The 281,115-nt window shown below is 40.6% G+C and overlaps 5 protein-coding genes, 3 long non-coding RNA genes and 23 other non-coding genes across 33 annotated transcripts; 20 read left to right on the top strand and 11 right to left on the bottom strand.

The window, feature by feature from the left end:
• Window positions 1-1,103: 1,103 nt before the first annotated feature.
• LOC124254857 lies at window positions 1,104-9,737 on the top strand. Its single transcript, XR_006892573.1, has 3 exons — window positions 1,104-1,170; window positions 2,382-2,384; window positions 9,651-9,737. It is a non-coding gene; the product is annotated as an uncharacterized LOC124254857 (long non-coding RNA).
• Window positions 9,738-12,866: 3,129 nt separating this feature from the next.
• Window positions 12,867-13,923, top strand: LOC124254853. The gene is made up of 3 exons (XR_006892571.1): window positions 12,867-13,103; window positions 13,532-13,573; window positions 13,861-13,923. It is a non-coding gene; the product is annotated as an uncharacterized LOC124254853 (long non-coding RNA).
• Window positions 13,924-15,442: 1,519 nt separating this feature from the next.
• Window positions 15,443-16,806, bottom strand: LOC124254836 (putative nuclease HARBI1). Its single transcript, XM_046688685.1, has 4 exons — window positions 16,633-16,806; window positions 16,274-16,386; window positions 16,018-16,129; window positions 15,443-15,534 (listed from the first exon to the last, which is right to left on the bottom strand). The coding sequence occupies exons 1-4, from the start codon at window positions 16,739-16,741 to the stop codon at window positions 15,443-15,445; spliced, it is 426 nt and encodes a 141-aa protein (XP_046544641.1). The 5' UTR covers window positions 16,742-16,806.
• An 11,886-nt stretch (window positions 16,807-28,692) lies between these two features.
• Window positions 28,693-29,227, bottom strand: LOC124254854 (basic salivary proline-rich protein 2-like). Its single transcript, XM_046688710.1, has 2 exons — window positions 29,047-29,227; window positions 28,693-28,926 (listed from the first exon to the last, which is right to left on the bottom strand). The coding sequence occupies exons 1-2, from the start codon at window positions 29,225-29,227 to the stop codon at window positions 28,703-28,705; spliced, it is 405 nt and encodes a 134-aa protein (XP_046544666.1). The 3' UTR covers window positions 28,693-28,702.
• Window positions 29,228-59,231: 30,004 nt separating this feature from the next.
• LOC124254865 lies at window positions 59,232-62,880 on the top strand. Its single transcript, XM_046688721.1, has 3 exons — window positions 59,232-59,322; window positions 61,540-61,632; window positions 62,457-62,880. The coding sequence occupies exons 2-3, from the start codon at window positions 61,618-61,620 to the stop codon at window positions 62,874-62,876; spliced, it is 435 nt and encodes a 144-aa protein (XP_046544677.1). The 5' UTR covers window positions 59,232-59,322; window positions 61,540-61,617; the 3' UTR covers window positions 62,877-62,880.
• Window positions 62,881-93,070: 30,190 nt separating this feature from the next.
• LOC124254864 (poly [ADP-ribose] polymerase tankyrase-like) lies at window positions 93,071-178,591 on the top strand. Of its 3 annotated transcripts, XM_046688718.1 has the most exons (39): window positions 93,071-93,193; window positions 102,909-103,016; window positions 103,815-103,816; window positions 104,348-104,457; window positions 104,742-104,898; window positions 105,155-105,363; window positions 106,537-106,636; window positions 108,054-108,178; window positions 108,673-108,720; window positions 111,224-111,352; window positions 112,381-112,536; window positions 112,730-112,831; window positions 113,365-113,557; window positions 114,550-114,749; window positions 120,939-121,030; window positions 129,917-130,038; window positions 133,248-133,470; window positions 134,108-134,267; window positions 134,943-135,019; window positions 138,429-138,738; window positions 141,533-141,625; window positions 142,396-142,548; window positions 143,691-143,808; window positions 145,524-145,623; window positions 146,396-146,660; window positions 148,472-148,715; window positions 149,233-149,504; window positions 154,716-154,885; window positions 155,698-155,803; window positions 156,022-156,191; window positions 157,079-157,223; window positions 158,409-158,530; window positions 164,422-164,518; window positions 165,136-165,313; window positions 165,696-165,803; window positions 167,376-167,569; window positions 168,113-168,196; window positions 172,587-172,720; window positions 173,640-178,591. In XM_046688718.1, the coding sequence occupies exons 2-38, from the start codon at window positions 102,919-102,921 to the stop codon at window positions 172,701-172,703; spliced, it is 5,349 nt and encodes a 1,782-aa protein (XP_046544674.1). In that variant the 5' UTR covers window positions 93,071-93,193; window positions 102,909-102,918; the 3' UTR covers window positions 172,704-172,720; window positions 173,640-178,591. The 3 variants fall into 3 exon arrangements, with proteins under 3 accessions (XP_046544674.1, XP_046544675.1, XP_046544676.1); XM_046688719.1 differs by lacking the exons at window positions 93,071-93,193; window positions 103,815-103,816 and adding an exon at window positions 104,297-104,299 and having other exon boundaries at window positions 102,908-103,016; XM_046688720.1 differs by lacking the exons at window positions 93,071-93,193; window positions 103,815-103,816 and having other exon boundaries at window positions 102,938-103,020.
• Window positions 170,563-170,972, top strand: LOC124254866. Its single transcript, XR_006892575.1, has 2 exons — window positions 170,563-170,596; window positions 170,915-170,972. It is a non-coding gene; the product is annotated as an uncharacterized LOC124254866 (long non-coding RNA).
• A 10,342-nt stretch (window positions 178,592-188,933) lies between the features above and the next one.
• Window positions 188,934-257,117, top strand: LOC124254835 (poly [ADP-ribose] polymerase tankyrase-like). The gene is made up of 49 exons (XM_046688684.1): window positions 188,934-189,035; window positions 189,659-189,940; window positions 190,109-190,276; window positions 197,877-198,029; window positions 200,398-200,494; window positions 200,606-200,723; window positions 201,663-201,847; window positions 202,793-202,856; window positions 205,709-205,840; window positions 206,373-206,504; window positions 207,333-207,407; window positions 208,112-208,275; window positions 209,346-209,455; window positions 210,762-210,871; window positions 211,334-211,490; window positions 211,762-211,970; window positions 212,570-212,669; window positions 213,625-213,749; window positions 214,461-214,508; window positions 216,735-216,863; window positions 221,814-221,969; window positions 222,455-222,556; window positions 223,385-223,577; window positions 224,285-224,484; window positions 224,893-224,984; window positions 225,924-226,045; window positions 227,131-227,350; window positions 227,835-227,994; window positions 228,452-228,528; window positions 229,096-229,252; window positions 232,007-232,099; window positions 233,996-234,154; window positions 235,714-235,831; window positions 238,031-238,130; window positions 239,124-239,388; window positions 239,798-239,924; window positions 240,413-240,684; window positions 244,867-245,036; window positions 245,294-245,399; window positions 245,552-245,721; window positions 246,446-246,590; window positions 247,457-247,578; window positions 248,477-248,573; window positions 248,782-248,959; window positions 249,413-249,520; window positions 250,705-250,898; window positions 252,080-252,163; window positions 252,637-252,772; window positions 253,567-257,117. Exons 2-49 carry the CDS (start codon window positions 189,913-189,915, stop codon window positions 253,704-253,706), a joined length of 6,567 nt encoding a protein of 2,188 aa, XP_046544640.1. The 5' UTR covers window positions 188,934-189,035; window positions 189,659-189,912; the 3' UTR covers window positions 253,707-257,117.
• A 343-nt stretch (window positions 257,118-257,460) lies between these two features.
• Trnal-caa lies at window positions 257,461-257,584 on the bottom strand. Its single transcript has 2 exons — window positions 257,547-257,584; window positions 257,461-257,506 (listed from the first exon to the last, which is right to left on the bottom strand). It is a non-coding gene; the product is annotated as a tRNA-Leu (tRNA).
• A 553-nt stretch (window positions 257,585-258,137) lies between these two features.
• Trnay-gua lies at window positions 258,138-258,230 on the top strand. Its single transcript has 2 exons — window positions 258,138-258,174; window positions 258,195-258,230. It is a non-coding gene; the product is annotated as a tRNA-Tyr (tRNA).
• A 190-nt stretch (window positions 258,231-258,420) lies between these two features.
• Window positions 258,421-258,544, bottom strand: Trnal-caa. Its single transcript has 2 exons — window positions 258,507-258,544; window positions 258,421-258,466 (listed from the first exon to the last, which is right to left on the bottom strand). It is a non-coding gene; the product is annotated as a tRNA-Leu (tRNA).
• Window positions 258,545-259,097: 553 nt separating this feature from the next.
• On the top strand, window positions 259,098-259,190 carry Trnay-gua. Its single transcript has 2 exons — window positions 259,098-259,134; window positions 259,155-259,190. It is a non-coding gene; the product is annotated as a tRNA-Tyr (tRNA).
• A 189-nt stretch (window positions 259,191-259,379) lies between these two features.
• Trnal-caa lies at window positions 259,380-259,503 on the bottom strand. Its single transcript has 2 exons — window positions 259,466-259,503; window positions 259,380-259,425 (listed from the first exon to the last, which is right to left on the bottom strand). It is a non-coding gene; the product is annotated as a tRNA-Leu (tRNA).
• A 6,951-nt stretch (window positions 259,504-266,454) lies between these two features.
• Trnal-caa lies at window positions 266,455-266,578 on the bottom strand. Its single transcript has 2 exons — window positions 266,541-266,578; window positions 266,455-266,500 (listed from the first exon to the last, which is right to left on the bottom strand). It is a non-coding gene; the product is annotated as a tRNA-Leu (tRNA).
• Window positions 266,579-267,132: 554 nt separating this feature from the next.
• Window positions 267,133-267,225, top strand: Trnay-gua. The gene is made up of 2 exons: window positions 267,133-267,169; window positions 267,190-267,225. It is a non-coding gene; the product is annotated as a tRNA-Tyr (tRNA).
• Window positions 267,226-268,088: 863 nt separating this feature from the next.
• Trnay-gua lies at window positions 268,089-268,181 on the top strand. Its single transcript has 2 exons — window positions 268,089-268,125; window positions 268,146-268,181. It is a non-coding gene; the product is annotated as a tRNA-Tyr (tRNA).
• Window positions 268,182-268,370: 189 nt separating this feature from the next.
• Trnal-cag lies at window positions 268,371-268,493 on the bottom strand. The gene is made up of 2 exons: window positions 268,456-268,493; window positions 268,371-268,416 (listed from the first exon to the last, which is right to left on the bottom strand). It is a non-coding gene; the product is annotated as a tRNA-Leu (tRNA).
• A 551-nt stretch (window positions 268,494-269,044) lies between these two features.
• On the top strand, window positions 269,045-269,137 carry Trnay-gua. Its single transcript has 2 exons — window positions 269,045-269,081; window positions 269,102-269,137. It is a non-coding gene; the product is annotated as a tRNA-Tyr (tRNA).
• A 188-nt stretch (window positions 269,138-269,325) lies between these two features.
• On the bottom strand, window positions 269,326-269,449 carry Trnal-caa. The gene is made up of 2 exons: window positions 269,412-269,449; window positions 269,326-269,371 (listed from the first exon to the last, which is right to left on the bottom strand). It is a non-coding gene; the product is annotated as a tRNA-Leu (tRNA).
• A 554-nt stretch (window positions 269,450-270,003) lies between these two features.
• Window positions 270,004-270,096, top strand: Trnay-gua. Its single transcript has 2 exons — window positions 270,004-270,040; window positions 270,061-270,096. It is a non-coding gene; the product is annotated as a tRNA-Tyr (tRNA).
• A 189-nt stretch (window positions 270,097-270,285) lies between these two features.
• Trnal-caa lies at window positions 270,286-270,409 on the bottom strand. The gene is made up of 2 exons: window positions 270,372-270,409; window positions 270,286-270,331 (listed from the first exon to the last, which is right to left on the bottom strand). It is a non-coding gene; the product is annotated as a tRNA-Leu (tRNA).
• A 554-nt stretch (window positions 270,410-270,963) lies between these two features.
• On the top strand, window positions 270,964-271,057 carry Trnay-gua. Its single transcript has 2 exons — window positions 270,964-271,000; window positions 271,021-271,057. It is a non-coding gene; the product is annotated as a tRNA-Tyr (tRNA).
• A 1,830-nt stretch (window positions 271,058-272,887) lies between these two features.
• Trnay-gua lies at window positions 272,888-272,980 on the top strand. Its single transcript has 2 exons — window positions 272,888-272,924; window positions 272,945-272,980. It is a non-coding gene; the product is annotated as a tRNA-Tyr (tRNA).
• A 189-nt stretch (window positions 272,981-273,169) lies between these two features.
• Trnal-caa lies at window positions 273,170-273,293 on the bottom strand. Its single transcript has 2 exons — window positions 273,256-273,293; window positions 273,170-273,215 (listed from the first exon to the last, which is right to left on the bottom strand). It is a non-coding gene; the product is annotated as a tRNA-Leu (tRNA).
• Window positions 273,294-273,846: 553 nt separating this feature from the next.
• Window positions 273,847-273,939, top strand: Trnay-gua. Its single transcript has 2 exons — window positions 273,847-273,883; window positions 273,904-273,939. It is a non-coding gene; the product is annotated as a tRNA-Tyr (tRNA).
• Window positions 273,940-275,771: 1,832 nt separating this feature from the next.
• On the top strand, window positions 275,772-275,864 carry Trnay-gua. Its single transcript has 2 exons — window positions 275,772-275,808; window positions 275,829-275,864. It is a non-coding gene; the product is annotated as a tRNA-Tyr (tRNA).
• An 870-nt stretch (window positions 275,865-276,734) lies between these two features.
• Window positions 276,735-276,828, top strand: Trnay-gua. Its single transcript has 2 exons — window positions 276,735-276,771; window positions 276,792-276,828. It is a non-coding gene; the product is annotated as a tRNA-Tyr (tRNA).
• An 878-nt stretch (window positions 276,829-277,706) lies between these two features.
• On the top strand, window positions 277,707-277,800 carry Trnay-gua. Its single transcript has 2 exons — window positions 277,707-277,743; window positions 277,765-277,800. It is a non-coding gene; the product is annotated as a tRNA-Tyr (tRNA).
• A 188-nt stretch (window positions 277,801-277,988) lies between these two features.
• Trnal-caa lies at window positions 277,989-278,112 on the bottom strand. Its single transcript has 2 exons — window positions 278,075-278,112; window positions 277,989-278,034 (listed from the first exon to the last, which is right to left on the bottom strand). It is a non-coding gene; the product is annotated as a tRNA-Leu (tRNA).
• Window positions 278,113-279,652: 1,540 nt separating this feature from the next.
• Trnay-gua lies at window positions 279,653-279,749 on the top strand. Its single transcript has 2 exons — window positions 279,653-279,689; window positions 279,713-279,749. It is a non-coding gene; the product is annotated as a tRNA-Tyr (tRNA).
• Window positions 279,750-280,623: 874 nt separating this feature from the next.
• Window positions 280,624-280,720, top strand: Trnay-gua. The gene is made up of 2 exons: window positions 280,624-280,660; window positions 280,684-280,720. It is a non-coding gene; the product is annotated as a tRNA-Tyr (tRNA).
• The last annotated feature ends 395 nt before the right edge of the window (window positions 280,721-281,115 follow it).

The raw sequence follows: 281,115 nt of genomic DNA, 5'->3' as shown, positions 1-281,115 counted from the left end.
GTATATATGACCTGTTCTATCTGTGACCGGAGAATTAGAAACGTGTCACTGAATCATTCTACAGCTGTGATGAACATGTCTCCAAAGTCTATATAAGTATTAATATAATCTGTTGATCTGTCTGAAGTATTCGCTTTGAATTCCATTAATAAGATACCGTTCCTTTCCATGTCTACCTCATTGATTGTTAGTTATCATCGAAAGAGGTATGGTGTTTTAAGGAGTATTTGCCTTTCTAAAAGAGATGCCGTCTTTTCCTTGAAATGTAGTCGCATTACAAATAAATGGCATCTTTCGCTATTTGTTCCGTTTTCACATTTTAAGCTCTGAGAGTCACCTTTCAATCACTCAAACCATTTCAATGCAAATGCAACGTAACAGGCTCGATAGCAGATTTTTCGACTTATCTGTGCATCATCTGGTTGTGTTTGGAAGGATATAATAGATCAGCTGTGTCGAGACAGGAACATCACTACTAGTGCTCCATTGTGTTGCCATGAGGAGGTTCTATCCTCTTCTTAGAAGGGGAATCCCGACAACTCCGACAAATACCACAGGAAGGTGCACAGTGGTGTAGTGGTTAGCTTGCTGGCCTCTCACGCCAAAGGCCCGGGTTCGAATCCCGGTGGAGACACCAAAAGTTGTGACCTGGGTCTCATGCTGTGTTGTGTCCATGGGCAAGGCACTTCGTCCACATTGCACTCAGTCCACCCAGCTGTTCAAAATGGGTGCCTGAGAAGCGGATGTACGGACCTATACGGTCGAGCGAAGCGCTTAGTAGCAGCTTTGAAAGTACAATTCCGCCAGGGTAATAATGTAACGCCGGAGAGCAATATCGTGTTGGATTCTAGGCGCAAAAATTAGCATTATTATTATCATTATTAAGGTGATCGTCCACCTCCTCCGGATGCCCTCCCACTCCTGAAGGTAATATCCCCATTTCACTGGGCTGCGATCGGTCTCGATTGCATTTTTTATTAAAATCGCCATAGATCGTATAATGTCGGAAATATACCTGGAGTAGTCGGCAGAGATCAGCAAGAGACGTGAGTGTGACTGCATAGTCTGGAGGTGATTTTTGAACAGGTGAACAGGTTAAAAAACATGAGCCGATTGAAAAAAGTAGCAAGTTATGCGTGACTGATCGGGATAGTCGCCAGTGTGTCGGGAGTTAAAGGAAAGGGTAAACGAGACTTACCTTGGTAAAGTTGAAGTTTGACCTACATTCTGCCAACCAGTCTGGAGTGCCGAAGAGGGGTCACATGAGATGGCAAGTGCGCATGCGCTAGTCAGACTGGGGCCATGATATCTGGAGTGCCAGGGGTCACATGAAGGGGAGGGTCCCCAGGGACGGGCATGTGACCCCTCTTCGGCACTCCAGACTGGTTGGCAGAATGTAGGTCAAACTTCAACTTTACCAAGGTAAGTCTCGTTGAACCTTTCCATTCTACCAACCAGTCTCGTGCCGAAGGTCACATGAGACTTCAAAGCAATATCGTGTCCAGGCCTTAAAGAACCACTAAACTTTGTTTTTTGTTACTCTTTTAACCATTACATATGAAAGACTTGTGGTTAGTCTTATGCGGAACACCAAATTTATTCTTTAAAAACTTGTGGTTAATTAATACCGAGCGATTAAAAGTGGCCAAAAAGTCGCCTGCTTCCCTCTCGCCCGCCAATGAAACCACAGACAGGTTACGTAACTCTGTCGCCAGAGCACTGCAGTGACGTCATATGAGGAACGATTTTCAGTTAGTTGTATAGAAAATGTGTAGCACGCTCATCATTTTGATGATTTCTCGACATCAACGACGACATGCCGAATCGTTGCTTTGTCGTCAATTGCTCCTAGGGGTCGGGCGATGGTGTCCCCATGCACAGATTTCCACAGGACCCCGCAGTTCGTGCTAAATGGGTTATGTTTGTGAGTGCGAAGCGAGCGTTGTGGAAGCCTGAAACGATATCTTACTTGTGTTCAGATCGCTTCACGGAAGTTAAAGAATCAAAACTACTTACTAGTTGTAGTAAAATATGCATATGATTGATGACCATAAAGATTTTCTATGACACAACTTGTAACATAACGATTTCTTCCCCGGAATTGAGGTTGTGGTCGAAGTAACAATAATATTGTAAGGAGTATTATATTGACACCCACCTCGCTGCCACGAGAGAAATTGTTATGATATACGCTATGTCATGCAAAATCCCATTGGCCATCAATAAAATACATATTTTACTACCAGTAGAAAGTAGTTTTGATTTTGTAACTCGGTGAAAACAAACCTAAATACCATTTATCCTCAGACTGGCGGATGTTCCCGACAGGGCGCCGCCATTTTTAAAAATAAAAAAATCTGTTAGAATTAATGAGATTATAGTTTGTTTTCATCAAGTTAGAAAATCAAGACTACTTTCTACTCGTAGTTAAATATGTATTGGAATCATAACCAAACGGATTTTGCATGACACAACTTATAACATAACGATTTCTTCCACGGAAGCGAGGTGGGGGTCGAAGTCACAATACTGCGCGATAAATTTCTTGCTACATTCCCATGGTTAATGTCCACTCACCAGTATGTAGATACTAGTCAATGTGCGTCTTTATATTTGGTCTTATAATCCTAATTAGTTTATTATCACAATTGTATGCATTTTGAAACTAAATAAAAAGCAGACGATCTGCTGATACTTATAGTGAATTTATAACAGAACTGTAATATCTAGACATTTTATAGTTTGCCAATGTGAATCATAATTCGCACACACACCCTAGTGCATGTTGTCTGTCTCATTACACTTCACGGCGAAAACAATGATTCTGTTGAATGCTACGACAAATGAATAAAAACAAAATGCAAATATTAAAATTAAAACAGATTAAAGTCATAGGAACAATATCAGGCCATTACCTTGTTCGAGGAATGTATCCATCAATATCCACAAAACTGTTCCAAATGATGTGTCTTTTAACAGTTTAATATACGAAAAAGTGATAAATCTTTTCAGGTATTGGTGTATAGTCTCATTGGTCACCCAAGATAGCACACCTGGCAACTAATTGCATAATGTCCACCTTTCTTTAAAACAGTAATTTAGTTAGCCAATAATGGGCAATCAATCAATGTATTGCCGGTTAATCCTTTGAAAGAAGGACGTTGTTTTTACGCAGACACCGACACGACAGAGTGTATTCAGTATAGATTAGTAAATCTACATACATAAACACTACCTTTTGACAATTCCGCTGTGTAAGATAAAAGTAATTAATCAATCAGCGTGTTATCGGTTAATCCTTTGATCGATGTTTATAATGTTGAATATTTACTCCAGACACAAGAAATGCCAAATGGGAACCTTTGTCGGGTAATCTAAGTGTGTTACCACTAATTATACCTGTTATAAATTCATTAACTGACCATCAAGTGAATGATGACAAATAACATGTGTAGGTTTATACCACCTAGCACGGGTTACAACAAGGGAGTATTAATTGCTGTATTGCATGTGAAAACTTATGGGCCGACACTGTTTTGAGAATACAAACAGATTTTTACATGACATGATTAAATATCGAGGTAAAAAAACACAGAAATGGGATCAATTTGGATCAGTCATTATACAAATAGGGCCTAACGACACCTATCGATTTTGACAGAATCGTCTATGAAAACAAGTTGTAACTCGGAAACTAGGCAAAGCAGGAGACAAAATTAAATGACAGTAGATTGTGAGAACATATAGCTTTCATTTTCCACATCAATTGTCACGATTTCAGGTTTATACAAGCCTGTAAACAAGATAATTTAACCCCTAAAATGTAGATGAATTCTGCATCGGCCCTCAAAGCTATTCCTCATATGACGTCACAGAGGCGCGCCGCTCTGATTGGTTGAAATTTCGTTCGCGGGTGAGAATAGTGCACTGTTGTCAAAAAGGTCGATTTAAGTCAATTAAAGGTCGAAATGAGTAGTTTTAATGACGGGGTTTCATTTATAACGATGCCAGTTAGTGATTTATGTATTTGTACCCCCTAGGGTTTATGTGACCTTTAAGTGAGCCAATAAAACAAGATCGACCAAGATCTGATGAAAAGACACATTTATTAGAATAAGCCAAAAGTTTAGCTCAATACCACATGAGACATTGTCCCTTGACAATTGTTCCAACCCACATCTTATGGTAACTACACTCAAAGTCAAAGTCATTAGCATACTACTGTGAGACCAGTTCACTTACTGGTTCTTGCTAGACTGAATAGCCTGTGAGGAATTCTCTGAACTGCACTTAGCCAAAGGTTTATTGTAATATTTGGCAAATGTTTTAGCTGATGACCATCCAGCTCTCTGCAGAATGTCTGAAACAGGTACGCTTGACCTCATCGCAGCAGACACTGAAGCTGATCTTGTACTTTGTGCTTTAAACTTATTTGTGTCTATACTAGCACGACTAAGACCATAATAATATATCAAATATCGACAATATTTACTTATGATATAACACCTAAATGCATGATTTGCCACTGGTTGTCAATGAGACATTGTTTAATGCACAGCTGTTTTTTCCCTTTTTTGTGTGTCTGTAAAATCCTAAATATACCCTAGAAGTATTGGTTTTCTCACAATATAACAAGAAAATGTAATATGGTTACAGAAGTGTTGTAAAGAATTCATGACAGGAAATACGAATATCAAATAATATATCGAGAGAGCAGTTGTTAAATACTCATTCACAGTATATTAATGATATGACCCTATTGCGTTGATAGATATTTTTCTAAAAGTGAAATTAAAATTGAATCTTGATTTTGCACGTTAACTTGTATCTAATTTTTGATTACTTTAATGATTAACTAAGACAAAATCACTACATCACCGAAAGAAAATATCTTGAGCTCTGCGATTGGGCATGACAGACTCTACGGCAACGGCATAGGCCAGGGAAACCACTCCCATCTTGCCCATAAACTAAAATTATCTGCTCTTGAGTTAATGAAAAGTCACGGCCATGGTTTATTCGCACGCGGACACCATTTGCTAGTATCCTTCCTTGATCATCAAAAAGGTATGTTGTTTCACACTTATTCCAACATTGAATCGGGTGGGAATAGTACTTTGTGATATCGACTCGGTAGTTCTGTGGTTCACTACAGCAAATAACAATGTATCCGACGTTAAATCGGTTGTGCATTCTCCGTGTTGAAGTGTCGAGGCGAATCATACAGTACAGTTTTATGCAATATAAAGCAATCTCAAACGTAAAGCTGATTATTTGCGTGAAACTTGAACACCATTTTGTCACAGACTACAATGATCTTAGCTCCTTACAATTGGTCCGGATTGTTTCGATTGTAACTTACAACGATCTTAGCCTACAATCGCTTTGTGGAAGTCGATGGTGATTGTAGCCGAAGCCTAAGATCGCGATCTTATGGATTTACAATAATTGTAGCGCTAAGATCGTTCTGTGCAAGTGGGCCCAGGTTTAATCCATCTACTGACAGTATCTCGGGAAACTCGAGTATGAGGCTTGATTGTACTAATCAAAAGTCTTGTTTCTGAGCCTCTCAACTTTCCAGTTCTAGCAATGTACTCATTGAGAGATGTGATAGGACAAATGCTCATATCGGGGGCATAAGCATGTACATCCACTTTGGGAAACGCTTTCCCACATCTTGACTGTTTACTATGTTCTTGCAAATAAAATGTCACTCTTGAACACTTGTTTCTGATGTCCATATGATCAATATCAAATAAATGCAATGTTTGCCCTCTCTGGGCGGTAGTTAATGAAAACAGTAATACTAGTTTGATTGACAAATTCACTAATGAGAGCTTACGCACAGGCGTCAACTTTCTCAAGTAATCCAATACAACATTAGCGATATGTCCGAATATCTAGAGGTAACGGGACGAGCTTGGTATACGCCCTTCATAAACCTCTTCACTAGTGGGTGTTCTCCCACCGGTACAGCAGTAGAAACAATCAGCACAGATAAAGCACTTCTGGCTGTATTAAGGCTGCTATAACTCCAACCTTCTGAGTACAGTTCATACAGGAATTCCAACACCATTTCTATAGGGGGAGAAACTGAATCAACTTGTTTCCTAGAACAAAACTTAATCCATCTGTCACAGTACGTCTTGTACTGTTTGCGAGTACTTCCTCGCCAGGACTGCAACATATCGTCGGCAACTTGCGGAGATATTCCTCTCTCTTGCCAGGATTTCCTGAGACTGGGAAAACTCCTAGTATCATCTGATTCAACTGTGGATGAGTGTCCCGACTCCATCGGAGGTATAGGGCTTGGTTTCCCCTGGGGATCATCCTGGGTCTGTCAAACAAAAGGTGCAGTAGATGAGTAAACCAAACCTGCGTTGGCCATACTGGGGCTACAATGATACCAGTAGCATTATCAGCAATGACTTTCTGAATGCAACGTGATAAGAGACAGAAAGGTGGAAAACAATAGAAATCTTCAGATTGCCAGTTGAACGTAAATGCATCAACATGAATTGCTCCAGGGTCTGGATGCCATGATATATATCTAGGGAGTTTATTATTCAATCTTGTAGCAAACAAATCTATTTGGGGCACAACTGTATCAATAGACATAATCTTTTCAAACACTGACATTTCAAGGGACCACTCAGTCCTGTCTGAAAACCTTCTAGAAGCATTATCTGCTTTCACATTTTCAACACAGCAAGATGAGATATGACTATCTTGACATGATTATCAATGCATTGCTGGACTATTTCCCTTGCAACTTGATCACACTCAGGTGATACCATACCACCCATTTCTCTTACATAACTGACAGCTGTAGTGTTATCACACTGGATGTGAATAACTTTCCCACAAATCTGTTTCTTGAAGGACATAACAGCTAAAAGAATTGCTTTCAATTCCAACACATTTATGTGATTTTGACTTTCTGATGGTGTCCATCTACCATTAGTGGTGGCACTATTACAACAGGCACCCCAGCCTTCTTTACTTGCATCTGTCTGCAATGTGACACTTGGTAATAACATTACTATGTCTTTTTGTGAACCCTGGATAGTTTTAATCCACCACTGGATTTGTTCCTTACTAGCAACTGACAATGTCACCAATGTATCAAAATTCCAATCATTCTGTCGCAAAGCTCTTACTTTATTTTTCTCAAGTTCTCTGTAACTTAATTTTCCATATTCGACCTCAGGAAACGTAGATATCACCTTCCCAATGAAGACTGCCAATTCTCTAATTGTAAGTTTCTTGTCATGTCGGAGCTTATGTCCTAAAAACACCAAAGTGCTTGCCTTCTCATCATCCATGATTACCTTCATTCTGACAGAGTCAATGGTAAATCCTAGAAACTTGATCTTTTGACAGGGTGTAAGTTGAGATTTGTTAACATTCACTGTGAACCCAAGTTTTGTGAACCATGTGATGGCACTGAATCCATTTTCTCTGCAAAGTGATTTATTTTCGTCTGAAATCAAACTGTCATCTATATAACCTAGGCAATATATGCCTTTCTGTCTCAGAGATGAATAAATTACTTTTGTCAGTTTTGTAAAGATACGAGGGGCCGATGCCAGACCATTTGGCAGACAGGTAAATTGATACAAATTCCCATTGAATCTAAATCTCAAATATTTTCTGTGTGCGTTGTGTATGTTCACAGAGAAATATGCATCCTGTAAATCAACAGATACCATGTATGTCTCTTTCGTGACAAGTGACAAGGCTGTTTCCAGTGAATCCATTTTGAAATGATGGTATTGTACATGTTTGTTCAATTCTTTAAGATTCAATATCATTCTAAAAGAACCATCTTTCTTGTCTCTCAGAAATATATTTGAAACAAATTGCCAAGTTTCACTGTGAACTTTTTCAATAACATTACGATAAAGAAAATGTTTTATTTGTTCGGAGACAAACTTTCTTTCTTTCTTACTGAATTGTATTGGTTTTGGTTCTGATTTTTGCACTGGTAATTCATTATCAATAAATTCCAGTTTTACTCCCGATACAAACTGTAAAATTATCTTATCACTTGTCAGTTTAGCCCATTCATGGGTACAATGTTTCAAGCTACCGGCCATATTTGTGTTATTCTTATCAATATCTGGCATATCCGAGGTACACTAACCTACCTGAGTGGCTCTATCCTCCAGCTTGCTGGGGTCGTCTACTTCCCCCTCCCTCTTTTTTGAAAATGTTTCTTGAACCGGAACGAATTGAACTGGTTCGGTCCGTTCTCTAAAAAAGAGTTTGTCTGGGAGGCGTCCTGAGGGAAACTATCATAGCTCTGTGACCGTCCAAAACCTCTACCTCGTCCCCGAAAACCGAAGTTATAGGGTCGATTGCGATTGAAACCACGGGTCCAACGTCTCCTCGGAAATCTTCCGGCTCTGGCACCAAGACGATGTGCGACATCGAGATCTTTCACAACTTCGTCACCAAACAGTAGTTCGGGTGTGCTGCATGATGCGGGCGCTCTATATTCCGCCCCAATGTCAAATCGCAAAAACTCTTTGCGTTTCTGAACTGTAAGTAAGTTGGTATATCCCATAATGTTCAACATGTCCCCGAGTAAGGTAAGCATCTCGAAGTGGGCTTTAGGAAGCTCTGATTTGTTTGTAAACAGCAATTCCATCTCGCGGACCGCAGCCGTCGAACTTTTGACAACACCATTTTGTATTTTCTGCATTTTTGTGTCAACCGCACGTGCGTGACCCGAAACATTGTCCCATATCAGTTTATTGAGTTCAGGAACTTGCAGTTGCGGGCAGTTCGCCGGCTTCAGGTGAGTTTTCATTCGCTCATTCACGGTAGATTCATTTTTGACTTCCTTGTTCGGTTGCAGATCAAATAAAGAGGACACAATGTCAGCAAGGTATTCTGGGATATTATCCCCTTTCTCTGCAGCTAAACCCAGACTTTCTTTCAGCTGATCAATGCCATTGATATCACTATTTTCACTGCACATTTTGTCGGAATCTTCCACGCAAAGCCGCAACAGGGTCTTGCGTGGAAGAGTTGACTGGTAATTGTCCCGAATCTAGACCGTAACCATCATCATCGTCATAATATTCAACTTCGTCACGACAGTTGTTGTCATAAAGACCCTCACTCAGTTTAGTGAAATTATTTTCCATGTTTCCGCTGAGCTGGCTCAAACCAGAGTTCATTTTCTTCATTTCCGACAACATGGCCATCATTGTCTTGTCAAGTGACACGGAGAGTGAATCGTCTTTAGATTGTTTTGAGGTAGACGCCTCTGAAGGCGTAGATTTTGTTGATTTTTGAGAGTCAACTTTACTCTTCGATTTCTCGTCAGATTTGGCGCTTTTCTTCCCACGTGGGGACGAGAGCATGGCGTCAGCCATGTTCATAAAACTGATTTCGAACGAAAATACTTCTCTGAATGTACACACGACTCTTCAAAGTTTTGTTATGACACCTCGGGTCATAAATAGGCTCGCCTCAAATACGTGAGTATTTGAATCAAAATATAAAGACACCTCAGGTCTTTTCATCCAAATACGAGCTCGCTCAAATGCGTCTGATCATTAGCGCGAGTCGCGAGTGCTCTGACTAGCGCATGCGCACTTGAAATCTCATGTGACCTTCGGCACGAGACTGGTTGGTAGAATCGGGAATGCATCGGCAAGCATCATGAGCAATCGGCTTAACCGTAGGTGAAGCGTGAACGAGTCGTACCATTACTGAGAAGCAGAAATTGCCACGTGCCATCCCGGTAATGCCACGCTTCACACCCGATCAACCACGATTAACTCCCGACACATCCCCAACATGGAACCGACAATGTAATTGCCTAACAAAGCAGAGCTGTCAAAGCCACGCATCAGCACGATTCCTCCCAAATAAGACACGATCCACTTACGTAATGCTCACGCTATACTCACGATTTGCATGATTCACATCAGACTGACAGAAAAGGTATAAAAGCACCGGCGATCGAAGTCAACATCACTCCAATTACAACTGCGGTAATGGAAAGATTGAAACATGGACAAAGAGAACAGCCAACAGGAAGAGGGTTGCAAAGTGTTGAGAAAAAATTGCCATCGGTTTGCAAGAATACCAAAGGCATTCTCCATGACTCTCGTGCTCTGAAGATCCTGTAGTCTGTTAAACTTCTGACAGACCACTTTTTGAGTAGGGTTTCATTAGATATTGACGAAGGGATAATGCATCATCTGCAAGTATGAAGTAAGGCATATCCAAATCATCATTTGGCAATGGTTCAGGTTCGGACAAGCATATGTTGCCATCTTCTATACACTCCTTGCATCTGACATATGATCCAGGCCTCTGACGTCCACCCATAGAAATCTGTAATTAGCATCTACAAGGGCCAACAGGACAATGGAGAAGAAACCCTTGTAGTTGTGGTAGAGGCTCCACTACCAGATGGCTTACGAATCGCGATGTGTTTTCCATCGAGGGCACCAACATCATGAGGGAGATTCCATCTCTGCTCGAATTCCAGACTGGTGGTTTTCAAATCCGCTAGAGTGACAGGACATGCAATCACTGTATCCTTGTAGTGGTCTACAATGGCTTGTCACACCTCTGGGAAAAATATGGCTATGGTGTGTCTTGACACTCTGAAGTGGTAGGACAGGGAGGGGTGCTTATCTCCATGAAAGTCCCTATTCTCGCCCTCCTGACTTCAATGGGGATCCCTATTGTGCTTGCATAATAGTTTTTTACAGTATACAAGTAATAGTATATCAAATTTCATTTACATCAGAGATCAAATTGACACGTCTCTACCTGCTAAGGGAGATCATCCAATCAAAATTACCCCCAAATCACCAATCTTACAGATTACCCCCAAAATCAGAGTCAGAGTCGGTATTGATGGAATTGTCCTTGACTGGATACATTCTTACCTATCTGATAGGTCTCAGTCCGTCAAAGTGGAATCTGTACTCTCCACTGCATCACCACTCCACTATGGCGTTCCCCGAGGATCTGTCCTTGGACCTTTACTGTTTAGTCTGTACATTCTTCCCATTGGTGACATTGTCCGAAAGCACTCACTGAAATTTCATCTCTATGCTGATGACAATCAGTAATATCTGTCAGCGGAGCCTAACCTTGCTGAAGATTGTGCACTGAAGATACAACAATGTATTGCTGAAATAAGAGACTGGATGACCTTGAACTTTCTGAAATTGAATGACACAAAGACTGAGTTCTTGACCATCGGATCCAGGCCCCGAGGTTACTAAAAAATTTTCGTGCTCAACTCAATTTCATGCTCAAATTCGTGCTCATGCTCAAAATCGCGCTCAGCTGAGTATCGTACTCAAGCAGAGGTTATAAAACGTTTTGAGCACGTACTCAGCTGAGTACAACTCACACTCGGCTTGAGTATGCTCAAGGTACTCTTTGTTTATCACACAAGCGGCAATTTGGAACTCTTCTGTCAAGAAAGGTAAGAAAAACGACCCGGATGTTGTCGTCTGCTATATTTACAATGGCAACGGAGGGCGTGCCCGAGTTGAAGAAACGTGGGAAAGGATGGTCGGAGGCGGAGGAGGTTTGCCTCATACAAGAAGTGCTCCAGCGAGAGAAAACTCTCTTTGGAGACATGAAAGGGTGTGGAGTAAAGTCCATCCATCGACAGCGTACCGATGGATGGCAAGAAATCACAGACACCCTAAACGCGTAAGTTGTTCAACATCGTTCCATATTCTGTATTTACTGTTCCTCGAAAAGATCACCAAAGCCCTCACCACTCACCGCCATATTTTCCCAACAATGAAAATAATAACAAATTATCTTAGTTTGTAAAGACAATAACATTTCCAAAAACGAAACAATTTCAGCGATCTATGCGACTGTTCATAATTTATGGCTACGGGGTGAGTGGTTGATGAATTTCTTGGAGAAGCATGTACAATGGGAATGACTCCCAAACCCCTGACCCCAGTCAAAACTTATGAATGGTCCCATTTGTTCATGTTGTTAACATTGAGATTATTGATTTATGCCTGGATCAGCTGTTCAAAGCAATGCCTGTATTGCTATGAATTTATTTACTGTTGACAAATGTCATTGTTAAATGAGATGAATATATATTGTGTGACCTGTATTGTGTGAAACTGTAACCTGTTCCCATACCCCACCCACAAAATGTATATTACCCATCAAAAGTTTAGACTCACTAGTGTAAATGTTGCCACTTACTTCAGTCAACTGTGGAAACTAGATTTTGCAAAATATACCATACTGTTTAAGGATACTGTTTACACATGAACTGATGTATTGCAAAACAAATCCATAACGTTGAAAAAATTATTGTCATGAGTTCAATAAATGATGAAACTCAGTGAAAATTGGTGAATTCGTAACAAAACTTTTACACCAAAATGCAGCTGTTCACATGCAAGATATCTGCACATTCTTTTCAGTAATTTGATGCATGATCCTCATGCAATTCATCTGAATAAGTTTCCCCAAGTAAGTGGAGAAATTCATCTTCAATGTAACCACTTATATATTTTACACATAACATATTGTGAGTGCTTTAAGTGAGTCTAAACTTTTGATGGGTGGTATAATTATGTAACTGATCATTTGTGTGTGGAGATATCAAATTTGATAATAAAACTTGTATACTTTCAGTAGACACATCAATGCCAAACGAGACACTGGAGGTGAAGAAGAAGTATTTTAATCTGAAGCAAAAGAGGTACTCTTTCACATTTGATGTACATTGTAAATAGTAGTGGGTTTGTTTTTCATCCATGATTATGTATTAGGTACTTATTATTTAAATACAGAAAATGATTCTTAATCTCCATAACACATGAACACATGTCAATGTAAGGATCATTGTTTATTATTCAGATATATTCCAAATATAAAATATGTGTATTAATAAGTGAATTTAACCTGCAATTTGTTTATTGTAGCTAAAGCAAAGATCGATGGCCTCAAAAGGTCAATGGCCGTTACTGGAGGAGGGCCTCCACCACCAGCACTAACAAGTGCAGATGAGGTGCTTTCCCAGTCATTGGAAGGGAGGCCAGGCATTCATGGCCTAGACCATGGCATTGACACTGATGGTAAGGAGTCTTTTTCCATATTTTTAAAGAATGATATCAATTTTGTGCAAACATTCAGATAATACTGCTGCCTGTGGTGAGACTTAAAACCTGGAACATTTTCATTCTGATGACCAAACAAGGAATAAGAAAAACTTTCTTGACACCACCATCATGGACAAAATCAAGCACTGTCCGAGACAAATACAACAAGTACTATTTTTAATACACAAAGCTTGCTATTCATGTGATCATAGTAAATAATACATTTGTTGTGTATTACATCGATTTCAAAGCATTCAGGTAATGATTAATCTGTGTCAAATGATATATTTGAAGACAATTACTCAGTCATAACATTTGAAGGTACAGGTATTTGTATGTAACTGTAATAAATTGAAAAAGTTAAAATAGCTGAAAAATACATTTTGCTTTCCTATTTACAACAGATGCTTATGCCTGTGCAGATGAAACTGACACTGCAGCAGAAGGTAAAAACAAAATTTTATGGTCTCTGAATACTATTTACATGTAATACAGTAATATACACATCTCATGTATAACATGAAACATCTGTAGTACTTGCTGGATTGTTTCCCTTAAATTACATATTTCAAAGAGCATAATTCCTAAAATCTCAACTAATAGTATTACCAATAACCTTTATTTTGTGAAAATATCAATTCCATTAATGTGAACAATATAAGTATACTGTCTTGGAAAAAGATAAGTTATCTTTAATTCCTTGAATGTGAAAAATGGTATTCATCTTTTACAGGCCCAGTAGGTGAAGAACCACAAGGTGAAAGGGCAGTGCCTCAACAGGAAAACGATTCAGATGGTACATTTGAAATATTATACTAATATATGTAAAAAAACAAAATATGAACTAATGTGCATATTTCAGTATTGTCAAAGTTATGATTACACAATGCCATTTAGAAAGTGGTCAAATGTAACATATGTTATATGTGGGATTACACTTTCGTAGTAAGTACAGATTCTAGTACCTTTTGATTGAGTCCATCCAGGATTAGAAACCACACCCTCAGAGTCAGGCACCTAATCACCAGCACACAATGCGGTAGCTGAATGGGTTATGCGCGGCTGACTTTGTGTGCTGGCGATTAGGTGCCTGACTCTGAGGGTGTGGGTTCTGAATCCTGGATGGGACTCAATTGAAAAGATACTAGAATCTGTACTTTACTAAGAAAGTGTAATCCCACACATAACATATGTTACATTGTCAAAGTTGCAGTTTGGTTACCATAATACAAGTGCAATAATAGCAAACAGTAACATATTTGCATGGAATATCATCCCAAGTTGTCATTTTAACAGAACGTACATGATAGAACATTGTTAGATAATTGACTTTACACTAAACATATCAAATGTCTGTTTCATTATGCTTACAGAGATAAAAAAGCCGGAAGCAGAGAAGAAATCAAGCTGAGGCAACATATCACAACACAATAGAGGACACTAAAAGGATTAAACTTGAACAAAAGAAGCTGCAAATGGAAATTGAAATGTTAGCAAAAAATCAAAAGAAATTAGATTCCGAAATTCAGTTGCTCCATGTCAGATCAATATACTATCAACTTAAGATGAATGCCGAATTTGGGTGTCATTGGAAAACTGTAAAACTGAAGAATAAATGACATCAAATTTTACTCAAGATTTTGTCTTACATTTTTAAGCAGAAATGTTTGAAATAGGAAAAGTAACAACTATTTCCATCAAGAAGATGTAAATTGTAGTATTTCATCAGCCTAACCTTTAATTGAAACAGTATTTGCACCACTCTCCTGGTCCAGATGGTATTGCTGCAGAATTCATTAAGTCTACTAAGTACCATATTACTTCAGTTCTGTCAGTTGTTTTTAATAACATTTTTGACAGTATTGTATTCCCTCTAAAGGAATAGTGTTACACAATGTCAGCTTTATTCATGTATTTTTAGGGGTGACAATAATTTCTGCAGAGCAATATTACGCCGCGACAATCAATAAAAGGGATATAATTGTAATGAGGCAATGGCAGTATGATTAATGATTGAAAAATGTCCGAATAATGTGATGTCTCACATCAGCTCCATCATTTTGACCTGTAACTAATGGTACATAATTGTCATTAGCATTTGGTGTTGGAGGCACAAGATTTTCTTCATTATTAATTATATCACCCCTTTCAATCCCCAGATTGTGTAAGACAACACATGCAACAACATAGGTGACTGCATTCTTAGGTGTGGCTCCGAAGCTCATTGTGCAGGCACTGAAACCGCCTTTCAGAATGCCAAATGTCTGCTCAATGAGCACCCTTTGTCCTGCACAAAGAACCATTATATCAGCTCCTCAGCACGCATTGGTTGGGTTCAGTAAAGGAGTCAGGAGGAACCAACGACATGGGTAGCCTGAGTCCCCCAGTAGAAAGCCAGTGTACTGTCCTTAAACAAAAAAATTTGAAAACTTGTAAAAAGATGACAGCATAATGTATTGCTTAAAAAAAAATTGAAAACTTGTAAAAGATGACAGCATAATGTATTAAGCTTAAAAAAATTGAAAACTTGTAAAATATGACAGCATAATGTATTAAGCTTAAATGTGTAGATATAACATATGTGATATTTATTTCAGATATTAAGAATTGCAATGCTGAAATTATACATATTGTGTGAAATAACACTTTCTGCTGGAATACTTATATTCATCTTGATTAAAGACAATGTATATCATAGTATATCAACTGAAACTCAATAAAGTATCTACTACTTTCAGAATTAATCACTATACTTTCACTCTACATATTAACCAATAATAACAATAACATTATTTGTAATATTTTGGCATTATATGTAAAAAAAACATCAACTATATCTTGCTTTTACTTGCACAATACTGTTAGGTAAATGTTCTGAAATATAGGTTACCATTTTCAAACAGACGGCACAGTGTTGATGTCCGGAAGATGCGGCTGTCATGCACTGATCCGGGCCAGCTGGCGTTGCAACTGGTGATTTTAAAGTTTGCATCACAGCACATCTGTAGGATTATAACAGAAGAGAAAATTTAATATCATCATTCCAAATGTACATATCAGAAATCACACCCAACACCTACACCATCTTCGAACGAACCCTAAACTCATTGCGTATGTTAATTATGTTTATTCATATCGATAGTTACCTGAACATTTAGGGAATGGTAACCTCGCCGGTTCACGAAGTCTCCCTCGTTTGCAGTCGGCCGCTGTATTCGGATAAAAGTACCGTCGATGCACCCAACGACATTCGGGAATCCTGCAAGTTACAATATATCATAGTCTCACAATAGATAGCATATTTTATTTTTCAGTTTTAAAACAGTTTTCATTCGCAACCAAAGCCCCAGATTAAAATCATCGTTAAATTCTAAGGGTTTGTTGTTATCTGTGACACGTCCTCGACCCTGACCCAATACACTGGCCAATCAAAATATCACTGACGCGAACCACACCAATGAAATCATTTATGTATGTTTAGATTGGGAAAACCCCATGTACGTACCTGCAATGTTGCCGAATGCCTCCTTTGCACGAACGGCGCCCCTTCCAACTGGAAACTGGATAAAATCCTTCGACAGTTCGGCTATTTTACTGACACTGCCCGTATACATCTGCCCGCTGTTGATCTAGAAATGTTGAGACTGTCCCCAACCAACAGATGCATAGCGCCTGTCAACAAAAAGCGAAGGCAGAGGAGTAGTTGCAACAGAGGTGGCAGTGAACAGTTCCGAGCTGTGTGTATGGGTAAAATCCAGAAGCCCAAGCAAATATATTATTGTTCTTGGTCTAAAACGATACCTCTCAAACACTTCATCGACTCCTAAATCTTCGAGCGGGTTCGTACGATCTCGGAACACTCTGGTACACGGGATGTCCGCCGAGCTTGCCGAATCTGACGCAGGTGAGCTGCCATTGTTGACATCGAACTCAGCGTTGAACACGGTCCAGAGCATACTTGAGATCATAGCATTTCATGCTCAAGTTGAGCACGAAAACGTACTCAGAATTTTCAATAACCTCCATTTACCGAGTCTGAGTTTTGAGTTGAGCACGAAACCCGATTTGAGCATGAGATCGTACTCAAGAAAGTTTTATAACCTCGGGGCCAGGCATCAACTTTCCAAAGTGCCTGACAGTTTATCTCATGAAATTGGACAAGATGTTATCACGGAGTCCGACTCTGCAAAAAATCTTGGTGTCATCTTTCAATCAACAATATCATTAGAAAATCAAATCAAATCACTCAGCAAAGGATGCTTCTACCATATTTTCAATATTAGCAAGATCCGAACCCTTCTTAGACTTCAACACCGCCCAGCTTCTAACGACCAGCCTTGTTCTCTCTAGACTTGATTACTGCAACTCCCTCTATTACAACATTCCTCAACAGCTCCTTTCACAACTCCAACGGATTCAGAATTCAGCCGCCCGTGTTGTTGCCCGTGCACCACGCTACCAAACTGTGACACCTATCCTTCAAACTCTTCACTGGCTTCCTGTATCAAGCAGAATTCAATACAATTCTTCTTCTTACACACAGCTGCATCTATGAAAACATGTTTTCTCAATATCTTAAAAAGCCTCATTCATCTCCATGTTCCGATTGCTCCGCTCGTCAAACTCCCTACTGCTTACACAGCCTCACGTCAAAACAGCCATGGGATCAAGAGCGTTCTCTGCTGCAGCCCCCTATCTCTGGAACATTCTACCACTCGCCCTAAAAGGAATAGAATCTGCTGACGCTTTCAAAACTGCCCTCAAAACTCATCGTTTCAAACTCTCTTTTCCATAGACATTGTCTACAATCCGTTCTCTTTATAGCACCATTGAGCAATATCTTTTGGAAATAGGCGCTCTATAAATCAATTATTATTATTATTATTAAATGTTACTATCGAACTTCAGACAAGGGTGCAGAGCTCTTCTGAAGTTGATGTCTTTTTGGTAAGTCTGGGAGACAGGGAATGAAGCAGTTCATCAAACATATCAGGAGGCATTCGCAGATAGTTGAAGACAGAAGACGTGTCTTCCAATCTGAGTTCAGATATGAGATTGTCATAGTTTCCAAAGTTCAATCTTCTTTCCAACCTCAACCACGGACGTACCCAAAACCGTTTCTGTTTTCTTCTTCTGTTTGGTGCCTGGTTCCTTCTGTATTGATAGATATCTATCTCCAAGCCTATATGTTGTTGCAGCAAAAGAAGTAGTTGTGCAGCTGTGAGAATGTTGCTAGATAATAAGAATCGGCTGTCATCGTCGGACCATTTGGTGGTTTGGAGGCCGATTTTACGTGTCTTATTCGGCAATTATACGTACTTTACTCGACGTCGATCGGTAATCTTCGCATGTAATCAGCAATGAGTCTTCGATATCGTAAGCCTTACATCACCGTGTCCGCGAGCATCGTGAGGAATCGGGGGTAAAGCGTAGATATATCGCCGCAAAAACGTGATTTAAACGTAGCCAATCGGCCAATACTGGGTGAACTCCTATCAACAACGGGTGCTCAATCGCAGTGTTATCGTCATTTATACGTAAATCTACAGTTTCGTCATTGTCCATTACGTAGGTTTACCGTAGATACTGCGTAGAAAAGGAAAATATTAACAAAATCTGGCCGATTGAGAACGATAACATCGTAGGTGACGAATCGGCACTAGTCGGGATAGTCTTGATAGGTCGTAGCCCAGTGAAATGGGGGCATAACGGATCATGTGTAAGAAGTCCTGAAGGAAGACGTCCATCTGTTCCACTCAGGAACTAGCTTGTATTCAATTTAAACTTAGTCCTAGCAAAGGAAGTGCTGGGGATCTTAAGTAATTGACGTGGAACTGCCATTATGAATTGCCTTTATGTCATTCAAAAGCCAACGAGATTATACTGATCTGATTGAAGTAGCCATGACAATACCGCCATGCTCCGTGTCATTACGTCCACCACGTCTGCTGATCGATACATGAACTATACAAAATGTAGGTTGTATAGTACTCACTGTTCTGTTAGGTGTATGTCTTCTCCTTTTACAGATAGCCTTTTGTTGAATAATTTGGGAAATAAACGTTGAAATAAATAATAAACATCTTTGCATTTTTTTCATTATTTTGTGGAACATATGGCTTTGTGGTCGGAATGTGCGATGTAGTGGTTACCGAGTGACACATCTACAGACAAAAATACTCACCAACATTGAAAACGCACCAGTCTAGAATTGTCCATATTTTCATCAAGATGGACTTCAGCATGACAATGATCAATGGATATGACTTACATGAAGTCCAAGGGCATCAACATGCAGATACACCATGACAAAAGTGCGAATTTCATTCTGACATCATGCAGTCTTTGACCTTAAAAGCAGGTGTATGAGACACGATTCTCATTGCTTCGCTAACGATTGTGAAACGAGATGCCGAGGTTAACACGTCACGAAAGAGAACGTGCATGAGTCAGGTTGGCACCAGCAGCAGGGATATTGCTTGACAACTTGGACTTGGCCACTCCACCATCGTTAGGCTTCATAGACGACATCAGCAGATAGGCAGCACCCGTGACCTTCCACGACCTTGACAACAACGTTTTACTACGCCCCGTCGGGATCGCCATATTGACCTTGACAATGTGGCAGTGTGATATTTTACATTTTATTTATTTTATTTGTGTAAATACGGTATCATTTTTAAACAGTTTGGTTGTGGTAGTTTTATTTGGATTAGGTATTTATTTGAGTGTGTTTGGTATTTGTCCCCAGCTTGATTACCCCAAGTTGGACCTTGGCTGTATTGTTTTATTGTGGGAGAGCAGGGTGTTCTTTTGTTCTAAACTCAGAGGGCAAGCTATTCCTAGATCTCTGATTGGTCAGTTTAATGTTGTATGTTTTCTTCTTTACTAACATCAGCACATTTTAGTCGACCACATACAGCTGCACAAGAAGGGCACCTTAAACAGATTTCTTGACATTTTGACAGACGCCTGATTTTCGCTCTTTTTCGGTTAGTTAACTTAACTATAAACATAGTATGTAGGATGTAATATACTGAACATCATTGAAAACGCACCACCTGTTTTAGTTTGGATTTCCAAAAGCATAAATGAGCAATCGGTGTACATTTTACATACTTTTATAATCCAATGATTGGTAAAGAAAAGAAACAAGAACCAATCCAGCAAAAAAGTGAAGTTTTAATTCAACTGACCATGAAAGAAAGCTGGAATCAAATTGGAAAGTCAGTAACGTGTATGACCACCGTTAGCAGCAACACAAGCTGTGCAACGTCTCCTCATTGAACTGATAAGTCCCTGAATAATGTTTTGAGGCAATGCATTCCACTCTTGATGCAAAGCATTCTCAAGTTCTCCAAGGTTGTTGATCTGTGGGCGACGTGAGAGGCGTTGGCCGATGTAATCCCACAAGTGCTCAATGGGAGACAAATCTGGTGACAATGCAGGCCATGGAAGTAGAGGAATGTTGTTGTGTGCCAGAAACTGTGTTGCAACACGTGCAGTGTGCGCTCGAGCATTGTCCTGCTGGAATGTGTGCAGATCTTGATGTTGGTTAAAGAAGGGAACGACGTTGTTCTGAAGAATGTTGTCACGGTAGTAAAGGGCATTCACTCTGCCACGACAAACTATCAGAGCGGTTTTGTGATGATAACTGATCCCTCCCCACACCATAATGCTGACTCCATCCCACCGATCTGTTTGTACAACACAGTCCTGATGGTAACGTTCTCCCCGTCGACGCCTGTCAGCATTTCGGAAGTGAAAACGTGACTCGTCGGACCATGCCACAACACCATGCCAACAACCACAAACGATGCTGTTCAGCCCATCGTCGGCGTTCACGGCGATGTCTATCAGTCAGGATGGGTCCAACATAAGGGCGTCGACACCATAATCCTGCCGTACGGAGACAGCGTCGGTCGGTGGAAGCACTGACCAAACCACGTCGGCCTTGGACAGCGTTGGCGGTTCTGGCAGCCGGCAACGTACGATCCCGAATATGGCGCCGAACAATGTCTCGATCTTGGCGAAGGGTGGTAACACGTGCCTGGCAATGACGTTGGCGGTCACTGTTGGTTCCTGTTTGTTGGTACCTGCTGGCAAGTCTTATGATGGTGGAATGATGGCAACCAAATCGTCTGGCAATAATCCTGCTTGATGTGCCAACCTGCAACATGCCCAACGCCCGTTCTCGTTCCTCTGGTGACAATCTTGGTATTGCAAAATAAACTTGCGGAGGTACAGCTAAAATGAGAACGGCTTTTTGCCGACGGTCATTTATACCCAACTCAGCATGTTTTACGCATGCAATTTGTGCTTTTCGTGTGTGTTGTGCATGAATTTTGTTGTTGTCATGTGATGTGTTCCAATATGTGTTCGGGCAATCCGTTCTTTTCATGATTTTCATGTTTACTGGGTAAGACTTCCGCCCGTACCCCCCTAAATTTTAACGGTAAGGGAAAAATTCTTTGAGTGGCACTTATAGAAGTTGGATATGTCTTTCAGTATGTTCAGATACAATTAAAGAAACATGTTAAAGTCGTCCTTATCAGATGAGGAATATATATATTCAGGAGATAGGATTTGAGTAGAATGTAATTTAAGAGGGGATACGGGCGGAACTCTTTCCCTTTATTATACAAGTCTGTGTTGAAAATAGGTGTAGATCCAACAGCATTTATCCCAGCCAATCTAGATATTTTGATGAGTTGGAACAAGAAACCCATTCATGTGAAGAAACAGGTTAGGTATGACTGTACTCCACAATGAATGAATTATTTGCCCACCCTTGGGCTTTTTTATTTTGCATATTTACAAAAAAAAGACATACATATGAACAAAAAGTACCAATATATACAAAGGTAACAATATGAACAAAATATCTACAACATACTACAAAATAATACCACTAATACTCTACTAATACTTAAAAATATCTACAAAACCTAGTACTATGTATAGAAACTAATACTCTTTTAAAACTATTCTAAGATAGATCATGCTGAAGAGCCAGCAACTGTCTTTTTCTCCTCTCCTCCAGTCCAGGTGCGCCTGGAACACTGACATAATTCTGAAAAAAGAAGAGGAAATCTACGAATAAAAAAACATAAATTGTGTTCATGAATATATAGATTTACTTCAGATAGTAATAACCTTAATATAATACATCTAATATACACTTACGAGGAGGAGGGAGAAGATGTCCCCTGAGTGGTGTTGGTGTTGTTGATAGTGTTGTCACTAGTGGTGGGGAGTGCTGGGGGGCATGTCCATCCGTGTGATGACACATTCATCATCACTGAAATGAGAACAGGACAATATTTACAAATTAACATGAAATGGTTGAAGGTCATAATCCCACCAAACCCGTGAAGAGTAAGAGGTGACTAACGGGATCGGGTGGTCAGGCTCGCTGGCTTGGTTGACACATGTCATCGGTTCCCAATTGCGCAGATCGATTTTCATGTTGTTGATCACTGGATTGTCTGGTCCAGACTCGATTATTTACAGGCCGCCGCCATATAGCTGGAATATTTCTGAGTGGGGCGTAAAACTAAACTCACTCACTCACTTAATATATTGCTTGAGGATTGACATGAGACAATGGTTCATTGTACAATTCTTGGTTTTATAATTCCAATTTCAACCCTATTTCACTGAATCCACAGAACATATTCTTAACCTCCTCATACAACCTCATACTATTATCAGTTACATGACATAAAAGTTAAAACTTTCAGTTCAAACGTCACAGTCATTACTTTTTTCAGTTCATTTTATTGATATAGAATACAAGATAACAATAATTTTATGATCTGTAATTATTATATTCATATATAAACTTATGACAATATAAATACATCATTTAGACATTTGAATTCAATATGCTTGCACCTTTGTTTGATAAAAGCATGAAACATTTCATATCACCATTATCTTCCCAACATCATCAAAAATTCCGTTTGGAATAAAACTAGTCTTAAGTGGGATACTCAGTTAACAACCATTATCATCCAAAGTATAAGACTATATGATAACAGGCTCAGGGTAATCTGTCATTTAACCTAATTAAACTATACCAATACTATACCGCACGTGGACTTTACTAATTAACACAAACTGTTGTTCTCACCATCCGTCCTGGAACTGTAATAGTAGAGGTAGCTCTTAAAGAAATTAATGTGTCTTTTTAGTGTTTGTTCTATGGGAATATCTCCAAACTTCCTTGCCATATAAATAGAATAGGTGCAATTTTAAATACATATTTTAGCAGCAGGGGAGAGTTGAGAAATTTGGAAATATATTTAGTTTTAAATATATGGCTTTTCATGCTTGAATAGGTAATATTTGGCAAACGTCAGTCCAAACTTAACACCTCTTAGTCAAAGGCTATACATTTCGTGTATAACTTCATTGATAGATAATATAAAAAGAACTGGACTCAGCGTGCAACCTTGTCTGACGATAACTGATGATATTTAAAAGGCCTGTTTTCATGAATTCCACTTGTACACATGCTTTATAATTTCATATAATAAAGTAAAATTTACAATTAACCTTGTTCGCCATTACTCAAAGAACATACAGTCACATATTACTATCACCGAAAATGAACGCTTTCTTGAAATCAATGAAACACAAATAAAAGCTATGGTTTCTTTTTCTGAGATATTTCTGATAAAGTGATTGTAGTACAAAGACATGATCAGTGGTTGAATAATCAATCCTAACACTAGCCTGTGTTTCATATATTATGTGATCAATTTCTATCTAGTTACGTATCTTCAGCTCTGATATTGAAAATTAATGAAAATTAAGTGAAAATGTGCCTCTTTAGTTGTTCAGATTCCGGCGTTTACCATAGCAGGAGAATTATTTCTATGTTACATTCTTCTGGAAATTCAAAATAGAGTCAAAATTGAATTAGAAGGAAGATTTAAATTGTTAATATTACTTTTTATCAAACTCGGGGAAACTCCGCCTCTACCTGGTGCTTTACCACCAGCGTTTGACAGCTACCGTGATTTCCTTATCTGAAATGTGTTCAGGTGGTACATCTGAGATGATATAATTTTCGTAATGATCACGATCATAAGTTGACATTTCTTGACATTTGCTGATCTGTTTTCAAATACAACACACTGAAAGCATATAAAACAACTATTGACTATCGTTGTTCATAGTGATTGAAAACATGAACAACGATTAACCCTGTCTGCCATGATGTCACGCAGTCAGTTACCGAGTCTGACCACCTCTCCCTCGCTACCCGGCTATTTCGACACGCATGGGATACAAGATGCCTTAAATACTGGATTCCCGATGGATTATGAAACTGCTGTTCCTGCAATAGTAGTGCAATAGTCGTCATATGAGCGAAATATTCTCAAGCACGACGTTAAACCCAATTTCACCTCACCTCACCTCCTGCAATAGTACTACTTTTAGTTTACCCTCGTACAACTTCACAAAACTCAAAACTCAAAACAAAATCATGATAGGCTGCTAAATAACCTTTTAATCTCGGAGACACACTTTTTTCCAGAGTTGGTGTGGCGTTTTATTACATTCTTCGTTAAAATGAATGTTTGATCATGAACCGAGTTGGGGTTAGATTGTGATTCATCGGTATCTTTTTGACCCAAACAGGCTTTTGTTTAGGTGGGATTGTTGTTTGCTGAAGTCCATCATGTGACCAGTATCTCGGCAACGCTGCCAATTCTCCACTGTTTCCCAACTAAGGAATTCATTTGCTAGCTTTTCATCATCAGGCATTGTATGGGTTGTGTCCGAACGTCCGTGGTCACCTTTAATGATGCTCAATATAAACTCTATTGAGATCATATGGTATGGAGAAAGTCGTAAGACGGTGTGATCTTGACCGTGGACGTAGTTGTAAATCAAATACACGGATTCAAGTTTGTTAGGATTTCTGATTTCATAAAGATGTGGTTTTGTAGCCCTGGAAGAAAAGGTCATATTCCTCCGTTGCAGCCACGTCAACCTAACACCTTTAAGGTTATTATATCTCGGGGCCTTGCTCTCTGGACGCTGCCACCCGTGAAAATCTGGGTTAGAATTGTTCTTCTTTAACCCATGCTTGTCGTAAGAGGCGACTAACGGGATCGGGTGGTCAGTAGATCGATGTTTATGCTGTTGATCACTGGATTGTCTTGTCCAGACACGATTATTTACATTTATCTTGAATATTGCAGAGTGTGGCGTAAAACTAAACCCACTCACTCACTCTGGATGCTGCACGCTGTGATAGTTTGCACTGCGCATGATATTGATTGACTTGGCAGGCCAATCAGGGAATAATCGATACTTCACCCATTCCACTAGGTACCCACTGACTGCTGGCTGTGTGAGAGGCATTTACCAACGTCCCATCTATGAAAACAGGCTCAATCTTTACGTTTGTGCTTGATGATTCGAAGATAATGCATTCGGAGAGACGAACAATGTTAGATCGTCCACATAACACAGCTCTATTTTCACTAAATATGTTTCTGTATCTGTATCCAACTGTATTCAAAGGTTGCCATTGACTGTATTTTGTAACAATTAAATCGTGTTCTGTTTCAAGGTACTTCTTCAAGAGTGAGTGTTAGTGATAGTTGAGTTTTCTGAAAAGTATATAAGTTATCAGTCCTAAATGAGATTGAAATGACCCCCCACCCCCGTTTGCCCTGATTGATTGCTGGAGTCCCGTCAACACATTTCAGCATGTTAGGAGACATGTTAAGAGCTCTAGAAGCTCGTTGAAAAGTAATTATTAATGGCACAAAATAGATTTCCACTACCTGCTGTCTGATAATAATGTTTGATTTCGGGCATGATCTACTTTTTCTACTACATACGATCAGAATCAGTCCTTCAACCACACATTTTCGTATGGAGTCTTCAGTGTAGATTGAGACATCTGGCAGCCGAGGTTGGATGATTATTTCAAAGGCTTTTATGTTTTTAAAATGTTCATCCACCAGTTATAATAACCGACAATGTTTGCAAATATTGAGCAAAGTGTTGTCTTTTTCATCCTTATCGTGTATGCTGAATATATCTGGGTGTGGACCTCATATTGTGTGTTCCATCTTCCAGTACTGGGAACTGCTGTAATAAAATATACGCTAGTCATGTTTTCGGGTCTAGACTAACTGCCCCCGGACAACTGCCCCCGGACAACTGCCCCGGACAACTGCCCCTGGCTATCTGCCCCCCATACATTGTGCCAGCTGGGGTACCCCGGACAACTCCCCCATCATAACAAAACACACAAACTAAAAGTAATAGTTATAATTTTTTAATTAATAGCACTATGTAATACAACACAACATATCAATCTTCAGATTCACTTTTAGCTCATTTTTCAGAAAGTTCATAAATATCAATTCACTTAAAAGGACAGTTTGTGGGAGATGGCTCTTAAAAATTCCAAAATGTGCATAGAGTTATATTTCTCAAAAACACGTGTCAGTCTTTTGGCACTGTCACTAGCAAATCTAGTGCCCATCTAGCAAAGGCCGCATTACTGTATAACCTTCCCCAAGATTAACTTTTTCCAAGATATAATGAGATAGCCAGTTACTTACTAAAGGCACTGCTTGTTGATATAACGTATAATTCAGTTTAATAAATCCTAAAGGCACTGATTGTCGATACAATGTATAATTGAGTTTAATATATCCTATCAAGATATCAAGCGAGAGGGGGTCACTTTTAGTTTTGCGCGGGGGAACTTGTCCTAGGGGGCAATTAGCCTAGGGGCACTTGTCCGGGGCACAATGGACGGGGGCAGATAGCCAGGGGACAGTTGTCGGGGGCAGTTGTCCGGGGGCAGTTAGCCTGATACCATGTTTTCATTGATATATTAAGACCTGCCTATGTACACATATACCTGTGTTGAAGGTTAAATAAATTTTCTATCGAAGCCTGTGTAAAATCATTTGGTTTAGTGTAACCTGTAGGTGTTCTGCACCACCTCTGACATCCCTCTAGGACAGAACTAAGGTTGAGAGATGATTATCATTATCCTGTCTCCCACTCTATTACAAAAGAAGTATCTCTAGTTCAGTTGTAACTTCAGATTAGCAACTGAATGTGTGATAAATATAGCAAGGAAAGAAAAGAATGTTCTGATGAACGATCTGTTTACCCACCCACATTTGTGAAGTTGAAATCCCTAAAGTCTACTGATTGCATGAAAACTCTGAAATGTTTAGATTAATTGTATCCAAAGTTAAAAGTCCTGTGACTCTAGTGCCGCTTCATGAACAAAGTACGTATATGTTCTAGATAAGTCTAAGGCTTTGCGTGCATGTCATTTATTCTGTACACAATCATGTTATAGACCAGTGGCCTTGAATACTGAATCTTCTCTATCTGACTCGTTGTTTCTCTCTGATTATAATCCTTTGGTACGTCAGCACGTGGGCTTCACCAAATGTGAAACCTGTAAGACCTGCATCACCTTGTATTCTTGAAGTACTGTTGAATATGGCGTTCAACCAACCCCTGTATGTATGTATGTATGTATGTGTGTGTGTGTGTGTGTGTGTGTGTGTGTGTGTGTGTGTGTGTGTGTGTGTGTGTGTGTGTGTGTGTGTGTGTGTGTGTGTGTGTGTGTGTGTGTGTGTGTGTGTGTGTGTGCTTAATTTCCTCAGGAGGTAATCCTGAGATAAAGCTGAATGTTACTTGCAAACCGAGACATTTCTAAAGTCAAGAGTATAGGAAAGGATGACCACTTGCACGAATATTCAAACCTTTTCACGGTGGTCCTAACACACTCATCCAGGGAAAGACAGACTGACAACTGACAACAGCTGGCATGTCACACGTACCCTTGGTGAGATGGCATACAATCAACCAGAGGCAGGATCCACAAAACGTTCGTAGGGCTACGACATTTGTAAGCCTATGATAAACTATTGAGTTACGACAGGTCGTAACGTTACGAACGCTTTGTGGATCGGGACCCTGGACCCAGGTCTCCAAGACTTTCAGTAACTGCATAAGTGAAGGAACAATGGCACCTGGCACTCGTCACTGTATTCCTGCTACATGACGGAGCTTTTACATAATCACGTCAGATATGTTCCAGCTGTCTCAGTGCAGCCTTGAAACTTGCGAATGACTGGCAAACAAACCAACAGCTGTACGAACACTGGGGTACGCTGACATGCAAACAACCAAACAACTTCCAATTTCTTGGGACAATATGTCGCACATCTTTACTACTGACGAAAGTGTCCTAAGATAATTCACAACGAAAGATCTTAATTTCTATTACGATTTTATTCACGTAGGGTGAATCTGTAAAAAAGAGAATATGCTTATTAAACATTACAAAAAGAGTTTGTGATCAGTGAAAGGGATCAGCTTGAAGTGCCTTATACATCTGACATGATCTAGTGAAGCCGCTTAGGAAATTATTCATCATAGCTTTGCATATTTTAAAAGAACGCTACAGTATTTGTTGATAAGATATACTTAGAGTGTTAGCTCAGTATCGATATCTGTACACCTCTATAAATGTTATGTATAACGTGTTCACCTTGAAACTAATTTAGTTAGTTCATGCTTGGAGGAGGGGGTCTTCTTCCTCCAGGACCTCTGGCATCTCGTCCTTTACCTTCGGGAGGTGGAGGGCCTCGTCGTGGTGGAGGTGGGCGGTCACCTTCCTGTGGTACTTGTCCTTGTGGGCCAGGCTGACCTTCTGGAGGTGGAGGACATCCAGCTGGAGGTGGAGGACGGTCACCTTCCTTTGGTGCTTGTCCTTGTGGGCCAGACTGACCTTCTGGAGGTGGAGGACGGTCACCTTCCTGTGGTGCTTGTCCTTGTGGGCCAGACTGCCTTTGTGGAGGTGGAGGACGGTCACCTTCCTGTGGTGCTTGTTCTTGTGAACCAGACTGACCTTCTGGAGGTGGAGAGCTTCCTGTTGGTGGAGGAGGACGGTCACCCTCCTGTGGTGCTTGTCTGCGTGGTCGAGATTCACCTTCGGGAGGTGGGGGACATCCGGTTGGTGGAGGTGGACGGTCACCTTCCTGTGGTGCTTGTCTGCGTGGTCGGGATTCACCTACTGGGGTGGGGGACATCCGGTTGGTGGTGGAGGACGGTCACCTTCCAGTGGTGCTTGTCTGCGTGGTCGAGATTTACCTTCTGGTGGTGGGGGACATTCAGTTGGTGGAGGTGGACGGTCACCTTCTTGTGGTGCTTGTGACCAACATATGGCAACGAAGGATAGCGCCAGTAGTAGCAGGAAGGTCTTCATGGTGAGAGTGATGCTCTTGTTGCTGAACAGCACAGTATTTATACACTTTCACTCCATACCAGATGGCACATCATTACCTCGCAGTGATTACTATTGCTAGCTGCGTGACTGTTTCCATTGTCACTGAAATAGCGTCTGTGATTAAAATGTCAGTCTTCAATCAGAGCCATATTGCTCTTCACACAGATTTTCTTAACCTACGAGCGAAAGAAATTATGTGTTTTGAATGGCATGATATAACGATACCACAGAGATTTTCACGTTTCAATCGACGTGGACATATTCATGAATAACGGACACATGGCCCAGAGTTCGTTCCCCTTGTTAATCCTTAATGATATACACATGCATTAGAGATTGACAAACATAAATCTGTACCTATAGTTACAAAGGTAAATTTCTTAAGCGAAATTTTAACGATAGATTTATTGCTGGAAGAAAGAAAATGTAGAAAGTTCATATCATCAGATCATATTAAAGTGGCATTGTTCATCTTCACTGTGTTGTCCACTGTTCACAAACACCATGTGAGTCATATACTGAGTCTGTGCACTCTAGGACAGTGATGCTGCCAGTGAATAGCCTGGTCTTGGCTCAGCAAGCTCTGATCAACTGCTACATAGCGATCATCTTGTGTGTGGATAGATACTTTCCAGTGCTGTACTGTACATGTCCAGTAGCAGATATCATCGACTTATCGCTTTACTTTAAACCTATGTGGTACATAACATGCAAATATGCCGTCACGAACATCGAGAAGGTATCTGACATGAACTTGTGCATCCATAGTGATGTAGATATGGACACAGCTACAAATACACACACTTGTAGCTGGAGAAGGAGTGAGTGAGTGAGTTTAGTTTTACGCCGCACTCAGCAATATTCCAGCTATATGGCGGCGGTCTGTAAATAATCGAGTCTGGACCAGACAATCCAGTGATCAACAGCATGAGCATCGATCTGCGCAATGACATGTGTCAACCAAGTCAGCGAGCCTGACCAACCGATCCATTTAGTCACCTCTTACGACAAGCATGGGTTACTGAAGATCAATATTCTAACCCGGACCCTCACGGGTCAGTTGGAGAAGGAAACAGAATTACACTTCTTTTAAACATTCCTCCAATAATAAAAGATCTAGTCTTATTAAGATCAGTTAGTGCTTGAATCTGCCCAACCTTAATGTTTTCACAGTCGACAACTCTCATTACATTTATTTTTTTTAAACATACTTTGTTCACGAAATAGAAATTCCATGAATATGGATTGAGACAACAAGCCAACGGCTTATGTAAGTGCCACTCCATCCAATATAACACAATTCAATCAATAATTAAATTCAAACAGAACAAAGTACTTCCACAAAGGTAAGAAATGGATAATAATAGGAAAATATTAACAAAATTATATTCAGTGGGTCATAGTAATTGCATGCATACGAGTTTAGAGTAATTTCAATCTATTTGAAAGTAGTATATATTTATGAATAGAGTCAAGATAAGCTAATTAATTCTGTTGCTAGAAGTTTGATTACCATGAAGAATTGAATTCAAGTCAAAACCATTTGTACAGAAATATTTGTCTGATCTTATTAAGTCATAACAGGGACAAGAAGGAAGTAATGGAGAGAATCTTCTCATGGATACCCACATGCACAATTCGGATTATTTGAAATATGTCTATCAAAACTATGAGCGTTCAAGTCACTACAACCAAACCTGAACAAAATCTATATCCAACGTTTTTATAAAAGAGAATATTTCCTTGTTTGGTCTGTAATCGTGTTTTGAACGAATTTACTGATTGTGAGTTAATTATACAGGTTGGTAAACTGCTAACTTAAGTAACCTACTAGAGTATAACATTTTATCGTATAACTTCATTATGTTTTCATTTTGCATGCCTTTGTTTTACCTCCTACGTATATATGTATGCATATGTATGTGTGTAAGTGTGTGTGTGTGTGTGTACATATATATTTATATACATCATATGCGACATATCATTTTAAAATAAACTATCTGTCTGTCTGTAACCTGTCTAATTTATCAACCCTAAATGAGTTTGAAATGTTCCCCACCTGCTTGCACCGCCGTCGAGGGATAACATTTTACAGCTTGTTAGGGAGACATGCCAAGAGTTCTTGAAGGTGTATTCCCATACTGCCTACAGTCCCAAACTGCCTACAGGTTAAAACAACATGATAGGGTCCAGTGATCAGGACCTGACCTGTTCTACCCCTGCTAAAATGAACTTGACCAGTTAGTTGGTGAATGAACTGACCTGTTCTATGGTGTCTTCCCACTCTGCCTACAGAAGTTTAAAAAATGACAAGTGTTGGTTGGTTTATTCATTCTGAGAATTCTCCGTCTTTACATGGAGACATAGATATATCCTGTAAATTAATAAGTTTTACAGTCTTTTACTGGTTTTACAGTCTTTTACTGGTTTCACAATTACACACAACTGACAAAGATGTCCATTTCGTTGCCATGGACTCCGATATGTGACGGGACCCAGATAAAATGTATTTGATTATTTTTGTTTTGGTGGTATAGTATTCTTCTGTATATGTTATTTATTAGATCGTATGGTATTTTTGTTGAAGAGTAATTTTTGAGAGCCTGTAAGGAATCCGTAAAAATGCAGATGGTAGTGTTTGTTTGGTCAGATGTTTGCAAGACCTGAACTATGGCTGCAAGTTCTGTGAAGATACTGGAGTTTGCCGTGAGATTATAGGATTCTTTAAGGCTTTTTGGGGGTATGTAGATACCAAAACCAGTAGTACTCTTTTGATTTCAAGCACATTCTAACAAATACAAATACAATAACAAATACAATAACAATAACCATTTACTACACCACATCTATATTAAATTCAAAATCTCTAATACTCTTTACCTATTTCATATTTTTTTACCTTTTTAATTCGGCATCCCATTCAAATTTCCCTTAGTACTCAGTTGTTGTTGTGTTTTGGTAGTAACACCACTCTTTCAAAATTTCTAATTTTTGTTCCCCTTTTTGTACTACCCAGTCGCCGAAATACCTTAGTTGTGCGTGCGACATTAAATCAAGCAAATAACTACTACTACCTTACTCCAAACGACACATCCCTTCTTCATTGATAATTGGGCTGTTCCATTATTCTACAGGGCAAAACATCATTTCCCACGCTGCCTACAATATTTTTGTTTGCAGTTTGGGATGTAGGCAGTTTGGAACTGTAGGCAGTATGAGACCTAACCTTCTTGAAGCTCGTTTCAATTATTTATTTATGGCATAACATGATTTTCCTCTTTCTTCTGAAAATGTATAGAAATTATACACCATAAAAATCAACTGTTTCACATCAACTGATTAGGGCATCTTGTCAGTCAACAACGACTTAGGGGGGAGGTACCGCCAGACCGACAACCAATGTGTCAGTAAGTGGTGAACTCGTTAATTAACCATGAGTTAGAACTCGCTAAAGCTGAAACGACCCCCGTACTGTCAAAACAATGCTAGTTGGCGTTAATTACTTCAAAGGACACCTCCAAGTCGGCCTTGCGCACCTCTCTCCATATCTATTTGGTTCAAATGTCTGCCTGGCGGGACGCCCCCGACGTAGGCTATACAGCACGTGATTGCGCTGTTCCTCCTACCATTATAACCCCCCCCGTTAAAATGTCAATTTCTAAGGTACCAACATGACAGTTGCATGAACAACTTTTTCCAGTGATGGATATAAACGTAGGAAGCAACAGATATTGTTAGGTAAAGGGTATTTATTGCATGCACTGTATTGGCATGCGTAGACTATTCCAGTTATTTTGCAATTCATCCTTCTCATTTGGACATAAAAGAACTATATCAATACACCTGACAGATAATCAGTGGTGTATAATCACACTGTCGTTTTAACAAGAATTGTAAAATCACAAAGACTTGTATCAGCTGTTCGTGAGCACACACTTGTTGGCGAATGTTTTCAGTGTTGCCAAACAGTGTTGAATGAACCGTGAATATGTCCATTCCTAGCTGAACGTTGGCCTGAGTGTTCATGGTGTAGAATATCTGTCCAAAAGTTGGGAAGATGTGAGAATGTTTATGCAATGTTTAAATCAGAATGCACTGGAAGGCTTCTCACGAAATGAGATGCTTTCAGCAACAGTGATGCATTTGGCGCAACCTCTTGGATTGTTTATTATCATGATTATTTTTGCCGCTATGCGTTAAGCACAGAGTGTGTACTGGTTTTGGTTTAACCTCCATTACTCAATTAGATCCCCGTGACTTTATTGCTGGGAGAGAGACTCTTGATACGTTTCACTGGGATATATCGTTTAAAAGAAAATTTAGAAAGTTTATGTTCCGTGCACTGAATAAACCTTTCCTTTGCATTAATGTGTGGTAAAACCGATATTAGACGCACATTGCAATTTCCATCTGCTTTAAGGAAGAACAAATTCTAATTAAGACAAATACCAAAAATCAGAACAAGCAGTATTTACTTGAAGTCTAAGGTAATCAGACACAATAGAATCATATATTAATATTAGAAAAAATACAGAAGAATGCGTTTCTAAATTCTTTTGAAATAATGCACCTTGATGTGTGAGTTTGCAGGATTTTCAGCGAACTTCAAAATACCTGATTTGTCAATGTATATAAAATCTACAACACATTAACAGTCTTATACAAAGTAGTCATTGGTTTGGAAGAAAAACCAACAGGAAACTGCTAGCACTATGTAATAAATAAAAATATGTAAGCATTTGAATTAGAGCAATGTTTACTGTATACGGGTATATTCTGTTGTGGAGTTGTTGGTAAGAAGTTTCTCAAAGGGACGAAATATGATGTTTTAATGAGAAATTGTCGTCGCCGTCAATATCTAACAGGAAACCGAACAGACAGCTTTTTAGCGTTTTGTCCCTCAAGTTCCTTCAAAAGGAGTTTGTTGTTTAACGCCAAAATCAACAGTATTCCAACTGTAAGACGACGGTCTATATATAATGGAGTCTGGACCAGACTGACATCTACATTGATATACTCAATTGTGATATGAAGACATCTGTCAACCAAGTGAGCGAGCCTGACAGCCCGATCCATTTAGTCGCCACTAACGACAAGCATGGGCAACTGAAGACCAATTCTAACCGGATCGAAATGCGTTCAAGGAAAAACGGATATGATATCTCCAGAGTAAACGTGATTCACTGATCTCTTCACCCATGGCGAATAACCTTCTTCAATCAGTATATATGTCAGGGTAGAGATTGCGATCGGAGTCTCTACCAGTAGAGATTGCGATCGGAGTCTCTACTGGTAGAATCTCCAATCCTACTAGTAGAAATTGCAATCGTAGTCTCTACTGGTAGAGTCAGAGATTCTACGAGTACAATTTCAAATTCAACCAGTAGAAACTCCGAGTGATCTGTGGGCAAACAACAAAGATACTTTTGCTGAACAGTACTATGCATTTTATTCAGACTGTTTCAGATAAACACACTAGATTGTTTCCAGTTCAACAGATATATTAAGGACTAAAAATTCAAATGTGACTTGAGAGATCATATTACAATATTTACATATATTACAAAACAGATTACAAGAAAGATCAATTGCATAATCAAAAGTACTAAACTTTATTTTGGCACACATTAGTTGTTGATGGGTGGCACTTTGTTGATCATTTCATTCCTTGTTTTGTACACCTACATCTGTTAGTTACACAGCTCCCCTTGCAAGAACATACACTTGAGCCTTGTGTCCTTGCTGTCTAACCGTTGTTCATTCTTGAAGCCTGCATGAGGTTGATTTCGTCAAGACTGTTGACATCATTTATTACATCTATATTAAATTCCAAATCTCTACTACTCTTTACCTATTTCATATTTTATACCTCTTTTATTCTGCCTCTCATTCAAATTTCCCTAAATACTAAGTTGTTCTTTTTGGGTGGTAAGACCAACCTTTCAAAATTTCTATTTTTTGTTCCCCCTCATTTCTTAATAAGTGTACTATCCCGTCGCCGAAATAACCTAGTTGTGCGTGCGCCATCAAATAAAACAAATAACTGACTGTATTTACATCAATGAGATGTACTGACTTTGTCAGATGGGACCTGAATATTAAAGAATGAAATGTATTTTACACTGCTTCTTGTTCATTCACTCCTCTTGCTCATTCATTCTTACATTTGAGTGAAATAACCACCAAACAACAAGGGTGGGGTATTGATCTGGTGGGGAAATGGTAGGTGTAGAATTGACCAGGTGGTGAAAATATGAAAATTTTGTTTTTCTAAGTATTCACTTGCTTGTATAAGTTTGCACTTGCTTGCATAGGTTATTCCATATAATCAGAGTCTCTACCAGTAGAGACTACGATTGCAATCTCTACTAGTAGGATCGGAGATTCTACAAGTAGAGACTCCGATCGCAATCTCTACTGGTAGAGACTCCGATCGCAATCTCTACCCTGACATATACATCGGTATACTTCTGGATATCCCGAACCATCGTGTAAACAATATGTGGCGGATTTCAACTATTCAGTAACTACGGTTATAACGAACTGAAAGGGATGACACATTTTAAATCGTAGTTCGTTATACGCATTTCCGGGACCAAAATAGATGTCCGTTGTAACATAAATAGGTCTGGCGAACAGAGGCTCACTAAACGTAATATTATTAATATTACTAGTTGTAAGTTATAAGTACGTACTACAAGGGACAATTCTCATCGGACTTTCTGTTTAAGGCCATGTGACCACTGTAAGCATCAAAGTTCTTCCTAAAGCTTTCTAACACGAAGCTCAACCTTATAATTTCATTACATTCGTTACATCCACCAGTTCGTTGTAAGCGTGTTCGTAATAAACTTTCCTTGTCACAAATAATGAAACAAAGGTTTGAGGAACAAGTTGATGCTATTTATTTCTATTACGGCTCACACTTTCAGCGGGTTCGATTCCCCACATGGGTACAATATATGAAGCCCATTTCTGGTGTCACCCGCCGTGATATTGCTGGAATATTGCTAAAAGCAGCGTAAAACCAAACTTACTCACACTTTAAGTCTCTTGGCCAAAAACATCGCGCATATCAGTAACTGAGCTTTGAACCATTTCCCTGTAATATCAGGGGTATCAGCTTATTATGAGCAAAGCTCTTTTTCTAAAGATGCAAAAGGCGATTAGTAAAATAATAGATATAGCAACGAGGATTGTGAAGACAACTTTCTTAAGTGAAAGATTTGCTTCAAGCGGAAGAGCTAATCCTGGCGTTCTTCGCATGCGTGATTTCGTTTATTGTATAATTCCGTGATCGTTTCTGCTAAATTAACAAGTCTGAGGCCAAGTTACAATATAGGTTCATAGCCTCATTTTATTTATCGTGAGAGAAGAATAATTCAGATCGTGTGATCTGGCTGTGTGACTTGGATGTAATCGTGGTCCAATCGGCCATGCTTTCTGCATGTTATTGGTATGTCTGGAACTCGATTATCGACTGGCCGACATAATTCTGACCTTGCATTAAACCTTAATCTCCACACCCCTCAGTGGGTATCTAGATGCAAAACAACATTGCTTTCATTTTGTGTGTGCATGAAACAAGAAAGCAGCAAATGGATGATTATGAAAAGCAAGACTATTTGATTTATTTGAAGTCGAATGTCATAAGCGAATAGAATTGTTCTTAAAGGTCACATGCAACGTAAAACAAAACTTTGCAGGTTCTGATACCATTCGGTATGGACTTACAGTATCAAAGGATTAGAACTGCAAATTCAACTTATAAAGTTGAAAAATAATGCGATGAAAAAACCCCCGCGAAATCGGAGTTCAAACGATTTACAAAATTCACCCCAGCTGGGGTGAAAAGTGGTTTCAACAGCTGTGCTGCGCAGTGCTGCACTGCCCTCATGGCGCATGCGCAGTGAATAGGTTCCGCTTGGAAACGGGATGTCCATTTTATTGACACTTATGTGTCTGCCTGCCTGTCTGCTAATGACAATATTTGTTTGTTTTTTGGGGTTTGGGTTTTTTTTTTTCATGATTTTATTCTTCCCAGAGTTATATTTACAGACTTTACCTCAGTAGTACAGTGCAGGTAGCCCTTTAGTATGCAAGTACAGTGTTTCTTTGATCTCATTGTCAAATAACATGCTGTTCACAAATATGTAAAAACGGTCAAAAACTGAGCATGTATATCAAGTGTTACAAGTTTACAGATTTTACCTCGGTAGTACACAGTACAGTACAATAGTTTCATTGTACACAAGTTCAGCGTGTCCTTTGTCACTCACTCTAACATCATGCTGTTCACAAATATGCAAAATGGTCAAACTAAGCATGTACGAGAAGTATTACATGTTTACAGACTTTATCTCAGTAGTACAGTACAGTACAGGTAGCTTCATAGTACATAAATATGTAAAATGGTCAAACTAAGCATGTATATGAAGTGTTACATGTTTACAGATGTTACCTCAGTAGTACAGTACAGTACAGTACAGGTAGCTTCATAGGACACAAGTACAGTGTTTCCTTGATCATATTGTCCCATATCATGCTATTCGCAAATATGTAAAATGGTCAAACTAAGCATATACGAGTGTTACATGTTTACAAATTTTATCTCAGTAGTACAGTACAGTACAGGTAGCCTCATAGTACACAAGTACAGTGTTTCCTTGATCATATTGGCCCATATCATGCTATTCCCAAATCTGTGAAATGGTCAAACTAAGCATGTATATGAGTGTTACATGTTTACAGATTTTACCTCGGTAGTACAGTTCAGTACAGTACAGTACAGTACAGGTAGCCTCATAGTACACAAGTACAGTGTTTCTTTGATCGCATTGTCAAATATCATGCTTTTCCCAAATATGTAAAATGGTCAAAATATGCATGTATATGAGTGTTACAGGTTTACAGATTTTACCTCAGTAGTACAGTACAGTACAGGTAGCCTCATAGTACACAAGTAGTGTTTCCTTGATCACATTGTCGAATATCATGCTGTTCACAAATATGTAAATGGTCAAACTAAGCATGTATATAAAGTGTTTAGATGTTACACAAATCTGTTGATAAAAGTTTAATTGTTGGCAAATAGTGTATGGAAGGACCAGAAGCTAAAAAAATTGGCATAATTCCAATTTGAAAAAGCTATCATTTTTGTTGCTTCATAATATTTGATGACTTCTGCTTTAATATATCTAATATTCAGAGTTTGCTTTTTTCTGCTTCTTCTATAGATAGCTTCTTTAACCACCAAGATTACAGCATTCAATGGATTATTGTGTTTGCCTTTAAATCCAAATATAATATTCTCTAGAGAAAAATTCATTTCACCCTCTGAAGCGGTTCTAAGCCATTTTTCTACTTCCTTCCATATCTGTTTTCAAATGAAAGCATTCGAACAGCAGGTGTACCATGGTTCCTGAATCTTGTCCACAGAATGTACATAAGTGTGATTTAGATATTCCTATCTTGTACAAGAAGCTATTTGTTGCTAAAATATTATTCACTATTTTAAATTGGAACCATCTCATATTCACACTCTCAGTACATCTATAAGACATCAGATTAATATTTTCTTGTTCTGATCTATCAATCATTCTATTCAAACACTTTTGGCATTTTTCCTGTGCATCTGTACTGAAGTCTGGAGCAAATAAAATGTGATAAACCATTTTACTACCCTTTTATGTATTGATTATGCTGTATACATTAAATGGGAGAGTAGGATCATATATCCTTTCTTTGTAATCATTAATCAAACATCTTTTAATGTATCTCGATACTGTTGACTTGAGCCCTTGATATAGGATATAATTTGTTTCTAAATTATATGTTTCTACAAGTTTGTTAAAGGAATAGATTTCTCCCTTTTCATTGAACATATCCTTAATAAAACATATACCCTTTCCTATCCAGTGCCTATATTCAACCCATTTGCCACCAATAGAGATATTAGAGTTGTACCATAATGATTGAGTCTTTATGTCTGACATATTTGTAATCTTATCATAGCATTTGGATAGATACAAACCCCATGCCGATACAACATCCCTCCAAAATATATTTGTAATGTATGGTAATAAAGTAGTGTTCATATATAAACAATCCGCCAACCATAGGCTATCTATTCCTGGGATAAACATTCCAGCATGTTTGACCCAATATGACTTATTATAAAGTCTTTTTATCATGATAGTTTTTGTGATAATATAGTTGATTTAACATCATGTACCTTAATTCCTCCATATTTAGGTGGTTGTGTCATGACACTTCTCTTGACCCTATCTATCTTACCCCGCCATATGAAGTTAAAACATTTCTTCTGAAAACTATTTAGCTGTTCGTCTGGAGGGTTAGGTAAAGAGCGAAACAAGTGATTCATTTTAGGTAGTAGTAAAGATTTTAAAATAGTATTTCTACCCATAGGCGTTAAATGTCTAACTGACCATTGTTTCATTTCTGTTTCAGTATATTTAAATTTCTCTTTATAATTTAAGTTTACCATTTCTTCTAAATCTACACTGAAATTAATCCCCAGTAATTTAAAATGTGTCTGACTCCAATCCAAATTCCACTCTTCACAAAGCTTATACTTAGATCTCTTTTTTGACCCAATCCAAATTAATTTAGTCTTCTCAGTATTAACCTCATTCTCTTCCCGCAGAGGTTACTCCTGTCATATCTTCCTACTTAACCTCTGTTCTAATACGGCCCTTTCATGGTGTGAGCGTTCAAGACTCGTGATTGGAGGCAGTCAGATTTAGTTGTGCAATCAGCGACGTTGTTTCAAAAGTGATCATTCGCAAGGCCTCGGTAATTTCCGTATGCTTCGAGAAAACTAAACCTCTTCCCCTGCGCGATGCGCAAACGTTTCTTCTAGACAGAACTCAGTCATGTGATGGCGTATCAGTGGCGTCTCCATCGCCTTCGTTGACAACGGACAAGCTAACCATTAAACGTCTTGTGTGTAATATCAACACAAATCCCCGGCAGATGGGGGATATTTGTGGCCTCGCATTTGCTTGTATTAGTCAAGTTGAATCTAAATCGATGTAACATGTGTTCTGATTGGATAGAAAGAAGGGAGATAATTCGTGTTGCGATCTTTTGCCGCTAGGGGATTTTACGAGAACCGGGAAATATGGCCGTATTAGAACAGAGGTTCGTAGGAAGATATGACAAGTAACCTCTGTGGGAAGAGAATGTATTAACCTTAAGTCCAGAAAATCTTTCAAAAAAGTGAAGAATATTCATAACAGCATACAGACTTTCCTCCGACCCATCCAAAGACATACTAGTATCATCTGCAAATTGTTCTAAAATATGTTCTATATTGCCCATTCTAATACCTTTAATATTTTTTTCATTTCTTATCAATATAGCCAATATTTCAGCACACAATATAAAAATATACGGCGATATCGGATCTCCCTGGCGACAATCCCTTGTAACTGGGAAAAAGGTGCTTGCGAAACCATTGACTAACACACTCGATTCAATATCTGTTAAAAAAAGAGGAAATCCACTTTTGAATACCCTCTCCAAAATTGAAGAATCTTAATACGTTTATCATAAATTTTCTATCTACCGAATCAAACGCTTTTTCAAAGTCTATAAGTAATAATAATTCTGGAATCTGAAATGTATCAGTATAATCCCTATATATCTGCCTGACACAAATACCTTTTGGTTTTCATTTATTAACAACTCTAAGACTCTTTTAATTCTATTAGCTATGGCTGCCGATGCCAATTTATATGAAGTGTTCAACAGTAATATTGGTCGCCAAGTCTTGAGGTATATTCTTGGTTTGTCATCCTCAGGCAAGCATGTAATTAAACCCTGTTTTTGAGTTACAGATAGGGACCCTACTTTATAAGCATTGTTAAGAGAATTTACAAGATACTTATTCAAGTCATTCAAGAATTTTTTTAAGAATTCAGATGTCATATCATGCTAATGACAATATGCAATACACAACTTCAATCAGTGATTACATGCAATTTGAAATTAACACCTATCAGGCTAAACACCATAAACAAAACGCATTGACTTATGGCTCGTACACCCGAGTTCTGTCTCTGTCACATGATGTAATTACACAGACAGGCAGGTGTGATACTTGTACACATGACATGCTAAGGTGTCGACTGTTGATTGCAAGAATGTTATGCACAAAAATGAGCATGTATTTACAAAACCCAACATCTCTAAACACACACAAAGAGTGTAACGGCAAATGAACCAGCCAATGAAAGACTTCGTTACACTTTAAAAGTGCACGCCCACCCGCTCTGACTGGGTACGGTCTCCCGGGTCATTCGTTTCGGGGGAAGTAAACCCAAGTAAAAAATATTGCACCATTGATTTGGATTATACGCCTATGATTTTGTTTATTTGTATTTTTCATAATCAGCAATGTATATTATATGTCATAAATAAGTGATAATTGTGTTTTAATTATGTTCGTTTTTTTTTATATTGCATTTGACCTTTAAACGTTGAATCCTAAAACATACAAATACCAGTTTTTATATCCTTTTCAAATAAATACTCCCTTGTGAATTTAATTGTTTATGACGACTGACTGACTGACTGAGTTTGGTTTTACGCCGCTTTTAGCAATATTCCAGCAACATCACGGCGGGGGACACCAGAAATGGGCTTAACACATTGTGCCCATGTGGGGAATCGAACCCGGGTCTTCGGCGTGACGAGCCAACGCTTTAACCACTAGGCTACCCCACCGCCCCTGTTTATGACGAGATTGTACAGAATCGAGCGTATCAGCAAGAAAACTTTACATGTACTTCTGTCGCTTTAATGTGTTACCATGTGCACGAGAATCCTTACCAGTAACAAACTATGCTACAACCAGAACCAGATGCAGTACAGATCTCATTCATTCATATTTAGTCAATATTTCTATGTGGAGGACAATGCATGGATGGCAATTTAAAAATGGAAATATAGGCTGATGCTGCAAATCTTCCACGGAACCAAGCACATTGACAGAATTCTTGAAGAAGAGACAGGAAGTCCTTATTATTAATTATGACGATTTAGAGTATTCCCGACAATAAAGCCCCCAGTAGGCAGGACTTTGGGTAGAGTTGGATCGTGTTGTATGGATCGGATGGCTTATCACCTAAATGTTATATTTCCTCAAGGACGTGGATTACTGCTGGTGCCCTCAGCACTTGTAAGTTTAAGATGTTGTTGTACAGTGTTTATTTTCTTCTAAACAATGCAGAAAGTTCATGTCAGGAGTAACCAACAGTACGCCCATGCCAAGCAGTCGATTGTTCGCAATTCTTACTGTGCATTAGCTCAAGCCAGTAATGCCCCCGAAACCCCGCCCGTTGTGCTTTTCAAGTCCGAGAAGGAATTTCGCTCATTGTCTATTTGTTGATATGCTTGATTTAAACTATTCTGGAATGGCGATGCCTGTGTTGCCATTCATTTCTATGGGAACTGCTGATTCCTTGGCAACAGTGCAGTGTCAGTTGTAAACCGAGACAATTCTTTAGACTAGACTTTCGGAAATGATGACCACTTGGCAAAACATACCAACAGTTGAAAGTACGAACTCTGCCTCTTGATATCGGGGTATGCCGACATGCGATCAAACAAACAACTTTCATGGGAGCTTCCGGTTGGTGGTGGAGGACGATCACCCTCCTGTGGTGCTTGTCTGTGTGGTCGAGACTGGCCTTCTGGAGGTGGGGGACATCCGGTTGGTGGAGGTGGACGGTCACCTTCTTGTGGTGCTTGTGACCAACATATGGCAAGGAAAGAGAGCGCCAGTAGTAGCAGGAAGGTCTTCATGGTGAGAGTGATGCTGTTGTCGCTGAACAGCACACCTTTATACACTTTCACTCCAGACCAGATGGCACATCATTACCTCGCAGTGATTACTATTGCTAGCTGTGTGACTCTTTCCATTGTCGCTGAAATAGCGTCGGTGATTAAAATGTCAGTCTTCAATCAGAGCCATATTGTTTTTCACACAGATTTTCTTACCCTTCGAGCGAAAGAAATTATGTGTTTTGAATGGCATGATATACGAGACCACAGAGGGCTTCACGTTTCAATCGACGTGGACATATTCATGAATAACGGACACATGGCCCAGAGTTCGTTCACCTGGTTAATCCTTAATGATGTAATTTAACGATAGATTTATTGCTGGAAGAAAGAAAATGTAAAAAAGCTTCAATGTATTTCTACAAGAGTCTTGGTGACCTCTGCTTGTTTTTATAATTCAGTTTTACATCTAACTTGAGTTTTCTGAAAACTGTCTAAGTTATCAACCTTAAATGAGTTTGAAATGTTCCCCACCAGCTTGGCGAGAGTCCCGTTGAAGGATAGCATTTTTCAGCTTGTTAGGAGACACGCCAAGAGCTCTTGAAACTCGTTTCAAGTATAATTTATTAACGACATAAAGTAATTTTTTTGTTCTTCAAAACTTGTCAGTCAACAAAGACGCAGGCTACGCAGCACGTGATTGCGCTGTTCTCACTGTCGTTTTAGCAAGAATTGTACAACCACAGAGACTTATACCAGCTTTTTGTAATCACACACTTACTGGAGAATGTTATCAGTGTTGCCAAACAGTTTTGAATGTACCGAATAATATGTGCATTCCTAGCTGAACATTGGCCTTTGTAATGTTTCAATTTTCAAAAAAGGATTAACATTTTTCTAGCCTTGTATGTGGAAATAAACATCAAAATAATTCTGAATAAACTGTGACGACATGTCAGATACTGAGCAATTAAAATTAACTTCACCAGCTCCTCGGCAATATCGCGCGTGCATCACCACTTGATCCCGTTAGTCGCCTCTTACGACAAGCATGGAAAACCGAAGACCAATTCTAACCCGGTATTCAAATAGAATATCTCCAGAGTAAATGCGGTTCACTGATACTTTCACCCGCAGCGAATCACCTCTTTCAAAGAAATGTAAAACACAATGCAAAACATTCGGAAGAAAATGTGGTGCAGTAAGGTAATAGATATAGCAACGACGATTGTGTAAACATGTCTCTCATGTGAAAGATTTGCTTTTAGCGGAAGAGCTGAGTCCTGGCTATCTGCGCATGCGTGTTTTCGTTTATTCTCTCAAATTTTATTCCGTATTTTAGGCCACATGGCCCATAGTACAATTGTGTTGTAAGATATACAATCGTTGTCACATGACAAAAATTACATTATGAAGATCTGAAGCTAAATATTTTTAGCAGATATATAGATGTTAAACGTAATATATTTACATCATGTGTGTTTGATATTTGTTGCAAAGTTAATCGAATTTTACAATATTTTTTGATGGACAAGAAGTAATCATCACGGAGTAGAAAATATCTATTACAGATAAAGAAAACATGGTATTCATTTTCTACAACATTCAAATCACAGTGCAAACAAATAGATTCTATATGAGAATTATCATTGACTTTCTATTTACGTTGTTGATTTACCCTGAAATCATGAAGAGATATACGAAATTTACACATCGATCTAACTAAGTTTCTATTTTCAAGTTTATGGATATATGTTTCGCATTGGAATAAGTTCTTTATACTAGAATAGTGTGACAAATATGATGATGATTCAATACTTTGCTGCCAGGATTGAATGTACATATCAACCAAACGTCTTCTGAAAGTAGATATAAAAATAGTGGCATCACCAACATCTTGCATAATCCATACATAGCTAAAACCACTTGTAAATAACATCCTACGAACGTGAGAAACCCAGTTAATTTTACCATGTTCGTCATGTAATTTAAGCATTTCATAACAATGTAACGGATGACGTGAAACATTCATTCTTAGTAACTTAATCCAATATTTTATAACTTGTATCTTTTTATGAATAAACAGTATCTTCAACAATAGCTTTGTTTGCAGCATATTTACCCACCCCCAGAAATCTTTTGAGGAAGCTTGTTTGTACTTTTTCTATAACTTCGTGGTATTTTACCCTCCAGATGTCTGACCCATATGTGAGAATAGGAGATATTTCAAAAATTTACATGTTAAGATATTTTGATGACATTGGAAAAAAGAGTTGGGTATCGTTCATAAAAAATATTTTGTTCTCTCATGGCTTTGGATATATCTGGATTAACCAATCTGTTGGCGATGAACTTTCTTTTGTACAATTGTTTAAAACATCATTGATAAATGAATTTTCTCAAAGTTGGACTTCCACGTTGAATAACAGGTCTAGATATGTGATGTATAGAGAATATAAATTCATATTTGAACCAGAAAGATACCTGTATATCATATTAGAAAAAAAGGTGCGCTCTACTTACATCAAATTCAGATGCAACGTCTTGCCACTACGTTATAATGAAGGTAGGTGGCAATCAATCGAATCTGGTTTACGTTTGTGTCCCATTTGCAACACCTCTGTAGAGGATGAGTATCATTTCACACTTATATGCCACTTGTACAATGAATTGAGAATAACTTTTCTTCCGGAACATTATTGGAAATTCCCTTCTATTCATAAATTCAAAAGGCTGATATGTGCAACTCAGGAGAATTTAATCAGACGTGTACAGTATTACATTTACAATGCATATATAAAAAGAAATAGGTGTTTAGAAACAATTTAGACTTCATTTGTATGCTCTTGTTAACTATGTATAGTTATATCTTGTATATGGGCCCTTGGCCTCGTTACAAATAAACTCCTTTTTGACTTTTTGACTTTGAGATATTTTGGAATCAAATATTTCACAGGCAGTTTGAAAATCAATATGTCTATTGTTATTCAACAAAATCAACACTGGTTCCATTGCTTTACGTGCTTGCATAGCCAACGTTTCACAGGCCTTTGTCCATATGAATCTTGAGGAAAGCACAATACCCAAGTACTTGTAATAAGTTACAGTTTCAAGATTTATGTTATTTTAAGTCCATTTTTCATGTTTGGAAAGTATACCTCCATTTCTGAAAACAATGATTTTTGATTTGTCTATGTTTACACCCAGTCCCCATTTCGAACAATACTCAGATAAGAAATCTAATTGCCTTTGTAGGCCAATAATGGAAAACGAAAATAAAACCACATCATCTGCAAATAACAACAACATTAAGTCGCCAATACTCTGGTTAACAAATATACAGTAATTGCAGGCTTTATAAATTCCCTGTACAAGTTCATTGATAAAGAATATAAATAGTACAGGGCTTAAAATACACCCTTGTTTATCTCCAGCTGGTGTACTGAAAGAAGTTGTCTTATGATTACAAACTTTGACAGTTGCTTTTGCGGAGGAATACATGTTTTTTAAGAGATTATAGATTTTACCATGACATCCATTTTTTACAAGGAGATATAACAATTTTCTTCTGTCAACGAGGTCAAGGCCTTTTTAAAATCTATAAATGCACAGTAAAATCTACCTTTGTGCTTACTCAAATATTTTGTACATAAGGCCTGTAAAGTAAATACTTGGTCTACAGTGGAATACCCTGGGCGAAACCCAGCTTGAGATTCAGCAATTAGTTCATTAATATCTAACCAGATTCTTAAACGTTTTTCTATAATTGATGTAAAAATCTTACCACAGCAGTTCAAGAGAGATATGCCTCTGTAGTTTTTTGGGTTATTTCTTTACCCTGATTTAAATAACGGGATTATCATAGCAACGTTCCCGCTATCGGGAAATACGCCACTATCCAAGATTTTATTAAACAATAAAAATCAGCAATGTATATTATATGTCATAAATAAGTGATAATTGTGTTTTAATTATGTTCGTTTTTTTTTATTGCATTTGACCTTTAAACGTTGAATCCTAAAACATACAAATACCAGTTTTTATATCCTTTTCAAATAAATACTCCCTTGTGAATTTAATTGTTTATGACGAGATTGTACAGAGTCGAGCGTATCAGCAAGAAAACTTTACTGATACTTCTGTCGCTTTAATGTGTTACCATGTGCACGAGAATCCTTACCAGTAACAAACTATGCTACAACCAGAACCAGATGCAGTACAGATCTCATTCATTCATATTTAGTCAATATTTCTATGTGGAGGACAGTGCATGGATGGCAGTTTAAAAATGGAAATATAGGCTGATGCTGCAAATCTTACACGGAACACCGCACATTGACAGAATTCTTGAAGAAGAGACAGGAAGTCCTTATTATTAATTATGACGATTTAGAGTATTCCCGACAATAAAGCCCCACGTAGGCAGGACTTTGGGTAGAGTTGGATCGTGTTGTATGGATCGGATGGCTTATCACCTAAATGTTATATTTCCTCAAGGACGTGGATTACTGCAGGTGCCCTCAGCACTTGTAAGTTTAAGATGTTGTTGTACTGTGTTTATTTTCTTCTAAACAATGCAGAAAGTTCATGTCAGGAGTAACCGACACTACGCCCATGCCAAGCAGTCGATTGTTCGCAATTCTTACTGTGCATTAGCTCAAGCCAGTAATGCCCCCGAAAGAAGCACTTTCACCTCATGCACGTTTAAAGATGAAACCCCGCCCGTTGTGCTTTTCAAGTCCGAGAAGGAATTTCGCTCATTGTCTATTTGTTGATATGCTTGATTTAAACTATTCTGGAACGGCGATGCCTGTGTTTTTCCCTTCATTTCTATGGGAACTGCTGATTCCTTGGCAACAGTGCAGTGTCAGTTGTAAACCGAGACAATTCTTTAGACTAGACTTTCGGAAATGATGACCACTTGCACTAATATTCAAACCGTCTGAAGTGTCCTAAGACACTCAGTCAGGGCCAAACAGACTGACAACTGACAGGAACGGGTATGTCTCATGTGCCCTGAGAGAGATAACATACAATCAACCAGAGGCCGGATCCTCAAAACGTTCGTAGGGCTACGACATTCAGTAAGTGGATAAGCGAAGTAACAATGGCACCTTGCACTCGTCACTGTATCTCTGGTATATGGCAGAAGCTTGTACATAATCACGTCGGATATACCTTCCAGTTGTCTCAATGCAGCCTTGAATGACTGGCGAAACAAACCAACAGTTGAAAGTACGAACTCTGCCCCTTGATATCGGGGTATACCGACATGCGATCAAACAAACAACTTCCAATTTCATGGGACAATGTGTCGCACATTTGAACTACTGACCAATGTGTCCTAAGATAATTCACAACGAAAGATCTGAATCTCTATTACGATTTTATTCACGAAGGGGAAATCTGTAAAATAGAGAGAATAGAATTATTAAACATTACAACAGAGTTTGTGATCAGTTACAGGGATCAGCTTGAAGTGCCTTATACATCTGACATGATCTAGTGAAGCCGCTTAGGAAATTATTCATCATAGCTTTGCATATTTTAAAAGAACACTACAGTATTTGATAAGATATATGCAGAGTAGTAGCTCCATATCGTTATCTGTACACGTATATAAATGTTAATATGTATAACGTGTTCACCTTGAAACTAAGTTAGTTCCTGCGTGGAGGAGGGGTCTTCTTCCTCTAGGACCTCTGGCATCTCGTCCTTTACCTTCGGGAGGTGGAGGGCCTCGTCGTGGTGGAGGTGGGCGATCACCTTCCTGTGGTGCTTGTCCTTGTGGGCCAGACTCACCTTCTGGGGGTGGAGGACATCCAGATGGTGGTGGAGGACGGTCACCTTCCTGTGGTGCTTGTCCTTGTGGGCCAGACTGACCTTCTGGGGTGGAGGAGCTTCCAGTTGGTGGTGGAGGACGGTCACCTTCCTGTGGTGGACTTGTCCTTGGTGCATGTCTGCGTGGTCGAGATTCACCTTCGGGGGTGGGGACATCCAGTTGGTGGTGGAGGACGGTCACCTTCCTGTGGTGCTTGTCTGCGTGGTCGAGATTCACCTTCTGGAGGTGGGGGACATCCGGTTGGTGGAGGTGGACGGTCACCTTCCTGTGGTGCTTGTGACCAACATATGGCAACGAAGGAGAGCACCAGTAGTAGCAGGAAGGTCTTCATGGTGAGAGTGATGCTCTTGTCGATGAACAGCACAGTATTTATACACTTTCACTCCATACCAGATGGCACATCATTACCTCGCAGTGATAACTATTGCTAGCTGTGTGACTCTTTCCATTGTCACTGGAAAAGCGTCGGTAATTAAAATGTCAGTCTTCAATCTGAGCCATATCGTTTTTCACACAGATTTTCTTAACCTACGAGCGAAAGAAATTATGTGTTTTGAATGGCATGATATACGACACCACAGACAGCTTCACGTTTCAATCGACGTGGACATATTCATGAATAACGGACACATGACGCAGAGTTCGTTCACATGGTTAATGATGTAATTTAACGATATATTTATTGCTGGAAGAAAGAAAATGTAAAAAAGCTTCAATGTATTTCTACAAGAGTCTTGGTGACCTGTGCTTGTTTTTATAATTCAGTTTCACGTCTAACTTGTGTTTTCTGAAAACTGTCTAAGTTATCAACCTTTAATGAGTTTGAAATGTTCCCCACGAGCTTGGCGAGAGTCCCGTTGAAGGATAACATTTTTCAGCTTGTTAGGAGACACGCCAAGAGCTCTTGAAGCTCGTTTCAAGTATTTATTAATGACATAAAGTAATTTTCCTTGTTCTTCAAAACTTTGAAAGAAAATATACACCGTAAAAAGCAACTGATTAGGGCATCTTGTCAGTCAACAAAGACGTAGGCTATTCAGCACGTGATTGCGCTGTTCCCACTGTCGTTTTAGCAAGAATTGTACAATTACAGAGACTTAAACCAGCTTATTGTGAGCACACACTTGCTGGAGAATATTATCAGTGTTACCAAACAGTGTTGAATGTACCGAATAATATGTGCATTCCTAGCTGAACATTGGCCTTTGTAATGTTTTAATTTTCAAAAAAAGGATTAACATTTTTCTAGCCTTGTATGTGGAAATAAACATCAAAATAATTCTGAATAAACTGTGAGGACATGTCAGATACTGAGCAATAAGAATTAACTTGACCAGCTCCTCGGCAATATCGCGCATGCATCACCACCTGATCCCGTTAGTCGCCTCCTATGACAAGCATGGAAAACCGAAGACTAATTCTAACCCGGTATACAAATAGAATATCTCCAGAGTAAACGCGGTTCACTGAAACTTTCACCCGTAGCAAATCACTTCAAACAAAGAAATGTAAAAAAAACAATGTAAAACATTCGGAAGAAAATGTGGTGCAGTAAGGTAATAGATATAGCAACGATGATTGTGTAAACATGTCTCTCATGTGAAAGATTTGCTTTTAGCGGAAGAGCTGAGTCCTGGCTATCTGCGCATGCGTGTTTTCGTTTATTGTATAATGTCGTGATCGTTTCTGCTGATTAACAAGTGTTTACTTTCTGGGGCCGAGTTACGATAGGCTCATAGGCTAGCCTCATTTTATGTATCGTGAGAAAGGAATAATTTAGATCGGGTGGTCAGGCTGTGTGACTTGCATGTAATCGTGGTCCAATCGGCCATGCTTTCTGCATGTTATCGGTTTGTCTGGAACTCGATTATCGACTGGCCGACATATAACTGATTATATACACCTATACACCGAATCCCCTCATTCGTCATGCAACCGTGAATATTCGGTTAGACCAATTTTTTCCATTTGATGTAAAAGCAGAATAACAGTACAAATTCGATGAATGGATCACTGACAAATCAGGGATGACAATAGGTGTTCGCGGAAAGGATAAGCTTGTCTTTCCCTACAGGAAGAACTCCACCTCAGGCCTATCTGACATTGTGGAAGTCTGTCAATTTGCGCTGGCGTCCAACACAAAGCTTTCATTGCGCTCATTTTTGTAAATAACGGTAAATTGGCAGTTTATACAGCCTACAGGTCTATTCTCAGAGGAGAGGTTTGCTAGTAATGTGTCTTCAACAGAGGCACATGTGTTTTTTAATGAGTACTTATATTGTCAAAGGAAAATATTGTTCTCATCAATATGATGAATGCAGACCTTTTACTGAAGAAACAACATGTTTCGCTATAAGTATTTGTTCCTTACAGGAACGAAAAAGACAATAATCAATATAGTAATCAGCTTCTGTCACACTTTTCAGTCACACTTTAGTCGATGATAATACAGTGAAACGTCAAGACTAATTAGTAATTACAGTGAGTCAATAATAAACCATCTAGTTTGGGACTGGAAGTGTATAAAAGAGTGCTATTTTGAGACAGCCGTATCACTCTCACCATGAAGACTACCCTGGTACTCCTAGCGCTCTCCTGTGTCGCTACATGTTGGTCTTATCCTCTTCTAGCCTCTCGTCTACGCAGACAAGCACCGCAGGAAGGTGACCGTCCTCCTCCACCAACCGGATGTCCCCCACCTCCCGAAGGTGAATCTCGACCACGCAGGCAAGCACCACAGGAAGGTGACCGTCCTCCACCACCAACTGGATGTCCCCCACCTCCCGAAGGTGAATCTCGACCACGCAGACAGGCACCACAGGAAGGTGACCGTCCTCCTCCACCAACTGGATGTCCCCACCTCCCGAAGGTGAATCTCGACCACGCAGACAGGCACCACAGGAAGGTGACCGTCCTCCTCCACCAACCGGATCTCCCCCACCTCCCGAAGGTGAATCTCGACCACGCAGACAGGCACCACAGGAAGGTGACCGTCCTCCTCCACCAACCGGATGTCCCCCACCTCCAGAAGGTGAATCTCGACCACGCAGACAAGCACCACAGGAAGGTGACCGTCCTCCTCCACCAACCGGATGTCCTCCACCTCTTGAAGGTGAATCTCGACCACGCAGACAAGCACCACAGGAGGGAGACCGTCCACCTCCACCAACCGGATGTCCCCCACCTCCCGAAGGTGAATCCCGACCACGCAGACAAGCACCACAGGAAGGTGACCGTCCTCCACCACCAACCGGATGTCCTCCACCTCCAGAAGGTGAATCTCGACCACGCAGACAAGCACCACAGGAGGGAGACCGTCCACCTCCACCAACCGGATGTCCCCCACCTCCCGAAGGTGAATCCCGACCACGCAGACAAGCACCACAGGAAGGTGACCGTCCTCCACCACCAACCGGATGTCCTCCACCTCCAGAAGGTGAAGGACCAGGTGCCGAAGATTCTCAGGGAAGGAGACCACCTAGGAATTGAGGAATTAGTCAAGGTGAGATTTTTCTTTGGAGTTCGTTTTAACTCTATGAGTAATTGTTCCGACCACATAAAAGTTAATTGAAAAAGATAATGTGATGTGTAATATACAACGATAATATAGTTGTTCACACACTGATATTGCGTTACCTGTCTATAGCTTTATATAATCAACAAATATACTGGCATATATTTTATGACATTCCAAATCGTGACAAAGAATATTTACCACAAGCTTTCATCACAAGAAACTTTGTTCTCCAAATGCTGGCGTGTAGGTTATGTTTCAGGTTTAGCAAGCTGACATGTTGAATAAACATTACCTTTTTCTTTTACAGGTAATCCTTTCATGACTAAATATCCGAAATAAAAATTAAACGAAACGAATGTTTTGTTTTTGTAATTCTGTGAAACACGTGTGTTGGTACCGCCGTCATATGGCTGGAATACTGCTGCGTTGGACAACCAGGGAACAAACAAAACATGGGTTAATCGTTAAAGGGCAAAGAGAACGGGGATACGGGGAAATTGATGGATGGACGACTCTTGTGATGTATCGGTTCAAGTTTTAATGCATGTGATCATAAATTAATTGAGACTACGCGAAGACAGTGACTATGAGTGGGTAAGTGGGTTACGACGATTTCAGCGATATTCAAGCAACGTATCGGCGGGGGAATCCAGAAAAAGGCTCTGGACATTGTACACGTGTTAGGAATCGAACCCGGGTCTTTGACGTGGCGAGCGAACGCGTTAACCAAGAGATTTCCCCGACCGCCCCTCAGTGACTTGGAAGGATACAATAGAGGATTTGAGTCTTTTTCGAATTTCCGTCCAGATTTACCATATGTCCGTCTGCGAGGGGTGAATTATGGTATAATGTATTTATCACTTAATTGGACAAAAGAGTGGTTGAAGCGTTCGCGAAGATTTGGGTTCGATTCATGTGATCCCTGTCGTGATATTGGCTGGAATGCTGGTGATAGCGGCCCAAAAAAAAATACTCACTCACGTACATCAGCATAATTATTCGTCTGATGAAAGGTGATACCCAAACGTCGTTATTACAGTAGAATAAAGAAGCTATTATCAAGAATGATTTTGTCAGCAGGACAGTTTCAGGTGCATCACACAACAATGAGACCTGTGAAAATCCGGGTTAGAAGTGGATTTTAGCAACCCACTCGTCGTGAGTGGTGTGACTTGGCTGACATATGTCATCATTTCCGAGTTGCATAGATCGAGGCTCATATGGTTGATCACTGGATTGTCTGGTCCAGACTCGATTATTCACTGACCGCCGACATAGCAGGAATATTGCTCAGTGCGTCAGCCTATGTTAAAGTCAGCCTATGTTAAAGTATCGGAGTGACCACTCTATGGAGAGGGAGGGGGTGCTTGGTGACGGATTAGAATTTCATTGTTTTCAAGAGTTGTTCAGGTTCATATGCCAATTTATAAAATTCGTGTTCAACAAAATACAGTTCTTTAAAACCCGGAGACTAATTACATATGTGAACATACGTGGCAGGCGACACCTCCAGCTAATATCTGGAGATCAATCAAGTTCATATGTGCAGACACTGTTCATGGCGATTACAGTCAGTTTCTTAATTGGCGGACAGCCATAGGCAATAGGACAGGCTAGCTAGGTTTCAGTCACAGCATTGGCATGGGCGGATCCCAAGGGGGATGGGTGTGGGGGTGGGTGGGTGTCTTTTTGGGGGTTGTGTGTGTTTTCGACCCCCTTTGAAAATGACTTAATACCACATTGAAGATTTTTTTCTTTGCGTTGGCGGAGCCGAGGAAGGGTTTAGGGGGTTCGAACTCACTGACACCCCACCCACCCCCCTTCAAAATTCCTGGATCCGCCCATGATTGGTTTTACTGCATGACCTACTCTGATCAGATATGAGCAGATAACGACATTCAAGGATATTTATCAACAATAGTATAGTGCATTTCATGAAAAAAAACATGTATTCCAATCTGAGCCCTATGAGTGAGTGAGTGAGTTTAGTTTTACGCAGCACTCAGCAATATTCCAGCTATATGGCGACGGTCTGTAAATAATCGAGTCAGGACCAGACAATCCAGTGATCAACAACATGAGCATCGATCTGGGAACCGTTGACATCAGCGAGCCTGACCACCCGATCCCGTTAGTCGCCTCTTACGACAAGCATGGGTTACTGATGGTTCATTCTAACCCGGACCTTCACCCGTGGGTTCATTGGAGCCCTAAGCATTTCACAGATCTGCACTGTACACAACACCTCAGAAGCGTTGGTCGGTTTAAACACCACAAATTGATTGTTGTTACACACTGATTGACATGTAAGATATGCTTCGTTTTCAAAATGGCTTTGTAAATTCAAAGAAATACTCCGTTGACACACATCCCTCCCCCCTCGAACCCCCAGTTGTCTTGTCAATTCATGCCATAATATCTTAGTTACATGTATATGTAAGCAGTTAAATCACATACAATCACACACAGAGCTAGGCGCTGTATATCGGAGAAAATCTGATTCGGTTGAGATTGTATGAAAGAAGACTGAACATAGATCTCGATATGCATACCGAATATACTGCCCAGCTTTTTAGATATTTTACTGAGCTTTTTAACGTGGGGGTCAAGCAGCACATATATTGTGTATTTGAAAAGATATATTCAATAAACAACCCACTATTGTTTTTCATATATTTGATAAGTTAGTTTTTTTCTTCTATTTTTTTGTCAAAATAAGTTGAGCCGTTTGGAACATGTGATAGGCACATATCCATAGAATACCCAGTGAAACAGTACTTACTATTTGCTAAGGTTCGGGATTCAGTTCAGCAGTCAGAGAAGGTAAGGGTCGGCTGAAAGTAATGATCACTATTCACACTATGTAGATGATATAAATATATAATTCAAATGTGTCGCATCTCTGCGTTTGACAATAAATCGTCTGTAAAACTCAGTACGGTATTATTTCACAGGGTGCAAATTCAGTCAAACACCGGTAGAAGCAGTTACGCCCCTTTGTTTACTTTTTTTCTTATCGTCTGCTACGCGATGCTCGCCGTGAAGTTACCCCCAATCAGAAACAAATAATTGTTTCTCTGTCTGAGCAAGGTAATTCTGGCTATTAAATACAGAAATTATCGGCATTAACCCCAGAACAATTCAGAAAGTCTTAAAACGCATTCTGACATTTTGAATACACATATTCCTCAAACAGAGAGAGAGAGGAGAGTCGACTTACGACTTCGCTGCACCTTAAACGGGGAGGAAGAATTGGAAACAAATTACATTCATTGACGAGACTCGAGTACAAATCGAAAGGGCTCAGTTCTTGTTTGGAGGAAGAGAAATGTGGCATCAGTCCCCGAAAGTTTAGGTGTTCTCACCGACCGGAATCGGAATGTGGTATCGGCGATGTTCTGGGGCTGCTTAACATAGCATGGTGTTGGAACAATCACATTTGTCGAAGGAATCATGAACACAAATAAGTATATTGACGTTCTTGATAAAAATCTGTGGCCTGTCATTACAAGACATTTCACAAACAGACCGTGCAAAGAGGACAACATTCCGTGCTATATGTTTCCCTTGCGAGCCAATCGGTGGAAAATGACAATGGATCAATTCGTACTTTGTCATGGTCTGCTCAAAGTCCGGACTTGAATGTGATTGCTTACATCAGCTAGGAACCTTCACGACAGCAAAGATTCGACATGCAGGTTCTTAAGAGTTCGAGGCCATATCACAAAATACTGAAAATTTCACGTGAGTACCGTTTCAATTTACAAAGTTATTGTGAATTAAAGTCTTGGTACAAAATCGGGTATAACGTGACGTCACACTTCTTTTGGCCACTGACCGATGTAAGTAAACAGACAGTACAGTACAGAATATACCGCCCAGCATTTTAGAACTGATATATATATACAGAGCTTTTTAACATGGGGTGAAGCAGCACATATGTTGAATAGTTTGAAAGATTTATTCAATAAACAACCGACTATTGTTATTTTTAAATATATTTCATAGCTAAATTAAAATCTAATTAAAGCGCTTTTTTTAGATAGGTGCATGATTATAGATACATATCCATAGAATACCCACTGAATCAATACTTATACTGTCAACGGGTATATAATATATGTGTCGACAGGGGACCTAGCTCATAATTAAGACGCAGTGTACGTTGATGAAGACGAGGGAATACGTCACCCGCGAAGGTCGGGGTTAGAATGAACCTTCAGTAACCCATGCTTGTCGTAAGAGGCGACTATAACGGGATCGCATTGTCAGGCTCGCTGGCTTGGTTGACACATGTCATCGGTTCCCAATTGCGCAGTGGACAGATAGAGAAAAAATAGCACTTCCTTGGACCAGTTTTTGTAGTTATGGCAGACACGGCCAACGAGGATGACCATTTTTTAAATGTCCTATACAGTAATTACTGAAAGTGACAGAGGGTGGCTGACAAGACAATGTACACTGCGGTAGTGATAAGGATTAAGCGTCATATAAATAATTACAGTGAAGTCTCACGTGGCTTGGCTACATAGTTCTTGGTCTTCAGAAATATTTGGACGATGGCTGTCCTGAATTAGTTGCTATGACAATACTATGCTATTGTTCATGATTTTGTGGGGGCGGTGGGGTAGCCAAATGGTTAAAGCGTTCGATCGCACGTCACTTCGAAGACACGGGTTCGATTCCCCACATGGGTAAATTGTGTGAAGCCCATTTCTGGGGTGCCCCGCCGTGATATTGCTGGAATATTGCTAACAGCGGCGTAAAACTAAACTTACTCACTCGTGATTTAGTCAGCAGCCAGAGAGGGTAATGGTCAGCTGAAGGTAACGATTACTATTAACACTATGGAGATTATATAAATATTTATTATGCAAGCATATTTTTCCGGCAACCTGATTGGTCTAGAGGCGGTCACGTGACCGTCGACAGAACTCCAAACCTGGCCCCAATTTCTCGAAACAAACTTAAGTCTGAGTTTTGACTTAAGTTAGAGTTTTTACTCAAATTTGAGAAAACAGAAAAATGCATTTCCCAGAATAAACTGAAGTCAATATTTTACTCAAATATAGTAGACAATTTGAGTTTGGTAGATAGATTACTTAAGTTGTTTGGGCTTTTTACGTTTAAAAATTGCAGTTGAGTTAAAAATTCAGCCGTTTCAAATTGTCAAACTGAGTTTGAAATTTGAGTAAAAACTTAAGTTTGTTTCGAGAAATCGGGTCCGACCTAAAGTCATATTGACCTGAGTTTGACAATTTGAAACTGCTGAATTTTTAACTCAACTGCATTTTTAAAATAAAAAAGCCCAAACAACTTAAGTAATCCATCCATCAAACTCAAATTGTCTAGTATGTTTGAGTTTAATATCAGTTTCAGTTCATTCTGCTAATTGCATTTTCTCTATTTGAGTAAAAACTCGAACTTAAGTCAAAACTCAGACTTAAGTTTGTTTCGAGAAATCGGGCCGGGTCCGACCTAAAGTCATATTGACCTGAGTTACTATGACGTCAAGCTATGACGTCATTCTCATCAAGCCATGACGTCATTCTATTGTATGTCACAGTAATGCATACTCCGGCGCAGTGACATCAGGTACTATGCTGGCATTCGTGACCAACTCGTGTTATTCCGGGACAAGCCGAATACGTCTTGGAGGTTACGGAAAAAGGCGAGTGGTGACGAATGTATTGTTGACATAACGTTATTGGTTTGTAGTGAAAATAAAATTACATTTCTTGACTAAATGGACATGTTTTGGATTTTAGAAGCTTTTTTCGGTAATTATATAATAAAACAATTATAGACTGGCGAATTCTGTCAATACCTGTTTTTATAAAAACAGGTATTGACCTCATCACCAGTCTATAATTGTATAATAATTTAAGTCTCTCTTCTCATGTACGATTTTCTACTTCGCTGAACAAACGTGGATATCGCTTTAGGGAAATATTTTGATGAAATAATAATGCAAAACAACCTAGATGAGGAATGCATAAAAATAAAAATAATATTGCGTCGCGGACCTAACTGAACCATTTGTTGACCCTTTGCTGAACAAGGGGTATTCACTATAAGCTCAGGAAATCCCGCATTCCCAACACACTTGAATCAGATACATCACTCATGTCTGATAACTCAGCTAAGCTATCTGTTACCGTGCTTTATGACTGATAACATTACGACTCAGACTCCCCCAGGCAACGTTAATTATGGAAATGAAAACTGAAGACATCGTGGAGCATACTGATTCTGTTTAATCCAACTTAATATATCCAATATTGCATTAAACGATATCGTATAGTCCAACTGCCTCGGGATTAGTTTTCGACGTGTCATAAGGCGAGCAATGCGGTGTACACTGTCAACAAAGCGAACATACAAGCATCGCTTCCTAACGGCAAAGAAGGGCGACATTCTCCCGCTGAAAACTGAACCATAGTACTACAGTGTCTCAACATGACCATTCACGATTCGCTGTTTATTTTCCGCGAGGGAGACAACATTGCGAAATATATTGAACTAGCCAATCTGCTGACAAAGCTCATATGAACTGGACGAGTTGTGGCATGCCAGAAGACGGCTGCATTCGAGCCAATCAGCAAGCACTAGTCGATATAAATACCCTACCACTCAGTACTTCCGCTAGCAATGGAGGTATAAGCTCTGTAGAGACGGTGTCTCGTTCACAGTTTCTCATTGCGACTGTACCGAAACACAGCTCCAATAGGTAAGGCGAAGCCACAAACGTAGATATAAATGCTACACTCAGCACATGTAAGCCCACGTATGTAAGTGACAGAGAGACATTAATACACAAAATGTGTTCCCTTCCGTGATCGGCTGGGCACAATTCTGTTAAAACTCGGACGGAACGGTAGTCATAGCGTTGTTGTACCTGTCGATGCATTGTCATTGCACTGAGGTGTCATAGATGTAAATGTCATATAACTATTGGCGACTGAATCGGGAAGATGGTTGAGAAAGGTGCCTTGACCATGCATTTAATCAGCCGGTTGTATAGGGCGTCTTCTCTTGGTTTTGCCCTTGAGCCAAGTTGAGGGGGTGTGGCACTTTGTGTACCTTTTACCTGACAACACCGCTATTGATGTACAGGTTACAGTGACAGGCATCTCTACTTCAGACCAAGGGTATTTGTGTTCATATACCGTGAAGACAGATTGTCAAGCCTCAGCAATTTCCAAAGAGCACAAGTCTCGTCATTTTAATTTTCTTCATCAAAGACATGTTAGGAGCCTGACTATTTCACAAAGAACCAAGTACACAAATAAAGTATGTCACCTCAGGTTTGATAAAAGCTACTTACAATTATGATACTGCAGTTATTATGTAGTAAAATTATCCAAGCATGTCTATCATTTGACATTATTTAAGCAAAAGTGAATAGCTACAAATTTCAAACTGTTGAAACTGTGATTGATGTTTGAATAATTGTGTGGTCATGATCATCAATGTTTTCATTGGAGGTAGCAAGGTTACTTCGTGGTAAGTCACAGTGTCTGATCATGAGAGAACTTTTGTCATCGAGTAGAAGGCTGATCATGATGGATATTATTGTTGCCCACATAAAAACAAGTATTCCACATGTTGCAAATTTAAGTCCATGGTTTTCCTAGCACATGATGAACGAGAGGTAGGGTATGAAATTAATTTCAGATTTGCATTTAATTTCCTTAATTTTTTCACACCTTGACTATATCAATGTGAGAATATGTATTTTGGTGACTTTGAATACATGTCTGGAATCATTAAAAAGCACTCTGAGACACTTGTTATGAAACACTAATGTACGTATCAAACTGATCTCCTGTATGTCATGAACTACAGAGTTGTATAAAGTAGTGTTGGGAATTGGTTTAAATCTCATAATTGATGATTGGTTATTACAACTGATCAATCATCGAAAATAATTGGTTAGCATCATTTATTAAATTTTTCTGGTTATGTTTGTTAATGCACAAAAAATAAAGAAAAAACATGTAGTTCTTTCGTTTTTTTGCAAATTGCACAAAATGCATTTGCAAATTTCACATCTTTAAAGGATGACTAGTATATTAGGAGCATGAACTTCATGGAGTCTTTAAAATAAATTCAATCATGAATTGGAAGAGCTTGTAGTGCTAATGAAATGTAACAGACAAAACCAACCTTGTGAAAAATATCGTTATACAAGTGTTTCCAAAATTGTTTGTGTTCGATTATGAGAAAACATGATCGATTGATTGGTCGTTTTGTCATTGTGACCAATCTTCGATTATTTCAATTAATCGGACCACCACTAGTACAAAGTAGGATTTTTATTGTTCAATCCTAAATGCTTCTTGATATTCTGTTTGATAGAAATTAAAATCATGTTTTAAAAATGAAAGGTTTGTGACATATTTCAAATCCACACAGCAGCATTGTAGTGCAAGCGGGATGTCATTTAACTCAAACAGGCTCCACATGGTTTCTTAACTACATTACAGTAATATTTTATAAACTGCATTCAGTGTGTGTATACATAATGAGCTGTGCTTATAATGACTGGGGCCAGTAAAATGAACCAATTATCCTCCTTGGGTCCTTGTTCCTGTTGCTGAAAACAGCAGATAATGAAGCCTCATCTGGGGAGTAAGATGCTGAAGCAACAATCAGTGTGGTGATGACTATGTACACAGAGTTGTTGTGGTTGTATCAAGATTAAATGTCATGTTTTCTTCATTTGTGAAAGTTGTCAATAACTTAGAAGAATCTCTTCATGAATTGTGTAGAAAGCATAAAGTTAAGCTACTGATGATAATTTTTCCAAGTTCCCCAAACAGTTATGTTGTACATTACAAATCTATTTTTATAAAACATGTATGCCAGTAACTGTATATTTTGCATATAACTGTTAGACTACAAATAAATAAATAAATGGTTTATATTGTCTTTTGTATTTCAGATTTAAAACACTCTTGTTCAGGATTTGAAGTGGAAAATTCTTTGGAACTGGTGACTTTTGTCACTACCCTTTTCAACCATGATTCCTTCATTTGTGAGTAAATGTAGTAGGCTTGGACCTATTTGAGGCAATCAGCTGCTCTTTCTTCTGTTATCATGTTATGGTTCGGTTACAGCTATATACAGTACTGCTGGTAGAAGGGCAGTGGGGAAACCTTGTGGTTCAACCATTTGCTCATTACACCAAAGACCCGGATTCAATTCCTTACATGAGTACAATGTGTGAAGCCCGTTTCTGGCGACCTCTGTTGTTGTAAAGCTGGAATATGGCTAAAAGTTGGGTAAAGTCACACACGCTCACACACTTCTGGTGGAGTGGGTGGCCCAGTCTCCACACCAATTTGCTGGACAGACATATCTCACTCACTCACTCACTCACTCACTCACTCACTCATCCCATTATATGTATATGTACTCTTGCTGAAATCAGTGGCATGCTGTTGCATTTTGGTAATTGAGAGAAATATGCAATTCTGATCAATATGCAGACATTTCAGCACACTACGATACAGAAATTGAGACAGTTTCTAATCGAAGAATGTTACAATATTTACGTGAGATACCATTAGGGAAAATCAATCAATGATGATACTAGTATCTAGTATAAGGATTTCTTCATATTGTCCTGAAGTTAAGTACGACTTTAACCAAGATGTGATAGAATGCACAGTGATCCTCTATTTTCAAACTATCTGAAAAGTGTAAAATGCTTTGACTACATACCTGTGTACAGTGTGTGGTTAGAAGTTGACAATTTGATGTTGAAAGATTCAGACATGATCATGGCAATCAGCATTCATCACTTGATTTCAAGGAGTAAGTTATGTGTTCATCTGATACCAGTTAATATTTCTCTAGGTTAAACGACTGTCCAGCAGACTATCATTCACGAAACAAACCAGTGACAAGAAAGACAGGACTGACAAAGTTGATGGACGTCCATCTTTGTCTCGTCAGTCCACAAAGGAACTTGACAAGAAAGATGAGGATAAGTCAACTCCAGGAAGGTCGGGCTTGCAACGAAGATCAACTTCCAACAAAACGCCCTTGTCAAAACGGCCCACAATTCAGCTGGACAGTGAAGATTCAGTGACCAGAAAGTCGTCCCGCCAAGTGACATTTGAAAAAAAGAAGTCCTCAGAATCTGATGGATCTGCATCAACACCAACTAGGAAGTTGTCCAAAAAAATATCATCAGCTGGTAAAAATGTTTCCTTGACATCAAAACCAGTTCTGGCAGGTCGAGCACCATCTTTGACTGCAAAAGCCCATCAGTGATGTCACCCACTAAGAAGGTGACAAAGAACCCGAATGAGAAAACACTTTGGTACCTTAGAGGTACCTATGTTACTGTCAGGAATGAAGATGGTAAGTAGCATCAGGAGTCCAACTTCCTAATCTCTCCCCATTGTCAGATTTGTCCCCTGCATTGTGAAACATAACCTGGAACCCACTGTTGTCCACTTAAAGACACATTGGATGTCTAGCAACCTTTGCTCTTACAGGTAATGGGTTAGGAACTTAATTTGGATTTTCACCTTAGTACCATTGGTTAACAAATTTGGAAAATATGCCTTAATTTAAGGGAGATAAGTTTATTATGTCAACATCTTAATTATAAGTATAACAAAGTTTTAGAGTGTATGCTAACTCCACCAGATGATTGAATAAACATATAAGCATATGCACCAAAAATGTGTTTGTTAAAATAAAGAACTTGAAAGTTTGGAAGTCAGCACCAAACTGATGCTTAAAATTTTACCCAATATAGCAAATGACTGTCACCTGGTCACTTGGGCTTTCCTTCTCTTATATGGTGCTTTGAAATACTGTTCAAGGTGGCCCAGGTCACTCACATGATTGTTTTGCTTGTTTTCAGGGGGCTGGTTTCTGTGTCGCCTTCAGACCAACGTTTACAACACAACCAAGACTGTCAAAATCCGCTGGTTGTCCCCAAAATATGCTTCCGAGACTAATGACTATTTATTGGACTATGCAGATGAAATCGATCCTGGGTGCATCCTGTTTAATGTTCGTGTATCAAAAATAGGAAAAGTGTATTTGCTGTGTGATGAAGATCGACTGGAGGCTGATAAGCTGTTGAAGGTTGTGGAGGATGTAACCAAGGGAAACATGGATGCAGATGACGTGGACAGTGACAGTAAGGGGAGATAATTCTTCCTTTGTGACCAGGCCAAATTTGGTTCAAGTCAATCAAACTAACAACTATCCAAATTTAGTGTTGATAACGACTGTAATACCTTAATTACATAACATTTCATTAAGCTTTTGTGCATGAACCATTTAGGTGCCAAAAGGAATCTTTCAATAATCATATCCCTGTATTATTTGCTTTTTGACATTAATGACACATTTTTGTTTTGTCTCTTATCCCTTAACAACTGTGAAAAGTGTCATTGACTTATAAAAGACTTTAACTTAAAAATATAGCCATCAAGCGAGTATTTTTGTCTCTGTGATGCAGTACGTGTTGTCATAGAACTAACAAATAGTCATTGTGATGGTATGCTTCTTTGACTATTCCATCCTCTGACTTTTGCTGCAAAGAAAACATCTTAGTCCAAACAGAAGAAACATAATAGCTTTATACTCTTATATTAAGAATTTGCTTTGAGACTGAGATTTGGTTCAGCATTGATGAACTGTATCTCTTCAGATTGTTCTGTATGGCAGTGACAATATTTCCTATTTATTAAGCAAAGGAAGTTGTCAGGTACACTAAATAACATTTGTCAGGCCTCACAACTGTGTTGTAACATGTGTGTGATGTTTCTTTGCAGTTGAAGAAGTTGTGCAGATTGAACCTCCTGCAAAGAAGAGGAAGACAGAGAAGAAGAACAAGGAAGATTCAAAGGGGAAGAAAGAAAAGATAAAGGGAAAAAAGGAAAAGGCATCCAAGTCTAAGAAAACACCAGGAGAGAAAAAGAAGAAAGAGCCAAAAGAAAAGAAAGGTGAAAATATTTTCTTTGATATTTCAGTGAAGTTTGTGGGATTGCCCAAGGGAACACTCTTCTAGCGCTTTCTGCTTGATGTTCATGATACAGTGTTTTTCTTAGTACCACAAAATGTATGTGCCAGTGTACCAGCTCCTCTTTGCATCAGTCTCTCTGTACCAATACCCTATACCAACTGATCCTTTTATCACATTATGTCCTTCTGCCAGTAAGTACCAGTACATCCCTGTGTCAGGACCTCCTTCAGCAGCACCTTCCTTTACCAAGACATCTTTTAGTCAATACCTCCTTGCAGCAACTCCTTGTACCAGAACATCCCTGTATCAATACCTCCTTGCAGCATCACCTTGTACCAGAACATCCCTGTGTCAATACCTCCTTGCAGCAGAACCTTGTACCAGAATCTCCTTGCTGCAGCACCTTCTTGTACCAGGACATATCTGTGTCAATACCTCCTTGCAGCAGCACCTTCTTGTACCAGAACATCCCTGTGTCAATACCTTTTTGCAGCAGCACCTTCTTGTACCAGAACATAGTGTGTCAATACCTCCATGCAGCAGCACCTTCTTGTACCAGAACATAGTGTGTCAATACCTCATAGCAGCAGCACCTTCTTGTATCAGAACATCCCTGTGTCAATACCTCCTTGCAGCAGCACCTGCAGCAGCACCTCATAGCAGCAGCACCTTCTTGTACAGAACATCCCTGTGTCAACCTTTTGCAGCAGCGCAATTCTTGTGTGTCAATACCTCATAGCAGCAGCACCTTCTTGTATCAGAACATCCCTGTGTCAATACCTCCTTGCAGCAGCACCTTCTTGTACCAGAACAAACATGTGTCAATACCTCATAGCAGCAGCACCTTGTATCAGAACATCCCTGTGTCAATACCTCCTTGCAGCAGCATCTTCTTGTACCAGAACATAGTGTGTCAATACCTCCTTGCAGCAGCACCTTCTTGTACCAGGACATCCCTGTGTCAGTACCTCCTTGCAGCAGCACCTTTTTGTACCAGAACATAGTGTGTCAATACCTCCTTGCAGCAGCACCTTCTTGTACCAGGACATCCCTGTGTCAATACCTCCTTGCAGCAGCACCTTCTTGTACCAGAACATCCCTGTGTCAATACCTCCTTGCAGCAGCACCTTCTTGTACCAGAACATACATGTGTCAATACCTCATAGCAGCAGCACCTTGTACCTGAACATCCTGTGTCAATACCTCCTTGCAGCAGCACCTTCTTGTACCAGAACATCCCTGTGTCAATACCTCCTTGCAGCAGCACCTTCTTGTACCAGAACATCCCTGTGTCAATACCTCATAGCAGCAGCACCTTCTTGTACCAGGACATATCTGTGTCAATACCTCCTAGCAGCAGCACCTTCTTGTACCAGGACATATCTGTGTCAATACCTCACAGCAGCAGCACCTTCTTGTACCAGAACATACATGTGTCAGTACCTCATAGCAGCAGCACCTTGTACCTGAACATGGTCTATATAATGGTCCTTTTGACTCCATTATGGCCTTTTTGTTTATTGCATTCCTACCTCGTACCAATACCTCCTTGTACTACTAAATCCATTAGGTTGGAAGGGTAGCCAAGTGGTCAAAGCATTTGCTCATCACACCAAAGAATACTTGAGGTTTATTCCCCACATTGGTACACTCACTCACTCACTCACTCACTCACACTCACTCACTCACTCACTCACTCACTCACTCACTCACTCACTCACTCACTCACTCACTCACTCACTCACTCACTCACTCACTCACTCACTCACTCACTCACTCACTCACTCACTCACTCACTCACTCTCACTCACTCACTCACTCACTCACTCACTCACTCACTCACTCACTCACTCACTCACTCACTCACTCACTCACTCACTCACTCACTCACTCACTCACTCACTCACTCACTCACTCACTCACTCACTCACTCACTCACTCACTCACTCACTCACTCACTCACTCCAGCCATGCATCAAGACCTCCTTACTACCTACTTGTTCAAGGTCCCACTGATACATCTCCCTCATTGTGTTAGTACATCTTTGTAACACAACATCCATGCATCACATACTTAGTACCTCCTTGTGCCTGTGAAATTAACCGAACCTCTTTGTGTCCATACCGTGTTGAACCAGTTCAGGAGCATTTACTTAATAATCACTTTCAAATATGGCTGGAGTTTTATAAAAGATGATTTATGTTTCAGAGCCTAAGAGGAAAGTCGCCAAAAAGCCAGATGAGCTAACTCTACATCCAAATCCATCTGTCCCCGTGTTCAGGAAAGACCCTTTCTTTGAAACAAAGTAAGTTTTAGATTAATGTTCATTTTCGTTATGTTCAATGTGTCTTTATTTGTGAAACAAGGTCAGTTGAAAAACACATGTATTCTTTCTCTTTGTGTGCAGCAAATCAGTGCCCTTTGTGTCCAAGTATGCCCACTCCAGGCTTGTATTCCGAGCTGTCTACATGAAGGATTACAAACTTCTTAAGAAGCTGATCAAGGATGCGGAAAAGATCAGATACGTAAGGATTGTGGACTGAATTGCCTTGGTTTTGTAGAAATGCAAACTTTATTTATTTTTCCTTATCCTGACTCATGTATTATTGCTTGTCTCCTTCCTTTCGCGAACGTTAGTGGAACACTTGTATCTCCTTTTTGAAGCTCCCTTTCAAAAGAGCAGACGTAAAATCACTACTCACCATGAGTTATGTCCCTCTGGTTTTGGCGGGAAAACAGCGCCACCTGTCTTCCCACACTTCACTCTCTCATTCTTCGCCCTAGTGGACGGTTGGGAGAGCGCCTGTGTCTCCAATACGGCACTATATCCTTTGATTAATTAGTTATTTCCCTATAAGTTACCTTTATGAGGCTTTAGGGAGTATCCTTCTACAATATGGTTTGAAATTTATTTGTAATTTGACTATTTATTCACGGTTTTTACGTGATTGTTCAGTTGTTTACATTTCATGAAAACCTGTTTTCGTTGTAGGTTTAGGTTATCTGCTGCAGACCCGCATTTACTGTGCCCCAGCTGCACAACAATATGCACTTCCAGCTCTCGCTGTAACTTATGTCAGCAATTAACACAAATTCAATTTAATAATTATTATTTTTCCTTATCCTGACTCATGCTTATTGCTTGTCTCCTTCCTCTTGCGAACATTAGTGGAACACTTGTATCTTCTATTGAGCTCCCTTCAATAAAAACAGACGTAAAATCACTACTCACCATGAGTTATCTGTCTGGCTGTTTTGGCGGGAAAAGTGGCGCCACCGCTCCCACATGCTTCACTCTCTCCTTCTTCGCCCTAGTGGACGGTTGGGAGAGCGCCTGTGTCTTCTATACGGCACTATATCCTTTTATTTATTAGTTATTACCCTATACATTACCTTTATAGGTGTTTAGGGAGTATCCTTCAACAATATGGTTTGAAATTTATCCGTATTTTTCACTGTTTATTCACGGTTTTGTCTGTGTTTGTTCAGTTGTTTACATTTCATGAAAACCTGTTTTCGTTGTAGGTTTTGGTTCTCTGCTGCAGACCCGCATTTATTGTGCCCTAGCTGCCAAACACCATGTACTTCCAGCTCTCGCTGCAACCTTTGTCAGCATTTAACCAATATTGAATTTAATAAATATATTTTCTGTGTACTTAGGCGTGCTAAAGACAAATCCAGGCGACTTTTTTAAGTCATGGATAAGCCGGCTGAGTCCTCACGTGTCAACTGCTGTCAGACGACCCTCTTCCTTCCAGTGATCTGCCGGAGATGTCCTCGGAGGATGGGCGTGGGACGTTGTCCGCCACTTCGGACATCCCTTCATCGCAGACGAAGAAGAAGAAGCCATCCTCTGCGCAGAGACGGCCACACACCCCTAAGACGGCGAGCAGCTCTACGGGGACTAGGACTTTCTCGGCCGAGATTGTCCTGATGGAGGAAAGAGGACTCTATGATGAGCCGCCGCTCATCATCCTGGAGATACATCGCCCCAAGAAGAAGCAGGCCTCAGCAACGGTAACATCAGCGCAGTTATCTACGCAGTCCGAGGTATCTACACTGACGGCAGATGAGCGATCCCTGGACCATATCGCTACCAATGCAGAGAGGGCAGCTCATCTATCACCGCAGACATTCAACCCCGGGGCCTTCATGCAGCAGTTCTCGCAGCAGATAATGGAGATGATGGAGAGGCGCTTCGCGCAGGAAAGAGATCAACAACCAGCCCTGGACACCACCCACAGAGAGGACCCGAACCTGCACAAAGGACCCACCGCCGACGACACATCGGAGAGGCCTTCCATTGATGACTCAGATGAACAGCCTTCGCGAAGGCCTTTGCGAAGGTCTGCGGAGACAGCCTCAAGGACGTCATCAACATCTCACAGATCGTCAAGGGATTCGCCGAGGCATTCACGAACCAAGAGACACTCGCCTCCACGCAGGTCTCCACGCAGATCGCCCTACAGACGCAGCTCTACAGACTCATCTCCACGCAGATCGCCACGCAGGTCTCCGCGCTGGTCTCCGCACAGATCCCCAGCGGAGGATGATCAACGATCCCAGATCAGCGCCCCTGAAACAGAGGACGATGGCGGTATTATCTTCTCGGATGCAGAGATAAGATATTGGATGGCCAACGGACTGGAGTTAGCGTCACCCTCTAAGGAAGAGAATGCAGCGCTCACGTACCTGATGAAGGACGATGATGTCGACACGATCACTCTACCGCCAATTGATCCCATCTCGGAAGTTCCAGAGAACTTGGACGCAGCCTTCAGGAAGGCAACGAAATCCCAGGCGCCGAATATTCCACAGTTCAACGCTAAGAAGTTCTCTCTACACAATATGGATCCCTTCATGAAGGCACAAGAGATCGATGATAACTACAAGGTCATCAACGACGCCCGGACCAAGTCTTATAAGATTGACGACAAAAAAGCTGGCACAGATAGAGACGATGTCCAGAAGGATGTTCTTCGGCCTGAACAGATCCAGGGCAGTGAATGAGACGCTCATCGCCAATCTCAGGGACTCTATCGCAGAGGAGGACCGGATGATCTACTCTGCTCTACTCATGCAGAAGAAGGACCAGCAGTTTATGACGGACCATCTATCATCCATCTCAGCAGCGTTGACGTTGGCAGACGACAAGGACTACTGGCATCCTGCAACTGGAGCGAATGCTTCGCGAAGTCTCTGTACAGAGCCCCATGGTCGACATCATCCATCTTCGCAGGGGAGATTGACGACGTCGCCAAAGAAGTTACCAAAGACTCCAGAGAAGTCCTCATGATAAAGTCCATCGATACACTAGCCAGTGTCATCAGGCAGACGTCCCAGCGCTACTCGGGCAAGTCGAAGTTCGCAGGCATCCAGAAGGCAAGAGACAAGAAAATGAGCACCTTCAGAGGAGGGAAGGACTCTTTTCGTCGCCCAGCCGGCAACTATAGAGGCAACCCGGACGAGGCAGGGCACCCAGAGGTGCCAAGGATCAGAGATGATGAAGGAGGAGTTCGGAACGACTGGAGTCTTCCACCCCCAGCCGTTCCTGTACAACCTTCACAAGTGGGTGGACGTCTACAAACCTACTGGGAGAACTGGGGAATTCTTCAAGATCCATTTGTATCCTGCATCCTAAGAGACAGATATCGCATACAACTACAAGCAACTCCGCCGTTGACAGACGAACCTCAGAGATGTTCAACTTCACGACCCATCAGGACAGAGAGGCTACGAGAAGCGGTCACATCTCTACTAGAAGCCATAAAAGTGGTGGACCAGGACCAGCTCTCACCAGGATTCTACTCCCCAGTTTTCCTAGTGCCAAAGAAAAACTCCAAAGAAAAGTTCCGACTCATCTACAACATGAGGGCCTTCAACAGAGATTATCTACTCAGACCACCAAAGTTCAGCATGATACATCTACCACAACTCCTACACCTCGTCCGTCCGATGGACTACATGGCCAGCATAGATCTACAGGACGCCTACCTGCATATTCCTGTACATCCGGACTCAAGGAAGTACCTGAGGTTTATACTGGACGGACGACACTACCAATGGAAGGTCCTGCCATTTGGAATATCATCGGCCCCCTGGTTGTTTACCAGGGTGACGAAGCCCATAGTCACATACCTACATCATCGAGGTCTACGCAGTGCATTCTACCTAGACGACGGGATTCAAGTACATCAAGATCCCAAGCATCTCAGACTACAACTGGACTTCACCATCAGACTGCTTACACAACTGGGGTGGCTAGTGAATCTCCTCAAGTCGGACCTAGAACCTACACAGGACCTGCAGTTCCTAGGAATCCGGTTCATCACAACACAGAACCGCATAGTTGTACCAGAGGACCGATGGCTCAAGATACAACAGACGATCTTGCAAGCTCTACTCTCTCTGTGGCCACTAAGACAATGGCAGAGTCTGTTGGGTCTCCTCACGTCAGCGCAAGACATGACAGCCAGAGGGAGACTACAACTACGCCCACTACAGGTCTTCGTCAATGTTCATCTGGACGACCCAGAACCCTTCGGACTCCCTGACGCACTACGCCCATATCTACTATGGTGGACCCAGAGATCGAATGTTTGCGGAGGCACCTATTTAGCAGAGCCGGAGTGCAAGACGCATCTCTATGTGGACGCATCGCTCCAAGGTTGGGGAGCATATCTCGATGACGAAGTGTCAGCTTGGACATGGACCAAAGAGGAGAAAGATCTGCACATCAACATGCTGGAAATGAAAGCAGTACTAAACGCCATACTCCACTGGACAAACATTCTGGAGAATGCGCATCTGATGGTACACACAGACAACTCCACAGTGGCGTTCTACATAAACAGACAAGGATCAACAAGGTCGGCGAACCTTCTGAACCTCTGCTTTCAACTGTTCAGCATAATAGACAATCTGAACATCCACATAAAAGCATGCCACATCCCAGGAGCCAAGAATGTGATAGCAGACGCACTATCTCGGCCAACTCAGCCATCCCCAACAGAATGGATGCTACATCCAGAGATCTTCAAGCAGATCATACAAGAGATAGGAGTGCCACTAATAGACCTATTTGCCACAAGATTCAACAATCAACTGGTAACATTCGTCTCTCCAATACCAGATCCACGAGCATGGGCAACAGATGCTCTAAGCATCTCCTGGGAAGGACTAAACGCTTACGCGTTCCCACCACCAGCTCTAATACCGAAAGTGTTGCAGAAAATCATACAGACGAAGAACCTGCAACTGATTTTGGTCGCTCCTTACTGGCCAGCGAGAATATGGTTCCCCATTCTTATACAAGAACTAGGACCGCCTCAACTGCAACTACCAGAGTGGACGAACTTGCTAGTACATCCACACACAAAGCAAGCACACGGCAACCCACAGGTGTTCCGGCTTTAGCGTGGAACGTATCAAGGCGTGCTTGAATAAGAGAGGATATTCCGCCAGAGCAGCGAAAGCAGTCACGCTAGCCTTACGCAAGTCAACACGCAACTTGTACAACGACAAGTGGCGAAGCTTTGAGACCTACGCCTTGAAAACAGGCTTCACAGCCATAAAAGCGACACACCCTCAAGTGGCGGACTATCTTTGTCACCTAAGACAAACGAAGCGGTTGAAAGGGTCAACACTCTCAACATACCTAGCGGCATTGAGCTCAGTTATCACTATGAGGACGAGTGTAAAACTGACTAAGGTACCAGAGTTACTGGCCTTACTACGCTCTTTTAAACTGGAGGACCAACAACAGAGATTTAAAGCTCCGGCGTGGGACCTCAACATAGTTCTACGGCATCTCACCAGTGATGCTTACGAACCATTAGATAGGACATCTTTTGAGTTCTTGACGCAGAAAACTCTATTCCTGCGCCAACGGAGAAGGTTCTGCCTCCACGATAAATAGCCAGGACACGTGCAATCAAATCCAAACACTTTATTGTCGGAGCCAAGGCGACACACAGACAGACCGAAGAACCGAACATAAAACTGGGAAAGCGAGTTTATGTTTAAGGGAGATAACTCTAAGAGTCATTGTGTTAACTCGCTAATAACTACTGCCAACTGGCGTAACTTCTCCTTCTTTCGTCTTATAAAAAAAATTATGGATGGGATCCACACATGTTTGCATATGAAAGCGGAATACCAAATACAACGGGCCTATGTGGTAGAATATGATCACTAAAGTTAATAACAGTAAACAAATGGTAAATTGTCGTTTAGACTCTTTGGAACAAATATGTCCTGTAGAGGTGGATTATAACACTGATAAACTGAAAAGGAAATGAGAGACCATCACTGAGTAGACTGCCCTCCAGTCTCGGGGATTATTCTGCCCCATCACATTGCATACAAGCAACTGATATATGGAACACAGTATCACCATAGGATGCTCACACACATTAATCTAGTCCAGGATATAGTCTGAGAGGTGGCATGGCATCTGACGAGTGCGACTGGACCGACGCAACTTTGGAGACATAGAAGGTTCTGATTGATCGATAGGGGAGTCTGTTGAAGTATCTTCTGGATAGTCAGTGTTACCAGTAGTGCGATACGGGTGTGAATTCACATCAGCATAATAGGGGTCAGCTCTCTCTGCAGGTGTAGGGGGCTCCATGATGACATCTGGTATAGGAGGAGGTTGAGGAGGAGGAGGTAGAGACTCTGAGAATCTGTCATGTTCATCTCCCACTGGCAGATATTGAAGATCAGCCGACAAAGTGGATGCTTGTTGCAGTGAAGGTTTTGTAACAGAGTAACACTCCGACTTTTTCACTCTATAGGAAGTGTTTCGAAGTTGTGATCTGGTGAATTTACGAACGTTGCACCAGTCATTGTCAGGGGTTTGGTCATGACTATCGTGGGAATCGTCCTCAAGGGCAAGTACGATCTGTCGAGCCTTAGCTAGATAACGTTTATCACTAGCCGGAAGGTAACTGCACTCACTCAGAAAATGGCGATCAGGTCTGTCAGCCAACTTGCACAAAGGACAAGACTTGTCAGTTTTCTTGTGAGGGAAACGGCTTGAGCGAGAGTGTTGCCGTTTGTCCTGAGTAGGGAATGACGCTGCAGTTCTCATAACTTTCATGTCCTGATTAGTCATAATTTCATCTTGAAGGGAGGACATAGCTTGAGAGATTTCAGGCTTTATGGATGCAAGGGTACGAACGTAGTTCAGTGCCATAGCGTTGCTTAACCAATTTGGGTAAGTCCTTATGAATGAGGCTAAGCCACGCGAGCACAATAAAGTTCTCAAGAGATGGGGATAATTTTTCATCCTCAATGATTTCTTCTCCATGGTGTGTGATATTACCCCAGTCTTCATCAAGTTATCTTCAACGAAGGCAACCAGACGCTGGTAAAGGTCTTCAGGACGCTCATCTGGTAACAAAGAAATGTTGGCAAAGTCCAGAAAATGTGATCCAGTTGACTGAAATCCGTAATGTAAACGTATTTCCAGCCAAATGTTGCTGAGAGAGGTTGACTTCTTGACAATGGTGCTTCTAGCAATAACAGGGCAATAATTGGCGATCTGGCCAAGCATAAGTTCAAGCATTGTCAAGGCGGAGCCAAGGCGACACACAGACCGAAGAACCGAACATAAAACTGGGAAAGCGAGTTTATGTTTTAGGGAGATAACTCTAAGAGTCATTGTGTTAACTCGCTAATAACTACTGCCAAGGATGCTCACACACATTAATCTAGTCCAGGATATAGTCTGAGAGGTGGCATGGCATCTGACGAGTGCGACTGGACCGACGCAACTTTGGAGACATAGAAGGTTCTGATTGATCGATAGGGGAGTCTGTTGAAGTATCTTCTGGATAGTCAGTGTTACCAGTAGTGCGATACGGGTGTGAATTCACATCAGCATAATAGGGGTCAGCTCTCTCTGCAGGTGTAGGGGGCTCCATGATGACATCTGGTATAGGAGGAGGTTGAGGAGGAGGAGGTAGAGACTCTGAGAATCTGTCATGTTCATCTCCCACTGGCAGATATTGAAGATCAGCCGACAAAGTGGATGCTTGTTGCAGTGAAGGTTTTGTAACAGAGTAACACTCCGACTTTTTCTCACTTCTATAGGAAGTGTTTCGAAGTTGTGATCTGGTGAATTACTTAACGCTGCAAATCCAGTCATTGTCAGGGTTTGGTCATGACTATCGCGGGGAATCGCCCTCAAGGGCCTCTAAGATCGCTCTTAGCAACAGCAGCAAGGATGTCGGAAATACATGCTCTAGACTTTGAGAGGACACGATTTGACGAAAATCGAAACATCGTGCATATGGAACTGAGATGGGACTTTATAGCAAAGAATCAACTGCCAGGTCAACCGGACAGACAATTCCACATCCCAGCACTATCATCAGTCCTTGGGCCACAGGATACACAGGACCTATCCTTATGCCCAGTAAGAGCATTGAAAGTCTACCTACAAAGGTCTAGAACCAGGAGACAAAAATTCAAGTGTCTTTTCATCCCTATATCGACAGTGACACAGACGGAGATCTCTCGCACTACGATATCAATATGGATGAGAACTGTCATTCTACGGGCATACAAAGCAGCAGGACTTGATCCTCCAAGAGCCTCCAATCCACATGAAAATAGAGCTCTGGCGTCAACACTCGCTCTACATGGGAATTGCTCTATCACAACGATAATGGAGGGCTGCTTCTTGAAATGGGACATGGTGTTTGCCAACCACTACCTGAGAGACATCGCCACTGAGGATGCTCTGGCATTCGCCATTTCGGCCCTCTTATTGTAGCACAACAATTGACAGTTCCACAGAGGCACTGAGACGGAGTCTCGCCCTTTTATCACATGACTTGCAAAAGCCTACACTCAGGAGAGTACAGCTTTAGAGTCCATATGCACGTCTAAGACAGTCTAGCATAAGTGATAAGACCCAGTACTTGTAAGGACGTACTCGTACATATAAAGGGTCGCTTCTCCACTGATGCTTGCATCAAGAGATGGAGTTGCAAAATCCACATAATAATGTTAACAGAAGCAAGGACCAAAAGTTAACAATTGTGGTCCCCCCGTCAGAGAAAGCTGGAAGTAAAGGGTTACAGCAGCAGCAGAGCCTAGCAGTAAATAGAAGTGCTACCAGGAAGTTCCCATAGGGGGGTATGCAAGACGTAAATCACTAATTGGAATCCAGAAGTGGCTTGTCCCACCACCAGATCCGACGGATTCTACAAGCAATAATACATGAGTCAGGATATGGAAAAATATGTAATTTTCTGAGTAAAATTGATATTTTATACTTATCCTGACTCATGAGGTAAGACCTCCCAACCTCCCCGCTAGGCACTTTGGATTTCCCTGTAAATGAAAGTGTCGGGCTAGCTAATCGGAGAGAGTGAAGCGTGGGAAGACAGGTGGCGCTTACATCTGCTCTTTTGAAAGGGAGCTTCAAAAAGGAGATACAAGTGTTCCACTAACGTTCGCGAAAGGAAGGAGACAAGCAATAATACATGAGTCAGGATAACTATAAAATATCAATTTTACTCAGAAAATTACATGTTTCTCTTAGGTGAAATAGGATTTGTGTTATATTAGAATATCTAATAACTGTTAGCAAGACAGTCTAAATGTTACTGCCTTTTTCAATTTTGTTTCATGATGTTCTTGCTTCATTCCAGCTTTCCCATTATCGGAGTGCTGCAAATGAGACGACAGCACTGGACCTGGCAGTGACCTTGAAGGACAAGGAGGCCATGAGTATGCTGAATAAAGACTACTTCGGGAGTGACCACAGTACCCTGGAAAAACGAAAAAAACACACATTGCCTGACAAAGTCAATGTTGCAAAATTGGAGACTGGATCGTAAGTCTGTGAGGATTTATATTGAAGGTTTCAGGTTTACCAGACTAGATTGATTACAATGTATGTAATTTGAAACATTGTTCCAAAAATGTACTAAAATAGCGATTGGCGTCCAGAATATTCCAATTGAGCTTACCGTATATGACCGTCTATAAGCCGAATTTTGAGGACCAAAAAAAGCAGTCTGTAGAAGGGGTCGTCTTATCCATGGGTTACGCTATCGTCAAACTTTTTTCCAGGGGTAAGAAAACAACATCGTATCACTTCGCGTGAACAAACAACAGAAGACGACTTTGTCAGTAGAGACGTCAAATTTGCAATTAAACATCACTAGACAAGATTATTTACCTTTTAAGTTATAAGTTGTTTTTGCTGGGCATTGTATTATTTGCAGGGATTAAGATTACCGTGCGTATTTGTCTCGTACACAAAGCCGGAAATAGCAATCAGCTGTGCACACGGGGGATCGACTTATGCACGAAACATACCATTTTGACACTGATTTTAAGGGTCAAGTTTTGGGGTCGTCTTATCCATGGGGTCGTCTTATAGACGGTCATATACGGTATGTCTTGATCTGTTTGTCTTGCATCCATCATTTGTTGTCCATCATGTTACACAAACATGTTCTCCTTAGAAACCACAGGACCGGTGAAGCCGAAAAATTCCAATATATATTTTTAGACTTATCCTATCACACGTTTTGTACTCTCTCTCTCTCATGATTGACAGCTGAGTGCAAACAATGCAAGAAGGTGTCAACAATGCAAGAAAGTGTTTTCTAAGTCCGACCCCCATACTTCATGTATTGATTGCATTGGCTTATGTGCATGGACGTCAGGATGCAGTTTTTGTCAAGGACAACAACTTTGCTATTTATGGGAGGGTGGTGTCCCAGCACCTCGCGGACCGGGACACCTGTTATAGGTCAGAGGATCATGGTCCGTCTGTGCCCAAGAGATCTGTAAAAGACGGACCTGTGAAGAAGGCTCTGCGATCATCCTCTTCCCTCACTGAGCATGAGGATTTCTTGGGTGCACCATCCGACTGCTTTCTTAGTGAAAATCTCTGTTGACTGTTTCATCCTTCTCTAGTAGCTACTTCCCTGAACGTCAGACCTACAGTTGTGTCATGGGTGGTTGTGTTCACAGAACTTTCGGTGAACCCTTCAGATGCGGTGATCCCCCACCTTGCCATCACCAGATATCTCCAAGCGTCTTTCGGCTATATGTGCAATGAACCAACTTTTTCCACCTCTTCTGTATACTTACGAAGGTCCCTCAACGAACCCCCTGTTGATCGAACTTCATTCGGCGAACATCAGCATTTCGGCTTCTCACTTCTGAACTGCCTCTTAGGCCGAATCATAGATTCTGCGAACCACCCAGATTCTGTGATCCCGCCCAGAGTTACAACCGCTCATCAGCATTCTTCAGGGGAAGGTCTACATTCGACGCGGGCTCCTAATTCAGCGAATCCTATTATGCCTGTATCTTGGGATCACTCACAAGACACCCAGCCACATCTGAATTTTGATTTTCACTTGATGGTTTGGGCAATGGTGTCTGCTTGGAAGCAGATACAAACAGAGACGTCAGCGGATACTCGACCCCAGGTTTTACCTCCGAACCTCGACTGTGCCTGAACTCCAGTCCCTATTGCGCTCCTACAAGCTGTCAGATCAATCTAAAAAGTTCTGACCTCCTGCTTGGGATCTGTCGATCATTCTGCATTATCTGGTCTCAAGTGACTACGAACCTCTAGACGAGCAGAACTTTGAGCGTATTACTTCCATGGTCTTCTTCCTGGTAACCTTGGCTACTGCTGCTCATATGTTTGACCACCATATAGCTGGAACATTGCTGAGTGCGGCGTAAAACTGAACTAACTCACGAAACTCATATGTCGGAACTCCATGCATTGGACATGAAGAAGCACAGCAGGGTTTCCTGGGTCTTCACTGGGACTTCATAACGCAAAGTCAAATGCCAGGACAACTGGATAGACTTTTTACTATCCCGCTGCTGTCCACCATACTCTGGCTTGAAGATACTAAAGATCTTTCGCTCTGCCCAGTCTGAGCCTTGAGGATTTACATTGCCGCCTCGCAAGACCATTGCAGGCTGTGCAATCGCATTTTTATCCTGCTATTAACAGCTTCTTCAGCGGAATTCTCACGTACCACCTTAGTCTTTTGGATGAGGTCGACTATCCTACAGGCTTACTCCTTCCCCAGTCTTCCCCCCTCCAGCTGCATTGAGACTTTGGCCTTAGCTTCAACTTCTCACTACCAACATGTCCTCTCAGTGACTGACATACAAGGACTTCACCAGTTTAGTCCCAGGGCACTGGCAAAGCAACTATCTTTGGCACGTCAACACAGATAGAAACATCCTTTGTGCGCAAAGTCTGTGTTACCTTCAATAAAGTAAAAAAGATGTATGAAACTTCATTATTCATCTTCGTTCTACTTCCTTGGGCATAGATGGTTCTCACCTAGTTGTACACTAGGGCATTGTAGTATAGTTATCATTGAATGACTTCATCATAGACTGAGAGACTAGTCTTGTACTATGATGCTGAGGCGATCAACACTCATACTCAATGACCTCTACTCAAGCGAGCAATTACATCAGTGGAGTATGAATACTGAATTCCAGTGGATTTTGATGTGTTCCGCTCGTCAGTTTCCTGAGAAATCTTTGACAAAGCTTAAGCAAAGGAGCAAGGGTCATTTGATGTCGTTCAGAACTGAACGTTAAATTAGTTGAGCATACTGGGCCGACTCCTTGTTCACCCTTGTTTGTGATCTTGGGGTTTGAAGCAGGGGAGTGTCCAGAATAGAGTCACAAGACTTTAACTCTTGGGGGTTTCCTGGAAATCAGGATGAGGCATGGAAACATGTTGAGCTCCGCATTTGTCCTTTGAAAAATGTACGGCATTTACTCGGGAGCGGGAGTTTTTGTGCTGAGTAAGTCTAGTTTTTTTTTAAAGCGCAACCCATCACAAGTATAGGAGTTATATAGCTAATCAGGCGATTGTACTTGAAACATGCCTCCTTGTGCACATCATCACATACGACGGTTGTCACTGAATACTCAGACACAGGGTAATCTACGGTCCACCATCTGACTGTGGGATAAGTACAAACCATGAGATAGGATAAGTTTAAAAATTTGAATACTTTTCTATCTCATGCGATGGATTCCTGCCTGACCTACCCCACTAAAAAGGATAATGACCAATTCTCCAAGAAGAGAATGATCAGACAAAGGAATCACTTGATCAACCGGAGGGCATGCTGCATGCTTTACAGGAATGGGAACAGTAGGGATGTGTTTGGGCAAATGGTACAAGAGAGGCCTAAAACTTTGTTTACAGTTAGATTCCACTCAGCTGTTGATCATGAGAGAGAGAGTACAAACCGTGAGATAGAGAAGTATTATGAATATAATTTATAGTTTAATTTTTCAATTTAATGAATAATGACAGACGACTTTATTCAAAGATTATAAATCTGATTTTTCAGAATGGCAATGGCAGCCATATTATAAAATCTATTTATGGCCATTTCTTAGCCATGTTTGTTCATAATGTAATGAAATTTGGTACATGTGAAGCTAGTATTGAGGCACAAGATATATGTTAAGTTCTCTGAAATGTTTTAAATTTCAACCTGGAATTGACCTTGCACTTCGACCCTGATAACTGAAACTGTCAATATCCATTATTCAGCCTTTTCCTTTCAATGTAATGAAATTTTGGTATATGTGTAGTTAATATTGGGGCTACACAAATACATTTTGAAGAGTATTTGTTTTTAGATTAAATTGTTTTCCCTTTATTTAACAACTGCTATTTTGACCATACTCCTCAATGTGACCATGCTCCCCAATTGCATTTCTTCAGACTGTATACATCTTCTCTGAAAATGCTGGACCAATGAAGATAAAACTTCACATGATTGATTCCCACTAATGATGACACCCTTATTTTGTACAAGAGGTTCAAGCCATCTTGAAAGAACTCTTTATGACCATTACTCAGCCATTACTGTTTAAATTGTTCAATTTTTGTCAAGCACTGAATGTGGATGTATTCAACCATTGATTCTTTTTTATATATTCCTCCTTGGGGTACTTATAAGCATTTAAATGTCCATTTAAAATCCCTACGACAGTTGTAACAATATTTGAATAAAATATGCCGAGGATTATGCCGAGGTGGACATGGAGGACGATGGAGGGAGGGAGGAGCCGGAGGCGGGAGTGCCGTACTCCTTTGGCTCGTCTCTGAGGCAGGTGCGGGAAAAAATTGCCGAAGCCCTGCCCCAGGTGGCCGTTCCCACACAGGCGCTCGACCCCGCGGAGTTTCGGCTCCCGGGGGAGGCTTTTGCGCCTACCAAGGTCGCCGAGGCGCGCCTATGCATCCTACCATCACTGGTAGGTGAGGTGGTAAATCCTCTCTTAACTGGTTCTCGCCGAGATTTGATCTGCCCGGCATTGGCAGGAGGTACCAGTTGGGGAGGAGACGCTATTCGAACCACCAGTGGTGGGCGAAAGTGTGTCTTTGCCTCCAGTCACGCGCATAGGGGTCGCCCTCGTCTTCCCTGGCCTCGGCCAGGCAGGGCAGGCCCTCCCCTTTTCCTGCTAATTCACTGCGCTGAAGTCTGCATTACCGGTCATTCGAGGAATGTTACCGGTCGCGTGCCCAGCACCTCAAAGTAGCAGTCCACTCGGCCTACCTGTCTGCACTGCAGGGACAGCTGGTGGCTCATAGCGCTTGTGGCGCCCGACTCATCGAGTCGGTGCTCGCTACAGCGCCAGCTCCTGGACGTACACTCGCATCTGGCTAGGGATAGCATTCGGTGCTGTGCCAGCCAGATGATGGGTGCCGTCATGGGCTTGCGCCGCCTGTGGTTGTCTGTGGCGCGGTATTCGCCGGCCACACAACAAGCGCTCCTGTCATTGCCCTATACCATGGGATCCTCCCTGTTCCCTGGGGCATTGCAGGTAGTACGGGAGGCCGCGGAGGCTGTCTCTACCTTCAAAGACTCAAAGCCTTTGTTGAGCTCCCCTCCCCCTCGCCAGCGGCCTTCCCCGCTTCGTCCGCTTTATCCTTCTGCCCGGCCGAAGGATGTTGCTAAGTGGACTGCCCTTTGCAGTCAAAGCGGAGCAGGCGCTACGAGGGCAAGGGCAAGCCTGCTCAAGCGCAGCAGCCTTTTCGGGGAAAGGGGAAGCCAGCCCCGGCTTCCCGCTGATTCCTTCCCCAGAGCCCTTGTTGCCCCCCACTCACGCAAGCGGAGACTTGCCGACTGTGGGGGTGCACTGCCTCCTGCCACACGTCCCTGTCGGCGGCCGGCTGTCCCTATTCCTCCGGGAGTGGGAGGCAGCCACCTCAAATCCCTGGGTCCTGTCCACGCTCAGGGATGGCCATTTGCCACAGTGGAGGCGAGATCCTCCGTCCTTCTCCGGGGGTTCGCACTGCGCCTGTGCCGACCTCCTCTTGACAAGCCGGGCGCGCTCCGTGCCGAAGTTCAGTCCTTACTGAACAAGGCAGCCATCGAGGTGGTTCCTGTGGGTCAACAAGGAGAGGGGTTTTATTCCACCTACTTCCTAGTGACCAAAAAGGACGGAGGGTTCAGACCCATTCTGAATCTCAGAGGGTTGAACCAGTTACTGGAGGTGCCGTCTTTCAGGATGGAGACACTCAGGTCAGTGATCTCCTCCCGTCGAGACAGGGGATTGGCTTACGTCAATCGATCTCAAAGAGCATACCTCCATGTTCCAATCGAGTTCAAGAAGTACCTCCGGTTCTCCTTCGACGGGGACGTGCTACCAGTTTTATGCGGCTCCCTTCGGCATCTCCACGGCGCCAAGGGTGTTCACCAAACTTATGCTAATCCCAACTCAGTTAGCCAGGTCTCAGGGCAGGTGTTGTCACCCGCACCTAGACGCGATTGGCTTCTCAGGGCCTTAGGTCTCAGTTAAGCAGAGCCTCCACACTGCGCGTGATGGATACTCTGGTGTCACTGGGCTGGATTATCAACCTCAAGAAATCAGACCTCGCCCGAAGCAGGATCTGATATTCTTGGGGGCAGATTCAACACGGAGCTAGGGATTGTTTCCCTTGCCCCGGACCGCATCATCAAAGTCCAGAGTACTGTTTCACAGTTTCTCCAGTCGCCCAATCGTCCAGCCGAACATGGCCGGTTGCTAGGCAACATGGCGGCGACAGTGGACGTGGTTTGGCGTCTTGGCGCCTGAGGATGCGACCAGTTCAGCAAGCGTTAAGCGCAGCTGTGGTCCCACTCGCAGAGCTACGAGATTATTCTCTAACGCGCTCGAGTGGTTAATTCCTCATTTGCGATGGTGGACGGAAGTCGAATTTGTCCAGGGGATCCCCTCGACACCTCGACACCTTCCCTCTCAGTTCAGACGGACGCCTCCCTCACAGGTTGGGGGTCCTGGGCGAAGCACTCAGCCTCCGACCTCTGGTCGGGCGGGAAGTCAGCCTACACATCAATGTGTTAGAACTGAGAGCAGTCCGCAGGGGTGTTCGAAAGTGCTTCCGAGTGTTGGTGCAGGGCCATGTGGTTCGATCTAGAAATGGACAATCAAGCGGCCATGTCTTACATTCTCAAGCAAGGCGGCACACAGTGTCTCCGTCGGCTCCTTCAGGAGGCGTGGCAGTTTCTACTGTGGTGCGATCAGTTCAACATTCGGGTTTTGCCTGTTTATCTCCCCGGGGTAGACAACGTCCATGCAGATGCACTCTCACGGGCGTATACTAGCCCCACATGAGTGGATGCTCGACGACCGGAGATATTCGGGGATTATCTCCCAGTTGTTCGGTCGTTCCAGGTGGATCTGTTTGCGTCTGGGGTGACGAACCAGATTCCTGTGTTTTGCTCCCGGTTCGGATCCGGGAGCGTTAATAACGGCGCCTTTCAGCTCGATTGGACGGACAGGGTACTGTAGGCGTTCCCCGATACCACTGATTTCCAGGGTCCTTTCACAGCTGACCGCACAACCAGCTCGGCTACTTGTGCTTCTGGCACCCCTTTGGTCGGCACAAACGCTGGTTTCCGGTAATTCTCAGGTTTCTGGCTCAGCCTCCTGTTCTATTACCTTTTGACCGGACCTCCTATCCCAGAACGGGCGCCCACCGAATCCCAGGATTCAGTGGGTGGCCTGGCCGCTGTCAGGGATCGCCTCCGTCGAAGCGAATTCCTGCACCAGTTGCAGACACAATTCTGGCTTCATGGAGGATTCGACAAACGTTCAATATGAGGATAGATGGGCCTGTTATTCGCTGGTGCGCCAACAGGGGATTCTTGATCCCTTTTCTACAGATTTAGTCTGTGTTTTAGAATTCCTCCAGTCTCGGTTGGACGCCGGTCTAGCGGCTTCAACGGTTCGAGGATATTCTACAGCTATTTCTGCTTCATATACCTGTTGACGGTGCTCTCTTGGGGCAGCACCCTCTGGTACAGCGCTTTTAGCAGGCGTGGACAGAATCCGTCCGGTTGTCCGGGCGGATTAGTCCCCAGGGACTTGTCAATGCGTTCTTGATTGGCTGTCCGGTCCACTGTTTCACAATCTGTCGGCTCTTTCACTCCAACTGTTGGCGTGGAAGGCGGCGTTTCTTGTGGCGGTGACTTCAGGCAGGCGGGTTGGCGATATTCATGCAATGTCGGCCGATCCCGCGCTTTACTATTTTCACAAAGACAGAGTTAGCATCGGCTGCCTGATACTTACCGTCCCTAAGAAGGATAGTCCTTCCATGTGGCGCCTATTGAGCTCCCAGCTTTCACTCAGCCTTCCCTGTCTGGTACCTCTCTACGGCGTGCTCCGCGCCTTAGATGTCCGTAAAGACACTTAAGGCTTATATCAAATCGAACAAAGGGTACCCGTAAGGTAACCAATTGTTTTGTTGTTATGGCGGGGGTTCAGGCTGGTCTTCCAGCCACCAAGCAAACCATTTCTCGGTGGCTTGTCTCTGCCATACATATGAGCTATACTCAAACAGGGCTATCCGCCTGTTGGGTTGAAAGCTCATTCCCGGTTAGGGCAGTTGCTACATCGAAAAGCTTACGCTGCAGCCCTGCCCATTGAGGAGATCTGCTCAGCGCTATTTGGAGCCGTCCGAGAAGTACGTTCATCCGTCATTACCAACTTGACAGACTCTCCAGTGAGCGTGCTCGGTTCGGTCAGTCAGTTCTCTCCAGTGGGCATGGTTCCACCTCTCTAGCCGATTGAGCTTTCGAGAAAGTATGTGAACCATTCTATGCCAACTTTTTTAACACTGGTGTTGGGTTTTTAAAAATCTTGTTTACATATTCCCTTGGTGACGGGTTTTATGTGGTGATGGTTTTTATTCCCATGTCTTTGCATTCTGCTCTAGACTGTACTGGCCTTGGAAGCTTTGCTAAATATATACATATTAAGGCATTTCGTTTCTGGCTTATTGCGGGACCCTTATCTTCGGCTTCTGTAGATTACGGGAAGGAGGGAGGGTGTGTCGTTAGTTTGCTTTAGCGCAGGTTTAAGCTGGGCAATTTACATATGTTCGACCCTGACCCTGGTTCATGCCCCGCCTGATTGGCTATGGTGGACCGGACCGGGTAAGTGTGCTTTTCTGCTATAATTAGCTTGGGAAATTCCACTTCTTGTCGGGGTGTTTTCTGCAGACAGAATGCCGCTCCTTAGCTCCGTCTTTAGGAGTCTGTCTTATGCTTATAAGTACCCCAAGGAGGAATATATAAAAAGAATCGAACTAACCTGTATAGGTTTCAGATTCTTTGAATATATTCCTCGTTAGTACAATCACACCACCTCCTCCCCACATTCTGTCTGATGTCGCTCAGCATGGAAAGTGAGGTCTTGAGGTTACGGTCTAGAGTTACCTGCTCTTGGCTGTAGGGGGCCAGGCCCTGTAAGGGTGGTCTCACAAGACAAAACGTAGTTTTGTTTTGTAAATATTTTATTCAAATATTGTTACAACTGTCGTAGGGATTTTAAATGGACATTTAAATGCTTATAAGTACCCCAAGGAGGAATATATTCAAAGAATCTGAAACCTATACAGGTTAGTTCGAATACTTGGCAGGGATAGAAATGCAATTTTTTCAAAGGGTGTCAAAGGGAAACGAGACAGATAATTTAGATGTGCCACCATGGCACACTAAAGATATTTCATCCATGCCATTTCAGTATTTACCATGCCATGGCAGAGCAAATTAAGCACTATTTCTATTCCTACTTTGGGTGAAAAGCATTATGTTACTGGATGCAGACTGAATCTGCCTTTGAAACATAGAGGGTAATTGCTTGGAAATTTGTGGCATGGATACTCTAATCATAAGTTCAGACATTTCCCAACCTTTATTCCCCTGTTGTATGTTTGTGTTTTAGATACAACTTCAGATCACTGGGTGTTGCCTTTATTCGTCCAATCATGGCGAGTAGGGGTAGTCGAGAAGGGAACAATGCCCTTACTAAGGTATGTGATAGTAGTGCACTGGATGTTAGAATTCAGTAAAAGTTAGAATGATTTGCTTTTAATGACAGCACCCAGAAGGTATGAATGAGAGAAATTGTGTTGTGCTGTAGCTTGCATTACTGCAACAACATAACAACAATATTGAGGCAACATTCCAGCTATATCACAGCAATTTCACATCTATATCAGCGTTTTTCCTGCAATATAACAGCTTTCACAACAGTATCACAGTAATATCATAGCAATATTCCAGCAGTATCATGGCAATATTCCATCAATAAGTGTGCAATACCACATCTATTTGAGCAATAAGTCTGCAATATCACAGCAATATTCCAGTAATAAGTCAGCAATATCACATCTATTTCAGCAATATTCCCCCAATATTCAACAGCTATCACCACAGTACCACAGCAATATTCCTGTAATGTGACAGCAGTGTTACCACAGTATCGATCAACATTCCTCCAATATCACAACAATATGACCACAGTGTAACAGCAGCATTAGCAATATTCAGTATCTCTGCAATATTCCAGCAGTATCACAGCAAAGTTACAGCTGTATCACCACAATATTACTGCAATATTCCAGCAGTATCACAGCAAAGTTACAGCTGTATTGCCACAATGTCTCTGCAATATTCCAGCAGTATCACAGCAAAGTTACAGCTGTATCCCCACGATATCACTGCAATATTCCAGCAGCATCACAGCAAAATTACAGCTGTATCACCAAAATATCACTGCAACATTCTAGCAGTATCAAAGCAAACTTACAGCTGTATCACCACAATTTCACTGTAATATTGTAGGCTGAAAACAAAACAGAAAAGCGACGGTGTCGGTGACCTAAAATAACAATTCTCGTTCAGGGCTAAATGACAGGCTTATTTAGTGACGTGTCTGCCCCCTCCGTTAAGACGCACATTGTCATGAAAACAACAGATAAACATGTAACATATGTTATATATGTCTGTGATTATTGTAAAGCACATTAACAACGCAAAGTTTGAACAGTAAATCCAAATGAATCGAAGTTGACTAGTCACGCGACATTCCACTGATGCATTGTGGCACTGTGGACATAGACTCAGTCAACAAACATTGCCGTGTTGCTGTTTAATTGTGATTCGAGCTGAGACATTTATCCGTCGGAAAAAGTTTAACGTAATGTTTCCACCAGTGATGTTAGCCAAGTGAAGCAACTTTAAAGCAGGAAACGGGGTGCTATGGAGTAGTTTAATGTAGGAGACTTTACGAGTCGATGACAACTGACATGCATCATGACGTCGGTTACTAAGGGTACATTTGATTATAAGGGGGCAGTTGAGAATGGTGTAGTGACCTTAATACAGTGTGACATAATTCTAAAAAGTGTTTGTTTTACCTGATAAAGTACTGTCGGCACCTTTGATCTTTTAGCGTAGCATCTTAGAAATAGAGTCTCCTGTGGGCCATTCACTCCAGGGTTATAAGCATCAACAACATCCCATGCAGTCATGGAAAGAGCAATGGGCAACTGTTATATACCAGCATTCCGTTGGTGAGACCACCATTTTCACTGAGCAAATTTGAGTCAATTGTGTCTTTTGTTGCAGGATCTGTCCGATATGCAAGAGAAACAACATCCATCATCATTATCAATCATGGCTCAAATGTTAGCAGTTGGTATTGACTTTGACACCATGAATGATGTTTTGAAGGAAAAGAAGGAGAAACAGATGGACTACAATACAGTATGTACAACACAAAGTAGCTGACATGTTGGTTAAGGGACAACTTCTCTGAATGTGAATATACCCAAGTTCATAGGAATGAAATCTTTTACACCTATTCTATTCCTCTCCTTCTAGATCTGACAAACCCTTCATGTAAGGTCATGCCAGGTAAAATTTCTAAATATTTGGTACAAAAGTGCAAAAGTTTCAGACCAAGGGTTCTTGAAAATGAATTAGATTGGGCAGTTCCAAATGTTAATGTTGACAATCTTTTTGTGCAAACAGAGTTTTATGCATAAGAAAGTAAAATCACAATTAGGAGCAACAAGACTGTCAGTCTTGCTTTTGATTAATCAAGAGGGACCCTTATAGAGTACTTTAAGCTGGAACCCTTGAAAATCTAGGTTAGAATTGGTCTTCAACAACCCATGCTTGTCATAAGAGGCGACTAATGGCATTGGGTGGTCAGGCTCTCTGACTTGCTTGACACATGTCATTATATATCCAGATTGTGTAGATTGATGTTCATTATGTCGATCACTGGTTTGTTTACAGACCGTCTTCATGTAGCTGGAAATTGTGTGGCGTTAAACAACAAACAAAAACTTTTAACTGATTTTAGGATCTTAAATTTAGTGTGTAAGAGCTGACTAATAGTTTAAGACATGGCTTAAAGGTCACATGCAACCCAAAAATCAAACATAATTAAAACACAATTATCACTTCTTCATGACATATAATATGCATTGCTGATTATGAAAAAAGCAAATAAACAAAACTATAAGCGTATAATCGCAAATCAAAAGTGCAATATTTTGTACTTGGGTTTACCTCCCTCGAAACGAAGCAGCCGGGATACCGAACCCAGTCAGAGCGGGTGGGTGTGCACTCAAGTGTAACGGCTGGTTCATTAGCAGATGCCGCCTTCACGGCTTATTGTGTGTGTATATATATAGAGATGTTGGGTTTTGTAAATACATGCTCATTTTTTGTGTATAACATTTTGCAATCAACAGACATCATAACATGTCATGTGTTCAAGTATCACACCTGCTTGTCTGTGTAATTACATAATGTGACAGAGACCGAACTCGGGCCATAAATCAATGAGTTTTGTTTATGGTGTATAGCCTGATTGGTGTTAAGTTCAAATTGCATGTGGTCAATGATCGCGGTTATTGTATTGAATATTGTCATTAGCAGACAGGCAGGCAGACACACAGGTGTCAATAAAACAAGACATTGAGTTTTGTCTGTGACAGCGACATATCTATATCACAGTTAGAAATTGTGTCAACGCTAAATAATGACATTGCTTTTAAGTATCGAACTGAGAAAGTGACTCGGTAAGAAGAACGTGTGGTGAAATAGACAAATGAAATTATATAAACAGTTTATTTACTGTCATAACATATAAAAAGCTCGCGCCTGTGAGATATCAACAAAACATTATGAAAATAGCTCACACCAAAGCCTTCACCGCGTATTCACCAGACAGCCTGCTTCCAAGTTGCGCGAACCTATTTCACTGCGCACGTGCTATGAGCGCAGCCCAGCTGTTGAAACCCGTATTCCCCAGAAATGTCTGGGGAAAATTAGTGAAACGTTTGAACTCCGATTTCGCGCGTTTTTTTCATCGCGTTATTTTTAAACTTTATAAGTTGAATTTGCATTTTTGACGCTTTGTTTTGGTATGTCCATACCGAAAGGTATCAGAATCTGCAAAGTTGTGTTTTACGTTGCATGTGACCTTTAATATGGAACAAAATGAATGAATTGAAACTAGTATTATTGATATTGTTTTAAACATTCCTTTACATTGTAGTAATAATGATGATTGTTTTGCTGCTGTGTTGATGTCTCTGATTCAAGTTTTCATGTTGCCATGTATCATTAGCTTCATGCCATTAAAAGTTTTGTTAGAAAGATAGCATTTTATACTGACGCTAAATTCTTTACGATTCTAACTCTGCTAATTGGCACCCACTTATATGGAATTTCTAACCCTGGTTTTTATGTTCAATTTTTAGTATCAACGGGCGCTTATGAACATTGATGTAGCTCTTCAGAATGGGCATTACAAACTTGCTGAAATAATCATGCAGAACATACAAAAGGAACATCCACATTTGGGAAAACTGTCCAGTCTTCACTCCGCGGTAAGAGTCACACAGATTGGATTAATGAGTGTTCGACTGAACCACATCATTTGTCTTGTGAATAGAACATCTTCCAGGAGAGCAGAGGCAAATGGAGAAACAATGGATGCTAGGCAAAAGTGATATGTGCATATGTGCACATATGATATATATGAAACTGGTTTTGTTTCACCATATAGATAACAAAACAAGTTACTATGTTTCCTCAGTGTTATTTGATGTAACCCTTATGTTCAAAAGCTGAAGATCCATCCCCAGTACTATGCGGTTTGGGTGTTACATGGGAAGGGAGGACTTCAAGAAATGCAGGCAAAATCCTTAATTTTGCACATTGCTTGTTAATGTGTATATGCTTATCGAATTTAGTATACTTTAGTAATTTGATTTGTTGTGTTTAGTATGTTTCACATATTGCACTGTTTGACTGACCCGGCAGCGTCATGCCATGAGCAAGACATATTCCGTCAGCGAAGTCACATAACTCGAGTGGGATACTGTGTGCCAGTTTCCTCCCACATCTTGCTAAGTTCGGTCATGTTACTGTTCAAAGTGGTGTTGAACCAAACTCTCACTCACTCATGCACTCACTAACTCACTCTCGTTTGGCCACAGGTTCTCTCGTCAGACAAGGAGTTGAAGAATTGCCCACCATCACAGGTCAAGTGGGGAATCAAATCTGTCAAAATGGTAGGTTTGAACTTATTGGAGACGGACTACAGACTTTATTCAGAATGTGTATTCTCTTAATGGTGTCTGGACTTAGATTCTTTTTCATAGAGATCGTCCTTGGGGTACATATGCATTTTCTGCGGCTGAAAATGTCATGTGACAGTTGTATCAACGTTTTAATAAAAATATTGTACAATAAATAAAATCTTTTTCATCTATTTGCGGCCCCCACCACGTGGAGTTACCTCCCTGCTATGCTTGGCAGCCAACCAGGTAAGCACCTAGGCCCGTATCATCATTCCTTCTGCTGTCACTCAAGCGTTCGCACATGTTCTGAGTTACTAGCTGATTTACTTCTCTTGTGAAGAATGTCTGAGACTTTAAAAACTGTATGTATGGTCTTTATTCGTTCTTGAACAAGAAAAAGAACAGTTCTTTTTCAGAAGAAGTCCTCCTTGGGGTACATATAAGCATTAAAATGTCCATTTTAAATCCTACGACAGTTGTAACTATATTTTTAATAAAATATTTACAAAACAAAAAACTTGTTTTGTCTTGTGAGACCACCCCTACAGGGCCCCACTGGACCAACACAGCCAAGAGCAGGTAACTCTCGCCGTCTACCTCGTACCTCACTTTTCATGCTGTCGTTCTGTTGAATAGACGTGTCGTGGTGTTCGTTTCGAGTTTGCTCTCCCACCGATCTGATGAGTGTAAAGAGTCTCAATCTGTATGCATGGTTCCTTTCTCTACGCACGGGCGCTTAGATGGGCGATCATATGTTGATATTTTCATTCATCTTTGTTGTAACTTTGCCGTGGGTTCTCTGTTTTCCAGCCATGTGGCAGGCAAAATGGCGGACCACGCCGATCGTGGTTTCCTTGCTATATGTTCTTGGTGGCTTGTAGTAGGAGTTCATATATTATGTTTGCATATTATATGGTAGGCTTGCCTAAATTCTCTTTCTTTCAGCTTAATTTGTGGTAAAGTCGTTGTTGGGTAATTTTGATAGTGTTCGTTTCAGATCACTCAACTTTACTCTATGTAAACGCAGGGGTGGCTAGCCTTTTTCTGCTTTGCATTGTATGTTTAGTATTTAAATGGCTGTAGCTTGTAGCATTTATATATCGCCCGTGCGGGTTATTCTTGCTATTACTTGTGTTTATGTGTTTGCTGCTTCACAGTTCCTGCTAGTAACACTGGCGTGGTTCTGTTTGTTGCAGTTTAAGCCCTGGGCGTTGTGCCGTGCACACTACCTCCACAGGATGGTTATAAAGTGTGCCTCCGGTGTTTAGCCGAGGACGCTCACGATGATCAAGGATACTCATAATAAACGCCCTTGCGTCAATATTCCTGTTACATTATGTTGTATTATGATACATATTTCATACGTTTACACACAACGTGGCTCATAGGCCGAGGTTGTGGTTTTTTGTCTTTTCACTAATCTGCTTCAGGCGGGGGATAATATTTGATAAAAGGTTTCTAAGGAAATCCCTTTATCGTTCCCCCTCAAACAATGTTGTTGACTTAAATATGACTCAATTTGCTTCACTATTGCAGCAACATATTCTTCAACATAATGTCAAGTCGATGATTGATAGCGCGATGTCCGGGCTCCGTGAGGAGCTCGGCTCGCAAAGTGTTGATCTCGAAGGTAAGTTAACCAGGTGTCGTCTGTGGTGAAATCCCCGATTGACACGGTGCTGTCTGGGTTCCGCAAGGAGCTCAGCACGCCTGTCGTCGGGGGTGGATCAGACGCATCTGGGGGGGTTGGCTGCGGCCCGAGCTCTGGCTCGGAGAACGCGCCTCCTCCCAGGCAGCTTGATCCTGGCTTCGGCTCAGGTGATGGTGTGCCTTCGGCACCTTGTGACGACCTCGCTTCGGGCTCCGGTTCGTCACAGGCGTCTGGCGCCGGCGATGCAGGTTTCACCCTGTCTTCGCCTGGTGCCCTGACTGGCGGTCTCCTAGGCGCCGACCAGCTCGGGGACACCTCGGCGTCTGTTACATTCTTCCTAACGATCGCTATTTATATGTACTTTGACAGAATTCCCTCCTCCCTAGCCTCCGGTCTTTGGGAGGCTTGAGTTAGTGCATATATGTACCCCAAGGACGATCTCTATGAAAAAGAATTAGCTAAACCTGTAGAGGTTTCCAATTCTTTGAAGAGAATCGTCCTTGGGGTAGGGCCACCCACCTCCCCGCAATTCTGTTCACTGATTTATTCAGCAGAAGGAATGATGATACGGGCCTAAGTGCTTACCTGGTTGACTGTGCATGCATAGCAGGGAGGTAACTCCACGTGGTGGGGGCCGTATAAGAGATAAAAAAGATTTTTATTTATTGTACAACATATTTATTAAAACATTGATACAACTGTCACAGGACATTTTCAGCCGCAGAAAATGCATATATGTACCCCAAGGACGATTCTCTTCAAAGAATTGGAAACCTCTACAGGTTTAGCTAAATCTTTAAATGTTAAGCTGAAATGATGTCAGATAGTGATGTCACCAACTCACCCACTCCAACAGATAACTCCGATCCACATTGCTGCCTGTAACCCAAACACTCAGCCCCTAGACCGACTGTTGAAGGCGGAGCCCGACTTCCACATCTCGGACAAGTGTAACCGTAGACCCATCCACTTCGCTGCAGGCTGTGAGTCCACAGCCCCCTCTGGAATACCTGGTGGGAAGGTCAGTTCACTCTGGTTTTGTCTGGTTTATCTGGTTTAGGCCATTCATAATCAGTCAGTTTATGCTTCATGTTTTCCCTTGTGATAAAGAGATTACAACTGAGGTTTCTTTTATATTTCTGTATAAAGAGGTTGACCAACATGAGCCCAAAGCCACAATATAGTAAACTACTGTTTTAATCTTCCATTAACAGCTTGTGTCTAGGACCAAAAGACCAGTTCTTCATTGATCAGTTTGCTATAAACATGTTCGACCTCATTCAAATATTGTGCAAGTGTGGCAGGTATGAAGTCATGTAAGGTTTGGTTCGTTTGAAGTTGTCATTGTTTATAGTTTTAACGCAAGCAGTATCATTTTTAAGCGTTAGTCTATGGTTATTTTTAGATCTTGCCTAGTCCATTACGGGTATAAGGGGTGTCAAGAGATTGTGCCCTTTGACTTGCTTGGCCCCTTGTGTTGATTGGTTCTTTTAAAACACTAAACATTACTTGCCGTCAGCCATTGCACTTCACTTCAATCGATGCGGTTCAGAGCATAAAACAACTAACCGCGATCGATCTAAAGGGAGGTAGGAACAATATTTCAAGTATTTTATATATGTTGTACTAAATAACAATGTTATTAGTGCTAATTAAATGTTCTTCATGATAATAAAATAGGTTAAAAGTATATTTGTGCAATTGTAAATATTATGCCAAGGTAAAGTAGACAATCTTTGCGGTGATATAGTAAATAGCGATCATGCTTAAAACTATGATACTTTGTTTATTTGAATGATGTTTTATGCATAGGTTATTTATTGTGCATTATAACCATAGCGCACTTGTTTGCATTGTACTTACGATGCAGAATGATTGAATGTGTGATTGATTTTGGGTATGACCTAATGTGGCTTACACATAGTTACGTCAGTACCGAACCATAGCTATTGATTGTTGTGATTTGTATACATACATATTTAGAATATTGAGACTTTGGTTTGCTTGTTCTTGTAGCAGCAGTATATTCCTCTTGAAGGCGTGGCTCTTCTACACCCCAGTGTCACGCACAGGGGTGTCTGTCAATAAAGAATAGATCTCACAACCCGTAATCAGTGTCTGGTCCTCAGTATTCCCATTCACGTCCCGGTTACATAATGGAGCCCTCAGTGAGGCTCTTCTCTGTGAACTTCAACCAGTAACCATACATGATTCACCCAAATGCCTACCTGTTGAAGCAGATGTGTTATTGGATCAGATAGATATTGATAAGGAAGGATTATCAGAGGAGGAGATTAAACATGGACTGGATATGATCATGAGATTTCAGGATATATTTTCAAAGAATGAGGAGGATATTGGACAATCTTCAATGGTTCATCATCGAATAGAACTCACGGATAATAGACCATTCAAACAGCGGCATCATTCATACCTCCTACTATGTATGAGGAAGTTATGAGTCACCTACAGCAGCTCTTATCTGCTGGGGTTATTAGAATCCGTACAGCCCTTGGGCTTCCAACATTGTACTGGTTACCAAAACGGGACGGTCGACTAAGGATGTGTTGATTATCGCGCCAGCTGAATAAAGCGTACCATCAAGGACTCATACGCTTTGCCAGGATTGAAAAGAGCTATTGGATTGTCTTGGTGGTATGAAGTACTTTCAGTACTAGATATGAAGAGCGGGTACCACCAAGTTGAAATCGAGGAGAAGACCACAAGTCTCGTACAGCATTTACCATTGGACGCTCGGGTTCTTTGAATACAACAGAATGCCATTTGGATTATCAAACACCCGGCTACCTATCAGCGACTCATGGAAGAATGCCTAGAGGGTCTCCATCTCCAAAATATGCCTCATCTACCTCGATGACCTTATCATATTTTCCAGGACCTATGAGGAACACTCTTGAGAGGCTACAACTTGTTTTTCGTGTCAGTCTCAAAGAATGTGGCTTAAAGCTTGCCCCAAAGAAATGTAAATTTTTTAAGCGAAAGGTTCGATATGTAGGAAGATTATATCAGTATCTGAAGCTGGGATTGAAGCTGATCGGACAAGATTGACAAGATAAGACATTGGCCAACACCTTCTAATCCAGAGGGAAGTCAGAAGATTTCTTGGATTTGGAGGTTACTATCGCCAAATTCATCAAGGACTTTTCAAAGATTTCAAGGCCTCTCTGAGCTTATGCCCAAATCTGCTTGAAGAAATCTGACAACCATCCAAGGATCAAGAGCTGGATCTGGGGCCCCAAAACAGGAAGAAGCATTCAGTGAGTTAAAGCACCGCCTGTGTTCCCCTCCTGTACTAGGCTATGCAGACTATTCACAACCTTTGAACTCCATACTGATGCAAGTACACATGTTTGGGTGCAGTGTTATTATCAACTCCAGAATGGCAATCTGGCGTGTCATTGCCTATGCAAGTAGAGCATTAGGGCGTTCTGAGAGGAACTATTCAGCACATAAGCTTGAGTTTTGTGTTTGAAATGGTCCATCTCAGAAAAGTTCCATGACTATTTGTATGGGCATGATTTTGTTGTGTTCACTGATAACAACCCTTTAACCTATGTACTTACCAGTGCTCATTTCGATGCAACTGGGCATAGGTGGTTGGCTGCACTAGCAAACTACAACTTCAGTATCAAGTACGTCAGGAAAGGCCTAATATTGATCTTGGGCGCATTATCTACTTACCAGATCATCGGGATTATGTTGAAGATGAGCAAATATCTCAGGAATCTGTGAGAGCCATTTGTGATACCATCCATGTCTCAAGTTTGGTTGAAAGTCTGTGCTTCTCATGAATACAATTGAGAGGATCACGGACTTGAGGATGATCAGTCGCGAGCTGAATGCAAGGGAATGGAGGAGAGCTCAAGCCAAGATTCATCTCTTAGGATAATCCTAGAACACTTGAGAAATGGCACATCTGCAAATAGGATGCAGTACATCAATGATCCTGAAGTGAAATCATTATTGAAATGCTTTATCCAATTCCAAATGAAGAGGGGAGTTCTCTATAGAATTACCACTGTAGATGGAGAAGACCGAGAACAGTTGGTTCTACCCGATGAAATGTCGCACTGCAGCACTGCGCCCAGTTTACATGATAACGTTGGACATCAGGTAGAGATAGAACTTTAGCACTTTTGAGGGATAGATTCTACTGGCCTGCGATGTCAAATGATGTTGAAGCACACTTGCAAAATTGTGAGCAGCTGTCTTGAAGGAAACACCAACAAGCGAGCTCAATGGTAAACATCCAGACATCAGCACCTTTGGAACTTGTATGTATGGATTTCTTGGCGTTGGAACCATCAAAAAGGTGGATTGGAGCATGTTCTAGTTGTAACTGATCACTTTACCAGATATGCCCAAGCATATCCAGCAAGAAACATGTCAGCCAAAACAACTGCTGAAACTTTCTTCACAAAATTTTGTCATTCACTATGGACTACCAAGGATACATTCAGATCAAGGGAGCTAATTTCACTGGTAAAGTGATGCAGGAACTGTGCCAACTGTTGAAAATTGAGAAGTCCCAAACCACGCCCATTACCATCCCATGGGCAATGGTATGTCGCGGTAACCTCAATCGAACACTCTACAAGTAACATGCTTCAGGCACTCTGGATCCCGACCAGAAAGAGGTGGAAAGCCCATATAGGTCCCTTGGTACATGCCTACAATTGTGTAAGACATGAGACAACATCAGCATCTCCATTCTTTTGATGTTCGGAAGACTCCCTAGAATTACCTGTCGATTTAGCTTTGGATTGGACATAGAGCCAGGAAAATCCAGATCTATTTCTGAATACACCAAGTCCCTCAGGGAGCGTTTGGAAGCAAGCATATGAATTGGCATCTGCATCAGCAAAGAAGGCTCAGTCCAAACAGAAATCAAATTACGATCAAAGGCTCGTGCTGCAATAGCTTTCGAGGTCTAGGAGATAGAGTCCTTGTAAAAGATTAGTAGCCTTCTGCTGAGGACTGACACAAGCTGGCCTAACAAATGGGAAGATGGCGATGTATATTGTTGTGAATCAACCTAATCCATCTATTCCTGTTTTCACAGTTGTGCAAAGAAAAATTCTGGGAAGGAAGAAGACACTTCATCGAAATCTTCTGTTGCCTGTTGGCTACATTCCTAACTTGGAACCACCTGTTCCAACACCAAGGCTAGTAACCCTAGCGCTTGAACAAGTGATCCTAACACCCGGAAAGATCATCAACATCCCTAGAAAGCCACATCAGAGATATCGCTGGGATGATGAAAGTTCTTCAGATGGACAAGACTGGGACATTTACTCCTATTCATATCATGCTCCAGTGTTCACTGATTCATCAGTGGATGGGCCAACTGAACAGACAGCGGTGGTAATGATGAAGGCTAGTGCTGTCCATGATGAGAGGGAGGAAGTGCGTCTGAAGATACTGGTCAGCCCGGATCAGACATCAGCTGCGGGTGGCGTATTTCAGAAATGAAGTATCTGATGAAGAGAATAATCAGCCAGCAGAAAGGAAATGCCAACTCCAGTTCCACGGCGCTCAGGCGAACCGAGTTCAACCGAGATGGATCTGCGGAGTGGGGTATGTTCTCTCTGCGGTAGCTTCCCCACTGAACTGGTTGGTGAGGCGATTATCTCAATTCTCTTGCCTCTGGGGCAATGTTTGCTCACCAGCCAGAGAAGCTAACTGAGGCTATTCTGGGTGTTGTCACTGGTAAATTATAATGATAGGGGACATCATTTGTTGGGGAGGAAGTGTGTGGCAGGTATGAAGTCATGTAAAGGTTTGGTTAGGATTGAAGTTGTCATTGTTTATAGTTTTAGCGCCAAGCAGTATCATTTTAAGCGTTAGTCTATGGTTATTTTTTAAGATCTTGCCTAGTCCATTACGGGTATAAGGGGTGTCAAGAGATTGTGCCCTTTGACTTGCTTGGCCCCTTGTGTTGATTGGTTCTTTTAAAACACTAAACATTACTTGCACGTCAGCCATTGCACTTCACTTCAATCCGATCGCAGTTCAGAGCATAAAACAACTAACACGTCCGATCTAAAGGTAGGAACAATATTTCAAGTATTTTATATATGTTGTACTAAATAACAATGTTATTAGTGCTAATTAAATGTTCTTCATGATAATAAAATAGGTTAAAGTATATTTGTGCAATTGTAAATATTATGCCAAGGTAAGTAGACAATCTTGCAGTGATATAGTAAATAACGATCATGCTTAAAACTATGATACTTTGTTTATTTGAATGATGTTTATGCATAGGTTATTTATTGTGCATTATAACCATGGCACTTGTTTGCATTATACTTACGATGCAGAATGATTGAATGTGTGATTGATTTTGGGTATGACCTAATGTGACTTACACATGGTTCACGTCGATACCGAACCATAGCTATTGATTGTTGTGATTTGTATACATACATATTTAGAATATTGAGACTTTGGTTTGCTTGTTCTTGTAGCAGCAGTATATTCCTCTTGGAGACGTGGGCTCTTCTACACCCCAGTGTCACGCTGTAGGGTATGAACGTTATCATTGTGTCATATGTATAAAGTTATTATATTATTCACATAGTTGATGGATTTTATGTATTATGTACAACACCGTTCACCATAATGTAATGCGTTAGTACGACGATATTTGAAACGTTATTCTAATACCAAGGAGTTACCGTTCTTGGTGGTTCAGTCAACGTGTTAATGGCTATGTACCTATTACCACAACAACATTATATAATGTGCACCTGTTGACATTAATTGATATTACACTCATTTCTAATGTTAGAAATGATATAAGAGATTCAATGATTGTATATATTTATCTATATTTACATGTTTGCCCTTAACTTGGCACTTATTTTGTAAACATGTGTTTCAAGGGTGTCTGTCAATAAAGAATAGATCTCACAACCCGTGTCAGTGTCTGGTCTTCAGTATTCCCATTCGCGTCCCTGTTACATAGTGGCGGCGAGGATTAAGGATTACTGAGACCGAGCATGATTCGAACTGTGCTTTATGACTGGTTTACCACTAACTATGTTCATGCCGAATATGAGAAACAGCTATGTAAACTATAGATAAATATATACAATCGTTGAATCTCTTCGTACAATCATTAAGCAACAGTGAAGTAGTAACAGTATGTCGGCAGAATCGCTACTGATATAAACCTGTTGTTACAATAAACGACATAACCGATTAACTGCGACTGGTCAAACCACTGAGCAATGAAAACAACGTTCAACATGCGATAAAACCCAGCATTACATATGATGACGTGTTTGTACATACATAAAATCCATCAACTCATAATGAATGTATAATAACTTTATGCATATGGACAATAATGATAACGTTCATACCCTGATAGCGTGTTGCTGGCGTAGAATATTTCACTCCAAGAAATATACTGCTGCTACAGAAACAAAAACAAAATCTCAGCCATTCTAAATATATGTATGTATGCAACAATCAATAACATGGTTATCATTACTGACAACTATGGCTATCAACATTAGGTCAATACGAAATCAATCAAGGATCAATCAATGTTCGTCGTAGTGCAATGCAAAAAGCGCCATGGTTATAATGCACAATAAATAACCTATGCATAAACATCATTCAAATAAACAAAGTATCATAAGTTTTATCATGATCGCAGATACTATGTCACTGGAAGATATCTACTTACTGGCTTTCAATTACACAACATACCTAACCTTTTATTATCATGAAAGAACATTGATCCAGCACTAATAACACTAATAACCGACTTATTACAATTTGGCAATACTTGAAATTAGTTCTACCTTTAGATGGACGTGTGGATATTTTCAAAGATCCTCACTTGAGACAATGATCCCACGAGATCCTGGGACAAGCTCAACTGAAAGTTACCATCACTTCCCTGGGCTTCCTATATATTTGGTGGAGACGAACAAGGATGCTACATATGATTTTGTGGAGATATGAAGTTGACTGTCTTCTACAGTCAAAGACTCATACGTTGAAGTTGTCTTACAGGCTATCGGAAATCTCTCCAAAGGAGAAGCGGCTTTAATATCCGTGAAACTAGGCCATAAAGCAAGCACAGAGGGATATATTGGCTAAAGATCAGGGGTGCATTCGGTACACTTAGGAGGAAGGAGAGAGTCTTATGTCACAGTTTTATGGTGCATCTCAGAAGGAAGATGAGGATGTTATTGGGCATGGGGATGTCGCCTTGAGAACCTTATGTATCAGATATCAGAGCAGCGCCACTTAACCTTGGATCGAACAGGATGAGATGCTAGGGCAAAATGTGGGATGGGCTCAAGCCTGGTTGAAAAGCTTGGCTGCGCACAAATATGAGGTCATTTCTAATTTCGATGAACTGCGTCTTTGTCTGCGAGAAGTGGGTTGACCTTAACAGAAACAAGCCCACGGCAGAAAAAAGTCAGCTACGGCTAAAATGGCTTTCACTTCAGATAGTGCTGAGGGCGGCTTCAAAGCAAGAAGTTCTTGACTTGAAGGAAATGGTGAAGGAAATAAGGAGCAGAGATTGCAGAGCTCAGGTGCCAACATCAGGGGTCCAAAGTTTACCAGCGCCGGGTTTCAACTCAGCCATCCCAAGTACACCCCGGTTTCTCAAACCCCAGAGTCAATCATCCCACAGACCTGAGAGAAAAGTATCAGAAGTGGAGGCAAAGGAAAATCTCCAGCATACACTGGTTCACAATCCAAGCCATTTCTTTCTACACATCCAGGTTTTGATGTCACCAATGAACAGCCATATGGAACTGACCTACAAGCATCAGGGATGCATCCTTATTCAACACAAGGAACAACTGGATATGTCTCTCCACCAGAGAGAGGACACTGTGAACAACACTAATGAAGGGGGTTGCCTAGATGTTTTAGGTGTGGTTACCCAGGTCATATTGCTCGGGGATGCAGAGTGAGACTTGATCACCTACGTCATCCTTTAAACTGGCCCAGAGGCCTATGGGAAGGGGCACCGCCCTTAGGTTGTTCATCACGCCTACAGTACCAGATGGATTAGTTGGCAACAGTAATGAAGTTGAGATTGTAATTGAAGGAGTGCCCGATACAAGCATTAGTGGACACAGGAGCTACTGTGTCAATTGTCTCTGAGAGACCTTTACAAATCTCATTGCAGCACATTGCGCTTGAACCCATTGGAGATATTTTGGACATCAGATGTGCTTTGGTGGTCAGTCACTTCCATATCAGGGGATATATACAAGTTAATATTATCCTTACAGGTGGAGGTATCAGCCCTCAAAATCCTGTCTCCAGTCTACTCTTGGTTGTTCCTGAAACAAGGTATAATGCCACGTGTCCCTGCCTTGCTGGGTACCAATGTTTTGCAATGTCTTTGGATGAATGTAGGCAACTCCATGGACCAAAATTCCTACAGAGGGCAGATTTACATACACCTTGGTACTTGGCCTACAGAAGCATTGCACTCAGAGAGAAAGAGTTAGTGCACAATGGATGGCGTCTTGGTTTTAGTCAGGAGCACTGAGACTCAGAATATGATCATTCCTCCAAATAGTAATGTTATCATAAAGGGTCGGATCACGAAGGGATTGACATCGCCAGGAATTTGTGCACTTCTTCAGCCTACCCACAGGTCATCACTACCGGCAGATATTGATGTTGCTCCAACACTCATCACTTACAATAGTTCAAGGCCAGAGATTGTAAATGTACACATCTCAAATGTGACCACGCAGACCTTATGTATACCTCCAAAGGCTCCATTATGTAACCGGGACGTGAATGGGAATACTGAGGACCAGACACTGATTACGGGTTGTGAGATCTATTCTTTATTGACAGACACCCTGAAACACATGTTTACAAAATAAGTGCCAAGTTAAGGGCAAACATGTAAATATAGATAAATATATACAATCATTGAATCTCTTATATCATTTCTAACATTAGAAATGAGTGTAATATCAATTAATGTCAACAGGTGCACATTATATAATGTTGTTGTGGTAATAGGTACATAGCCATTAACACGTTGACTGAACCACCAAGAACGGTAACTCCTTGGTATTAGAATAACGTTCAAATCAAATGCGTACCAACGTACACATTATGGTGAACGATGTTTGTACATAATACATAAAATCCATCAACTATGTGAATAACATAATAACTTTATACATATGACACAATGATAGCGTTCATACCCTGTCGCGTGACACTGGGGTGTAGAAAGACCCCACGCCTCCAAGAGGAATATACTGCTGCTACAAGAACAACAAGTGATATATTTTATGGAACCAGAAGACTGTTATAAATGTAGACTATGTTTTCCTGGATATCTTTGTACCAGAGCCTGTCACACAGCTAACCAAGTGGAGAACTGGTGATGTTACCACTTGTTTTTATCAGGGAATTTGATTGGACTGCTATTGTTAAAGTGTCATTTGACTCTCTGATTCACAATGAAGTTATAATGGCAAATGGTCTACTATCATTAGAGAATAGAGGTATGGAGCATCATCAAGGAATTAAGCAGACATGCCATGATATAAGTGATATGTTGCATAAGGTTGTGTTGAAACAAACTCTCTTAGTATCAGAATTAGATAACATTCACACAATCTGGACACATTTTCAAAATCAATGTGTTATGATACATATGATGGCTTGTATCCTGTTCCAGTATTGAACATCATGTGTTTTAGGGGGGCCAATATGTATGACTGTGACCACAAGGGAGAGACTCCTCTACACTTTGCAGTTCGCGCAAACAGAGTTAAAAATGTGAAGTATCTCCTGCAAGAAGCAAAAAAGTGAGTCAGAGTTGTATTTGTGACTATGTAGTATGTGTGGTAAGGGAACAACTGTCAAATTGGTCTCGGTAAGGTTATGTGTTTGATCATATAAAACAACAGGATATTATACTGTTTTACAGGAAACATATTGTATGTAAGTGTGTTATTTGAAGCATGTGGTGTGTTTGTGTCATTTTGTCAGTATGTGTGTTTGTGTTTTATTGCAAGCATGTGTTTTATTAGAAGGTTATGTTGTGCTTGTGTTCCATTTGTAGCGTGTGTCATGTTGAAAGCATGTGTGTACTTGTGTTATTTGAAGTATGTGTGTTTGTGTTTAATTGAAAGCATGTGGTGTGTTTGTACTTTATGGTGTGTGAATGTTTTGTTGGAAGTATATGATGTGTTGGTGCATTATTTAAAGCATGTGTATTTGTGTTTTGATGAATGCATGTTTGTGTCTTATTGTGCTTGTGTTTTTGGGCAAGCATGTGGTGTGTTTGTGCTTTATGGTGTGTTAATGTTTGGTTTGAAGAATATGGTGTGTTAGTGCATTATTTGAAGCATGTGTGTTTGGGTTTTGTTGGAAGCATATTTGTGTCTTATTGTGCTTGTGATTTATTGTGAGCATGTGTTTTATTGCGGCCATGTGGTGTGTTTGAGTAAGACTTACTCTTGAGTAAGAGTCTTTTTTGAGCACATGAGGTGTTTTTGTTTACTGGAACTGATTTCAGTTCATTTTTGCCTTACAAATTTTATTTCTCCAAACAAGTTAAAGTAAGATGTCTGTTTCACTCCATTCCTCTTAAGCATGATTAGAAGTGTACAGTTATGACAACTGGAAAGAACATCACACGTGTGACTTGATAAACACATTAAAATGACCCCAAATGACTGGTTGAGACTTGTTGTTCATATCATTCTAATAATTATTCCCAGCTATCTGTTAAAGTATTTGACCAGATCTAATTCTGCTTCTGAAGATATCATTTGACTTACAACTGATGTAACTTTCATCTAGGTTGAGGTAGCACATGGTGGAAAGAATGGACTGCACATGTGGCCAATCAATCTTCTTTGGTTATTGGAAGAAATTTTACTTTTTACTTTAAAAATTAGCTGTTGGTAATGTCTCTGCCCACTACTTTTTAACATGTAAACGTGTCATAAAACTAGAAAATGTTGGATGCAATGCCGCTTCAAATACTGTATGGCATCTCTAACTATTTCCAAGCATGCAGACACAGTTGCACTCCTCCAAGACAATCAGCATGTCCTTATGAAAGGTTAACAAGTGTAAGAAAGTGAGAAACCGTCAAGAAATGTATATGTGACTGTGGTTTTATTTTCAGGTATGAGTGACGATGATCCAATCTTCTTGCGCTTTGGGGTTGGAGGTCTCAATCGGCCAAACAAGGCCTCGTACACGCCAATGCATATGGCGACAGAGAAAGGCTATGTGGTAAGTCACCATTCAAATTTTTTGCATCTCCATTAAAATGATATCTCCAAGGATGAATGGTATTTGTTGAATTCTGTCCCCTAGTTATGATGGATCTGCTGGTTGGTTGAAGTCCAAGCTTTACACTTTCAATATCGGACTTGTGAGAGGTGTTCTTCCAAGCAACTGTGTGAAGTTATGCATTTCTCTTATGTCATGCTTGTTAAAATACTCTTCAAAGACTTTCTCATCTCACTTTGTGCATATTGGAAATTTTTATACACTGCTTCTGCTGTTTGTTGCAGGAAATTGTTGAAGTGCTTGTCAGTTATGGAGCCAAGGTAGATGTGCCACTGAACACTTCTCGCTTCAAAGTCACGCCTCTCATGATGGCCGCTCAGTTCGGCTTCCAGGATACACTGAACTTCCTGGTGGAACATGGGGCAGTTGTGCAGCGGAAAGGTGAGGTCATTTGGATTGAAGGCTAAATATCCAATCAGTGGACAGGTCAAGATCCTTTTTGGGTCTTTTTTTTTTAAAACATTCTCAAATAAATGACAAAGAAAGCTATACTACATTTACTTGACATGCAATATGGAAACCATTTATTTGTAGTTGAAAGAAATGAAGCAGAAGGCATTATTTTTTTAATATTGATCATGGAAATTACAAAGTGGAGTTGACTGAGGAGTGAACTCTTACCCTGAAATGTTCTCAGACCGTCTGGGCAGAACAGCCCTAATCCATGCTGCAATGAATGGGAACACAAATGTCTTGTCCTTCCTACTAAACATTGGCTGCAACCCCAACCTGTGTGACAACTCCGGCAACTCCCCCATCATGTATGCTGCAGCGTACGGCTGGTACTTCTGTGTAGAGTCTCTGCTTGGTGCAGGAGCAGATGTCAATGTAGGCAATGACTGGAAGGTGAGTTGATAAGCCAGAGGCTGTTATATACTGTAACTCAGGTATAACTTGAGGCAGTTGATAACAAAATCATCATGTAACTAGTGTATCATTATATGATTTTATGCACTAGTTATAAGCTGATTTTGTTATTTCAAATGTATTTATATTATTTTTATGAATGGAGAACTGAAAATGTGCAATAGAAATTTCCTTTTGGACAATAAAGACATGTCTTATCTTATCTTATCTAACCCAGAACACAATGTGTTAAGCCCATTTCTGGTGTCCCCCGCCGTGATATTGCTGGAATATTGCTAAAAGCGGCGTAAAACTAAACTCAGTCAGTCAGTCAGTCTAACCCAGAGATTGTTATAAACTGTAACTCTGGTATAACTGGAGGGAATTGATAACCCAGAGACTGTTATATACTGTAACTCTGGTCTAAGTAGAGGGAGTTGATAACCCATAGGCTGTTATATACTGTAACTCTGGTATAACTGGAGGGAGTTGATAACCTGTAGGCTGTTAGCTACTGTAACTCTGGTCTAACTGGAGGGAGTTGATAACCCATAGACTGTTATATACTGTAACTCTGGTCTAAGTAGAGGGAGTTGATAACCCATAGACTATTATATACTGTAACTCTGGTATAACTGGAGGGAGTTGATAACCCATAGACTGTTATATACTGTAACTCTGGTCTAAGTAGAGGGAGTTGATAACCCATAGGCTGTTATATACTGTAACTCTGGTATAACTGGAGGGAGTTGATAACCCATAGGCTGTTAGCTACTGTAACTCTGGTATAACTGGAGGGAGTTGATAACCCATAGACTGTTATATACTGTAACTCTGGTCTAAGTAGAGGGAGTTGATACCTCATAGGCTGTTATATATTGTAACTCTGGTCTAAGTGATTAATTGTGAGGTGTATATCCTTGAGTCTTTAAGATAAATTTGATCATGACTTGGAACGAGCTCGTAGTGCTTATGAAATGTAAATTTAATGACAGACAAAACCAACCTTGTTAAAAAATGTTGTCAATGCAAACAAGTGTTCCAAAATTGTTTGATCAATTGCTTGGTCGTTTAGTCACTGCAACCAATCTTCGATTATTTCAATTAATCGAACCACCACTATAAAAAAGGGATCATTCACTGATGATCAGAAGTCTGTTTTGTCTTCTTCAGACCACACCTCTCTCCATCGCCTACATGAAGAGCCATTTTGGCATTGTCAGTCTGCTGCTGACAAAATCTGACGTTGATGTTGACTTCCAGGATGACCAAGGTAGGCCAGGGAATTACTAAGATAACTGAGAATTGACTTTCACTTTGACACTGAATTTGTGTATTGAGATCTCTATGGTAATTTTGGTTTAGAATTGATTCCCAAAATTTGTTTGTTTGTAGTTTAATGCTGCACTTAGCAAGCACTATCCAGCTGTCTGTAAAAAGTCAATTCTGGAGCTGAGACAAATGAGTGATTGACATAATGATCATCGATCTCGGCAGTTTGGGTATGAAGACATAAATCAACCATTGAGCCTGACCACAAAATGTTGTTAGTTGCCTCTTACAACAAAACAGGAGTAGCTGAAGACCAGTTCTTCATATGCCAGGTTCCCAGAAAGCCATGCTTGTTGTAACAAGTTACTAACTGGAATGGCTGGCCTGGCTTTGTGAATTGGTTAAATGTGGGACTTTCACTTTATATGACCCAATGATTTCTCTAGTCCTTGCTCAATTATTAACCTGTATGTTATAAAATAACTGGAATATTGTTGAGTGCGGCACTAAACAATGCATTCTGTATGAACTGATGGTTTATCTGGTGAAGGACAAGGACAGCTGATTACGCCTTTGTTGATGCTGAGGGTGGTACACCTCATTATGCACTGATAGTGTGGAACTTTGCACTTAATATTAATCACTGATTTCTCTTTCTCTGAGCTTTGAGTCGATTATGTTAAGTGTGCATCATGCTTATATTCAAGTAGGGTGTATCATGGTAAAGATTTCTGTTCTGAATTCAACTAAGTTATTGGCCTGAGAAAACAGGACTGCTGTGTTAAATAGTTTGTTTTAATGTGACCTCAGCTGTCATCGATGCTTCTAATGACTACTACATGTTACGGGACAGTTGGGTAGCCTAATGGTTAAAGCGTTTGCTCCTCACGCTCAAGGCCAGTGTTTGAATCCCCACATGGGTACAATGTGTGAAGCCCATTTCTGGTGTCCCCCACTGTGATATTGCTGGAATATTGCTAAAAGCGGCATTAAACCATACTCACTCACTCACTACTACATGTTACATAACCTGTGAAGATATGGGTTAGAATTGGTCTTGAGGAACCCATGCTTGTCGTAAAAGGCGACTAAAGGGATCGGGTGGACTGGCTCGCTGACTTGGTTGACACATGTCATCATATCCCAATTCCGTAGATTGATGCTCATGCTGTTGATCACTAGATTGTCTGGTCCAGACGTGACTATTTACAGACCAACACCATGTAGCTGGAATATTGCTTAGTGCAGCGTTACATTACAAACCAACCAAACAAAATGTTACATATGCATGTAGTACATGCTGTAATAATGTTAGTATTGGAATATGCATTTTAAGTATTTTATAAGTTTTTTCTGCAGTCACAGTTGTAAGTTATTGACAGTGATATATTTATTCCATGTATAACTCTCTGTTTCAGGAATGACCTTGGTGTCTACAGCTGCCTCCAGCGCCCTTTACCCAGACCTGTACGACCAGATGGTTTACCTGGTGAAAGACAAGGCAGCTCGTTGCACCTTTGTGGATGTTGAAGGTTGCACACCTGTGAGTTGTAAACACTTGCATGTAACTATGGATCTAGACATGTCAGGTTTTGGTCCTTGCATTGTCAGTTTCCGTGGCATGAGTACTTCTGTAGACATGAAGCTTTATGGTTGCATGTATCTTTACAAACCCTACCACATGAAACTTTCTTGGCATATCTATAAAAGGTCACCCATGTGAAGAATCAAACACTAATCTTCAGCATGATGAGCAAACGCTTTAATCTCTAGGCTATCCTTACCCCCCTGTGGCAAATTTCTGTGTCATGCATTACCTATTACTCTTGCAATTTTGCTTATACAGTCCTGGGACTTGACCTTGATTTCCATAAGAAGTTGTCTTTAATATGAGATCAAAGTATGGAGGTAATGATTCTAGGATGCAAATAGGCAGTCTGTCTGTTAGGTTAGTGATTCAGCCACAAATGTAATCTTCCATTCCTCTCTATACATTGTTATAACAACAGAAGTAATGTGCTGTCTGTTCTGTTGCAGCTTCATCATCTGGCCCGAAATGACATCCTTCTGGAGGGCACACAGGCAGTGAGTTACCATGGTTACTGGGTAGAAACCTGATGGGAGGTGGGAGTTAAAGTGCATGGTGGTATCCTGGGTAAATTATCAGAGTTCTCCAGGCCAAACATTACGTTTTTCTCCATATATCTTTTCAAGATGCAAACAAATACATCATTTTGATTATAATGCCCCTTGAAAGGATGCGGCATCCATCTTAGGGTTGTGGGTATTGTTTTTCCACCTTTCAATGAATTAACCCTATTTTGATCTAGAACACATATTCCATAATTAGTGCATTAATAAAAGAATTAGTAACATCTTCCCGGTTTCAAAATAGTAAACCTGACAAGTCTCCATTGGATGATATGAAAGGAAATTTGTATAAGATGGTGAAATGATTTGGTCTTTTTGTTAGTGTCACCTGTGTAAAGGCATATCTTACTACCTTGACAACATCAGGTCTGAAGGAAACTAAATTTCACCTGAATAATGTCATGTCTTCCTACCCTGACAACATCAGGTCTGTAGGAAACTAAATGTCACCTGAAAAATGTCATGTCTTCCTACCCTGACAACATCAGGTCTGAAGGAAACTAAATGTCACCTGAATAATGTCATGTCTTACTACCTTGATAACACCAGGTCTGAAGGAAACTAAATGTCACCTGAATAATGTCATGTCTTACTACCTTGATAACACCAGGTCTGAAGGAAACTAAACATCCCCTGTGTAACGACATATCTTACTACCTTGACAACATCAGGTCTGTAGGAAACTAAATGTCACCTGAATAATGTCATGTCTTACTACCTTGATAACACCAGGTCTGAAGGAAACTAAATGTCACCTGAATAATGTCATGTCTTACTGCCCTGAAGGAAACTAAATGTCACCTGCATAATGACATGTCTTACTGCCCTGGCAACCTCAAAGGAAACTAAATGTCACCTGTGAAATGGCATGTCTTACTACCCATGACAACACCTCAGGTCACCAGGTCTGAAGGAAACTAAATGTCACCTGAATAATGTCATGTCTTACTACCTTGATAACACCAGGTCTGAAGGAAACTAAATGTCACCTGAATAATGTCATGTCTTACTACCTTGATAACACCAGGTCTGAAGGAAACTAAACATCCCCTGTGTAACGACATATCTTACTACCTTGACAACATCAGGTCTGTAGGAAACTAAATGTCACCTGAATAATGTCATGTCTTACTACCTTGACAACATCAGGTCTGTAGGAAACTAAATGTCACCTGAATAATGTCATGTCTTACTACCTTGATAACACCAGGTCTGAAGGAAACTAAATGTCACCTGAATAATGTCATGTCTTACTACCTTGATAACACCAGGTCTGAAGGTAACTAAATGTCACCTGCATAATGACATGTCTTACTGCCCTGGCAACCTCAGGTCTGAAGGAAACTAAATGTCACCTGTGAAATGGCATGTCTTACTACCCTGACAACATCAGGTCTGAAGGAAACTAAATGTCACCTGAATAATGTCATGTCTTACTACCTTGATAACACCAGGTCTGAAGGAAACTAAATGTCACCTGAATAATGTCATGTCTTCCAACCTTGGTAACAACAGGTCTGAAGGAAACTAAATCTCACCAGCAAAAGGACATGTCTTCCTACCCTGACAACATCAGGTCTGTAGGAAACTAAATGTCACCTGAAAAATGTCATGTCTTCCTACCTTGATACCCAGGTCAAACTAAACATCACCTGTGGTCTGACCTTGGAGGTCTGTAGGAAACTAAATGTCACCTGAATAATGTCATGTCTTACTACCTTGATAACACCAGGTCTGAAGGAAACTAAATGTCACCTGAATAATGTCATGTCTTACTACCTTGATAACACCAGGTCTGAAGAAAACTAAACATCCCCTGTCTAACGACATATCTTACTACCTTGACAACATCAGGTCTGTAGGAAACTAAATGTCACCTGAATAATGTCATGTCTTACTACCTTGACAACATCAGGTCTGGAAAAACTAAATGTCACCTGAATAATGTCATGTCTTACTACCTTGATAACACCAGGTCTGAAGGAAACTAAATGTCACCTGAATAATGTCATGTCTTACTACCTTGATAACACCAGGTCTGAAGGAAACTAAATGTCACCTAATAATGTCATGTCTTCCAACCTTGGTAACAACAGGTCTGAAGGAAACTAAATCTCACCAGCAAAAGGACATGTCTTACTACCTTGACATCAGGTCTGAAGGAAACTAAATGTCACCTGAATAATGTCATGTCTTCCTACCCTGACAACATCAGGTCTGAAGGAAACTAAATGTCACCTGAATAATTTCATGTCTTCCTACCCTGACAACAATGATAGTTGCTTATGCCCAGGCTCCTTTCTTTGCAGGCTGCATTATAAAATCATCTGTCACCTGTATGTTTGTTGCCATATTAGACCTATGACTAAGACTTGGGTCAGTTTATGCATATGGTTTGTACCTGAATGTATGCCATGTCTCAATGTTGTTACTGCAGACACCAGAGCCAAGTGATGAGGCGATGGAGACAAGTGTGAAGATTGCCAAGTTGCTGGTGGAAAATGGCTGTGATCCAAAGGCTGTCGATAAGAACAAAGTGTCGGCTGTCATGGCAGCTATGAGAGCTGTAAGACAGGCTTTAATAAATTATTTGTTATAATCTTTGCTTTGACATCACATCATTAAATTTTAGTACCAAGAAAATGCTAAGAGAATACAAAATAACAAAATACAAATCAAAATACCTCCCTCCACATTTTTAGTTCACCTGAGCTTAAATCATAGCCTGTTTGTCCTGAGTTCAATTTTCAATATCTTGAAGGTATCTTTTTTGACAGTTTTACTGATCACTACATTTCTAGGTGAACTGCTGTATTCCTGTGTTTTAGCTTGTTGGGTGAAAATCTAATAATTGAATTACTTGCGACTTATCAAGTTCGTTTTCTTTCTTTTAGACTCTATCCTTTTGTTTCTGCCATGAGTAAAGCATTTCCTATTTTACCTGATTTTTCATAAATGTATTATTTCTGCAAAGTCTTGATATACATATGAGGTTTCCGAACACAAAGAATTGTCTCCAGAGACAGTTCACCTCTGGGAAACGCCAAGTAGCCACACTTGTTCCAAGGCCTAACCAGTGAAAGTGTGGTGGTCTCAATGTATGTCTGGGCTCTGTGTGTCTCATCATGCTTTTACCCATGAAAATCCAGGTTAGAATTGATCTTCAGCAATCCACGCTTGTTGTAAAAGGCAACTAATGGGATCAGGTGGTCAGGCTTGCTGACTTGGTTGACACATGTCATCGTATCCCAGTTGCGTAGATTGATGCTCATGCTGTTAATCACTGGATTGTCTGTTCCAGGCTCGATTATTTACGGACGACCGCCACAATCATAAACCACACCATCATTCATAATTAGGGCAGATTTGAGAATTCATCTCGCTATGATAGATTCCTGAACACCTAAGGGAAGGCCACTGATACTGTGAAAAGCTTATGTTTATATAACTCCACTGTGTGGAACGTTTACTCCGTACATAGCTGGAGCTAATGTTTTGTGATACAACATTTATGTCCTCACCCATTCCAGATATTTTGATTTGTCGTCTCATTGTAAACAAGCCTAATTCCTCTGGTGTTGATTTTGTTCCCAGGGCAACGTTCAGCTAGTTGAGTTTCTTCTGAAGAAGGGCAGCCCTATCTTTACAGACCTGGACAAAGAGGGGGACACCATCCTCCATGCCCTGTGTTATGACCACATGGACTCCATGAAGGACTACCTTGCTGTCCTTAAGTGCATTGTTTCAAAGGTGAGCTTCTCACTTCTACTCCATGAAGGACTGCTCTGCTCACTCACTCACTCACTCACTCACCTCCCTTTCCTGCACACTCACCTCACCTCACCTCCATGATCTATACCTATTTTTGCTTACAATTATCTCATGGACACTATTTATTCAACGCTGAAGATACCATAATGTAATGAGTGGTCTTTCCATGCAGGATGCAGCACAGAAGAAAGCTTTCATAGAAATGGCGAAGACCTTCTGCAATGATGGCAGTACTCCACTGCTGGCTGCCTGTCAACAGTACAGCGTCTGCAAGGTAATGTCATTACTGTGCTTCAAACTTTTATGGTATCTTTATAGTCAAATCATTTTAAAATCCCCCCTTCACTTCCCCTACTCTTAACTCTCATACCATCCCAGGATAATAATGGTCAGTCCCTACTGATTATCTTGGTCCTTGAAGGTGTTCAAAATAGTTTGCGGGGCAGTGGGGTAGCCTAGTGGTTAAGGCATTCCTCGTCACGCCGAAGACCGGGTTCGATTCCCCACATGGGTACAATGTGTTAAGCCCATTTCTGGTGTCCCCAGCGTGATATTGCTGGAATATTGCTAAAAGCGGCGTAAAACCAAACTCACTCACTCACTCAAAATAGTTTGTAGGTGTTGGGAACTTATGTTCTATTCTTGGATAGGGATTCATCTGTGGGACTGTGTGTAAGAATATAAGTCCTCAGTAACTTATTCTTGTCAAAAGAGATGGCTTAATGAATTGGCTGGTGAGACCCTTTTGACTTTGACTTTGATTCTGTGTATGCTCATGTTTGTCAGACATGATTTTGCTTTCAACAGAAAAAGCTGAGTTCATCTGACAGCAAGGAGGATAAGGCAGCCGGAAGGTGGTTGTGGAAACGTGGACGTGATTTCATCAAGTATCTGATTGACGAACTGAAGTCTGATGTGAATGCCATCATATGTGAGAAACGTTATGAGAAGGAGGAGGACAAGCCAGAGAAGGAAGAGGACAGATACCAAGCTGACTGGGGTAAGGGTGGCTTAAGAAGGCCTGGGGAGGAATTGAATGGCTGTGAGATGACTAGGAGATGACAGGAAGGCATTGGAAATAGATGGAAAATGGATGAGAGGGCTGAAATCTGACAGGAAGGGTTGGGAAATGGACGGGAGGGCTGGAAGCTGATAGGAAGGGTTGGGAAATGGATGAGAGGCTGGAAGCTGATAGGAAGGGATGGGAAATGGATGAGAGGGCTGGAAGCTGACATGAAGGGTTTGGAAATGGATGAGAGGGCTGGAAGCTGACATGAAGGGTTGGGAAATGGATGAGAGGCTGGAAGCTGATAGGAAGGGATGGGAAATGGATGAGAGGGCTAGAAGCTGAAAGGAAGGGTTGGGAAATGGATGAGAGGGCTGGAAGCTGACATGAAGGGTTTGGAAATGGATAGGATGGCTTGATGCTGACAGGAAGGGTTTGGACATGGATGGCATATGGATGGAAGCAGACCAGAAGGGACTGGAAATGGCTGGAAGCTGATAGGAAGGGATGGGAAATAGATGTAAGCTGACAGAAAGGGTTGGGAAATGTTTAGGATGGTCGGGAGCTGACAGGTAGGGATTAGAAATGGATAGGATTGACGGTAGTTGACAGGAAGAGCTTAGGAATGGATGGAAGCTGATAGGAAGTGATGGGAAGTAGATATAAGCTGACAGAAAGGGTTGGGAAATGGATAGGGTGGCTTGATGCTGACAGGAAGGGATGGGAAATGAAAGGAAGCTGACAGGAAGGGTTGGACAATGGATATGATGGCTTGATGTTGACAGGAAGGGATGTGGAATGGATGGACGCTGACAGTAATGGTTGGGAAATGGATAGGATGGCTGGAAGCTGACAGGAATGAATGGAAAATGGATGGAAGCTGACAGGAAGGGTTGGGATCATTGTAGTTTTATGGCTATTTCTTTATGAAACCTTAAATGACCAGTGTTTTGGAGAATGAGAGATGCAAGTACTTTGTGTCTCAGGAAAATGGTCGGTGGCTGAAATGCTGGCAGATGTTGAATCTTGTGAGTATTGTGGCTTACGGGAAGAAAAGGAAGAAGAGTGGCCAGCTCTCCGAATGATCCTCAAGTACAAGCCTGACATGAATACTCGTGACTGTGAGGGGCACACAGCGCTCACTGGGGCCGTCGACTACAGCAAAGTGGTGCCAGCTAACTTACTGGTATGTACTAGTGTCATGTACTTGTGGCATGTACTCGTGGCAAGTACTAGTGTCATGTACTTGTGGCATATACTCATGGCATGTACTAGTGTCATGTACTTGTGGCATATACTCATGGCATGTACTAGTGTCATGTACTTGTGGCATATACTCATGGCATGTACTAGTGTCGTGTACTTATGGCATGTACTAGTGTCATGTACTTGTGGCATATACTCATGGCATGTACTAATGTCATGTAATTGTGGCATACTCATGGCATGTACTAGTGTCATGTACTTGTGGCATATACTCAGGGCATGTACTAGTGTCATGTACTTTTGGCATATACTTATGTCATGTACTCATGGTATGTATTCATGGCATGTACTCATCGCATGTACTTATATCATGTACTTGTGCCATGTACCCATCTCATGTACTTGTGGAATGTACCCATCTAATGTACTTGTGTCATGTACTTGTGGCATGTACCCATCTCATGTTCTTGTGTCATGTACCCATCTAATGTACTTGTGTCATGTACTTGTGGCATGTACCCATCTCATGTACTTGTGGCATGTACCCATCTTGATCTATGTACTTGTGTCATGTACTTGTGTCATGTTTCCATCTCATGTACTTGTGGCATGTACCCATCTCATGAACTTGTGGCATGTACCCATCCCATGTACTTGTGTCATGTACTTGTGGCATGTACCCATCTCTCAATGTACTTGTGGCATGTACCCATCTAATGTACTTGTGTCATGTACTTGTGTCATGTACTTGTGGCATGTACCCATCTCATGTACTTGTGTCATGTACCAATCTCATGTACTTGTGTCATGTACCCATCTCATGTACTTGTGGCATGTACCCATCTAATGTACTTGTGGCATGTACCCATCTCATGTGTGCATGTACCCATCTAATCTAATGTACTTGTGGCATGTGTAATTTCATGTATCATGTAATTTGTGGCATGTACCATCTCATGTATTGTGGCATGTATTGTGGCATCTTATGTACTTGTGTCATGTACTTGTGGCATGTACCCATCCTCATGTACTTGTGGCATGTTCCCATCTCATGTACTCTGTGTCATGTACTTGTGGCATGTACCCATCTCATGTAATTTGTGGCATGTACCATCTCATGTAATTTGTGGCATGTACCCATCTGTGTACTGTACTTGTGGTCATGTACCCATCTGGCATGTACCCATCTCATGTAATTGTACATGTGGCATGTACTTGTGGCATGTACCCATCTAATGTACTTGTGGCATGTACCCATCTAATGTACATGTTGTGTCATGTGGGCATGTACCCATCTCTCATGTACTTGTGGCATGTACCCATCTTGTGGCATGTACCCATCCCATTGGCATAATGCCCATCTAATGTGTCATGTAATTTGTGGCATGTACCCATCTCATGTACTTTGTGGCATGTACTTGTGGCATGTACATGTACTTGTGGCGTCTCATGTACTTGTGTCATGTACTGTGCATGTACCCATCTAATGTACATGTAACCCCATCTAATGTACTTGTGTCATGTACTTGTGGCATGTACCCATCTAATGTACTTGTGTCATCATGTACTTGTGGCATTAGCGTCATGTGTATGTACTTGTGTCATGCATGTGGCATGCACCCATCTCATGTACTTGTGGCATGTACATCCATGTCATGTACTTTGTGGCATGTGGCATGTACCCACCTCCTATCATGTACTTGTGGCATGTACCCATCTCATGCACTTGTGGCATGTACCATCCCACGCGTCATGTACTTATGTAACCCATCATGTAATTTGTGGCACATCCATCATGTATGGTGTTAGCATGTACCCATCCATGTAATGTGTGTGTATGTACCCATCTCATGTACTTGTGGCTTGGCGTGTGTCATGTATTACTTGTGGCATGTACCCATCTAATGTAATGATGTACCATGTATCTCATGTAATTTGTGGCATGTACCCATCTCGTGTAATTGTTCGTGTACTTATCTCTGGTACTCTGTGGCATGTATGATATGTCCCATCCCATGTACTTGTGCGTGCATGCCCCCATCTCGTGTACTTGTGGCATGTCTCATGAACTTCATGTAATTTGTGGTCATGTATGCCCATCTCATGTAATTTGTGTCATGTAATTTGTGGTGCATGCCCATCTAATGTGGCATCTGCACTTGTGTGCATGTACCCATCTCATGTAATTGATGTCCATCGATCATGTACTTGTGGCATGTACCCATCTCATGTTCCATCTGTGTCATGTACTTGTGGCATGTACCCATCTCTCATGTAATTTGTGGCATGTACCCATCTGGCATGTACTTGTGATATGTGGCATGTACCCATGGCATGTACTTGTAATGCTTGTGGCATGTACCTTGTGGCATGTAATCCATCTTGTGGCATGTAATTTGTGGCATGTACCCATCTCATGTACTTGTGTCATGTACCCATCTCATGTACTTGTCCATGTGCACCAATCTATGTATGTTGTGTCCTCCATGTACTTGTGGCATGTACCCATCTCAATCATGTACTTGTGTCATGTGTCCATGTACTTGTGGCATGCACCCATCTCATCATGTACTTGTGGCATGCACCCATCTCGATCATGTACTTGTGGCATGTACCCATCTCATGTAATTGTGGCATGTAAATCCATATGTACCCATCTAATGTATGTGTGTCATGTAATTCTGTCATGTACTTGTGGCATGTACCCATCTCATGTACTTGTGTACATGTACTTGTGGCATGTGCATTGTAGACATGTGTACTTGTGACTTGTGTGTACTTGTGACATGTACCCATCCTCGATCATGTATTTGTATCATGTACTTCTGTGGCATGAACCCATCTAATGTTACATGTACGTGTACTTGTGTCATGCACCATCCTCATGTACTTGTGGCATGTACCCATCTAATGTAATTTGTGGCATGTACCCATCTAATGTGCTTGTGGCATGTAATTTGTGGCATGTACCCATCTCATGTAATTGTGGCATGTACCCATCCCATCGTGTCATGTACTTGTGGTATGTACTTGTGGCATGCACCCATCTCAATCATGTACTTGTGTCATTGTACCCATCTCATGTACTTGTGGCATGCCACCCATCTCGATCATGTACTTTGTGTCATGCACCCATTGGTGTGTCATGTACTTTGTGGCATGTACCCCATGTCATGTTGTGGCATCCCATCTAATGTACTTGTGTCATGTATGTGGCATGCACCCATCTCATGTATCATGTAATTCTGTGTCATGTACTCTGTGGTGGCATGTATGTTCCCATGTACTTTGTGGCATGTACCCATCCCATGTACTTGTGGCATGTACCCATGTACCCATCCCATGAACTTGTGGCATGTACCCATCTCATGTACTTGTGTCATGTACTTGTGGCATGTATCCCCATGTAATGTGGCTGCACCATGTAATTTGTGGCATGTACCCATCTCATGCATGTACTGTACCATCTGTGTGGCATGTACCCATCTAATGTAATTGTGTGTCATGTACCCATCTGGCATGTACCCATTGTAATTTGTGGCATGTACCCATCTAATGTACTTGTGTCATGTACCCATCTTGTACCTGTGGCATGTGCCCATCCTGTACTTGTGGCATGTAATTTGTGGCATGTACCCATCTCATGTACTTGTGGCATGTACCCATCTCATGTACTTGTGGCATGTACTTGTGGCATGTACCCATCTCATGTACTTGTGTCATGTACTTGTGGCATGTACCCATCTAATGTACTTGTGTCATGTACTTGTGTCATGTACTTGTGGCATGTACCCATCTCATGTACTTGTGGCATGTACCCATCTCATGTACTTGTGTCATGTACTTTACTTGTGGCATGTACCCATCTAATGTACTTGTGTCATGTACTTGTGGCATGTACCCATCTCATGTACTTGTGTCATGTACCCATCTCATGGACTTGTGGCATGTACCCATCTAATGTACTTGTGTCATGTACCCATCTCATGTACTTGTGGCATGTACCCATCTAATGTACTTGTGTCATGTACTTGTGGCATGTACCCATGTCATGTACTTGTGGCATGTACCCATCTCATGTAGTTGTGGCATGTACCCATCTCATGTACTCGTCATGTGTACCCATCTAATGTACTTGTGGCATGTACCCATCTCATGTACTTGTGGCATGTACCCATCTCATGTACTTGTGGCATGTACTTGTGGCATGTATTTGTGACATGTACCCATCTAATGTACTTGTGTCATGTACTTGACATGTACTTGTCATGTACTTGTGACATGTACCCATCTAATGTACTTGTACTTGTACGTAACCCATCTCATGTACTTTGTGGCATGTACCCATCTCATGTACTTGTAACAGCGTGGCATGTACCCATCTCATGTACTTTGTGGCATGTACCCATCTCATGTACTTGTGGCATGTGTCATGTAATTTGTGGCATGTACCCATCTAATGTACTTGTGTCATGTACTTGTGGCATGTACCCATCTCATGTACTTGTGGCATGTACCCATCTCATGTACTTGTGGCATGTACCCATCTCATGTACTTGTGTGTACCCATCTCATGTACTTGTGGCATGTACCCATCTCATGTACCTCTGTGGCATGTACCCATCTAATGTACTTTGTGGCATGTACCCATAATGTACTTGTGGTATGTACCCATCTCATGTACTTACTTGTGTCATGTACCCATCTCATGTACTTGTGGTCATGTACCCATCTCATGTACTTGTGGCATGTACCCATCTCATGTACTTGTGGCATGTACCCATCTCATGTACTTGTGGCATGTACCCATCTCATGTACTTGTGGCATGTACTTGTGGCATGTACCCATCTCATGCAACTCTCATCCATCTAATGTACTTGTGTACCCATGTACCCATCTCATGTACTTGTGGCATGTACCCATCTCATGTACTTGTGGCATGTAAATCCATCTAATGTAATTTGTGGCATGTACTTGTGGCATGTAATTGTGACATGTACCCATCTAATGTGTACCCATCTAATGTACTTGTGTCATGTACTGTGTGGCATGTATCTCATGTGGTATGTAATTGTGGCATGTACCCATCTCATGTACTTCTGTGTCATCTCATGTACTTGTGGCATGTCCATGTAATTACTTGTGGCATGTACCCATCTCATGGCATGTACCCATCTCATGTACTTGTGGCATGTACCCATCTCGATACTTGTGGCATGTACCCATCTCGATCATGTACTTGTGGCATGTACTTGTGTCATGTACCCATCTCATGTACTTGTGGCATGTACCCATATCAATCATGTATTTGTGTCATGTACTTGTGTCGGGTACTGGTGGTATGTACCCATCTCATGTACTTGTGGCATGTACTCACAGCATGTACCCATCTCATGTACATGTACTTGTGGCATGTAGTCATGGCACATACTTTTGTACATGTGACTATGGCATGTTCCTTTGGCATGTAGTTATGGCCTATCCTTTTGGCATGTACTTGTGACATGTACCCATCTCGATCATGTATTTGTGTCATGTACTTGTGGCATGTACCCATCTCATGTACTTGCGGCATGTACTCACAGCATGTACCCATCTCATGTACATGTACTTGTGGCATGTAGTCATGGCACATACTTTTGTACATGTGACTATGGCATGTTCCTTTGGCATGTAGTTATGGCCTATCCTTTTGGCATGTACTTGTGGCATGTACCCATCTCATGTACTCATGGGCATGTCCTCATGGCATGTACTTAGGGTATGTTCTTTTGACATGTTCTTATGGCATGAAAATAAAATCTGGTAAAAAGTGATGTCTTGTCATAAGGGACATGATGAAGATTGCATTTTAATGCATCTGTTGAATAACAACAATATTTTGTACCATAATAACATAAATATTCACAAGAATGATACATTTACCAGCTAATTTATGACAATCACCAGCAAGTGATTTGTGACAGCGGAAGTGATCCTCACTCATTCTTTGTATTTAATATTATCTTGATCTCACAGAATGTATGAGCAAGGTGGTATTTTCAAATTCAATTGTCAACATATGTTTATAATTTAGACTCAGATTTAGAAAATGCAAATATCAAATAAACAGTATTTCAGTTTCATGTGTGTTGATTGGCTCAGGGAAAGATAACTCCATGTTTTCAGGTCAAGGAAAGCAATGCAGATGTGAATGCCTATTACATCAAGGAGGAGAATGGGAAGAAGTACAAAATCTGGACAGTTGTCATAGCAGCTCTGTGAGTTAACAAATTACCTTTGAAAGAATGTATGTGATGTTTTGATCTTTGTGTTTTTAAACTGACTGATGGGATCAAATTGTGGTTGTTTTGTTTTGTTGGATCCAATATTTGATAAACTTCAGTCAGAACTGAAATATATGTATGGAACAAGTTTTATGGATAACAACTTCTTTATTTCGTGAGTGCGACGTTTCGATACAGATTCTTGTACCATTGTCAAGCAAGAGTGATACATGAAGTGGAGGAGCTGCATATATATACTGTATATAACAATGAAACAATATACATAGTAATTTACAAAGGAAACAACATAATTGCCATAATTGGTTAAGCAGTAAGCTGAAGAAGCCAGTGAGTACACAAAGGATAGTGAATGGAAGCCAGAGATGTATAAATACAGGAGTGGTTACAATGAAGGAGATGTTTATACAATAGGTGCGATGTTTATACAATAGATTGGGCTTGGTGGAGGAGTGGATCATAAGCTGATGGAACATGATGAAATATTGTGCAGAAATTCAGAACTTCATCTTCAGAAGATTGGCATAATGTTGTAACGTTGTTCATGACTTTGTGACTATTAATGTTGAGCACCTTTGCAAATCGAATTTGTTTGGCAATTTTTTTCTTTGTGATTGTAATTGAATCAGTCATTGTGGAGTCCAGGGTAATGTGTTATTTTTCTGGTAGCATGAAACTTTATATGATTTAGTGCAAGAATGATATTTTTCCTTATCCTGACTCATGCTATATGCTTATCTCCCTTTTCCTTCGAATGATACGTGGAAACTAGAATCTCTTTGCTCCCTGAAGCAAACGTAAAATCACTCACCCAGTTGGGCACCTCCCCTCAGTTTGCTGCCACTGCGTCCCACGTGACCAACACAGAGGCATGCTCTTGTCACTCTCTCCTTCATCGCCCTTTCGGACTGTCGGGCGATTCATGAGTCCCTTTTTTACGACTTATATCCTTTATATGTTCGTCAAGATTTTCAAATTAAGGCTGTGAATTGTATTTTGGATCATTATATTATCATAACGATGTATTTATTGACATAAACTACGGCTAAATTTGGAGATTTTCTCACTCCATTTCAGGTGACTGCTTTTACATGGTGGCATGTAAACAATGCAGAGTACACATTCAGCGGCTGATCTACACCCTGTGTGTTGTACTTGTGTTAATACATCGTGTTTACTTGCCTCACGTTGTAAATATTATGCACATTTATCGGAATTTGCATTTCATAACATTTTGTTATCCCATTTACGCAGGACTATGGGTTACCGACTGGGAACTCCTGGTGCTGTAGACATGTTTTTAAGAGGAAAAAGAGAAGTCACTGAAAGATTGCCGCTGACGAGTGTTCCCCAGTCACCTGGTCATGAGCTGTCTAGTCTACCATCAACTGGGAATGTTAGCATTCCTTGTCTGCTGTTTTTAATCTCCCTCCGGGGTTATTCCCGTCTCTGCCGCTCTTGCAGAGACAGCATTGTCCTCAATTAGACCGTTCGAGGTCTACTAGATCATCTGTGCTGGCTGCTGAAGTTGGATTGTTTACGAACGACCTAGTGCCTGCTGACAAAGCTCTTAAGCTATCGATGGCGCAACCACCTGTCCTGGTGCCTGAGATCTTCATACGATCATCGCAGAAGCTGTCTCCAGTTATGACATCAGGGTTCACGAACCCGGCAACGCAGTCCAGTCATACATCTAATCGATGTCCAGGCAGTGTACTCCTCGCAGTTCGTCTACGATGTCGTTAGGGTTCGCGAACCCTCAGATCAACAGGCAGATATCAGCAATGCAGACATCTACAGGGCTCGTGAACCCTCAGATCAACAGGCAGATATCAGCAACGCAGACATCTACAGGGCTCGTGAACCCTCAGATCAACAGGCAGATATCAGCAACGCAGACATTTACAGGGTTCGTGAACCCTCAGATCAACAGGCAGATATCAGCAATGCAGACATCTACAGGGTTCGCGAACCCTCCGAGATTATCAACTGATAAATATCATCAGCAGATTATGGTCAATCCGCTTGCGTTTGCAAACACTACCTCATCACCTATGTGATCCAGTCAGGTTGGTGAACCCCTTGAGTGAATGTCGACTGCCGGAGCCACGCCTGTCGACAGGGTTCGCGAACCCTCCACCTGAGTTGTCCCCATAATAGAGGAAAACGCTCAAGAGGAGTCAGACTCCTTTATTTACAATGATGCAGAGATATTATCCTGGATTGCAGATGGTTTACCTATATCCTCACCTACCCGGGACTCCAACCCAGCGGATGCATACTACATACAGGATGTTGACGTCAACTCTATTACCATACCGCTGAATAAAACGATATCTCAGATCCCAGAGAATCTGAAAGCATCGTTTGCCAAGCTTCTAAGAATCAAGGGCAACATACAACAACGCTTATTGCTCGGAAATTCCCACTACATAATATGGCGCCTGAGATTGATGAAGATTTCTCTGCTCAGCGACTCCAAGTCACACAGCTACCGAGGTGAGGATTGCTAATTAGCTCAGTTTGACACTACTAGCAGAAGGTTAGTAAGGTCACGGCTCATCAATGAAGCAATGATTAAAACGTTCAAGAATCCACAGTCGAAATGAAAACGGATGGTTTTGTCAGCGCTTATAACTCAACAAAAGATCAACAACATGTGCGATCTCCACAGCTTACAGCCTACACAAACTCTACAGCCTGCACGAACCTTACACCTGTAGTAGGTTCAGTTTTGGACGACAACCTACTTGATGAGGGGAATCCCTTCATCTACACGGATGCGGAGGTCTTACCCTGGGTAGCAGAAGGCCTGCTGATATTGTCGTTCACTCACTCACTCAAACCCAACAGCGACGCACTGCATATATGCTGATGACTTTGACTCCAATATGATATCACCTATGAAGCCGATATCTCAAGTACTGGAGAACCTCAAGGCGACCTTCGTAAAGTGCTTAAGGTTGACAACGCCTTCAAGAATCCTTGGACGGTGTATAGGTGATATTATCAACACTCGTCACTCAACGTTGGGATTAGGAATCTATATCCTATCAATTAGATTCAACATCGATATTCTTCAAGATCCATACAGGCATACTTCTCGACACCCTCTTTCGACACGCTGGCTTATAGTATCCACAATTGGAAACCACAATCGGCCCGGGCGACTTTATGAGACACTTTACAATGTAGATGATGGCCATGATGGAGCCTTTGTTCACCGAAGAAGCAACGACACGGCAGGACCCTACGATGGCAGTCAACGTTCGCGAACCCTCGGACCTTCGTGAACCTGAGAGATCTACATCCACGCCCCACAGGTCTACAACTGAAAATGACGTTTGGGAAGATTCTCACACTCAATCATCATGGGTGAAGATGAAGGTTCTGCGAATGTCCCTGAGACAACGTTTGAGAACGTCAAGAAGGTCCTCTCTGAGATCCAGCCGCTCCACATCTAGATCCCGCAGTCCCCACAGACGTTCAGAGGAACGTTCACGAAGGGAAGGTTCGCGAAAGGAAGGTTCGCGAGAGGAAGGTTCGCGAAAGGAAGGAAGGTTCGCAAAGGCACAGTAACGGACCCGGAACTATCTGATGAACAGGGAGCCTACGTCTTTTCGGAAGCAGAGGTCACATCTTGGATTGCAAATGGATTGGACTTAGAGTCCCCCTCCAAGGAATCAGATGAAGCATTCACATATAACATGTGAAGGATGACTTCGACACCCTCACGATTCCACCGATTGAACCGATCTCCAAGGTGTCTACGAACCTACATACAGCTGTTGAGAAAGCAACTCGCTATCAGAATCAACATTTATCAACGTTCAATGCGAGGAAGTTCCCTCTGCATCATATGGACCCCTTCATGAGAGCACCGGACTTAGACGACAACATGAGGTTGATTAATGACTCCCGTAACAAGTCTTATAAGGTCGAAGACAAAAAGATGGCTCAACTCGACACCACGACTAGGAGAACATTCTCCGGGTTAGCAAGGTCTAGAGCGATCAATGAGGCATTGATATCCAAATTCCAGAACCCCAGGACGGAAAAGGATAGGATGATCCTATCAGCACTCTTAACTCAGAAGAAGGACCAACACTTCATGTCAGATCACTTGGCCTCAACGTTGGCAGGTCACACCTTAATACATAGACAGGGTCTACTAGCATCATGTTCCTGGAGTGACAGATGTACCCAACCACTACTAAGAGTTCCTTGGGCGGCGCCTACTATCTTCGGCGGGGAGATTAATGAAGCTACTAAGGAAGCCACACATGATTCAAGAGAAGTCATGATGATCAAGTCTATAGACACATTGGCTAACGTCATTTGCCAAACATCACAGAGGTAAAGCAACAAGTCAAACTTCTCTGGGATGCAGAAGGCAAAGGAGAAGAAATACTCCAGCTTCAGGGGTGGAAAGAGCTCTTTTCGTCGCACATCCGGAAACTACAGGGGAAACTCTGGGAGAGGACGTAATCCCAGAGGTTTCAGAGGAGCTACACATTGAAAATGGGGTTCGGAATGACTGGACACTTCCACCCCCAGATTTTCTTGTACAACCGTCAACAGTGGGTGGACGTCTACAAAGGTACTAGGAAATTTTGGGAATATTGGAGGACGACTACGTCTCACAAGTCCTGCGAGAAGTTTACAGAGTGCAGCTCCTTTAACCCTCGACCCGGTAGTCTTCGACTACGCAGACGAGCAGGCAGAGAAGTAAGAAGAAGCCATCAACTCGCTATTGATCAAGAAGTTATAGATCAACATCATCTCACACTGGCTTCTACTCCCCAATTTTCCTAGTACCAAGAAGAATTCCAAAGAGAAATTCAGGTTGATTTACAACATGAAGAGATTCAACCAAGACTATCTACTCAAACCAGACAGGTTCAAGATGATCCACCTGCCTCAACTCAGACAACTCGTCCGTCCAGCAGATTACCTGGCCAGCATAGACCTACAGGATGCATATCTACACATCCCGATTCATCAAGAATCAAGAAAGTACCCCAAGATTCCTATTCAGAGGTCAACACTTCCAATGGTACGTCCTACCGTTTGGAATATTGTGGGCTCCGTGGTTATTCACATGAGTGACCAAGCCCATTGTCACCTATCTACATCATCGAGGTCTACGCAGTACCTTTTATCTGGACGACGGGATACAAGTTCATCAAGAAGCCAATCAACTCAGACGGCAGCTTGACTTCACCATCAAACTGCTCACACAACTGGGATGGCTAGTAAACTTGATGAAGTCAGAGTTGGAACCAAAACAAGATTTTCAATTCCTGGGAATAAGGTTTATCACAACACAGAATCGAATTGTGGTCCCAGAAGATTGTTGGGTCAAGATACAAGCCATGATTCCAGAAGCAGTCATCTCTCCATTACAACTACGAACATGGCAGTGTCTCCTCGGTCTACTCACCTCAGTGCAGGACTTGACTCGCACAGGAAAACTTCAACTACGTCTGTTGCAGCGTTTCCTGGCAAAACACCTGGACAGCGTGGACCTGATCTCGCTACCAGACAATCTCAAAACGTACCTGCTATGGTGGACTCACAAGTCAAATGTCTGGGGAGGGACTTATTTACACGAGCCGGTCTCTGACACACACCTTTACGTAGATGCATCACTACAAGGATGGGGAGCGCATCTCGACAACAAAGTAGCATCAGGCAAGTGGTCGAAACAAGAACATTTTCACATCAATCTGCTGGAAATGAAAGCTGTGATCAACGCCTTACAACATTGGTCGAGCTCACTGATCAACGGAATGCTGATGATTCACACGGACAACTCAACAGTGGCATTCTCCATAACTCGAAAGGGATCAACAAGATCGCCAAGCCTACTTCAGCTCACCTTCCAGTTGTTCAACATCACGGAGGAAGCAAACATCTGGCTTAAGGCGTGCCAAATACCGGGAGCCAAGAACGTACTAGCAGACGCTCTATCTAGTCCACTTCATCCGTGATCCATGGAATGAATGCTCCACCAAGAGGCATTTCGGCTCATCATAACGGAAATAGGATCTCCCTGCATAGACCTGTTCGCAACAAGGTTCAACAAACAACTACAGACATTCGTTTCACCAGTACCAGATCCTCAAGCCTGGGCAACAGAAGCACTGAGCATATCATGCTAAGGACTAAACGCAAAAGGCGTTTCCGCTCCGATTCTACTACCGAAAGTACTATTGAAGATCAAACAGACCCAAGTGCTACAACTGACTTTCGTCGGGCCCTATTGGCCAGCGAGAGTCTGGTTCCTAGATCTAGTACAAGAACTCGGAAGTCCAACCCTGAAACTACCAGAATGGCCGAACCTACTCATACATCTGCACACCAAGCTAGTCCACGGGAACCCACTAATGTTCCAGCTACTCGTATGGACCGTATAAAAACTTGCTTGAAGAAAAGAGGATACTCTGCCTGAGCAGCGAAAGCACTAACTTTAGCTCTATGCAGATCAACTCGCAACTTGTACAACGACAAATGGCAGAAATTTGAACAGTATGCAAGGCGGAAAGGCTTCACAGCAATGAAAGCGACTCATCCTCAAGTGGCGGAATATCTATGACACTTTAGATATACATGGCAATTGAAAGGTTCGACATTATCTACATACCTGGAAGCCATTAGTACAGTCGTCACGATGAAGACAGGCATCAAACTGACGAAAGTGCCAGAACTACTGGCTCTGCTACGCTCTTTTAAACTGGAAGACCAGCAAAAGAAATTCAGAACACTAGCCTGGGATCTGAACGTAATTCTATGACATCTCATGAGTGATGCCTACGAACCTCTAGAGCAAACTACCTTCGAGCTACTCGCACAGAAAACTCTGTTCCTCCTTGCCTTAGCTACGGCAGCTCGAATGTCAAAGATACATGCGCTGGACTTTGGACGAACTAGATTTGACATCGGAGACCGTGCTGCAGTACATCTAGGACTTAGATGGGACTTTATTGCAAAGAATCAGTTGCCTGGACAACCAGATAGACAGTTCCACCTCTCAGCGCTATCTACAATCCTCGGACCAGAGGACACCCAGGACTTAGCCTTGTGTCCTGTCAGAGCCCTGAAAATATATTTTCAAAAGACTAAGACAAGGAGAAGAAAATTCAAGCACCTATTCATCCCCTTGTCAACCGAGACATCTGTAGAGGTCTCAAGAACGACAATATCATTTTGGATGAAAGCCGTTACACTGAGGGCCTACAAAGCAGCAGGATTAGAACCTCCAAGAGCTTCCAGCCCACATGAAGTCAGAGCACTAGTGTCTACACTTGCTCTGCATGGAAACTGCTCAATATCATCAATAATGGAGGGCTGCTTTTGGAATTCAGATATGGTGTTTGCCAACCACTACCTCAGAGACATAGCCACTGAAGACGTTTCCGTCATTCACCAGTTTGGGCCACTTGTTGTAGCACAACAACTAACAGTTCCATAAAGGCGCTGAATTGGAAATCTCAACCTTTATCACGTTGACTTGTTGATAACTTTTGCTCTGGAGAGTTTTAGATGAAAGTTCATGGGCACCGTCTAGACTAGACTAGCATGAGTGATTAAGACTCTGTACGGGTAACGATCTCACCTGTACGTAAAGGGGTCGCAACTCATTTATGATAACGATCTTATCATAATCTATGGGTTGTTATAGATAACTAGCAAAAAGAAGATACTAGTATATATCTAACATCCACATGAATCTAAAAAGATTCACTTGTCTTAAGAGAAGTATGACAAGATTGTGGTCACCCAGAGTTAATAAAGGAAGTTAGAAGAATAGGATCTAGGAAGTGTCGTTACGCAGTTCCCATGGGGGGGGATACAGGACATGTCTAAGGACAGCTGATGAATCCAAGAAGTGGCTTGGCCCACCACCAATCCGTCGGATTCTATAAGGAAAATAGCATGAGTCAAGATAAAGAAAAATATGTTATTTTTTATCCTGACTCATGAGGTCAAGCCCTCCCAACCTCCCTGCTGAAGACACCTCGGGTTTCACAGTAAACTCAGGTGCATGGGCTAAATTCAGGAGAGAGTGGCAAGTATGGCAGGTCACATGACTGTTTGCGCAGGAAAAGGGAGGTAACTCGTGGGTGAGTGAACTTTTACGTCCTCTTCGGGGAACTACAAGGGATTCAAGTGTTCCACTAACATTCACATAGAAGGAGGAGATAAGCAAAATATCATGAGTCAGGATAAGTATAAAATATCAATTTTACTTTAAAAATTACATTTTTATCATAAAAAGTACATATTTTCATTTGTTCATACTAATAAAGTACAATAAATTTTCCAGATTGAAAACTGAACAGTATCTTTCTCTCAAAAACTACACACAGAGACCACAATTCTGCTGTTTGGTAGGATATGCATTTGGAATTAAGTTGTTTTCCCAAAACAATTAAACACTGAGAAGAATATCAGTTATGGAATTGAATCACGATCATGTTTCTTGCAGGAACCATTATGTGATCTTTGTCTTCACCATTGTTGAGGATATGTCTCAGAAAAATGCCCAGCCTTCATGTCAGCTACACTTAGTTATTAAATGAGTGCTTATGTTTTCACCTCTTGTAACTTTGAGCTGACAAAGATTGTACGTTATGAGCAGCAGTGCTTAAAAGCTAATGTATGTAATGTTATCGATCCTTGTGTTTGATATCTTGAGTGGCCTATGGAAGTCTAAATATTGCCTTCCTGATTTTGATGTTTCAGTATTGCTTGATACTATTTTAAAGCACTAGACTCTGTAGTGAAATATTGCATTGAAAGGAAGATGAATTCCCCAAGTTCACCCTGTCATCATTTCTTTGTGTTTTGCATCATCAGCACAGCCAACCTTGAGCTCCTATCGTTAATGGTAAATGCCTCTGCGGACCTGCATGTGATTGATGAGAGGGACGGCGGTGGGCCTCTCCATGCTGCCATCATCAAGGGAGACAAGGCATCTGGTATGCTGTCACACATTAGACCTACCCATTTTTCAGTTACATTTTATATGATGGCCTATTCAGTAGGGCTGTAATGAATACACTATGTTGCGAATATGATACGTATCACGAATATTGGGTAACGAATACGAATAATTATTCACGAATACGATATTGTAGTTAGTGATTGATGCACAATATGGAAAGCCCATGTTGACAGTGTTAATTTGTCACAGCAATAACCAGTTATCTCCTGACACTCAAATTTGGTATGTAATAGTTATAGTTGACAGTAACATGTCCGCCCTTGGCAAACTAACATGACTTGCGCTACTACAAGGATAGTACATAATGCATTCTTGCATATCTCATTTTGAAAAAGGACACAAGGGTTCAAGTAAAACACACTCCCTTAAAGAACCACTAAACTTTGTTTTTTGTTACTCTTTTAACCATTACATATGAAAGATTTGTGGTTAGTTTTATGCGGAACACCAAATTTATTCTTTAAAAACTTGTGGTTAATTAATACCGAGCGATTAAAAGTGGCCAAAAAGTCGCCTGCTTCCCTCTCGAGCCCGCCAACGAAACCACAGACAGGTTACGTAACTCTGTCGCCAGAGCACTGCAGTGACGTCATATGAGGAACGATTTTCAGTTAGTTGTATAGAAAGTGTGTAGCACGCTCATCATTTTGATGATTTCTCGACATGAACGACGACATGCCGAATCGTTGCTTTGTCGTCAATTGCTCCTAGGGGTCGGGTGATGGTGTCACCATGCACAGATTTCCACAGGACCCCGCAGTTCGTGCTAAATGGGTTATTTTCCATAACACAACTTGTAACATAATGATTTCTTCCTCGGAAGTGAGGTTGTGGTCGAAGTAACAAAAAATGTGTAAGTAGTATTATATTGACACCCACCTCGCTGCCACGAGAGAAATTGTTATGTTATACGCTATGTCATGCAAAATCCTATTGGCCATCAATAAAATACATATTTTACTACCAGTAGAAAGTAGTTTTGATTTTGTAACTCGGTGAAAACAAACCTAAATAGCATTTATCCACAGACTGGCGGATGTTGCCGACGGGCCGCCATTTTTGAAAATCGTAAAGTCTGTTAGAATTAATGAGATTATAGTTTGTTTTCATCAAGTTAGAAAATCAAAACTACTTTCTACTCGTAGTTAAATATGTATTGGAATCATAACCAAAAGGATTTTGCATGACACAACTTATAACATAACGATTTCTTCCACGAAGCGAGGTGGGGGTCGAAGTCACAATACTGCTGATAAATTTCTTTCTACATTCACATGGTTAATGTCCACTCACCAGTATGTAGATACTAGTCAATGTGCGCCTTTATATTTGGTCTTATAATCCTAATTAGTTTATTATCATACTTTTATGCATTTTGAAACTAAATAAAAGCTGACGATCTGCTGATACTTATAGTGAATTTATAACAGAACTGTAATATCTAGACATTTTATAGTTTGCCAATGTGAATCATAATTCGCACACACACCTAGTGTATGTTGTCTGTCTCCTTACACTTCACGGCTAAAACAATGATTCTGTTGAATGCTACGACAAAATGAATAAAAACAAAATGCAAATATTAAATTTTAAACAGATTAAAGTTATAGGAACAATATCAGGCCATTACCTTGTTTGAGGAATGTATCCATCAATATCCACAAAACTGTTCCAAATGATGTGTCTTTTAACAGTTTAATATACTGAAAAAGTGATAAATCTTTTCAGGTATTGGTGTATAGTCTCATTGGTCACCCAAGATAGCACACCTGGCAACTAATTGCATAATGTCCGCCTTTCATTAAAAAACAGTAATTTAGTTAGCCAATAATGGGCAATCAATCAATGTATTGCCGGTTAATCCTTTGAAAGAAGGACGTTGTTTTTACGCAGACACCGATTGCCGACACGGCAGAGTGTATTCAGTATAGATTAGTAAATCTACATACATAAACACTACCTTTTGACAAATCCGCTGTGTAAGATAAAAGTAATTAATCAATCAGCGTGTTATCGGTTAATCCTTTGATCGATGTTTATAATGTTGAATATTTACTCCAGACACAAGAAATACCAAATGGGAACCTTTGTCGGTAATCTAAGTGTGTTACCACTAATTATACCTGTTATAAATCCATTAACTGACCATCAAGTGAATGATGACAAATAACATGTGTAGGTTTATACCACCTAACACGGTTACAACAAGGGAGTATTAATTGCTGTATTGCATGTGAAAACTTATGGGCCTACACTGTTTTGAGAATACAAACAGATTTTACATGACATGATTAAATATCGAGGTAAAAAAAACACAGAAATGGGATCAATTTGGATCAGTCATTATACAAATAGGGCCTAACGACACCAATCAATTGTGACAGAAGCCGCCTATGAAAACAAGTTGTAACTCGGAACTAGGCAAAGCAGGAGACAAAATTAAATGACAGTAGATTGTGAGAACATATAGCTTTCATTTTCCACAACAATTGTCACGATTTCAGGTTTATACAAGCCTGTAAACAAGATAATTTACCCCCTAAAATGTAGATGAATTCTGCATCGGCCCTCAAAGCTATTCCTCATATGACGTCACAGAGTCGCGCCGCTCTGATTGGTTGACATTTCGTTCGCGGGTGAGAATTGTGCACTGTTGTCAAAAAGGTCGATTTAAGTCAATTAAAGGTCGAAATGAGTAGTTTTAATGACGGGGTTTCATTTATAAGGATGCCAGTTAGTGATTTATGTATTTGTACCCCCTAGGGTTTATGTGACCTTTAAAAAAATTGTAAATATTCATGAATATTCGGTTCTGGTGACCACGAATAACGAATTGAATTCATGAAGGGCTACGGTTCGATTCACCGAATATGCGAGTGAATCGTAACAGCCTTACTATTCAGTCTTATTAAGGGTAGCCTAATGGTTAAAGTGTCCACTTATCATGCTGAAGACCGGGGTTCGATTCCCCACCTGGGTAGAATATATGAAGCCCATTCTGGCGTTCACCGCTGTGATATTGCTTGAATATTGCTTAAAGTGGCTTACAACCATACTCACTTATTCACTTCAGTCTTATTTAAATCAAATCTTTACTCATTTGGTCATAAGGTCATAAAGCGTGACTCACTCACTCACTCACTCATCGCTATGTGTAATGAATCATGCCATCTGAATCCTCAGGTACACTGGAGATGATGAAGGTTCTTCTCAGTCACGGAGCTGATGTGAATAGTCTGAACAAGACGCTTCGGACGCCGCTTCACCTTGCTGTTGATTACAACCAAGGAAACATGGATGACAACTTTGACCTTGTGCTGGCCCTCATAAACAAGGGCGCGGACTTGACGATCAAGGATGTGCGTGGCCGGATACCCTTGCATTATGTGTTTGTCAAGAGAGGGAAGTAGGTTGGATTTCACAATATCTGATAATCATAAGAGCGATGGGGTAGCCTAGTGGTTAAAGCATTGGCTCGTCACGCCGATGACCTGGATTCGATTCTCCACATGGGTACAATGTGTGAAGCCCATTTCTGGTGTCCCCCGCCGCGATATTGCTGGAATATTGCTAAAAATGTCATAAAACTAATCTCACTCACTCATAATCATAAATTAATTGACTGTCAAACTCATCTCAGATAATACAATGCTGATATCTTTATAGTGAATAAGTCTGCATTCCTGACAGGCAATAGGAGTCATGTGGTATACAGACAGTTTGCATCATCAGTGTGTCCTCTAGCATGTGATTCCACAATTAGTGTCTTAATTAATTCTGTAAGTTTAATCCTTTGTAAGAAGTTTTTCATCTTTAATCCATGCATGTATTTTTAGTTGTATGAAAAATAAGAAAAGACGAACACTAGCATTGAGTAAGAACTGACTTATAGACTGAAAGACATGCAGAAATATTGAAGCGTTACGAAAGTTTTGTGGATCGGTACCCTGACAGATCAATCTAACAACAAGCAGGGGTCACTTGGGACAGCTTATACCCTGACTTCCTTCAGTCCTGAGCATGATATTTGGTCATACTTGCAGACACACAGACAGCTCCCAGCATGACCCAGTAGACCTGTGTCGTATGATCGCTGCCAAGGTGAAACCAGCGGAAATCAACACTCAGGACAAGTTTGGGTGTACACCTCTTCATCGGGCAGCCTTCAGGGGAGCTAACATCTGTTGTATGTACCTGATGCAGGTGAGTCGGCAGCCAATGTCTGTTGTATGTATAGTACCTGATGCAAGTGAGTTGATGGCCAATGTCTGTTGTATGTACCTGATGCAGGTGAGTCAATGGCCAATGTCTGTTGTATGTACCTGGCACAGGTGAGTCAGCAGCCAATGTCTGTTGTATAAACCTGATACAGGTGAGTTGATGGCCAACATCTGTTGTATGTACCTGATGCAGGTGAGTCGGCAGCCAATGTCTGTTGTATGTACCTGGCACAGGTGAGTCTGCAGCCAATGTCAGGTGAGTTGATGGCCGACATCTGTTGTATGTGCCTGATGCAGGTGAGTCGGCAGCCAATGTCTGTTATATGTACCTGGCACAGGTGAGTCTGCAGCCAATGTCTGTTGTATGTACCTGGTGCAGGTGAGTTGGCAGTCAATGTCAGTTGTATGTACCTGATGAAATGCCTGTTGTATATACTTGATGTAGGTGTTTGTGCAGCCAATGTCTGCTGTATGTACCAGATGCTGGTGAGTCTGCAGCCAATGTAAAGTTACTCACACTGTGAACTTTATGTTTCCAGAAACCACAGGACCATTGAACCCAAAACTTTACATACTTGTTCCAACCAATTCTGGCATCTTGATAAAGGTTTAAACCTGATTAACAATATTACTTAAACTTATGCATTTTGGATTGCAGATGGGTGCTGACGTGAACTTGAAGGATAACCATGGCAACACTCCATTGACAATGGCTGTTAAGGGCCATCATGATGGGTAAGTACAAGTAAGACCTGTCAAAATATCAATTCTAAAGGTACCATTTTGGTGATTGTTTTAAATATTGACATTAGTTGTTCAAATTGTTTCAAATCAATTCCAAAATTTTCAGCTACTTGGCTCCATCTTATTTACTTTATATCGTCCAGGCTTCTATGTCCAGCTTTGTGTCAGACCAAATGCTCTTGTGAGCTAGTCACTTGTCTCCAACTCATCAACTACATGTGACTGCACGTCCAGCTCTCTGTCTGACATAGAGACCAGTGGTGCAATCTCAGCTACAGAATGGTGGTTCCATCTGACATAGAGACCAGTGGTGCAATCTCGGCTACAGAAGCCAGTGGTTCCATCTGATATAGAGATCAGTGGTGCAATCTCAGCTACAGAAGCCAGTGGTTCCATCTGACATAGAGACCAGTGTTGTAATCTCAACTACAGAGGCCAATAGTTCCATCTGATATAGATACCAGTGTTGCAATCTCAGCTACAGAGACCAGTGGTTCCATCTGACATAGAGACCAGTGTTGTAATCTCAGCTACAGAGGCCAATGGTTCCATCTGATATAGAGACCAGTGTTGCAATCTCAGCTACAGAGGCCAATGGTTCCATCTGATATAGAGACCAGTGTTGCAATCTCAGCTACAGAGACCAGTGGTTCCATCTAATATAGAGACCAGTGTTGCAATCTCAGCTACAGAGACCAGTGGTTCCATCTAATATAGAGACCAGTGTTGCAATCTCAGCTACAGAGACCAGTGGTTCCATCTAATATAGAGTCCAGTGTTGCAATCTCAGTTACAGAGACCAGTGGTTCCATCTAATATAGAGACCAGTGGTGCAATCTCAGCTACAGAGTCCAGTGGTTCCATCTGACATAGAGACCAGTGTTGCAATCTCAGCTACAGAGGCCAATGGTTCCATCTGACATAGAGACCAGTGTTGCAATCTCAGCTACAGAGGCCAGTGGTTTCATCTAATATAGAGACCAGTGTTGCAATCTCAGTTACAGAGACCAGTGGTTCCATCTAATATAGAGACCAGTGGTGCAATCTCAGTTACAGAGGCCAGTGGTCCCATCTGAGATAGATACCAGTGTTACAATCTCAGTTACAGGGGCCAGTGGTTCCATCTGACATAGATACCAGTGTTGCAATCTCAGTTACAGGGGCAAGTGGTTCCATCTGATATAGAGACCAGTGTTTCAATCTCAGCTACAGAAACCAGTGGTTCCATCTGATATAGAGACCAGTGGTGCAATCTCAGCTACAGAAGCCAGTGGTTCCATCTAATATAGAGACCAGTGTTTCAATCTCAGCTACAGAGGCCAATGGTTCCATCTAATATAGAGACCAGTGGTGCAATCTCAGCTACAGAGACCAGTGGTTTCAATATAGAGACTGTTGCAATCTCAGCTACAGAGACCAGTGGTTCCATCTAATATAGAGACCAGTGGTGCAATCTCAGTTACAGAGGCCAGTGGTCCCATCTGATATAGATACCAGTGTTACAATCTCAGTTACAGGGGCCAGTGGTTCCATCTGACATAGATACCAGTGTTGCAATCTCAGTGACAGGGGCAAGTGGTTCCATCTGATATAGAGACCAGTGTTTCAATCTCAGCTACAGAAACCAGTGGTTCCATCTGATATAGAGACCAGTGGTGCAATCTCAGCTACAGAAGCCAGTGGTTCCATCTAATATAGAGACCAGTGTTGCAATCTCAGCTACAGAGGCCAATGGTTCCATCTGATATAGAGACCAGTGTTTCAATCTCAGCTACAGAGACCAGTGGTTCCATCTAATATAGAGACCAGTGGTGCAATCTCAGCTACAGAGGCCAATGGTTCCATCTGATATAGAGACCAGTGTTTCAATCTCAGCTACAGAGACCAGTGGTTCGATCTAATATAGAGACCAGTGTTGCAATCTCAGCTACAGAGGCCAGTGGTTCCATCTGATATAGAGACCAGTGTTGCAATCTCAGCTACAGAGACCAGTGGTTCCATCTGATATAGAGACCAGTGTTGCATTCTCAGCTACAGAGACCAGTGGTTCCATCTAATAAAGAGACCAGTGGTGCAATCTCAGTTACAGAGGCCAGTGGTTCCATCTGATATAGATACCAGTGTTGCAATCTCAGTTACAGGGGCCAGTGGTTCCATCTGACATAGATACCAGTGTTTCAATCTCAGCTACAGAAACCAGTGGTTCCATCTGATATAGAGACCAGTGGTGCAATCTCAGCTACAGAAGCCAGTGGTTCCATCTGACATAGAGACCAGTGTTGCAATCTCAGCTACAGAGGCCAATGGTTCCATCTGATATAGAGACCAGTGTTTCAATCTCAGCTACAGAGACCAGTGGTTCGATCTAATATAGAGACCAGTGGTGCAATCTCAGCTACAGAGGCCAATGGTTCCATCTGACATAGAGACCAGTGGTGCAATCTCAGCTACAGAGGCCAGTGGTTCCATCTAATATAGAGACCAGTGTTGCAATCTCAGTTACAGAGACCAGTGGTTCCATCTAATAAAGAGACCAGTGTTGCAATCTCAGTTACAGAGGCCAGTGGTCCCATCTGATATAGATACCAGTGTTGCAATCTCAGTTACAGGGGCCAGTGGTTCCATCTGACATAGATACCAGTGGTGCAATCTCAGTTACAGGGGCAAGTGGTTCCATCTGAAATAGAGACCATTTCTGCAATCTGACATAGAGACCAGTGGTTCCATCTGAAATGAAGGCCAGTGGTTCAATCTTGCATAGAGACCAGTGGTGCAATCTCAGTTACAGGGGCTATCTGACATAGAGACCAGTGCTGCTATCTCAGTTACAGAAGCCAGTGGTTCCATTTGACATAGAGACCAGTGGTTCCATCTGAAATAGAGGCCAATGGTTCTATCTGAAATAGAGACAGTGGTGCAATCTCAGCAACAGAGAGCGATGTTTCAATCTCAGCTATAAAAAATAGTTGACCCATCCCAGGTTCAGAGATTTGTAATTCATCAACTTCATAAATCTGTGGCTCCATGTCATCAGCTACAAACACCCGACTTCCAGAAACACAATTAATTCCATTAAGATTAACATTGTACCTGCAGTATCACTGCTAAATCTTGTAAGATAAAATTATTACCCCTTGTAAGAAAGTGTTTTATAGTGTTTGGGTAAAAGTAACATTGTTCAAACTGTAACTTCTCTCTTCACTACTTCCTCATGAAGGTTTATGGTTTCCTGTGATCTCATTTCAGACTTCTTGACTTCACATTAATGGTTTAGATTACATTTTAAGAGCAAAATTATTTTCTTCAACATGTCTACGAGTCATTGCAGTTATGTTTATGAACCTGTGCTGATCTTTATTGGGGATCATATGTGTCATGTCGTTCTGTTTCATAAATAAAGTTGTGCTACTATCCTGATCCAAAATGGAGCATGTCTGAAGGACCCTGTTGTGGAAGTCAAATTGGATACTGGGGGTAAGCATGACAATGACTCAGACGAAGAAGAAGATGAAGATGAGGAGGAAGATGAAGAAATGGATGAGGAAGATGTGGATGACTTTGATGAAGATGATGATTCAGATGATGGTGATAAGAAGAGGAAGAAGAAGAAGAAGAAAAAAGGAGCAGTGAAAGTAATGAAGGCATGGAAAGTGAAAGGTGTTGAAGATGAAGTGAAGAAGGAGACAACCATTAAAACACCTCTCCTTGAGGTAAGTCCCTAATTGCCAGTGAATAAATCCTATTACCAAAATGTCTGTCAAACTCATCTCACCACATATCCACCGATCCATGTCTGTTGCCTCTATTTTCTTTCAACTCATCTCTATCTATGTCTACCCCTCAATGTGCAGCTCATCTCAACACCAATCCATGTTTATCTCTTACTATATATATGCAGCTCATGTCTCCAACAATCCATATCTACCTCTTTCTGTGCAGCTCATGTCATCAACATCCATATCTACCTCTTTCTGTGCAGCTCATGTCATCAACATCCATATCTACCTCTTTCTGTGCAGCTCATGTCATCAACATCCATATCTACCTCTTTCTGTGCAGCTCATGTCATCAACATCCATATCTACTCCTTTCTGTGCAGCTCATGTTGCCAACAATCCATGTCTATCCCTCATTGTGCAGCACATCTTTCCAACTCCATATCAACCCATTTCTGTGCAGCTCATCTCTCCAACGCCATTTCTACCCCTTTCTGTGCAACTCATCTCTCAAAAAATCTATGTGTATCCCTTACTGTTCAGCTCATCTCTCCACCAATCCGTTTGTATCCCTTTCTGTTCAACTCCATATCTACCCCTTTCTGTGCAGCTCATCTCTCCAACTCCATATCTACCCCTTTCTGTGCAGCTCATCTCTCAAAAAATCTATGTGTATCCCTTTCTGTTCAACTCCATTTCTACCCCTTTCTGTGCAGCTCATCTCTCAAAAAATCTATGTGTATCCCTTCTGTTCAAATCCATTTCTACCCCTTGCTGTGCAGCTCATCTTTCCAACAATCCATATCTACCCCTCACTGTCCAGCTCATATCTCCAACAATCGATGTCTATCCCTCACTGTCCACCTCATGTCTCCCAACAATCCATGTCTGTCCCTCACTGTCCAGCTCATGTCTCCCAACAATCCATGTTTATCCCTTTCTGTTCAGCTCATCTCTCCATCAATCCATTTGTATCCCTTCTGTTCAACTCCATTTCTACCCCTTTCTGTGCAGCTCATCTTTCCAACAATCCATATCTACCCCTCACTGTCCAGCTCATGTCTCCAACAATCGATGTCTATCCCTCACTGTCCACCTCATGTCTCCCAACAATTTATGTCTTACCCTCACTGTCCAGCTCATGTCTCCCAACAATTCATGTCTTTCCCTCACTGTCCAGCTCATGTCTCCAACAATCCATATCTACCTCTTTCTGTGCAGCTCATGTCATCAACATCCATATCTACCTCTTTCTGTGCAGCTCATGTCATCAACATCCATATCTACCTCTTTCTGTGCAGCTCATGTCATCAACATCCATATCTACCTCTTTCTGTGCAGCTCATCTCTCCAACGCCATTTCTACCCCTTTCTGTGCAGCTCATCTCACAAAAAATCTATGTGTATCCCTTTCTGTTCAGCTCATCTCTCCACCAATCCATTTGTATCCCTTTCTGTTCAACTCCATATCTACCCTTTCTGTGCAGCTCATCTCTCCAACTCCATATCTACCCCTTTCTGTGCAGCTCATCTCTCAAAAAATCTATGTGTATCCCTTTCTGTGCAACTCATATCTCCAACAATCGATGTCTATCCCTCACTGTCCACCTCTTGTCTCCCAATCAATCCATGTCTTTCCCTCACTGTCCAACTCATGTCTCCTGTCCACAATCCATGTCTGTCCCTCACTGTCCAGCCTCATGTCTCCCAACAATCCATGTCTATCCTCACTGTCCACCTCATGTCTCCAACAATCCATGTCTATCCTCACTGTCCAGCCTCATGTCTCCAACAATCCATGTTAGTCCCTCACTGTCCAGCTCATGTCTCCAACAATCCATGTTAATCCTCACTGTCCAGCCTCATGTCTTCAACAATCCATGGATGTCCTCACCAACTGTCTGTCTCCCAACAATCCATGTCTCATGTCCACCTCCTCCAACAATCCATGTCTATCCCTCACTGTCCAGCTAATGTCCAACAATCCATGTTAGTCCTCACTGTCCAGCAACTGTCCAGCTCATGTCTTCAACAATCCATGTCCTCCATGTCCTCACTGTCCAGCTAATGTCTCCAACAATCCATGTCCATAATGTCTCCAACAATCTATCCCTAACTGCCCAGCTCATGTCTCCAACAATCCATGTCTAACCCTCATTGTCCAGCTCATGACCCAACAATCCATGTCTAACCCTCACTGTCCAGTTAATGTCTCCAACAATCCATGTCTTAGCCTCACTGTCCAGCTCATCCCTCCAACAATCCATGTCTAACCCTCACTGTCCAGCTCATGTCTTCAACAATCCATGGATATCCCTCACTGTGCAGCTCATGTCTCCAACAATCCATGTCTATCCCTCACTGTCCAGCTCATGATGTCTCCAACAATCCATGTCTAACCCTCACTGTCCAGCCTCATGTCACCAACAATCCATGTCTATCCTTCACTGTCCAGCCCATGTCTCCAACAATCCATGTCTATCCCTCACTGTCCAGCTCATCCCTCCAACAATCCATGTCTATCCTTCACTGTCCAGCTCATGTCTCCAACAATCCATGTCTGTCCCTCACTTTTCTTCACATGTCACCAACAATCCATGTCTATCCCTCACTGTCCAGCTCATGTCTCCTACAATCCATGTCTATCTCTCACTGTCTAGGTCATGTTTCCAACAATCCATGTCTATCCCTCACTGTCCAGCACATCTCTCCACTCATCCATCCAGGGATAAAGTTTCTCTATCCTCATTTTATATTAGTGAACAATGACCTTCCCTTTCTCTTTCAGTATTCTCTGAAGAACCAGTTCCAAGGAGTGTGCTTCTTGGTGATGGCAAAGCCAGTCAAGGAATCAGGAGTCACATTTGCAGATGCCATTGAGGTGGGTGCTGACAGACTCTTAACCATTTTGGAAGATATATCATTTCCTAATCTCTGGACACACACACAAACTGTAACCAATGCACAATGCCAACCACAAGAGGTGACTTTGGGAGGATTGGATGCTTATAAGATGTGACCATGATAGTTTTCTGTAATCATATCCCAACAGCTTGGATCATAAACAGTAAGAAACCATAGTATCGCAGTTGAGAGGACCTTTATAAACACTTTGAGGTTCGACACAACCATAAATATAATGATGACTTAAGGAGGAATGAGTAAGGTCGAGACTTCTATTTCGAGACCACCGTAAGTTCGACACATCAGTGTTCGACACAACAGTACTGTGTTTGACAGTACTTGTCACACCTGTTTCCCATGCCCAGACAATACTATTTACAAGTCACTTTGATACAGCTGATATGTTAGACAAAATACGCACATACCCACGTAGCAGAACATTCATATGGAAATGTTAGATTCAGTTCCAGTTTTCTTTGTTCCATGTATCAAAGTAAGACTGCATGCAGTCTGAGTTTTCAGTTTAATTTGAGAAAAATAATCTGAACATTTGAGATCTATATGTTCCTTGTCTCTAGTATGTTCCAAATACATAAAATCTTTGTATTTTGACTAACTGTGGCTTGAGACTTTCTGATGTTAACTTGTCATGCATTACATGTGTATTGGTAATGTGGAAGTGATCTCATTCAACAAGAACAACTGGTAAGTAGCTAGTACTAGTACATCATTGTTTGTGTTGAACAGATGGGACTGAAACTAGAAAAGTACAACATCGTTCTGCGACTCCTTGCCACAGCAACTGATCTGCAGTCAATACGCAACAACCGTGAACATGGACGTAACCTGATTCACTTCCTCAGCCTCGTTGCTACAACGTTTAATGACCTCATAAAGAAGGTTAGTCTGTTATACTATATGCTGTTGATATGTAAAGGAGCTTCAGTGAAAAACCTTTTCACTGTGATGGAAATACCCTCAAGAACAGCTGACGGTCATTATAGTGCACTTGAGTTTCAAAGAAAGTCTCATTTTTTTTACAGATGAATAGTGGGCTAGACAATTTGTGTACAAATCTTATGGTTGGTGGGGTAGCCCAGTGGTTAAAGCATTTGCTCATCACGCTAAAGTCCAAGGTTTGATTTCCATATGAGCTCAGTCACTCTGCAGTTATATGGGTATTGTGGTGATTGGTTGTTGTAAAACTGACTAAATGAGGATTGGGTGGTTGCAGTTTGTGTACCTGGCAGTGTGTCTTGCTGGTTAGATGGCCGGGCATGTTGCTGATGATAATAACCTGTGCTCCTTCTGGTCTAGGATTGATTATCAGCAGGCAGCTGTAGGGATTCTGGTTAATGTAACCCAGGAACTATGTTTGTTATAAGATGAAACGAAAGGCTACTTCTTCGTTCTGACATGACTGACGACATGTCATTGCATCCTGATAGTAAGGACATTCTTACACCAGTCAGTGGTTTGTCTTGTCCAGATATCATTGTCTACAGCTTCATTATGTGGAGGAATATTGTGTTTAACCTACAGCTTCATTATGTGGTTGAATATTGTGTTAAATGCACAGCAGCATTATGTGGTTGAATATTGTGTTCAATTGTAAACAGATTTATCCACAGAACCTGTGGCAACAACTCAGTCAGTTTGGGGGTTTCTATTAGGAGTTCGATCAATGAGTGTATGACTGAAATTGAAAGCAAATGCTTCCATAAGAGTAATGAGGTACAGTAACAATTCCATAAGTGGGAGTTGTTAAAAATTGAAATGTTCATATTAAATTCTGGAATTGTCTCTTAAGATTCATGTAAATTGTGTATTGGATGGCTAAAATGCCTGCTGCTTTCAGACAGAAAACCATCTGTACAGAGAAGGCCAAGGTCATGGCCAACTTATATGGTGAGCCCCATAGCTGATCTTTGAATGATACTCTTTGGTTTGTAATGATGAGTACAGTTTTTTTAAATCAATTAAGTTTTGTTGGTGTTTGTAGTGATGTTATATAGACAATAAATGTCTGTTTGCTTGTTCAGGTGGTGACCCAGCTGATTGACAAGGGCCTGTCCCTAACTAAGCAGGACGATTACAAGTGTACACCTATTCAGTATGCATCCCTCAACAGGAACTATGAACTGGCCAAGTTCTACATGGGTACAAATATTTTTTGACATATTTTTTCACTATTTTCATTATTTTTCACCAGCCACATCAATAAAAAGATTAATAATAATAATAATAATAATGAGAAGTCTTATAATGCGCTAATCTCCACGCAACAAAGCATGCTCAAAGCGCTAAATACATCATGATGAAAAGTCTAATTCTCAAACAAATGAGTCTTGAGGCTTGCTTTAAATGCTGAGTCCTGAGTTTTAATGGCAGACAATTCTATTTGCGTGCAGCAGCAATTTGGAAAGATCGTAATCCAAAGGTTTTCATACGCTATGGCAATAATTGAAGCTGTAGTTGATGAGCAGATCTGAGATCTCTTGCAGGTTCTGTCTTCTCGTCGTTCAGCTGTAGTTTGTTAGTTGCCATCCAGGTCTTGACATCTTGAATGCATGATTTCATGTCCTGTACAGCTGATTGTTGTAACTGAGGGTCCAGAGGAAGACCTTTCAACAGCTGGAAATAATCAGCGTAGAAGTGGTGTGGAACACTGTGTTCTTGTATGATGTTTCCAAGTTGACATGTATATAGAGTAAACAGTACGGGACCAAGCATGGAGCCCTGGGGAACTCCACATGTCAGTTGGATGTTCCTTGATTTGGTGTCCCTTATCATCACACATTGTCTTCTGTCCGTCAGATAGGACTTGAACCAGCTGAGAACAGTTCCTTGTGCTCCAAACTCACACTGTAAGCGTGCCAACAATCTCTTGTGATCCACCGATCAAAAGCCGAGGAAAGATAGAGCAATACCAGAAGAGAAACATCACCACTGTCGACAATCATGTTTTCATTGTTAAGAACACAATTCAGGGTTGTTTCTGTTCCATGTCCCGTCCTGTAGGCCGATTGGTACTTGTAAAGAAGATCATTGGCAACTAAATGCTCTTGAAGTCTGAGTTTAACTGCTTTCTCAAGAAGTTTAGAAATGAATGATACATTGGACACAGGTTGGTAATTCTTCAGCAAACTTGGGTCCAAGTTAGACTTTTTCAACAATGGCTTGACCACGGTTGAATTGAAAGAGTCTGGCACTTTACCTGCTTGTAAACTTAGGTTGATGATCTGGCTAATGACAGGTAAAAGCACATCAATACAGTTCAAGAACAACTTTGTCGGAATCGGATCCAGAGTGCAAAAAGTTGGCTTTGATTATTTTCAGAACCTCAGCTTATATTGTGAGATGTATAGATGTATCATGGATACTCTACAAATAACAATTAACAGTAGTTGATCAAGTGCGTTGCATACTAGTATATTATCTTTGGCCATTGCAAATACATTTTACATAGTACAAGCCTTCTCTGACAGAGTAAATATACGTTGAAGTAATGCCATGTAGAAGGCGACCTCCTTGTGCAAACCTTTAAAATCAATGCTAATTTATGAACTTCATCTATAACGTGTTCCTGAGTGAAGCACATCAGAGCATAGAGACACAGATGATAATGAAAACATGTTCGTGTCTTAATACTTTTTTATATGATGCTTGGCTGCATTGAACACCAGCACATGGCACCATTTTGTGTGTTGACACGGTGCAACACCAAAATGGCGAAAGTAAATATATTCTGTTCATTTAATTAAGTCTGTTAGATGAAGACAGTCTATTTCCTGTAATTTAACTGTCGTTCATCTATGTTTCATGCCTTTTATGTTATTGCACGATGGAGCTGATTTACCTTCAATACATTGCAGAGACCCCAGGAGTATACAGCCACAAATATACAGACTCATTTGATAGAAGTGTCATGGCAGTTGCGTTTTGGAAGTCCTCCATATTTGATTCAGACTTTACGTAAGGAAGTGTTTCTATTACTCTTTACACCTTGGGTACATTCCCGACAGGTATAGAAATTAGTGCTATCCAATAGCTTAAGGCATATTTTCCTAATGTTAAATGTATCTTGAGAGCTGATTGAATTGCTCTCTCTTGTATACTTTTTGCAAGTATTCTTATATGCTATCACAACTTACACTAGTAAACATTTCAAGATTAAATTTCTCTCTACCAGTTGTACATCTGTTGAATTATTTTGTTGTTTTCCTTCAAATGAGATAATAAATATCAGATTGTTGGCAAAATTTGTCTGATCCACTGACCATCCACAACCATCATAATCGTTGTAAGTTATCTGATTCCAAGGACTACCTTAGAGAGGCTAAACAAGCCTTTAAATTTTCCTTATCTGTTGTATTCTTTGGGAGAAAATGTATAAAGTGCTGCAGTTTCATGTGCAGAGTTGAGTCCCTTAGACACACAAGAGCCACCTAGTCCCAATTGTGTAGATCAGTACTCATGATGTTGATCACTGGATTGTCTGGTCCAGACTCGATTATTCACAGACCATCGCCACATAGCTGGAATATTTTGAGTGTGGTGTTAAACAACCAACTAACGAATATTGTCGCAGGTAATCCTGTTTCAACCTGATTAGCAATGTTAACACTATACCCATGCTTTAAAGGTTTCACCCATAATTGGGAGGGGAATATCTAGAACCTGCATCACATTGACATAACTGACAAATACTCTGTGTTAGTAACTAACCATCCTGTATTTCTTGTAGATGGTTGGTTCATGATTTATATAAGAAGAAAGGGACAGCTGATATCATGCTTGACCGCCCACTTCAAGAAGTGATCTTCAGGTCAGAGGGCAAGGACCCTGATTACTGGAAGAAGTACAACACACCAAAGGTCACCCCACTCATCATCGCCATCAACCATAACAGCTTAGATAACTTCTTCCCACAATGGTTGCTGAATCAAGGTGTCAATGTTAACATGGCAGACAGCGAAGGAATCACTCCAGTGATGCATGCTGTCAAGGGGGTGAGTTTGTTTATCAGCTGTTAATAAGCACTTTGGCACTGAAGGTAATTAAAGTGTTTCAGCTTAACTTGGTGTTTACCACTTGTGTAAGCTTCAATTGCAGACATGAGCAAGGGAGATAGTGCTAGGGATATACAACTTCTTTATTACAATAGGATTGGCAGTGAAGCCTTGCGTTTAAAGTATACATTGTTATGTAATCTTTACTCATCACACCGAAGGGCCTGGTTCGATTCCCCTCATAGGTACAAAGTGTGAAGCCCATTTCTGGTGTCCCCTACCATCATATTACTAGAATAATGCTAAAAGCAGCATAAAACCACTCACTTATTACAATGTATGCATATGCTTAGAACTATGTCCCTAGTTCATCACACCAACTTCTAAATGTCATGCGAAGAATTTGATCTCAGACATGTTTCGACAGTTACCTGTTGAAAGTTGTTGTTTTTTTATAACAACAACATGGTTGTATACTGAACTTGTTCTACTTTAATGCCAACCCAGTCTTCGTCACCTTCCCCACCGTGCTTTAAGTCATCTACCTAGTGATTGTTAGACACAGAAATGGAGTGATTTGGAGGAACCAATATGGTTCACACCCTTTATGACTACCGGTACTCCCAATTTGACTAACTGTCCAGTACACAATCTGTTCCTGTCAAACGGTTTTTAATTACTAGCTGTCTCCCCTCCATCAGGTAGACTGTCCCACCATAATAATATATGTATAATAAACAATTATAGCTGTACCAGGTTCATACAATATTTATTCAGCTGAATACATAACAATGTATACATCGACTACTAAAACATATGAATATGATCACAACAATAGGTATTCATGTCTTCATGACAATAACATGTCCGGTTACGTTAGGTCAGTGTTGTGGAAGAGTTCAAGGGAATTTACAAATACTGTTTTGCCAAACAGTCTGCAGCCTGTATCCCTATAATGTGCAATTCATTCTCATCTATCAGTTTAATCAGCTATGGTGGCACTCTGCTGTTGACTCATTGAAAGGTTATTACTATATAATGTATAAGCATTCACTATTTTTAGAACCTTATTTGTTAATGCCGGTTAATTTAATTTTGAACTTCAAACCAACTTTGTTCAATATTTTAATATGCATCAACATGCTGTGTTCTCTGTGACACCATATGTAATTTTTTAGAATAAAATTTCTGTTCTGTTCTTTATAACTGAAAAGCTGACTAGAGAAATCAAAGTATGATGATTATCTGTACCTTTAATCAGAGTAGAGGGATTATCTTAGCTTGGGTTCGAATATGTCCAATTTTCAAAACAAGTAACCTGTACTAGAAGTATACAAAGTTTTAATCAGAGTAGAGGAGTTATCTCCAAATATCAAAACAAGCAATGAATGATCACAAGATTCCTGATTCACATAGCTTCTGATGATTTAAATACGGGTAGTCCCTGGGATTCTCCCTAATGGGTATATTTCAAAGAATAGACAAACTGGGAGTAATCAACTATACATGTACAGTATATTTTAAGTGTAGGGGTGCTCCACTATATGTTCATGTTTATGAGTAGACAAAATTGGAGTAGTCATATTGGGAGTAGTCATAATGGGAAGATACCACCAACATGCATGTTTGGGGCTGTTTGGAATAGATATTAAACTGTCAACAGTGAACCATCGAATATGTCTGTCATTGAAACTAACACAAGTAGTAAGCACAGTGCAGACTATGGAGAGTATGAAACTCTGTTTTTATTTAAAAACTCTTTCAAAAACTCTGTTCAGTTTATTTAAGTCATTCTTGGAATTTTGTTCTAGAATAATATAATACTTGTGAAGACACTGATGAACTACAAGTTTGACCCTAAAAAAGTTGAGGAAGAGCCAACGAAGCCTCTCAAGGAACAGTCGGCAACTAAAAAGAAAATGCATGGTCGGATTTTCAAACTCAAACGGAGTACTTCAAAATTGTCCCAGCTGTCAAAGGATGATGATGATAGTGATGAAGACTCAGAAGAATCTGAAAAAGAGGAAGAAGAAAAGAAAAAGGTCGACAACAAGAGTGAGTTAATGAATATTTTTAGTTAAAGATTGGTGGTGTGTATGTTGTCACTTTTTCAATAGAGACTTTACTGAGGGTTGAAGATTATGATTTTTTCAAACCACCTCTGTATATTCATTTTGAATGAAAAACTGCTTGGTTCAAAGATGTAAAACTCAGCGAGCAGTCAGAAGTTCTTCTTTAATATAAGTGAGACGTCATGTTTTTTGTGGTGTTAGAATATTCAGGTTTATGTCAAAGCAGAGCAAGTGGGGATGGTTTATAAAGACTTTGGCAAATTGACAGTATCAACAAATCAGATTCAAGTTTGTCTTCTGTCTGTAATTTTTAATTTTTTTTAGATCAGTAAAACTGTCAATTATTGGTATAAGCCTACAGTGATAAATGTTTTCTGTTACACACGACACCCAATAGTGTCCAGACAATCAGTAGACATGGGTAAAAGAACATGGAGAATATTGTAATTACCAGTAACTGAAAACACTGCATTGAAAGAACTCATGTTCCCAATTTGTAGAGAAGGAATACAAGCCTTTCAAGAAGGTGAGCAAGGTGAACCTTAATGCAGTGGACAAGAATGGCTGGACTGTGATTCACCATGCTGTATGCCCCCTCGGCCATGGCACCTTTGATAATGATGAGATTGTGTTCATTCTGGCCAAAGCTGGCACCAAGCTGAATGTAAAGAACAAGGATGGGGACATACCTCTGGATCTGGCACTGAAAAATGGTGCCTTCAAGATAGCTCGCATGCTGCAGAAACTGGAGAATATCAGTGAGAAAAACATGGTGAGTGATATCAATAATGATAATGATGATAATGACAATTCAATTGGAGCAACCCGTGAAGGTCCGGGTTAGAATATTGATCTTCAGTAACCAATGCTTGTCGTAAGAGGTGACTAACGGGATCAGGTGGTCAGGCTCGCTGGCTTGGTTGACACAGGTCATCGGTTCCCAATGCGTAGATCGATGCTCATGCTGTTGATCACTGGATTGTCTGGTCCAGACTCGATTATTTACAAACCCCTGCCATATAGCTGCAATATTGCTGAGTGCGGCATAATACTAAACTCACTCACTCACTCACTCAATTGGAGCACATGTCATCTTTGTAAGATTTTCTTTTTAACCCTGGCCCATCTTCAGTGAAGTTCCCAATCTTGAATTTCTGAAGTTAAGAAGGAAAAACATGATGCCTTACCAACCGAGGTTCAGGATAGGAAAAATGATAAAGTTGATTAATTTGTAAAATCTCTGTTATCTCTGATCACCTTACTACTGTACTACTGTCTCATCCTCTTACTCTGTTACCTTCTAACCTTACAACTGTACTACTGTCTCACCCTCCGAATCTATTACCTTCTAACCTTACAACTGTACTACTGTCTCACCCTCTTACTCTGTTACCTTCTCACCTTACAACTGTACTACTGTCTCACCCTCTTACTCTGTTACCTTCTCACCTTACAACTGTACTACTGTCTCACCCTCCTCTGTTACCTTCTCACCTTACAACTGTACTACTGTCTCACCTTCTCACCTTACAACTGTACTACTGTCTCACCCTCTTACTCTGTTACCTCTCTCACCTTACAACTGTGCTTCTCACCCTCCTACTCTTACCTTCTCACCTTACAACTGTACTACTCTTACTCTGTTACCTTCTCACCTTACAACTGTCTCACCCTCTTACTCTGTTACCTTCTCACCTTACACTCTGTTACTGTACTCCTACTCTGCTGTCTCACCCTCTACTCTGTTACAACCTCCTCTCACCTTACAACTGTACTACTGTCTCACTGTCTCACCTCCTACTCTGTTACCTTCTCACCTTACAACTGTACTACTGTCTCACCCTCCTACTCTGTTACCTTCTCACCTTACAACTGTACTACTGTCTCACCCTCCTACTCTGTTACCTTCTCACCTTACAACTGTACTACTGTCTCACCCTCCTACTCTATTACCTTCTCACCTTACAACTGTACTACTGTCTCACCCTCCTACTCTGTTACCTTCTCACCTTACAACTGTACTACTGTCTCACCCTCCTACTCTGTTACCTTCTCACCTTACAACTGTACTACTGTCTCACCCTCCTACTCTGTTACCTTCTCACCTTACAACTGTACTACTGTCTCACCCTCCTACTCTGTTACCTTCTCACCTTACAACTGTACCTTCTCACCTTACAACCTCTCTCACCCTGTACTACTGTCTCACCCTCCTGTACTACTCTCACCCTACCTTCTCACCTTACAACTGTACTACTGTCTCACCCTCCTACTCTGTTACCTTCTCACCTTACAACTGTACTACTGTCTCACCCTCCTACTCTGTTACCTTCTCCTCCACTCCTAACCTTTACAACTGTATTCACTTCACCTATGCTTCACCTTTTACTGTACCTGTCTCACCCTCCTACTCTGTTACCTTCTCACCCATCTTCTCACCTCCTTCTCCACTGTCTCACTGTCCCTTCTCACCTCTTTTGATCTTTCTCCTTCTGTCTCTTGATCATTCTACTGTCCTTTCCTTCTTCCGTACCTTCCTCAACCTATGATCTTCACCTTACCAACTGTCCTTCTCCCTTCTCACCCTCCTAATTTCCTTTTACACCAGCCTTCACTTTCAGTCTCACCTTTTTCACCTGTATCTACTGTCTCACCCTCCTACTCCTCCTGTTTTCTACTTCTCTTCCTTGTCTCCTCCTTACTTTTCTTCTCACTCCTCCACTCCTACTCTCTGTTACCTTCACTTACAACTCTCCTTCTCAACCAGTCCTTGTATCTTCCTCCTTCCTTCCCATCACTCTGTTACTTCTGTCTCTCCGACCTATGATCTTCTCACCTTTACAACTGTCCTGTTCCTCTCTCTTTTACCTTCTCTCTCCACTGCCTCCTCCTGTACTTTACTCTTCTCACCCTCCTTCTTTACGAAACTTCCTCCTTCTTGTCACCTTTCCAACTGTACTACCGTTCCACCTTCTCCTCCTCCTTCCTTCCTCACCTTTCTCCTGTCCTTCATCTGTCTCACCCGTCTGGTCCTTCCTTCCTTCACCTTTACAACTTACTTCTGTCTCCACTCCTACTCTGTCTTTCACCTTGGCTGTCTCCACCTCTGTCTGCAGGTCTTCCGTACTTCCAGATCTTCTCACTTCTACAACTTCACTACCTTCTTCACTCTCTTACCTCCTTCCTTACTTTTCACCTCTGTACTTTAATTGTCTCAATTCTCCTCCTTCTTCTGTCTTCTCACCTTTTAACCTGTAATTTACTGTTCACCTCTCGGTTTCTTGTCTTCCTTCCTTGTCTCTAACTTCTCCTGTTCTCCTTGTGTCTGTCTCTCCTGTGTGTCTGAATCCATTGTCTTCTGTTTCTTACAACTGTACTGTGTCTCACCCTCTGTGTCTCCTTGGCTCTGGCTGTGTCTTGTTCTTCTCCTAATTGTACTGCCATCTTCTCACCTTGGATCTGTGTTATCTTTCTCTCTGTTCTTTGACTTTGTTACCTGTGTCTCAAGCTGTGCCTCTTCGTTCTTTCACACTCCTTATCTTCTCTTTACCTCAACTGTACTGTGTCTCACCCTCCTAATTCATGTTAAACTGTACTTGTCACCTTCCTACTGTGTCTCTCTGTCTCTCTTAATTCCCTAATTGTCCTTCTTCTCACCTCTTGGTCTGTATTCACTTGTTCTTGGTTTCTGTGTCCTTGTCTCTCACCTCAGTCCTTGTTACCTTTCTCAATTTTACAATCTACATTGTTCATCCTAGATCTTCTACCTATGTCTCCTCCGATCTATGATTCTTTTTCCTTTACCTTTATTACTCTTCCTCTGTCTCCTTCCTTGTTATTCCGACCTTTCTTTACCTTACAACTAGGCCATCTTAATTCTCCTTTTCTATTATCTTTCACCTTCCTTGTCTCCATGTTCTCACTTACAACTTGTGTGTCCAGGATCCTTCATCTGTTACCTACCTTGTGTACTACTGTTCTCACCCTCCGACTCTCTGTGATGTCTCACCTTACTGTACTTGCCTCCTAATCTAACCTGTACTACTGTCTCACCCATCTACTCTATTACCTTTCACCTGTGGAACTACTTGTCTCACCTTCCTACCTTTCATTCTTTCTTACAACTGTGTCTCTCCCAATCTCTTTCTCCTTACAACTGTACTACTGTCTCACTCCTGTACTGACCCCTTTCTCACCCTACCTTTAACTGTACTACTGTCTCACCCCTCTACTCTGTTACCTTCTCACCTTCAACTGTACTTTGTCTCACCTTGTTACCTTTCTCAACTGTACTACTGTCTCACACCTCTTACTACCTTTCTCACCTTTTACTGTCTTCTCTCACCTCTACAACTGTCTCACTACTGTCTCAATTCTCCTACTCTGAGTTACCTTCTCACCTTCTAACTGTACTACTGTCTCAATTCTCCTACTCTTTTATCTTCTCACCTTACAACTGTACTACTGTCTCACCCTCCTACTCTCTTCTTTATCTTCTCACCTTACAACTGTACTACTGTCTCACCTCTCCTACTCTGTTACCTTCTCACCTTACAACTGTACTACACTGTCTCACTTGTCTCACCCTGTTACCTTCTCTACAACTGTACCCTGTCTCACCCTCCTACTCTTGTACCTTTCTCACCTCACAACTGTACTACTGTCTCTAACCTCCCACTTGTTATCTTCTCACCTTACAACTGTACTACTGTCTCAATTCTCCTACTCTGTTACCTTCTCACCTTACAACTGTACTACTGTCTCACTCACCTTTTACCTTAACTGTACTCACTGTCTCTCCTACTCTTTTGATCTTCTCACCTTACAACTGTACTACTGTCTCACCCTCCTACTCTGTTACCTTCTCACCTTTACAACTGTAACTGTACCTCCTACTGTCTCACCCTCCTGTACTCTGTGATCTTCTCACCTTACAACTGTACTACTGTCTCACCCTCCTACTCTGTTATCTTCTCACCTTACAACTGTACTACTGTCTCACCCTCCTACTCTGTTACCTCTTCTCACCTTACAACTGTACTACTGTCTCACCCTCCTACTCTGTTACCTTCTCACCTTACAACTGTACTACTGTCTCACCCTCCTACTCTGTTACCTTCTCACCTTACAACTGTACTACTGTCTCACCCTCCTATTCTGTTATCTTCTCACCTTACAACTGTACTACTGTCTCACCCTCCGAATCTATGATCTTCTCACCTTACAACTGTACTACTGTCTCACCCTCCTACTCTATTACCTTCTCACCTTACAACTGTACTACTGTCTCACCCTCCTCTATTATGACTCTTCTCACCTTACAACTGTACTACTGTCTCACCCTCCTCCTAATCTATGATCTTCTCACCTTACAACTTTACTACTGTCTCACCCTCCTAATCTATTACCTTCTCACCTTACAACTGTACTACTGTCTCACCCTCCTACTCTGTTACCTTCTCACCTTACAACTGAACTACTGTCTCACCCTTCGAATCTATGATCTTCTCACCTTACAACTTTACTACTGTCTCACCCTCCTAATCTATTACCTTCTCACCTTACAACTGAACTACTGTCTCACCTTCCTACCTTCATCTCCTTCTCACTTACAACTGTACTAATGTCTCACCCTCCTACTCTGTTACCTTCTCACCTTACAACTGTACTACTGTCTCACCCTCCTACTCTATGATCTTCTCACCTTACAACTGTACTACTGTCTCACCCTCCTAATCTATTACCTTCTCACCTTACAACTGTACTACTGTCTCACCCTCCTACTCTGTTACATTCTCACCTTACAACTGAACTACTGTCTCACCTTCCTACCTTCGTCTCCTTCTCACCTTACAACTGTACTACCGTCTCACCCTTTTTACCTATTACCTTCTCACCCTACTAATGTATTGTTTCGTGTCCTATGATTTACAATTTCTTGTCAGTGGTTGATTATGACATGATTATAATTATGTGTCCGCAGAAACAGCCCAAATATCAGCCCACCACTGTGACAGCCAGCATGAAATGGTCCAGTCCTACACCGTCTTTCCATGAAGATGCTGAGAGATTGGTGGAGAAGGTTGGGAAGCCCATGGATGTTGAGGAGGAGTATGTGGCCAAGATTGACTCCAACTGTACTGTCCCCAATGGGTGAGTTGACTGACGGGATTGATTAAAAATCTCATGTTGTAATATATATAAATGTTTGATTGTGTGCAGGATTAAGAAGACAGCTGTCACAAGAGTGGGCATAGACCATGTGACAACTGTGCTAAGATAATGTGGATTCACATCCACATCATGATAAGGTCACTTTTAGCTCAGAACTACACACCACACAGGCATGCTCTATGCGTATGCAACGCAATGGACATTATTACCCAGGATAACCCAAGCTGCCTTTGAGGTGCTGGAAGATAAATAATCATATGACTTATCCCACCCGGGTACCCATTTTCTGCTGGGTGGACAGAGGCAGTTTTGAACAAACTCACAACGTTTTGTTGAGGGGTAATACTGAAGTCCTAGACACTCTAAAGAGTCAAGCTGCAAAACGTGGTCGCCCATCCAATTTGTGACTTGAGCTCACTTTAACGAAACAGAATAAACAGGTGTGCAATGTTTTTGCCCAGAGTTCAGTAAACAAGTCTAGAGGAATATGATTTTGTATTAATATGTCGAGCAATGAAATTCTAAATAAATATATCCCAGTAAGCAGTGTCAGTAAGCAGGTCTACAGTGAGATTGTTGTAAACCATTTGAAACGAATGAGGATGTGAAAGAGAAAGGAGGCCAGTAAAGCATTTAAAAGCAAAGAGGTCAGTAAAGAAGTAAAGTGGTCATAAATATTCATAAAATGGTCCTCAAGATTTAGAAAAATGTAAATCCAGAGTTAAGACTTCTGGAGAAAGGAAGTTTGGAAAGTGAAAGGTTACCATGGTTTCCAATTGTTTTGTTTTCAGGACATTAGAGAAGGATGAGGAACAGGACCTGCTCTATGATGTCCTCCTTACCAAGGTTGACGTCAACTTGGGCGTGTATGGACTGTACAACTTTTACCAGATTCAGGTAATTTACCAGGATGGACACAATAGTTTCCATAGAGCAAAGCTGACCTTTGTATGCATTGATCCTTTGTTGAGATTCCGATCATCCATGCCATCCACTGTGGCTTTCCCATGTTCAAGGTTTTACTTTTTAAATAAAACCTTGGGGTAGAGTTTTAACTACAAAGTCTTGAGGTCTTGTCATCTGAACCTCAGCCAGTTTATCATTATTTTTTTCAGCTTGTTCATCAACCAGGCAAGGACCTGTTTATCCTGTTTACACGATGGGGTCGTATCGGGGACAGCGGACAGTACCAGCACACCCCATACCAAGTGAAGGAAGAGGCTGTCAAAGAGTTCTGTAAAATATTCCGGGCCAAGACTGGGAACAAGTGGACAGATGTTAAAAAGTAATGATTTGCTGCTTTTTACTTCAGAATGTCTTATGCATATCCATGCTACCTGAACTAATTTTGAAAGATATTTGTTTTTTAAAAAGATCATGACACTTAACGGCTAGTTTATTATTTGCACAGCTGTAAAAAGGACATATTCTTGAGGAAGGCATCACAATTGTCATTGCAGAGTTGCCATCTGTTTGATGGAATCTTTGGTTAGCCCCACAAACACTTTTGTTTGCAGTTTTAATTGTATGGTAAATATATCTGATATGCAACATTTCAGGCTTTTAATGAAAACTTAAATCCTCTGATATGATTGAAATACTGTTCAGAATAGTGAGCTGATGTTGAAGATGGAGGGAAAGTAACAACTGACAAAGTATATCACATTCATTGGGGCTGGGTAGGCCTACTGCCCTTTTCTGAATGGAGTTGCATCCCTTAGCTGTCTCAATGTGCTGATTGTATTGTGAATCCCCATGAAAAAGATCCTAATCCTGTCTTCATCTTGCACAAAGACTAGTATATGGAATGGGGGTTCTGGACTACCCTGTACTGAATTCAGGATGAAGTGGTCCAGAACTGATCTCTCCATCCGCTTCATCATTTTACCAAAGTTATGAAATTCTAAGACATGCATGTGTCACTTGAGCTTTCCTTATAGCTGACAATGTGAATAAGTGAGTGAGTTTAGTTTGATGTCGCTTTCAGCAATATTCATGCAATATCATGGCGGTGCCACCAGAAATGGGTTTCACGCATTGTACCCATGTGGGGAATCGAACCCGAGTCTTTGACATGACGAGCAAACGCTTTATCCACTGACAATGTGTCATAGTATTGTTGATATAGCTGAGAGAAAGAGACTAACAACTAATTCTCTGTTACAATGTAGTTTTTGAAAACAAACCGAGGAAATATCGTATAGTTCACAACAAGGAGAGACGTCAAGGCCACACTCAGACTGACATTGAATTCAAGAACAAGTCAACCATGAAATCCAAGCTGCCATACCATATAAACAATCTTGTGGAGGAGCTGGTAAGAAACCTTAAACGATTTATTTCATGAATTTCTCACATGATTACGTTCTGTAAGTTAATGTCCTTATGAATATCCTGTGAGCTATTATATTAAGGTTGTTGGATTTAGTGGGATTCTCTTTTACATTTTGGATTGAAAATATACCCAATGATACCTTAAACTGTGAAATGAAAAAATGAATGGAACATAATTAATCTTAAATAGGATGACATCCACTATGAGGTTTTCTAGACTGATCACTTGTCGGTGTACACAGCACACCACTTGTCAAGATATACCATTGTTGTTTTAAATGTTTTTTAGGGATGAAAAATAATGTCATACATCCAGTTTTATTTCCCTTTTAATTTGCTGATATGCCATAAGACACATCATTTTAACATACACAAAGAAGGCAATGTGGTATTTAGTTTGAAATTTATTTTAATTTTTTTGTTAAATTTGAAATCTGATTAAATGTGAAACATATGGGGATCCATCTTGTGCCAATTAATGATGTTTGCTAGTCTGTTAGTTGAAGCATTTCTAAAACTATAATTGTTACATATGGGGTTTCATCTTGAGCCAATTAACGATATCTGCTAGTCTGTTTGTTGAAGCATTTCTAAAATCATAATTGTAACATGTAGGGATCCATCTTGTGCCGATTAATGATATTTGCTGGTCTCTTAGTTGAATCATATCTAAAATCATAATTGTAACTTATGGGTATCCATCTTGTGCCGATTAATGATATCTGCTAGTCTGTTAGTTGAAGCATTTCTAAAATCATAATTATTTAATGTAACTATGCAAATAAATGATAAAGGGGTCAGTTTGCATTTTATAGCGTTTGATTCACTTTTTGCACCTTGCAAAATTTATGCTTTACCTTTGAGGTGTTCAGGAAAATCACCCAGCTGTTTCATAAGTAGAATAAATAGTATTTGCAAATAGCTTTAAAAATGATTTACCAGTATCTGGATATCAACTGTATTTGTATAACTTTAGTTCAGACTAGTCCAAATAGCCCTGTGTGTGCGTGCATGAACACACTCACAAAAAGTACATTCACATCTACATGTGCACTCTATCTAAGTACACCATTTATCCCATTACACATTACCCTTGATCAATGGCACATGGTTATTGTGTGAGGCATGAATGTTGCCAAGATCTGACCAATGCTTCTATTACTCTCAGACCAATGTCAAGTCCCTGAAGGCAGCTCTAAGCAAGGAACCAATGGATACCAGCCTCATGCCGTTTGGATGTATGCAGAGAGACAGGCTTCTCAAGGCTAGGTCACTGCTCCAGAAGATAAGGTAAGTTTGTAAGGCAATCAATATTATTGTCCCCCGCCGCAAGGTGGAACAGGGGACTATGTATTCACCAGCGTCTGTTCGTATGTCCTGATTCTTGTTAACGTGATATCTCATGAACTGTTCTATCCAACGTCTTTAATTCTTTTTCATAGAGATCGTCCTTGGGGTGCATATATGCATTTTCTGCGGCTGAAAATGTCATGTGACAGTTGTATCAATGTTTTAATAAAAATATTGTACAATAAATAAAAATCGTTTTTATCTATTATACGGCCCCCACCACGTGGAGTTACCTCCCTGCTACGCATGCGCAGAAGTTTAGCGTGCCACGTGGTTGAAATATTGCGTTATTAACCAAGTATATCATGTCGCATGGTCGCATTCACGTAATTTTCAATGTTTTGTACGTGTATATTTATGCTGCTGTGTTCCGCCGTTAGCTACATGCTTGTGTGTTTGCTTTCAGGCGTTTACTGGATGTACTGTCTGCGGGCAGAATATCCCGAAAAGTGATAGGCATGAGAAATGCTTGTGCTGTTTAGAGAAAGCGGGGCATAACCCTGAAATCACTCAATTGTTTCAGCAGCGCATGGACTCCGTGAAGTCCCTTGTTCATGAGTCCGTGGAGGTCTCCGCCAGGAGTTCCTCGCCCACTCTGAACAGGGGACCGAGAGTCTCGGGGTGGGATTGCTGAGCCCGGCTCGATCCCTTAGCCTGGAGGCGACTGTTGATCCTTTGCCTTTGGCTTCGGGTCCAGAAGCCTCGGCTACCCCGGAGGGGGAGGGCTCGCTCCCAGTCCCCCTCTCGGTGCTGGCGCAGGATCCGTTGACGATTCCTGGGGTTCCGGTCCCTGTGCCACCCCGCCCCATTAGAGCAGAGGAGCCGGTTCTGCCCGGTCTTCCTCCCGTGTCTCGGGAGAGGGGTTCGAGTGTTGTGTCGGTTGCCGGAGCGGGGAGTTCTTTCAGCTCTCCCCTTCCTGCGGCGTCTGTGGCTCGGCCTCCGACCGGGTCGGGCTTCGGCTCCTCTTCACGAGGAGACCCGAATTCTGACTCGGGCTCGGGTGCCGAGTCTATGCATGTTGGGGAGGTCGAGGAGTCTGAGGGTACTTTCCGTTTCTCGTCGGCTCTCCTGGAGGTTAGGCAACATATTGCCGAGTATATACCCTAAGCCGCGGTGCTGACATGTCGCTCGGACTCAACTGAGTTCCGCCTGCCGGGCGAGGCGTTTGCCCCTAGGCAACCCTCCCTGGTGCAGGACGTGATGGATCCCCTCCTGGTTGGGTCACGCCTCCGGTTCGATTTACCAGAACTCGTTAAGAGGTACCAGCTGGGGGATGATTCTCTGTTCTTTGTGCCGGTGGTTGACGAGTGCGTGTTCACTTTGGTCGCCCTCGGGGGAGGCTCGGCTTCCTCAGGTGCAGCTCCGGCTGCTAAGCAAGGGCGGTTAATTCCACCGTTTGACCAAGCGGGCGCCCCCCTGCAGCAGGCATACCGGACTTACGAGAATGCCATGCAGCAGGTGCGGGTGGTGGTCCACGAGGCCTACCTTTCCTCTATCCAAAGGTCAGCTCTGGAGATGGAAGGGAGCACTGGGGACGTTTCCCCAAATGTTGTTCTGCTTCGCCAATTATCCGAAGTACAGGCCCACCTGACGCGAGACTCTTTGCGATCTGTCGCGTCTACGGTGATGTGTGCAGTCGTGGGGATGCGTAAGCTGTGGCCGTCTACATCCCGTTATTCGGCAGCAACATAGCAGACCTTGCTGGCTCTTCCATTTCGGCTGGGAGCGACGTTATTTCCGGGGGCACAGTAGGTCATTCGGGAGGCTGCTGCAGCAGCTACCTCCTTCAAGGACTTTAGGGCCTTGTTAGAGCAACCGTGGGTTTTTCGCTCCCGCGCTCCCGTAGTGGGTTCCTCCGGGGCCCAGCCTATGCCCGAGTCTGCCGTCTGGCTTCAGCCGCTGGGCAGGGGTAGGAGGAGGAGCCGTCTCGTCAAAGGTAAGGGCAAGGAGCAGTCCTCTTCGGCAGGCTCCCAGCAGCCTCTCTTTATTCCTGCCGGAGTGGGAGAAGGCTACCAGCCACGCTTGGGTGCTATCCATCGTCAGTGTCGGCCATCTACCACTGTGGAAGCGAGGCCCGCCAGAGTTGACCGGCATATGTCGCACTCCGGTGCCATCATGTCCGGTCAAAGCGGGTATATTGCGAGATGAAGTTCAGGCTTTGCTGGACAAGTCCGCAATAGAGCGCATACCACTGGGCGAGGAACAGGCGGGGTTTTATTCAACGTACTTCCTCGTTCCGAAGGACGGCGCGCTCCGTCCCAGTCTCAACCTCAAGGGGTTGAATCCCATGCTAGAGGTTCCATCCTTCAAGATGGAGACACTTCGCTCGGTGATCTCCTCTGTTCAGCCTGGCGATTGGCTTACGTCGATTGACCTAAAGGATGCGTATCTACATGTGCCAATTCCTCCATCGTTCAAGCAGTACCTCCGCTTCTCATACGACGGGATGTATTACCAATTCACGGTGCTCCCCTTCGGCATATCCACTGCCCCCAGGGTGTTCACCAAGCTCATGTTAGTGCTGGCTACCCTCGCAAGGTCACAAGGAAGGCGTTGTTACCCTTACCTAGACGACCGGTTGCTCAGCACTCTAACTCAGCCAGAGAGCCTAGATTCTACGCACATGGTGATAGACATTTTAGTTCGACTGGGGTGGATCATTAACCTAAAAAAATCCGACCTGGTACCCACCCAGGACTTGGTTTTTCTCGAGGCGAGGTTCACAAGACACAAGTATGGGAGATGGTGTCTTCATTCATCTCCCAGCCCCAGGCACCAGCGCGGACTTGGCTCCGTCTACTGGGTCATATGGCGGGAACTATCTTTGTCGTGTGGCGGGCGGGGTTGAGGATGCGCCCTATACAGCAAACTTTGGTGAGTCTGTGAGGCGTCACTCGGAGGATCTAGAGCAGTGTCTCACAGTCCCCGGGTGGTTGTCTCCTCACCTTCAGTGGTGGACCAATGTCGGGAATCTCTCCAAGGTGATCCCTTTGGAAATCCTGACGCCAGCTCTTACAGTTCAAACCGATGCGTCCCTCACAGGCTGGGGGGGGTGTTCTGGGCAGTCTGTCGGTGTCCGGACTCTGGTCCGAAGCCGAAGCTCGCCTTCACATCAACGTCTTAGAACTGAGAGCTGTGCGGTTGGTTTTCGAGCGCCTCCGGGAGCATGTTCAGGGCCAGGTGGTTCGTCTTCAGCTGGACAACTGTACGGCCATGACATACATCCTGAAGCAAGGCGGCACGGTGTCCCTAACGCTCCTTTGGGAGACGTGGGAATTTCTATTCTGGTGCGACCAGTGCGACTGTCAGGTGCTTCCTGTTTATCTCCTGGGCCTGGAGGACATGCCAGCAGATGCTCTCTCTCGCCGGATCCTGGCCCTACACGAATGGATGCTCGACCGGCAGATATTCGGAATTTTCTCCCAGTTGTACGGATCAGATACTCATGTTCTGCTCTCGATTACCGGACCAGAGGGCGTTGGCTTCCGATGCCTTCCTGCTGGCTTGGACGGGCAAGGTGCTGTAGGCGATCTTGCCTCTACCACTCATTCCCCGGGTCCTCTCCCAGCTGTCCACCCAGCCACCTCGGCTACTTGTGCTACTGGCACCGCTATGGCCGTCACAGAGCTGGTTTCCGGTAATTCTCAGGTTTTTGGCTCAGCCTCCTGTTCTATTACCTTTGCAACTGGACATTCTCACTCAGAACGTTGCGCCATACCCCAATCCAAGGATTCAGTGGGTGGCTTGGCCTCTGTCAGGGTCTAGCCTTGAAGCACGCGGAATTCCTGCAGCAGTTGCAGAAACAATTCTGGCTTCGAGGCGGGATTCGACAAACGTTCAATATGAGGATAGGTGGTCCCGCTATGAGCGCTGGTGTTCAGATAGGGGGATTGCAGATCCCTTTCTGCGGATTTAGTCCGAGTATTGGAATTTTTGCAAGCTCGTTTGGAAGAAGGCTTGGCAGCTTCGACCATTTGTGGCTACTCCACCCGTATTTCCACACCCCTGTCACCTCTTCTGGGGCAGCACCCTCTTATGCAGCGCTTTTTAGCTGGCGCGGATCGGGTTCGACCTGCTGTCAGGCGAACCAGCCCACCTTGGGATTTGTCAATCGTGCTAGATTGGCTGTCCGGTCCTACGTTCTCACGTCTATCGGCTATTTCCATTCAGTTGTTAACATGGAAGACCATATTTCTGGTGGCGGTAACATCTGGGCGAAGGGTCGCCGACTTACATGCTATGTCGGCAGACCCAGCGCTGACTGTGTTCCATCCAGATCGTGTCAGTATTCGCCTCCCCAATACTTACCGTCCGACAGCTCCTATTGAACTTCCTACTCTTACCCAGCCTTCCACATCGGGGACCTCTGCAACGAGCACTCACCCGTTGGATGTCCGTAAGACTCTCAAGGTCTATATCAAACGAACACAAGGGATCCATACGGGTACCCATCTGTTCTGCTGTTACGGTGGCGGGAAGGCTGGCATGCCGGCTAGCAAACAGACCCTATCACGCTGGCTTGTATCGGTCATTTGTTTTGCTTATCAGGCTAAGGGCAAGCCTCCCCGTGAGGGGTTGAAGGCTCACTTGGTCAGGGCAGTGGCCACGTCAAAGGCTTTTGCATCGGCGCTGCCCATTGAAGAGATATGCCCTGCCGCTATTTGGAGCAAGCCTAGCACTTTTATCAGGCACTATCAGCTCGATACACATTCACGTGATCGTGCGCGTTTTGGCCGTTCTGTTATCTCCAGTGGACAGTGTCCTGCCACCCTGACCGAGTTAGTCTTGGTTATCTGGACAGTTGACGCTGCTTTCAATTGTGCATAATTGATATATCCGCTGTGTACATATCTAACCACTTTCGATTTCTCTCATGAGATTATGGTCGGTTGTGAGTTGGTTTTCCCCCTTACAGTGCTCTCTAGTAGATCATGATGTGGGCAGGTTTTTTTATTTTCGCACTGTGTGCGAATTGCTATGCTTAACCTATGAGGTTTGGATCTAAGTACTTATCCTCCCTGTCGGTTACCCTCCCATAATGCCTCTCGCGGATGCTTCGGGACATGTGACAGGTGAGTGTTGTGGTCTGTTACATTCTTCCTAACGTTCGCTATTCATGTGTACTTTGACAGAATTCCCTCCTCTCTAGCCTCCGGTCTTTGGGAGTCTGAGTTAATGCATATATGTACCCCAAGGATGATCTCTCTGAAAAAGAATTAACTAAACCTGCAGAGGTTTCCAATTCTTTGAAGAGAGTCGTCCAATTCTGTTCACTGATTTATTCAGCAGAAGGAATGATGATACGTGCCTAGGTGCTTACCTGGTTGGCTGCGCATGCGTAGCAGGGAGGTAACTCCACGTGGTGGGGGCCGTATAATAGATAAAAAGATTTTTATTTATTGTACAATATCTTTATTAAAACATTGATACAACTGTCACAGGACAATTTCAGCCGCAGAAAATGCATCTACGTTACCCAAGGACGACTCTCTTCAAAGAATTGGAAACCTCTGCAGGTTTAGTTAAATTTATCTTTTTTGTGATTCCTTTGTGTAGGGTGGAGAATGACAGAGGGGGATTTGACATGGGGGCAATATCCCTGGAGCAATAAGCAGCCTTGGGGGCAATAATCAGCCTTGGTTGGGTTTTTAGGGGTGGGGATGGAGGTGGGTGTGGGGCTGGAGGTTGGAAGTGTACATGTATTTAAAGCTTGTCCTGTCATAAGAAACTTAATTGAGTTTATGAATGACAGGGTGTTTAATAATTCATTGAAGCTGTAGCTGCCCTGGTCTAACTGCAGGTGTTGTGAAGCTTATGCTCTTCTGTTTCAGTGTGTTGGTGGAGGAAGTGGCTGGATATCGAACAGGGTCAGGAAGAGAAGAACAAACTGAGCAGAAGAAGGAGAGATATCAGGCTAACTGTGAAGAAGTAATGATCCAATATGTTTTAACTTTGTTTCCATGCTACCATGAACAGATGAGAATGAATACAAATGTTTCAGCTGTACATCAGTTGTGTCTTGTGATTGTCATACATGACACAAGTTGTCATAATTATCCCCACAATGTTGTGTTTCTTGGCTTAGCAGCACTTTCCAAATAAATAGAAAAGAAGATGCACTTTGTGTATGCCTCTGATAAGTATATTCCCAAACACTACATGTGTTAAATTTCACCACTTTCTAAAAAGCATTGTATGTTCATAGCCGATTGTCATCAAAGTATTCTATCAGGGGTTAAAAAAACTATGTGGTCTGGAGTACCAGTTGTTGGGCTTCCAGTTTTGAGGTATGATAGATGCTAACTTTATGTGCTGGCAATCAAAAGCTCTGAGAAACCCAGACGGAACCCATCTCTAAACATTATTAGACTCTACTTAGAAAGTCTTGTCCCAAATTTGTGCAAAATGTTTATACGCATGCTCATGGGTTTCCCTGAACTTATAATTGTGTGAGAGTTGCATCACTTTGGGCTATCCTCACACGTCATATTGACATGTTTCATGGAGGCATTTAATCCAACCACGCACACTAATTATCGTTGCAGATAGCCAAACTCAGCAGTGAGTACTATCAAGTTATACCGCAGGTTGGTTTTGCTTACGAGAAGATTAGGCCACTCGACCAACTCAATGATCTGAAGAAACAGATCCGTCTTGTGTCCAACCTCCTGGACTATGAAGTAGCCAGCAAGATGCTCCTGGGTGCCATGTACAGAGAGAAAGGTAGGGTCGTTACATGTATAATATATCTGTACTGGGGCAATATTCACAAAGTGTTCGGAGCTCTGCGTCATTTAAAGCCCATGTTAAAGTATAGTTATGATAACTCATCTTGTCACGAACACTCTGTGGATCAGAACACTGTTCTCCAAGCCATCAGTCGTATTTTGTGTTAATGTCATACTTGGCTTAAGAGAGACTGTTGAGTGGAAATATGAAAAGTTACTTTTTGAGGAGAAAATCAAACTAAGATTTCTGGTGTATGTGCAAGATATGTTACAGTTTTAAAATTAAAACTAAATTTTATGACTAATATCAATTCATAACCATTTAAGTTTATATATATTCAATATATGCATTGCAAATGGTACTCTGTTGATTTTAGAAGTGAACCCTCTGGACTATGTGTATCAGTCCGTGGGATGTAAATTACAACTGTTGTCTGAAGATGTTGTGGAGTCGCAGTACATCCTCCGCTACATCAACAACTCAGGTAAGTGCTGTTACTGTCACCTTTGCAACATATCTGTTCTCTGTACATAATATTTGCTGCATCGACAGCTTACCAAGCATCACTCTAAGATTTGTGACAGTTGTGTACATGCCAAGGTCACTTTGTTGTTAAAGGTCACATGCAACGTAAAACACAACTTTGCAGATTCTGATACCTTTCGGTATGGACTTACCGAAACAAATCGTCAAAAATGCAAATTCAACTTATAAAGTTGAAAAATAACGATGAAAAAAAACACGCGAAATCAGAGTTCAAACGTTTCACTAATTTTCCCCAGACTTTTCTGGGGTAAACGGGTTTCAACAGCTGGGCTGCGCTCATAGCACGTGCGCAAGTAAATAGGTTCGCGCAGCTTGGAAGCAGGTTCTCGGGTGAATACTTGGTGAAGGCTTTGGTGTGAGCTATTTTTCTAATGTTTTGTTGATATCTCACAGCGCGAGCTTTTATATGTCATGACAGTGAATTAACTGTTTATATAATTTCATTTGTCTATTTCACCACCGTTCTTCTTACCGGGACACTTTCTCAGTTCGATACTTAAAAGCAATGTCATTATTTAGCGTTGACAGAATTTCTAACTGTGATATAGATATGTCGTTGTCACAGACAAAACTCAATGTCTTGTTTTATTGACACCTGTGTGTCTGCCTGCCTGTCTGCTAATGACAATATTCAATACACAGCTGCTATCACTGACCACATGCAATTTGAACTTAACACCAATCAGGCTATACACCATAAACAAAACTCATTGATTTATGGCCCGAGTTCGGTCTCTGTCACGTTATGTAATTACACAGACAGGCAGGTGTGATACTTGAACACATGACATGTTATGATGTCTGTTGATTGCAAAATGTTATACACAAAAGATGAGCATGTATTTACAAAACCCAACATCTCTATATATACACACACAATTAGCCTTGAGGGCATCTGCAAATGAACCAGCCGTTACACTTGAGTGCACACCCACCCGCTCTGACTGGGTTCGGTATCCCGGCTGCTTCGTTTCTTGGGAAGTAAACCGAAGTACACAATTTTGCACTTTTGATTTGCGATTGTACGCTTATAATTTTGTTTATATGTTTTTTCATAACCAGCAATGTATATTATATGTCATGAATAAGTGATAATTGTGTTTTAATTATGTTTGATTTTTTGGTTGCATGTGACCTTTAAAGTAGTTGGAGGCCTAGTACCTGATGAGACACACTAGTTTTACCCATCATTTACTGAGCGCCATCAAACAATCTGTTCATTTTCACTTTGAACACCAAATATTTTAATGTTAGGTATTTTCCACAAAAGGAAATATTACTTTGTTGTTGTCCTTCAGTGGCCGCATTTAGAAAAACTTCTTTTTTTATTTCCCTCACGACGTTTCGTTCACCTGATGAAGGGACCTGGAATGGTCCCGAAACATTGTGAGGGAAATGAAAAAAAGAAAAAGAAGTTTAATCCATAAAAATATCTTGGATACTTAGTTGTTCTTAGCTCAGAGGTTATTATCCAAATCCTCAGCTTCATCATATAGATTCACTATTGCAGTGGACTATGCAGAGGTGGAAGCCATCTACAGAGTGTCCGTTCCAGGGGAACAGGAACGGATGGACAAGAAGAACTTGGACAATCATCGCCTCCTCTGGCATGGCACTGGCGTCGCCAACCTCCTCAGTATCCTCCACAGGGGTCTGGTGATTGCCCCTCCAGATGCACCAACTACAGGTCATCTGTATGGCAAGGTTAGTGTTGGGGAACTGTCACAAGGGATAGTATTCCATAATAATGTGACAGGATCAGACTAAGTCCAGTTGTCTTGAATGTATGTTTTGAACGAATAATTGATGAATTTTGCTGTTCAGTTTTTGGCTTATAGGAAAATGCCTCATTGCTAGGGGTGCCTATCAAAATAGATTGTAAAGAACGATTAAGTTGAACCAAACGTTGGTTATCAATAAATCTGTAGAATTAACTTTGAGCCAAAATACATAACAATCTGAATGTTGAATTGATTCTGAACATAAATCAGATGATAATTATGTAAATGTTGTTTAATGTCGCTGCCATCAATATTTCAGCTGGCTGAAAATAATCCTGACCAGACAATCCAGTGATTGACAATATGAGCAGCAAGGATGCTATTAAGATATGACATACAATCGTCCAAGTCAATTTTGTTGACCACTAAATCCATGAAGTTGCCGTGGATGACTACCATAGGCTGTTGGGGACCTATGTTATTACCCAGAACTGGAGCTTTGACAATAATATTGCCGTTCTTGCAGGGTATCTACTTCTCTGACACATTTGAAAAGAGTGCGGGATACTGCAGCAGCGACAGCAAGACTCTCTTCATGTTGTTGGCCGAGGTAGGAGGCACCACTAACATCCTATTACCCAAACTTTTCTTCATCTCACACAAAATGATAATACTCTTAAGAATATATTTAGGGCACTCAGTATTTGTTTGCTTTTTGATTTATATAACTGGGATATTTTCACTACTTAGGGTGGAAATCCTGTTTCTTTTTCGACAGTTGTAACAATGTTTTAATAAAAGTATTGTAAAAATGAAATTAATCTTTATTTATCTTTTATATGGTCCCCCACCATGTAGGATTACTTCCCTTAACGTGCATGCGCAGGTAGCTAGGTGTATCCATGCCCAAAAACATAATTCCTTCTACTGTCAGACTTAGAATACTGCATGTACATTGTCCTTTATTACGTTTCAACGTCCTTAAGAAGTAGCAGTTATTAATTTCTTAAAAACTGTGACTTCGAAGTTGTAATTTACGCTTGTTTCCACTTGGGGCTTACAGTTGACTTTGCCACTGTTGACTTTAAATTCTGTTGCAGGTCTTTTTCAATGTTTTATGCATGTTAAAAGTGTTTGCAGGAGGCGTGTGGCCGACTTCATGTTCTTAAGGGTACTTTGGGAGGCGGGGGTGATTTCCAGGGTGGAGGCACCCCTTTGAAAGCCAAGAAGGCTAAAAAGTGCCACAGTGTCTAGTGCTTCGCCCTCATTTGATATGTCAATAATACAAATCCTTGCCTCAGTTGTACTTCTTCTCTGATAGCATCTATCAGAGCCTTCGACGCAGTCTTTGGCTGCTCTGTCTGTTGTCAGGTCCTCTCAGATTCAGCTCAGCAATCATTCCATCGCTGGTCTGGGACGTTGTCGACCCCCTGCTGTCAGGCAGTAGTACAGAGGTATGCCTTGAAATCTGAGGGGGGTCCCAGTGACGTTTCAGGCACACCTGAATGCAAGACTCATTGTGGGTCTCGGGTTATGTGCGCATTTATGGGCATGTGCCGGCTGTGGCTGTCAACGTCCCGCGTAGGTGGCTACCTCCTTCAGGGACCCTAAGGAATTGATGTTCCTTCAGTCTGTTTGGAAAAGGGTTTTGCAGCCTCGACCATTTGCAGAAACTCCACAGCTATGTCCAGGTTTCACACCACTATCGATGGTGCTCTTCTGGGGCAGAAACACGTATGTGTTTTACATTCCTTGAAGGAAGTCTTCCTCCCACAATTCTGTTCTCTGATGTTTCTCGTCAGCAGAATAAATGATGTTTTGTGGCAGGGTTACACCTGGCTACCTGCGCATGCATGATAAGGGAGGTAATCCTACTTGATGGGGGAGCCGTATAACAGAATTTTATTATTTTTTAATAGTTTTATTTGTACAATATTTCTTATTACAGCATTGTTACAACTGTCACAGGACATTTTTCAGTAGCAGAAAATGCATACATGTATCCGAAGGAAGACTCTTTTCAAAGAAGTGAACTCCCCTAAATTTTAGTGGAGGGGTTATGTTAGGCCAAATCAAAAAAAATTTGTGGTTTCCATCACACCTCTTTAAAATTTTGGGTAGGTAGGTAGGATTTTTTTAAACATTTTTTTAATTATTTTTTTATATAGTCGACGTCTTGTCCGTCTGTCCGTCCATCCGTCCGTCCGTAATTATTTTGTTTCCAGAGCATAACTCCAAAACCTTTCAATATTTTTCAACAAATATTGGTAGAAATATCAAACAGAACCTAAGGTGGTTCCTTTTGGTATTTACAGATTTTTGTCATTTTTATGTTTCTCGGTTTCCATGGAAACGTTTTGGACTTAGTCTTAAAGTGGGGTGGGCTTCGTTTCCAGAGCATAACTAAAAAACTGTTCAATATTTTTCAACACAACTTGGTAGATATATCAAACAGATCCTTAAGTGGTTCCTTTTGCTATTTGCAGATGTTTTGGCATTTTTATTTTTCCCGGTTTCCATGGATAAGGTTCGGACTTAGTCCCAAAAGGGAGGGGCGGGCTTCATTTCCTTAGCATCACTCAAGAACCGTTCAATATTTTTCAACAAAACTTGGCAGATATGTGAGGCAGATCCCAAAGTGGTGCCTTTTGCTATTTGCAGATTTTTGTGATTTATTATTTTCTCGGTTTCCATGGAAATAATTCGGACTTAGTCTCAAAATGGAGGGGTGGGTTTCGCTTCCGGAGCACAACTGGAAAACTTCTTAATATCTTTCAGCAAAACTTGGCAGATATATGAGACAGCTCTTGAAGTGGTGCCTTTTGCTATTTACAGATTTTTGGCATTTTTATTTTTTTTTTGTTTTCATGGAAACGATTCAGACTTAGTCCCAAAAGGGAGAGGTGGGTTTCATTTCCGGAGCAGAACTGGAAAACTTCTTAATATCTTTCAGCAAAACTTGGCAGATACGTGAGGCAGATCCCAAAGTGGTGCCTTTTGCTATTTGCAGGTTTTTGTGATTTATTATTTTCTTGGTTTACATGGAAAATGATTCGGACTTAGTCCCAAAATGGAGGGGTGGGCACAACTCGAAAAGCGTTTAGTATCTTTCAGCAGAAATTGGCAGATATATTAGGCAAATGTTGAAATGGTGCCTTTTGCTATTTACAGATTTTTGGCTTTTATATTTCTCATGATTTCCATTGAAATGATTTGGACTTAGTTTAAATGATCTGACAGTTACTTAAAGTCCAGCTTGACTTTTTTTTAAACTAACTGTTAGATCATTTGTTCTTTCAAATATGTGGGGGCCTTTTGATATTTGCAGATTTTTGGCATTTTTATTTTTCCTGATTTACATGGTAACAATTTGGACCTAGTCCAAAGAAATCAAGTTGGACTTTAAGTAACTTTCAGTTGATTTGTTGTTTCAAATTTATGGGGGCCGGGGGGATTTGTCATCTTCTGATGACTCTTGTTTTAAAGTACAAACTAATAACACATTTATTAATGTATAATTATCCCCCTCAACGCATTTTGCGGGGGGGTACTTAAATGGACTCTGTCCGTGCGTCCGTGCATCCGTCCGTGCACATTTGTCTTTTCCGGAGCAGAACTCTAAAAGAGTTCAATATTTCTTCACCAAACTTGGCACATACTTTGATCTGGTGGTGTACTGGTGCCTTTTGGCAGTTTTGGAATTCTGAATAAAATATTTTTTGGCATTTTCATGGCAACAAGTTTGACTTAGACTGAAATTGGTGGTTGTGCTCTTTTCCGGAGCAGAACTCTAAAACCGTTCTCTATTTCTTCACCAGACTTGGCACATAGATTGGTCTGGTGGTGTACTGGTGCCTTCTTGTAGTTTTGGAATTCTGAATAAAATATTTTTGGCATTTCCATGGCAACAAGTTTGACTCTGACTGAAATTGGTGGTTGTGCTCTTTTCCGGAGCAGAACTCTAAAACCGTTCACTATTTCTTCACCAAACTTGGCACATAGATTGGTATGGCGGTGTACTGGTGCCTTTTGGTAGTTTTCGAATTCTGAAAAAAATATTTTTAGCATTTCCATGGCAACAAGTTTGACTTAGACTGAAATTGGTGATAGTGCTCCTTTCTGGAGCAGAACTTTAAAAACCTTTCAATGCTCTCCTTCCACTTTTCTATATACACACCTAAATATTTGACATAATCATAACTCGTAGACATAATCATGAAGAGTATTTTGCCATTGCGGGGATATTGATAACTTTGTCTTCTTGTTGCTTTTTCCATGGAAACATGACTTAGGCTGTGACTATGAGATGTCATCTTGTCTGGAGCAGATCTCCTAAATTATACATGGTAGCTTCATCAAACTTGGCACACATATCGAGCATGATCCCTAGATGTGCCTTTGGGGGTTTAGACCCGGATCTGAATTTTATTTTTTGTGGTTTCCTTGGAAACATGACTTTGGCTGTGACTATGAGGATGTCATCTTCTTGCATTTCCATGGCAACAAGTTAGGCTTCAACTGAATTTGGTGGTAGTGCTCCTCTCTGGAGCAGATCTTAAAAACCTTTTAATACTCTCCTTCCACTTTGCTGTATACACTCCAAAACATTAGACATAATCATAACTAGTAGACATATTCATAAAGAGTATTTTGCCGTTGCGGGGGATATTGATGACTTTGTCTTCTTGGTTTTTTTATGCCTTAAAGCTTTTAGTATCACAATCACGGGCTCACTGAAGAAGACATCCAAGATTTTGTATCGAGACTGGATATTTTTTTAGCTACATATTTTTGTGAATCCAGTCAATAAAATGTAGTTGTTGAAAAAAGCATCTTGGATATATGTATTTTTGTGGCAGACAACTGCTTTCAATAGTCTGAAGCATTGTTTTTTTCCATGCATTTTCCATGACTAGACATATATTCTGAAACATCAAATGGTTGGGCCTTTTTGTCTTTCTTAGAACAATTGTACACATTTCAAATTCCGTTTTGTACAGGTTGGACTTGGCAACCAAAGGGTGATTGTCAATGGGTATGCAGAAGACCTTGATAAACCACAAAAAGGATTTGACAGTGTCCACACTGTTGGGAGAACCTGGCCATCGCATGCATGATGTCTGTTTACCAACAGGTATGTATCACACCTGACATTGTCATGCATATCTGTATATTTAAATATGTATATTGTACATGAATAGGGATGTAATGATTTACTGAACATTAAGTGCACCACTATGCTCCACTGAATGGTGTAAGTATTGTCTTGCTGGGTCATGTACCAAAACAAAATATGTCAGTTTATCAGGGAATGTCTATAGTTAGGAAATATGTGTATGTGTATATCTGTGAATATCAGGGGATGTAAACTGTCAGTATCAGAGAACATTTTAATGAAGCTCAGGGAATATGTATTTACAATGAGTTCAAGGGCACATGTATTATCAATGAAGATCAGGGAATGTTATTAATCAATGAAGATCAGGGAATGTGTTTAATCAGTGAAGATCGGGGAATGTGTTTAATCAGTGAAGATAAGATGTGTTTTATCAACGAAGATCAGGGAATGTCACTGAAGATCATTGAATCTGTATTATATATGAATATCAGGGAACAAAGTTTATCAGTGAAGATCAGAAAAGATGCATTTTCAGATTTTACTTACAACCAGGGAATGTGAGTAGATTCAATGAAAATTAGGCAACATGTATGATTAATGAAGATCAATGAATATGTTTATCCAGATAATGTTTATAATCAAAGAAAAACAGCGAATATGTAGTATGTCTTAATATGGGAACATTTGAAATAGGCACTTATTATACATAGACTAACATTTTTTATGTCACAAAGCCTGTGAAAATGGTGCTCTGATTGATAAAGAACCAGTCGCCAACAAATTTTTATTCCAAACTTCATTATTGTAACCATGTTGAATATATTTACAGACCTGGCAAATATTTTATTCCATGGAATTAAATCTAAGATCCTTGTTCTCCATTATTTCTTTTATGGTAATGTATAGTATAACTTCTGTTTCTTAAATCTTTCAGGCTATGTGATTCCACTTGGTGAGAAAGGCTACAACTCTTACTACAACGATCAATATGTCAGTGGTTACCACAATGAATTTGTGGTGTACGATGAAGGTCAGGCATGCTTACGCTACCTCATTCAGTGGAGAAGGAAGTAGGTTGGCTTTTCAATACGAGGGACTTGAGATGTGTTTCCATGACTACTTTGATTTTGTTGGATAGATACATGATATCAGTTGTTATCAAGATCCTGTTCCAAAACCCAATCTTAACATCATGACACAATGTCTATGAGACTATGATCACAGGAATTCTCTGAGACTGATCATCGCATGTCTGTGACACTACGATCATCATAACTTTTTAACACAATCCTCATTATGAGATTATATGCGTTGAACATTACCTATGTAATACGTCCAAAACTCTTAAAACTAAATATCATTGCATGTGACCATTACCTTTGTGAAACATCCATAATGTTAAAACAAAAATCATTGTATGTCAGTATGACTATGAATGTAAAAGAATTGAAACACTGATGGTGAGCTTGTAGTTCATTGCCCTCTGTAAACCATTAACATTATGAAAAGAATGTCTTAAACGCACCAAGCCCTTGTTAATATATAGCACTACAATGGCTTTAAATCTATATTGTTACAGGAGTTACTGAAATCATAAGTAACACAGGACCAGAGATAATGTTAATAGTAATGTGATCTTGTTCTGTAGAAAGATCAGTATTTCCCTTTTGTTTGTTTTGATGTTTGACAATCCGAAAACTGTTTGAATATTTGTGTGATGTTTTTAACTGTGATCCCGTAGTGGCTTTGTTCATTGAGAAATCATTTTGGATGAAACACATTCATCAAGTTTCGTAGATATTGGTCTGTGATGTGAATGGTTGTGAAAATGTGTGTTCTCATTACAAATATGTTTTACTCATTATAAATGTGTATTTTGGTTTGTGGGTAATGAAAATGATTAACTTGAGTTTCATTTCAGCAGCATTTGGTTGCATGTGTGATGATTTACCATTTTGACGTGTTGATAGTTTTCTGTTTCCATTTTGCTACTTATAATATTTGACACTGCTTATGGAATCTTTCCTGCTTTCTTTTATTATAGGAATATTTTGTCTTCATAGAGACAATTGGCAGTAACTGTTACATTTTTCACAGATGAAGCCAGATATTATGTTGTTTTAAAGATTTTATCTAGTTCAAAAAGCAAAGGACTACAGGTCTTGTCACAGTTGATTAGATGATAGTTTCCCATGAAAAACTGCTTGAAAACAATCACACAAGGCAATGTTCAAATAATGGTACATACAATTCAATTACAGCATTTGTGTGTTTCAGTCTTGAATGACTTATCTGTAAAACAAGAAAATGGATTGATATTAGGTGAGAATGCATTGAAATATGTTTGCCAGCATTCTTCTTTATAGGCCAATTCTTACAAGTTATGAAGTAAGTATGTTGCAAGAATAGTATTCAATATTATATCAACAGGGCTTTGTATGTAGTGTGAATTTAACATCACAGGGGCCTGACACCATCTCACTATTTCACTGTTATGATCATAGAGATTCACTGGGACTGATGTTTTTGACTGTTGTGACAGGCCTGAAATCATGACACTGTCAGCATGAACATTTAAGGGACACCCATTTGATATGAGGACATGAGACATGTGGAGGATATGGGACACCCATGTGATATGAGGGCATGCCACATGTGGAGGATAAGACAGACCCATGTGATATGACACATGTGGACCATATGGGACACCCATTTGATATGAATGCATGACACATGTGGGACATATTTGACACCCATCTGATATGAACTCATGACACATGTGGAGGATAAGGGACACCCAATTGATATGAAGGTACAACACATGTAGAGGATAAGAAACACCCAATTGACAAACTCTTTGGATAACAACTTCTTTATTACGAGAGTGCGATGTTTTGATACAGATTCTTGTACCGTATTCTGACAAAGGTACAATAATCTGTATCGAAACGTCACAGTCTCATAATAAAGAAGTTGTTGTCCATAAAGTTTGTCAAATTTTGTACTTCCCAGCTTCTAAAATGCCACTCAAGGAAGACACCCCATTGATATGAAGCCTTGAAGGCATGACAGTTGAGACATTGTAATTGGTGCAAAGGTTACCATTTTTTCTGTTTAATAAGTCCAGTTATATACTGCTTAATGGATTGTATCTTAAGATTTGAGGGTGTTTGGATTAATGTGAATAAACTTGCTTATTCTGAAAAATTATGAGATGAGCTCCCCTGTAAGTGTTTTGTAAAGTAGGTGTATTTTCAGTCAGTGATGTATCATTCCAGTAGCCATATTGTGGTCTTGTATGCTGACCATGCAGATCATGATGACGACTATGCATTTTCCAGTCAAGATATAATTGTGCTTGATGTCTGTATTTAAGACTTGATACAATAATGAGAATTAGCTGATGATCATTATGATTGGGATTGTCCGTCATTTGTACATACTTAACATGTGTAATGAACATGGCTCTACTTATTCATTTAATCCACCATGTTGTTGTGTAGATTTACAAAATACCTAATTAAGATGTCATTACTTTAGTAGATTTAAGACAGAGAGTTGTCAATGTTTTGTCTTGGCGTGTGAAAAAACCCATGCCAATGGCTGACAAACTGTCAAGGACCTTTTTATGTATGTTATCATTTTATACAAAAAGGCTGTCCTCATGATATATGTCTTTATTTCACTTTGGTAACTGGATACCAAAGAAACTGGCCAAAGAAACTATATATCTACATTTAATAAATTCATTACAATTGTGGCGATTCTATTGAGGACAAATTGGGAGTGTCTCTCTTTATTTCTTAACAAAAAGATCTAGCAGGAAGATTTTACCTTGTCCACAACTTAATTAACAACAGATGGCCTTAGACTTATGATACATTATAAAATCTTGATTACATTATGTATTGTTCACTGCTCAAACAAACTCAAATGACAAAAGACACACATAACCCACTCCACAATCATAACGTGTCATCCACTGTGCTCAACAATTATTATACAGTACCCACTGTGCACTTGAACCATGACATCTTCCACACTTTTTGGACACAGAGCCTCAACATGAATACAGTCTCTTCCGTTATGTTTACGAATGAAATCTTTTTGTAGCACACTGTATAACTAGGTTTATGATTATATTAGGTACAATATATTTCATACAATCCTTAAAGATGAAAATAACCTACTATTTCATCATGGTCTACGTACATCACTTTGTTTGATGGTCAGTTTTACGTTTTTTGTTTCATATAAGATAGTTAGGTTTTGACTGGCAATGGTCACCCAATTTCAAGTAAAGGGACACTTCAAAGTATATACTTCTAAGTGATCACGGACGCACAGTTGTAAACACTAGTTACTGGGAAACCAATAATTTACTTGTCGGTCATTATTATTACATTATCTTTTTCACAAACTTTTTGTTGTTGACATATTTTCATCTTTTTTTCCTATATGACTTTACTTGTTTGGTAAGCCCTTTAGGCATAGTTATTGAAATTGTTATCGGCCTATTGCCATTAGACAAGAATGAGTTTGTCTGTTAGTGATGCATATGAGATGAGGAGTGTGAAGTTATGTGCTTTCATCAGCTTTGCTTTACCTGTTGTGCTAAGAGAAATGACTGAAATATTATGTACCAATTATGTAGATGAATATATGAAGATATTTCATGTATATTTGCTTGTAATGACTGTGTGGTTTTGTACTGATTCAAAGGCTTATTTATGCTTGTTTTATCCAGCAGTAGGATGTGAACACATGTTATTCTGGGCTGGTATATGCTTGTTTTACATTTACAACTTTGTGCCATCAGTAAAACTGGAAAACCTCACTTGAGCCATCAGTGAAAGAGAAGTCAAAAGTTAAATGGTGTCATTAATTGAAACCCCCCCAAAAAACCCTAACGTTCTGACCGGGATACCAGGGCTTTCATTGCCCCTTTTTTGGGGGGTATGTGTTACAAGTAACACATTACTTACATTCAGAGGCACGTTTATTCAAGTATAGCTACTCAAGAACATATTGTCTTCAAAACACATGACAGTAAGATTTTACATTCATAAAGGTTTTTAGAATTTATCTCTTGCTTCTTTATGTAATGCAATAACCTCACATAAAATTTAACAGAATATGTATCAAAATTCAATGTCACTTATGAAGTATGCATAGAAATGTATTTTGAGTACTTAATGGACATCAGATTTACCCAGCAATGAAAAGCCTTTCAATAATAAGTACTTGATCTTCTGTGATTTTAAAAGCCATTTACTTTATATGGTATCAATGTATTTGATGAAATTCAGTGAATCTGTCATGCCATGTTGATATAGCCGTTTTGAGCTTACACACTTTAGAAGAACACATATGAATGTTTCTTACTTTGATTACTTCACCTAGAATTTAACTCACAAATTACAAGCATGATGACTGCCATGTTGAATGTATCTACTAATATTCAATATGTTATTTATTCAGAAGATTTTGTGTGCATTTGTTCAGCTTTTTTATACATTCTATTTAACAGAGGACTCACTGCCATAGGATATGTTTGATTCTGAGTTTATTCACTTCCTCTAGTGCTTGTTCTAAGGCTCTTTTGACTTGAATTAAGAGAGAAATTCAAGGGAAACTGAAAAAAACATGAATTTTTTCAGGCAGTGGCCTTGAAACATGTGTTATATCCTAATCTGATCGAGTAAAGAACCACCAGAATGTTTAGTCTAAACACATTTTAGTGTTGTATTTTCATCTTTCTTAATGTTGGTAAATATATGAGACTTTTCATGTGGGAAAAATATGTAGAATAATACATTGCCTACACCTTTCAATAGAATCTTCCGAGATAAACAAGTTCACTCAATAAATACTAGATGTGTGCAACTATGCATTGTTCTTAAGGTCACCTGGCTGATGATCTTTTGGCAGAGATCCTGATCCCTTCAAGTATGCTCAGCAATGTGAAGATACTCCTGAATGTGCAACTCTCTTATGTGCAACAAAGCAAGCCAAAACCTCATGACACATTCGTGGACCAGAACATCCGTATCTCCATTATGGAAGGAGGTCTGATGCAGTACCTTGAGTCTGGGGCCAGCTTCTTATATTCAACGCAATTGATGTAATAAATTGACTGTTCATGTAACACTCAACTGTCACGAGGTTTTGACTTGATCTATGGTCTGCACACCTTTCAACAAAAAAAAGAGTGTTGCACATTTAGGTTTTCGTCACATAGCTGGGCATGTTTGTGAGGATTAAGCTCTTTACAAAAAGATTCCATAATCACCTTGGCATGTGTCAACTTGTCCCACTGAAGATTGGTGTGAGGAGACATGGCTCTGAGGTTGAAATGGGTTTACACTTCAGGCTGCTGCCCACAACACACTGTCAGCAAGGAGGAAGTATTTGTCCAGTCAAGAGAGAAATGCCCTATTGATTAAGAACAAATGTGTCTTTTAAAACGACCTCTAGTGTCAAGACGCATGATAGGTCAGTTGGTAGAGCGGAGGACTGTAGTGGCAGAGCTGTAATTGGCAATACTTAGGTCGCTGTTTCAAATCCGGCTGGCGGGACAACTTTTATCTATTAATCACCAAATTCAAAAGGACTAATATCGTTTCGTTTTTGTTCATGCCATTGATCAGGTTTTAAGATAGATAAGTATCTTCCAGAATGATACAAGCACCCAACCATGAATGTCTGCTATTAACCCAAAAGACAGCAAAATGCAAGTCAGATTAATAGCTTTAGAAAAAGGCTTGATTGGAGGAAGGACAAACTGTTTCGGGAGTGGGATTTGAACCCACGCCCACATTCGTGGACCAGAACACCCGTATTTCCACTATTGGTGAAGGTCTGAGTATGGCGCCTTAGACCACTCAGTCATCCGGACATCGATGTTATGATGTTGATACTCCCCACAACCCCGCATGCATTGGGGATAGTTTTAGAGATATAAATTTCATTCCATCTGCATTCTTGTCTCTTTTATGCTTTTTATTTTCAACGCAACTAATGTAATGGATTGACTCTCCCTGTAACTATCAACTGTCACGAGGTTTTGACTTGCTTAATGGTCTGCACACATTTCAACAAAAAAGAGTGTTGCACATTTAAGTTTTCGTCACATATCTGAGCATGTGTGTTCTCCTAGAATACCCAACCGTCCCATAAGCAAAATAAAACCAAGTGCAACTGGAATTGCTGTGCAGTACATGTCCTTTTATGTCACCATTCGCAACATCTCCAAACAACACCGCCCAAATCTCCATTTCCACGAACATAAAGAACACGTCGGTTACCATACGAAATATATGTGTACATGTACATGTATATTACACAAACACGAGGCCCGACACGTAAAACCACAGATAAAAGCATTTTTGTATGAAATGCAGCTCTACATCGACTGGAGGCTTTACAGTAGCAAACACTCAAAATGGAAACAATGACACAACATATATAAACAATTAAGCACACCCATAATGTTATAAATATGCATAGTGCAAATCATTGATTCCGCCAAACATACGATTAATTTAGCCATACAAGTCTGTATACATGCATCATAATGGCTCATCACCCAATGTAAATACATATATTGCAGCAGTTTTAGCGAGTAATAGCGAGAACACATGTCATGCAACAATTAATTGATCAGAATATTACCAATACAAACACAACAGGGGTTCCTGAGAAACATACACAATATTGTAACGGTCCCGCATCCAGTGGAATGCAAACAATGAGATTCATAAAGCCTCTGCAGAAAATCAACATTCATGAGTATTGGAACAGCTAGCCAAAGAAGTCATTCTACAGCACCATTGCAATAAAACAAAAATATTATAGTTCTATAACAGCTCTGCAGCAAGACAAAATACATATAACAATATATTAGCAGTTCTGCAGCCAACGAAAACACAGATGAATTTTATAACGGCCTTGTAGTCCACGAAAATACGTATAAGGAGAATTATAGCGGCTTTGTAGTCCACGAAAACAGATAAAGGGGTATTATAACAGCCCTGCCAATAACGAAAATACATATATGAGCATTAAAACAGTTCTGCAGCCAACGAAATTACATACAGGAGCATTATTTATAACATTTCTGTAGCCAAGGAAAATACATACAGGAGTATTATAACAGCTCTGCAGCCAACGAAAATATATGTAGGAGTATTAAAACAGCTCTGCAATCACGAAATTACATACAGGAGTATTATCGCTGCTCTGCAGCGATAGAAAATACATGTAAGAATATCATGACGGCTCTGTACCCACGAAAATACATGTAGGAGCATATTATAACAGCTCAACGAAAGTACATATAGGCGTATTATAACAGCTCTGCGGCCAATGAAAATACATATAGGAGTATTAAAACAGCTCTGCAGCCAACGAAATTACAAATATAAGTATTATAGCAGTTCTAGGGCCAACGAAAATGAAAATATGAATATAATATCGGCTCCGCAACCAACGAAAATAGTATAGGAGTACTATAACTGCCCTGCAGTCAACGAAGGTATTATCACGGCTCTCCAACTCAAGAAAGAAATATAACGGAATGGCAGCCCACGAAAGTATTATAACGGCTCTGCAGCCCACGCAAATACAAAGGGTGAATTATCCCAGCTCTGCAGCCAAAGGAAAGACATATTGGAGTATTACAAAAGCTCTCCAGCCATGGTATCGAGCACACATAATAGTTCAACTCTCCATCCCATGCAGCCAGACATGGATAATTGATGAACTAAATAAACATTGCATAAGGCAACCAGGCTCCTCGTCCAAAACACAACTATCCTTTTATGAGGTCAGTACACCTTGAACCACTTATCGCATAAATAATAGAGAACATATACATGTATGTACATGGTCGGGAATGGGTACAGCTTTAGATCCAATGAACTCAAGCTCTTGCAAAGAAAAGAGTTTTAATATCTAAATTAAAAATGTGTCAAAGTGCACCCCTCCATGACTGCATGATCACAGAACAAATTTAATGACAAAGGATATAGTGATGTGTAATATACAACGATAATATAGATGTTCGTTACTGATATTGAGTTACCGTTCTGTAGTTCTATCTTATCAACCAATATACTGTCGTACATTTTAAGATATTCCAAATGGTGGCGAACATATTTACTACAAGCTTTCATCACAAAAAGCATTGTACCCCAAAATGCTCGCACGTAGCATGCTTTGTCTTGCTTCGGGTCAGTTGCTCGAACAGTGACATATTGAATAAGGGGTGTAGGACAATTCCCACCCGGACAATTCCCACCTAGGACAATTCCCACCCAGGACAATTCCCACCCGGACAATTCCCACCCCAAAATAAAAATAACATGAAGAACATAGTTCAGTTTCAATATTTATTCATTTTGACATAAATACCATATAACAATATTTTTAAATAATGAAGCACTATTTTATGACATACTAGTACATAAGTTTACAGCAACTTTTCAAATGTTACTGATATTGACATGTTTACATGTTTACTGATATTGACAAGCACTATATAGCATGAACTCATATTGACATAGTCCAGCATGAACGAAACAGGAGTACAAGGTTTCTCCCGCTCCAGTCAACTTGTACTTGTCAGGGATGATCATAGTGGCAGGAGCCGCAGGTTCGGGAAATGATCCATCAACTCGCCGTAAATAGGTCTTATGTTTGCACTTAAGTTCAAATTTCATCAAGTTGATATTTGATCAAAGTCAATATTACATCGAAGTGAAATATTCATCAAAGTCAAATTTCTTTAATGTCAAAATTTCAATATTTTATCATTTTCAATATTACACCAAAGTCAATATTTCAATATTTCAAAGCCTGGGTGGGAATTGTCCTCATCATTATAGTGAAAATAACTGGGTGGGAATTGTCCTAGGTAGGAATTGTCCTGGGTGGGAATTGTCCGGGTGGCATTTGTCCGGATGGGAATTGTCCGGGTGGGAATTGTCCTGCTCCCTTGAATAAGCATTACGTTTTCCTTTTGCAGATGATCCATTCGTGACTAAATCCGAAACAAAAATTAAAAGAAATAAATGTGTTGTTTTTGCAACTCTGTGGAACACATGGGTTAGTACCCCCGTCATATGGCTGAAATACTGCTGCGTTGGACAACGAAGAAACAAAACAATATGGGTTGGAACTTAAAGGGTTGTTGACAAAGAGAACCATGGCAAGCTGTTCAGTGATTCCACGTAAAAAAATACTAATAATGATACAGGGTTGTTCAGCAGGGAAAATTATCCGTATGGAAGATACTCTGCACCACAAAAGTAACATAGAAACAAGTACAAAATAACAGGTATACACATAGTTACACAATGACACATACAGGTTCCAAAATACGTTACAAAATGATTCTGCCCTAAACAAAATATACAGCCAAATATAACTATCTCATTGAAAGAAGAATATATTTTAATACTCCGAATCGTATAAATGTTTAAAATATATATGCGGAAAGTGCCAGTTATTTTGAAAAATTGAAATTGTCAATATGACTGTCCTGGCGGAAATGTTTCAAATAGCATATAGGTATAGTTTTGGAAATGTGATTTTTTTTAGATCATGTCAATCAGATGTCAGAGAAGTTCTTTTTTTAAATGTAGCAAATCTCCATGAAAGTTCTTGGTGACAAAACAGAGTATAATTTCATTGTTTTCAGGAGTAATTCAGATTCCTGTGCCAATTCACAAAATTAGTGTTCAACGAAATACAGTTCTTAAAAACCCGGCCACCATTAATATATATGTGAGTGCTAAACGCTTAATGAAGTTACGTGGTATGCGACACCGCTAGCTAGATATGTCTAGAGATCAATCAAGTAAAGACACTGTTCAAAGCGATTATAGCCAATTCCGGAATAGGTGGATAGCCCGAGGCATTAGCACAGGTTTGGTTTGAGTTACAATATTGACATTACTGCATAACTTACTTTGACCAGATATGAGCAGATAAAAAACATTCAAGAATATTCAATAAACATTTTACAGTGTAATTCATGAAAGAAAACATTTATGCCTATGTGAGCACTATGCATTCCACAAATCTGCTCTGAAAACAACACATCGGACGTTTCTCTCTCGGCTCGAACATAAAAAAAAATGATTGTTGTTATACACTGATTGGCATGTAAGCTATACCCCGCTGACACAAAACATCCTCACTCCCATCAAAGTTGTCTTGTCAATTCAAGTTATAGCTGAGTTATATACATATGCATGCAGTTGAGTTACATACAGTCTCACACAGCTAGGTGTCGTATATCGGAGTAAATCTATTTTGGATGCGATTTTATGAAAGAAGATTGAACAGAGATATGTATACAGAATATACAGCACAGCATTTTAGAACCGATATGTTACTTAGCTTTTTAACCTGTATAGTTTAAAAGGTTTATTCACTGAACAACTGAACTATTGTTTTTCATATATTTGATAAAGTTGTTTTTTTCTTCTATTTAATTTTTCAAAATCAGTTGAAACCGTTTGGAACAGGTGATAGCCACATATCCATAGAATACCCAATGAAACAGTACTTACTATATGGTAAGGTTCGGGATTCAGTTCAGCAGCCAGAGAAGGTAAGGGTCGGCTGAAAGTAACGATCACTATTCACACTATGAAGATGATATTAAATATATAATTGGAGTCTCACTACTCATATACGATTTTCTGCTTCGTTGAACAAAACCTGGGTGTCGTGTTAGGGAAATATTTTGATGAAACACAATGAAAACGAATCTGATGAGGAATACAAAAAATATCAATGAAATTTCTAATGTTGCGTCATGAACCTAACTATAGCCATTTGCTGACATCATCATTGCTGAACAAAGGATATTCACTGTAGGCTAAGGAAATCCCGCATTCCCAACACACTTGAATCAGATACAACACTCATGTCTGATTATAACTCATATTTTAGGTTGTGCAGCCTTGCTATCTCTACCGTGCTATATGACTGATGCACAAGGCATAGCTAATTATGAAAATGAAAACTGAACACATCGTGGAGCATATTAATTCTTTTTAATCCAACTTAATATAGCCAGTATTGCATAAGCGATATCGATGTAGTCCAACTGGCTCGGCATTAGATTTCCACGCGTCATGAAGTCGAGCAATGTGGTGTATTGTCAGCAAAGCGCATAAGCACAGATTCCGAACGGCAAAGTACAGCGACATTCTCCCGCTGAAAACTGAACCATAGTATACTATAGTGGCTCTACATGACCATTCACGATTCGCTGTTTACTTTCCGCTAGGTTGACAACACTGGACGAGTTGTGACATGGCAATTGTGGCATTCGGGCCAATCAACAAGAACTCGTCGATATAAATATCCTACCAGTCAGTACTTCCGCTAGCAATGGAAGAATAAGCTTTGTAGAGATGTCTCATTCACATGTACCTCATTGCGACTGTACCGAAACACAGCTCCAATAGGTAAGGCGAAGCCACAAACATAGATATAAATGCTACACTCGGCATATGTAAGCCCACGTATGTAAGTGACAGTGAGACATTAATACACAAAATGTGTTCCCTTCCGTGATCGTCTGGGCACAATTCTGTTAAAACTCGGACGGACAGGTAGTCATAGCATTTTACAGGTGATATTGTTGCACCTGTGTATGCGTGGTTGAGAAAGGTTCCTTGACCTAGCATTTAATCAGTCGCCTTCTCTTGGTTTTGCCCCTAAGGGGGTGTGGCGCTTTGTGTACCTTTTACCCGATAACACAGCTATGTAAGTGACAGATTAATACTCAAAATGTGTTCCCTCCGTGATCGGCAGGGCACAATTCTAATAAAACTCGGACGGACAGGTAGTCATAGCATTTTGCAGGTGATATTGTTGTACCTGTGTATGCATGGTTGAGAAAGGTTCCTTGACTAAGCATTTAATCACCCGGTTGATAGGGCGTCTTCTCTTGGTTTTGCCCTTGAGGGGGTGTGGCACTTTTACCTGATAACACCTCTACTGATGTACAGGTTACAGTGACAGGCGTCTCTACTTCAGACCAAGGGTGTTTGTGTTCATATACCGTGAAGACAGATTGCCAAGCCTCAATACTTTCCAAAGAGCACAAGTCTCGTAATTATAATTTTCCTTGTCAAATAAATATTAGGAGCCCAACTATTTCACAACGAACCAAATAAAAAATAAGGTATGTGACGCCAGGCTTGACGAAATACTTACATTAATGATACAACATTTATTATTAGTAAAATTATCAAAGCTTGTCAATTTATGTGACATTAAAGATGAAGTGAATACCAGAAATCTCAAAGTGTCTAAACTGGCATTAACGTTTGAAAAGTTGTGTCGTTGTAATCATCAAGGTTTTCACTGGAGGTTACAAGCTGACTTCATAGTAAGTCGGTAATCTGGAGAGATCTTTAGTCATCAAGTAGAATTCTGATCATGATGAATAATATTGCTGCTCACATAGAAACATGTTTTCCACAAGCTTTGCAAATTAGCCCATGGTTTTCCTAGCACATGAACCCGTGAAAGTCCGGGTTAGAATTGATCTTCAGCAACCCATGCTTGTCGTAAGAGGCGACTAACGGGATCGGGTGGTCAGGCTCACTGACTTGGTTGACATATGTCATCGTATCCCAATTGCGTAGATCGATGTTCATGCTGTTAATCCCTGGATTGTCTGGTCCAGACTTGATTATTTACAGACCGCCGCCATATGGATAGAATATTGCTGAGTGCGGCGTAAAACTAAACTCACTCACTTACTCCTAGCACATGGTGAACTAGAGGTAGGGTATTACATTAATTTAACATTTGCGTTCGATTTTCTTATTTTGTTCCTACCTTGACCATATAAATGTTGAATGCTTGTCTAGAATAATGAAAGACACTTGTTATGAATCGCTAGTGCACATATCAATGTGATCCATAGACAGCATCTCCTGTATATCACGGGCTACGGAGTTGTACAAAGTAGGATTTTCATTGTTAGATCCTAAATGCTTTTGCTGTGGTGAATCTGTTTGATAGAAATTAAAATTATATATAAAATCAAAGGTTTGTTAGAAAATTTTAAGTCCATACAGCAGTTTTATAGTGCAAGCAAGCTGTTGTTCTTCCATTTCACTCAAACGGGCTCCAAATGATTTCTCAACTATATATAACAGTAATTTTGTGTAAACTGTATTCAGTGTGTGCTCACATAATGACTTGTGCTTATAATGACTGGGGCCAGTAAAATAACCCAATCAGCCTCCTTGGGTCCTTGTTCCTGTTGCTGAAAACAGCAGATAATGAAGCCTCATCTGGGGAGTAAGATGCTGAAGCAACAATCAGTGTGGTGATGACTATGTACACAGAGTTGTTGTGGTTGTATCAAGATTAAATGTCATGTTTTCTTAATTGTGATAATTATCAACATCTTAGGAGATTTTATCTTCCTGAATTGTGTAAAATGCACAAAGAGATAAGCAACTAATGATAAATCGTCCAAATTCCCCAAACAATTATGTCATACAGTTTAAATCTATTTTCTTAAAACATGCATTTTGTTCAAGGTGAAAATGTTTCACAAATTAATGTTACGTTATGTGTGTAAGACAAATATCATACGGTCTGAAGTGCTGAATTAAACTTCTGTACCTGAACATCATTTCTGGTAACTGTATATTGTGCATAGAAGTGTTAGATTACAAACAACGAAATAATTGGTTAATATTGTCCTTTATATTTCAGATTTAAGACACTCTTGTTGAGAATTTGATGTGGAAAATTCTTTGGAACTGGTGACATTTGTCACCACCCTTTTCAGTCATGATTCCTTCATTTGTGAGTAAATTGTGGCACACTTGAACCTATACAAAACAATCAAGAGTATTTCCTCTGTTGCCACATATTCGGGCAGACTTACGCCCCTCAGACATGCTATAATATGCTGGTCATGGGTTTGAATCCAAACTTCATCCTCTTTAGGATGTCAGTGGTCTATGTCCAGAACCTTCATCTCTTTGGGCGTATTGTCAATAGTTCCCACTCACTCACTCACTCACTTTTACTCACTCATTCTTTTGTGAAGACTCATTTGAGGTGACAGTTGTCCCATTATATGTGTGCGTAGTTTTGATGAAATCAATGAAATGCTGTTGCATAAATATGTATTTCTATATAGAAATTAAGACTCTTTTATACAGAAGAATGTTAGGGAAACATTTATGGCGTAATGATATCAAGTAGAAGGATTTCTTTATACTGTAACCCGTGAAGGTCCGGGTTAGAATGTGCCTTCAGTATCCCATGCTTGTCGTAAGAGGCGACTAACGGGATCGGGTGGTCAGGCTCACTGACTTGGTTGACACATGTCATCGTATCGTAATTGCGCAGATCGATGCTCATGCTGTTGATCACTGGATTGTCTGGTCCAGACCCGATTATTTACAGACCACCGCCATATAGCTGGAATATTGCTGAGTGCGGCGTAAAACTAAACTCACTCACTCACTTTTTACTGTACTGAAGTCAACTGTGAATTTAACCAAGTATATCTTGTGTGATAGAATGCACAGTGATCCTCTTTTCAAACTTTGCACAAATGTAATATTTGAATTGTACCTATCTGAAAAGTGTGAAATACTCTATGTCATTCACACAGTTAATATTTCTCCAGGTTAAACGACAGTCCAGCAGACTAGCATTCACGAAACAAACCAGTGAAAAAAAAGACAGGACTGATAAAGTTGATGGACGTCCATCCTTGTCTCGTCAGTCCACAAAGGAACTTGACAAGAATGATAAGGATAAGTCAACTCCAGGAAGGTCAGGCTTGCGACGAAGATCAACTTCCAACCAAACGCCCTTGTCAAAACGGCCCACAATTCAGCTGGACAGTGAAGATTCAGTGACCAGAAAGTCGTCCCGCCAAGTGACATTTGAAAAAACGAAGTCCTCAGAATCTGATGGATCTGCATCAACACCAACTAGGAGGTTGTCCCAAAAATATCATCAGCTGGTAAAAATGTTTCCTTGACATCAAAACCAGTTCTGGCAGGTCGAGCGCCATCTTTGACTGCAAAAAGGTCACCCTGTAAGAAGGGGACAAAGAACCCGAATGAGAAGACACTTTGGTACCTTAGAGGTACCTATGTTACTGTCAGGAATGAAGATGGTAAGTAGCATCAGAAGGCCAACTTCCAAATCTTTCCCCATTGTCAGATTTGTCCCCTGCTTTGTGAAAAATTACCAGGAACCATCGGTTGACCTCTAAAAGAAACATAGGACCCCCACATTTAGGAAACCTTTGCTGTTACAGGTAATGCTTCACCTTAATACCATTGGTGAACAAATTTGGAAAACAATCCCTAATCTTATAGATACGTTCTATTTTATAGATGTCACTATCTTAATTGTAGGTATAACAATGTTTTAGATAAAATATACTCACTCCTTCAAGTGAGTGAGTGAGTGAGTTTAGTTTTACGCCGCACTCAGCAATATTCCAGCTATATGGCGGCGGTCTGTAAATAATCGAGTCTGGACCAGACAATCCGGTGATCAACAGCATGAGTATCAATCTGCGCAGTTGGGAACCGATGGCATGTGTCAACCAAGCCAGCAAGCCTGACCACCCGATCCCGTTAGTCGCCTCTTACGACAAGCATTGGTTACTGAAGGCTTATTCCAACCCGGACCTTCACGGGTCCACTCCTTCAAGAGATAATTAAGTAAACATTAAGCATATACACCAAATGTATAATGTTACAATAAAGAAGTCGAAAGTTAGGAAATCAGCACCATATTGATGCTTTTAGTTTTACCCAATATAGCAAATGACTGTCACCTGGGTCCCTTGGCCGTTCCTTCTCTTTTATGGTGTTATGAAATGCTGTTCAAGGTGCTCCAGGTGACTCACATTATCATTTTGTTTGTTTTCAGGGGGCTGGTTTCTGTGTCGCCTTCAGACCAACGTTTACAACACAACAAAGACTGTCAAAATCCGCTGGTTATCACCGAAATACGCTTCCCAGACTAATGACTATTTATTGGACTATGCAGATGAAATCGACCCTGGATGCATCCTGTTTAATGTTCGTGTATCAAAAATAGGAAAAGTGTATTTGCTGTGTGATGAAGATCGACTGGAGGCTGATAAGCTGTTGAAGGTTGTGGAGGATGTAACCAAGGGAAACATGGATGCAGATGACGTGGACAGTGACAGTACGTGAAGATAATTCTTCATTGTTAAAAGTATTCCATTTAGCTTTTGTGTGTGAACCATTTAGCTGCCATAAGGAATCTCTAACTAATTATATCCTTGTATTTTTGTTTTTAACATGATAGAAAGATTTGTTGCTTTCTCCCTTAACTTTCTCCGTTTCCCTCCAGTTGAAGAGGTTGTGCAGATTGAACCTCCTGCAAAGAAGAGGAAGACAGAGAAGAAGACCAAGGAAGATTCAAAGGGGAAGAAGGAAACGATAAAGGGGAAAAAGGAAAAGGCACCCGTGTCTAAGAAAACACCAGGGCATAACAAGAAACAGGCAAAAGAAAAGAAAGGTGAAATAGTTTTCTTTGATATTTCAGTGAAGTGTGTGGAATAGCTCATGGGAGCAATCTTCTAACTGCTTCTGCTTGCTGTTCATGATACAATGTTTATTTTAGTATCGCAACATGTATATGCCAGTGTACCAGCTCCTTCTTGCATCTCTGTTCCAGTTGTTCCTTTTATCACTACCTCCTTGTATTCAAACCATCGCAGTATCGCAGTATATGTACGCTGGGGTACCAGCACCCCCTCTTGTCAAGACATTCCTGTGTCAATACACAGGTATGTACTGGTACAAGAAGGTACTGTTTTCAAGGAGGTATTGCAACAGGGATGCACTGGCACAAGAAGATACTGCTGCAGCACCTCCTTGTGTCAATACCTCCTTGCAGCTACACCTTCTAGTACCAGTACATCCCTGTGTCAATACCTCCTTGCATCAGCAACTTCTAGTACCAGCATATCCTGTTTCAATACCTCCTTGCAGCAACACTTTCATATACCAGTGGGACAGTTGGGTAGCCTAGCGGTTACATCATTCGCTCATCACGCTGAAGACCCGGGTTCGATTCCATACATTGGTACAATATGTTAAGCCCATTTCTGGTGTCCCCCCGCCGTGATATTGCTGGAATATTGCCAAACGCGGCGTAAAACCATACTCACTCACTCAGGAAAACTTTCTTGTAGCAGTACATAGTGTGTCAATACCTCCTTGCAACAGAACCTTGTACCTGTATATGTCTGAGTCAATACTTCCTTGCAGCAGCATCTTCTTGTACCAATACATCTCTGTGTCAGTAATCCTTTGCAGCGGCACCTTGTACCTGAATACCATGTGTCAATACCCCCTTGTAGTAGCATCTTCTTGTACCAGTACATATTGTGTCAATATCTCATAGCAGCAGCACCTTGTACCATGATACCCTGTATCACCTTGTACCTGTATTTGTCTGAGTCAATACTTCCTTGCAGCAGCATCTTCTTGTACCAATACATCTCTGTGTCAGTAATCCCTTGCAGCGGCACCTTGTACCTGAATACCATGTGTCAATACCTCCTTGTAGTAGCATCTTCTTGTACCAGTACATAGTGTGTCAATATCTCATAGCAGCAGCACCTTGTACCATGATACCATGTATCAATACCTCCTTGCAGCAGCACCTTTTACCAGTACATACCTGTGTCAATATCTCATAGCAACAGCAGCACCTTCTTGTACCAATACACCTTGTCATACCTCCTTGCAGCAGCACCTTATACCTTAATAGCCTGTGTCAGTACCTCCTTGTGGTAGCTTATTCTTGCACCGGTACATTAAAAGAAACCGACGCACATAAGGAACTGTCTTTAGTCCCGGACGCTTGCTGAATATTTAGTCAAAAGTGCATAAATGAAGAAGGCTGAAACTAATGGGCACTTTGAGTCCGTTACAACCATAGTTTACTGCAATACCACATCATTGTGTCAATACCTCCTTGCACTATCCATGAGGGTGGTGGAGTAGCCAAGTGGTTAGAGCGTTCGCTCGTCATGCCGAATTCACCACTAATCGAATTTTCACTGGAATTATTCCTAACAATAAACGAAGACGAACATTTTAATGAGGTTCAAAGTTTTTTTAATCAACAATCCAAAGTACATATCTATTGAAGACACGGGTACTATTCCCAACATGGGTACAATTTTGTGAAGCCCATTTCTGGTGTCGCCTGCCTTGATATTGCTGGAATGTTGCTAAGAACAGCGTAAAACTAAACTCACTCACTAGATCCATGCATCGCTAAATACATGCACCAGGACCTCCTTACTACCTCCTTGTGCAACGTCCCACTGATACATCTCCCTCCTTGTGTTAGTACATGTTTGTAGCATAACCATCATGCATCACTAAATCCATGCATTAGGACCTCCTTACTACCTGGGGCGGTGGGGTAGCCTAGTGGTTAAAGCGTTGGCTCGTCACGCCGAAGACCCGGGTTCGATTCCCCACATGGGCACAATGTGTTAAGCCCATTTCTGGTGTCCCCCGCCGTGATATTGCTGGAATATTGCTAAAAGCGGCGTAAAACTAAACTCAGTCAGTCCTTACTACCTCCTTGTGGAAGGTCCCACTGATACATCTCCCTCCTTGTGATAGTACTTCTTTGTAGCACAACATCCATGCATCACTAAATCCATGCATTAGGACCTCCTTACTACCTCCTTGTGCAAGGTCCCACTGTTACATCTCTTTCCTTGTGTTAGTACATCTTTGTAACACAACATCCATGCATCAGGACCTACTTACTACCTCCCTGTGCCTGTGAAATCTACTGTACCTCTTTGTGTCAGTACCTTGTTCTACCAGTTCAGAAAAAGCATTTATGAAACATGATATATATATCATAAAAACTTTGCATGGATTCGGATTGAGGCGCAGATTACCCCAGTTCATATATCAGTTTTTAAACAACAATTTGAAGTAAGAGTGGGTTTCAGGAGAGCATGAGCAGGAGATAGGCGTGTTCTAATTCATTCTCTCCAAGTAATCGCCAAAACATACCACTGATATATATCTAAAGCCTACATATAGTGCAAATAGTACGTTTGAACATTGTTATTCACGTCGTCGTAAAATCGATATTGGTGACTTTATCAAACATGCCCGACACACGTTCACAAACATCATATGAAGAAGTCATTCAAGCGTCAGAACGACGACTGGCTGAATTCATAACATCAACGAAACTGTTCTACAGGATTCTATTCAAGAGCTGAGAACAGAGACAAGCGGATATAAACCCGAAAGTTAGTTCTGTTGAACATGATTGTCCACGTGCATGGTGGCGAAATAACTCTGTCAAGAACTAGCTGAACGTAAGAGCGCTTACAAACGACTTGAAAAACATTTAATTCTTAAAGACATGCACGATCGCAAACCTAATCTTTTGTTTTATGGGAGACCCCAAAACAAAATACGGAGCGGGTGCTTCGGGAGTTGAGAATACGGGGGATGAGATTCAATGTGGTACCGCGAGTTTCCGAGTATCAAGCGCAAACACCGTCTCGACGCTCACAAAAGCATCATCTCAACATTCCTAAACATGACGGACAGAGAAGATGTCATCAGTGTACGTAAGTTACTGCGTGGATCAGTGAACAGCGTGCAAACAGATTTACCTGCAATGTTGAAGAAACGTAGAGCTATTCTCCGCCGTCAAGCAACACAAATCAGAGAAAGTGAGAATATATTGTTTAAATATATTCAAAGTACACCGAAATTATATCCCCTTTGTCTGTTTAATGTATTCAGCAATCTTTCGGTGTAGCCCTCTTATCATAAACCCCCCTCCGGGCAGGACCCTTATTTCCTAAAGCTATCAGTAAATGGCAATTAACACCGCCCTACGTCGGCGGATATTACGTATGTACATGTACATAGGTCAGTGACCTTGCATACCGTGGCTTAATGTCCAAAAACCTGACTGACATGGTCACTCAGGGAGACTAGTCAGAGACGAGCCGAGCAGACGGGCCCAGATCATTACAGAAGCGGACGGATTGTGCGCCTAGTCGGGCGTCGGTCGAGGCCGTCGCCTCACCAACGTCTACATCGACGATGAAGAATCGCCGTCCTACTTCTGAATGTGTGTAAGTGACAGAGCTGGTCTCCACATCGCGAACATTGGCCACTCGGTCCCCTTGTGCGTTCTGTCATGTGGTTTCCATCTTCTGTACCATTTCTACCATTATTCTCCAACCATAATAAACATGGCTGCTGCTGTCTTCAACTTCACACCTGACTTGTCCTCCATCTCTTGTCCACCATCCTGAACTACCATCCGAGAATAATCCCCAACGGTCGCTCTTGGACACATGTAACGTTTAACGAAAGTGTAAAATAATAACATCCAGCAAACAAATATTATTTGCTGATAATTTGCTGTCTGTTTCATATGTCTGAGTTGAACTACATACACTGCCTCTTAAGACATAATTTATAATCACCCAACAAGATTGGTTATCAGATCAGTGGTGAATTTAATACTTAAAACGATATAATAAGAATTTTTAACAAGTTATCACCCAAGTATTATGATCCTTTCCAATGTTTGCACGTGCAGATGCCTTGCAAGTGGTTATGGAAGCGTGGAAGCTTAGTCTTGTGTCACTGTGTGTATTGTGAATTCAATAATATGAATATAATTAATTCGTATGGACAAGAGCATGTGTGAGTATTCAGTTTAATACCCTGTTTCATGTTACAAGATGTAAATAAATCTTGTATCTACGTGGAGAACAAACTTATGATTCGTGGCCACACTAAATTAACTCGCATATTTTGTTTGTCAGAACTTACTTCCTGAAAATTTCACAACAAAGAGGAATTAAAACAGGTATTCAAAAAGGTAATATACCAATACAATATATTAAAAACAATGCGCCTTATCTTGCTCCTATCAATCTTTTATAAACTTTCATCCATGGCTATTGCAAATAGAATTTATAAAGATTGGATTAGATACACTTATAAATGGATATAAAAAAGGGTTTATATGCCCGGAAGATACATCGGTGAAATAACATTTATGATCTTATGGAGTACACAGAAAACTATCAAATACCATGAGTGCTATTATTACAGATTGATTTATACAAGAAAGCATGACCGTTTTCGGTTTTTGAAATTCCATTAAAAACTTTCTATTAAGACCTTCCACAACGGAATTTAATCTTGTGTGATAGTAAATGGATTTGGATCTAATTTTTTAACATAGCCAGAGGGTGTCACCAAGGCGATCCCTTATCACCTTATATATTCCTCCTATGTGCTGAAAGACTTGCTACACTCATCAGAAATAATTAGAATATAAAGAGAATAATGATAAGGAATATGGAATATTTACTTTCTCAATTTGCAGATGATACTACTTGTGTTCTAGATGGTTCAGAAATATGTTTATTTGTCACATTGACTTCTTTGCTCGGTTCTATGTGGGTTAAGAGTTAATATCGAGGAAACAAGATTTATATGGATTGGCTCAAAGAAGACATCCAAAATGAAACTATGCCCCCAAATAACATTACATTGGAGCCAGCAACCATACAAAGATAAGTTAAGAACATGTGAAACATTAATGTCTGTATGGTCAGCAAGAAACATTACACGTCTCGGGAGAAATACTATCCTTAATCACTCATATTACCTAGGCGAAACCTGCTTTCAGCACTACCAGACCCTCCCGATTCAATGTTAGAACCTTCCAAAGGAAAATATTCAAATTCTTGTGGGGCAATAACCCCTAACAAAATTAATAGAACAGAAATTATTTGCAAAACAGAAGGTGGTGGTATAAACTGCCCCAAACTGAAAGGACTCACACAGGCTGAAAAAATTCCATGTTATGGAGACATTGCTTAAAGACGTCAATAAATTCAAAACAATTGTTTGCAGTAAACCTCATAAAGAATACTAGTATTCGAAATCATATCAAGACAACAAACATGAACGACCCCAAAACGTGGATACAAAATAATGTCGCTAGTTCTTACTATTGTACAGATTATCAATTCGCTCTAAACTAGATCAGGGCTCCATTGTCTATGGTGGAGCCTGCAAAAGCAATTTAGAACAAATAGATTCTATCCACCAGCAAGGTCTTACGCTCTGTCTCGGAGCTTTTAGGACCTCTCTGGTAGACAGTCTATATGCGGAGGCTAACGATCCTCCGCTTGAACCGCTCCCCATTAACTTTCACTGCAGTATATCACTAAATTACATTCAAATCAATCCAATCCGGCATACAATTGTGTTTTCAACTCACTCTGTGAAAACCTGTTTCCTAATCTATCAAGCCTGAATTCAACCACACATATCTGCAACTAAAATGATTTCAATATCATATCACCTTACCGACTTCTGTCTTCAAGACCTTGGCAGATGGTGAAGTCATAAGGAGATCTCCTGGCCGGGGACCCAGCTATGTTGATAACAACATAAAATTATTGTTTCTTCATTTTATTCCTGTGTCTGAAGTTTCAACATTAGATTGACTGTAACAAATAGAAAGAACTTAATTAAGTATATGGCTATCATGTTCCCTACATTTACACATCTACTACATAATGGCATATATATTGGACAATGTAAATTGCAGCACAAACGTGAAACTTACACAAATACAATGTGCAAAAGCAATATCTTAATTGCACTGAATAAACAGGAAGCTTAATATTTCAAATACCTTTCATACCACTTTTAAGCCAAAAGAATACCTGTGAACAAAATTTGAAGTCAAAACCAATTTCCACAAGTCAAGTCCAAAACAGCCATATAACCTAAATTATGAAAAATTATGTTATTATATATGGTACAAGTTAAGAAAATACATTTACAAACAGATTCCCCTTAATGAATTGTCAAATAAGTGAATACATTTGCCTTACCACTACTTTAGACCTCACATGGTTCTTCCCCAAGTCCAACATGTGCATACAGCACAAACCACGTGGTGATTCTGTACACCCCAATTAGAAGTTATCTCTCTTCTTATTAAGGTTGACATAACATTGGTACCTCTTCAAAATTGAAATGTAGTATTCAAAACTATGAAATAGAAATAAACCTTTTAACAATTACAACTAATAAATATTGCAGAATACTGGTGCAATATGAAAAGGTAAAGTAGTGAAAATATTATAAACTAAATTGTTTACTTCCTAACCAATTGAGCCATTATAACTGAATTAAATGGAAATCAACATTTTGACCTTTACAAAAAAGAAAATCCGAAACAGATTCTTTGGGGTTCCAAGTATAACGCCCATGCATCCATTTTCACAGTGCCACAGTAACTGGACCCAAGACTGTCTTCTCAAGAATCCCTGACAATAGTTTCATTTTCACTGATGAGGCCAAAGCTATCTTCACGGCTGTGACCTATATTAAACAGCAGAACCATTCCATAAACTTCATCATTTTTACCGATTCATTGTCTTGCCTCCAGGTACTTCAAAATGTCACTTCGAGTCACCCTGGACAGTTTAGAACTTTACAACGATCTTTCTATATATATTGTACTGTGTGGACTTTTCAAATGCAAGAGATTTCCATTATGAAACGATATAAACCTGAAAGTTCTGTTTTCCCGCGTGAGCAGCCTTCTCACTGTTAACTGCTTATGGGAAGTTGACCTGTATCATAAATTGTAACTATGTACTGTGAATGACGAACTGCTTGTTTTTAAATTTGGCGCTATGACTTTCCTGTTTGTAAATAATAATGTAATGAATAAATATATTTTTGGGAAACTCATTTGAACTTGTACTTAAAGTGTATATGTATGCAGATTTGGTCTCGTCGCTATATTGCTGAAATAATGTCAATGCGACGTAAAACTCAACTCAACTCCTTCTCATACCAGGAGCATTTACTTAATAATCACTCTTAAATATGGCTTGAGTCATATAAAAGATGGGTTATATTACAGAGCCAAAGAGGAAAGTCGCCCTAACTCTACATCCAAATCATTCTGTTCCTGTCTCCATGAACGACCTAAAATACCTTCAAATGTTATTAGGCATCACTCACTAACTGCGTTGAACCATGTGTGTGATGTTTCCTTGCAGTTGAAGAAGTTGTGCAGATTGAACCTCCTGCACAGAAGAGGAAGACAGCGAAGAAGAACAAGGAAGATTCAAAGGGGAAGAAGGAAAATATAGAGGGAAAAAAGGAAAAGGCACCCGAGTCTAATAAAACACCAGGACAGAAAGAAAAGAAAGGTGAAATTGTTTTCTTTGATATTTCAGTGAAGTGTGTGGAAAGCTCATGGGAGCAATCTTCTAACTCTTTCTGCTTGCTGTTCATGATTCAGTGTTAATCTTAGTACCGCAGCATGTATATGCCAGTGTACCAGCTCCTTCTTGCATCTCTGTTCCAGTTGTTTCTTATATAACTTATATAACTACCTCCTTGTATTGATGTGTTGTACTAATGCCTCCTCGAACCAGCATGTCCTTCTGTCAGTAAGTACCAGTTCATCCCTATGTCAATACCTCCTTACAACAGCACCTTGTACCTGAATACCCTGTGTCAATACATCCTTGTAGCACTACCTTCTTGTACCAGAACACCCTGTGTCAATACATTCTTGCAGCAGCACTTTGTACCTGAACATCCTGTGTCAATACCTCATAGCAGCAGCACCTTCTTGTACCAGAACATCCTGTGTCAATACACTCTTGCAGCAGCACCTTGTACCTGAACATCCTGTGTCAATACATCATAGCAGCAGCACCTTCTTGTACCAGAACATCCTGTGTCAATACATTCTTGCAGCAGCACCTTGTACCTGAACATCCTGTATCAATACCTCATAGCAGCAGCACCTTCTTGTACCAGTACATCCTGTGTCAATACACTCTTGCAGCAGCACCTTGTACCTGAACATCCTGTGTCAATACCTCATAGCAGCAGCACCTTCTTGTACCAGTACATCCTGTGTCAATACATTCTTGCAGCAGCACCTTGTACCTGAACATCCTGTGTCAATACCTAATAGCAGCAGCACCTTCTTGTACCAGAACATCCTGTGTCAATACATTCTTGCAGCAGCACCTTGTACCTGAAAATCCTGTGTCAATACCTCATAGCAGCAGCACCTTCTTGTACCAGAACATCCTGTGTCAATACACTCTTGCAGCAGCACCTTGTACCTGAACATCCTGTATCAATACCTCATAGCAGCAGCACCTTCTTGTACCAGTACATCCTGTGTCAATACACTCTTGCAGCAGCACCTTGTACCTGAACATCCTGTGTCAATACCTCATAGCAGCAGCACCTTCTTGTACCAGTACATACATGTGTCATTACCTCCTTGCAGCGGCACCTTGAACCTGAACATCTTTGTGTCATTACCTCCTTTTTTGTAAACTATATTGGTAATCAACACGTTTATAAGAAACTGACTCACATAAGAAACTGAAACACTTGCTGTATATTTTAGTCAAAATGCGCATAAATGAAGACAAGTTATAACAAGCTGAAACTATAATGGTCCCTTTGAGTCCGTTACAACCATAGTTTACTGCAATACCACCTCACTGTGCTTATACCCCCTTGCACTATCCATGAGGGTGGTGGGGTGGCCAAATGGTTAAAGCGTTCGCTCGTCGTCCCTAATTCATCACCTATCGAATTGTCACTGGAATTATCAACTTACCACACGTATAACGGGTCATCTCAGACAGTCTTTTCAAAATCGTATCAAATGGTTAGACTATATAATCAGAGATGTGTATTGTAAATCCCTGGGATGTGAACTGTAAATCCCCAGGATGTGCATTGTAAGACCCGGGATGTGAATTGTAAAGTGAGTTCCCAGACCTCTGCTGTGACTTTGCACTGATCATTTCTAAACCTAGAATATTATTCATGATTGATACAACTTTGTCTTGCTATCACTGATCGTAAAATATAACATTATTGAAAACTTCCAATATATAGTGACGATAACTGGTTTCGAACCTGCAACCCTACGCTCTCTAACTTGGCGGTTTTATCCACTAGGCTACGAAGGATCGCTGTGAAGAATGAGATTGTTTGTCAGTCGGGTCCTCGGGATGTTCCCTCCTCTCAGGGTTCACAATCTCTAGTAAACCCTCGTAGTCGTGGTTTCTCCTATACTTATCCCTAACAAAAAACGAAGACAAGCATTATAATGAGGTTCAAAGTTTTTAAACAACAATCCAAAGTACATATCTATTGAAGACGCGGGTATTATTCCTGCCCTTGGTACAATGTGTGAAGCCCATTTCTGGTGTCCCCTGCCGTAATATTGTTGGAGTGTTGCCAAAAGCAGCGTAAAACTAAATCACTCACTTAATCCATGCATCAGGACCTCCATACTACCTCTTTGTGCAAGGTCCCACTGATACATCTCCCTCCTTGTGTTAGTACATCTTTGTAGCACAACATCCATGCATCACTAAATCCATGCATCAGGACCTCCTTACTACCTCCTTGTGCCTGTGACATTTACTGTACCTCTTTGTGTCAGTACCTTGTTGTGCCTCATATCAAGAACATTTACTTAATAATCACTCTTAAATATAGCTTGATTCCTTTAAAAGATGAGTTTTGTTTCAGAGCCTAAGAGGAAAGTCGCCAAAAAGTCAGATCAGTTAACTCTACATCCAAATCAATCTGTCCCCGTGTTCAAGAAAGACCCTTTCTTTGAAACAAAGTAAGTTTTACATTAATGTTCATTTTATTAGTTATTTAGTCTTTATTTCACCATAACTTTATATGTGTAAGGTCAATTGAAAAATACATCTATTCTTTCTTTTGTGTGCAGCAAATCAGTGCCCTTTGTGTCCAAGTATGCCCACTCCAGGCTTGTATTCCGAGCTGTCTACATGAAAGATTACAAACTGCTTGAGAAGCTGATCAAGGATACGGAAAAGATCAGATACGTAAGGATTGTAGATTTGTACACTTTATTCGTTTATCTTAGGTGATGTTGATAACAGCATGAAATTCTTGGTTCTACATTATGTTCTTGTGTCTTTAGTTTCAAACATTAGATTGACTGTAATAAATCTAAAGAATATAATATAAGTATATGGCTATCACTTTGCCTAAATGTGCACATTTGCTACATAATCGCATGTACATTTGACAATTTTAATTGCAGCACAAACTTAAATATTACACAAATAAACCAATACCTAATTGCACTAAATAATCAGGAAGCTTAATATATCAGATATCTTTGAAACCAACTTTAAGCCAAAAGAATTCGTTTTGAATAAAATATGAATTCTAGTACAGTTTTCATAAGCCAAATCTAAAACAGCTATAAAACCTAAATTATGTAGAATTATGTCATTATGTACGGTAGAAATTAAGAAAATGCATTTACCAACAAATTCCTTTAATGAATTGTCAAACAAGTGAATACATTTGCCTTACCATTACTCTAGGCCTCGCTTACATTCTTCCCTGGCTCAGACATGTGCATGTGCATTTGAACACGCCAATAAGTAGTTATCTCCCTTCTTATGAAGGTTGACATAAAATTGGCACCTCATCAGAAATGAAAAACTAGTATAACATTCAAAACTATGAAATTTAGATATGCCTTCTAACCATTACAACTCCTCAGTATTGTATAATACTGTAGTAAAATGAAACGGGCAATATTATTAGCTGGATCTTATACTTCCTTAACCACTTGAGCCATTGCAACTGAAAAATGGAAATCAAAATTTTGACCATTACAGGTGAAATGTAATTTGTGTTACTTTAGAATTTCTTGTAGGTGTTAGCAAGAAATTATTTCACTTGCAAGACAATTTACATGTTACTGCGTGTTCAATTTTGTTTCATAATGTTCCTGCTTACCATTCCAGCTTTCCCATTATCGGAGTACTGCAGATGAGACGACGGCACTAGACCTGGCAGTGACCTTGAAGGACAAGGAGGCCATGAGTATGCTATATAAGGACTACTTCGGGAGTGACAACAGCACCCTGGAAAAACGGAAAAAACACACGTTGCCTCTCAAAGTCAATGCTGCAAAACTAGAAAGTGGATCGTAAGTGGGTGGGGATTTATTTTCACGGTTCCAGGTTTACCAGACTATATTGATCATATCAAACATTAAACATATGAATATAGCATAGGTAACGGCTCAAATGACCTTGATCAAGCAAACAAACAAAATACAACAAACTGTATGTAATTTGAAACATTGTTCCAAAAATGTATTAAAACAGAGACAGGCATCCCCAGAATATTCCAAGGAGGAGAAACACATCTCAAGTGAGCTTATGTCCTGATTTCCATGTTCTCCTTAGAAACCACAGGGCCAATGAAGCCGAAAAATTCAAATATATTTTCATCAATAATGGCAGCCGAATTTGTGTGAAGGTTTGAATCTGACTTTTCAGAATGGCAATGGCAGCCATATTAAATAATCTATTTATGGCCATTTCTTAGCCATGTTTGTTCATAATGTAATGGAATTCGGTACATGTGTAGTTATTAGTGAGGCTCAAGATGTATGTTAAATTCTTTGGATTGTTTTGAATTTCATTCTTGAACCGATCTTTGCACTTCAATGAAAATGATAACTGAAACTTTAAACATATATTATTCAGCTTCTTACTTTCAATACATAATGAAATTTGGTATATGTGTAGTAAGTACTCGGGCTACCCACACACATTGTATTTTTTTTATATTAAAACTTTTTTCCTTTATTTGACTGCTATTCCCACTAATGATAACCCCTTGCTCTGTACAAGAGGTTCAAACCATGTTGAAAGACCACTTCATGAACATTACTCAGCCATTACTATTTAAATTGTTCAATTTTTTTAAAGCGCTGCATGTGGATGTATTCTGACCTTGAATACTTGGGAAGAAAGGCATGGTGCACCGGGTGCAGACTGAAGGGTAATTGCTAGGATACTCAAATCATAAGTTGGGAATTTTCCAACTCTTATTCTTCTGTTGTTTTTGTGTGTTTTCGATACAGCTTTAGATCACTGGGTGTCAATCACAGTCGGGGCAGTCGAGAAGGGAACAGTGCCCTTACAAAGGTAGGTGATAGTAGTGCATAGGATGTTATAAGCCAGTAGAAGTTAGTTGAATGAACGCACCCAGAAGGTATGAATGCGAGACAATTGTTTTGTGCTGTAGCTAGCAATATTGCAACAACATAACACCAATATATCAGCAATATTCCTGCAATATAACTTTCACCACAGTATGACGGTAATATCATGACAATATTCCAGTAATGTGTCTGCAATATCACATCTATGTCAGCAATATTCTCTCAATATAACAGCTGCCACCAAAGTATCACAGCAATATTCCTGTAACGTCACATCATTGTTACTATAGGTATTATAGCAACATTCCTGCATTATCACAGCAATATTAACATCACTGCAATATTCCAGCAGTATCACAGTAAAGTTACAGCTGCATCACCACATTATCGCTGCAATATTAACATCACTACAATATTCCAGCAGTATCACAGTAGAGTTACAGCGGTATCACCACATTATCACTGCAATATTCCAGCAGTATCACAGTAAAGTTACAGCTGTATCACCACATTATCACTGCAATATTCCAGCAGTATCACAGCAAAGTTACAGCGGTATCACCACATTATCACTGCAATATTCCAGCAGTATCACAGCAAAGTTACAGCTGTATCACCACATTATCACTGCAATATTCCAGCAGTATCACAGCAAAGTTACAGCTGTATCACCACATTATCACTGCAATATTCCAGCGATGTTGCATAACACCAGTATTCCAGCAGTGTCAGCATTACCAAAGCAATATTACAGTCTTTGGGGCAATCAACACCAAAAGATTCAGCACGACAATCAACAGAGATTAAGGTTATTACATATTTACAGCTTATCAAAATCTAATCGAGGCCAGTCAAGATTAATCGACCCCTACAGTTTGTCCATCTGGCTCCGTAAGCAATATCTATAATCACAACAACTATTAGGAATGTCATCACACTGTACATCAAACCTCGTTAATTGTATAAACTCAAATATCCCTCATGTATATCATGTGTATCACTTGCTTGATAACGGTGTTAGCATCTACACCGAAATGTTGCAATAAAGAAGTTTTCTATCCATACAAAATCGTTCCTCTTCATCATACCAGCTTCTAAATGCCACTCAAAGAAAATATACTGAACATCATTGAAAACGCACCACCTGTAAAGTTTGAAATATGGTAATAGGATTGTTTTGAGAGTGAAAATGAACGTTGGAAATGTTGTTACTAACACAAAAGACAATAAATGATGCTGTACAGTAAAGAACACATCATGGAACACATCACATGACAACAACAAAATTCATGCACAGCACACACAAAAAGCACAAACTGCATGCGTAAAACATGCTGATTAAGGGTATAAATGACCGTCGGCAAAAAACCGTTCTCATTTTAGCTGTACCTCCGCAAGTAAAGTTTATTTTGCAATGACAGGATTGTCACCAGAAGAACGAGAACGGGCGTTGGGCATGTTGCAGGTTGGCACATCAAGCAGGATTATTGCCAGACGATTTGGTTGCCATCGTTCCACCATCATAAGACTTGCCAACAGGTACCAACAAACAGGAACCACCAGGGACCGCCAACGTCCTGGCCAGGCACGTGTTACCACCCCTCGCCAAGATCGAGACATTCTTCGGCGCCATATTCAGGATCGTACGTTGCCGACTGCCAGAACCACCAACGCTGTCCAAGGCCGACGTGGTTTGATCAGTGCTTCCACCGTCCGACGCCTTCTCCGTGCGGCAGGATTACGGTGTCGACGCCCTTATGTTGGACCCATCCTGACTGATAGACATCGCCGTGAACGCCGACGATGGGCTAAACAGCATCGTTTGTGGTTGTTACGACGTTGGCATGGTGCTGTGTTCTCCGACGAGTCACGTTTTCACTTGCGAAATGCTGAAGGGAGTCTACGGGTATGGCGTCGACGGGGAGAACGTTACCATCAGGACTGTGTTGTGCAAACAGATCGGTGGGGTGGAGGAAGCATTATGGTGTGGGGAGGTATCAGTTATCATCACAAAACCGCTCTGGTAGTTTGTCGTGGCAGAGTGAATGCCCTTTACTACCGTGACACCATTCTTCAGAACAACGTCGTTCCCTTCTTTAACCAACCTCTAGACCTGCACACATTCCAGCAGGACAATGCTCGAGCGCACACTGCACGTGTTGCAACACAGTTTCTGGCAAACAACAACAACATACCTCTACTTCCATGGCCTGCATTGTCACCAGATGTGTCTCCCATTGAACACTTGTGGGATTACATCGGCCAACGCCTCTCACGTCGCCCACAGATCCACAACCTTGGGGAACTTGAGAATGCATTGCAACAAGAGTGGAATGCATTGCCTCAAAACATTATTCAGAGACTTATCAGTTCAACGAGGAGACGTTGCACAGCTTGTGTTGCTGCTCACGGTGGCCATACACTTTACTGACTTTCCAATTTGACTCCATCTTTCTTTCATGGTCAGCTGAATTAAAACTTCACTGTTTTGCTGGATTGGTTCTTGTTCTTTTCTTTACCAATCACTGGACTACAAAAGTATGTAAAATGTACACCGACTGCTCTTGGAAATCCAAACTAATACAGGTGGTGCGTTTTCAATGATGTTCAGTATATTACAGAAATGCCACAGCAATATTCCAACAAAAGCAGAAACATGTGTATAGAGTTGCATGTGTGCCAGGCACCCCAGTCGTTAACAGCATCAAGAACATTCTGTGCTGTCATGACACACTGACAGAGCAATGGCCAACTGTTACATATATACCAGCTTTCCCATGGCGAGACCACCATTTTCACTGAGCAAATTTGAATCAGTTATGTCTTTGGTTGCAGGATCTGTCCGATATGCAAGAGAAAAAGCTTCCTTCATCCGAAATCACTCAAATGTTAGCAGTTGGTATTGACTTCGACACCATGAAAGATATTTTGAAAAAGCCCCAGGATAGTCAGATGGACTACTCTACAGTACGTACCAGACGCAATAATAAAGACAATGGTAATAAAGGGGTGGGCATTCGGCTGAAGGTGGCGGTAACAGCCAAATACAAACCGAGACGCTATGAGGAATATTACGATTGTGTTGATGCAATGTTATGAAATACAGCACGACTGGTGGAGTGGTGAGCGAAGTATTCAGATACTTCAAAACTTCAAAACTTTAAATTAGCTTTAAGATAGCACTTTGAGTATATGAACATGAATATAGTGCGGAAGGGTTGTAATCATGTAGAATTGAAGCTAATATTATTGATTATATTGTTTTGAACAATCCATTATATTGATGAAAATTTAATAAGTCATTGCAATAAACATGTGTCTCTGAGTCAAGTTTACTTGTTGCCATGTGTCTTTACATTCATGCCATTAAATCTTTTGTAAGAAAGATAGCATTTTTATACTTACCGTTAATTCCGTACGATTCTAACTCTGCTAATTGGCATCCTATTATATGGAATTTCTAACCCTGAAGTTACTGGTTTTTATGTTTAATTTGTAGTATGAACAGGCGCTTACGAACATCGATGTAGCTCTTCAGCATGGGCATTACAAACTTGCAGAAGCAATCATGCAGAACATAAGAAAGGAACATCCAGTTTTGTTCAGAAAAATGTCCATTCTTCACTACGAGGTAAGAGTCACACAGATAGTATTAATGAGTGTTCGCTTGAACCGCCTCACTAGTCTTGTGGACATAATGTCTTCCAGGAGAGCAGAAACTGTTTCAACCAAAGGCTGTGTCATACCAAAAACTGTGAAAAATGGGCTTTGTTTTTACCCTGACTGGAGCATGGCATTAATGGGATAAAAATATGATTGTATGGGCAGAGTTATTATGGTGTTTCTGTGTGTGGTGTCCATGCTAAACTGCACCATTGGATCTTTGATGGTTGTTACTACGAAACTGGGTCCAGACTGGTCGGAGGTGCTGCACACGTGGAATCACTTTGCAATATGAGTAAAATGACCTTGAAAATGATGTTAAACAAAATTGTATCTCACATCGTTTTCTCACCATCATGGCAATCTGTGATGGTATTGAATCTGTGTCGCAAGTTAAATTTAAGAATCCATAAAACACTGGCCATTGTTCATTAAAAACTATAAAAACTAAACAAAGTTTCCTTTGTATAATTTGATGTAACCCTAATGTTCAGAAGCTGAAGATCAATCTCCAGTACATGGGAAGGGAGGACTTCAAGGAATGCTCATCGAATTTAGTCTACTGTAGTAATTTGATTTGTTGTATTTAGTATGGTTCACATATTGCACTGTTTGACTGACCCGGCAGAGTGATGACACAAAGCACGAGCAAGACATATTCAAAGTCACATAACTGGAGTGAGGAACTGTGTGCCGGTTTCCTCCCGCATCTTGCTAAGGTCAGTCATATTACTGTATTACTGTTCAAAGTGGTGATAAAGCAAGCCCTCATGCACTCACTGTCGTTCGGCCACAGGTTCTCTCGTCAGACAAGGAATTGAAGAAATGCCCACCATCACAGGTTAAGCGGGGAATCAAATTGGTCAAAAAGGTAGGTTTGAACATAATTGAAGACAGAAAGCGGACTTTATTCAGAACGTGTATTCTCTCAATGGTGTCTGGACTTAGAGTTTTAGTGTATTTGATTATTTGTGTACCCGGCAGATCATTGGCTCACTGGTGTGGAGTGTGCCAGCTTGTATATTAAGAGTTGTTTATGAACACCTGGTGTCAGTACTGTTTCTCAGTGATCCATCCATATATACCTTGTAATACCTTGTTCTCATGTTTCAACATGTGGTAAACATCTCTAACATGTGTCAGTTTTCTGTTCGACTTGAATGTTCTGGAAACATTCAGGAACTATCAGAATAGCTTGAAAATGCTCTTGTTCAGATTGGGGTGTATGGGGTGGGGTGTGTGTGTGTTAGCCTAGTGGTTAAAGCGGTCGCTCGTCACGCCGAAGACCCGGGTTCGATTCCCCACATGGGTACAATATGTGAAGCCCGTTTCTGGTGTCCCCGGCTGTGATATTGCTAAAAGTGGCAGAATAATAACTTACTCACTCACTCTTCAGATGGGCACGCAACTGAATATCGTTTGTCAGAACTGGTTTCCTCTAAAACGTCTTTGAGCAGACTTTAATGGGCTGGAAACAGGCGCTATACAACTAACTAATTATTATTATTGTTAATGTTAAGCTGATAGTAAAGATGATGTCAGATAGTGATGTCACCATCTCACTCATTCCAACAGATAACTCCGATCCACATTGCTGCCTGTAGCCCGAACACTGCACCTCTTGACCAACTGCTGGAGATGGAGCCCAACATCCACATCCCGGACAAGTGTAAACGTAGACCCATCCACTTCGCTGCTGGCTGTGAGTCCACAGCCCCTCTGGAATACCTTGTGGGAAGGTCAGTTAACTCTGGTTTTGTCTGGTTTTATCTGGTTTAGGCCATTCATAATCAGTCACGAAAGTTTATGCTTCATGTTCTTCCCTTGTGATAAAGAGATTACAACTGAGGTTTCTTTTATATTTCTGTATAAAGAGGTTTACCAACCTGAGCCAAAAGCCACAATACAGTAAACAACGATTTTATATGCCCTATTAACAGCCAGTGTCTAGGACCAAAATACGTGTTCCTCATCCATCAGTTTGTTATAAGCATATTCAACTTCATTCACATATTGTACACCCGATATATTTTACAGAACCAGAACATTTATAAATATACAGTCAGCTAGAATACGTTTTCCTGGATATCAAGACAGGAGAGGGAAGTTTTAGTACCAGAAACTTTCCCTGCTCCAACAGAGATGTTAGATGATTGGATAGCTATTGTTAATGTTGTGTCTTTTGACTCTGACTGACAATGAGATTATAATGATAAATGGTCTACTATCATGGCAGAATGGAGGTATGGAACAGCATCAAGGAATCAAGCTTACAGTATCCCTCTTAGTATCAGAATAAGATACATTCACATAATTTGGGCAAATAATCCCAGTACATTATCACGAACAATATATACTACTGGAATAAAGTAACTTCATTATTCAATGTTATACCATTTTTTAATGCACAAAGATGATAACATGATTTGTGGTGTTTTCCAAAGTCACTGTTTAACTGTTGAGAGGATAAATATCGGAATTTGTATGATTTGACACTAGGCATCGTGACACGCCCTTGAAGAGATGTGGTGTCAGATTTAGTATCGTGTGTGCCCACCATTGATGCAAGCTTGACAACGACGATACATAGACGACACTACGCGATTGAAAAAAGCTTGGGGAATGTTGTTCCATGGCTCTCAACTCGTCAGTGAACAAAACACCATCCCAATCTTGTCTCCTGTACCGTAGATAACGTCTGCACCAGGAAAGATGTGCGTGTCGGTGACTTTTTTCCGTTAGTACGGTACATATTATGACTTGTATATACTATTCCAGTATTGAGCATCATGTGTTATTGTTATTGTAGGGGGGCCAATATGTATGACTGCGACCACAAGGGTGAGACTCCTCTACACTTTGCCGTCCGCGCAAACAGAGTTAAAAATGTGAAGTATCTCCTGCAAGAAGCAAAAAGAAGTAAGTCAGAGTTATATTGGCGACTATGTCGTATGTGTCGAAATGGTCTCGTTAAGGTTGTGTGTTTGAGTTTTTATTTACATGGCAGGATGAAATACTGTTTTACTGGAAGCACGTTGTATGTTAGTGTGTAAATTGAAGCATGTGGTATCTTTGTGTTTTATTGCAAGCATGTGGTATATTTGTGTTTTATTGCAAGCATTTGGTATCTTTGTGTTTTATTGCAAGCATTTGGTATGTAAGTGTTTTATTGCAAGCATTTGGTATGTAAGTGTTTTATTGCAAGCATGTGGTATCTTTGTGTTTCACTGGAAGCATGCGGCGTGTTTGTGTCATATTGTCAGTACCTTGTGAATCATGTGTGATTATCATTTATTGGAAGCATGCGGTGTATTTGTGTTGTATTGCATGCATGAGTGTTAGTGCGTTTTTGAAGCATGCGTGTTTGTGATGTATCAAATTGGAAGCATGTTTGTATCTTATTGCAAGCATTTGGTGTGTTTGGATTTTACTGGAAGCGTGTGGTGTGTTGTGTTGGAAGTATTTGGTGTGTTTGTGTTACACTGGAAGAATATGTGTATTCAATTTGAATCATGTGGTGTGTTGTATTGGAAGTATTTGGTGTGTTTGCGTTTTATTGGTAGAATATGTGTATTCAATTTGAAGCATGTGGTGTGTTTGTGTTTTAGTGGAACTGATTTCAGTTCAGTTTTGCCTGACAAATTATTATACTCCAAGTTAAAGTACAATGTGTATTTCGTACCATAACTCTTTATCGTGATTAGAAGTGTACAATCATGACAACTGGAAAGAACATCTGACGTGTGACTTGTTAAACACATGGAAATGTGGATTCATGTTGCCCATATCATCCTTATGGTAATTATTCCCAGTTATAAGTTAATGTATATGACCAGAGTTAATTCTGCTTCTGAAGATAACGTCTGAATTACACCTGATTCAACTCTCATCTAGGTTCTCAGGTAGCACATGGTGTTAAGAGTAGACTGATCATTTGATCAATCAATCTTCTCTGTTATTAGGAGAAATTCTACTTCTTACTTATAAAAGTAGCTTTTGAAAATATGTCTCCCCCACTGTATTTTAACATGTCATGAAACTAGAATATGTTGGATGCAATGCCACTTCAAATGTACTATCTGTATGACATCTCCAACTATTTCCAAACATGCAGACACAGTTGCACTCCTCTAAGACAATCAGAATGTCCTTATGAAAGGTTAACTAGTGTAAGAAAGTGAGAAGCCGTCAAGAAATGTTTATGTGAATGTGGTTTTATTTTCAGGTATGAGTGACGATGATCCAATCTTTTTGCGCTTTGGGGTTGGAGGTCTCAATCGGCCAAACAAGGCCTCGTACACGCCGATGCATATGGCGACAGAGAAAGGGTATGTGGTAAGTCAGCTTGCTCACCATTCCATCTTTTGCATTAAAATGATATTTTTGAAGGTGAAGCTTCTCTAAGTATATTTAATGTGATATAGGAGTAAGTGTTTGTTTGCTTATTTTAGTCCTGCTATGAACGTTTGATTTTATGTACCATTCAATCTATTGAAAGTCCTTTTCATATGTTCCCCAATAAATAGTCTTATTATATAAAGAAAAAAAAATTCTTTTGAATGATGTCCCTTAGTTATGTCAGGATCTACTGGTTGGTTGAAGTGCAAGATTTACACCTTTAGCATCTGACTTGTGAGATGTGTTCTTCTAAGCAACTGTGGGAAGGATTGCTTTTCTCTCGCATCAAACTGTTTGAAAGATGCTAAAAGCAGCATTAGACCCTAATTCAGTGACTTTCTCATCTTACTTTGTACCTATTACAATTGTATCACAGGCTGTTTCTGCTGTTTGTTGTAGGAAATTGTCGAAGTGCTGGTTAGTTATGGGGCCAAGGTAGATGTGTCACTGAACACTGCTTACTTTAAGGTCACACCCCTCATGATGGCCGCTCAGTTCGGCTTCCAGGATACACTGAACTTCCTGGTGGAACATGGGGCAGTTGTGCAGCGTAAGGGTGAGGTCATTTTGATTGAAGGCTATCAGTGGACAGGTCAAGATCCAGTTTTGGGGTCTTTTTGTGTTTGTTTTTTAAAAATGGTTTTGAAAACATCCTCGAATAAATGACAAAGAAACCTAAAGTACATTTACTTGATATGCAATATGGAAAGCACTTATTTGCAGTAGAAAAAAATGAATCAGACGGCATTGCTGCTTAAATATGAATTATGGAAATTATGAAGAGGAGTTGACAGAAGAGTGAAACTCTTACCCTGAAATGTTCTCAGACGGTCTAGGCAGAACAGTCCTAATCCATGCTGCAATGAATGGGAACACAAATGTCTTGTCCTACCTACTAAACATTGGCTGCAACCCCAACCTGTGTGACAACTCCGGCAACTCCCCCATCATGTATGCTGCAGCGTACGGCTGGTACTTCTGTGTAGAGTCTCTGCTTGGTGCAGGAGCAGATGTCAATTTAGGCAATGACTGGAAGGTGAGTTGATGACCAAGAGGCTGTTATATACTGTAACTCAGGTATAACTTGAGGCAGTTGATAAACCAGAGGTTGTCATATACTGTAACTCTGGTCTTACTGGAAAGTGTTGTTCACACATAGGTTGTTATATACTGTAACTCTGGTATAACTGGAGTGAGATGTATATTTAAATACTCAAACACTGCAATGTAATCCGATTTGAATGAATTTAACTCAAGTATATTTGTCCACAACTTGGACTCTTGACTCTTTGACAAGACAAGACCTAAAGAAGTGTATGAAAATCATGAAAAAACATTGTCCAAACAGACAAGTTGGTGTTAATTATTTGGCTTGTGCTGTGGTTGTAAAGACTGTACCATTGTCTAACTGCCAATGACATTGATATTTTTTCTGTAATTATGACAGATGGTAGTTTTGGTACGTGGAAGTATGTAGCATATATTCTCTGCTGACATTGTTCTTCGGGTGTATTTATATATAGAGCAGGGTGCTTGATGCTAAAATCTCATTACTTCAACTTGATATTCATGTCACCTTATGAAGTTAAAAGACGGGATCATTCACTGATGATCAGAAGTCGGTTTTGTCTTTAGACCACACCTCTCTCCATCGCCTACATGAAGAGCCATTTTGGCATTGCCAGCCTGCTGCTGACAAAATCTGACGTTGATGTCAACTTCCGGGATGACCAAGGTAGGACAGGGAATTACAAAGATAACTGAGAATTAACACTGCATTTGTGTATTGAGATTCCTTTTGTAATTTTGATTTAAGCTTGGTACCCAGAATTTGTTTGTTTGTAGTTGGGGTATGAAGAAATAAATCAACTAGCGAGCCTGACCACAAAATGTCGTTAGTTGCCTCTAACAACAAAACAGGCGTAGCTGAAGACCAGTTCTTCACTGTTCAGTTTCCCACAAATCCACGTTTGTAGCAAGATGTGACTAAATAGAGTGGCTGGCGTGGCTTTGTGAATTGGTAAATTGTGGAACTTTCACTTTATATGACTCAATGATTTCTCTGGTCCTTGCTCAATCATTAACTGGTGTGTTATAAAAATAACCGGAATATTTTTGAGTGTATCACTAAACAATCTGTACGAGCTGATGGTTTATCTGGTGTAGGACAAGGACAGCTGGCTGCACCTTTGTTGATGCTTAGGGCTGTACACCTCTCATTATGCACTGATGGTGTGGAACTTTGCTCTAAATATTAATCACTGATTTCTCCTTGCTCAGTTATTCGTGTTGCAATGGAGCTGGAATATATCTGAGTGTCCAATTCGATAAACAACAAACGAAATGAAACAATTTGTATTCCAACTGTATGCCTAAAGCATGGAGTTGATCAAGTGATTTGTGTGTAATGCTTTTCATCCACTGTGGTGCATCATGGACAATATTTTCTGTCTGAATTCAACTACGCTAGTGACTTGCGATAAGAGCATATGGTGTAATCAAATTCATTAGCAGCTTAGGGAAAAACAGGACTGCTCTGTTAAATGTTTGTTTTAATTTGACCTCAACCGCTGCCAGTGATGTTTCCTATGACTAGTGACTGCATGTTACACATACAAATATTTTATCTGCAGTCACAGTTGTAAGATATTGACAGTGATGTATTTATTCCATTCATTCCTCTGTTGCAGAAATGACCTTGGTGTCTACAGCTGCCTCCAGCGCCCTGTACCCAGACCTGTACGACCAGATGGTTTACCTGGTGAAGGACAAGGCAGCTGGTTGCACCTTTGTGGATGTTGAAGGTTGCACACCTGTGAGTTGTAAACACCTGCCTGTAGCTATGGATCTAGACATGGCAGACTTTGGTCCTAGCATTGTCAGTTTCCGAGGTGTGATTATTTCTGTAGACATGACGCTTTATGGTTGCATGTATCTTTACAAATCCCACCACATGAAACTTCTGTGGCATGTCTATAAAAGGTCACTCTCACGTTGTTGCGGAGTGAGTATGGTTTTATGCCGCTTTCAGCAATGGCCCAGAAATATGGCAGGGAACACCAGAAATGGGCATCACACATTGTCAGGGGCGTAGCTACCGTTATAGAAAAAAGCCCGGGCTTACACATGATTGTTGCTTAAAAGGTTGGGCAAGCCCTCAATACCATCTACATTTAAAGCTTTGCAGCCTGTCGGGCGTACACGAAAAAATTGGCTTGCTACGCGCTTGATTGTACCCATGTGAAGAATCAAACCCTAGCGCCAACTATTCCAACTATTACCAACTATTCTTGCAATTTTGCTTATACAATCCTATGATTTGACCTTGATTACCTTATGAAGTTGTCTTTAATATGAGATCAAAGTATGGAGGTAATGTTTTTAGAATGGAAATATGCAGTATGTTTGTTTACGTACTTGCAAACACCCCAAGTTAGGTTAACGATTCAGAAACAAATGTAATCTTCCATTCCTCTCTATACATTGTTATAACAACAGAAGTAATGTGCTGTCTGTTCTGTTGCAGCTTCATCATCTGGCCCGAAATGACATCCTTCTAGGGGGCACACAGGCAGTGAGTTACCATGGTTACTGGGTAGAAACCTGATGGGAGGTGGGAGTTAAAGTGCATGGTGGTAGCCTGGTCCTGCGGCCCAAACATCATTATTTTCTCCACGTATCTTTTCCTAGATTAATCTAGTCTCTGAAATGAACATATTTTGCTGAGAACGATTCATAAATAACAAGAAAAATCTTTAAAAGGCAACAATGGAGGGAGAAGGACGTGAGATAATTTCGGATGTGAAGCTGATTTCAAGAGTATCACAGTATCTATAAGAGACTTGCTCCGTCTATTAGAGGCTTGCTTAGAGATAGGTACTCGCATCGCAAATACAGTACCCTCATCGCCAGTGTATGACATTTCATATCAAAGGTCTTTGTGATGCCTAACCATGTCTGAAAATGAAGTACTAGTGACGGACGGAGGAAACATGGTCCTATATACTGTTTCTATTTATGACGGATGGAGTTATTCAATGATCTTAAAGGGTTGTTTCCCTCTAAAGATGCGTCAGCTCCCTAAGGATCGGAAAGGGTGCCATACCCTAACCCTAAACCCTAACCTAATCGTAAACCTTAACCCTAACCTGAAGGAACGTAGACTGGCAGCAAAGGGAGACGGAGCAATTATCGCGATATAGCGAGACAGCCCTAGAGCGCGATAATTGCTCTGTCACGAACTCTCCAGCCAAGAAATTCATCAATCCCTATACAAAGTCCAAATCCAACTCGTTTCCATGTGTAAGACTTGTTCAGAAGTGCCACTGCCGGGCCAGCGTCTGTAGGCACGCATAGGTTCGCATAGCGATTACTAGGAGGGTATAACATGTACACTGAGCGCTCAGCCCTAGCGGTACTGTTACTGAACATGCCCCTCTAATGGGTGCTACTAAAATGGAATGGGTTTTCCAATTCTGCAATTCGAAATCATGCACTAAACTAGTACAAGTGTGCTCTATGACGCATACAATTGTTTAGAAATGAAAGTGTATCAGTTTATAAACGTTTTTGACCAGTAAAAACATAGAATGAAAACAGAAAACTCGTTTTCCACATTAACCATGAGGTAAACCGGGACAATTATTTCGGATTACCCACATGGTCACGTGGATCCTAATTTGCTACAGCTATATTCATTGCTCATTTGGAATTAAAATACAAAGAAACTGTGCATCATTGGCTGATTATTTTGAATATTCCAAGTGTACATATTGAGTGAAATTTCTCTTGAGAGACAAATTCATCCTGATTATAAGGTTGGAGGCGCAAATGAATCCAATCAATAATCCTAAAGTATAATGAAAAGGAGCCATGAGACTTTCTTCATTTACACATGAAAGAGAGGAAATCTAGACTTATATTCTAACACATATTCAAAACTTGCTTTGGCTTTCTTTGATATATAACATGAAATGATTTGGCCTGTTTGAGTGTCACCTAAATAATGGCATGTTTTATTACCCTGACAACATCAGGTCTGAAGGAAACTAGATGTCACCTGAATAATGTCATGTCTTACTACCCTGACAACATCAGGTCTGTAGGAAACTAAATGTCACCTGAAAAATGTAATGTCTTCCTACCCTGACAACATCAGGTCTGAAGGAAACTAAATGTCACCTGAATAATGTCATGTCTTCCTACCTTGACAACATCAGGTCTGAAGGAAACTAAATGTCACCTGAATAATGTCATGTCTTCCTACCCTGACAACATCAGGTCTGAAGGAAACTAAATGTCACCTGAATAATGTCATGTCTTCTTACCCTGACAACATCAGGTCTGAAGGAAACTAAATGTCACCTGAATAATGTCATGTCTTACTACCCTGACAACATCATGTCTGAAGGAAACTAAATGTCACCTGAATAATGTCATGTCTTCTTACCCTGACAACATCAGGTCTGAAGGAAACTAAATGTCACCTGAATAATGTCATGTCTTACTACCCTGACAACATCATGTCTGAAGGAAACTAAATGTCACCTGAATAATGTCATGTCTTCCTACCCTGACAACATGGATCGTTGTTCATGTCCGGGCTTCTTAAGCTTTCTTTGCAGGCCACTAACATAGAGTTGACTGTGGTGTAGGACACCATTATTAAATCATCCGTCCCTGTATGTTTGTTGCCATATAAGACCTGTGACTAAGACATTTGTAGGGTCAGTTTATGATATTTCTGTCTGCATATGGTTTGTACCTGAATGTATGCCATGTCTCAATGTCCTCACTGCAGACACCAGAGCCAAGTGATGAGGCGATGGAGACAAGTGTGAAGATTGCCAAGTTGCTGGTGGAAAATGGCTGTGATCCAAAGGCTGTCGATAAGAACAGAGTGTCGGCTATCATGGCAGCTATGAGAGTTGTAAGTCAGGCTTTAATAAATTATTTGCATCACATCATTATAGTTTTGTAACAAGAAAGTGCTAAGAGAATACCAAAATACCAAAATACAAAATCAAAATACCTCCCTCCACATTTTTAGTCCACCTGACTGATGTCAAGTGAAATGAAACCATGGCCAGTTTGAGTTCGATTTACAATATTTAGAAATTAAGGTATCTTTCTTGGCATTTTTACTGTTCACTACATTTCTAGGTGAGCTCTGTACCACTGTGCTTTAGCACGCTGGGTGAAAATCTACTAATTGAATTACTTGGGACTTATTAAGTTAATTATCTTTCTTTTATATTCTATCCTTTTGTTTCTTTTTTTTTGTTTCTGAGGAAGCATTTCCTATTCTACCTGATTTTTGATACGTGTATTATTTCCGCAAAGTCGTGATATACATATGAGGTGGTAGAACACCTCAGAAGGTATATGCGCTTCAGAAGGTATATGCGTTTTCTGCAGCTGAAAATGCCCTGTGATAGTTGTAACAATGTTTTAGTAAAAATATTGTAGAAATAAAATAACTCGTATTTTTTCTGTTATACGCAGCCTACAACTTGCTTGCATTCAGGAATTGTGTCATTTAAAGGTCACATGCAACCAAAAAATCGAACATAATTATAACACAATTATCACTTATTCATGAAATATTATATACATTGCTGATTATGAAAAAACATATAAACAAAATTATAAGCGAACAATCGCAAATCAAAAGTGCAATATATTGTACTTGGGTTACTTCCCTAGAAACGAAGCAGCCGGGATACCGAACCCAGTCAGAGCGGGTGGGTGTGCACTCAAGTGTAACGGCTGGTTCATTTGCAGATGCTCTCACGGCTCATTGTGTGTGTATATATATAGATGTTGGGTTTTGTAAATACATGCTCATTTTTGTGTATAACATTTTGCAATCAACAGACATCATAACATGTCATGTGTACAAGTATCACACCTGCCTGTCTGTGTAATTACATAATGTGACAGAGACCGAACTCGGGCCATAAATCAATGCGTTTTGTTAATGGTGTATGGCCTGATAGGTGTTAAGTTCAAATTGCATGTGGTCAGTGATAGAAGTTGTGTATTGAATATTGTCTTTAGCAGACAGGCAGGCAGACACACAGGTGTCAATAAAACAGACATTGAGTTTTGTCTGTGACAACGACATATCTATATCACAGTTAGAAATTCTGTCAACCCTAAAAGATGGCGTTGCTTTTAAGTATCGAACTGAGAAAGTGACTCGGTAAGAAGAACGTGTGGTGAAAAGACAAATGAAAGTATATAAACAGTTAAATCGGTAATCTACTGTCATAACATAAAAAGCTCGCGCCTGTGAAATATCAACAAAACATTAGAAAAATAGCTCACACCAAAGCCTTCACCGAGTATTCACCGGACAACCCGCTTCCAAGCTGCGCGAACCTATTTCACTGCGCATGTGCTATGAGCGCAGCCTAGCGCAGCGCAGTCCAGCTGTTGAATCCACTTTTCCCCCAAGCGCTGGGGGGAAATTAGTGAATCGTTTGAACTCCGATTTCGCGTGTTTTTTTTCATCGCGTTATTTTTCAACTTTGTAAGTTGAATTTGCATTTGTGATGATTTGTTTCGGTAAGTCCATACCGAAAGGTATCAGAATCTACAAAGTTGTGTTTTACGTTGCATGTGACCTTTAAGCGTTCCGTTCACACCTTTTTCAATGTTTTATGCGTGTTAAATGGGTATTGTTATAGTTGTGATTGTTGGTTGTTAGTGTAGTGATTAGCACGTTTGCTTTCAGGCCTTTCCTGTCTTAAAGGGGCGGGGCACGACCCTTGCTTGATTTCACCCACCCACCATCCAAGGCGTGCAAGAGTCGTGCGGCCGACTTCATGTTCTTTATGGAGCTCCTGAGTTTTCGGGAGTAGGGTTCTGCTCCCTGCTCGGTTTCCGGAGTGGAGCGTCTCCCGGAGCCCTTCTTTCCCCTGACAGCCTCAATGCAGTTTTTGGCTATTCAGTTATCGTCCTCCGAAAGGACGCTGAAGGTTGGGGAGGTGAAGGGCTCCGAGGGGGCGTTCCACTGTTCTATGGCAATGAGAAGTTCATCAGTGGATTGTCATCGTGCTACCTGAAGCAATACATGGTACCGTTGGCGTATCAGGACTCATCAAGTCCCGCCTTCTATGGGAGGCCTTTGCCTTTAGGCATTCATCCCAAACTCAGCTCCGCGTTCTACCGTCACTGGTCTAGAACGTTTGTCGACCCCCTGCTTTCAAGCAGCAGGAACCGCTCTGACTTGCATGAGTTTGTCAAGCAGTACCAACTCAGGGTAGACAAACTGTTCCAGGTACTGGTGGTGATGAATGCGTTTTCACCTCGGTCACACTGGGGGAGGTTCGGCCTCCTTTTTAGCGACTCTGGCGGCTAAACATGGCTGACAGATTCCGCCATTTTCCCGTTCTGTATGCGGCGTACCAATTTTCTGAGGAGCAATTTCAGTTCTCCTATGTCAGTTGAGGTCTGCCGCATGGCTGTCATCGTCTCGCTTCATGACAGCTGCACAGCAGATCCTACTGGCCCTCCCCTTTTCGGATGTTTTCTGGGGCTGAGCAAGTTATTTGGGAGTCTGTGGAGGCAGCTACCCACTTCAAGGAGTCTAAGGCCTTTCTGGAGCAGCCATGACTAGCTCACGCCCTCGCTTCCATGGCTGTTCCTTCTATGACGCAACCTACGTCCGACACTCCCAGCTGGTTCTGATCGCTGGGTAAGAGTAGGAGGAAGGGCCGTGCTAAGGGTAGGGTGAAAAGGTTGCCCAGCAGCCTTTTAGCAGGAATATGGGGGTCAGGCCCAACCCCCTGCTCGGTCTGCATAGCGCTCAGTTTGTGTCGGCTCTACTCTGTGTTTTTCCCAAGGAGACCCACTCACTCTTACCCGAGTAAGACGGTCTGTATGCGAGTTTTCAATTGTTTGAAGAGAGTCTTCCTTGGCGATGGACTTCCCATCTCCCCGCAATTCGGTTCTGGGATGTTTATTGTCAGCAGAAGGAATGATGGTTTGTAGCACGGATACACTTAGCTACCCACGCATGCGTGGTTAGGGATGTAATCCCACGTGGTTCGGGTCGTATAACAGACAGAAAACGAGTTTTTTATTTGTACAATATTTTTATTAAAACATTCTTACTACTGAGACGGGACATTTTCGACCGCAGAAAAACGGCATATACACTAAACGCAAAAAGAAGCGTTACCCTCCTTCCTTAATGACAGAGGTACCTATCTTCAACTGGCGTTGTGATGTGTGGACGTCCACTTCTTGGTCTGTCGACGGTGACCCCAGTCTGTCTGAAGCCCTGAATAAGTATTATAACCGTGATACGGTGGCATCCGAGGGCGTTGGCAACAACATTGTATGTCGACCCCATCTGCACCATCCCAATGGCTCTTTCTCTATGTTTCTAGTATTTGTGTATCATATCATCTTTTCTAGGCTCTCTTTATACCCTATAGAATCATTTTACATGTGAAATGGGTGCAAATACTGCTTGAATATTGCTGCCTTTTGGCGACTGATATTGCTATGTGTAAACAGAAAATGGAAAAATGTTACTTTGCAAAGAAAAATGTTAACAGGAGATCATTGTAGATGTTCCTAAACATTTTTTCACAATATCAAAGACACGTTTTACTTGTTTTCACTAATGCAAATCAGCAGAAAATGTTTTAAAAGGCTGAAATCATAGGAATGATTATCTTACAATTTTACACACTCTCCAACAGTTGTTTCTTGTTTTAATAGTTGAATAATGGTGACTTTAAATGGTTTAACTTTGTCCCAAAGCAGAATTTTATTTCAACCTTTCTTTTGGACATCAAAATCACTGTTTTTGGTTTATTTCGGCATAGGACAATTTAACTCTTCCGAAAAAGATGCATTTCACCTAAATATGAATGCATTTGAGATTTTTTTCGTGATTTGCATAAAGCTGAATTGTTAAGCTTTCTTGTAAACTAATACCTTCTAACATATCCTTGATAGTTTTTAAGTTATTCATAAAGGTAGGAGGGTAAGGTCTTTTTGGCGTTAATTGTATATACCCCAGGGAAGACTCTCTTCAAAGAATTGAAAACCCCTACGGATTTGGCTAAATTGTCTCCAGAGAGATTTCACTGCTGGGAAACGCCTGGGGAGATGAAGCTCCAAGTAACCACACTTGTTCCAAGGCCTAACTAGTAAGAGAGTGGTGGTCTGAATGTATGACAGGTCTCAGTGTGTCTCATAATTTTTTGATGTAGTGGATATTTATTCGTTCTTTTGACCACTGGTTCTGCTGCCACAGACTTGATTCTTTTCAGGTTGAGGAACTTGTGAATAAGTGAATGAGCTTTGCAGGTTTTAAACAGTATACGAGTGTTCTCAGTTTGTTGAAGGGGAATTACAAGAAGTGATCTGGGTTATAGACCTTTACCAACTGATGAAGTCATTCGAAAATTTATAAACCACACCATGATTCATAATTAGGGCAGATTTGAATGGTTACATCACACTATCATAGATTCTTGAACACATAAGGGAAGCTTCTCCTTACATAAGATGATGAGGTTACCAATACCGTGAAAAGCTTTGTATAACTGAAATCACACGAAGAATCATAAACCACACCACGATTAAAAAATTAGGGCAGAATTGAGAATCCATCTCACTATCATAGAGTCCTGAACACCTAAGGGTAACTGCTCTTCACCTAAAATGATGAGGCCGCCAATCAATATCGTGAAATGGTTATGTTAATATAACTCCACTGTGTTGAACATTTACTCCGTACATAGGTGGAAGTAATGTTTTGTGATACAACATTCATGTCCTCACCCATTCCAGATATTTTGATTTGTCGTCTCATTGTAAACAAGCCTAATTCCTCTGTTGTTGTTTTTGTTCCCAGGGCAACGTTCAGCTGGTTGTGTTTCTGCTGAAGAAGGGCAGCCCAATCTTTACAGACCTGGGCAAAGAGGGAGAAACCATCCTCCATTCCCTGTGTTATGACCACATGGAGTCCATGAAGGACTATCTTGCTGTCCTTAAATGCGTTGTTTCAAAGGTGAGCTTCTCACTTCTACTCCATGAAGGACTATCTTGCTGTCCGCTAATGCATTATTTTAAAGGTAAGCCTCTCACTTCTATTCATTGAAGAACTACCTTGCTGTCTAACATATGTTATATTTGGGATTACACTTTCTTAGTAAAGTACAAATTCTAGTACTTTTTGAGTTGAGCCCCATCCGGGATTCGAACTCACACCCTCAGAGTCAGGCATCTAATCGCCAGCACACAAAGTCAGCCGGCTAACCAGCTCAGCTACCGCGACTTCCACAAATTATAGAATTTGTACATTACTAAGAAAGTGTAATCCCAAATATAACATATGATACATTTGACCGCTTTCTAAATGACATTGTGTAATCATACCTTGCTGTCCGTGAGTGCATTGTTTCAAAGAGAATCATTTTGATTATAATTATCTCCTAGACACTATATATTCGACACTGACCACAGCATCATGTAATGAGTGGTCTTTCCATGCAGGATGCAGCACAGAAGAAAGCTTTCATAGAAATGGCGAAGACCTTCTGCAATGATGGCAGTACTCCACTACTGGCTGCCTGTCAACAGTACAACGTCTGCAAGGTAATGTCAGGACTTAGCGTCAAAGTTTTACAATATCTTTATATAATTTCAAAATCTCTTTTCACCTTATTCTCAACCCTCATACCATGCCAGGATAATAAATGGTCAGTCCCTACTGATTATCTTGGCCCTGATTATCGTGTTCAAAATAGTTTGTGGGTGTTGGGAACTTATGTTCTCTTCTTGGGCAGGGATTCACCTGTGGGTATTGTGGGTAAGAATATAGGGCCTCCGTAACGTATTCTTGTCAAAAGAGTGAGTAAGTGAGTTTAGTTTTACGCCACACTCAGCAATATTCCAGCTATATGGCGGCTTGTCAAAACAAGTGGCTGAATGGATTGGCTGGTTGGGGTCTTAGACTATGTAGATTATTGATCCTACGCATGCTCATGTTTGTAAGATATGATTTTCTGGTCCATTATTTACAGGCTACTGGCATATGGCGTAATTGGTCAACAGTAAATTAATGAATTGAAGCGAACAGATTGACAATGTTATTTTAAGAAATGCGCACTGTGCTACTTGTTTGTCTCATTGTAATTATAATTTGAGCTCAATAAGTTGTTCACGTACATGCATGAAGTTAGCATGAAATCAGTGAACGATTTGTTTGCAGCCACATCAAATGTTAAAAATTGAGCTTAAAGAGGTGAAGAGAAAATGAAACTAAACATAATAATTTGAGTCACAACAAGCCGCTTCTTGATTCTGTCTGTCTTGCACAAAATATAACTGACATGAGTGCAAAGGGCAGACAAATTCTTGGGGAAATTCTTTGAATACCAAGATTGTTCTAATTTGCTTTTTGGAAACATTTCCTTTCTGCAGAAAAAGCTGAGTTCATCTGACAGCAAGGAGGATAAGATAGCCGGAAGATTGTTGTGGAAACGTGGACGTGATTTCATCAAGTATCTGATTGATGAATTGAAGTCTGATGTGAATGTCATCGTATGTGAGAAGCGTTATGAGAAGGAGGAGGACAAGCCGGAGAAGCAAGAGGACAGATACTACGGTGGCTGGGGTAAGGGTGGCTGAAGGAGACCTGGGGAGGAAAGAAGACTAGGAGATGACAGGAAGGGATCGGAAATAAATGGAAATGGATGAGAGGGATGGAATCTGACAGGAAGGGTTGGGAAATGGACGTATGGGCTGGAAGCGGACAGGAAGGGTTGGGAAATCAATATCATGGGTGGGATCTGACAGCCAGGGATGGGATTTGGTTGAGATGACTAGGCGCTGGCCGTAAGGGTTTGGAAATGGATGAGAGGATTGGGGGCTTGCAGTAAGGCTTTGGAAATGGATGAGAGGATTGGGATCTAACAGGAAGAGATGGAACATGGATAGGATGGTTGTGATCTGACAGGAAGTTATAGGACATGGGTGGGAAATGAATGAAAGGACGGGGAGCATACAGGAAGTGTTGGGAAATGGATGGGATATGGGTTGGAAATGGATGAGAGTATTCGGATCTGACAGGAAAGGTTGGGAACTGAATCGGAGTACTGGAAGGGTTAGTTTATAGATGGGAAATGAGTTGGAAATGGATGAGATGACTGGGAACTGACAGGAAGGGATGGGAAATGGCTATTATGGAGAGGAAGATTCCAGGAAATAGCTGTGAGGACTGATCAATGAAATAAGTCATAGCATTTTTACAGCTATTTCATAAACCTTAAAGGACCAGTGTTTTGGAGAATTAGAGATGCGAGTACTTTGTTTGTGTCTCAGGCAAATGGTCGGTGGCTGAAATGCTGGCAGATGTTGAATCTTGTGAGTATTGTGGTTCACGAGAAGGAATGGAAGAAGAGTGGCCAGCTCTCCGAATGATCCTCAAGTACAAGCCTGACATGAATACTCGTGACTGTGAGGGGCACACAGCACTCACGAGGGCCGTCGAAGGCAGATATATGGTGCCAGCTTACCTACTGGTATGTATTCGTGACATGTACTTTTGGTGTGTACTCATGGCATGGAAGAAAATTTGGTAAAATCGATGTTTTGTTAGTCTCATGGCACAGGATGAAGATTGCATTTTAATGCATCTGTTGAATAGCAATAATATTTTGTGTATGTACAACAATAACATAAAAATCCACAAGAATAATGCATTTACCAGCTAATTTATGACAATCACCAGGAAGTAATTCATAACAGCGAAGGTATTCTTCGCAGATTTGTTATGTGTAATAATATCTTGATTTCACAGAATGTAGGAACAAAGTAGTGTTATCATAAAATAAAAGAAATGCCAATAATTAGGACTCAGAAAATGCAAATGTTAAATATACTGTTTTTCAGTTTCATGTGTGTTGATAAAGATAACTCCATGTTTTCAGGTCAAGGAAAGCAATGCAGATGTGAATGCCTATTACATCAAGGAGGAGAATGGGAAGAAGTACAAAATCTGGACAGTTGTCATAGCAGCTATGTGGGTTAAAGATTTATTTTTGAAAGAATTTATGTGGTGTTTTGATCTTTGTGTTGAGATCAAATTGTTGCTGTTTTGTGCTGTTGGGTCCAATATTTGATAAACTGCTGTCAATTGATTGATCGAAGTTTTGTGCTGGCGGATTCTAATGGCTTCCAAACGTTTTCTTTTGTGATGTCTTGGTGGATAGGATTTCGAATTTGTCAGACTCGTTATGATGGATAGGGAATTATTGTTGGTCATCTGAGAGGGCTGATTTGCTGTCTGTCTTGACTGCTGGGGTTTTATGTTCTTTCATGCGGATATCAACGGGACTCAACGGGACGGGAGGTTTCACCTGTTTTAGATTCACTACATTCACAGGTGCTTTCTGGAGGGTTGATTACCGACATTGGCTCGGAGGATGGTCCTGAGGGTTGGATGAGGGTGTCGATGCCTGCTTGGTGCTTTAGTAGTCTACTGATTTGATGGGAGGTCTTGCCAGTGTTGGGTAGTTTAATTCGGATGGGACGGATTCAGGCTTGGTCAGTTTGGGTTTGTTCTGGATTGTGGTCGAGATGGTCACCTCTTGACAAAACTGGACAATTATGTACCACTTGTTATTCAATTACGTGTTTTTTTAAAGATTAATCTGCTGTTTGTCATAATATACCATTTTATCTGCTGTTTGTCAAACATACTATGTATATATACTTCTTATCATATTGTTGAAGTTATTGTAAGCTTGATGACAGCGTAAAAAAACCAAGAAGTTGTCATCCATAAAGTTTTTTCATCTTCAGAAGATTGGAGTGCTGTGGCATTTTTCATAACTTTGTGACTGTATATATGTTGAGCTCCTTTGCAAATCGCATTTGTTTGGCAATTTTATGCAAAGGGACGGAAGATGGATTCCTCAAGTACACCCTGTCATAATTGTTTTGTGCTTTGCATCATCAGCACAGCCAACTGTGAGCTCCTGTCGTTAATGGTGAATGCCTCTGCGAACCTGGATGTGATTGATGAGAGGGACGGCAGTGGGCCTCTCCATGCTGCCATCATCAAGGGAGACCAGGCATCTGGTATGCTGTCACACATTAGACCTACCCATTTTTCAGTTACATTTTATGTGATGGCCTGTTCAGTCTATTAGGGGTAGCCTAATGGTTAAAGTGTCCACTTATCATGCTGAAGACCGGGGTTCGATTCCCCACCTGGGTAGAATATATGAAGCCCATTCTGGTGTTCACCGCTGTGATATTGCTTGAATTTTGCTACAAACGGCGTAACACCATACTCACTCACTCACATCAGTCTTATTGAAATCAAATGTTTGCTCAAATTCAACACCTATCTGTGAATTGAGAATGTGTTCTGTCAGTTCCGTGGCTTCAATATTGTCAGTATGAGTGAGTGACTGGCACATCTGGTTTTGTTCTGTATCTCAAAAATATAATCTGGACACAGTGCCATTATATTGATATTAAAGTGTCATTATGTTGATATTAAACAGTGGCATTATGTTGATATTAAACAGAACCATTATGTTGATATTAAACAGAACCATTATGTTGATATTAAACAGAACCATTATATTGTGGATGTCTTCTTCACACTGTTGTTTCTGTGAGTATGAAAGGAGTATGGACAAAGGAATACTTCTTTTCTGTGTCAATTTTCATTCACACAAATCAAATCTCCAACCTTAGGTTGTACAGAAGTGAAGAAAAACTTTTAGTACTTGACTGTGTACTTTGCTGTGGAAGTGTACGTAATGCCGAATACAGCACGTATTTAACCACTTTCTAAAATGCACTGTGTATTCCTACGTTGGATTCCTTTTGGAATCGGCTTAAATGTATTGGATTTTCAAACAGTCAACAATCAACATTCAATGCCTATAATAAGATGTAAGTCTCACAGTTCAAATGTAAAACCTCACAGCATGTCTCACTTGAATATACTTGAATGTATTTCCTGGCACAAGGTTGCTATAAGTGACCACATATCTGCAGTACAACAGGCAACAGTGGCAGGAGGTTCTTAAGCCCTTTGCAACGGTCACTCCATGACACAACTGTGTAATTCGTCATATGGTAATAAGGCTAGGCTCACTCACTCACTCATCACTATGTGTAATTAAACATCATGCCATCTGAATCCTCAGGTACACTGGAGATGATGAAGGTTCTTCTCAGTCACGGAGCTGATGTGAATAGTCTGAACAAGAAGCTCCGGACGCCGCTTCACCTTGCTGTTGATTACAACCCGGGAAACACGTACAACTTTGACCTTGTGCGGTCCCTCATAAACAAGGGCGCGGACTTGACGATCAAGGATGTGCGTGGCCGGATACCCTTGCATTATGTGTTTGTCAAGAGAGGGAAGTAGGTTGGATTTTACTATATCTCATAATCAGAAATTAACTGACTGTCAAACTGATCTCCAAGAATAAAATGCTGTCATCTTTGCAGCAATTAAGTCTACATTCCTGACAGAGAATGTGAGTCACGTGGTATACAGACAGGTTGCATCAGAAGGCCATTTACATAGTGTGTCCTCTAGCATGAGATTCACAACATTAAGTATTGCAGAATTAGTGTCTTAATTAATTCTGTAAGTTTGATCCTGTGTAAGACGTTCAAACCATGTATGTTTTCTGTTGTATGAAAAAATAGGAAAGGACGAACACTAGCACTGAAACTTAACTGACTTACAGACTGTTAGACATGCAGAAATAGCGAAATGCTGCGGACGTTTTGTGGAGTGGTACCCTGATATATCATTTCTAACAACAAGCAGGGGTCACTTGGGACAGGTTATACCCTGATTTCCTTCAGTCCTGAGTATGATATTTTGTCATATTTGCAGACACACAGACAGCTACCAGCGTGATCCAGTAGAGCTGTGTCGTATGGTCGCCGCCAATATGAAACCAGCGGACATCAACACTCAGGACAAGTTTGGGTGTACACCTCTTCATCGGGCAGCCTTCAGGGGAGCTAACATCTGTTGTATGTACCTGATGCAGGTGAGTCGACGGCCAATGCCTGTTGTATGTACCTGATACAGGTGAGTCAACGACCAATGTCTATTGTATGTACCTGGTGCAGGTGACTTGACAGTCAATGTCTGTTGTATGTACCTGATGCAGGTGAGTTGACAGTGAATGTCTGTTGTATGTACCTGGTGCAGGTGAGTCGACGGCCAATGTCTGTTGTATGCACCTGATGCAGGTGAGCCAACGGCCAATGTCTGTTGTATGTACCTGATACAGGTGAGTCGACAGTCAATATCTGTTGTATGTACCTGATGCAGGTGAGTCGGCAGTCAAAATAGAGTTACTCGCACTGTGTTTTCTGAAATCACAGGACCATTGAATCGAAAACTTCGCATACTTGTTCCCATCAATTAAGGCACCTCGATTCGTTCAAAAGGTTTAAGCCTGAATAACAATATTACTTAAACTTATGCATTTTGGATTGCAGATGGGTGCTGACGTGAACTTGAAGGATAACCATGGCAACACTCCATTGACAATGGCTGTTAAGGGCCACCATGAAAGGTAAGTACAAGTAAGACTTGTCAAAACATCAACTCTAAATATACCGTTTTGGTGATGTTTTAAATCTTGATATTAGTTGTTCAAATTGTTTAAACCATTTCATGGCTCATCATCTACCGGTTACTCCACGTCCAGCTCCGTGTCAGACCTATAACACATGCCAGCCAGTCTCCTGGCCCTGTCCTTTTTTCTTTATATACTCCTGGCTCTGCGTCCACCTTTGTGTCAGACCTAAGCCTCTTGCGAGCTGGTCACCTGGCTCCAACTCATCAGCTCCACGTCCAGCTCTGTGTTATCATAACTTGCTTGATAACGGTGTTAGTACCTACACCGAAACCTCGCACTCAGTGAAGTAAAGAAGTTGACAAACCATAGACCTTGGCTTTCCTTCAACACAATAATGGCTTAGATTACAGTTTAAGAACAAAATTAATTTCTTCAACATGTCTTTACATGCATTTGAATATGGCTACCAGTCATTGCAGTTATGTTTATGAACCTGTGCTGATTTGACTGGACTGGTCTTTATTGGGGATCATATGTTTCATGTGGTTCTGTTTCATCAAGTTGTGCCTGTATGCTGATCCGAAATGGAACATGTCTGAAGGACCCTGTTGTGGAGGTCAAATCGGATACTGGGCAGAAGCATGACAATGTTGAAGTTGAAGGAGGAGATACAGATGAGGTGAAGAAGGAGAACCTCATTAAAACACCTCTCCTTGAGGTAAGTCCCTAACTGAAAAGTGAATGAATCCTATTCCCAAAATAGTGTCTCTCAAACTCATCTCACCACATATCCACCCATCCACTGTCCGGCTCATGTCTCCAACAATCCATGTCTGTCCTTCACTATCCAGCTCATCCCTCCAACAATCCATGTCTGTCCCTCACTGTCCAGCACATGTCTCCAACAATCAATGTCTGTCCCTCACTGTCCAGCTCATGTCTCCAACAATCAACGTCTTTCCCTTACTGTCCAGCTCATCCCTCCAACAATCAATGTCTATCCCTCATTGTCCAGCACATGTCTCCAACAATCCATGTCTATCCCTCTCTGTCCAGCTAATGTCTTCAACAATCCATGTCTATCCCTAACTGTCCAGCTCATCCCTCCAACAATCAATGTCTGTCCCTCACTGTCCAGCTCATGTCTCCAATAATCAATGTCCATCCTCTCTGTCCAGCTCATCCCTCCAACAATCAATGTCTATCCCTCACTGTCCAGCTGATGTCTCCAACAATCCATGTCTGGCCCTCACTGTCCAGCTCATGTCTCCAACAATCCATGTCTATCCCTCACTGTCCAGGTCATGTCTCCAACAACCCATGTCTATTCCTAACTGCCCAGCTCATGTCTCCAACAATCCATGTCTGTCCCTCACTGTCCAGCTCATGTCTCCAACAATCCATGTCTATCCCTCCCTGTCCAGCTCATGTCTCCAACAATCCATTTCTGTCCCTCACTGTCCAGCTCATCCCTCCAACAATCAATGTCTATCCCTCACTGTCCAGCTCATCCCTCCAACAATCAATGTCTATCCCTCACTGTCTAGCTCATCCCTCCAACAATCCATGTATATCCCTCACTGTCCAGCTCATCCCTCCAACAATCCATGTCTATCCCTCACTGTCCGGGTGATGTCTCCAACAATCCATGTCTATCACTCTGTCCAGCTCATGTCTCCAACAATCCATGTCTATCCCTCACTGTCCAGCTCATGTCTCCAACAATCCATGTGTATCCCTCACTGTCCAGGTCATGTCTCCAACAATCCATGTATATCCCTCACTGTCCAGGTGATGTCTCCAACAATCCATGTCTATCCCTCACTGTCCAGCTCATGTCTCCAACAATCCATGTCTATCCCTCACTGTCCAGCTCATCCCTCCAACAATCCATGTATATCCCTCACTGTCCAGGTCATCCCTCCAACAATCCATGTCTATCCTCACTGTCCAGGTGATGTCTCCAACAATCCATGTCTATCCTCACTGTCCAGGGTGATGTCTCCAACAATCCATGTCTATCCCTCACTGTCCAGCTCATGTCTCCAACAATCCATGTCTATCCCTCACTGTCCAGCTCATCCCTCCAACAATCCATGTCTATCCCTCACTGTCCAGCTCATGTCTCCAACAATCCATGTCTATCCCTCACTGTCCAGGTGATGTCTCCAACAATCCATGTCTATCCCTCACTGTCCGGGTGATGTCTCCAACAATCCATGTCTATCCCTCTGTCCGGCTCATGTCTCCAACAATCCATGTCTATCCCTCACTGTCCAGCTCATCCCTCCAACAATCCATGTATATCCTTCACTGTCCAGCTCATGTCTCCAACAATCCATGTCTATCCCTCACTGTCCAGGTCATGTCTCCAACAACCCATGTCTATCCCTAACTGCCCAGCTCATGTCTCCAACAATCCATGTCTATCCCTCACTGTCCAGCTCATCCCTCCAACAATCCATGTATATCCCTCACTGTCCAGGTCATGTCTCCAACAATCCATGTCTATCCCTCACTGTCCAGGTGATGTCTCCAACAACCCATGTCTATCCCTCACTGTCCAGCTCATGTCTCCAACAATCCATGTCTATCCCTCACTGTCCAGCTCATGTCTCCAACAATCCATGTCTATCCCTCACTGTCCAGCTCATGTCTCCAACAATCCATGTCTGTCCCTCACTGTCCAGCTCATGTCTCCAACAATCCATGTCTATCCCTCACTGTCCAGCTCATGTCTCCAACAATCCATGTATTTCCCTCACTGTCCGGCTCATGTCTCCAACAATCCATGTCTGTCCTTCACTGTCCAGCTCATGTCTCCAACAATCTATGCCTGTCCCTCACTGTGCAACTCATGTCTCCAACAATCCATGTCTAGCCCTCACTGTGCAGCTCATGTCTCCAACAATCCATGTCTTTCCCTCACTGTCCAGCTCATCCCTCCAACAATCCATGTCTTTCCATCACTGTCCAGGTCATGTCTCCAACAATCCATATCTTCCCTCACTGTCCAGCTCATCCTTCCAACAATCAATGTCTGTCCCTCACTGTCCAGCTCATTCCTCCAACAATCCATGTCTTTCCCTCTCTGTCCTGCACATGCCTCAAACAATCCTGTCTATCCCTCACTGTCCAGCTCATCCCTCCACAATCAATGTCTTTCCATCACTGTCCAGCTCATGTCTCCAACAATCCATGTCTTTCCCTCTCTGTCCAGCTCATCCCTCCAACAATCAGTGTCTTTCCATCACTGTCCAGCTCATCCATCCAACAATCCATGTCTATCCCTCACTGTCCGGCACATGTCTCCAACAATCAATGTCTTTCTCTCACTGTCCATCTCGTCTGTCCAACAATCCATGTTTACCCCTTTCTGTCCGTCTCATCTCTCCACTCATCTATCCAGGGATGAAGTTGATCTATCCTCATTTTATATTAGTGAACAATGACCCTTCTTTTTCCCCTTCAGTATGCTGTGATGAACGAGATCCAAGGAGTGTGCTTCTTGGTGTTGGCGGCGCCAGTGAAAGAATCAGGGTTTATAATTGCAGATGTCATTGAGGTGGGTGTTAACAGACTCTTGAAGCTTACATGCAACGCAAAAAACAACTTTGCAGATTCTGATACCTTTTGGTATGGACTTACAGTAATTAATTATCAAAAATGCAAATTCAACTTATAAAGTTGAAAAAAAGCGGGATGCCTGCCTGTCTGCTGATGACAATATGCAATACACAACTTCAATCATTGACCACATGCAATTTGAACTTAACACCAACAAGCTCTTCACCTTATACAAAACACATTGATTTATGATTCTCTCTCAGTCACATTATGTCATTACACAGACAGGCAGGTGTGATACTTGTGCACATGACATGTTATTATTTCTGTTGATTGCAAAATGTTATACCCAGAAAACCAAACACCCTATACACACACAAAGAGCCCTGGGCGCATCCGCAAATGAACCAGCCAATGAAAGACTTCGTTACACTTAAGTGCACGCTTACCCGCTCTGACAAGGTTCGGTATCCCGGGTACTTCGTTTCGAGGGAAGTAAACCCAATTACAAAATATTTCACTTTTGATTTGCGTTTGTATGGTTATAATTTTGTTTATTTGTTTTTTCATAATCAGCAATGTATATTATGTGTCATGAATAAATGATAATTGTGTTTTAATTATGTTTATTTTTTTGGTTATTTATCATTATTTATTTTTTTATTATTATTTACTGCACGTTGCTGTACCCGCAACTAGGTGTTTGCACGTATTCATGTGGCAACCATCTGGTCATATTCCACCGGATTCGTGGGTTCTTTTAAGTGCACAGGGCTGTGTACTGTACACTAGGGGTTGTGACAACACTGAAAGAGTCTACACACAAAGTTGACTGCAAGGTTTTTACACCCGGTCACAGGTGGGCTCGATCCCGACACCTCAACCTTGCTGGATCACTAGCCTGGCGCCTTAACCAGCTCGCCCACCGCGCTTTAACCATTCTTGGAAGATATATCGTTTCTTAATCTTTGGGCAGGAACTGTAACCAATGCACAATGCCAATCACAAGAGGTGACTGTGGGAGGACGTGATGCTTATAAGATTTGACCATGTTAGATTTCTGTAATCATATCCCAACAGCTGGGATCATAAACAGTCAGAAACATAGTATCAAAAATGAGTGGACCTTCACAAACACTTTGAGTGGGTGAGTGGGTGATTGAGTTTATTTTTACGCCGATTTTAGCAATATTCCAGCAATATCACGGTGGGGGTGGGGTGTGTGTGTGTGAGGGGGGACACCAAAAATTTGGTTCACACATTGTACCTTTGTGGGGAATCGAACCCGGGACTTCAGCGCGAGGAGCGAACGCTTTAACCACTAGGCTAACCCACCGCCCCCATTAAACACTTTGAGGTTTGACACAACCATAAATATAATGATGACTTAAGAAGGAATGAGTAAGGTCGAGACTTCTATTTCGAGACCACCGTAGCTTCAACACATCAGCGTTTGACAGTACTTGTCACATATTGTTCCCCATGCCCAGACAATACAATTCACAAGTCACTTTGATATAGCTGATATATTGTTAGCTATTATATTAGACAAAGTATTCACATACCCACTTAGCAGAGCATTTATATCTAAAAGTTGCATTCATTTCCAACGTTCTTCGTTCCATGTATCAAAGTTAGACTGCATGCAGTATTCTGTTTAAATTGTGAAAAATAATCTAAACATTTAAGGTATATTTGTTCCTTATGTGTGGTGTGTTCCAAATGCATACAATCTTTGTATTTTGACTAACTGTGGTATATTTTATATTGCATGAGACTTTCTGACGTTAACTTGTCATGCATTACGTGTGTATTCCTAAACAGGAAGTGATATCATTCAACAAGAACAACTAGTTAGTAGCTAGCGCTTGTACATTCTTGTTTGTGTTTACAGAAGGAACTGAAGCTAGAAAAGTACAGATTCGTTCTGCGACTCCTGCGACTTGCCACGGAAACCCATGTGGAGTCACTATGCAACATCCGTGAACATGGACGTAACCTCATTCACATCCTAAGCCTCTTTGCCACAAAGTTTGATGATCTCGCTTACTTGGTGAGCCTGTTACACAATACGATGTTGATATGTAAAGGCACTTCAATGAAAGTATCATTTATTTACAGATAAATAGCGAGCGAAACTATTTGCTTATATTGGGCTCCCTGTCCTTTGTAGGACCTTGTGGTTAAAACGTTCGCTTAACAGGCTGATGACCAAGGTTTGCTTCTCATATTGGTTCTATCTGTGAAGTCCATTTCTGGTGTCCCCATCCGTTGTATTGCTGAAATATTGCTGAAAGCAACATAATACCTTATTCAGTCACTCTGCAGTTATATGGGTATTGTGGTGATTGGTTGTAAACCTGACTAAATGAGGATTGGGTGGTTGCAGTTTGTGTACCTGGCAGTGTGTCTTGCTGGTTAGATGGCCTGGCATGTTGCTGATGATAATAACCTGTGCTCCTTCTGGTCTAGGATTGATTATCAGCAGGCAGCTGTAGGAATTCTGGTTACTGTAACCCAGGAACTATGTTTGCAATAGGGTTTCACCAGTGAGTGCTTTACCTTGTCCAGATATCATTGTCTACAGCTGCATTATGTGGTGGAATAATTTGTTAGAAATGCAGCTGCATTATTTTGATGGAATATTGTGTTAAAGATATAGCTACGTTACGTGGTGGAATATTGTGTTAAATCTACAACTGCATTATGTGTGTGGAATATTGTGTTAAAATGTATAGGTTGCATATATTGGTAGAACATGATGTTAAATATACATCTACATTTTGTGGTGGAATCTTGTGTTAAATCTACAGCTGAATTATGATGGTGGAATATTGTGTTAAATCTACAGGCTGCATTACGTGGTTGAACATTATGTCAAATATGCAGCTGCATTATGTAGTGGGATATTGTGTTAATCTACAGGCTGCATTATGTGATGGAACATTGTGTTAAATTGACAGGATGCATTATGTGGTGCAATATTGTGTTAAATCTACAGGATGTATTATGTGGGTAGAATATTGTGTTAAACCTACAGGATGCATTATGTGGGTGAAACGTTGTGTTAAATCTACAGCTGCATTATGTGGGTTGAATATTGTGTTTAATCTACAGATGCATTATGTAGGTGCAATATTGTGTTAAATCTACAGGATGCATTTTAATAGTGAAATATTGTGTTTAATTGTAAAATGTTTTATCCACACAACCTTTGGCAACAACTCAGTCAGTTTGTGGGCTTCAATTAGGACTTGGATCTATGAGTGTATGATTGAAATTGTAAATTTAATGCAATGCTTTCATAAGAATACTGCGGTAGAGTAACAATTCCACGAGTGAGAGATGATAAAAAATGAAATGTTCATATTAAATTCTTGAATTGTGTCTCTTAAGATTCATGTAAATTGGATGGCAATAAGTCTGCTGATTATAGACATAAAAACATACGCACAGTGAAGGCCAAGGTCATGACCAACTGTGGTGTGCCCAATAGCTGGTCTGTGAATGTTGCCATTTAGTTTGTCATGATGTTTACAGTTTTTTAACTCATATGATTTCTGTAAGTGTTTATAGTGATGTGAAATAGACAAGAAATGTTTGTTTCTTCAGGTGTTGACCGAGCTGATTAAGAAGGGCCTGTCCCTGAGAAAGGAGGACGATTACAAGTGTACACCTATTCAGTACGCCTCCCTCAACAGGAACTATCAGCTGGCCGCGTTCTGCTTGGGTACAAATGTTTTTGACATATTTTTTCACTATTTTTATTATTTTTCACGAGCCAATTCAATATAAATATTGTTTACATTATTCTTATTTCATCTGTTTGATTGGCATTTTAGAAGTTGATGAGTAACAGGAGAGGTGGGATAAATTATGGATGACAACTTCTTTGTTATATTATGATGCGACATTCATAAATTTCCAGCTGAATTTAATGTGTTCACAAGGCAACTAAACTATTGTTAATATCTTGTTTTAGTCATGGAAAAAGATGTAATCTGATGGCTATTTTTTGCATTTTGTTTGAAAAGGACATGAAACAAAGCCATTTGGCAAATGAGTCTATGGTATTTATCGGCATGCAGTGAAGATGTTATACAAATAGAAAGAGTTAAGTTGGTTCTGTTCACCTCTGTGCCCTCTCTGCGAGATGTATGATGGATCATGGACAGACAGTCAGACAGACAGATATTTTATTCAGTATAAAGGCCAAAGGCCAATAATACAAAATAAATTGGTTGAAATAAGCGCACATAAAAGTGACAGGTTTATGTTTTCACAGTTGCAGCTCTAGTTTTATGTATACATTTAAAAAATCTACAAACATATATGATAATATTTTTATCTTTACTGTTAAGTATGTGTATTAAATTTTGTTTGCTAACATTATCATACAAAAATGGAGTAAAAACCTGTTTCTAGCATCATTATATAATTGACAATCAAAAAGGACATGTGTTTCATCTTCAATACAGTTCATATTATTTAATTTACTGTAAAAACAGACTGTCAGCCATCGGTATGTCATTATATCTTCCTACCTCTATACCTAACCCAAAATTGCTACACCTGAACTTTGCTAGGAGAGATTTTAGATAGGGAGATATAGATAATGATAGGTAGCTTTCTACATGCAGTAATGATTTAAAGTGTTTGTAGGCAAATGAATCTGAAAGGTTATGAATAGTGGCAGACCATGATTGTTTGAGATTATCCGAAAGCCGAAGTTTAAACTGCTGCATAAATGCCTTGCTATCACCGACATCCTGTGAGAGCCATACAAACCTAAAACCGAATGTAAATAAGATATTTTTTATATTTGCGATTTCAACATATTGTAACCCTGAAATGGGAGTCGGTGTGATTCTAACTGAATTAACCTACACCAATATTTAACCGCTCTAGACATATAATTAAATTGTAATGGAAGCCTGCCACATTCCCCTAAACCATACTACTACTTACATTTCTGCCAACTCTGAGATATTGTCTGCAAATCTTAATCTGAAGACCTTCAATAATTTTACAATATGATGTTCCCCAAACCTCAGATCCATAACACAGAATAGGCAGAATGACAGAATCAAACAACTTAAAGAGATCCTGAGCTGACAGATTTCCAAAATTTCTTTGAAAGGAATAGATAGATACAAGTGCTTTATTACCCTGAGGGAGCAGACAATGGTGAGCCTTAGTCCATGATAGCCTAGGAGTAAAAACTATGCCAAGATACCTATAAAATGACACAACCTCAATTTGTTTACCTTCGAAGAACCAATTTTCATAATGCCTTAAATATCCTGAGTTTCGAAACACAATAATCTTTGTTTTGTCCAAATTAATCTTCAAACCAGTATGATGGATCATGGATACTGTACAAATAACAATTAACAGTAGTTGATCAGGTGCATTGAATATATTATCTTTGTCAAACACATTTACGTAGTACAAGCCTTCTCTGACAGTAAATATATGTTAAAGTAAATAAAGCGAGACTGGACAATCAAACAAGGATGCAAGTGGACCTTTGGAATAGTTACCGTATATGTCGCGTGTAAAGCGATGTCCCGTAGAAGGCGACCCGCTTCACAGTGAATGCACATCATCAGAGCATACATGATCCCCAAATTTGTAATAAGAAACGTTTTGGGTCACAGTATTTTTTCATACGATGCTTGGCCGCGTTTACCACCAACACATGGCTCTATTTTGTGTGTTGACACGGTGAAACAACAAAATGATGAAAGTAAAATTATTCTGTTCATTTAATTTCTGAAGTAAATTAGATGAAGACCGTCTTTTTCCTGTGACTTAATCACCAATTATCTATGTCACAATCCATGTTTCAAGGTATGTAAAACTTGCCTTATATGTAGCGATATACAGTATTACACAATTGAGCTGATTTACCTTCAATACATTGCAGAGACCAGAGGAGCATACAGCCACACTTACACAGACTCATTTGATAGAAGTGTCATGGCAGCTGCATTTTGGAAGTCCTCCGAATTTGATTTGGACTTCATGTAAGGAAGTTTTTCTATTACTCTTTGCACTAGTAAACATTTCTAGATTAATTTCCTCCTGTAATCTTTTGAATTTGTGTTTTTGCAACAGATTGTTCGCAAAATTTGTCTGATCCACAGACTATCTGATCACAATCATTGTAAGTCATCTGATTCCAAGGAATTCCATAGCGAGGCTAAAACCCTTTAAAATGTTTGTCTCTTGTTTTTTCATATGAACTACACTTTTCCATATCTGCTGTATTCTTGGGAACAGGCTGGTGTATTGTATAAGTTGCTGCAATTTCCCGGGCAGAATTGTGTCCCTTAGAACCACACAGTCCCAACTGTGTAGATTAATGCTCATGATGTTGATCACTGGATTGTCTGGTCCAGATTTGATTATTCACAGGCAATCGTCACATAGCTGCAATATTGCTGAGTGCAGCGTTAAACAACAACCAACCAGCATAGTCATAGGTAATAATCCTGTTTCAACCTGATTATGCTTTTAAAAATGAACCGCCTCCGTGGTGTAGTGGTTAGAGCGTCCGCCCGGAGAGCGGAAGGTCTCGGGTTCGATCCCCGACTGCGTCATACCCAAAGACATTAACATATGGTACTTGTTGGTCCCCGCCTGGCGCTCGGCATTAATGGGTACAACAAGGACTGGTCGGCTCGGAGTATAATGTGTCTGAGTAGGGTATTCATGCTTCACTGCGGCATGGTATCTCAGTGGGCTAGCACTATAAAACCAGCTTAAATCTGGGCTAGTACAAGCAGCCTCACACACACATATACACACACACTCATGCACGTCGTCATGTGAGCGAAATATTCTCAAGCACGACGTTAAACCCAATTTCACCTGACCTCACTTTTAGTAAAATGTTAACATCATACTCATGTTTGGGGAATATCTAGAACCCACATTACATTGCCATGACGAACAAATACTCTGTGACACAACTGAAATATTCCACAAAGTAACTAACCATCCCGTACTTCTTGTAGATGGTGGATTAATGATTTATTTAAGAAGAACGGGGTAGCTGATATCCTGATTGACCGCCCACTTCAAGAAGTCATCTTCCACTCAAAGGGCAAGGACCCTGATTACTGGAAGAAGTACAACACACCCAAGGTCACCCCGCTCATCATCGCAATCAACTATAACAGCTTAGATAACGCCTTCCTAAAATATTTTCTGTTTCAACGTGTGAATGTTAACATGGCAGACAGCGAAGGGATCACTCCAATGATGCATGCTGTCAAGGGGGTGAGTTTGGCCTGCTCTGATTTATCAGCTGTTGCTAAGCACTTTGGCACTTAAGGCAATTAAAGTGAGTCAGCTTAACTTGGTGTTTACCACTTGTGTTAGCTTCAGTTGCAGGCATGAGCAAGGGAGATAATGTTTTGGATACCCAACGTCTCTATTACAATTTGATGTTTGGGTAACTTAGTGGTTAAGACGTTTGCTCATCATGCCAAAGACCCGGGTTTGATTCCCCTCATGTGAACAATGTGTAAAGCCCATTTCTGATGTTCCCCGCCGTGTTCCCGTCATTGAAAGTGGTAAGCACAGTGTAGACCATGGTAAGTATAACCCTGTTTTTATTTTAAATCTTTTTCAGAAACTGTATTCCGTCAGGCCACTATTTACCGTCATTTTTGGAATTTTGTTCCAGAATAATATAATATCGGTGAAGACACTGATGAACTACAACTTTGACCCTAAAGAAGTTGATGATAGTCATGAAGACTCAGAAGAATCTGAAAAAGAGGAAGAAGACAAGAAAAAAGCTGACAACAAGAGTGAGTTAATGAATATTTTAGGAAAAGATTGGTTTGTGTTGACATGCTTTCAATGGAGACTTTACTGAGGGTTGAAGATTATGATTTTGTCAAACCACCTCCCACCTCTGTATCTTAATTTTGAATGAAAAAGTGTTTTGTTCACAGATATGAAATTCAGAAAGCTGTTATAAGTTCTTCTTTAACATCATGTTTTTTTGGTGGTGTTAGAATATTCAGGTTTATGTCAATGCAGAGTATGCGGGATGTTTTATGTACAACCAACAAATATATTTTGGCTCAAACAAAGACTTGGTCGAATTGATAGTATCAGCAAACTTTGTCTGCAATCTGTAATTTTATGATTTTTAATAGATCACACAAACTGTTAATCATTAGTGTAAGTACAGTGAGAAATGTTTTGTATCACACACAACACACATTAGTGTCCAGAAAATCAGCCGAAATGGACAAAGAACAGTGAAGGAACTCATGTTTCTAATTTGTAGAGAAGAAATACAAGCCATTCAAAAACTTGAGCAAGGTGAACCTTAACACAGTGGACAAGAATGGCTGGACTGTGATTCACCATGCTGTATGCCCCCTCGGCCATGGCACCTTTGATAATGATGAGATTGTGTTCATACTGGCCAAAGCTGGCACCAAGCTGAATGTAAAGAACAAGGATGAGGACTCACCTCTGGATCTGGCACTGAAAAATGGTGCCTTCAAGATAGCTCGCATGCTGCAGAAACTGGAGAATATCAGTGAGAAGAACATGGTGAGTGATATCAATAATACTAATGATGATGATGACAGTCATCTGGGCACATGTTAGACCCTGACCCTATCTTCAGTGAAGTTCTGAATCTTGCCCAACCAACCAACTGAAGTTCAGGAATGGTAAAATGATAAATTTAATTACCTCTTTAATTCTCTGTGTTCTTTTCCCACCCTACATCTGTAGTACAGTCTCACCCTCATAATCTATTTACCTTCTCACCTTACATCTATACCAGTGTCTCACCCTCCTACTCTATTACCTTTGGAAACCAAACGCTGCGCGAAATCTTGGGATCCGGATTTTTGCCTTATTATGAGGACACACACAACACAGTTGTAAATAACGAGTTTTTAAATTTGAGTGTTTTGTTCATTCCATAACCTTGTTCGTAGAATAGTTTTATCTTTAGTCAACAAATATACTGTGGGTTGGCTGAAAAGCCAGGGATGCTATCCATAAGGTTGGTATCGGAAGAAACGTTATTCTTTCTGCTTTGTTGCATGTTTTACACTTATAGAATCACTTTGTCTTCCATTCACTGTCATGTTTACAAAAGAAAACTGGGTCATAACATAGTACATGGACTATGTAAAATCACAGGGAAGAAATATATAAATACTTCACAATGGTAGATAGAATAAGAATATTATGTTCAAACTGTCAAGGGTTAAATAATGAAAAGAAAAGAATAGATGTGTTTAGAAATTTTAAAGAGAAAAATGGACATATTTATTGCATCAAAGATACTCATTTCACAAGAGATATGGAGCAAAAGAAAAAGATGAAAAATAGCAAAAGTCCCGGACCTTCTGGCTACACATCCGAATTCTTTAAATTCTTTTGGAAGGATATTCATACATTTTTGATAAACTCGTTGAATTATGCGTATCTAAATGGGGAACTATCGGTCAGCCAAAAACAAGGCCTTATTACATGTTTACCCAAAAAGGAAAAGTCTAAAGAATACATAAAAAACTGTAGACCCATATCCCTACTAAATATATCATACAAAATAGCATCAGCAACAATTGCAGCTCGTATAAAAAATATACTACCAACTATAATTAGTGAGGATCAAAAAGGATTTATGAAAGGGAGATATATTGGCGATTGCACTAGACTGGTAGCAGACATAATGGAATACACCGAACAATTGAATATACCAGGTTTACTTATACTAATCGACTTTGAAAAAGCTTTTGACTCTGTTGAATGGAAATTTATTGAGAATTGTCTCGATTTTTTTAATTTTGGACCTTCTATTACACATTGGATTAAGACTTTTTACAATGATATAAAGTCAAGTGTTCTAGTAAATGGTTTTTCCAGTAATATTTTTAATATTTCGAGAGGATGTAGACAAGGTGATCCACTTTCGCCATATCTATTCCTTATCTGCACAGAAAGTTTGGCACACATGTTGAGGGAAAATAATAATGTAAAGGGTATTAAACTTCTTGATATTGAATATTCATTAACGCAATTTGCAGACGACACAACACTTATTCTTGATGGAACGGAAAAATACTTTCAAGCAACCTTGGGTTTACTTAATCAATATGCTGAATTTTCTGGCCTTAAAATAAACATAGAAAAACTACAATAATATGGATTGGTTCTATGCAATACTCAAGCATTCAATACTGTAAGACTTTCAAACTAGATTGGTCCCAAAGACCCTTTACTTTACTCGGAATTCAGTTTCAACACAACCAGGCTGAAATGGTTGAAAGAAATTATAAAGACAAACTAAAACAAGTTGATAAGACAATGACGATGTGGTTAAGAAGAGACCTTACTCCATTTGGCAGAATTACTGTTCTTAAAAGCCTTATATTGCCTTCCCTAAACCATCTTTTTACTATGTTGCCAAATCCAAGAAGTGATACCATTCAAAATCTACAGAAAAAATGTTTTAAATTCGTTTGGAAAGGAAAACCTGACAAGATCAAGCGAAACACGATTATTCAATCGTATAAAGAAGGGGGGCTAAATGTACCTTTAATTCTTGAAACAATACAAGCTCAAAAACTCTCATGGCTGCGCAGGACATTTGTTAAACATTCTAACATATCAAATCTTATAGATTTTGCTATTCCAACAAAAGTCTTCACCCAATAGAGATGGGAGCAAACTACTTAAAACACACTATTATCCAAATATCAGTAATGTTTTTTTGAGAGATGTTTACGAAGCGTGGGCAAATATGCAATCTTTACAAATAAATGATGACGTTGATACAGAAACTTCACAACAGTATATATGGGCAAACGACAATATTACCGTAGGCCAAAAGCCTATTATTTATAAACATTACTTGAAGGGAAATGTTAAATTCATAATGATCTACTGAAAAAAGATAGTAATTTTCTTACCTATGAAGAGTTTATTTCCCTATATAATATTAAGACAATTTGTTTAGAATATAGGGGTATCATTAACTCCATAAAATCCTACTTACTTTCGAAAGAACTTACCCTGTGTAAAGTAGAGGAGCCATTTATTCCTAATAATATACATATGCTCTATAAAGAACGTAAAGGATGCAAGATTTTCTACTCTGTCTTGCTAAGGATACATACATTAAAAGAAAAGCTAAATAGTCAACTTAAATGGGAAAGGGATATCAACGTAGATATATCAGAACAACTATGGAAAGTTTTTAACTATGTACCTTTTACAACAAACAAGGATTTATTTAACTATAAACTGACACAATCCGCTTCTTAAAATGGATAAAATGGAATCAATTATCCACGTATTTTGTGAATGTATACATGTGAAAACGTTGTGGCAGCAACTAAAAGCCTGGATTGAACAAGAAACAGGCACAAAATTAACTCTGGATCGAAAACATATCATCTTTGGATATAAAGAAGAAAGAAATGATGTACTAAACCTTATTATCATCGCAACAAAATACTATATATATGCAAAGAGATGTTCCAATTCGCATCCACAGATTGCTGGATTAAAACATTATCTACACAACTTGTATGAAATTGACAAATGTGCTGCCTTTTCGCACTGCAACTATGGTAAATTCTTCACCTTTTGGTCATCTTGCCATAACCTCTTCACATAAATTGCAACAACAAATGTATTCTTATAGCCTACGAATTATCTACCACCCATGTCCTTGTTTTATAATATTTACATGTACCACAAATGCATAAATTATGTACCCATTATAAAGAAATAAAGTGATAAAAAAAAAGAAAAAAGATAGCTCGCATGCTGCAGAAACTGGAGAATATCAGTGAGAAGAACATGGTGAGTGATATCAATAATACTAATGATGATGATGACAGTCATCTGGGCACATGTTAGACCCTGACCCTATCTTCAGTGAAGTTCTGAATCTTGCCCAACCAACCAACTGAAGTTCAGGAATGGTAAAATGATAAATTTAATTATCTCTTTAATTCTCTGTGTTCTTTTCCCACCCTACATCTGTAGTACAGTCTCACCCTCATAATCTATTTACCTTCACACCTTACATCTATACCAGTGTCTCACCCTCCTACTCTATTACCTTCTCACCCTACAACTTGTACTACTGTCTCACCCTTCTTATCTATTACTTTCTCACCTGACAACTGTATTACTGTCTCACCATTTTTATCTATTACCTTCTCACACTACAACTGCAGTACTATCTCACCCTCCTACTCTTTTACCTTCTCACCTTACAAATGGTCTACTGTCTCACCTTCCTAATCTATTAGCCCTGTGAGGTCCGGGTTAGAATTGATGTTCAGTAACCCACGATTATCGTAAGAGGCGACTAACGGGATCGGGTGGTCAGGCATACTGACTGGGTTGACACATGTCATCCTATCCTACTTGCGTAGACCGATGTTCATGCTGTTGATCCCTGGATTGTCTGGTCCAGACTCGATTATTTACAGACTGCCGCCATATAGCTGGAATATTGCTGAGTGCGGCGTGAAACTAAACTCACTCTACCTCTCTCCTAATCTATTACTGCCTCACCTTCCAACTGAACTACTGTCTCACCTTCCTACCTTCATCTCCTTCTCACCTTACAACTGTACTACCGTCTCACCCTTTTTATCTAGTACCTTCTCACCCTACTACTGTATTGTTTCGTGTCCTATGATTTACAATTTCTTGTCAGTGATTGATTATGACATGATCATGATTGTGTGTCCGCAGAAACAGCCCAAATATCAGCCCACCACTGTGACAGCCAGCATGAAATGGTCCAGTCCTACACCGTCTTTCCGTGAAGATGCAGAGAGACTGGTGGAGAAGGTTGGGAAGCCTATGGATGTTGAGGAGGAGTATGTGGCAAAGATCGACTCCAACTGTACTGTCCCGAATGGGTGAGTTGACTGACAGGGTTCATTAAAAATCCCCAGTTGTAGTATAAATGTTGGAGAATTTTAACTGTGTGAAAGATTAAGAAGACAGCGGTCACAAGAGTGGATGAAGAGGTTTTGAGGATTGAGGTCAGCAAAATGATTGAGAGAAAGGAGGCCAGTAAAAGGGTTTGCAATTAGACAAGGAGTTAAGATTTCTGGAGAAAGGAAGTTTGGAAAGTAAAAAAGATGACCATGGTTTCCAATTCTTTTGTTTTCAGGACACTGGAGAAGGATGAGGAACAGGACCTGCTCTATGATGTCCTCCTTACCAAAGTTGACATCAACTTGGGCGTGAATGGACTGTACAACTTTTACAAGATTCAGGTAATTTACCAGGGAGGGCACTATTGTTTGCCTAGGGCAAAGCTGACCTTTGTATTACTCTTTAACTTAAACCTTGGTGTAGAGTTTTAACTACAAAGCTCTTGTTTAGGTCATGTCATCTGAACCTCAGCCAGTTTATTTTCTTTTTTCAGCTTGTTCATCAACCGGACAAGGACAAGTTCATCCTGTTTACACGATGGGGTCGTATCGGGGACAGCGGACAGTACCAGAACACCCTGTACCAAGTGAAGGAAGAGGCTGTCAAAGATTTCTGTAAAATATTCTATGCCAAGACTGGGAACAAGTGGACAGATGTTAAAAAGTAATGATTTGCTGCTTTATACTTCAAAATGTCTTATGCATATCCATGCTACCTAAACTAATTTTGCAAGATATTTGTTTGTTTTTAAAAAGATCATGAAACAGAACGGCTAGTTTATTGTTTGCACAACTGTAGGAAAGACATATTCTTGAGGAAAGCACCACAATTCACATTGAAGAGTTGCGTCCTTTGATGGAATCTTTGGAGTTAACCTGCTAAGATGTTTAGTTAGCACCCACAAACCCTTTATTTGCAGTTTTACCTATGTGGTAAATGTCTTGAAAACTTAAATCCTCTAATGAAAACTTAAATCCTCTGATATGACTGAAATACTGTTCAGATCAGTGAGCTGATAATGAAGATGAAGGGGAAGTAACAACTGATAAAGTACATCACATTCATTGGTTTTGGGTACTGCAGTTTTCTGTGGAGTTGCATCCCTAGCTGCCAGGATCTGCTGATTGTATTGTGAATCCCCGTGAAAAAGACCCTCAGTTTGTCTTCGTCTTGCCCAAAGAGTAGTATATCGAATGGGGGTTCTGGACCACCATGTCCTGAATTCAGGATGAAGTTCAGGATAGTTCAGGATAGTTTTGCCAAATGACAAGCGAACACTTTAACCAGTAGATTACACCAGCGCCTCAGCTTACAATATGTGATAGCACTGTTAACACAGCTGAGAAAAAGAAACTGGCAACTAATTCTCTGTTACAATGTTTTTTAGTTTTGAGAACAAACCGAGGGAATGTCACATCGTTCACAACAAGGATAGACGTCAAGGCCCCACTCGGACAGACATTGAATTCAGAAACAAGTCTACCATGAAATCCAAGCTGCCATACCATGTCAGAAATCTTGTGGAGAAGCTGGTGAGAAACCTTATATGATTGAATTCATTAATTTCTCACATGATTATGTTCTGTAAGTTAATGTTTTGTGAGCTATTATGTTAAGGCTGTTGGTTTCTGTGGGATTCTCTTTTAAATATTGTGATTGAAAATATATCAAAAGATACATTAAACTGTGAAATGCAAAAAAAATAGAAATCAATTAATCTTAAATAAGATGACATTCACTATGATGTTTTGGGGTGTGGAAAAATAATATCATGCATCCAGTTTTATTTCTCTTTTGATTTGCTGAATGTCAGCAGACGCATCACTTTAAAATAGATGAAAAAAGGAATGTGGTATTTAGTTTGAAATTTGAGTTACAATAAAAACATTTTAATTTGAAATCTAAATAAATGCAAAATATATGGGGATCCATCACGTGCTGATTAATGGTATCTGCTAGTCTTTCTGTTGAAGTATTTCTCAAATCTTTATTATTTAATGTTACTATACAAATAAATAGGATAATAAATGGTGCCATTTTTCATTTTATTGCATATTGCATTTGATGCAGTTATTCAGGTTTTACCATAGAGGCATTCAGGAAAATCCCTCAAAAGTAGAAGAAATAGAGTTTGTAAATAGCTTTAGAAATAATTTACCAGTATATGGATACCAATTGTATTTGTATGACATTAGTTCAGATTCGTACAAACAGCCCTGTGTGTGCGTGCATGAACACTCTCACAATAAGAACATGCAAATCTGCATGTGCACTCTATGTAAGAACACCACTGCCCCATTTCACATTGCCCTTGATCAATGGCACATGCATATTGATTGTGTGAGGCATGAATGTTGCCAAGATATGAAGATCTGAGCAATGCCCTTCTTACTCTCAGACCAATGTCACGTCTCTGAAGGAAGCTCTAAGCAAGGAACCAATGGATACCAGCATCATGCCGTTTGGATGTATGCAGAGAGACAAGCTTCTCAAGGCAAGGTCACTGCTCCAGAAGATAAGGTAAGTTTGTAACGCAATAAAAAATATTCTAAGTGTTTTACATCTCCATGATCAGTGTAGCATAAACCAACAAAATGTCATGACACTTTCTTAGGATGATTTGGTCCAGTAAGTTGTTGAGTCCACTTATATGAATCATGTGTTGAGGCATTCGGACAAGACTGGTTACAGACTTCCTCGGGTACATTTCTTCCTGTAAGCTTTCATGGTTCAGTCCAGTTAGACGGATCGAATGGGCAAGGCTAGTTGCATGTTGTTATAATTAGACTTCCTCAGGAGGATTTGTTCAAGTAAGCGATGGTAGTTGGGTTCACTAAGATGGATTGAGTGATCGGGCATTTGCACAAATCTTGTCATCATATCCAGTATTGAGGATAACTCACATTGGTTAGCTTAGTCCAAACTTGCCTTCAATACTGCAGTCAGTAATAATGGTTCACTTAAATACCTTCATTGATAGGCTTGCATTGGATTAATTCACTTAAAATGCCAAAACATTTCGATTATTAAGCAGGACAAAGATGCATACAAAGTACTTACTCCTATAAAGTAACTCGATTTAAGCTGGCTCTCTCATAGATGAATATTTTAGGATGTGCAGATAAGTATTAAATATTAGAGTATGAAATATTGAAATCTGAAAATGTACTTTCTTTATGAATCCTTTTTTGTAGGGTTGTGAATAACAAAGGGGATGACTGGATGCAGGGGGAATTTGGCCATGGTTGGGTTTTTAGGGGTGCGGTTGGGTTTCAGGGTTTGAAGTGAAGGTAAAGGTTTGCCTGTCCTAAGAAATTTAATTGAGTTCATGAAAGACAGGTTATTTAATAATTCATTGAAGCTGTGGCCACCCTGGTCTAACTGCATGTGTTGTGAAGCTTATGCTCTTCTGTTTCAGTGTGTTGGTGGAGGAAGTGGCTGGATATCGAACAGGGTCAGGAAGAGAAGAACAAACTGAGGAGAAGAAGGAGAAATATCAGGCTAACTGTGAAGAGGTAATGATCCAAGTTTGTTTCCATGCTACCATGAACACATGAACACAAATGTTTCAGCAGCGCATAATTATCCCCAAATGGGTTTCAGTGTATTAGATTTGCATCACTTTGTGCTATCCTACCAGTTAATATTCACATGTGATATTACTGAAGTATGTTTCATAAAGGGATTTAATCCAAACCACTCACTCACTAATTATCATTGCAGGTAGCCAAACTCAGCAGTGAGTACTATCAAGTTATACCGCAGGTTGGTTTTGCTTACGAGAAGATTAGGCCACTCGACCAACTCAATGATCTGAAGAAACAGATCCGTCTTGTGTCCTACCTCCTGGACTATGAAGTAGCCAGCAAGATGCTCCTGGGTGCCATGTACAGAGAGAAAGGTGAGGGTCGTTGCGTGTACAGTACATTTGTACTGGGGCAATATTCACAAAGCATTCGGATCACTGCGTCATTTAAAGCCTATGTTAAGGCATAGTTTTGATAACTCGTAACGTTACGAACGTTTTGTTGATCAGAACACTGCACATGTTCTCCAAGCCATCAGTCGTATTTTGTGTTAATGCCATAATAGGCTTCCAAAAAACAGGGGGATGGAACAAATTAAGAAGCAGAAACTAGTTTTTGCAAGTTTTCTGTTGTATGTGAAAGATATGTGGCAGGTTTAATATCAAGAGGTTGTTATCAGGTAGGAGTCACAACTATTCTGCTTCTCTATAATGCAAAATTATGTGATTGACAGTATTGACACTCCTCCTTGACACACAATGCATTGTGAAGTTTGACAATTGTGCAATTTAATATATGCAATGCAATGGGTACTCTGTTGATTTCAGAAGTGAACCCTCTGGACTATGTGTATCTGTCTGTGGGATGTAAGTTACAACTGTTGTCTGAAGATGTCGTAGAGTCGCAGTACATCCTCCGCTACATCAACAACTCAGGTAAGGAGTGAGTGCTGTTACTGTCACCATAGGATAGTATTAGTTCTCTCTACATAATATTTGCTACATCAACAGCTTATCAAAGAGCCCTCTGAAATTTGTAGGATGTATCGGCCTGTGTCAGAAAACACAGTACAATGATATATGGTGTAATTTATTTTAAAGTTGTGTAAATGTCAAGGCCACGTGTTGTAGCTGGAGGCCTAGTACCTGGTGTGACAAACCCATGTATTATGTACATCATGATGTTACATCATCTGGACAGTCGTCTGATGTTGGTGAAGTATTCCTCTGGCGTTGACATTTGAAAGATTCATATTAATTTTCTCAATTATATTGACAGTCTGATATATACTCTTAAAGTAGGGAAACCTGAGCTTTCAATTTGGATAGGAAGTATAAGCGTTAGCACACTTTTCAAAGACACACATCTTATGAACGCACCACCATTTCTCGCTATCACAACGTATGGGATGCACGTGCACAACGCAGTAGCCCCAGACACGTGCATGGGGTGTCATTCTTGATTTTGGCGGCTTTCAAGAAGGTCGATAAATCACTGTAGACCAATAATTTTAACAATCATCTTGCATCACACAGTTGTTAGTGTTTGTTTCTAGCTGTTTATTTTTGTTTGAAAATGAAAATCGTACACATACAAATTTCTCGTCATACACCAATCATCTTTCAAGAGCGATTACTGTACAAACAACTCTGGTCATAAGGAAGTGTAAATGGACATGCACTCTCAAAACATTCATTATTATCATAATCAGCATTGATTGACTCCGATATATCTGCCAATTTTTTAAATTGTCAATTAAAAATGAAGTTCCCTACATTTTGGACGAGTATATTTACAATGAAAACGTGCTTGGAGCTTTAAAATTATTGATGATAATTCCTTGTTAGTGAATACTGACACAGCTTACTTTCTGTATTTACTTGATGGAATATGCTGCTTAGTCCCATAGGGATTAAAGTGTTTGCTTCTTCAATTCGAAGCCCCAGGTTCGATTCTCCACATAGTATAATGTGCGAACCCCATTTCTGGTGTCCCCCGCTGTAATATTGCTAAAAGCAGCGTAAGACTCAACTCACTCGCTCACTACTCCTTTCCTTAGCTCAGCTGTTATTATCCAAATCCTCAACATAATGTTCATCATTTTGATTCACTATTTCAGTGGACTTCGCAGAGGTGGAAGCCATCTACAGAGTGTCCATTCCAGGGCAACAGGAACGGATGGACAAGAAGAACTTGGACAATCATCGCCTCCTCTGGCATGGCACTGGCGTCGCCAACCTCCTCAGTATCCTCCACATGGGTCTGGTGATTGCCCCTCCAGATGCACCAACTACAGGTCGTCTGTATGGCAAGGTTAGTGTTAGGAAGTTATCACAAAGGATAGTATTCCATAATAATGTGACAGGATCAGACCGTTTTACTGCTGGGCAGCTATCACAAGGGATAGTATTTCATAATAATTTGACAGGGTCAGACAAGGGAAGGTCCAGTTGTTCTACTGCTGGGTAGCTATCACAAGGGATAGTATTTCATAATAATTTGACAGGGTCAGACAAGGGAAGGTCCAGTTGTCTTCGTGCTGGGTATCTATCACAAGTGAGAGGTTTTTCATAATAATTTGACAGGGTCAGACAAGGGAAGGTCCATTTGTCTTCGTGCTGGGTAGCTATCACAAGTGATAGTATTTCATAATAATTTGACAGGGTCAGACAAGGAAAGGTCCAGTTGTTTTACTGCTGGGTAGCTATCACAAGTAATAGTATTTCATAATAATTTGATAGGGTCAGACAAGGAAAGGTCCAGTTGTCTTAGTGCTGGGTAGCTATCACAAGTGATAGTATTTCATAATAATTTGATAGGGTCAGACAAGGAAAGGTCCAGTTGTCTTAGTGCTGGGTAGCTATCACAAGTAATAGTTTTTCATAATAATTTGACAGGGTCAGACAAGGAAAGGTCCAGTTGTTTTACTGCTGGGTAGCTATCACAAGTAATAGTATTTCATAATAATTTGATAGGGTCAGACAAGGAAAGGTCCAGTTGTCTTAGTGCTGGGTAGCTATCACAAGTGATAGTATTCCATAATAATTTGACAGGATCAGACAAGTGAAGGTGAAGTTGTCTTGAATGCATGTTTTGAACGAATAATTGGTGAACTTTGTAGGACAATGGCTCATTGTTAGGCCTGGCTATCAATATAAATTGTAGAGATCAATAATCTTGAATTAAATGTTGTAAATACTGTAAAAGTAACTTTGGCCCAAGATGCATAAAAAATCTGAACGTTGAATTGACTCAGAACATACATGACATGATAAATAATGATAATAATTTTGTTTAATGTTGCTGCGAGCATTATTTCAACTGTATCACACCAGACAATCCAGTGATTGATATATGGGCACTGATGACGTTATTGAGATATGATACACAACCGTCCAAGTCAATGTTGATGACCACTAAATCCATTAAGTTGCCTTGACTGCACGTTTGTACCAAGAACATGAACTTTGACAAGATTTTTGCCATCATTGCAGGGTATCTACTTCTCTGACACATTTGCAGCGAGTGCGTTAAAGTGCAGCAGGAAGAGCAAGACACTCTTCATGTTGTTGGCCGAGGTAGGAGACAAGATTTACATCACAATCCCCAAACGTTTCTTCATCTCACGTGAAATGACAATACTTTTAAGAATTTATTCCAGGCACATTCCAGTATTCGTTTGCCTTCAGATTTATATAATTTGACTAATGTTCTGTGCAGGGTATGATTTCTGAATTTTCAGGTATAAGCTTTATTAAGTTATTAGTTTCACAGTGACCGGCTCAATGAAGAGGTTTCCCAAGATTTTGTGCTGAGACTGGATATTTTTTCAGCTATATATTTTTGTGAATCTAGTCAATAAGCCAAAATATACTTGTTGAAAATAAAAACGCATCTTCGATTTATGTATTTTTGTGGCAGACAACTGCTTTCAACAGTCTGAAGAGTTGTTGTTTTTTCCAAGCTATTTCCATGCAAGATATTTGTTTTGAAACATTAAATGGTTGATCGTTTTAATCCCCTACATATTTCAAATTTTTGTCTTGTACAGGTTGGACTTGGCAATCAAAGGGTGATTGTCAATGGGAATGCAAAAGACATTGATAAACCGCAGAAAGGATTTGACAGCGTCCACATTGTTGGGAAATACAGGCCATCGGAAATGTATGATGTCAGTTTACCAACAGGTATGTATGACACCTGACGTTGTCATGGATATCTGTATATTTAAATCTGTATATGTATAGTTTTGTAACGATTCACTGAACATTAAGTAGACCACTATGCTCTAGCCCCAAGTATTGTCTTACTGGATCAAAAATACCAAAACAAAATGTGTCAATATGTGAGGGATTATTTATTATTAGGGAATATCAGGAAACATGTTTAATTCAGGAATATATGTATGATAAGTAAATATCAGCGGATATATGTGAACAATAAAGTTTAGACAACATGTCAGTGAAGATCAGGGAATGTGCATTGTCACTGAAGATAAGAGAATGTGCTTAATCAACGAAGGTCAGGGAATGTGTTTAATCAAAGAAGATAAGGGAATCTGTATTATATATGGATATCAGGGAACAAGGATTATCAGTGAAGGTCAGGGTATATGTTTGAATGTGTATATTTAATGAAAATAAGGTATCATGAGAATTAATGAATATCAATGTTTATCCAGATAATGTTTATTACCAGAGAAAACCAGGATATATCTGTTATGTCTTTAATGCGGGAACACTTGAAAAATGCACTTATTATGTATAGACTAACTTTTATCATATCACAAAGCATTTGAAAATCATGCTGTGCATGGTAATGAGCCAGTCGCCAACAAAATGCAATTTCAAACTTCATTATGGCATCAATGTATTTACGGACCTGGCAAGTATGTTTTCCCTGGAAAATAAATCTTAGATGCTTGTTTCCAATTTTTAAAATGATAATGTATAGTATAACGTGTGTTTCTTAAATCTTTCAGGGTATGTGATTCCACTTGGTGAGAGGACCTACAACTCTACCTACAACGATCAGACTGTCCATAATTACCACAATGTATTTGCGGTGTACGATGAGGGTCAAGCGTGCTTACGCTACCTCATTCAGTGGAGAAGGAAGTAGGTTGGCATTTCAATACGAGGGTCTTGAGATCTTGGATAATAACATGACACGTGATATCAGTTGTTATCAAGATCCTGTTCCAAAACGCGATCATAACATCATGACACAATGTCTGTGACACTACGATCACAACAGGTCTCTGACACTGTGATGTCTTATGTCTGTGACACTACGAATATCGTAACGTTTTAGCACAGTCCTCATTATAGCCAGCTGACGAATTTGGCCATTACCTATGTAATACATCCAACACTCTTAAAATCATAAACCATTGGATGTCAATATGACCATGCTTGTGAAAATATGCTACACTGTCATGTTAGCTTGTGGTTCATTGACCTATAGCATTGTGTAAGAATGTCCACAACACACCAAACCCTTGTTAATCTACGGCACTACAATGGTTGTTAGTCTATATTGTTAGTGGACTAACTGAAATGACATGTAACATAGGTTGTCAGTGAAGATCAGAGAATGTGCTTTATCAATAAACGAAGGTCAGGGAATCTGTATTATATATGGATAAGGTCACCGGAGACAATGTTAATATTACTGTGATCTTGTTCTGTAGAAAAATTAGTATTTCGTTTTGTTTGTTTTTCTATTTGACAATCCGAAAACTGTTGTATTGTTTGTGCAACTATTATGCCTTAGTGGCTTTGTTTTTGGAGAAATCATTTTGGATGAAATACATTCATCAAGTTTCGTAGATATTGGTCTGTGATGTGAATGGTTGTGAAAATGTGTTTACTCATTATCAATATGTTTTATTCATGGGTATTTTAGTTGTGGGTAATGAAAATTGTTAACTTTGAGTTTCATTTCAGCAACATTAGATGATAGTTTCCCTTGAAAATCTGCTTGAAACACATCACACAACCCAGTGTTCAAATAACGGTACACACAAATCAATTACAGTATTTGTGTCTTGAATGACTTATCTGTAATACAAGGAAATGGATTGATATCAGATGAGAATGTTTTGAAATATGTTTGCCAGTATTCTATTTAGGCAGATTCTTACAAGTTATGAAGTATGTATTTTATAAGAATAGCATTTGATATATCAACAGGGCTTTGTATGTAGTTTTAACTGAATGTCACAATGGTCTGACACCAACTCAAAATTATGATCATAGAGGTTCACCGGGACTGATCTTATTGACTGTTTAATGTCCTAAAATCATGACATTGTCATGTCCAACATAAACATTTGAGGGATGTGATCATTGAACATGTGGAACACCCATGTGATATGAGGGCATGACACATGTGGAACATACGGGACACCCATAGGATATGAGGGCACATGTAGAGCATATGGGGCACCTATTTGGTATGAGGGCATGACACATGTGGAGGATGAGACACACCCATTTCACGTCACACATGTAGAGCATAGGGGACACCCATATAATATGAATGCGTGATGCATGTGGAACATATAGGACATCCATTTGATATGAGAGCATGTAGAGGATATTGACCTATTTGAGATAAAAACATGACACATGTGGAGGGCATGGGACACTCATTTGATATAAAGTTATGACACATGTGGAGGGTATGGGACACCCATTTGATATGAAGTTATGACACATGTGAAGCATATGGCACACCCATTTGATATGAAGGTATGACACATTTGGAGGATAAGAGATACCCCCTTGATATGAAGGTATAACAAATAATTTGAGGCATTGTAATTGGTGCAAAGGTTACCATTTTTCTTTTTAATTAGTCCAGTTATACATTGCTTAACTGATTGTATCGTAAGATTTGAGCGTGTTTTGAATAAACTTGCCTATACTGAAAAATGACATGAGAAAAATTCACCCTGTATGTATTTTTGCCAAATAGTGGTATTTCCAGTCAGTGATGTATCATTCCTGTGGTCATATTGTGGTGGTCTTGTATGCTGACCATGCAGATCATGATGAGGACATTTTCTTGTATTAGAAGATACTGTGTTATTATTGTGCTTGATGTCTGTATTTTAGGACGGCAGACGGCAGACGGCCTTAGACGTATCCTACATTATTAAAACTTGATTACATTAGGCATTGTTCACTGCTCAAACAAGCTCATAGGACAAACGACACACATAACCCACTCCACAATCATAACATGTCACCAACTCGACAATCATAAAACAGTACCCACTGTGCACTTGGACCATGACACCTTCCACACTTTTTGGACACAGAGACTCAACATGAATACAGTCTCTTCTGTTATGTTTACGAATGAAATCTTTTTGTAACACACTGTATAACTAGGTTTATGATTATATTAGGTACAATATATTTTATACAATTCTTAAGGATGAAAATCACTAACTATTTCATCATGGCCTACATATATCACTTTGTTTCATGAAACAGTTTTGCATTATTTGTTTCAAATGAGACGGTTTGGTTTTGACTGGCAATGGTCACGAAATATTGAGTAAATGGACACTCCAAATCATATACGTCTAAGGGTATCACTGCCGCATATATTTTTAAAATAGTTAATGGAAAACCAATAATTTACATATTGTACACTTATTGTCGGTCATATCTATGTGTATTTATTATTATTATTACATTATTGTTTTCATTGACTTTTAATTGTTGTGCTGTTGATCACTGGATTGTCTGGTCCAGACTCGATTATTTACAGACCACTGCCATATAGCTGGAATATTGCTAAGTGCGGCGTAAAACTGAACTCTCTCACTCACTCATTTTAATTGTTGATATATTTTTATGTTTTTTCCTATATAAGACTATCTGTTTGGTAAGCCCTGTAGGCATAGTGATTGAAATTGTCATTTGTTTATTGTCATTGGTGAATGAGTTTGTTTATTAGAGATGGATATGAGATGAGTTGTGTGAAGTTATTTTCTTTTCATCAGCTTTGTTTTACCTGTTGTGCTCAGCTAAATGTAGGAAATATTATACAGATGACTATATGAAGATATTTAATGTATGTTTGCTTGTAATGACAGTTTTGTTTTTGTACTGATTCAGTGGTTTATTTATGCTTGTTTAGTTTGGCAGTAAGATGTGCTTGTTTTACATTGTGCCAACAGTAAAAGTGGAAAATCTCAATTGAGCCATCAGTGAAAGTAAAGCCAAACGTTCAATGGTGTCATTACTTGAAAAAAACCCAACTTTTTTACTGGGAAACCTGTGCTTTCATTGCCTGGGATGAAGTTTTCATACATATTTTGTATGGGTTCAAAGTAACAAATTAGTTGCATTCAGAGACAGGTTAATCCAAGTATACAAACTCAAAAACATAATGTCTTCAAATGCACATGCGGTATGATTTTACACACATAAAAGACTGTTTAATTATTTTTTCTGCTGATTCTGTATGTAATGCATTATCCTCACATAAACTTCAATGGAATTCGTATCAAAATTAATATCACTTATGAAGTATATACAGAAACAAATTCTAAATGCTTAATGGACACCAGATGTACCCAGCCATCAATATTATGTCTTCTGTTGTTTTAAATCCAAATTGGTGGCAAAGTGTTTCATAGTCGCTGGGTTAAATCCGGCTTCTGGGATAACCTTTTGCTATTAATAACCAAATTTAATACCAAAATGTTCATGCCACTATTGACGCATTAAGACAGATAAGTATCTTCCAGAATGCACTCAATGAATGGATGTCTGCTATTAACCCGAAAGAACGCCAAATGCAAGTAAAATTAATAGCTTAAGAAAAGGGCTTGATTGGAGGGAGGAAAAAAGTGTGTCAGGAGTGGGATTTGAACCCACGCCCACATTCGTGGACCAGAACACCCGTATCTCCACTATGGGAGAAGGTCTGATGCAATACCTTGAGTCTGGCGCCTTAGACCGCTCGGCCATCCTGACAACGATGTTAAAAGTCATATCTTGACGCTTTTATAGTCACCCATGTATTCGTTGCCATTGATTTGATGTTGATACTCCCCCACATCCCTGCATATATTGGGGATAGAGTTTGAGCTATTAATTTCATTCCATCTGCGTTCTTGCCTCCTTCAAGCTTCTTATTTTCAATGCAACTGGTGTAATGGATGTACTCTTCATGTAACTCTCAATTGTCACGACGTTTTGACTTGCTGAGTAGTCTGCACACATTTCAGCGAATAATAATGCTGAACATTCAGGTTTTCGTCACATGTATAACTGAGCATGTTTGTGAGGATTAGGCTCTTTGCTTACAGATTCCATAATGACTTCGGTATATGTCAACTTGTCTCACTGGAGATTGGTGTGAGGAGACATATGTGGCTCTGCGGTTGAAATGAGTCTACACTTATATTCGGCATGTTACTGGCCACGACGCACGGTCAGCAAGGAGGAAGTATTTGATCAGTCAAGCGATTAAAGTGGTATTGATTTGAAACAAATGTGTCTTTTAAAACGACGTTAAGTGTCAGGACCCGTGATAGCTCAGTTGGTAGAGCGGAGGACTGTAGTGGCAAAGCTGTAATTGGCAATCCTTAGGTCGCTGGTTCAAATCCGGCTCGCGGGACAACCTTTTGCTATTAATAACCAAATTTAATACCAAAATGTTCATGCCACTATTGACGCATTAAGACAGATAAGTATCTTCCAGAATGCACTCAATGAATGGATGTCTGCTATTAACCCGAAAGAACGCCAAATGCAAGTAAAATTAATAGCTTAAGAAAAGGGCTTGATTGGAGGGAGGAAAAAAAGTGTGTCAGGAGTGGGATTTGAACCCACGCCCACATTCGTGGACCAGAACACCCGTATCTCCACTATGGGAGAAGGCCTGATGCAATACCTTGAGTCTGGCGCCTTAGACCGCTCGGCCATCCTGACAACGATGTTAAAAGTCATATCTTGACGCTTTTATAGTCACCCATGTATTCGTTGCCATTGATTTGATGTTGATACTCCCCCACATCCCTGCATATATTGGGGATAGAGTTTGAGCTATTAATTTCATTCCATCTGCGTTCTTGCCTCCTTCAAGCTTCTTATTTTCAATGCAACTGGTGTAATGGATGTACTCTTCATGTAACTCTCAATTGTCACGACGTTTTGACTTGCTGAGTAGTCTGCACACATTTCAGCGAATAATAATGCTGAACATTCAGGTTTTCGTCACATGTATAACTGAGCATGTTTGTGAGGATTAGGCTCTTTGCTTACAGATTCCATAATGACTTCGGTATATGTCAACTTGTCTCACTGGAGATTGGTGTGAGGAGACATATGTGGCTCTGCGGTTGAAATGAGTCTACACTTATATTCGGCATGTTACTGGCCATGACGCACGGTCAGCAAGGAGGAAGTATTTGATCAGTCAAGCGATTAAAGTGGTATTGATTTGAAACAAATGTGTCTTTTAAAACGACGTTAAGTGTCAGGACCCGTGATAGCTCAGTTGGTAGAGCGGAGGACTGTAGTGGCAAAGCTGTAATTGGCAATCCTTAGGTCGCTGGTTCAAATCCGGCTCGCGGGACAACCTTTTGCTATTAATAACCAAATTTAATACCAAAATGTTCATGCCACTATTGACGCATTAAGACAGATAAGTATCTTCCAGAATGCACTCAATGAATGGATGTCTGCTATTAACCCGAAAGAACGCCAAATGCAAGTAAAATTAATAGCTTAAGAAAAGGGCTTGATTGGAGGGAGGAAAAAAGTGTGTCAGGAGTGGGATTTGAACCAACGCCCACATTCGTGGACCAGAACACCCGTATCTCCACTATGGGAGAAGGCCTGATGCAATACCTTGAGTCTGGCGCCTTAGACCGCTCGGCCATCCTGACAACGATGTTAAAAGTCATATCTTGACGCTTTTATAGTCACCCATGTATTCGTTGCCATTGATTTGATGTTGATACTCCCCCACATCCCTGCATATATTGGGGATAGAGTTTGAGCTATTAATTTCATTCCATCTGCGTTCTTGCCTCCTTCAAGCTTCTTATTTTCAATGCAACTGGTGTAATGGATGCACTCTTCATGTAACTCTCAATTGTCACGACGTTTTGACTTGCTGAGTAGTCTGCACACATTTCAGCGAATAATAATGCTGAACATTCAGGTTTTCGTCACATGTATAACTGAGCATGTTTGTGAGGATTAGGCTCTTTGCTTACAGATTCCATAATGACTTCGGTATATGTCAACTTGTCTCACTGGAGATTGGTGTGAGGAGACATATGTGGCTCTGCGGTTGAAATGAGTCTACACTTATATTCGGCATGTTACTGGCCATGACGCACGGTCAGCAAGGAGGAAGTATTTGATCAGTCAAGCGATTAAAGTGGTATTGATTTGAAACAAATGTGTCTTTTAAAACGACGTTAAGTGTCAGGACCCGTGATAGCTCAGTTGGTAGAGCGGAGGACTGTGGTTACCTCCCTTGATTCGGAGGTGTGTGGACGTGTTGACGAGAGAGTGATAGATTTTCTCGGATATCATCGTTTATACTTGCGTCTGGATTTCAATTCGGTGCTTAGAAGGTAGGAGAACATTCACAATGTAATTGTAGGTGAACCTGCCGTATTAGCAAGCACTTTGGTGCGTGCTCAAGACTTTGTCTTTCTTGTTGATATCTTGCCGACTGGATACAAAATGGCGGACATCAAATCAAAAAGAAAGTATCAGAAAGACTGCACAATTGAAGTTCATGTTGGAGATAATAAAGTTATAAGTGCAACTATGCTATCCAATGCATTGGTGGAATATGTATCTGATGTGTGGGCATGTGTTTTGAAAGGCACCGATTGCTATGACGTAACAGTCCCAGATACTACCGAAGCAAGGATTCTTGCAGAAACCGATGACTTGGTCATAGGAGATCAACACATCTCATTTAGACTTCTTCACAGTGACAGCGTGGTGGTATCATTTTTACATCTCCCGCCTTACATTGATGATGTAGAAATTGAAAGGCTTCTCATCAAAAGAGGAATAACAATGAAAAGTGATATACAACACAGGACTCTGAAAGGCACAAACATTTTTTGACGGAACACGATATGTGCGGGTTGTATTTCCCCCTCAGTGCACCTCATTACCATATTCTATGGGATTTAACACCCTAGATGGATATAGGTACTTCAGAGTTATACATAACAATCAAGAGCGTTTATGTTTCAAGTGCAATTCTGGGGGGCCACATGGTCAAAGATTGCCCAAATACCAAATGCTTTAAATGCAATGGACAAGGGCATATAGCCAGAAATTGTAATGCAGAAAGAAAACAGGAACGCAATTGCGATATATGTTTTCGTCCAATTGATATTTGCAACTGTTTCTCTGATGTTGAAGATAATGATCAGAGCAGTGTTTCTGATTCTGAGCTGGAGAGAGAGCTAGCCCCAACGAAATCTTGGGATGAGGTTCCTCTGGACCATGAGTCAAATGAGAACCATACAGATGGACCAGAAGAAGAAAAAGACAATGAAGAGGAAGAGACAAAAGGAGAAGAAAAGGAAAGAAAGGCTGAGGAAGCACATCCACGTGCAGTTCCGTCTTCTGAGATCATTCCTAGTTGTGACAAGGAGAAGGACAATGACAGCACGGACAAGAACGCTTTGTCTCAAGATAGACTTGACATAACAGAAGATGATAAAGACATTCAACAAACACTTGTGACACCTGCTAAGTGGACAATTTCTTCACGTAAACGTGCAAGAAGGCACAAACTACAGCCAAAGTTAACAGACACAGTAATACATAGCAATGACTTGAAAAATAAAGTGAGAGAAAGCAAAAAGACCAACAAAAGAAAAAAGAAAGCAGAAAAGGTCAACGACAGAAGAGAACTATCAGGTGTGTCGAAAAGTGTTATGGAAACCTCATAATGTTGTTCATTATCCATCTATTTCTCTTTATTGTAATGGTCACAATATGGTCATGGAATGTAAATGGACTCCGTGATATAGCTAAAATGCAAAATGTATTTGCACTAATTCAGAATTCGCACGTTGATATTGCATTTTGCAGGAAACCTTTTGGTCAGATGAATATATAGAAAAATATAAACATTTATGGCCAGGAACTATTTTATATTCTAATGCAGAAAATGACAGAAGAGGTGTAGCGATATTAGTCTCAACTGGTTTTGAGCAAAAAGTTACGATGCTTAAAAAAGATGAAGATGGAAGAATAATAAAGGCTTCTTTATCTATTGAAGATAGAACAGTGAGTTTATTAAATGTGTATGCCCCAAATGAGATTAAGGAGAGAATACATTTCTTCAACAATTTAAGAAAATGGATTGAAAAAGAACATTTAATTTGTGCTGGGGATTTGAATGAGATAATAAATCCTTTACTTGATAAGGGCATAAATAATACATCGTTTAACATTCAAAGTAGCAACGTTTTAAACAATTTTCTCACCAATAACAACTTTGTTGATATATGGAGGTATAAAAACTATGACAAAAGAGAGTTTACTAGAATGCAGTATGTGTTAGGAGTTCTTAAACAATCTAGAATTGATCTCATAATTGTTTCAAGAGATCTTATTACAAGCGCTATAAACAGTTACATTAGATACTCCTCTGTGAGTGATCACAGCATAGTTGCACTTAGGTTGGACTTTTCTTCAGTAGAAAGAGGTCCTGGGGTATGGATTTTTTAATAATCAGCTTCTGGAAGATTTTACATTCTACCTAAGAATTATTGCATTAATAGAGGAGGCAAAACAGTGCCCTTTACTTAAAACAGAGCCATTGATATGGTGGGATAACTTAAAATACAAGTTCAAAACATTTTCCAGATTTTATGCATCTAAAAAAGGCAACCAAGCAAAAGCTGATTATTACAAAATTCAAAATAAGCTTAGAATTGAATATCATAAAATATCCTCCATTCCTGGCTATACATCTACTGATTTACAATCATTGGAAAATGAACTTGAGATATATGAGAATAATAAATGCAAGGGTGCCATTCTCAGGTCAAAAGCACAGTGCACGCTGGATTCAGATAGAAACACCAGTTACTTTCTGAATCTTGAAAAAACTAAACAACAGGCTAATTCAATAACATCACTCTTCAAGGAAGATGGTACGATAGCCAGGAGCACAGAGGATATTTTGGATACTGCTCAGCAATTTTACTCATCCTTATTTAATGCCGAGCAATGTAATTTAGTAAAACAACAGGGCCTCATTGATAACATTGAAAAAAAACTTTCTGAGGAAGAAAAAAATTCATGTGACCTACCTATTTCTCAGAGTGAGCTTACAGTGGCACTCAAAGGAATGAAAAAGAATAAATCACCTGGCCCGGACGGGCTAACTGTTGAGTTTTATTTAAAGTTTTGGGATATTTTATGTCCCTTCTTTTTAGAAGTTGTGGATGGTATACACAAAGAACATAATCTTTCTCGTTCCATGAAAAAGAGTATTATCAGTTTGTTTTATAAAAGAAAGGAGACAAGAGAGACATTAAGTGTTACAGACCTATTTCATTGATTAATGTAGATTCTAAACTCATATCAAGAGTGTTATCGTTGAGATTGAGAAATGTCATGGCTTCAATTGTCTCCCCTGAACAATCTTGTTGTGTACCAGGAAGAGACATAGCCAACAACCTTCACTCTGTTCGAGATGTTATTGATGTTATCAATAATCGTAATGATGACTCATATCTCATAAAAATAGATCAAGAAAAAAGCTTTTGACAGGGTTTCACACCAATATTTATTTCAAATTCTTAGGAAATTTAACTTTGGAGATTTATTCATTTCATGGATTAAGATCTTATATACTGATATAAAGAGTTCTGTGAAGTGCAATGGCCATTTGACACCGTATTTCACACTAACCCGTGGAGTTCGGCAAGGGGATCCAATGAGTTCTATGCTATACGTTTTGATATCAGAGCCACTGAATTTAATCATCAGAAATAATCCTGATATTCATGGAATTAGCATCAGCAATGATATTAACTCTTTAATATACCAACATGCTGATGACACTACAATTACTGTCTCAGATGTTAACTCTGTCCTTGAAACATTTAGTACAGTTAACCTATATTGTGAGGCAACAGGTGCAAAAATCAACATTGAAAAATCTGAAATTTTGTTATTGGGTAAAAATAGGTTTAGTGATTTTTCAATCAAAATTCCGGTTAAAGTTAAGAGGGATTGTATAGAAATACTGGGCATTTATTTTGGCATGGACAAAGCAATGTGTGAAACATTAAATTGGGGAAAGAAAATAGACAAAATACAAGCACTGTTAAATTCATGGCTACGCAGACAACTTACTTTACAAGGCAGAGCCATTGTTATTAATATCTTGATGAGCTCTCGTTTGTGGTATATGTTCACTGTACTACCTGTTCCGTATTGGGTTGAGAATAAATTCACTCAATTGTTCAGGAATTTTTTGTGGCACAATAAAACTGCCAAAATAGCACACAATACATGCATTGGTGTTTGTTTAGATGGAGGTCTTAATATACCAAATTTACGTTTACGAAAATATGCATTGAGGCTGAAATTGCTGAGAGTCTTTGTCAATTGCCAGCTCAATTGTATTTGGAAACAAACCATTGTATATTTTATGTCACATCTTTTGACAATGAACTTAGGAATTTATGCATTATCTCTTGAATATGATAAAACCTATTTACAGAATATAAGCCCATTTTATGCTGAACTATTAGCTGCATGGAATGAATTGAACGAAGGAAAAAGACCATTACTTACAAATGTAGAAGACATCATGAATCAGCCACTATTTAAAAAATCCATTAATTACATTTAATGGAAAAACTCTTATGTTTCAATCGTTTATTTCAAGTGGAATTATTTGTATCAAACATATTTGTTTTGAAGTCATTCCAAAATTCATGTCTGGACACATTATTGTGAAAATAGTCCATGACACCTTACCTGAGATGGATATTAGTACTATTTTTCATACTGTTGTTTTTTGTTTTATTTCAGGCGATTTCAACAATATTTCAATGCAAAATATGATTTGAAATAATGTTATAATATAAATAAATAATTATGTGAACAACAGTATAATAAAAATCCTTTCTAAATTTCTAGTTTGTTAGAGTGTACAAAATCGTTTTTTGCGAACAGGGATCATTTTACGTTTTGTGTCCTTATTTGAATTACAAATTTTGGTATTCACCGGGAGATAAATAAAGCTCATGATGTCACTTCCGCTACCTTATATATGCAACAATGAGATGCAGACGACCTAGTTCAGATCGAGTTGGAAGGGTCATATACGACACGTAAATATTATTGCGTGTATTTGATGAATGGGATTCAGACAGATTCCATTAGATTCAAGAGTTTAATGTTAATATTTCTGCTGCATAATGCTTACGAAGATCTGATACATCCTGCTGGTTTCTAAAAGTAAACAAGCGACTGACGTCTGGCTGTCGATTTACTACCATACAACAATGTTATGGGGTTATTTTATTAGCGCTTCCATCAGAGTGGAAAAAGATAATTTTATCAGAGGTTGCCACAAAGCCCCCCTCAGGGAACATAATATGCACTGTTGATGAACAGGATCTGTCTGTTGATTTATTTACAACAAAATTTTGTTATGAAGTTCTCAGGAAAAACATTTCAAGAAACCAGTAGCTATCTCTTGGTGGAATCAAATTGCTTTAGATATCAATTGGAAAGATATTTGGCTGAATGTATGGGGAAAAGATAAATCAACAGATTCCGTACAGTTAGATTTCAAAATTGCTCATAATATTGTCTTCACATATGATAAACTCCTAAAAATTGGACTGTCAAACACTGATGTTTGTCCAGTGTGTCAAAGTGAAACAGAAGACATTTTACATCTATTCATCTTCTGCAAAGAGTTATCTTCCTTGCAAGAACTGGTGACTGAAATGTTGACAGATGTGTGCCAGGATACAGGATTTAGTTTTGGACAGTTATCCCTCTGGTTATTGTTTGGATTCTTACCAGAAAAGAAGTTGTCATGTAAATCATTCATGGACATTGTATTGTCAATTTATCGTCTTGCTGTATTTAAAAGGAGAGTTATATTGAGTCAAAACACAATCTCATTTCACATGAGGGCATTTTTCAAATCATTGATAAAACGCCATTTTAGCCTGTTGTTGTATAAATATTCGAAAACAAATCAATCACACATTTTCACTCAAAAATATGTCATGAGCAATGCATTCATATCGTTAGATGGAAATGAGATTATTCTCAATCCACCTTTAGATTAGAACAATACGTAGTTCATTACATCTGTAGAAGTGCATGTATTAGAGCTGAATGAAATACATTTCATATTTATTCATGTACACATGTGGATTGTAAATTGTAAAATACTTATGAATATGCTTTCTCTCTTTACAATTGATATGTTAACCACTACCACCCAAACTCTGTGATAAATATTTTATTTTTGAGGTGGTAGTGTGAGCACTGTCTGCGCCTGTAATTATCCAATCATGTGAATAAATATTTTAATGAAAAAAAAAAAAGAGCGGAGGACTGTAGTGGCAAAGCTGTAATTGGCAATCCTTAGGTCGCTGGTTCAAATCCGGCTCGCGGGACAACCTTTTGCTATTAATAACCAAATTTAATACCAAAATGTTCATGCCACTATTGACGCATTAAGACAGATAAGTATCTTCCAGAATGCACTCAATGAATGGATGTCTGCTATTAACCCGAAAGAACGCCAAATGCAAGTAAAATTAATAGCTTAAGAAAAGGGCTTGATTGGAGGGAGGAAAAAAGTGTGTCAGGAGTGGGATTTGAACCCACGCCCACATTCGTGGACCAGAACACCCGTATCTCCACTATGGGAGAAGGTCTGATGCAATACCTTGAGTCTGGCGCCTTAGACCGCTCGGCCATCCTGACAACGATGTTAAAAGTCATATCTTGACGCTTTTATAGTCACCCATGTATTCGTTGCCATTGATTTGATGTTGATACTCCCCACATCCCTGCATATATTGGGGATAGAGTTTGAGCTATTAATTTCATTCCATCTGCGTTCTTGCCTCCTTCAAGCTTCTTATTTTCAATGCAACTGGTGTAATGGATGTACTCTTCATGTAACTCCTCAATTGTCACGACGTTTTGACTTGCTGAGTAGTCTGCACACATTTCAGCGAATGATAATGCTGAATATTCAGGTTTTCGTCACATGCATAACTGAGGATGTTTGTGAGGATTAGGCTCTTTGCTTACAGATTCCATAATGACTTCGGTATATGTCAACTTGTCTCACTGGAGATTGGTGTGAGGGAGACATATGTGGCTCTGCGGTTGAAATGAGTCTACACTTATATTCGGCATGTTACTGGCCACGACGCACGGTCAGCAAGGAGGAAGTATTTGATCAGTCAAGCGATTAAAGTGGTATTGATTTGAAACAAATGTGTCTTTTAAAACGACGTTAAGTGTCAGGACCCGTGATAGCTCAGTTGGTAGAGCGGAGGACTGTAGTGGCAAAGCTGTAATTGGCAATCCTTAGGTCGCTGGTTCAAATCCGGCTCGCGGGACAACCTTTGCTATTAATAACCAAATTTAATACCAAAATGTTCATGCCACTATTGACGCATTAAGACAGATAAGTATCTTCCAGAATGCACTCAATGAATGGATGTCTGCTATTAACCCGAAAAGAACGCCAAATGCAAGTAAAATTAATAGCTTAAGAAAAGGGCTTGATTGGAGGGAGGAAAAAGTGTGTCAGGAGTGGATTTGAACCCACGCCCACATTCGTGGACCAGAACACCCGTATCTCCACTATGGGAGAAGGTCTGATGCAATACCTTGAGTCTGGCGCCTTAGACCGCTCGGCCATCCTGACAACGATGTTAAAAGTCATATCTTGACGCTTTTATAGTCACCCATGTATTCGTTGCCATTGATTTGATGTTGATACTCCCCACATCCCTGCATATATTGGGGATAGAGTTTGAGCTATTAATTTCATTCCATCTGCGTTCTTGCCTCCTTCAAGCTTCTTATTTTCAATGCAACTGGTGTAATGGATGTACTCTTCATGTAACTCTCAATTGTCACGACGTTTTGACTTGCTGAGTAGTCTGCACACATTTCAGCGAATAATAATGCTGAACATTCAGGTTTTCGTCACATGCATAACTGAGGATGTTTGTGAGGATTAGGCTCTTTGCTTACAGATTCCATAATGACTTCGGTATATGTCAACTTGTCTCACTGGAGATTGGTGTGAGGAGACATATGTGGCTCTGCGGTTGAAATGAGTCTACACTTATATTCGGCATGTTACTGGCCACGACGCACGGTCAGCAAGGAGGAAGTATTTGATCAGTCAAGCGATTAAAGTGGTATTGATTTGAAACAAATGTGTCTTTTAAAACGACGTTAAGTGTCAGGACCCGTGATAGCTCAGTTGGTAGAGCGGAGGACTGTAGTGGCAAAGCTGTAATTGGCAATCCTTAGGTCGCTGGTTCAAATCCGGCTCGCGGGACAACCTTTTGCTATTAATAACCAAATTTAATACCAAAATGTTCATGCCACTATTGACGCATTAAGACAGATAAGTATCTTCCAGAATGCACTCAATGAATGGATGTCTGCTATTAACCCGAAAGAACGCCAAATGCAAGTAAAATTAATAGCTTAAGAAAAGGGCTTGATTGGAGGGAGGAAAAAAGTGTGTCAGGAGTGGGATTTGAACCCACGCCCACATTCGTGGACCAGAACACCCGTATCTCCACTATGGGAGAAGGTCTGATGCAATACCTGAGTCTGGCGCCTTAGACCGCTCGGCCATCCTGACAACGATGTTAAAAGTCATATCTTGACGCTTTATAGTCACCCATGTATTCGTTGCCATTGATTTGATGTTGATACTCCCCACATCCCTGCATATATTGGGGATAGAGTTTGAGCTATTAATTTCATTCCATCTGCGTTCTTGCCTCCTTCAAGCTTCTTATTTTCAATGCAACTGGTGTAATGGATGCACTCTTCATGTAACTCTCAATTGTCACGACGTTTTGACTTGCTGAGTAGTCTGCACACATTTCAGCGAATAATAATGCTGAACATTCAGGTTTTCGTCACATGTATAACTGAGCATGTTTGTGAGGATTAGGCTCTTTGCTTACAGATTCCATAATGACTTCGGTATATGTCAACTTGTCTCACTGGAGATTGGTGTGAGGAGACATATGTGGCTCTGAGGTTGAAATGAGTCTACACTTATATTCGGCATGTTACTGGCCACGACGCACGGTCAGCAAGGAGGAAGTATTTGATCAGTCAAGCGATTAAAGTGGTATTGATTTGAAACAAATGTGTCTTTTAAAACGACGTTAAGTGTCAGGACCCGTGATAGCTCAGTTGGTAGAGCGGAGGACTGTAGTGGCAAAGCTGTAATTGGCAATCCTTAGGTCGCTGGTTCAAATCCGGCTCGCGGGACAACCTTTTGCTATTAATAACCAAATTTAATATCAAAATGTTCATGCCACTATTGACGCATTAAGACAGATAAGTATCTTCCAGAATGCACTCAATGAATGGATGTCTGCTATTAACCCGAAAGAACGCCAAATGCAAGTAAAATTAATAGCTTAAGAAAAGGGCTTGATTGGAGGGAGGAAAAAGTGTGTCAGGAGTGGGATTTGAACCCACGCCCACATTCGTGGACCAGAACACCCGTATCTCCACTATGGGAGAAGGTCTGACGCAATACCTTGAGTCTGGCGCCTTAGACCGCTCGGCCATCCTGACAACGATGTTAAAAGTCATATCTTGACGCTTTTATAGTCACCCATGTATTCGTTGCCATTGATTTGATGTTGATACTCCCCACATCCCTGCATATATTGGGGATAGAGTTTGAGCTATTAATTTCATTCCATCTGCGTTCTTGCCTCCTTCAAGCTTCTTATTTTCAATGCAACTGGTGTAATGGATGTACTCTTCATGTAACTCTCAATTGTCACGACGTTTTGACTTGCTGAGTAGTCTGCACACATTTCAGCGAATAATAATGCTGAACATTCAGGTTTTCGTCACATGTATAACTGAGGATGTTTGTGAGAGGATTAGGCTCTTTGCTTACAGATTCCATAATGACTTCGGTATATGTCAACTTGTCTCACTGGAGATTGGTGTGAGGAGACATATGTGGCTCTGCGGTTGAAATGAGTCTACACTTATATTCGGCATGTTACTGGCCATGACGCACGGTCAGCAAGGAGGAAGTATTTGATCAGTCAAGCGATTAAAGTGGTATTGATTTGAAACAAATGTGTCTTTTAAAACGACGTTAAGTGTCAGGACCCGTGATACCTCAGTTGGTAGAGCGGAGGACTGTAGTGGCAAAGCTGTAATTGGCAATCCTTAGGTCGCTGGTTCAAATCCGGCTCGCGGGACAACCTTTTGCTATTAATAACCAAATTTAATATCAAAATGTTCATGCCACTATTGACGCATTAAGACAGATAAGTATCTTCCAGAATGCACTCAATGAATGGATGTCTGCTATTAACCCGAAAGAACGCCAAATGCAAGTAAAATTAATAGCTTAAGAAAAGGGCTTGATTGGAGGGAGGAAAAAAGTGTGTCAGGAGTGGGATTTGAACCCACGCCCACATTCGTGGACCAGAACACCCGTATCTCCACTATGGGAGAAGGCCTGATGCAATACCTTGAGTCTGGCGCCTTAGACCGCTCGGCCATCCTGACAACGATGTTAAAAGTCATATCTTGACGCTTTTATAGTCACCCATGTATTCGTTGCCATTGATTTGATGTTGATACTCCCCCACATCCCTGCATATATTGGGGATAGAGTTTGAGCTATTAATTTCATTCCATCTGCGTTCTTGCCTCCTTCAAGCTTCTTATTTTCAATGCAACTGGTGTAATGGATGTACTCTTCATGTAACTCTCAATTGTCACGACGTTTTGACTTGCTGAGTAGTCTGCACACATTTCAGCGAATAATAATGCTGAACATTCAGGTTTTCGTCACATGCATAACTGAGGCATGTTTGTGAGGATTAGGCTCTTTGCTTACAGATTCCATAATGACTTCGGTATATGTCAACTTGTCTCACTGGAGATTGGTGTGAGGAGACATATGTGGCTCTGAGGTTGAAATGAGTCTACACTTATATTCGGCATGTTACTGGCCACGACGCACGGTCAGCAAGGAGGAAGTATTTGATCAGTCAAGCGATTAAAGTGGTATTGATTTGAAACAAATGTGTCTTTTAAAACGACGATAAGTGTCAGGACCCGTGATAGCTCAGTTGGTAGAGCGGAGGACTGTAGTGGCAAAGCTGTAATTGGCAATCCTTAGGTCGCTGGTTCAAATCCGGCTCGGTGGGACAACCTTTGCTATTAATAACCAAATTTAATACCAAAATGTTCATGCCACTATTGACGCATTAAGACAGATAAGTATCTTCCAGAATGCACTCAATGAATGGATGCCTGCTATTAACCCGAAAGAACGCCAAATGCAAGTAAAATTAATAGCTTAAGAAAAGGGCTTGATTGAGGGAGGAAAAAGTGTGTCAGGAGTGGATTTGAACCCACGCCCACATTCGTGGACCAGAACACCCATGTATCTCCACTATGGGGAGAAGGCCTGACGCAATACCTTGAGTCTGGCGCCTTAGACCGCTCGGCCATCCTGACAACGATGTTAAAAGTCATATCTTGACGCTTTTATAGTCACCCATGTATTCGTTGCCATTGATTTGATGTTGCTACTGCCCCACATCCCTGCATATATTGGGGATAGAGCTTTGAGCTATTAATTTCATTCCATCTGCGTTCTTGCCTCCTTCCAAGCTTCTTATTTTCAATGCAACTGGGTGTAATGGATGTACTCTTCATGTAACTCTCAATTGTCACGACGTTTTGACTTGCTGAGTAGTCTGCACACATTTCAGCGAATAATAATGCTGAACATTCAGGTTTTCGTCACATGCATAACTGAGGATGTTTGTGAGGATTAGGCTCTTTGCTTACAGATTCCATAATGACTTCGGTATATGTCAACTTGTCTCACTGGAGATTGGTGTGAGGAGACATATGTGGCTCTGAGGTTGAAATGAGTCTACACTTATATTCGGCATGTTACTGGCCACGACGCACGGTCAGCAAGGAGGAAGTATTTGATCAGTCAAGCGATTAAAGTGGTATTGATTTGAAACAAATGTGTCTTTTAAAACGACGATAAGTGTCAGGGACCCGTGATAGCAGTTGGTAGAGCGGGAGGACCAGTGGCAAAGCTGTAATTGGCAATCCTTAGGTCGCTGGTTCAAATCTGGCTCGCGGGACAACCTTTTTGCTATTAATAACCAAATTTAATACCAAAATGTTCATGCCACTATTGACGCATTAAGACAGATAAGTATCTTCCAGAATGCACTCAATGAATGGATGTCTGCTATTAACCCGAAAAGAACGCCAAATGCAAGTAAAATTAATAGCTTAAGAAAAGGGCTTGATTGGAGGGAGGAAAAAAGTGTGTCAGGAGTGGATTTGAACCCACGCCCACATTCGTGGACCAGAACACCCGTATCTCCACTATGGGAGAAGGCCTGATGCAATACCTTGAGTCTGGCGCCTTAGACCGCTCGGCCATCCTGACAACGATGTTAAAAGTCATATCTTGACGCTTTTATAGTCACCCATGTATTCGTTGCCATTGATTTGATGTTGATACTCCCCCACATCCCTGCATATATTGGGGATAGAGTTTGAGCTATTAATTTCATTCCATCTGCGTTCTTGCCTCCTTCAAGCTTCTTATTTTCAATGCAACTGGTGTAATGGATGCACTCTTCATGTAACTCTCAATTGTCACGACGTTTTGACTTGCTGAGTAGTCTCCTTGCACACATTTCAGCGAATAATAATGCTGAACATTCAGGTTTTCGTCACATGTATAACTGAGCATGTTTGTGAGGATTAGGCTCTTTGCTTACAGATTCCATAATGACTTCGGTATATGTCAACTTGTCTCACTGGAGATTGGTGTGAGGAGACATATGTGGCTCTGAGGTTGAAATGAGTCTACACTTATATTCGGCATGTTACTGGCCATGACGCACGGTCAGCAAGGAGGAAGTATTTGATCAGTCAAGCGATTAAAGTGGTATTGATTTGAAACAAATGTGTCTTTTAAAACGACGTTAAGCGTCAGGACCCGTGATAGCTCAGTTGGTAGAGCGGAGGACTGTAGTGGCAAAGCTGTAATTGGCAATCCTTAGGTCGCTGGTTCAAATCCGGCTCGCGGGACAACCTTTTGCTATTAATAACCAAATTTAATATCAAAATGTTCATGCCACTATTGACGCATTAAGACAGATAAGTATCTTCCAGAATGCACTCAATGAATGGATGTCTGCTATTAACCCGAAAGAACGCCAAATGCAAGTAAAATTAATAGCTTAAGAAAAGGGCTTGATTGGAGGGAGGAAAAAAGTGTGTCAGGAGTGGGATTTGAACCCACGCCCACATTCGTGGACCAGAACACCCGTATCTCCACTATGGGAGAAGGCCTGATGCAATACCTTGAGTCTGGCGCCTTAGACCGCTCGGCCATCCTGACAACGATGTTAAAAGTCATATCTTGACGCTTTTATAGTCACCCATGTATTCGTTGCCATTGATTTGATGTTGATACTCCCCCACATCCCTGCATATATTGGGGATAGAGTTTGAGCTATTAATTTCATTCCATATGCGTTCTTGCCTCCTTCAAGCTTCTTATTTTCAATGCAACTGGTGTAATGGATGTACTCTCCATGTAACTCTCAATTGTCACGACGTTTTGACTTGCTGAGTAGTCTGCACACATTTCAGCGAATAATAATGCTGAACATTCAGGTTTTCGTCACATGTATAACTGAGCATGTTTGTGAGGATTAGGCTCTTTGCTTACAGATTCCATAATGACTTCGGTAGATGTCAACTTGTCTCACTGGAGATTGGTGTGAGGAGACATATGTGGCTCTGAGGTTGAAATGAGTCTACACTTATATTCGGCATGTTACTGGCCATGACGCACGGTCAGCAAGGAGGAAGTATTTGATCAGTCAAGCGATTAAAGTGGTATTGATTTGAAACAAATGTGTCTTTTAAAACGACGTTAAGTGTCAGGACCCGTGATAGCTCAGTTGGTAGAGCGGAGGACTGTAGTGGCAAAGCTGTAATTGGCAATCCTTAGGTCGCTGGTTCAAATCCGGCTCGCGGGACAACCTTTTGCTATTAATAACCAAATTTAATATCAAAATGTTCATGCCACTATTGACGCATTAAGACAGATAAGTATCTTCCAGAATGCACTCAATGAATGGATGTCTGCTATTAACCCGAAAGAACGCCAAATGCAAGTAAAATTAATAGCTTAAGAAAAGGGCTTGATTGGAGGGAGGAAAAAGTGTCAGGAGGGAATTTGAACCCACGCCCACATTCGTGGACCAGAACACATCTCCACTATGGGAGAAGGTCTGACGCAATACCTTGAGTCTGGCGCCTTAGACCGCTCGGCCATCCTGACAACGATGTTAAAAGTCATATCTTGACGCTTTTATAGTCACCCATGTATTCGTTGCCATTGATTTGATGTTGATACTCCCCCACATCCCTGCATATATTGGGGATAGAGTTTGAGCTATTAATTTCATTCCATATGCGTTCTTGCCTCCTTCAAGCTTCTTATTTTCAATGCAACTGGTGTAATGGATGTACTCTCCATGTAACTCTCAATTGTCACGACGTTTTGACTTGCTGAGTAGTCTGCACACATTTCAGCGAATAATAATGCTGAACATTCAGGTTTTCGTCACACGTGTATAACTGAGCATGTTTGTGAGGATTAGGCTCTTTGCTTACAGATTCCATAATGACTTCGGTATATGTCAACTTGTCTCACTGGAGATAGGTGTGAGGAGACATATGTGGCTCTGCGGTTGAAATGAGTCTACACTTATATTCGGCGCATGTTACTGGCCACGACATACGGTCAGCAAGGAGGAAGTATTTTGATCAGTCAAGCGATTAAAGTGGGTATTGATTTGAAACAAATGTGTCTTTTTAAAACGACGTTAAGTGTCAGGACCCGTGATAGCTCAGTTGGTAGAGCGGAGACACTGTAGTGGCAAAGCTGTAATTGGCAATCCTTAGGTCGCTGGTTCAAATCCGGCTCGCCCAGGACAACCTTTTGCTATTAATATCCAAATTTAATATCAAAATGTTCATGCCACTATTGACGCATTAAGACAGATAAGTATCTTCCAGAATGCACTCTCAATGAATGGATGTCTGCTATTAACCCGAAAGAACGCCAAATGCAAGTAAAAATTAATAGCTTAAGAAAAGGGCTTGATTGGAGGGAGGAAAAGTGTGTCAGGAGTGGATTTGAACCACGCCCACATTCGTGGACCAAGAACACCCGTATCTCCACTATGGGAGAAGGTCTGACGCAATACCTTGAGTCACAGCGCCTTAGACCGCTCGGCCATCCTGACAACGATGTTAAAAAGTCATATCTTGACGACATTTATAGTCACCCATGTATTGGCTGCCATTGATTTGATGTTGATACTCCCCACATCCCTGCATATATTGGGGATAGAGTTTGAGCTATTAATTTCATTCCATATGCGTTCTTGCCTCCTTCAAGCTTCTTATTTTCAATGCAACTGGTGTAATGGATGTACTCTCCATGTAACTCTCAATTGTCACGACGTTTTGACCTGCTGAGTAGTCTGCACACATTTCAGCGAATAATAATGCTGAACATTCAGGTTTTCGTCACATGTATAACTGAGCATGTTTGTGAGGGATTAGGCTCTTTGCTTACAGATTCCATAATGACTTCGGTAGATGTCAACTTGTCTCACTGGAGATAGGTGTGAGGAGACATATGTGGCTCTTGCGGTTGAAATGAGTCTACACTTATATTCCGGCATGTTACTGGCCACGACGCACGGTCAGCAAGGAGGAAGTATTTGATCAGTCAAGCGATTAAAGTGGTATTGATTTGAAACAAATGTGTCTTTTAAAACGACGTTAAGTGTCAGGACCCGTGATAGCTCAGTTGGTAGAGCGGAGGACTGTAGTGGCAAAGCTGTAATTGGCAATCCTTAGGTCGCTGGTTCAAATCCGGCTCGCGGGACAACCTTTGCTATTAATAACCAAATTTAATATCAAAATGTTCATGCCACTATTGACGCATTAAGACAGATAAGTATCTTCCAGAATGCACTCAATGAATGGATGTCTGCTATTAACCCGAAAAGAACGCCAAATGCAAGTAAAATTAATAGCTTAAGAAAAAGGGCTTGATTGGAGGAGGAAAAAAGTGTAATGTGTCAGGAGTGGAATTTGAACCCACGCCCATATTCGTGGACCAGAACACCACTATGGGAGAAGGTCTGACGCAATACCTTGAGTCTGGCGCCTTAGACCGCTCAGCCATCCCTGACAACGATGTTAAAAAGTCATATCTTGACGCTTTTATAGTCACCCATGTATTCGTTGCCATTGATTTGATGTTGATACTCCCCCACATCCCTGCATATATTGGGGATAGAGTTTGAGCTATTAATTTCATTCCATATGCGTTCTTGCCTCCTTCAAGCTTCTTATTTTCAATGCAACTGGTGTAATGGATGTACTCTCCATGTAACTCTCAATTGTCACGACGTTTTGACTTGCTGAGTAGTCTGCACACATTTCAGCGAATAATAATGCTGAACATTCAGGTTTTCGTCACATGTATAACTAGGCATGTTTGTGAGGATTAGGCTCTTTGCTTACAGATTCCATAATGACTTCTGGTATATGTCAACTTGTCTCACTGGAGATAGGTGTGAGGGGAGACATATGTGGCTCTGCGGTTGAAATGAGTCTACACTTATATTCGGCATGTTACTGGCCACACTTGCACGGTCAGCAAGGAGGAAGTATTTGATCAGTCAAGCGATTAAAGTGGTATTGATTTGAAACAAATGTGTCTTTTTAAAAACGACGTTAAGTGTCAGGACCCGTGATAGCTCAGTTGGTAGAGCGGAGCACTGTAGTGGCAAAGCTGTAATTGGCAATCCTTAGGTCGCTGGTTCAAATCCGGCTCATTGGGACAACCTTTTTTGCTATTAATATCCAAATTTAATATCAAAATGTTCGTACCACTAATGACGCATTAAGACAGATAAGTATCTTCCCAGAATGCACTCAATGAATGGATGTCTGCTATTAACCCGAAAAAGAACGCCAAATGCAAGTAAATTATTGAATAGCTTAAGAAAAGGGCTTGATTGGAGGGAGGAAAAGTGTGTGTCAGGGTGGGATTTGAACCCACGCCCACATTCGTGGACCAAGAACACCCGTATCTCCACTATGGGAGAAGGTCTGACGCAATACCTTGAGTCTGGCGCCTTAGACCGCTCGGCCATCCTGACAACGATGTTAAAAGTCATATCTTGACCCTTTTATAGTCACCCATGTATTGGTTGCCATTGATTTGATGTTGATACTCCCCACATCCCTGCATATATTGGGGATAGAGTTTGAGCTATTAATTTCATTCCATATGCGTTCTTGCCTCCTTCAAGCTTCTTATTTTCAATGCAACTGGTGTAATGGATGTACTCTCCATAGTAACTCTCAATTGTCACGACGTTTTGACCTGCTGGTAGTCTGCACACATTTCAGCGAATAATAATGCTGAACATTCAGGTTTTCGTCCACATGTATAACTGAGCATGTTTGTGAGGATTAGGCTCTTTGCTTACAGATTCCATAATGACTTCGGTAGATGTCAACTTGTCTCACTGGAGATTGGTGTGAGGAGACATATGTGGCTCTGAGGGTTGAAATGAGTCTACACTTATATTCGGCATGTTACTGGCCACGACGCACGGTCAGCAAGGAGGAAGTATTTGATCAGTCAAGCGATTAAAAGTGGTATTGATTTGAAACAAATGTGTCTTTTAAAAAACGACGTTAAGTGTCAGGACCCGTGATAGCTCAGTTGGTAGAGCGGAGCACTGTAGTGGCAAAAGCTGTAATTGGCAATCCTTAGGTCGCTGGTTCAAATCCGGCTCATGGGACAACCTTTGCTATTAATAACCAAATTTAATATCAAAATGTTCATGCCACTATTGACGCATTAAGACAGATAAGTATCTTCAGAATGCACTCAATGAATGGATGTCTGCTATTAACCTGAAAAGAACGCCAAATGCAAAATTAAAATTAATAGCTTAAGAAAAGGGCTTGATTGGAGGAGGAAAAAGTGTGTCAGGAGTGGGATTTGAACCCACGCCCACATTCGTGGACCAGAACACCCGTATCTCCACTATGGGAGAAGGTCTGACGCAATACCTTGAGTCTGGCGCCTTAGACCGCTCGGCCATCCTGACAACGATGTTAAAAGTCATATCTTGACGCTTTTATAGTCACCCATGTATTCGTTGCCATTGATTTGATGTTGATACTCCCCCACATCCCTGCATATATTGGGGATAGAGTTTGAGCTATTAATTTCATTCCATATGCGTTCTTGCCTCCTTCAAGCTTCTTATTTTCAATGCAACTGGTGTAATGGATGTACTCTCCATGTAACTCTCCCAATTGTCGACGTTTTGACTTGCTGAGTAGTCTGCACACATTTCAGCGGAATAGTAATGCTGAACATTCAGGTTTTCGTCACGTGTATAACTGAGCATGTTTGTGAGGATTAGGCTCTTTGCTTACAGATTCCATAATGACTTCGGTATATGTCAGCTTGTCTCACTGGAGATTGGTGTGAGGAGACATATATGGCTCTGCTTGGTTGAAATGAGTCTACACTTATATTCGGCATTACGTTACTGGCCACGACGCACGGTCAGCAAGGAGGAAGTATTTGATCAGTCAAGCGATTAAAGTGGTATTGATTTGAAACAAAATGTGTCTTTTAAAACGACGTTAAGTGTAATCGGGACCCGTGATAGCTCAGTTGGTAGAGCGGAGCACTGTAGTGGCAAAGCTGTAATTGGCAATCATATGGGTCGCTGGTTCAAATCCGGCTCATGGGACAACCTTTTGCTATTAATATCCAAATTTAATATCAAAATGTTCATTGCCACTATTGACGCATTAAGACAGATAAGTATCTTCCAGAATGCACTCAATGAATGGATGTCTGCTATTAACCCGAAAGAACGCCAAATGCAAGTAAAATTAATGGCTTAAGAAAAGGGCTTGATTGGAGGGAGGAGGAAAAAGTGTGTCAGGAGGGATTTGAACCCACGCCCACATTCGTGGACCAGAGACACCCATCATCTCCACTATGGGAGAAGGTCTGACACCAGCACAACTTGAGTCTGGCGCCTTGTAGACCGCTCGGCCATCCTGACAACGATGTTAAAAGTCATATCTTACGACCCTTTTATAGTCACCCATGTATTGGTTGCCATTGATTTGATGTTGATACTCCCCACATCCCTGCATATATTGGGGATAGAGTTTGAGCTATTAATTTCATTCCATATGCGTTCTTGCCTCCTTCAAGCTTCTTATTTTCAATGCAACTGGTGTAATGGATGTACTCTCCATGTAACTCTCAATTGTCACGACGTTTTGACCTCGCTGAGTAGTCTGCACACATTTCAGCGAATAATAATGCTGAACATTCAGGTTTCGTCACATGTATAACTGAGCATGTTTGTGAGGGATTCAGGCTCTTTGCTTACACAGATTCCATAGTGACTGCGGTAGATGTCAACTTGTCTCACTGGAGATTGGTGTGAGGAGACAATATGTGGCTCCTTGAGGTTGAAATGAGCCTACACTTATATTCGGTATGTTACCTGGCCACGACGCACGGTCAGCAAGGAGGAAGTATTTGATCAGTCAAGCGATTAAAGTGGTATTGATTTGAAACAAATGTGTCTTTTAAAACGACGTTAAGTGTCAGGACCCGTGATAGCTCAGTTGGTAGAGCGGAGGACTGTAGTGTAAAAGCTGCTGTAATTGGCAATCCAGCAGGTCGCTGGTTCAAATCCGGCTCGCGGGACAACCTTTGCTATTAATAACCAAATTTAATATCAAAATGTTCATACCACTATTGACGCATTAAGACAGATAAGTATCTTCCAGAATGCACTCAATGAATGGATGTCTGCTATTAACCCGAAAGAACGCCAAAATGCAAGTAAAATTAATGGCTTAAGAAGGGGCTTGATTGGAGGGAGGAAAAAGTGTGTCAGGGAGTGGATTTGAACCCACGCCCACATTCGTGGACCAGAACACCCGTATCTCCACACTATGGGAGAAGGTCTGACGCAATACCTTGAGTCTGGCGCCCGCTAGACCGCTCGGCCATCCCTGACAACGATGTTAAAGTCATATCTTGACGCTTTTATAGTCACCCATGTATTCGTTGCCATTGATTTGATGTTGATACTCCCCACATCCCTGCATATATTGGGGATAGAGTTTGAGCTATTAATTTCATTCCATATGCGTTCTTGCCTCCTTCAAGCTTCTTATTTTTCAATGCAACTGGTGTAATGGATGTACTCTCCATGTAACTCTCAATTGTCACGACGTTTTGACTTGCTGAGAGTAGTCTGCACACATTTCAGCGAATAGTAATGCTGAACATTCAGGTTTTCGTCACGTGTATAACTGAGCATGTTTGTGAGGATTAGGCTCTTTTGCTTACAGATTCCATAATGACTTCGGTATATGTCAACTTGTCTCACTGGAGATTGGTGTGAGGAGACATATGTGGCTCTGCGGTTGAAATGAGTCTACACTTATATTCGGCATGTTACTGTAGCCCACGACGCACGGTCAGCAAGGAGGAAGTATTTGATCAGTCAAGCGATTAAAGTGGTATTGATTTGAAACAAATGTGTCTTTTAAAACGACGTTAAGTGTCAGGACCCGTGATAGCTCAGTTGGTAGAGCGGAGCACTGTAGGTAAGCAAAGCTCGTAATTGGCAATCCTTAGGTCGCTGGTTCAAAATCCGGCTCATGGGACAACCTTTGCTATTAATACCCAAATTTAATATCAAAATTTCGTATTGCCACTATTGACGCATTAAGACAGATAAATTATCTTCCAGAATGCACTCAATGAATGGATGTCTATATTAACCCGAAAGAACGCCAAATGCAAGTAAAATTAATAGCTTAAGAAAGGGGCTTGATTGGAGGGAGGAAAAAATTAATGTCAGGAGTGGGATTTGAACCCACGCCCACATTCGTGGACCAGAACACCCGTATCTCCACTATGGGAAGGCCTGATGCAATACCTTGGAGTCTGGCGCCTTAGAACCGCTCGGCCATCCCTGACAACGATGTTAAAGTCATATCTTGACGCTTTTTATAGTCACCTATGTATTCGTTGCCATTGATTTAATGTTGATACTCCC

Source organism: Haliotis rubra, unplaced genomic scaffold (genome assembly GCF_003918875.1).
Source record: "Haliotis rubra isolate DU_JTF1 unplaced genomic scaffold, ASM391887v1 Scf585, whole genome shotgun sequence".
NCBI lineage: Eukaryota > Metazoa > Mollusca > Gastropoda > Lepetellida > Haliotidae > Haliotis > Haliotis rubra.
The sequence above is the reverse complement of the archived record's forward strand: the minus strand, read 5'-3'. Positions and strand labels throughout refer to the sequence as shown.

Excerpts from the sequence above, each read along its gene's own strand:
- LOC124254836 (XM_046688685.1), bottom strand. The coding sequence starts at position 16,741 with ATGTATACGGGCAGTGTCAGTAAAATAGCCGAACTGTCGAAGGATTTT. Across the intron at positions 16,130-16,273 it reads ACCATTCCCTAAATGTTCAG|ATGTGCTGTGATGCAAACTT; the intron begins GTAACTATCGAT and ends ATAATCCTACAG. Across the intron at positions 15,535-16,017 it reads GTGCCGTCTGTTTGAAAATG|GACAGTACACTGGCTTTCTA; the intron begins GTAACCTATATT and ends TTTTTGTTTAAG.
- LOC124254854 (XM_046688710.1), bottom strand. The coding sequence starts at position 29,227 with ATGTCCCCCACCCCAGTAGGTGAATCCCGACCACGCAGACAAGCACCA. Across the intron at positions 28,927-29,046 it reads AAGCTCTCCACCTCCAGAAG|GTCAGTCTGGCCCACAAGGA; the intron begins GTCAGTCTGGTT and ends CACCTCCAGAAG.
- LOC124254864 (XM_046688718.1), top strand. The coding sequence starts at position 102,919 with ATGTATGACTGTGACCACAAGGGAGAGACTCCTCTACACTTTGCAGTT. Across the intron at positions 106,637-108,053 it reads TGACTTCCAGGATGACCAAG|GAATGACCTTGGTGTCTACA; the intron begins GTAGGCCAGGGA and ends TCTCTGTTTCAG. Across the intron at positions 143,809-145,523 it reads ACTGGCCAAGTTCTACATGG|AGACCCCAGGAGTATACAGC; the intron begins GTACAAATATTT and ends AATACATTGCAG.
- LOC124254835 (XM_046688684.1), top strand. The coding sequence starts at position 189,913 with ATGGATGCAGATGACGTGGACAGTGACA. Across the intron at positions 239,389-239,797 it reads TGATGCATGCTGTCAAGGGG|AATAATATAATATCGGTGAA; the intron begins GTGAGTTTGGCC and ends ATTTTGTTCCAG. Across the intron at positions 247,579-248,476 it reads TCACTGCTCCAGAAGATAAG|TGTGTTGGTGGAGGAAGTGG; the intron begins GTAAGTTTGTAA and ends CTTCTGTTTCAG.